Genomic DNA, 251,902 nt, shown 5'->3' on the forward strand with positions numbered 1-251,902 from the left:
TCCAGGGGTATGCCTAGCATAGCACTGCAGAGCTGGTCTGCTGAGCAAGCCACTGCTACCCTTACACAGAACCGGATGCCAGTGTTGGCCCGGCTGCCATGTCCGGGCAGGTACGTGGTGCCACTGCTCCTGACCCTGCTGCCACCGCCACAGAAGAGTTTGCCCCCTGAAATTCAACCTTCCCACTGCTCTCTTGTCTTATCAGCTCCTGCGTAAAACTTTGCTAAAGTGGTTTCTGTTTGGGAGACTGTGAATGTGGGCTCTTGCTGCAAGAGAGGCTGGGAAAGGAAGTTGCTGGTCTTTCCAACTCCCAAGACAGACCGGTTCAGTCCCTCATGGAAGTGGGGGAATTGCTCTAAAACAGAAAGCGGCTCAGATGTAGGCAGCCAGACACCCGTCACATGCCCACCAGAGTTGTCAATATGGCATATCCACTGAGGGGTGGAGTTGGTGCTCCACTTCCAGAACCCAGCATTTTCCATTCCCTCTTGCAGGGCTGTCGATGGAGTAGAAGGAGATGCTCGCTTTAAAAATGCATTGAACAGACATGGTGCTCAGTATTTCCATCATGTCACTAAGTGCTGAGGGGTGCCAAGGTGCAGAAGACATGGTCCTTGCCCTTAAGGTGCCAGCGTCACATGGTCGTGAGCAGCAACGATAGATGACAAACATATTGATTACCTTCTGTACCAGGGGCTTTGTATCCTGTCTCTAAATCCTGACAACAACCAGCAAGGAGAGATTCTTAAGGCCATTTTGTTTTTCAGTTGGTGACACTGATGCTCAGAAAGGCTACATGACATGTCCACATCACACAGAGAAGAAGCAGTAAGTCCCAGAGGTTCTGTCTCACCAGAGGTTCTGCCTGACCGGCTCTGACCTGGGGACCCTGGGGGCCAGTAGGATCAGTAGCTACAGTGGATGGCTGAGCTGGGATTCGAGCACAGGCCTCTGACTCTGGCCCCCACAAGCTAAACCACTAAGTGAGACTGACTCCACACTAGCCACCTCACTATGGCGCGTGTAGGCTGGTCTGCCCTTTCGCCTTCATTGGTCTGGATGCCTTTTATTCGGTCTTGAGGTTATAAAATTTGTCCTTTCCAGTTCCGTTTTTTTAAGGGACAATGACCACCTCAACTGATTCTAGGACAGGGGCGTGTCACTAAGCCAGGCCACCCAAAGACTCTCTGAAGGCAGGCTAGAAAGAATCGGCACCGGCCAGCTGACCTTGAAGGTCACCTCCCCATCTGAATCTCCATGGAGAGGGCTCATTCCTGGAATGTGTGACTCCTTTGGGACAGAAAGCTCTAGATTTTAACTCTCTTCTGTGAGGCTGTGGGGCTTTCGGATCTCAGGCCAGTCACCCTGACCACTGGCGAGTTCCTTCCCTAAAGGCTGAGGACAAGCTGCTAGTGGTGATTAAGTTCATAATGAGGGAAAAGGACTTGTGAAGAAGGAACATGCTCTCACCTCTGGTGGGCGTGTCGAGAGTGACATTATGAGAGCATGGCTCCCAGCTGGACAGGTCTGGCAGTGCTGAGGGTAGGTAGAGCGGGTATTCTGAGAGAGGTCATGAGAGGCTGAGAGACAGAGACACAGAGAGGGGGGAACTGGTCTTTATTCACGTCTTTGTGTCCCGTCTTGCACTGCTGACCCAGGGTCTACCAAACTTCTCCAGCCTTAGTTTTCCTGCTGCTCGTCACGTGCACTACCCTGGTCTATATATACGTGCTTGAGCATTTCTGCCATCCTGTTGGCATTATTAGGCCATTTCCATTCACTTCCTGTAAATGGGAGCCCATACTGCCTCCCCACCCCCAATGTACACACACAGGTGCACACAAACACCACACCCCCTACACACACTCCCATACCTCACACGCACCACACCGCATCACCCACACCACACTGCCCTACATCCCCCCACACACCCACACATGTCCCACACCCCCACCCATACTACAACCCCTGTGCACACCCCCGCACCACACCATGCCACCCACACAGCCCTGAACACACCCCACACTCCCCCCCACACTACACCCCCTATGCACACATCCCACCCCCCACACCACACACACATTATCTACCACACACATCACATCCCCAGACCTCCCCACCACATGCACACACACCACACACCACATAGCATACCACACACATCATACCCCCCAATACCACATACACACCACACACACCACACCATACCCCCCCCACACATACACATTCTGCACACACACCACTCCACCCCCCACATACACCCCACCGCATCACAGCCCCCACAACACACACACACCACATACCACACCCCTGTACCACACACCACACACACACACACACACACACCTGCTCCCCACTCCCCGCCCCACATCCTACCAGTAAAAACCTCAGAGCCATTGCTGCACCCCGGAGATTGCTTTGTCTTTGAGAGTCTGAAAAGAAAAACCCATCAGCCATCAAAGATTTTAATTATTTATTTTTAATTACACAAGCAATGCATGAATATGTTCTACTTGTAAAAAATTCACACAATACATATAAAATTAAAGTCTCCCTCAAGTGAAGAATTTTAAATAGATCTGGTCCTCACCTGTCAGAGAGCAGTCTGCCGTGGACCAGCTCTGGGGAATGTTGGCGAGCCCGACAGGGGCTTAAGGACACAAGGAGCTCTTGTTATACAGGCAAGGGTGAGGACACTGGGGTCACTTGTAAAATGAAAAGGGGGTCTCAAGCTGAATGGGTCCTTTCTGTAAGAGAATCTTCCTCAGGCACACCCTGTCTCATCTAACTTACTGAAGGGGTTTCTCAGTATTGGCTCACGCCCTCCTTGAGCTTCAGGGACCCAGCTATATTTGGCCATCACGAGTGGGAAAATTTTTGTCAAATCCATCTCTTTCTCCACAACGTTCTATTAGTGGGTGTTTCCTGATGACTCAATAAGCCCCTGTATACATTTGCTGTGGAACCAAATGGAGATGAATCAAGGGTTTTGAAAGAGGACTCAGAGATGCATTGAATTCAAGAAATATGGAAACAGAAAGAATCTTAGAGAACATCAGTTTAGTTCTTCAGTTGACAGGCGAAGAACTCAAGGGTCCCATGCCCTGAGTCCCATAGGCAGAGCGAGGGCTAGGATTCCTGGTGTCAGACCCTCCGCTCATTGCTCTCTCTGTCCACTACACCAGAGCTGGGGTCCACGCCGCCGCTGTGATCGACCCACAGGACCTGGCAGGTCACAACGATTTTTGGCCCCATGTGCTTCATCGTGTCTATCTACCTTAGAGTAGCCTTGCAGAGTATCAAATTAGGTAATGACTGTTCAGTGCCGTACAGATCGCCATGCAGTCTCCCAGTGCAAAAGGTGAACCGCAGCTCAGTCATCAGAAAGACAAGCGTTCTTAAGTAGTCATCTACAACAGCACTCCTCAGAGCACGACTGTCGCCGACCTGGGTAAACATGTTTGGGAACCTGGACGGGAAGCTTTGCTTTTTTTGTTTTGGTTTGTCTTTTCAGGTTCCCTAGAAACTTGGTTAGAGACTGTGTGTCCAGTGATCTTAGGAAATTATTTTTAATTCAGTGAGGTGTGATAATGGTGTTGTGGTTATGCCCAGGATGTCATTAATTTTAGAAAATGTGTGCTGAAGTATTTGTGGGTTATTCAGGGTTGTTGTTTTGGTGTTATGTATCATGATGTCTGTAATTTATTTTTTAAGGGTTCAGCAATTGTGGGGGCGTGCATGCGAGTGCCCACATATATATGGCAAAATGTTAACTACTTTGAATCTGGGTGGTGGGTATGTTACAGGTATGGCAGTTCAGTAGATACAGTCTATCTTTCTGTATGTTTGAGGACTTCTATAATAAAATGACTAGTAAGACATTCTCCAGGTGATTCTGATTCTCTCTTCTGGTTCGAGAACCATTATGGAGCTGCACTTACCAACGACAGTGTGTGAGTGGAAAAGTCTTTTTAATTCCCCTCTTGGCATCTCATTAGAATTTGAGCCCTTTTCCGCAGCAATACTGGCAAGATTCTATTTCCTTTTGCTTTGTTTTACCTGTCTGAGTCATCTGCAGAGCCAAAATATTGATCTCATAGGCCATCTTTTCCTTTCTAGGCAGGCCTAGAAGTGTAACGAACTCAGTTGGAATATATGGATTAGACCAGCGGTTCCCAAACTTGGGTGCCTAGAAACATCACCCGTGGAATTTCAGCAGGCTTAGGGTGAGACACAGATATATGATTTAACAGCGATCAGAGATAATTCTAATAATGTACATTAAGCTTTGAGACCCTTATTTTAAATAATAATGACCACAAAGCCAAGGTCACAGGTTTGATTTCCAACTTAAGAGCTATTGAACTTTGCATGAAGAAAAGTTCTGTTCCTTAATGACATCCTGCACAACTTACCTTTTGCTACCATTTTTCAATGAAGGTTTTGGTGGACAAAATGAAAAAAAAAAAAGAAAGAACCAGGATAAAGAAGGCAAATAGATCAGAGCAATTTACTATTGCAAATACACATACTATTTCCCCGCTTCTTCTGAGGACCTGGTTCTGTTGTTGAGGTGGCTGCATTTTATTGATGGGTGAAAAGAGGCTTTTATTTGTCGTTCTCGGATTACCCCATGTATCAACTACTTCAGGAATTTTGGATGAAAAGGTAAAAATGTTTTGTCAGCATCAGTGAATTGTAATCAAAATGAATGAGGCTTTTAATGAAAAACACCTGATAAAAAGTTACCCAGCAAGCCTGAAAGGAAAAATTGAACCTCAGGAGACAGAAAAATTAACCCCTTCCCCGCCTTCCCCAACCGTCTTTATGGTGGACAGTTTCTGGGGCTCCTTAGGCTGCCCTAAAGGAAGATGGGAGCAGCCCTGCGGTGGAGCCCTGGTTCCTCTCCCACAAAGCAGCGGCGTCCTTCACAGGCGCGCCGTAAAGCAGCTTCCCATGTTCTTACGTAATACGTCTTTGCAGCTTAAACCTTTAATTAACCAGAGATGTCATCAAGAAAAGTTTGCCAAGGAAGAGGATGCCTGGTTTAATTAAAAAGATCTTTAATAGTTATTACGGAAATCAATTTGGAAGTCAGGCCTGAGAGCCGTGATGGGGGAAGAAATCACTGAGAGGAACTTGGCCATCTCTCTCGGGGTAATGGATTTTAACCCTTGGATCCACATTGCCTCAAAATCCCCGGGGCAGTGGTGCAGGGATGGAGAGGAATGCTTATCAGCGCTCATCACTTTAGAATCTCCATTCCGGATCCAAGAGGCAGGTCGGCCTTATGGACGAGAAGCCTAACCTTTCTGAAATGCAGTTATCCTGGCAATTGGAGGAAATAGGAAACCTTTATAAATTGAAAATCTCCTACCTCATAAGTATAAGCTATTTTTTTTTTTCAAAGAGATGCATTATTTCTCCCTGAGGATTTGTGCTTGGACGGTACATCAGGCTTCTTTCCATTACCGTGCAAACCCGCCTTCTTCGGATCAAGCTAGAAAAAGGGATTTGGCTCTTCGGAGCACAAGAGAAATATTATTTTCACTTGTCTCATGAAAATGATGACACAAAAGGTGAAATAGCCAGAGGATGGGCAAAATAAATTGTCTGTGTGGAAGAAACCTGCAAAAGGCAAGGAGTTTTTATTTTAAAAAATAGCATTTTGCCAACAGGGGGATGATATTAATACCATCCTCTGATGCAGCCCAGTTGAGTTCAAATGCTAAAAGCACTTTTCAAATAGTCTATGTTTAATTAATATTTGTATAGCACTTAGAGAAACTGAAGACAGGTGCAGAGTATGGCTACAAAAATAATTTTCCTGTTGCAATGTAGCTATTTCTCTGGTGGGCCTGAGAGCTTGTACCTGGGTCTTCTGTTATTACTCACTGGAAACTCAACAGACAGGAGGAACCAGGTCTTTGAACACTCAAGCCTGCTCCCTAATGGCCAGCTTCTACTTTCTTGAAGAGCTGGACACAGGCTTTATATTTGTATTCCTTACAGCAAATTGCCCAGAATCTGTGCTCACGAAGTATTTGTTGATTGCTCTGCTGACTACCTGGAAACCTCTGGGCTTCATAGCGCCCCCACCTATCCAAAGTGCCTTAGCACTTAGCACTTTCGCTCGAAGGACATCACTTGAAGAATTGGGGGGTCTGGGTAGGTGCATGACAACCCAAGCTTTCGTAATGAACTTATTTTCTTGCTGTAGCTAGGTCACGTTGCTTCTCAGGGCACCACTTTTCTTAATTACAAAATAAGGAGCATTGAACTAGATGTTCTCGAAGGCCCCTCCTGACCCTAACATAGTGCGATCTATTATTTCCCCTTTGCCTGAAACGGGTATATCTGTTCTAAGTCAATAGAATGATGGTGCATGGGAAATATCAGTGCTTATTAAAACATTTATGGCTGAAGGATGGGTTGTAAACCGGCCAGCAGCGGGCCGGCTCTAGACTGCACGCCTGTTTAGTTTGGCCCATCTCATTTTTTTTTCCCCCCAAGGATGGGAATCTAATTAGTTACCAATAGTTAAAATCCAGGAAATATCACGTAGTCTTCTGGACTTCTGTTTCTGTTGAGAAGTTGGAAAACTGGCAATGATCTCCACTGGCAATGATCCGTTGAAACTGCCTCCCTGTGAGTCTTGAACACCCATCCCCCCAACTGTGTCCTCAGAATGAAGGTTGAACGTCAGTTCCATTGTTCCCACTGTGCTGATGCTGTTGTTTCCCTGGCCCTATCCTGCTGCACTCGTTCATGTTTCTTTCATGGCCAGTGTAGGTACGGGGGTGAAAGGAAGAGATAGTTGGAGGGATAATTAGGGTCTGATGTCAGGAACCCCTGCCCTCGGGAGAGACATCTGTGCCAGGAACCTGGCTGCTTTCTGGGATGTGTGAGTGGGTAGGTGGGTAAAGTGCCTTCTGTCGGTAAATGGACTCAAACACTGATGTGGGCAATAGAATTATTTCCTATTTAAAGCTCGCTCAGTTTGTCCACATCGCCTCATCTCTGGACAAATGTCTTGAATATCATTTACTCAGAAAAGTGCCCCACATGAACATTTTGATTATCCTGAGCTCAGCACACACACAAAAGAACTTTTAACAGCAAAGACCCACGTGTTTAGTCACCTAAGAAAATCAATCTCGTGTTTGGCAACGTCATTGGAAGCCCTCCTGTCCATAAGAGTGGTCATCTAATGTATTGTCTAAAATGGCAATTTCTTAAAAGTCAAAGGGGGCACGATTAATAATTATGCAAGGAAAATAGGAATAAACCAGGACTTTCTCATGCGAACTGGAACGTGTGGTCACCCTGTTCAATATGCAACACCCACTAATGAGTTGATCATGGAATCTGCCATTGGCCCTTGGAATTTGTCCTGGGAAGGAGGTCTGTCCCATTTCCACTCCTGGGGCATGCCTGGCTCCTCTCACTGTTGACCTTCCTGCCAGATTGGAAACAACCCACCACAGTTCTATTCCTTCTGGGATTCCAGCTCTCCCGCTCCCTTCTACCCTTCACAGGTGCCTCTAAGTGTAAGCCTTGCAAGGACTGTCTTTGACAGTAAGAGACAATGCAGGTGGCTGATAGACCTGGCTGTCTGAAATTCTGGCGACCTGGGGAGTAAATGACAGCTGTCTTTGAATCCCTCCATTTCTTCTGCTTGTGCTCTCCTCCTTCAGAAACCCTTCTATGTCATTCAGGTTAAAGAATTTTCCTCTACTTTTTTTAAAAGCTGATTGGGTTGCCCCTCTATGCAATTAGGACTTTGCACTTTCTGGGAGGTGTGGTGGTGGTTCATGACCCAGGTCATGGCAGGACACTACCACTGAAGACTGAATCATTTTCTACAACAAGTGAAGACATATCACTGTGGCAGTAGTAAGTTTTTCACTTGGTATTTGGGGAAGAAACAAAGTTTGGGGGCATTTCAAATAATGAAAGAAGCAGGCTTTTGAAATGCAAAGGTATAAATCCCTTTCTAGGAAGCAAATTATACCTAGGGGGGAAAAAAGGAGGTGGGGTGGAGGGTAGTGGGATGGTGAAAGGAGTTGTTTAATGGATAGAGAGAGATCCAGAAAGGTGATTCTCAGATCTCTTAGATAAAGCCACCCATCTACTCATCAAAGATGAGAGGAAAAGCCAGTTGGCTTTATTCTTCTGACAAAGATGCACCAACGTGGCAGAGAGAGGAGGTAGGAAGGTATAGCTCACGCTCATTTCCCATGCAGCCGAAACTATTCTATCACTCACTTTATCAAAAGGCCTTGCAGGAGACTTGGGGCATGTGGTTGTGACAGTATCAACAGTGGCAGGGAAAAGGGAGAGGAGCACAGAGGAAAAGGGGCTGATGTATTATTTACAGTTGGAGAACTTGAACAGAGCAGACGGCAGGGGTCGGCCCGAAGACCTGTGTCTGTACGACTGTGGAATAAAGACAAGACATCTTTGAATTCTTGGTGTGCTCCTTCTGCTGCCAGGGCCCCCTGCCAGTGCTGGGCCAGCGTGTGCGCGCCTCCTCTCTCCACTGTGCGACAATCTGCCCTGCTACCCGTCACCTCTCCCTGCGGCCCAGAAGGGGTAAAGACCTCAACAGAAAGCCGTCCGGGCATCTGTGGGTAAAAATCTCATTAGGTTGGCACAGAGGGCATCTTGCTGGTGGTGACAGGTCTGATAAGCATGCAGACGGGAGACCTGCATGCTCACACTCTCTCTCCCTTAAGTCACAACGGTGGGCAGGGAGGAAGGATGCAGGGAGTCGGATCCGAAAGGAACAAAAGGCAGCAGGCTCTGCAGTGAGCACAGTGAGAATGACGGGAGGACAGCTCAAGGAAGCCAGAAGGAAAGTGGGAAAGCCCAAAGCCAAAGCCGCTGGAGAGCATGTGCCTTGGACTTCCCAGCTTCCTCCTGCTTCCAGCTTACATTGGCTCCATATGCTGCTTTACCAGCTTTCCGGGGCCATAATGGGTTTTATTCCATAGTTTTTATACTAACATGAATGACTCACATCTGCTCCAATACCCAATTTCCTCTCTAATGTCTTCGGCTGTGAGGAGAGAACAGCTTACACAGAACTTGCCAACGACAGGAGTAGCAGAAAGAGTCCCGATCCAGGGACGAGGAAGGTTAGGACCTTCTGTGCGTGAGCGGGAAGGGCCGTTGAGAGGGCATGACGTTACGGGTGGGGAAACTGAGACCCAGAGAAATGAGGAGCTTGCGCAGGAACGTCAAGACCAGGGAAGCAGATCCATTTGAGGGCACCTAATGAGTGTACTTGTTTAATTCATCTTATTTCCTGCCATGTTAAATCTTTCGCGAGGAGCTTTTCCTCCCCATATAAGCTGTGATGAGAAAAAAGTAACTTGGATTAATCACCAATGATAGCTAATCCCCCACTGGGATCCACTGTGCTCTGCATTACTTAAGCTGGTTATTAAAGTTTTAAATATCCACCAAAGCGTGGGGACCCCATCCTGGGTCCTGGGAGAGAACTATGGGGCTGGGTCCTGCGTGGGGACTCACCTGGCTTCCAGATGTTCGAAGTCCCATCCGAAGTGGATTTCAATCCCGATGACAGGTATTGGTCTGACAACCCAGACTAATAGTCTTGTGGCTGGATCAGGTAATGACACTGAAGCAAAACTGGCTTCCCTTGACAGCTTCCACAGGCCCAGGAATCTTCTCCACTTGAGCAGAGGACAAAATAATGATTCAAGAAGCAAGCACCTCGGAAGGCAATCCCCACTCTCCCAGGCATTGCAGGCCCTGCATGGAGCTGCCCCGGGGGAACCTAGGGCCTCGGTTTCCCCAGATGCCCAGCAGAACGAAGGCCCTCAGCCCCTCGGCAGCCGGCAGCGTGGTGCTGCACCATCTCTGAAGGTTGGCGGTTGTGTAACTGTCTGCCATCTGTTACTCGGAAGCAGCATCACAAAGCGCTGAGCAATGGACGACGGTGCGGTGCCGCAGCTCCTGCCTGGAGTCCGCAGCATCTCAGCTGCTTGCCTGGGGGTCCCCTGCCGAGCCTGCCACAGCACACTGGGCAGGCCCCGGCCTGCAGGTCCAGGGGGACGCTCCTGGAAGAAATCCAGGGAGCTCAAGATGCTGCAGGGATGGGGCTCTCTTTCTGCTCCCTTCACCCCTCCCATTACCGTGATCTACCTGGACTTTTGCCTGGCCAAAGCGGCGGCTGGGGAGCCTACCCCAATCTTTCAGTGTCCAGAGTTCTAATAAACGGGAGTCCTGGACACCCCTCCTCTCCCCCACCTCAGGTTCTATGTGATGGTCTGGGAGTTCAGCTGAATCTTAAGATGGGCTGCCAACAGTGCTCAGCTTTTCTAGGCTGTTTGATTTCTACCTCTGTTCGTAGCCCGAAACTGTTATCTACAGCCTGGCCAAGGACACCTTGGGGCTGAGAGGCAGGACCGGCCTGTGGCTGAATGATAAGGCACCAAGCATGGGGGGCTTTTGGCAGATTCCTCCATATCTGACTCCCCTTCTTGGGGGCTCCATTTTACTGGAGAATGAATTCCAGAGCCCCGCTCGACACCTGCCCCACCTCCAGACAGGGTACGGGGCTTCCTCTGTGCCGAGCTCTGTGGGGAGAGGCAGGCGGAGGGCGGCTATATGGCGGCAGGTACATCATCCTCACCTCCCCCGCAACTTGATGGCATAAGCACCCCTCCCGCTAAGGCTGCGGACAGTCAAACGGCACAATCTGGCAGCCGGTTTTCCCCAGGCAGGACAGAGTTTTTCATACCCTTCCTTGAGGGATCAGATGATCAGAATAACACCAGCACCTCAATTCAGCTCTCACAACTATTCACTCATTGTCAGGGGAGGTATCGCCATCCTCACTATTGTACAGGTGAAGCATCTAGGCTGGGGAAAGGTAAAGGACTTGCCCAATATTCGCACAGCTAGGAAGCCTGACCCAGTCCAGGAACTCCTAGTCCAGTGATAGCATCTTGATTCCAGCCTAGTGGAGGCCTACAAGGGAATCCAATTCGTAATCTGCTCTGCCTCTAGACTAAAACGGTTTGCATCTGCAAAAAGGAGGAGAATGCACTTTCCAAGGGCCTTGGGAAAAGGGGCTTTCCCAGGGTCATTTTCCAAGTGCCTCATGTGGTTGGCACAACTTTGGACCCCTGCTTCCTTACAAGCACAGAGCCCTGATGCTTACAGGGAGAGAAAACCCGTAAGGGAGATAATTGCGCCTTAATTTTTAAAAAGATTTCTTTAAAGTTAAATTTAGATCAGCTCAGCTTTCCATTAAGCCGAAAAAGTTGCCAGGCACCTGCAGGCAGGCATAGAAACACCGTGGGGAGTTGGCTGAACTCGGCCTTGGGCCTGACTGCCCGGGAGCGTGAACCACGGATGGGGCAGCAGTCCCACAGTCCCAGCGCCGGCTCCCGGAAGGCGGGTGCGTTGGGGGCGGGCCCCGGGAGTGAGCGCCACGTGCAGCCCCCGCGGCGAGCGGGAAAGTCCTCCCAGGCCCGGCCCGGCTCGGCCCTGCGCGGGCCGGCCCCGAGGTCCCAGCTGGCAGCTGGGGTGGCGGAGCTGCGGGGGCACCGTTCCTGCCCCTCCCCAACCCAGGCCGGCCCCGGAGCTGCGTCCAGGGCTCGGCTCGCGCGGCCCCAGAGCAGCACGGTGCGCCTCGGTCGGCGGGCTGCGGTAGCGCCCCCTCTCAGAGCCCCGCTCGCTCCCGCCCGGGCTCCTTCGGAGTCGGTCTGTCGGGCCCACGCTTTCGCTTCGCTCCCTCCCCTCCCTCCTCCCTCGTGTTCCTCCCGGGGTGCCGGGCACAGCCTCGGATTCCTCCCTCCCCGCGGCTCGAGTCCGTTTCCCTCGCGGCGGCGGCGGGCGAGGCGGCGGCGGCGCGGGGAGCATCTCGGCTGCCACTGCGCTTCTCCGGCGGGAGCGGGAGTCCAGCTTGGCTGCCCTTCGGTCCTTCCCTGCCGCTCTGGGCCCCGAGACCCCCGCCCCTGGTCGCTTCTCTCCGAAGCGGGCGGGGCGCCTAGCAGCTTCCCGCCGCCCCTGCACCCGGATCCCGGGGCTGCCGCTCTCCCGGACTCCTGCCCCTCCGACCCTGACCGCTAGGGGGTGCCCCAGGGGCGGAGCGCCGCGGAGAAGACGAGGCAAACGGGACCATGCGGCGCCTGACTCGCCGCTTGGCGCTGCCGATCTTCGGGGTGCTCTGGATCACCGTGCTGCTGTTCTTCTGGGTAACCAAGAAGAAGTTGGAGGCGCCGCCGGGACCTGAAGTGCAGACCCCAAAGGTACGGGCTTGGGCGGCGTGGTGGACGCAGGGCACTGGGTTGCAGGAGTGCGCGCCGCTCGCGCGCGGGGCTTGCGGGCTCCCGGGAAGCCAGGGCGGGGGTCTGGGTGCTGCGAGCAGGTAACGGGGCGCCGGATGCGACCACAGGGTGATATTTCTGGATTTAGAGAAGCTCGGGGCACCTCGGGACCCGCGGAGTGTGGGAGTGGGTGTGGGTGGCGGTCGCGCGCTCGCGGACAGAGCGGGTCGCTGAACTTGGGCAGCGCGCGGGGGTCCCGGGGCGGAGGGGGCGCTGCAGACGAGCCGCCCAGGGGTGGCGGTCCGTGGACGCCGCGGGCGAGTGGCGGGCGGTCGGGTCCGGTGGCAGGGCCGGCGGGTGCTGGCGCCCGCGAGAAGTCTGGCCGCGGCGCTGACCTCCTTCCTTCCCGCAGCTGCCAGGCCCGACCAGGCGAGGCCGGAGGCCCGGGGTGCGCCGCGCGCGCGTGTGCATCGCGGGCGAGCGCCGTACAGCCTCCCGCACGCCTGCTGCCGGGGCCCACCGGCCTGTCGCCACCCCTGCTTTCTGATTGTCCCCGAGCTCTCCAGCTGCGTGGGAAGTTCAATGTGCCCTGAACGCCACTGAGGATCCTGTAAAAGCAGACGCCTTGGTGTTGGTGGGGAGTTGGGGAAATGAGAATCCAAGTGGCTTTTCCAACTCCTGCCCGGTCGGTTCCTCCAAGCGCAGCCAGAAGGTTCTCCCTTCGGGTTCGCTCTTACCTGTAATTCAGAGCCCCCATTCCTCGGCCTTCTCTTCCACAGACCTAGCCGCGGGGCACAGAAGGAGGCCTCTGGGGGTTCCTGGCCAGCCAGACAACATTTATGAACGGGGTCCAGAGCAGTCCTCCACGGTCTGGGAAAAACCCTTGGAGGAGGTTGTGGTCTGAAGCAGGAGGCTAAAAGAAAGGGAGACAGGGAAAGAGGGGATTCTCCCCAGTGAGTACTGTACAGAGGACCCGCTTCGTGCCAGGTACACAGTGGGTGCTTCTTCATAAGTAATTGTGTAAGTTGGGTGGTGTCCTAATTTCATAGAGTAAGAAGCAAGTTCAGTCTTTGTACCTTGCCTTAGGTCACTCTGATTTGAACTCATATCTCTGATATTCAGAATCTTTCCGCTATAGCAAGGTGTGTCTCAGATCCCCTTTTATCTAAGTCTTCTGGCACTTAGGTTTTGGAATCTCACTAATGCCCAGTTGAGTTCCACAAGCTTTTATTTGTAGTGTGCTGTGTGCCAGGCCGTGTGCTAGGGGCTAGGGGTACAGAGATGCAGAACTTGGTCTCTGGGCATAGGGGATTTCCTTGTGAAGGGGCCAGGACCGTACAGTTCGCTGAGGGCCAACAGAGCTCAGTGTACTGGGTGTCGTGGGAGCCTGGGGACTTCCTGTAGGAGGAGGATGTAACAGAACTGAGTTGAGAAGGATGAACTGTAGGTTTGCCAGGAGGTAGGGCATTCCAGGTAGAGGTTAACTGTACCAAACAGGCTCAGAGGAATGACACAGCAGGTTGTGTGAGTTTGGCATAATTTGGGCGTAAACCACATGGCTGATGGTACAAAGGAGGCTGGGGGCGGGTGTATGAGGGTCGGATTGGGTAGGACCTTGTGGGTGCTAGGGGCCCTTAAAGGGGTGGTAAGCCGCGGAGTGACGAGATCAGACTGGTGATTTCAAGCAGCCTTTGGAGCACTGGATCAATTTTCTCACCTCAGACCTGCGCGTAGATCTGGAGAGCTTTCCTTCTTTTCCCCCCGGGGTGGGTCCGCTCCTTGTGATGCAGTTAATGATACCTGCAGAGACTTGAACTCTCGCTGTTTTGCGTTGAACCTCATTACCTTAAGCTTACTTATTCTTAGTTTACACCAGGGAGCTGGGATAAGAAAGCTCTATCCCTCTTTGTGCACTTTTCTTTCGTCTTTACCTGCCTCCTCTCATTCTGGTGTGCGCTGGACACACAGTTATTGAATGCAGCTCTATGCCAGGCTCTGTGCTAGGTTAGGAGGCAGCTGTGATGAGGATGCTGTGTCCCTGGCCCTTTGCAGGGAGGTGGAAGCTCTCACAGATTCCTGGTTGAGGTAGAATTACAAACAAATGAGTAGTGGTTGGGGTGGGGGAGTGGTCTGATATTGGAATTCTGGGCATAATGCCGTGCAGGCACGGAAGAGGGGGTCTTCTAGTTTTGACCCCTTGCTTTTTTGTCTTAATAGTTTATTTCTTCTTCCTCCCATTTCCTGTATTCTTTAGAAACACAAATTCTATAGACTTTTAAAATCTTGATACCTTTTATTATTAGGCATCCTTCTTAGTATATTTCTCCTTCCTGTTTTTCACCTGTTTGACCTTACGTGTGTATTTGTGAGTGTCTTTGTGTCTGGTACATGTATCTGAGGAAGGAGATGGAGAGACAAAGAGTCCTTAGCACCAGAACAATTTTATTCCTGTGACTGATCTATTTCGGAAATTTGCACATCCTGTCCAGAGGAGCGTGGTTGGTTCCCAAACCCGATTGCGTGTCACAGTCCCCCGGAGAGCTCGTTTAACATACAAGCTTTGGGGTTTATTGCAGTGATTATGATTCTGTGGGTTTGGGAGAAGGTCTTAGAATCACTGTTTTTACAAGGGTTCCATGTGAGTCGAAAGCAGCCTATTGATGGATAAAATTTGGAGCTAGTTGAAGAATACTAAGTGTGTATATTTTTTTGTAGTTTGGTTGGCCCCATGTACATATGGTCGAATGATTTCATTCTTCTTGAGTTCCTCAAGGACCGAGCTTGTGTGAGCATGTGCGCTCGTGTGAAATAACAGTAGCTAGCATTTGCGTAGTGCTTTACAAATTCACAAACTCTATTTCATGCATATTAGCTCATTTAATCTCCACGACAACCACATGGGGCAGATCATACTTTTATGCAGATAAGTCTGAATGATGAAGTTATACAATTGGCCTAAGATAACAAGGTTATTATTAAGTGGCAGCGTGAGGGATAAGAACAGAATGGGATCATTTTGGGAACTGCCCCCCCCCCCCAGGCACCTTCCATGGCGCTATGGTGCGTGGACTGCCAGGGTCTGCTCTTGGGGGTGATGGGGGGGAGGCTAGGGATATTTACGGCATGCTGCCCAACCTACTTCCCAGCATGTCCATGGCTCATCCCTGGACACGTGCCTTTGCAGAGCTCCAGGGAGGGCGGAGGGCGTGGGTGTAATTTGTGAGGGAACCACCGTGGAGGGAAAGCCTTCTCTGCCTTTGGAGGAGTCCACCTGGGGCAGGGGAGGCTCCTTTGACTGGACGGAGTACGCACTGGTGGGAAGGGTCCCATGGGAAGTTGCATCCAATGGCTGGAGCACAACTGGTTTAAGAATCATTGCCAGGATAGAGATTGTTTCCTCAATAGTAGGGACTCAGATGGGACATTTGTCTATCGTAGGGAAGAAACTCAGTTTTGAGTGAGTTTAATACCCTAGCTTTTCCCAGGAAATGTTCATTCCTCGTTTTGGGGAGAGCCCTTGCCTTGGGCATGCCGAAGCCTTTGGCAAGTTGTCATCCCACCTGGGCCTCTTCCTGCTGTGGAAGAGGGGATCAGGTTATTTTCCAAAGCACAGGCAATGGGCTCCCTCCCCTGAGAAGTCAGGGGATTGGTGGAGGACTGGAGACTGTGGCCAGGGCTCTTGGGCCGGGGACCTCTCTGTGTAGATTCCATGTAGCAAGTTGCCTTCCCTGGGGTCTGCGACAAGTTCTAGTTTTCAGGCCCTTCCTTGCCTTCCCTCCCAGCGTTGGTAAGCATCCTCATTCACTTGGTGATGCGATCTCAGAAGTGGGCCTGATAATAAAATAAAACCTACGTCTTGTCACAATCCAACTGATGTAGAGAAGGCAAGCTGCATTCCTAGTTTAAGGACATTAATTGGATTTCTTTCTTTTTTTTAGTTCCAAGAAGGGCTGGTTCTATTAACAGCTAAAGTAAAGATTTCTTTAAGTTTGACTTCTTAATGTTGATTTGATTCTTTTACCGGGTCCCCTACCCCCGAATTCTGCAGAGCTCTAATTCCTAATTGAAAATCATGTAACAAGTTGGATGTCTTAATTCAAACTGTATTTCAGTGATAAATACTGTACCACTAAAAATACCTGAAAAATGTTTTTATTTCTTCTCTCCCCTATCATTTGTTTGCCATTTGGAGAATTATACAATAACCGACAGAATTAAAAAAAAAAGCAGCAAATTTGTCTCTTACTTCCAAGAAACTAAATTTAGTCCAGGGGCTTAGGGCTTAGTAAAAGCAAAAGAATTTGAGGCCTGAGGGTACTTTTTGAGGAAGGTATTGGAAATGTAAAGGCTTTGAATAAAGTGCCTCGGGCCCATGTAGATGTGTTTGTGCTCTACTAGGAATAGAGCACACACTATTGGAAAAGCGCTTGTCTTTCCGTAATATTTGCATACCACAAATGCCTAGGGTATATGACACTGTTATTTTATTCCCCATTTAGTAGATCATTTCTCCCATTTAAAAAAATTATGAATTTTGGAGAGAAAGACCCTATTAATCTGCTGATACTCAGTGCATGCATATTGGACTCTGTCCAGAGAATTTGGACTCTGGCACGACCAGAAGGAGCCCACTGTCAGATGAATGTTCGTCCTTTCATTCAGTCCTGCACGCTGGTGCCTACACCCTGCGCTGGGCTGTTTTCCCCTCTCCTGAGGTTCCTAGAGCAGGTGCAGGGTAGTGTTGCCTCGTGGTCCAGCAGGGGTTGCTGTAAGAGGATGGGAAATATAAAAGTAGCAGGTTGAAATGTCAGGTGTCCACGAAATGGCATGTCTTTGCTTTGTAGATATCAACAAGCTGCTTTTTTTTTCTTTTCTTAAACCCTGAGCTCTCCCCCAGCCCCCAAATTCCAGGCTATTAGGCTGGTGGGAATCTCTCCACCCTAGGTTATTTTTTGGCGTGCCCTGTGTTGTACCCATGTCCCAGCTTGCTTTCCCAGCCAGCCCTCCCCTCCAGGGCCCGGTGGGAGGCCCGGTCCTAGGGACTGGTGGATCTGTTCTGAGGGACTTTCTTTGCGTCCGTCTGGGGAGCTCTCTGTCTTCCTAAACCCTTGTTCCCCTGAGTAGCTCCTTGCTTTGGGAAACAAAGACCAGGGATCCCTGTCTCAAATGTTCCTGGAGGCGTAGAATGATGCCTGCTCAAATCAGAGACGACAAAGGGGCAAAACCAAGAAGGAAAGAGAAATTAATGTCCCTGTCACAAGCCTCCCCAGCCTGTCTAGAGACTACCCTTTTTCCAGGTCGCTCATGTGTTTATATCATTTAAAAGTGTTAATTGCCACTCATCAGAGGTCATTTGTAAACTAAACAGGGACAAAATGAAGCTGCTGGTGCGGACGCCTGAGACCCAGGATTTCCACACCGCCTGGTTCACAGCCATCTCGTCCTCTATCTCCTTTGCCTGCATCCTCTCCCACGGCTTTCCATCCCAAATTTCCAGAACAGTCTTAGCCATTACCAGGCACATTTGAAGAAATGTATTGCCGTGCCCTTGTTTAAGGTCTAACATGTACAGTTTTGTCCCTCTTCCAGAGCATCTCAAAGTCCCCATTACATTTCCGGAAAAGCATCTGAATTAGAGAGCAGGGACCCATCCCCCCCCCCCCCCTTTGGGGCAGTCTGTGAACCTTGCCATGGCTTTTGCGCATTCTGCCCCAGAGACCAACATTCTAGACTCACCATCTGCTGGGGATGTGAGCGCGGCTGTGCCCACTGCCCATGCAGGCTGGCTGCTGACTCCTCCCACTGGCTGCAGCGCCCCAGAGGGCGGGTGGCCTCCCTGCTCCCCAGCAGCCTCAGAGACTCACACTGCTTGCTGGAGTCAGGAGACAGAGCCCCCACCCTCTCCTGGGAGCGCCTGTCCTATAACCATGTGTGGTTTCACCTTCTGGCTTTTCTTGTACGTGTGGCAACCCATTGGCAGGTGCCAGGGGCAACTCAGGTCCTTTCTCCCGGGCCCAGTCTCCCTAGCTGTGAAATGGGGGCGGTGTGCTGTGGCCCGGGGCCTGTCTCCCGCTTGCTCCACTGGCAGCCTCTGTTGATTCAGGTGACTTGTGAATAACTCCGAAGTGAGACCTCATGGCTATAAATAATTATGGCACAGATACTCCGTGTCTATTACTTATCTTTTAATTATTTTACCAGAAACGCTAGATTAACCAAAAAAATAAATCAGTCTCTGAGTCCTCAGATGTTGAGCTGATTAGGAAAGAACCCCTTTGGGATATGCAAGAACACACACGCATACTCGGGTGCCCTGGGGAATTCTGCAGAAGCTCCTGAAATCTGCTGGCTCTGGTATTTTGGTATTTCAGAATAAATGGCCTGATGTGACCTTCTGGGGCAGCAGCCTTTGCATTTGGCAGCAGCTGCTGCCATCACAGGATCTAATGAACGCGAGGAGGCGGGGGGGGGGGGGGAGAGGAAGCGGTCTCTGTGGTGAGAACTGGAAGGGGGGGTCCTCAGTCCTGCTTGTCTTTCCACGAGCCCCTCTTCCCTCCACCATGTTCTCCCTCCTCTTATTTGCATCTTCTGGAGAGCTGGTGGGGTCCGGAACACAGAGCCCTGGGACACTCGGCCGGGAGCCCCAGGAGGAACAGGAGGCTGGGCTGTCCCTTGCAAGCTCCAGCCAAGGTCAGGAGCAGCTTGCGTCCCTGCTGCTCTGGGTGTTCTTAATGAACGAGGGAAGTTGGCTGCCTTGCCCTGGGCCGCCCTGGACCATTCTGCTCGGATGCCCTGAGAGCGCCATGAGCCCTTCTCCACAGGAACCGAGGAGCCAGCTGACCCACGGCCTCCTGGACGCTGCCGCTGCCGAGTACCACATCCCTTCTGCATACCATTCCCAGAGACGAGACTAGGCACTTAAAAAAAATAATTAAATTCTCCTCATGTCACTTGTCTTCTTAACTGTAAGCACTACAGAGATCTTTCAAGGAAATGCAGGGGAGAGCAGCACACTCACATGTTCCTGCCTTTGGATTTGAATTCCCAGATGAAGAGAACAGCTACCCAGCTGCCTCCTTCCTAATGATCCCGGCTGCTTAAACCCAATTTGCATCTCATTCGGGGCCAGGAGAGGAGGGAAGCATCTACAGAACGGGTATGACCACCCCATCTTGACACGCTCTCTCCAAAAGAGGCTCCCTGTCCCTTTTCCTTGTCTCACTAAGGTTTAGAAATTAGGATTTTCTTCCCCGTGGCCGGGACTGGAGATTTATGTAGCTCTCTTGTTCCTCGGAGAACACTGTAGTCATTCATTCCTTCCCTAACCTCCCCCCGCCCCAAGCCACAGAGAGACTGGTCCAATCAATATTTATGCGCCCATCACTCGCAGCTGCAACACACAGGCATCGTGCACGCCAAATTCCTTGATGGCCGTTGAAAAATTAGCTGGTGCCTATATATCAGGCTCATTGTTTTCGAGGATCTCGGGGAGATCAAAGCACGTGGTGCACAGATTAATTAAGCTGTCCAGATAATTGGCTGTTAATAGATGGCCAATTGATGGCTGCCAGCTGGGTGCTGAAATGACTGACGCACTTACGGTGGGGCTGGGGTCTTCATCGGCAGAGGAACTGGCTCAAAGACTCGATTAATTAACAGTGAATCAGGAACAAGACATTAAGCGGTAGCTTCTTTCCTCCGCCACGCCCTGTGATGTTTTATGGTTTACGCAGCGTCTGTACTCACAGATGCCTCGTTTGGTCTTTCCTGCCACCGCGTGAGGCAGAAGTTATTATTACTCACTTTCCTAAGTGTGATGAAGCCGAGGTTGTAAGGGGGAGGAGACCCTGGCAAGCATCCCCAACCAGTAAGTGGCCTTGAACTCACTCTTTTGACTCTTAACGCTCACGCTTTTTCTGGTATGGCCATGCTCAGCTGCTGGTTAGCTCCCTTTTCCAGGGGGAAATGAAATCTATTTTATGCGTGTGTATATTATATGTATGTTTTCTTATGGACGAAAAGTTAATGCTCTTGCTGAGAAATGACTCCCAACCTCTAAAACACCGGCGTTGCTTTTCTGCATGCAGAAGGGAACGTGAGAAGTGAATTTTAGGGGCACCAGAGAGCGCATCTCAGGAGGGCCACTGGAGGGCCAGGAGGACTTGGGGTTTTCTTCCAGGATGGGCCAAGTGTCACTTGCCCACGGGCCCTGCAGGACCGTTCCACAGGATGCTACCTTCTGCTGTGGGGAGATGCTGGGCCAGAGTGGCTCTGTCCTCGTGCGGGTGAGCCCACATTCACCAGCCAGGTCCCTTCTGGGTTGGCGAGGGGTGACAGCAGGAAATGAGGCTCACTGTCATTCACGAGGCTGCTCCTCTCACAAGTCAACGGGATTGTGCAATTAAGACAGACGCCCTTTCGTGATGAGTGTGGTCCTTAAACAATCAGAAGCAATTCCCCTCTAAGAGGAAAAATGTCATTTGAAAGACCCTAATAAGTCCTGTTTGAAATGCAAGGCAGGTGTGTGGGGGATGACTCCAGGAAAGTGCCCTTAGATGCTACGCATCACCTGAGCCTCTTTCTGGAAGACAGAGGGCGCCGTGCCTGAGTCGCACTGTTTAGCTGTGAGGACCCTTGATGATGGACTGCTCACTTCTGCCCTGTAGTTGGGCTGTTGGCAGGACCCAGCACGGGGCTCGGCTTCTTTGTAGCTGCTTGGGAGGATGGGCATGAGTGATAGTTGGTGCCCATGTGCATGTTTCAACGTATGAAAGCATAAAATCAGGAGCTGCTAATGTCTTCCTGGATAGTTTGTCTGCAATTCGGACGAACTACCGGAGGGCTCCTGCTGGTGCTTTTCTTATGTGGCCTGAATGACAAAGTCAGTGTCTACGCCAAGATCGCTACTTTTTCCACTCCTGTCAATTTCCACTGAGCATGGCAACATTAAAGGGAACTGTATTTTTAAACATCATGCATGGAGTAAGAACAAAAAAAGTATAAACCTAGTGACTGATATTTTTCCCTCTCCACTCGGAGGCCGTCGTGATTTTCTAATCATATTTGCTCGATTCTGGATGAGCTAACTCCCTGTAATTCTCCCCGCCTCTCTTGAAACTGACGTTATGGTTTCTGCTCCAGGTTTTAGCTTTTCCCTTAAAACGGAGTGTGTGTTTTTGGAAAGCTTCTTGGTAGCGTCTACAAAAGCTGAGCACGTGAGTGCACCTCGGCCCCTGCAGTTTCACTCCTAGCTGTGAGCACGAGAGAAGTGAATTTGTATTTCAGAGAACGTCACGTACCTGAATAGGAGTTGGCAAACTTTTTCTGGAAAGGACCAGATAATATTTTTGGTTTTTTAGGTTATACAGTTTCTGCTCAAAAACGGTGCTGTTGTAGAGAGACAGGATGTCAACAAATGGGTGTGGCTGTCTCCCAATAAAACTTTATTTACGGACACTGAAATTTGAATTCCATACATCTTTCACATCTCATGAAGTATTTTCCTTTTAGGAGTACGTATTTTCAAATATTTATACATGTAAATTGCATTCTTAGTTTGCAGGGTGTGCTAGGTGCAGGTGGCAGGCAGGCCAGCCTTGGCAATGGGATTTTATTCATATTCAGTACAGAAACAGGCAAAACTAATCTATGGTGTTAGAAGTCAGTTTCATGGGGACCCTTGGTTGGAGTCAGTGACAGGAAAGAGGCAGGGGAGGGGCGCCTGGGTGGCTCAGTCAGTTAAGCATCTGCCTTCATCTCAGGTCATGAGCTCAGGGTCCTGGGATTGAGCCCCGAGTCGGGCTCCCTGCTAAGTAGGGAGCCTGTTTCTCCCTCTGCCTCTCCCGCTGCCCCTCTCCCTGCTCATGCTCTCTTTCTCTCTCTCAAATAAATAAATAAAATCTTTAAAAAAAGACAAGAAGGAGGCAGAGGATATTTGGGGAGAACTGGTCCTGTTCAGTTTCTTGATCTGGGTGCTGGTTACTCAGGTGTGTTTGCTTTGTGAAAATTCATCGAATGCGCACTCTTTTCTGTGTGTGTATTTCACTTCAGTAAAAAGTTCAAAAAGAAGTCTGAACTGCATGTGTGCTTCTGACTCAGATTTTATTTAGCACCTCACTTGGGGTCAGAGCGTAGTAGTTTTTGTTCTTTTGATAGCTACTGGTTCCTGTTGCCTGGATAAGACCGTCTCTGGAGAAAGGTCTTGATATGTCTTTCCAGTTTCCCAAATCTTATTCCCTTTTATAATCAGGAAGACGTTTAACAACCGATGCGGGAGGGGCACCAGCCAACCAAAGTTTTCCTTTACCCCAACTCACTCCTGACATGTAGGCTCAGTCTCCTCTGTATTTGAGTTACTAGTTCAGCAGTAACCAGGAAAAACTATAACTTTGTAGTCAGAATGTTATCCAATTGTATATTATTTACTTTATTGTAAGTACTGGTAAACAGTGGCCAATAAATAATTTAATATTCCTTTAAAAAAAAACCCGAAGTATGTGCTGAGTGTTAACCCCTTAGTCGCTGGATCATTGGAAGATGGGGAGGATTCTAGGAGAGTGGTTGCGGTTGGAGGGCCTTCGGGACAGTGGGGACTGTGAGAGGGACATTGGCTGGTGTCGTGTCCCATAGTGAATCCAGGCTGAAATCTACCTATGCTTGTAGGTAAGAGGTGGAGACTTAATTACAGAGACGAGAGAATGGAATTATGTGGCACAAACTACTGGCTTGCAGAAAACCAGGTGTTGTTTTTTTTGTTTGTTTTTCATTTTTTTGTTTTCTTTTGGTATCCAGGGTCAAAGCAAGGAACTAACAGCCTGAGTCCCTAGTACATGCCAGGTGCTTTGTGTGTCAGTCATTCATTCCTCGTTACCACCCCGTGCAGTGCACACTATTTGCTTCGCCTTTCAGATGAGGAACCTCCAGGCTTAGTGAAGTTAAGTGACTTTCCCAAAGTCATGCGGCTTGGAAGTGGAGGAGCTGGATTCCAGATGGGACCTTGAGCCCACCCTCTTTCCACTTGCTCGCCCCGTGCTTCCTTCTCTCCCCACCCACTCACACTCACCCCATACGTGCGATCGTGGAATTGAGGGCTTGACTAGATCTTTCCTGTAGCAACCAGCCCTTAGAGCAGCCTTTGCTCTGCTTCTGGGAATTAGACACATCTTGTTTCGGCCACAAGCTGTTGGATGCCGTAGTTTTATGTTGGAAGCTAGCTAGCTCTTCTAGGACAAGCCATTTTATAACAATATTCCAAGAGGAAACTTTACAGCATTTTCAAAGAGAAATATATTGTGTTTTCAGCACTCTTTGACATCCTTATGAACACTTCTCTCCTGTGGATGGCTGGGAATGTTTCTGGTCCCAGGATTGAACTTGAAAAAAGGCAGTCTGCAAGATGTCACGTTCTTGCAAGCATTAAGGTGTGCTTCAGGACTGATCGGAGCAGGGACAATGAGAATCAATCAGCAGATGGGAGAATGCCGAGGCCGTGGTGGATGGCTAACCACTCCCAACGTCATCCCTCGGAGAGGAGGAGTCCCTTACCCAGCATCATAGCACCAATTATTTGCTTGTTTGTGCTGAGGAGTTGAAAGCTATCGTGTGCCGGGAAAATACTCAGCATGGAGCAGTAATTACGGATCAGCTGATGATAAAGGATGCATTGGATTGACTGCTAATTAGATTATTAGCACCAAAAACAAATACCTGCTATTAATACCATAAATAAGCTGCATTTATGATATTTTCTACTATAAATGCGTATTCCTTTTTATAATGTGCAATTTCCTTTCTTCTCTTTTGGGGCGAAGCCTTCCAGTTCCCCAGTCACACTAAGCATGTTTCTTTATTTGAGCTCTCATCTCGTCACCATCTTGTTTTCTTCCAGTCTCAAAGTGGGGTCGGGAGAGCTGGTGTGCATTGAGTGCCACATGTCAGGCCCTGAAGTGCGTTAGATGTCTCCAGGGAAAAAGCGGGGCGATTCCAGAGCAGCATCCAGATCTTTCCCACGGGCACGGTGTCATCGTGAGGGGTAAGGGATCGTAGGGTTTTCCCTGGGAGATCAGTGCTGAAGTTAATTGCCAAAGAAATGACCTGGTTGCTTTTTCGGTGGCATTTTAAGATTTGGGCCTTGTTATCCTGGGTTCCAGGAGGATGGGATGGACATTTGGGTGTTTTAGGCACCAGCACCCCCCACCCCTCCCCACCAAGTCGGCCATCTTTCTACAAGTAGGTTGACGGTGTGTGGCCAGCAGTGTGAGATTCCAGCTGTCTTCCCACCCAGGCTGGCTATGAGTTTCGTGGGTAGGACCATCTGAAAGAGCCCTCGGGAGCTTCCTGGGTTGCCTGGAGAGAGGTGCCCGCTCCGGCAAGAGCCAAGGGGCAGCTCTGGCCGTGACCTTGGTAAGTAGTGCAAGTGACTGTCACGTGTCCTACATGAAATGCTAGAGACGGAACCGGGTCGGGACCACCAGTGTAGAGTCTTTGCGGGAAGGAGAGTTTTCTGAGGGCCAAGGGTGCATGACTGCCTCTTGGGAGAAACGCTAGGTGCTTTCTCTGAGTCCTTCGTTCTTGATACCACCTGTGCGGTCGGCAGGCTGCGATTTAGCTGGTGTTCGTCAGCAGAGTCATGCTGGGTGTTTAAGGCTGGCGCCCTTCTGACTCCGCAGTGCCTGAACCATACAGGCTGTTCAGATGTTCCCTTATAAATAGTATCTCTGGATGACATTGAGTAGCCTTAGTTTACTGATGAGGAACTTAAGGTTCAAGTTCCAAAAACTTGCCCACATCAGTAGAGCTCGTAAGTGGCAGAGCTAAGATAGGTCTGGGGGATTCTGGGGTGCCATCAGGATGGTTCGCAAGGGGCAGTGAGCTCCTTGAAGGGGTTTCTCCTTTTGAGTGCCTCGCCAGCGTGGGGTGACACTGGGCAAATTCCCCTGCCCCTGGGTCACGCTTACCAGTTCATCCCGCAAGCCCCTGTGGGGCTGGATGTGAAGCCCGGTGCGGGAGACTCCCAACCAGGTTCCACCCTCCTCGCCCAGGGCAGATTTGGGGCGGTAGTGGAGTCTGGAGCTGTGTCTGTCTGCTGGCTCCGGGCCCCTCTTCTAGAACTGTCTCCCTCCTGGCTTTTTTTTTTTTTTTTTTAAAGATTTTTTATTTATTTATTTGACAGAGATAGAGACAGCCAGGGAGAGAGGGAACACAAGCAGGGGGAGTGGGAGAGGAAGAAGCAGGCTCATAGCGGAAGAGCCTGATGTGGGGCTCGATCCCATAATGCCGGGATCACGCCCTGAGCCGAAGGCAGACGCTTAACCGCTGTGCCACCCAGGCGCCCCCCTCCTGGCTTTTACACTGTGTCGTGTGTTACTGGAAGGATACAACCGTGTCTCCAGGATGGCCTTTTCACAGTGAAAGGGACTGCAAGATGAACAGGAATCTTTTCTCTCTTTTGAGTCAAAGTGAAACATGAGGCCAAGGGGAGAGAGAGAATCTTTATTTGGGTTCATGGGATAAAGGTTTGAGAAAATTGCTTTTGAATTTACTAGTTGTTTTTGCAAGGTTGCCTTTCTTCTCCTGATCCTGTCACTCTTCCGTTAGCTCAGAAAACTCTAGTTGAAGGTCAGTCTCATCCTGAAAAGCTGTTTCACTAACCCAGGAACCTGTTATTCCACAAGGCCTCTTGTTAGAAGAAGAAGCATTTAGGGGCAGTCTTTTAAAGTCATTTCAGTGACTTTTGAAGAAGCACATTTGCTGGGATCTACGCACCCCCGAAGTGTTTGCTGTTTGGAATGCATAGCGCTAGTGTCAGGAGGACAGGAAAGGAAAACCAACTTCAGGATAGAAAATAGGGTAGGGGCGCCTGGGTGGCACAGCGGTTAAGCGTCTGCCTTCGGCTCAGGGCGTGATCCCGGAGTTCTGGGATCGAGCCCCACGTCAGGCTCTTCCGCTATGAGCCTGCTTCTTCCTCTCCCACTCCCCCTGCTTGTGTTCCCTCTCTCGCTGGCTGTCTCTCTCTCTGTTGAATAAATAAATAAAATCTTTAAAAAAAAAAAAATAGGGTAACTGAGCAACCCACTTTGATTGACTTTGTCAGGGATGCCTGTTGGGGTTCTGTACTTTTTGGGGCACCGAAGACTGAGGTCTGCCCACAGGCCACATTCAGTCCCTTCTTCCTGCTGTTTATGTATGGCTTGGGAACTAAGAATGGCTTCTTAAAAAATATATTTTTTAGTGGTTGGAAAAAAACTCAGAAGAAAAATAATATTTTGTGGCACATGAAAACTATATGAGATTCAAATTTCAGCGTCCATAAATAAAGTTTTATGGGCACACGGTCATGCTGGTTCCTTAATGTATTCTTTGTGGCGGCCTTCCCACTGCAGCGGCAGAGCTGAACGGGGAGGGAGTTACAAAGCCAGCGTTTTACGGGGCCCTTTAGAGAAAGTGTTTGCTAATCCCTGCCCCAGACCTTTGCTTCTCAAAGTATGATTTCTGGGCGGGGGTGTTGGTTCACCTGGAAGTTTGTTAGAAATGCCAAATCTCTTGGGGCGCCTGGGTGGCACAGCGGTTAAGCGTCTGCCTTCGGCTCAGGGCGTGATCCCGGCGTTATGGGATCGAGCCCCACATCAGGCTCCTCTGCTATGAGCCTGCTTCTTCCTCTCCCAGTCCCCCTGCTTGTGTTCCCTCTCTCGCTGGCTGTCTCTATCTCTGTCGAATAAATAAATAAAATCTTTAAAAAAAAAAAAAAAAAAGAAATGCCAAATCTCAGGCCAACCCTACTGATTTTACATCTGCATCTAAGCAGAACCCCCACGTGGTTTCTGTGCAATTAAAGTTTGAGAAGTGCTGGGTTAGATGTCAACTAACTCTTCGAAAGGCTTGTGCAGGACAAACAGATCTAGAGTCAGTGCCATTATTTCCCTATTTATTGTGAATTCAATTGGATTGGATTATTCAAGACTAAACTCCCGTTCCCCCTGTTGAACTGGGGATTCTTCTACTTCTAGCTGCACAAAGACCCAGAAGGTTTCCTCCATGCCCTGGAATAGGAGAGGAGCCTTGAATCTTCCAGGCTTCCAGGCGTTGTGGTCACAGCAGGAACACTGTTGACCAAGACTTCATCATTGTGCTGCTCCCGGGTTGGTGGGTTCCTTGTGATGCCAGGGGGCCCCACACTGAGGGTTTTGCCTCCCGAGGGGCTGCAGCAGGAAGCCATTCTTCTTGGATCCTGCTACCCTTTGGGCACCCCTCCCCCACACTCTGGACTGGCTGCCTCCATTGTCTTTCCAAGTGGGAGGAATTCCCTTTTTCCATTATCCTCTGGGGGTACTTCTTTCAATGACACTGGCCTTTGCATACCCCCCCCACCACCACCGGGAAGCAAGGGAGCATCAAGTGCTGAGATGAGGGGTTAGGGGAGGGCTGGAGTGGGAGTGAGCAGGTAGAGTGCAGTGGAGAAGAAATATAACGAATAACCCAATCCATGATCCTGCCACGCGTGCAGGATATTAGGGTGCAGTTGATGGGACAACCCACGTCATCTAGAACAGTACCAAATGTAGACAGTCTTCCTGTAGAACAAGAGGTAACTCCCGCAGGAATTTAGAGAGAGGGAGACTGGGTGGGTGGCAGGGGCCAGGGAGGTCTTCTGAGATGCTGGGACTCCAGCAGGAGTGACCAGAGGTCAGTGGAAACTAGGAGCAGGCCAGGCGTGGAAGCGTTTGAAAATAAACTCATTTGCTTATTTTTGTTCTAAGACGCACGTCTGTCTGAAAGTAAACAGATATCCCCAGTTGGGAATATTACACCCTACTCACTGGGGACTTTGTTCGATAACTGTTTTGGGTTTAAGGGTTTTAACTGCTCAGGGTATGCTAATTGCTCTGAAAGTAGCAATTCAAGTTTTGAACTTGACGTTCCCTTTCTTTCACCCATTTGGCCTAAATGAGAGTCACTGTATATGTTCTGCATTTCTCACCAAGGTCAATTCTGGGTTTTCCTGACTGCCTGTTTTCATCTTTCATTCATGTGGCTGCTCTTAAATGCTCCCTGGAAAATCCATCTCACCTGCCTACATTCCCTTGAATGAGGCCTTGGCAGGGCTGTGGCCAAAAGTCACCTAGAACAGTCATGTCCCCTGAAGGGTATGCTTGGGGTCCTGAGTCCTGAAGACCTGAGTCCATACACATTAGTTGGAGGAATGGAGAAGAGATGACATCCTGGCTGGTGTTACTGGGAGGATGGATCACAATCAGGTTCTAGAAGTTTCCCTCCTTTTTAGATATACCAGGTAGCCCAAGACTGGTGGCATTTTTGCATTAGCTGATATGTGGCTGATCCACTGTGCTTCTCTCCAGAGGACCCTCTTGGGAAGCTAGATTAGGAAAGGACCTAATGCAGTGGACATGGAAGTAGGCTCATGATGTACCAAGTTAAGAAAAAAAGTAGGATTCAGAATTGTGTCTATAGTAGGACCTCAATTTGTTTAACACAAGATGTATATTGAAAAAACAAAACAAAACTTAGAACATCAAAATGGGTGATTTACCTAAATGTCCAGGCTGCATTTCTCATGGCTGGTTATTAAAATTATTTGATTGATTGATTTTGGCTTATCTGCTCCCCAGCTCCTTCCACTCCCTCCTCCCCCTGCTTTTACATAAGCAATGTAGCAACCTAATATGTAAACTTCCGTGTCTTTCTCTGTGCACCTGTCGTCAGAACAGAAATGTAGGTAAGCATTTACGGATCTGCTGTGGTCATCATTACAAAGGAGAGGAGAAATTGATCGTGTTGTATATATGTCTTTGCATTTTACTCCTCATTTAATCATGTAGCCCAGAAATCCTCAGGTCAGCCAGCTTGTTTTTAGTGACTGCCCGATATACTGTGGTATGGATGTGCTTTATTTCATTCCCTTGTTTCCATTTGGTGGGCATCCACCTGTCTCTTACCTTGATCCCCAAACACAGTGTTGCAGTCACTGTCTATGCACACACAGTCTCACACGGGACTTTGGCTTTGGCTTCTATGATGGATTTTGAGGAATGGGAATTCTGAGTCAAAGGGAGCCTGATTTTTATGTTAATGGGTATATTAAGCTTGCTTTTAGAAACAGTGTCATCATCCACATTTCCACCAGCAAAGTGTGAATACTCTTTTTCCAGCATCCCCTTTAGCATAAATGTTCTTTTTCTTTTGCCAGTCGAAAGGGTGGGAAACAGGATCCTATTTTAATGTTACACTCCTCTGACCAGCAGAGAAGTTGGATATGTTCACGTGTGTTCATGGCCCATAAGGATCTGCTCTTCTGTGATGTATCTATTCATAACCTCGGCCCGTTTTACAGCGGGCTGTGTATTTTTATCTTGTCAGTTATAAGACTCTTTGTATGTTGTAGACAGCTTTTTATTGGTCATATGTATTACAGATTTTTTTCTAATCAATTGTTACACTGTTGATTTTGTTTATGGTATATATTGCCATATAATCTTTTTTGCTTGTTTTCATATAGTTAAATATGTCTCTTTAATAATAGCTAATGAGCATTCTGTCTTACTAAAAGAGCTTCCTGATGCTTAGGTTGTATATAGAACATCCTGAATTTCCTCTTCTACATGACTTAAAGCATTTTCAAATCTTCAGTCCATCTGGAATTAATTTTTATTTCTAGTTTGAGATAGGGATTCAACTCTGTTTCCTTCTAAAAGGGTGGTCATTTGTGTCAATATCTCTAATTAAAGAAAACATCATTTCCTCCAGTGACTGACATGCTACTTTTGTCATAATTTTGTTTCCCATAAATATTGAGTTTTAGTTCTGGGAAATCCATTCCGTTCTATTGACTGACCTGTATATCTCTTACTATGCCAATATCATACTTTTGCTGGAATTTTTTTTTTTTTTATTAAATCCAGTGGTCACTTGAATAATCCATTGAGTTTCCTAGGTATAAAATCATATTCTCAAAATGGGTTAAATTTATCTCTCCTTTTTGAATATCTCTTGATTATTTCATTATTTTGTTTTGTCACATTCATGAGAAGATTCAAAATGCCACACCATACTAATACAGGAATTTTTCTTGATTTTGATGCAAATGGCTATAGTGTTTCACTATTTACTGTCCACTTTTATGAAATACTCTTTATTGTATTTTAGTCGTTTCCTTTTCCTGTTTTGCCTAAGTTTTTTTTTAAATTAGAAATGATTTTTTAATTTTTTCATATTATGATTGAATTATAATTTTTCTCCTTTTTTGATGCAGTGAATTATTTTGATTTCTTTATTTAAGCCATCCTTGCATTCCTGGAATAAGCTCTATATAGTAATGGTTTATTTTTATTTATGCTGCTGGATTTTATTTGTTGGTGTTTATTGGGAATTTTAACATTTGTATTCATGAATTGATTCATGGTTTTTTGGTACTCTATCAGGGTCTATATTTAAGACTATACTGCTTCTATAAAATGAATTAGGGAGTTTTTTTTTTTTTTTAATATGTGGGGTTAGTTAAATAATGTGGGTGTATCTGTTCTTTAATGACCACATGAAACTCAGCTCTGAAATGATATGGTCCTGTTGACTTCTCTGATGGTAGCCCTTGACTACGTTGCATACCTTTTTTTTTTTTTTAAGATTTTATTTATTTATTAGAGAGAGAGAGAGAGAGCACAAGCAGGGGGAGCGGCAGGCAGAGAGAGAAGCAGACTCCACACTGAGCAGGGAGCCCATGACTCGGGGCTTGATCCCAGGACCCTGAGATCATGACCTGAGCCAAAGGCAGACACTTAACCGACTGAGCCACCCAGGCATGCCCCCTTTGCATACTTATTTTTATTTTTCAATCCAATCTGGTAATGTTTATATTTTAATAAGAATATTCAGCATATCATAATTCATGGAATAATTGATACATTGAATATTTACTATTTAGTTTATTTTTCTCTTTCTCCTTTGTATTTTTTTCACTAGTTTGGCCAATGACCATTTCAACTCCTCTTTCTTTTTTCCATTTGGACATCTGTGCCATCAACAGTATGTTCCATACTGTACCATCAACACCGACTGTTACCTTCCTTTTCAGGGCATTCAAATACCTATTTCTATGAAAACAAGATGTCATTGAGTTTTCCCTGCCAGGATGTTTTCCTCATCCATTCATTATCAGCCTGATGAGTTGAGCCTTGTAGGACAATTTTTACTTCCTTACGCTTGCTTCCACTGAAAGCAGGTAGGACTTCAGGAGGCTTTTACTCCCTTCATCTTCCACACCCTAATTTCCAGATTTTGCTGAGATAATTTAACACTTCTAGAACTATATATCAGGTTTTCTTTGCAGAATGCCTCTTTTTCAAGTACTCTTCTTTGTGACTTACACATTCCAAGCACCTTATTACTATTTAGATGTAACAACTCACGAGGTTCACCACTGTGTTGTCTTATCTCGCCTATCTTGAGATTTCTGTTTGAATTCATTCATTTTTTGACCTGAGCCTTTTCCTCAGATGGGGTGTGTGGCTTGTCTTTTCTGTGAAACTTGCACACCCATGAATATTCTGTAGATTGTACAGGCGGGTGACATCTGGCTTGGCTGCCTGCCAGTCTGTGGATGGCTTCCCACTGTCTTCCTAATTCTGGTTTTGCAAATGGCAGGTATACTTGCAGCCTGATTACTTTTCCTTTGTAAGTTACCTGTTCTTTCTGATTGGGGCCTGGGGAGATTTTCTCCTTCTCCTTAGAACTTAGGAACACACCTCAGGGTGTGTCCTTTTCTATGACTCCTACGAGCTCAGTTCCATTTGTAGACTTGGCTCTTTCTTCAAGGGAAATTTTCTGCTTTTATTAATTTAATTCTTGTCTATTCTTTATGTATTCCCTTTTCTCTTTCTGGGACTACCGTTATCCACAAATTTGGTCTTCGGGATGGATCTTTTCTCCCAAAATCTTTTTTGCCCCTGATTTTTAGGTCTTTGGGTTTGGCTCTTGTTGTGATATATATATATATCAATTTTTTTTTTCTGTTTGATCTTCCAGGCCCCTAATTGAGGTCTCTACAGCAATGATCCCTTTTATCAACTCATCTGATGAGCTTTTTAATATGAAAATCATAACTTTTGTTCCAGAGAGTCTTTTTGTCTGTGTGCATTGTGATTGAGTATCCCTAAGTACTGTGACTATTTTTGTTTGTGGTGTTCTTTGGCTCTTGCAGAAGCTCTGTTCCCCTTCTAAGTATTTCACTCCTTCTTCTCTCTGGCCTCTGGTCCCCTCTGTGGGTGGCTCGTTCCCTTTGTCTACTGGAGGAGGCTTAGCACCAGCTGTCTGGCTGTCTTCCGGTAAGAGCAGCAGAGAGTGGTGATGGCGTTGTCGTCTTAACTTCTATACTTAGGGGTGGTCCACTTGGTTGGTGTCAGTCCCCTGAGACAACAGAAGGAACCACCTGAATCGTTCTTGCTCCAGACTAGAGAGGACTTGGCAGGCCTATTCAGCTTCCAGCCCTTCCTCTGGGCCAGGGAGATGGAAGGCTCTCCAAAGTGCTCATGCCAGGGAGAGCTGCCTTCCTCCCCAGGCTCCATCTCACTCCCGGCTGGGCTATCCATGGGGCTTGGGAGCTCTGCTCTTGCTCTGCACCTTCTGTGCTCTGGTTCTCCATGCTGTCTTTCAGTCCTGCCTCCGCTTTCTCCATCCAGCTCTGCAGGACCCGCGGTCTCTCTCACAGACTCCCCACCGCACCTGCATGCTGGCCTCAGGGCCTGCCGGGCTCACGAGAGCACCCTGCAGTTGGATTGGAGTTGAGAGAGACAGCTCCAGATATCAGTAAGCACACGTTCAAGACTCCATTGTCCCAAACTGTTTTCTCGGTTTCTGGATTTTCAAAAGTGAATTTTCAGAAACTTCCCACCAAATCCTGTCCTAAGATTTAGGTTTCTTTGAACATAATTAAGTTCTGGTAGGAAAATGAGGAGGTGGAGTCTTTGCATTAACTTCTGTATTCCTCCATGTTCTGGGAAAGGGGTTTTGCTCTAGTTTTCATTGGGAAATGTTACTGTGATTTTATAGCAGCTGCGTATAATAATACCCCTGGGTAGGCCTAACTCGTCTTGACTGAAATGGCTTCCTTATAGGGCCATTTGGGAAAACTTCTAGGCTTAATCCATCACAAAGTTAGAGTTCCAGAAGGATATGGTGATGAGATTCTATAACCAGAGAAAGGAGGATTTGGTGTAGTCTGGGCGTCAATGTGAAGAATCTGGGGATGGCAAGAATGAGCAGATTTGAAGTAAAATCAGGGACAAGCTCCATGGTGTTGTGGGCTGATGAGCATGGTATCAGATCTTGTTCCATAGAGTGGACAGAGTGCCACGTGGACCTGGAACTGCTGGGAAATCAGTTGGCCAAGATGTTGGCCAAATCAGTTGGTCAGATGTCCTTCAAGTGAGGAGAACTAGAATGAATGGTCATGAATAGGTCATGAATGTTGGCCATTTTTCTTTGAAGACTATGGCATATTACTGAGATTTGCTCATGAAGAATTCAAGAGATCCTCACCTTTTTCAAAATGTATTAAACACCTCTTACATACAAAATAGCGTGCCTAGTGCTGTCCCATACATCTCATATGATCTCCACCCAACACCCTATGTGAGGCAGCCTTTTCACTGTTTACGTAAAGAATGAGACTGAGAAGTGAGTGACTTACTCAAGGTCATGTGTCAGTAAATGTCTGTGGCATGCCTTTGTGAATGATCAGGGGGCCTGACTCAGATGGGACAGTGTTGTTGAAAAGCATTGGTTTTGGGGGCACCTGGGTGGCTCAGTCAGTTAAGCATCTGACTTTGGCTTAGGTCGTGATCCCCGGGTCCTGGGACGGAGCCCTGTATCTGGCTTCTTGCTCAGTGGGGAGTCTGCTTCTGCCTCTGCCCCTCCCGCTGCTTATGCTAGCTCTCACTCTCAAATAAAAAAATAAAATCTTTAAAAGAAAAAAAAAGAAAAGCATCAGTTTTGGTCCAGGATTTGTTCACACAGTGCTCAGAGTAAGAAAGCAAGGGCGATGTGTTTGCTGTGCTGCTCGTTGCTCTTGGGAGGAGCATTTCGGTGAACTCGTCTGCTGAGTGTTGGCCTTCTCTAAAGGGTGGTCTTTTATGGAATTTGAGACTGAAACCGGAGCTCAGATCCCCTGTGACATAGGGAGGGATACAGAGAAGGAAAAAGAAGCAAATGCACAGAGCTCTGGGGAGAGGAGGCACCCAGCCCCGTGGTTGGAGGCAGCTGTGCTGTTGCTAATGGTGCTTCTGGTGGCCTGCTTAACACATTGAAAGATAAATAAGAAGGAGAAAGAAGCAAGATAGATGGAGGAGGAGGAGGAGGGAGAGGGGGAGGAGATCAAATGGAAACTCACCTTGCCTAGAAAAAGTGACTAAAACCAGGTGAGGACCTCCATTTGGAGCAAGGTTGTAAGCAAGTCCCTGTTGACCTGTATCCTCTTGCTTCATGTCGAAAGGTGAAGGGCTCTCATGGCACACTCGTGCTCACAGTGACGCAGCCAGGATTCTCTGGAGGGCTGGGCTCAGGGGTAAGCTTTGTGCAGCCTGTAGTATTTCGTTACAGTTTACTTGCTGTTTGATGGGTTGTAGTTTGAAGCCCTGGATAAAAGCCACACATGCAGTTCACACGAAAGATGTCCCAGACACATCAGTCTGGGGAACAAGCAGACAGTTCTCCTCGCCACCCCCCCACCCCCCGCCTTTGTCTTTCCTGCTGTGGATTCAGTGAACAAATTGAATTCTGCACATGTTTAGAGAATAGCTGCCGTGTGACCTGTGCTGAACTCCGCATTGTGGGAATAAAAGTATAAGCAGGCCCTTTGCCCTGGAGTTTTGTGGCGTCTTGCAGGGTACACACCCTGGAAGGCCTTATCCTGGTGTCCTCAGAGCTTGTTGATGTGGAATCCCTGGGTCTGCATGCTGGGCGGCTCAGCAGTGGCATTTCCCCAGCCGCAATCCAGAAGGCTCCCTGGGGCTACAGAGCTGAAGGGAGAGGTAGCATTGTGTTCTCTGCCTCGCTCTGGTTTGCTGTCTTTGAGGCCCTGGAGTGCCCGCTGTTTACAATTCTCTGGCTCTGCTGGGAGACCATAGGGATGAGGGATAGTTCAGCTAACTCCATCTTACAGATGGGGTATACCCCTCTCGGTCAGTCAGGGGTGTGGCGTTCTGGTCCAGGCTCCCACCTTTTCCCTTAATCCACCGGAGTCAAGTTGTGTCATATCTTTGAAAATCTGACTAAGAATGTTTTTCTGCATGAATCTAGCACCTATGGAAGTTGCTAAAAGTCTCGCCAATTCAGTTTTTCCCACTCAGAGAAAAAGACCAATCAGCTTGACATTAATTCCCCTGAATTTGAGAACAGATGGTTTTCTGAGCGCTTAGGAAAAAATGGGGTGATTGCCAGGGCTAGCCTGGCTCCCCCAAGAACATAGCCTGCGTTCTTCCTGTGGGAGTTCCACTGGGAGGTCAGGGGAAGGACATAGCAAGAGATGGCCAACACCCAGTTCAGGGGCTATCGCTCCCTCCCCTGGCAGTCCAAGGAGGCTGCTCTACCTGTCCTCTGCCAGCACACGTCCACAGTTTTCTTGGAAGCCAGCACATGCTCAGCATCTTCTGTTACGCTGTGATTTTGCTTGTTAAAGATTGCCTTCTGGGTAAGAAACAGGGTTCTTTTTGTGACTTTTAAAATCCCTGGCCTGTTCTGTCTCCAAGATGCCTAGTGTTTGAGAGACCTGTCCCCCGGAATCTCTACGAGGAGGACAACCTTTGACTTGCCGAGCCAGTGAGTGGAGTGTCTAGAAATGGAGCCAGGAGGAGTCTGTGTGCTTCTTGCCTTTATAGGGAATACAAGCATTTAGGAGGTAAGAAGGGGAGAAAGAAGGATCTCATCTGGCTGTTCGGAGACCTGGAATATTGTCTCAAAGAAAGGCAATACAGAAATTAAACTTTTTTTTTTTGAAAGATGGAACTCAAAGACAAGGAAAGAATGGATTTGTTTTTAACGATTTCAAGTTGAATTGAGGCTGTTCCTGGAATTGTTGGAAATAAAATTGGTTAGAAAATGATGTCAGCAGAGAGTGGGGACTGTGAACCAGGAAAATAAATGAGCTCTGAAATCACCTTCTATTTTATAAATATTGTTTCTGGAGCTGAGAAAATTGAGACAGATTATTCCTTTTTCTCTCTCCCAAGCTATGGGTGAAAGAAGCCCTGAGTATCCCATTTGGACCTTGCGAGGAGCATCTCATCTTGTCCTGGCGCGCTAAGTAGCTTTGTCTGCATTTAGACACACTCCATTTCCCCTTCAAGGACCGCTATCAGCAGTAGCCAATTACAAACACACCTCATAACACATTATTGAGACACACTGCACGCAAATAAGCTGGAGAGATGTTTAATGATTGTACTGCATCGCGTCCGTGACAATCTGTCCGCACTGGCGTAGGACAGAGGGGCCAGGTCCTGTGCACGCGTCTCTGTGTACATGTGCTTATGAGCATTGCATTTTCAGTGCGTCCTAATTAGACATAATTTGAGCCAAACCGGTTTACACTTTCAAGGAAGGAGAAAGGGCATCATTTCACATTCTGACAGGCTCCTTTGAAGCCTCAGATTCCTCGTCTTTGGTTTTCTAAAGCTATCAGTGCTATTAGCAGCCTGAATTCATCTCAGAACAAGGAATGATGCATTTTCAGACTCAATGGGTGGCTTCTTTCTGTTATCTGTTTCTCGTGGAGAGGCAAGAGGTGGGCAATTTCGAGAAATGTTACTTAGGCAGTCACTTCCTCCCCTCTTTCCTCTGCTGGCTTGGTTGTGCAGTGCGAGTTTGCTGGGTTTTATTTTCTCTGCCATTTACCATTGCTGTTGGTCTTGGAGTAATGACGGCGTTTTGCCACCGTGACAGCTGCATTCCGGGCCTGGTGGAGTGGCAGCTGATTCACAAAAGCACACGGTCTTTGCTTATGGTGTTGGGGGTTTGGGTTCTGGGACCGAGATCACAGTTAGGCTAAGGGAACAGACCAGAGTCTTCATTTGTTGAGGCAGGGAGCCTTTGAGTTTATCAGACCTGCTTGCTCCCTCGGTCTGAGGATGCGGACCCTGGGGAAAGGAAGTGACTTTCTCAGGATTACCCCGCTGGTTCCTGGCGGAACCTACCTGGAATCTGGCCTCTTGGTCCCTACTCCAAATTCTTTGCATTCTCTCTGTTCCAGGCTGGCTGCTTTTGTGTCATAAAATGCAAAGCTCAGTAGGGAGCTGGGAGCTGCCGGCGGGGATGCTGGGTGCCTGCTGGACCCTCCAGCTGTGAAAACCATCACAGAGCATGCAAATGATTAACACTTGTCTAGCGTTTATTATTCCCCCGGGAAACCCTTTCCCTTCCAAAGAGCCTTCTGAAGGAGGACATGTGATTTCAAAGGATTATTTTATGAAAGGATTGTTCTTATCCTCACTCTTTTGGAAAAACGGAGTGCCCAATGTTCCTACCAGTGTTGCCTTCTTGAGTTTTGCTCTTGTAGTTCTGGGCCTTCTTTGAGGAGGTAGCAGAGGGAAGAGAGAACTAGCTTTTGTGTTTGCCTTTAAGTCAGCCTGAAATGTTTTCAGCCAGATGGAAAACTAGGTTGGGTCTTTCAGAGCCTGTTTGTATAGTTGAGTGGGTGACGTGTCCAGCCTCCCAAACTTGGAAAAATTTACTGTTCACACTTCATTCATATGTTCCTTAGTCCTTGGCAAGCGAATCGCTTTTGAAGAATTTATGTTCCCATCTGCCACTTCTATTAGTAAGGGTGATATTTGTGACTGATGTGGTGATGGTGGAGTCCTGAGGCCTGGGTGATTGAATGTTGCCCATCTGCAGCCTGAAACCTTGGGGTTCATGTGGGGTCAGAGGCAGGAGTCTAGGTTTGGTATTTCCTGAAACACTGCCTGGCTGAGAGAGCCTGTGTTTGCTCACAGCCAGGCGGACGGTGCCAAGTAGTGGCACATTCCTACTGTTACTTTTGCAGCCAGCAAGAGAAATGAGACAGGGCAGCCAGCAAACTGGTATTTTGAAGAATCTGCTATGTCTTTGGGTGTGAGTGGGGGTGTTGGTGGGGAGGCGGTGAGAGTCTGAGGCGTGGGGTATGAGTCTGGTCCTGAAGAACCAGCTGTTTCCTGGCTAAGGGTTAGGGAAGAACAGATGCTAAAGGAGAAATAGGATGAGAGGTAAAATGATCAGCACCATGGAAAGCGCCGTGTTTCTTGCCGGGGAGGCACGCCTTCCAAGCAGCAGGGAGACTTGCCTCCTGTTTGCACCTTCCATACTGCGCGTTGATCATCTTCAGAAGGAGCGAGGAGAAGGACAGCTGTTTCTTCTGGCAGTCCTGCTAATGGGAGACTGAGGCTTAAGGGACGACTGGTTTGAGATGTTGTGGTGAGCCTGTAGAACTGGCAAACAGGACTTACAGCATGATGCGGTTAGTGCAAGACAGCCTCTTTTGCTTTCTGCTCTTGGATATAAGATAACAGCAACAAAAGGAACAATTAAAAAAAAAAAACCCAAATGTCTTTTTCAGTAGAATTAGAGAACAGATATAACCTGTGGCATCTGAGGTAGGTGCAAGGGCTACCCAAGCAGCTGGGTTTGGGAGGGACCACGGGGGTGGTGGGGGGAGGTATGTGTGTGTGAAGAGGCCGAGAAGAGTGGCAGGAGGGCCTCCGTGCAGCAGACGGCCGAGAGCGTCAGTGGAGTGTGTGACCTGGAGGTGCAAGGACATCCTGAAGAACCCCAGCCATGTCCCTGATTTGCAAACGCTGAGCAGGGATTGGCGTGAGCAGAATTGAAGAAAGGTGCTTCCTGAGTCTCTTTTGCTTCAGAGAAGCAGAGGAGGTGGGTTAATACAAAGAATCCTCTAGAGAGGCTATTTGTAGGAAGTAAAGTCTGTGGCAGTAGAAAAAAAAGTCTTCCCTCCCTCCCTGTCTCCCTTCTTTCCTTCCTTAATATTTTTCTTGAGGCATAACATACATACAGTAAAGGATACAAATATTCTTTAGCTTGCCAGAATTTACACATGTGTGTCCTTGTGCACCCACTACCCAGATCAAGATCTAGAACATTTTCAGCACCCCAGAAATCTCACTGGGCTTCCTCCTAGTCATTACCCCTCCCACAAAGAGAATTTGCTTTTAATGATGAAAGCCTGCCCTGAGCCTTCCTCCTATCCCACAGCAACAAAAAACTGGCCCAAGAAAGCCCACCTTGCAAAGTAAAAAAAGAGAAATTGAGAGCTTTGGTAAAATAGAAGCAAAGATATTATAGTGAAAAATGTCAACAGTAGCCACAAAAATTAAGGAACCCCCCCCCCCAAATAAGGAACATTCCCAGGAAAATGTTCTTAGGGAACAGGTGAAAATTGCAGTCAAGGATTTCACAATGAATTAAAAGACCTCAATGAAGCAATCATTTCTGTGAAGAAAAGCTACAAAGCAGAAACAAGAATTCTGGGAGGGATGACAGGATGGCAAGAGGTAGGGAAACGTGAGCTGTCAGTACTCGAGGAGGAAAGAGGAGGAAAAAGCCAAATCTATCTCAGAAATGAAGATCAAGTCTGAAGGGTCTCAAGGGAAAATAGACACTGGAAAATACAGTGTGGAACATAGACAATAGAAATGAGAAAGGTGACTAAATGGAATTGAAATAAGGAAAGCATTCATGAGAATTAGAAAGGAAGTAATAGGTACAGAAGACAAGCAATGGAAATTCAGCATACGTGTAATTGTAGTCCCTGAAGGAAAACACAGAATAATTGAATAGAACAAATATTTAAAATATAAATTAGGAAAGCTTTCAGGGTGTAAAAGAATACTTAAATATAAATGTTAAACAACACAAATTTGGGTGTTGGGGGAAATTACCCAGAACAGTTAACACCAAGATACAGTCTTGCAAAGTTTTGACATTAAAGATAGGGAATGATTCTCTCCCTCCTCCTCTTCCTCCCTCCCTCCCTTCCTTCTTCCTTCCTTCCTTCCTCCCTTCCTCTCTCCCTCTCTTCCTCCCTCCTATCTTTCCTCCTCCTCTTCCTCCCTTCCCCTTCCTTCCTTCCTTCCTTCCTTCCTTCCTTCCTTCCTTCCTTCCTTCCTCACTCTCATCTTCCTTCCCTTCCTTCCCCTCTCCTTCCTTTCCCAGCAGGGTAGAGGGTGAACATGGAGCTGGTATGCATAGAAGGTGGTCAGAATGACTGGAAGATTAGTCATGGGGGCAAATAGGTTAATTTATTGAGCAAGTAGATAAATATAGAGAGGATAGTAGGACCCATGTTTTCCACTGTTTGAGAAGAGAGTTATAAACATGTCAGGAGGGAAGGCTGGAAAGGATCTGGGGTGCTGGACTGGAATTAGAAGCATCGGCATGTGTCAATATACATACATACATTTCCTAACTAATTGCAGTGAAATGGTTGGAAGCAGTGGAACTGCCGTAGCCCTGAGTGCACACTGAGTCCTCAGATCTTGGTTTCTAAATAATATCCTCCACTAAAAATTACTGGGGCTCCTCAGAGAGGAGGCTGACTCATGGGGTGGGACAGAGAAAGTATGAAATGAGCCTGCAACGTTCTGTTTTGCAGAAAGTCAGGAAAAGATTAGAACATATCAAAAGGACGCAGACACCAGCTTAGAGTTTCCACAGGTCAAACTGAGGAATAAGAGCATGAGTAGCAGATTACAATCTGTTGACTAAAACAGGAATCCATGAGTTCAGACCATAATGAATGAATGAATGAGTGAGTGAAAGAATGAATGAATATATAGATAAATAGATAAGTTAGTAAACAAATAAGTAGGGGAGAAGAGAAAACTCTTCTGTAGAGTGGGAATATATTCTGATAAATGTAGAAGGAGCAGTGGAAATAGAGACTCACCTCTTGGCAACTATCATAAAGGCAGTTGAAACAGGCAAGAGTTGTCAATGGATGCTAAGTCATGTGGGTGGAGGTGTCTTAGAAGGATCGGTCTATTGGTACAATATTGGAATAGCCTCCCACAAAATTGTAATCAGATACGATGGAAAGATGGTGAATTGTCGGTGGTGAAACCGGACAGACACCACTGATGCAAATTAACGTCACTGGTGGTAGGATGGTTTGACCCGGGGTGCCCTGGATAGGATTCACTAACACGACATCATTTCTGTTGTATTTCTACCGAGAATGCAAGGCTTCTGTCTGGTCATGAGGAAACGTAAAATGGTCCCGGACCCTACAGAATGAAAGGTCTGTAACTCGTTTGAGACCTTTAAGGACTTGAGAAGCAGAGAAGGACTGAGGAAGTGTTCCAGACTGGAGCAGACTGATGAGACATGGCTGCTAACAGGGATGTGTGTTGGTGGATAGGATCCTGGACCAGGAAGGAAAAGAGGCATTGTTTGAGCTGTTGGAGAAATTTGAGTGGGTCTGTGGACGGGGCTGTGCTGGACCAGTGCTGATGTTTTGACTCAGAGGGCTATATGGTGGTCATATGGGAGAAGGGTTCCTGTCTTTGGGAGTCATGTACTGGAGTATTTAGAGATGATAGACATCCTGCCAAAAGAAAAAAATCCCTCTCTCTCCAAAAATGGGGAAAATAGACTTTAATGTCATCATCCAGAGACTTGGCGTGGAGGGGGTATAAGCATTTGTATTGTTCTTGCAAATTTTTTTTTTAGGTTTGAAATTACTTCAGAATTAACAAAAAGACCATGAAAAAGAATAGTAAATAAAAAGAAGAAAGTCATCGGGAATCTGGGCAAAGAAATCAAGTTACTTGTGGGGAGAAAAATATCAGGTTGGTCTGTTTCCTTAACAGCAACATCCAGTGCCCCAAAGACAGTGAAACATCTGAAAGATAAGCAAAGAAAGAAAATGTGAGCCAAAATTTATATCCATCCTAGCCGTCTTTTAAGTATAAAGAGTTTCGAGCCTACGGTAACTCAGGGAATATTGTTCCCATGAGCCCTTCCTGAGCAGACTAGTAGAGGATGAACTTCAGCCAGGAAAGAGAAGACTGAGGGTGAATGATTTCCAACCATCAATCTACACTAAAACTAAGACGAAAACAAATATAAGCATTAGAACAACAGAGGAGAATGTTCTGTGCCCTGATGGTGACAAAATGACATAACCAACAAATTTGGGAATGCTGGGGGGAGGGAGAGTAAATTCTCTGAATGCCTCATTCTATAATAACAGGGACTCAAAGGATATAATTTAGAGCTGACAAAAGAAGTAACATAAGCATAATTATATTTAACAATAAATGATAAACATTAGGAAAGATAATATTACTGCCTAACATCAGGTGGTGGAAAAGAGGCAGCATAGGTAGTCAGTGGTGCCCAGGGGCTACATCATGTGTTTATCGTCTCCCTCCCCATGTGCACCTGCCACTGTGTTAACATCTCCATGCTCTTTCATAACTGCCATCCAGGGGTGTGTACGTCTCTCTGTCCCCACTCCAACGATGCCTTTGCTTTGCCTCTGTAGAAAGAAGTGAAGGGGAAGAAGAGAAAATAGACCAATTTTATCTTTGCTTGTAGTATAGGATTAATAAATCATGTCTAAAGGCATAGGTTAAGACTATTATGTAACATTGCAGTTATGAATGCAGCCACTAGAATAAAACCATGAACCCTCCCGGAAGAATCACACAGGGGGAAACGATCATAGAAAGACTAAAAATAATGCCAAGAAATCTGAAAACATGATATAAAATGAGAACCAGGAACAAACCTATTTGTCATGTGGCTAAATATAAATGAGTTTAACTCACCTTTTAAAAAGATTTTCCGATTGGATCACAAATCACAACCCAATTATATATTACCTGTAGAGATGCCCCTAAAGTAAAGTGATGCAGGAAGATTGGAAATACAGGAAGGATATGTAAAGGAATGTGAGGGAAACACAGAAATAAAGAGTAGTAATGATGAGCTTGCATCAAATGAAGTAAAATTCAGGTTAAAATGCTTTTAATGAAATGAAGGAACTTCGTAACGCTAAAGTGTACATTTCACAGTGATAAAAAAACATAGCAGCAATATGAAAGGATGAATTTCAGGGGATGCATGGAGAAATAGACGAAAGCACACTAGTAATAGATCACTTTAATTCACGTGTTTCAATCTCCGGATAACTGGACAAAGAATAAAAATCAACATTGAAGAACTAATTAACATAATAAAGAAGATCCCATAGATAAATAGCAAACCCTGCAGACTAAATGAAAAGAATACATAATTCTGGGGCCCATGACACATTCACAAATATTGACCATCTCCTAGGGGACAAAGAGAACTTCAGCAAATCCCAAAATGTGGGGAAAAAAATAGAAGCAGTATTCTCTGATACAGTTAAGCTAGAAATTAATACTAAATCAGAAAAGCAAAAGACCATTACATTGAATGTAAAATCAAAACAAATCAAAACAAAACACTTAATGCATGGCTTAAAGAGGAAAATAAAAACTGAAATTGCAGATTTTCTGGAAAACAATGATTAATGAAAACACTATCAGAACAGATGTGCCATGGCTAAAGCAGTACTCAGAGGAAAAATGATGGTCTTAAATATTTACACAAAAGAATGATAACATATAAATTAATCATCTGAGTCAAGGAATTACAACAGAATAAAACAGATTATAGCAGAGGGAGAGCAGAAGGAAGACATAGATAAAAGTAAAATTAATGAGTTAGAAAAGAAAGCAGTTGAAATAAATTTCAAAGCTGGTTTTGGGGAAAAGCAACAGTGAAATAGATAAACTACTAGTTAATCTAATCAAGAGAATGTGGGAACAAGTACAGATACATAAAATAAGAAATGATATGTGAGAAATAATCAGATGAAAAGGAAATTAAAGGAGTCAGAAGAGACTGCTTGACTCAGCTCTATGCAAATACATTTTTTAAAAGATTTTATTTATTTATTTATTTATTTATTTATTTATTTATTTATTTGACAGAAGGATAGAGAGAGCCAGAGAGTACAAGCAGGGGGAGCAGCAGAGGGAGAAGGAGAAGCAGGTTCCCCGCTGAGCAGGGAGCCCGATGTGGGGCTCGATCCCAGGACCCTGGGATCTCGACCTGAGCCGAAGGCAATAGCTTAACTGACTGAGCCACCCAGGCGCCCTATGCAAATGCTTTTGAAAGCCTAAGTGAACTAGATTTTCTTTCAAGAAAATAAAATTTACTTAACTGACCAAAGAAAGGAATCCAAAATTTCCAAAGTGAAAATTACAAAGCAGAAAACCCGCCAAACTTTGAAACAGGTATACCCTACTCCAAAGAAGAAAACACCAGTCCAAATGGTTTTACAGATACAGTTCTTTTTTTTTTTTAAAGATTTATTTATTTATTTATTTATTTATTTATTTATTTATTTATTTGACAGAGATAGAGACAGCCAGCAAGAGAGGGAACACAAGCAGGGGGAGTGGGAGAGGAAGAAGCAGGCTTCCAGCGGAGGGGCCTGATGTGGGGCTCGATCCCAGAACACCGGGATCACGCCCTGAGCCGAAGGCAGATGCTTAACGACTAAGCCACCCAGGCACCCCTACAGATACATTTCTACACTAGTGAACATTAGCAGAAAAAATATTCATGGCTATCTTCATAGATTCTGAAAAGGCCTTTGAGAAAGTTCGATGATCGTGTTTTAATAAAAAAATACACCCAAGATGACAGGCAGCTGGGTACTTTCTTAACATACTAAAAATACATCCACCTCATACTGAAAGTCAGCATCAGGCTTCATGGGGAAACAACAAAGGAATTTTCACTAAAGTAAAGAACAGGGATCTACGCTACTAGGACGATGATTCCTTTTGCACTGGTGATGCTTGCCAATGCACTAGACGAGAGACATCAAAGAGAGAAGTGCAGAGGAGGTGAAGGTCACTAAATATGCTGGTATTGTGGTTGTATGGCTGGAGAACATAAGAAAAATCACTGGAAACCTATTCCAAACAATAAAAGAATACTATAAAGTAAAAATTAGTAAACAGAAATTAATAATCTTCATATATACAGACATCAAATAGAATATGCATTGGAGGAAAAGCTCTGTTACAATAACATCAAAAATCATAAACCGATGATGAACTTGGCAGATTTGTTGGACATGTGAGAGTATTTAAAAGCACCACTGAAGGATACAAAAGGAGCCTTGAGCAAATGGAGCGATGTATCATGTTCATGGATAGAAAAACAATAGATATCATTCTCTTTAATTTGTAAATATAATGCAATTTAAATAAAAGTACCAGATGTCCCTTTTTTCTTTAATCAGGTAAGTTTTAAAATTCACACACAAATAAGAATCCTCAAAAAAAAAAATTCTGAAAAAGAAAAACAATGTGGGAGGACCGACCTTACTAGATATTATAACTTATTTTTTAAATACACATTTCTTTTTTTTAAGATTTATTTATTTTTTTAGAGAGAGTGCACATGCAGGGGGAAGGGGAGAGGGAGAGAGAGAATCTCAAGCAGACTCCCTGCTGAGTGTGGAGCCCATTGTGGGGCTCGTTCTCATGACCCTGAGATCATGACCTGAGCTGAAATCAAGAGATGGACACTTAACCAACTGAGCCACCCAGGCACTCGGATACTAGAACTTATTGTAGTGCCTTGTTTATTGAAACAGAATGTTACAGGCACATAGACAAATAGTTAAAAAGGAACAGAGTGAATAATCTATACATAGATCCAATTGCATATGATCACTTAGTATTTGGTAAAGGTGGCATCTCAAATCACTGGAGGAAAAGTTTAAATATGTGCAATTAGGATAACTGGTTGCCCTATGGGGGAGAAATAAAGTTGGATCCATACCTCACACCATATATACACCAGGATAAAATTCAAAACAAAAATAAGATCTAAATGTTAAAACAAAACTATAAAAGTACTAGAAGATAGCACAGAGGAGGCCTTTCTAAGCAAAATTTAAATCCAGAATCCATAAAAGAAAAATCTGATATATATGACTAGATAAAAATGGAAAGAAAAAAAATACACAACAAAATCATCCGACTAGCAAAAAAAATCTACATAAAGTAAACAGAAAAGACAAATGACAAAGGACTAATCATCTTAATAAATAAAGAGCTCCAAAGAGTCAATAAGATAAAGCATTTCAATCTAATAGAAAAAAAATAGACAAAGTATATAACCAGATAATTCATGGAAAAAGAAATATAAAGGTCCTAAATGTGTTAAGAGATATGTTCAACTCTACCTCCTAAAAAAGCTAATTAAATCTATATATAAATACCATATTTCACCTATCACATTGCCAAAAGAAAAATGTATATACATTATTAATTTTATATGAAAGTTGATGGAGTGGGAGTGGGGCAGAATTAGAATGTATTTATATTTGCATCTATATGCATAAGAAATTCGGGAAGGATATACAGCAGACTAACGATGGTTTGCCTTTAGGGGTGGTGATGTGAACTAGGGATGGACCAGGGTAGAAGGGAAATTTTTGTATGGCTTTAAAAAAAACAAACATGTAAATGCATTTTTTAAAAGGATTATTACACTAACAGGATTTTGACATATTCACTGATATATTTGTCACAAGATGATGCATGCCCCCTTGTCTGCACGTACAGAAAAGGGTACAAATGCTTCGACTCCAACCAAATGTAATTTGCTCCAATCTTTCCCCTCCCTAGTAAGCCGTGAAGGATAACGGCCAAACTCCACCATGAGCTTTTCAGGTAAAATCAGCATCATCTCGAATCACTAACTTTTATTAGGCCCTAGAGTGTGTGTTTGTAGAATGCAGTGCATTTGCTGAGTGTGCAGTTTGCATCTCCCATGACGATTTGGTAGGGATCTGGATGGACTGTTAGATGCTTGTTTTGCAGCTTTTTAATAGAAATGTAGGCCGGTGATTGATACCGGCTTGAGACTCCTCAGCTCCCTATTATGATGTGCGTCTGCGCAGCTCCTGCAAATGGAGCATAGGACGTGATGTGATGAAGTGAATGGATCATAGAGATTGACCCGTGAAACTGCCCCAGTTCACTGGTGAGGAAACACTCCAGCCCAGGTAGGAGGTACTTGGCTAGTCAGTGGTGAGCTGGAGCTAGAACGTGAGTTCTGAGCTGGAACCTGCCAGTTCTGGGTTCTTGCCCATCTGCCCATCTCCCATGATCACAGAGGTGTTGGCTCGGTCAGTGCGGTGTTACCGCGTGCACGCGCAGTACCAGAAAGGCTCACGGGGTGGGGGTGAGTGCCCCTGTGTTAGGAGGCTTGGGTGTGAGCAACAGGAAACCTGACCCAAAGGGGCTTCTACAAAGGAGGAATTAGCTAGCAAAGCCGAGAAGTCCAGTTAGCACCCAGGGTTTCTCTCTGTAGCAAAAACCCTATATTATTTTCTCATAGCCTGTAACATCCTTGCCAAGTGTCGTCTTGGATTTGTGTAGTTGGTCACTCTGTGACAGCAGGGGCCTCTTCTGGCTCATCTACTCTCATGTCACGTTTTAGGTGTTGCGTAAATGCTTGTGGAAGGAGTTAATTCCCTGCCGTCGGGGTGCAAGATGGAGGAGGGTCTGAGTCCAGAGAGAGATTGCTCTCAAAAACCACTGATGTGACAGTGGATGTAGGGGGCAAAAAACCAAACTCCACTGCACCTCAGAGACCGTGAGGCAGTCTTTAGCTCTCTTCGTTTTCCTGTTTCCTAAAAAATGTCTTCACTCTTCATGTTTTCCCTTCCACAGGAGGCCAGGGAGAAGCTTTCGTAGCTGTGAGGAAAGGTCCTACCTCATGGAAGCAGGAGGGCCTCGAGACCGCTCAGCTCCGTGGAGCCTCTCCCCCAGCTCTGCCCCAGCTAGAGGGTCCCCGACTGTTTCTCCTCGGGTTAGAACCAGGATTAGGCTAATGGTGCGTGATCTAGCGCGAAAGGGGGAGTCCGGGTTTAGAGGATACTTCCAATGGGACACAGACAGAGGACAGGAGTCCAAGGTGGGAGGCTCAGAGTCCTGACTTATCTGCAGAGACCAGGGTCTACCATTGCCACACCTCTCCATAAGGTCAAGTTGTGTTTTGGCCGAATGGTGGTAATGGTGGTGGTGATAATGGCGGTGATGACATCTTCCCTGTGTGGGCATTTCCATGGTATTCAGACAGGTTTTCACATAGGGCAAGTGTTATTAGCAGATTCTAATTTGAAACCACAATTGTCATTTGTTAGTTGTGTGACCTTGGGCAAATCATTTGACTTCCTACTCTCAGATTACACCCCTACAAAGTGGGCATCAGAGCCCTCTTCCCTGTGTATTTCCCAGGATTGATACGAGAATTAAATGAGACAAAGCATAGACAGAAGCTAATCTTTTAATAACCTTGTTTTATCTCCCCAAAGTAATAGATCTTAAAGATCTTCTTAGACTAAAGCCCTCAGTTTTAGAAGAAGGAACCAAAATGACAGGAGGTTTGGCCAGGGTCCTGTGCTTAGCTAGTAGAGGAATCTGTTTCTCAGCCTCTCTGAGACAGTACTGTGGTAAGCAAAATAACGCCCTCTCTCCCCCACGCTCCCCCTGAAAAGATGTCCTCCCTAATGCCCAGAAATTGTACATGTCCATTACATGACAAAGGGGAGTTGAGTTGCTAATCAGTTGACCTTAAAATAAAGACAGGCTCCTGGATTACCCAGGTGAGTCCAGTGTAATCACAAGAGTCTTTAAAGTGGAAGAAGGATGGGATGCTTGGCTGGCTTGGTTGGTAGAGCATGCAACTCTTGATCTCAGAGTTGTGATTTTGAGCCCCATATTGGGTGTAGAGATTACTGAAAAAAATAAAACTGTAAAAAAAAAAAAGTGGAAGAAGGAGGCAGAAGGAGGGGGTCAGAGTGACTCAGTGTGAGGACTCTACTCTCTGTTGCTGGCTTTGAAGGTGGAGAGGAAGGAAAGAGGCCAAGGGATGCAAGCAGCTTCTAGAAGCTCGATGAGGGAAGGAAGCCACTTCTCCCCTAGAGCCACCAGAAGGAGCACACCCTTGCTGACACCTTGATTTCAGCTTCACTGAGACTCGTGTTGGACTTCTGCAGACCTGTAGGTCAATCCGTTTGCACTGTTTTATGCTACTAAGCTTGTGGTGATTTGTTACAGCAGCCCTAGAAAATGAACACAGGTACCATGTCTCCTATTTTACAGATGCGAAAACTAGGCAGAGAAAGGTAGAGACTTTTTCCAAGTCATAAATCAGGTGCTTTGGGAACTTTCTCTAGGCAGAGAAAGGAGTTGATGTGTTGAGTGTATTTAATAATGGCTGTGAGAGATAGCCTGGAAGAGATTAGGATATTAAATAGATGGTCTTGGAAAGAAATCTTCCTCTCCTCCTAGCTAGCCGGCATCCTACCTATGGAGGGTTAAGAGTTTTAAAATCTATTATTTTTCAGTGACCTGGTGTAGTCATGACTTGTCCTGATGGGTAGGCACTTTGACTTTTCTTTTTTTTTTTTTTTTTCCCCAGGAAGAGAACATTTTAGTGGGAGGGTAAAAAGTAGGAAGTCGGAGCAGAAACCATTTTTTGTATAATTGTAAGTACATCCTTTTTAAGGGTGATTTCCCCTGTGCCCAGTTAGCACTAGGTAGGAAGGAGTAGCTTCATGCAGAGCCCATGCTGTTGCTCTGCTGTTGGGGCTGATGCATATTCGTGCCCCCGTCTGGAGCAAGGTTGCAGTTCATAGACACTGAATGCTGGGTGGGATTCTAGTGGTCACTCCACCTAGTGGTATTTGTGTTGGTGGCATTAAGCTATTAAGATGACACATCTCTACCAAAGTTAAGTCACTTCTGTGTTGTCTCGACTCTTCTATTTATATCTCTTTAACTCAGCACGTTATTTGTACCCTTAGTGACTCAGCTAGAATATGCTCATTGATCCCACTCCAGACTTGACATTTGCCTGGTGGTTCTTTTGTATCAGCTCTTGGCCTCTTCCTCATTTTGATCTTGATAGTCCTGTCCCGTGGCTCTGACCTTGCTCCTGGTCCTGTCTGCTCGCTGGAAAGACGAACCACTGAGGCCAGAAAGGAGAAGATTGCTGCATGGGGCCCAGTATCTCCGGGGCAGCAATGGGACCAGAGCCCGGTTTCTCCACTCCCTTCCTTGTCCCCTCCCAGCACATCCCCTCCAGCCAGTGTGTGTAGGAACATCATTGCTGGACCGGATATGGCTTGTGCCTTCCAGTCTCCAAGCCAGCCTCATGTTCTTTGGAGAAACTAATCATGAATTTCTGTTCTCTCTATGCTAAATGCTGAGAGCAGAGAAGAGGCTGAGACACCTGGGAAATGGTGAAGTCTGGCATGTGGAAGAAAATGGATCCAGGGAGACCCAAGGCCAGAGAGTGATTAAGGGCACCTGGCCATGTAGTGCCAAATGTCCAGCTTCTGTGGCTCTCTGACCACACAAATAGCTTTGGCCTGCAAATGGAGCCAGGTCAAAGCCTGCAGCTGAGTGATCTTATTGTCCCAAAACAAATGTGAATTACCTGCGTTCAGTGGGTTTCTAGCCAATCAACATGCTTGAGAGGGGTTTCTTAAGTCCTGCTCAGGGAAGTTGAGCCTGGGCCGTGGTCTAACCTGGCAGCTCTGCTGTTCTATGCTCACGGATGTTTTTCTTTCTGAGAGGCTGCAAGCCTGCGGAAGTTTTTCAGGCCATTTGCATTCAACACCTGCTGGATGCTACGGAAATAAAATGATGTATACATGATAGATAATAATAAGAGATGCAACGCTTGTCATTTGTTAACAGTGCTATTCATTATTCTTTGCAGCAGCGTGGTGTGATAGACTCATGTTATCCTCTTTTTGAAGAGGAGAGACACAAGCACGGTGTGTGGGAATCACATATCCTGTCTTTGCTCACTGCTCGGTTCCAGACTCCCTAGACACTGCCTGGAGAGGTGGCGTGGCCTCTCCTGTAGGTTGGCTAATAGGATCTGAAGTCCCCAGTCCTGGCAGAGCCCCGCCAGGCCCTCATGCTTTGAGTCTCCCCTTATAGTTGTTTGAGCTGTAAGTCAGAGAATCCTCCCCAAGCTAGCTCCTGCAAAACGAGGCTCTGGCAGTGGTCCGGAAGTGTGGTCCTGGAACCCAGGCCTCCTGAGGAGTTGGGAGCCCAGGACCGAAAGTCTGTTGCAAGCCCCTGGAATAGTTCTTCTGTCTCTTCCTTGCACTCTCTGTATATCTGCTGTATTCCTCTTTCCTGGCAGACCAACCTTTTCTGCTCCTCAGCTCACATGTGGGGCAGAAAGGTTACACTGCCAGCCACACAGAGCTCCCTTGTCCTCTGCCTCCTCCCTGAGCTGCTCTCAAGTTCTAAGGTAAAAGACCCCAGTGGGCCCAGCCCCAGACAGGAGGCATTCCTAGTCCCCTAAGCCGTGGCCGAAGCATGTTGCACAAACATGGCATCCCGGAAGGTCCTGCCCTGTGGATGCTCGTGGGCTGGTTAAGGAGGTCTTGGCAAGACGAGTACTCTTCTAAAGATGACCAGATACTGGTCACTGATCACTGCATTTCATACTTATAACGTTGTATGTTTACTACTTCAAATATATATAGTGTTCAGGAACTCATGGCTTAAGACAGCTCAGGCAGCTCGGATGCTTCTTGATATGGAGCTGAAATGGGTCTTTGGCCCCACATTTACTCCTTGCAGCCGGAGCAGGATCCTTATCTTCTTTCTTTGAAGAAGTTGAAGTTGAAGGCACCCCCTTACTTCACTCTCTAACCATTCTTCCTCTGATGCATACATGGCTGAATCCCAGCATTTTCCCGTTTGCCCTCCTGAATAGGATCCATTTTGTCTGTAATCCCTCTGAAAGTGGAATTCCCAGCGCAGCATCAAATCCCAGCTCATTCTAGATCCTTTTCTAGGAGTAGCCTTGGGGCAGGTAGAAAGATGGTCTACATCAGGAGTTGGCGAAATTTTTAACTAAAGGGCCAATTAGTAACTAATTTGGCTTTCCAGGCCATATGGTCTTCGTACAGCTTCTCCCCAGTAGCTTTCTGGTGTTGCATGAAAACAGCCAGAGAGTATGTAAGCAAGTGAGTGTGGCTGTGTTTCAATCAATCTTTATTTATGGATGCTCTAATTTGAATTTCATGTAACTTTCATGTGTGACGAAGTACTCTTCTTTTGACTTTTTTTCCATCCACTTAAAAATGTAAAAACCGCTCTTAGCTAATCTGTCATCCAAAGACAGGTGGAAGGTTAGATTTGGGTGGTGGGCCACATTTTGCTGACCTCTAGTCTATGTTCTGTCAATAAGGTCCCTCAGTCCAAACATAGACTGTTGCTTTCACCCAAGCCTGAAATATCACCACTGCTGAAGAAGGAAAACATTGCCCTCTGCGGAAGAGGAGAAGGGAGGTCAGAGGGACAGTTAATGCAGCCTTTGTAACTTTAGTATGAATTAGTACTAACGACTTCCCTTTGTAAAAACACTTGCCAGTTTCTACAACATGCATTATTTGCTTCTGTCCTCACAGCATCGGTGAAGCAGATACTTTAATATCTACCTTCACAGTTGAGGAGAAAGTCAAAGATTAAGTGACTGACTATCTTGGGCTCCACCGTTCAGACAGAGCTGAGACTTGGGTCATGTTCTCTTTCTACCTGTGTTAGCCTGTAACAAACCATTTCTTGGGCACCCACTTGTGCCTGGCACACTGCTAGAGAAGGAAATTCAGATGGATAAGATATAGTCCCAGACCTAGAGAGCTCAGAGGCTCGTGGGAGAAATACCTGACGGCAGCTCAGCCCTTGGATGGAAGCTAAGAGTCAGCTGCTCCTGGAAGCTCAGAAAAGGGGACCCTCCCCTCCCCCAGCTGTGGACTGCGGTGCTTCTTGAGGGACACTTTGCTCCAACAGAGGAGGAGAGATGGGCAGGCTTGCAATTCTGGTGTCTGGAAATGATGGCAACTTGGGAGGATAGGTTGGAGGCCTCGAGGGGGCGGAAGGTGAGCACCCTTACCTGCCTCACGAGTTTGCCTGTGGCGGCCCTGTTGCCATGCAGGTGTTCTCTGGACCAAACCTGTTTTCTCCACATGTAACTGGGAGGTGTTAAAGATGGCGGTGCGGAACCTTCTGAAACTGACAGGTCCCTTGAACTGAGGCTTCAAGGTACACTCAGCCACCCGGGCTCAGGCTGGGAAGGCCCTTGAGAGTGGGCTCCCTCTGTTCTTCAGATATAAATAAGATCCACATAGTTGGGATGGAGGGAGCATGCTGGGTGCTTGTTATTTCTGGGACCCCTTGCATGAAATACAGACTCCCTAGCATCACCTGTCAGATCTGGCAGTTTTTGTTTCATTAAAAATAAAACAGAAAGCCCTCTAAGCAATGGCATTAAAGAACATCTGGAAAATAACCCTCTGCTTTTCCACGGAAGATGTCAGGACGTCCAAGGCAGAATTGATGAAAGAATTTTTGAAGCAGTCAAGAAAAGAAAACGGATCAGGCTTCAGATAAGTTGGCATAAGAAGTGAGGGGAGAAAGAAAAAAAAAAAAACCCACCAGAAAACATGTCTGTCTTCAAAAACAATAGTTCTGGTGGCTGACTCTTACCAGCTGATGTTGCTTGATTTGTTCTGCTTCGAGCTGGCTGTCCTAGCAGACAGTAACAAATACTTTTTCTTCTTGAGCCAGTTAACAAGTAATTAAGCCTCCTTGGCATGAATATCATTGTGCCATTGGTATCATGGGGGGTTCGGAAGAAGCAGTCGGCATGGCCCCCGTGGCTCCTCAAGCTCACGTCCAGCTGAGGGAAGGGACGAGCACGTTGTGCATCAGACAATGGGAAGGCTGATCAGGTATTTGGGCTGGGGTGGAGATCACAGATGCTGTAGGAAAAGGGAGGGGCCGTGGTAGGCTAGAGTCGTTAGCAGACGCTTTCAGGGAGAAAGTGGGACTTCATAGAATTTACATGCGGGGAGAAAATTAAAATGACATTTAAGGAAGAGCAAACAGGGGCAATAAAGTACCCCCTCCCCCCTGCCAACCACACTCTGCACCCATGGCCTTGCCTCATCATTCCCGGAGAAGACTGAGTCCATTCCATCTGAGCTCATCTTTCCCCTCCCAGGCTTTCAAGCGCTCTGGCTTCTGTATCCAACGTTCCCCTTCCTGTGACAATGGAGGATGCACACGCCTGCGGATCTAAGGCCAGCTCCTCCACTTGTCCTGGGGAGCTCACTCCCTCTTGCTCTTCTCATCGAAGAAGAGATTATTGCCCTTCCAAAGCTAAGCTCATCTCTCCCGGGCACCCAAATCCTCTTTCATTTTAATAGATCATTTTCCCATTAGTATATAAATATATCTGGCATCACCTATGTTGAAAATAACCCTAACTACACACTTCCTCCTTGCGTCAGTCAGCTTTATCCTCCGTAATGCTGTGTAACACAGAACCACAGCATCGCGGGGGCGTACAAGCCGGATTTGTGTTTTTGCTCATAGGCTTGGCAGGCTGGATAGGGCTCTGCAGATCTAGGCTGGACTTTCAAGTTGTGGGTTGCATTCTAGTCTGTGCCACATGTCATTCATTGTCCATCACCCAGAGGCTCCCCAAAGTATGGTCTTCTAGTGGAGGGAGACGAGCCAAAGAGAACAAGCCCAACTGGGCAAGCATACCTCAAGCCCTTGTTGAGGACATATCTGCACCTCTCATTGACCAAATCACATCAGATGCCCAAGCCCAACGTCAGTGGGCTGGGAAATACCCTTCTCTCATGGAGACTGAGAGAGGGAGCAAATACTTGCTGAATAATAAGATACCCTATTCTTTCCTCTCGAGTGCCTTTGTTCTGGTTCTCAGATAGCCAAACCTTAGAAGAGATTGCCAACGCACGATGTCCCCAGTTCCTCCTGTCCTTTTCTCTCTTTATTTCACTCCAGTGGCTCTGCCACCACCCCACCTGGGCCCATCTCGTCAAGGTCAGCAACATCGTCCATACTGTCAAGGCCAATGCATGTGTTTCCATGCTTGTCTTACTTCCTCCACCTAGTGGGTCACTCCCTCTTTCTGAAATTCCTTTCTCTTTTGAGCAGCTCCTGGTTTTCCTCCTCCCTCCCTGACTCCTCATCTGCCCCCAGCTCCGTGGTGGCATTTCTAATAATGTGGTCTGGAGCTGCTCTTCTCTTCTCTGCTTTCTCTAAACCCCATCATTGTTCACAGTTTGAATACCTTCTCTCTGTTGGTGACTCCTGAATGTACATCTGTAACCCAGGGATCTGATTTTTAGCCTCCTCTGCTATTCAGCCATCTTGACATTGACATTTGGATGTCATGGTCGCCCCCACACTTAACACCGCCTCATGGAAATGCTTTTCCCTCTGTAATTTGCCCCTCAATATCCTGACCCTCAGCTAAACAGGCCATGTTGGCACCGGCCTCAGAGCCTTTGGGAAGGCTGTTTCTCATGCCGGAAATGCCTTTTGCTCTTCTCCCAATTCCTGATCCCTGCTCCCCCTCCCGTGACTGGTGTCTGGTCATCGTCCAGGTCCTGAAGACATGTCACTACCCCGGAGAAGCCCTCCTTCTCCATTCAATCCCCCACATGCCGCCTCATTTTTCTGTGTGTCCTACCGGTTAGCATAATGGCTCATTCTTCTATTGTTCTCTTGGATGTTGTCTGTCTCCCTAAGTAGGACGTACACTTCTTACTTAGCCCATACTCAGTAAATATTTGTTGAATTAATGAATTTGAAAGGCCCTTGGAGATTGTCTCGTTCACTGTTTGCCGACCTGCAGGCTCTGGGCCCCCGGAGGGCTGTGGAAATATGACCGTGGGTCCGAGGACCCATAGTACACGAATCACTGCTTTGCTGTTGGATAACTAAGTAATAAATCTCACTCATAGGTGTATTACTGTTTTTCAAATGATGGCATTGTAATGAATAAAGTACAAATTCATTTGAAGGTATTCCTAAATTCATAGAGCTATTTTATCTCACCTATGAACATAATTTGTATAACTTCTATCTTTATAGCTGTAACCACAGTTGCAGAAGGATGAAGGTACTGGCTCAAGGTCACATTCTTCCACAGTAGAAAGGCCTGGAGGGGGTTGGAAAGGAAAGGTCAAGGGACTGGGGAGCTGTAGAGCCTGGTGATTAAGAGCGCGGCTGTAAGGCCGATACTCTGAAGGGACCTGCTTCAGCGGGTGGCCGCATGCCCGCAGGCCTGAGCTGCTGTGTGTGGTTGAAGGGATGCGCCTGGGACTATAGTGGCAGGTGTCAGGGTTGAAGAGCTAGTGCCTCTGAGTGCCTGAAAACCAAGGGCTAGTCTGGAATAGAGTGTGGTCCCATCCAGAGAGCTTGGGATGCAGGGAAGGTCTGACGGCCCGGGTCGGCTGTGATGGTGGCAGAGCCGGTGTCACATGTAGGCAAGAACTGAGCACTTCGGTTCGAGGAGCATCAGAAAGCAGGAGAGAGCTGAGGGGTCACGGTAATGCCTGGAGACGAAAGGCAGTGGCCGCTAACGAGCACAGAGGAAGGCGGAGGGGGAATGATGGCAACGCCAAGGGGGAGGGTCTGGCAGCGGTGGCAGGCCCTCGTGTGGGACTTGGGGTTCCCTGGTGAGCCCGTGGGTGCCCAGGCCAGGGTGTGGCAGAGACCGACCTCCCTGCCGGGCCCGCTGTTCCTCCTGCTCCTTCCCTGCTGCTGTCCCATGGGTCAGGCTCCCTCGTTGTCTTCCGGCTAGGGTTTGAATGCATCTGTGGCTTTTCTCAGGAGCATCTTTTTGAAGCTCTGGAGGTCATGCTTGAGCACTGGCGCCGTCCTTTCTCTAGAAGACTTTGTCTTGATCCTGGCCGGCCTTTCTGGATCCCCGGAAGATGAGGAGCAAGCAATGGAGACTCCAAGTCAGGCTTCTAGTCAGTCAAGTCAGCCTGGTCCGGTTAAATGCCGTCAGTGGGGCAGTGGGCTCTCTTCTGTTTGTCTTGTGGGCCTAGCCCCCCGGTGGGTTAGCAGATGTCTTCTTGAAGTTACGTTCCCCACATATGGAGGGCTGCCCTGCGCCCCACGCAGTACTGAGCGTGATGCATATGCTGGCTTGGATGCTCACACCCGCAACAGCTGAGCCAGCTGGTGGAAGAAGAGGCTGGGGTTCAGCGAGGTTAAGTGACTTGCTCCAGGCACTAAGTTATCCAGGAGCAGAGCCGTTATTCCAGTCCTGACGTGTAGGGCGTCGCACCCATGCTGCTCTTTCACTAGCCCGCCCAAGCAGTGTTACCAAGGAGGTCACCAGCCCCACCTCCGTGGCCCAGGCAAGCTGAGCTCTGGGTCAGAAATCGCAGCCCTTAGTAAAGGTGGAGGAGCTGGACGTATCTCCTGCCGGGCTTCCCTTGCACACTGGGCGGCTGGCCCAAGGAGGACTCCCCTTCTGGCCCCGGGGTTTCTGCTTGCTCGCATCAGCCATCATTAGTTTGGTGCACGTTCCGGGTCCCTGTCCAGAGCCACCTTCAGGGTTCCGGAGTCAGCTGTTTGAGCTTCAGCCAGCACACCGAACCACCTAACAGCTTCCTTGTCTTGAACAACTCTTCCCTTAGCTTCATCTTCCACTTCTCTGAGACCTCCTCACCAAAAAAAGGAGGGAGTATAGTATTGCTGATTTCAGAGTTCTGTGTTGAGGATTGAGGACGGGGGGTGTGCTGAGGCTAAACTGGAGGTTTGGACTGGAACCCAGAGTGCTTTCTCCTCTGGTGTGCTGCGTGCCGGCAGGCTGGAGAAACGGTGTGCCTCCATCCGTCCCCAAGCCCCTCAGGGAGCTAAGGGGGTCCCTGGCTGTGTCCCCAGCAGCAGTCTGTCACCAGGATTTTCCAGGGTTTCCGTGCTCCCCCTGTCTGAAGACTCACCAGCAGCAAGAGAGGAAGTAGGGACCCTCAGCCGGGTGACTGCCCTTCCCTCGGGTCACACAGGGGGCTCGGTGACAGGGTTGTGGGGAAGGCCTTTCCGCAGAGGCCCGTGCAAGGAAGCAGCAGGTGGGCATCCCAGCCCCAGGGCCCGGCACCTGCCAGCTCCTGCAGTGACGCACTGGGCAGACGTGAACGCTTGGGGAAGGATAGGGAGGCCAGCTGAAAGTCCGTGATCCCAGGCACAGCCAGACGCCACGTCCTTAACCATCCCCTCCCACCTCCTGTTCTGTTTCCTTTAACAGGAACCGTCAGAAGGAAATGATTAGACTGGGCAGCTCATTAACAGTTATCGATTCACTACGTTCCCTTCACCAGGTGCCATAAGGGATAAGCTAGACGTGGTTCTCAAACAAGAAAACCCTGCTTTGCCCTTGAGAAGATGTGCCTGGCTCCCTGACTCTACGGGCCTTTGAGCCCCACAGCTAAAGGCTCCTGGGGCCACCTGCAGCTTCCGGCCCACCCCCAGGCTCTGTGATCAGTCTGGGTCCTTCTCTCCCTGAGAAGGAGCCACCATCCCAGTTTGCCTGGCTCTTTCTGGCTTTGGCACTAGATGCCCCACATCTTGGGAAATCCGTCAGTCCTGAGCAAGCTGGACAGTTGGTTACATTAGCAGGGAACACTTCACCACCATCATCATCAGTAATAATCAGTACTGAGCACTTCGCATGTACCCAGCTGACCTGTGACATGCGTTCTAAATCTTTGGGAGGCCGATCAATACTCCCTTTTAGGAAGCTGAGACAGAAGTTGCAGCTAATTTATCTGGCTAACTGTACCATTTCCCTGAACCCCTAACTCATGCGTGGAGCATCTGGTCTGCTTCCTGTGGGGCCCCCTCTAATCCTCTTGTTCTAAAAACTGATTCCCTCCTAGCTTCTGCCTTGTCCTGGTTTGTGGCTGTCGGCCTCTCCTATGGCTGAGGTCCAGTGAGTACTACAGTCCCCTGTGACCAAGGTCAGCCTTGTTCCTGACCTCCATCCCAGAAGTCTACAAGAGCCTTGAGTATCACGCATGAACTTCAGTCCCTAGGCTTGGCCTTGACACCCGCCCTCTGGATCCCGCATGGCTGTCTTCACCTGTGCCTGCTCATTGACATCTCATGGAATTTATGGAATATTGACCTGAAAGTGAAAAACAGAATGGTTGTCTGGGGGTGGGGGTGGGGGTGTAAGTCTGTGGGTGGTTCACCCTCGTGGTCACGCGGCTGACGGGGAGCTGTGCTCCCTGCCACTGCTGAGTATCGTGAGAGTATCATACTGCATATTACTAGCCTGAGAAGAGATCAAAGTTCAAAATGTAAAGCATGGTTTCCACTGAATGCATATTGCTTTGCACCGTGGCAGAGTCAAAGAGGGGCAAGTGAAACCCTCGTCCATCAGGGACTGTCTGCAGTTGGTGCTTGGTTGGCCTTCCCGGGATTATCTGCTCCTTGTCCTGTTTGCATGGCATGGGGAGCACGTCCTTTTCATATCAGCCTCAGCATCACGTAACTAGGCCAGTAGACCACTGAACATAACATCATGCACTTCGGTGGCATGTACAAATGACGTTTGGGTAGGGTGGGCTCGATTAAAATCGAATTGATTCAAATCATGATTTGAATCACTAGTCAGGAAGAGTCGATTAAATCAATATTTTCCCTTCAAAAATGCATTCGTTTTTGATATAATTTTAATGCACAGTCTTCACAACTCTGACAGAGATAGATGTGGTTTTCATTTTTAGAAGTTACATACCATGCATTTTTAAGCTGTGATTTATTTTGACATTTCGTTGAATCAATTTTGCAGCCACTTCTGAGTCTTGAGTGATGACTTGGTTATTTTATTTACCAAAGCTAATCAAACAAATGTGTATAATTTTCCCAACAAAATAAGCATGTGCACTTTTGAATGTTTTAACTATTTTTTGCTGTAAATGTAAAAATGTGTCTTTGCTGAGATAAATTAGACTGTTTGGGGCAGATCCAACCCAAAATACATGTCTATTTTGGCGTTAACTCAGTCTTTACCTTTCCTTTCTGCTTATTTACATATTAGAAGAGAAAGGTGAACTTTTGCAGTTCCCAGATGATTTTTATTTTTATTTATTTTTTTTAGAAGATTTCATTTACTTATTAGAGAGAGAGAGTGCACGCACAAGTGGGAGGAAGGGACAGAGGGAGAGGGAGAAGCAGATTCCCTGCTGAGCAGGGAGCCCTGTGCAGGGCTCCATCCAGGACCCCGACCGAGATCATGACCTGAGCCAAAGGTAGACACTTCACTGACTGAGCCACCCAAGAGCCATCAATGATTTTTAAATTTAGAATGAATTCGTCTTCTTTGGCAGACATTCTTGGATATGTAGAGAAGAGATAGTTGTGATCACACAGACTTGATCGATACCCCTCTTCATCATTGTTGAGAATCCATGAGCTTGACCTCTGCCAGCCATTCACATGCCTTCCAGCATCTTTTGTGATCAATTGAGCTTTACCCTATCTGAAACAAATTCCCTTTACAGGGATCAGTGGATTTTATTTTAAGAAAGTATTTTCACAGTAACAAATCATTTTTAAGGTACACGTTTGGGGTCAGACACAGTCTTAGAGCTGTCTTATTGAAGGGCTGCTTCTCTTCTGCCAGCATTGAATGTTTGGGATACATAGTTTTAGAGGCCCAGATAACATACTTGGGTTTATGAGTTTACCTCTGTCTTTTCTGATCCTGTTTCTGGCATCATCTCTTAGAACTCGGCCATACATGTTCTCTGCCTGCTGGGGAGTCAGGTGTCTGTTGTTACATGAATAGATAAAGAAAATGTGGTATAAATATACAACGGAACATTATTTAACCATAAAAAAGGAAATTTTGTCATTTGTGACAGCATGAATGAACCTGGATGACATTATGCTCAGTGAAATAAGCCAGACACAGGAAGAGAAATGTACGTGATCTTACTTATACATGGAATCTATAGTCAAACTCATAGAAGCAGAGAGTAGAATGGTGGCTGCCAGGCGCCTGGGAAAGGGAAGTGGGGACATGCTGGCCACAGGGTGCAAGGTTCCAGATATGAAGGATGAATGAATTCTGGGCACATACCGTACAGCATGATGACTATATTTAATAATGCTTTATTATACGCTTGGAATTTGCTGAGAGTAGATCTTAATTGTTCTCACCAGGAAAAAAAAAAGGTAACTGTGTGACGTGATGATAAATTATGTTAAAAAAAAAAAAGATTAAAAAGGACCTATATTTTCCAAGCTCTCCAGTTTTTTGTTTGTTTGGGTTTTGTTTAGGACTTGGAATATAAATGCATTTGTGTTTACCCTTTTCATATAGTCCTAATTGAATAGGATCATAATATTTTAGAGTTGGAAAGAACACAGTGATCTCCAGGTCTCGTCCTCAAACTAACACTTTAATGTAAAAATTCAGTGACTTACACGGGTGGCAAGCGTGGGATGGGAAACTGTGTCCTGTGAGTCTCCTGGAAGAGGGTGTTTACTGTAATAAATTGTGCCTGGACTTGGGTAATTTCTCCTCATAGTCTTCGTTTCTGGAAAGAAATGATTTTTTAAAACTCTTCTCCATATACCAACATCTAACTTCTATTCCTTTTACAGCTGCCCTTCACTGGACTTTGATATGCTGCACGTCCAGTCGAAGTGTGGGATGGTTTCTTAGTAGGGACACCAGATTTAGCAAATAGAAATAGAGGACACCAGTTATACTTGAATTTCAGCTAATCAATGAATACTTTTTTAGTAGAAGTATGTCTCAAATATCACATGGGACATACTTATACTAAAAACTGAACTGGGCGTCGTGTTTTTTATCTTGCGATCCTATTCTTCCTGTTATTCAGGGTAATGTGTTTTGTTTGGTTTCCCGTGATGTCTGTAAGGTGTCAGGTCACATTCATAATCCACCTGATGGGCTCAGACACGCTTGAGTTATATGCTCTTCTGTGTTGTTTCATTAAAAAAGAAAAAAAAAAAAAAGAAAAGAAAACGACACTTACTTTGGTCTGCTCTGGTTTTGCCCCCTGTAACATTTTCATGAACATGCACCACTGCATCCCTTTGAGAAGGGATCCCGATGCCTGCAGGGTCCATTCCCTGCCTAAAGCAGCCTGCGCGGCCCCAGCTTGCAGGGGAATGGCGCGATGCAGGACTGGGGGGGCTGGAGCGGTGCTCTGAGCTCACCGCCTGCTCTTTCCTGGGAGCCCCAGGAGGTTTGGGGTCAAGGTGACCACCAGAGGAAGTAGGTGAGGTGGGGGGCTGAGTGACCTGAACCTCACTGTGCCCAGAATGGGAGATCGAGACCCTTGTGACTCTGGAAGCCGATGCAAAGCTCATGCTGACACACTCCCTTGGCCGGTTGGTGGGCACCTCACCGGGAAACTGATTATCGTGAGGTGCTTTCTCATGGGAGGAGCACCTCTTGTTTGTCTGTCTTCCCTCTTGAGGTGGGGGCCTGGGCAGGGGCTCCGGGTTCAGAGAAGCTGTTCTCCCAAAGGTGTGGTCACCTCAGCCATATATCCTGATATGCATTTCCCTTTCTTCTCTGTTTCCTCAAATTGAAAATGCTCTGCAGCTCAGACCTGAGCCCAGCCATCCCCCTTAGAAGCCAGCCACCCCCAGCCCCCCGGTGTAGCTCTGAAATGGGCTGGTGCAGCAGGGTACCCGAAGGGGCCTGACTTTGCAGCCCTTTGCTCCTCTGGTCTGCGAGTGAGCCCTACTCTGCCCTGTTCTTTCTCCGCAGCCCAGTTCTCGCAAGCGTGAATCTTGTCTCTGGCCTCGGTTTTATGTGCCCGTGCCACTCCCTGCTGCTTATCTGGGTGGTCTCACCATGCTGTCCAGCTTCTGGACCTTGGCCATGCGTGAAAAGCCTGCCGAGTGGGCAGCATGGCCCCCAGGAGCTCGGGCCTGCAACCTTCCCAGTTGGGATGCTCTGCAGGGTTGGGGTGCACTGCAAAGCTGGGCCCAGGAAAGCTCACGTCAACCGGGGCCGTGAGGGGTACGTGGGACTGATTTGATGGGGGTCCAGGGAGGCCAGATCCTTCCAGGATGGCTTTGATGAGAACTTCAGACGTAGGCCTTTAATTCTAAAGTCATCTAGTTGGCTTTGATTCTGGACAACTTTCGGGTAACCTTTAAAGTGATAGAGTTTCTTTATCAATCTGTGTTCTTTTAATGAGAGAAGGGCTGATTGAGATTGGAGTTAGGGGGCAGACCCAGTGAACTTCTGATTGACTAATGTTATCAAACCTAATTACTATTTTCAAAGCCTTGCTGAACCTCGGAACGTTGTCGAGTAGGATCATTACTGTTGGAGTTTTCTCTGCCCGAGCCTGAGCTTTGCCTGCCAGAGCCCGGACCTGGCGCGTTCCGCCTGTTGCCCCTGTTGACTGCAGCACATAATTGGTCCTGGCCTTTGTCCAGCCTCTGCATCCCTGACCCAGCCCAGTCTCCACTGGAGCCAGGCTCCTCCACATTACCCTTGGCCCTTCCCTTTCTCCTTCTTGTCACTTCTGCTGGGATGGAGCAAAGTCCCTATCTCCCTGTGGGCTGCCCCAGCCTCTGGGTGTGCGCTGGTCTGGTCCATACCCAGGGCCCCCATGGGCCTGGAGTGATCAATCCTGGTCGGGGTCCTCGGCCAGTGCACTGCAACCTCTGCCCCTGGGCTGTCCCTGGACCTCACGTGCAGTGGATGGGAGGCCGTGGTGCGGCTGCCCTGCCAGTTACGGGCTGAAACCCAGAGGGGAGGAAATGGAGTGAGAAGTGTGTATGTGTGTGTGTGTGTGTGTGTGTGTGTGTGTGTGTGTATGTTTTGTCAGTACTTAGGGAAAAGCCGGTTTAATTAAAGGCAGATCAAGAGGTAAATAAGGATTTCTGGGGATCATGGAAGGGGACTTTTGGGCACTTTTGATGTCATTATTGGATGATAGAACTGTTTATTATTTTAAAGTTTATTTTACAACTTAGGCTTTCATTTGCTTCATAGAGGAACTCTTAGACATCAAACGAGATTAGCTGGTGTCTTTGGAGGTTTGTTACAGGATTGGAAATTGGGAAAGAAATATTAGAGAGAAGGAAAAAGTCTGTCCTGAGATAACTGAGGGGAGAAGGGGGACAGATGTTGTGGAGGGAAGCAGATGTTCAACTGGAGAAAAGGAAGCCACTTGAGATGGTGGGAGCTGAGCTGTGGATGGTAAGAGATGGGCATGGATATTGGATTTCAGAGCCTCCTTGAGGAATACAGGAGAAACTAACAGGGGACCCACAGCTTGAGATTAAGATGAGGGGTCCTTTAAATGCAGACCGTTCTTGAGGACTCACGTTTGTGGCCATCGGCATGTCACTTAACCTAAACTTTGCACCTGCTTTTACTGTCTGGAAAATGGGTCTCCTAATGCCCACCCCGCCATCGTTTCAAGAACCAAATGAGATTGATGTTTGTAATGGCTCAGCACAGTATCTGGCATATCTCATCAATAGAAGCTGCGGTAGTGCTTTTGTCATAGGGCTATGGTGTTATTGTGCAGAATGCTCATTCGCATAGGACCCTTGAAAGCCGCGTCTACGTAAGTTTGCTGGAGCTTATGACCGTCTAGCTACCCTAGGTGACCTTATGTCCCGGCTCGCTCAGCCAGTCCCCTTTGTATGTGTTGTCCCAGTGTACTTGTTAGCAATGCCTCCTTTCATTCATTTTTTTAAAAGATTTTTAGAATTTATTTGAGAGAGAGAACAAGCAAGAGAGTGCACAGGAGCATGAGCAGGGGGGAGGGCCAGAGGGAGAGGGAGAAGCAGACTCCTGGCTGAGCAGAGAGCCCGATGCAGGGCTCGATCCCAGGACCCTGAGATCATGACCTGAGCCAAAGGTAGGCGCTTAACCGACTGAGCCTCCCTTTTATTCTTAAGTGTTCTGGTTAGATGACAAGTCGTATAGTTACTCTACGTATGGCTCTTAATGTCTAAATCAGTAAGACAGTGTTATTGCATTATTCATTGTTTCCTATTTTCTCAAAGAGATTTTGAGTTTCTTGAGGCCACTATGTGTGTGTGTGTGTGTGTGTGTGTGTGTGTGTGTGTATACATACATATACATATGTGTGTGCATGCACGCGCACACACACCCACACACACACCCCTCCTACTTCTTTTGTATCTGCAATGGTGCTTCTCCGGTGCCCATCCCATAGCAATGTTGGAGACCTCATCCTTCAGAGGTCCTCTCTGCAAGACCCCCTTTCACTGCTCGATGGGCCTTTCATAGAGAGGGGTCATCAGAGGACGGTGGGCTGAGAGGAGGGGTGGAGAGAGGGCGTTCATAGACAGGGAGCCACAGACAGACGGCGGTTTGCTTCCTTCCCTACCACCTCAGAGCTACAGGCTCCTGGGCAGTCAGTGAACTTCTCGGAGGCTCTGTTTGTTCATAAAGAAAATGTGAGTCACAAAGGATACCTTGAAGGCTTGTTCGAAGGACGACATTGCATGGCGACTGAACTGGGTGCCCAACAGACGGGAACCTTGCGCAGGACAGCCCTCTGAGTGTGCGCGTGCAGCCTCGCATCCCTGCCTGCCCCTGTCAGCGCCTTTCTCCTGCTCTTGCAGCTGATCATTACACACCGCGGTTTCCAGGTCCGTGGGTGACCTGACTTCATCCCTGCAGTAAGTATTTGCAGAAGGTGCATGGGGGCGCCGTCCTGGGCATGGCGAATCCTCTGGTGACCTGCCAGGTGCAGTCTCTGGTCTTACAGAACTCATAACTGTCGGAGTTCTTTGCAGGGTGCTTTAGGAAGGTGGCTTTCCCTAACTCGTGGGTGTGTAGAACTTTCCAGAGACACAGAGCCCAGCCTCTGGGAGGACTTTTCCTACCATAGGCTTTGATCTTCTTGCCTGCCTGGAAGTTAAGTCATGTTATTCAAATGGGATATTTGTGATTCAATAATCAATTCGACAGTGAAAGGGAGACAGCAGCTTGCCAGCCCTGGCAGAGTAAATCATCCCGTAAGCATATGAGGAGCAGCGGCCCCTAATAGCTCTTGTAAACATGCCGTCAGTCTCAGGGTGGGCCCGGTGCAGCCGAGCCTCGCCCTGCCGTGCATCGCTTTTTCTCAGAAGCGCTGTGGCAGCCCGTTGTGACACATCCTGCAGCCATCAGGAAGCACTTTTCAACCTGTGTCTCCAGGCCCCAGAGATTGTTTCTGATTGTTTCCAGATCAGTCAACAAGCGTTTTTGGATGGCGCAGCTTCTGGGTGGGTGGAAGGTAGAGACTCAAAGATGCATGAGACACATTTGCATGTGACAGATGTGTGGGGACAGCGGAACCCCTATGATGTGGCAGCCCCAGTTTTACTGTCACTGGTGCTCGCAGCAGCTGTCCCTTGTTAGTTTCATGTCTCAGGTGAGGAAGCTAAGGCTTGGGCGGTCCGGTGACTTCTCCAAGGTCACAGAGCTGAGATTAGGATCCAGAGCTGGCTCTGCTGTGTTCTCTGCTCAGCATACCGTGACCTGAACATCGCCATTAGACCTGCATTAGATCTGTTTGCGGGGTAAACCCCAACTGATGATTATTGTGTGCCGAGAATGCAGGGCTCATATAATATGCAGGAAGACAGGTAGTCTGGGGTATGGCAGAGGGCCCCATGTGGCAGTACAAAGAGAGGGTTCTACCCCAGCTGTTGCTCTTCCCTTCCTTTTGAGTCTCCGAATTTGCTTTATCTTTTTCATAGCAAAGGCGATTTACCTAAGATTTGTCTGTCTTCTGCCTAGAATGCAGGCTCCAAGAGGGCAAAGTCTTTGTCGGTTTTCTTGACCAATGTATCCCCTGTGCCTAAACCGACACCTGCACATAGCTAGTGTGCAAACAAATATATATATATATATATATATATATATATATATATATATATATATATGTGTGTGTGTGTATAGATATATATGTTTAAAGATTTATTTATTTTACAGAGAGCGTGCGAGTGTATACACAGGAGGGAGGAGCAGAGGGAGGGAGAGAATCTCTAGCAGACTCCCACTGAGCGCAGAGCCCAATGAGGGGCTCCATCTCAGGACCCTGAGATCATGACCTGAGCCGAAATCAAGAGTCGGATGCTTAACTGTCTGAGCCACCCAGGTGCCCCACAAATATATTTTTAAAGTGTCGTCTTTATAATGAACATGTTTTGGGTGCATATAATATGCCAGGCAAAGGGCAAAGTTATATGTTATCCAGATCTCAAAATCCCCACAGAGTGAGTCCTATAAATATCCCCGTTTGGCAGCTGAGGACTCCGGAGCATAAAGTGGTTAAACAGCCTGCCCAGGGTCCTGCAGCTGGTTAGTGCGGGACCCAGGCTGTTTGACCCCAGATCAGAAGCCCTCAGACACTATGCCTGGGTGACCACTTGCTGCCATGACTAAAGCAACTGTGGGAGGGGTTTGCCTGGCAAAGGTGGCCTTGACCCTTGCGGTTCCTGGTCACTTCCTCTGAACTTGGGTGTTTTCCGTACGTCTTCCACGTACCCAACGCTTAGCTGTTACAGTACAAAAGCCAGTTTCTCATTGTGTGTCGAGAACATAGGGCTCAAATAAGACTCTCAGACAGTTAGCAAGCCCAGCGCAGGAAACGTGTGGTCATGGCAGGAGCACTGGGCTAGAGTCTGGTGGCCCGTGACACCCTGTCCTGCACATCTCTGCACGGTGTCCTAGGATGCAAAGCTTCCCTCGCCCTCTTGCCCATGTAGAGGGCTGAGGGGCAAGTCCCGCCATCCCTGTGCACTGTCGGAGTGGCACACCCATCCAGCTTGTAGTGGGAGCAGGTGTCCTCTGGGTCTCCTTCAGCTCCGAGAATCTGAGGCTGTGAGTCCAGCGAGGGGGAAGCAAAGGAAGGCAGAATTTCCCAGGGAAACCAGAGCAGGGGGCTGGGACATGGAAAGGAGAAGAGAGAGAGCAAGAAGCAGGGCAGGAGGAGGACAGAGAGGGGATAGGCTAGGAGCCCAGAGGGGGATGAGGATGAGAGAGAGAAGAAGGCAATGAAGGAACAAAGATGACCGAGAAAGGGAGCAGGAAGGGGTGGTACATGTGTATTTGCCGTGTGTGTGTGTGTGTGTGTGTGTGTGTGTATAACAGAGAGAGAGACACAGTGCAGGAAGGAGCCTGGAAGGAGGAAAGGGAGTAGGCCCGAGTCCAACCCGAGCCCACCACTGCCTCCCTTCCCCAGCATCCCCATGCCCTCAGCACAGGTTCAAGACCAGGCCTCAGTCCTTGCATTCCAAAATGCCGTCTGCCCAGTTCACCTGTTCTTCCATGTGTCTCTCTTCTGCCTCTCTTTCTGGCCCCTCCCGATTCCCTCTTTCCTTTCTCCCATACCAGGGTGGTCCCTCCCACTGCAGCCCTCACTGTCCCCTGGTGATATCTCCACTCCGGTTGCCGATCGGCACCCCGTCTGGACCCCTGTGTCGGGGCAGTCCCCAGAGCACAGCTGGCCTCCTGGGATGTGGCAGGAGGCTGCATGGGGTGCTCTTGCCACCTCGACATTCATAGTGAGTTTTGGACAAGAAGCTTGCATTTTCATTTTGGGGTAGGCCCCACCAGTTTTGTAGCCAGCCCTGCCTCAGAGCCCAGAAACCCCCTGTGGGGGCTGGAGGAACAGAGAGATACCCAGAATTCGAGGTTAAGAGGAAGGGAGGCCCAGACATACCTGGTCAGGTGAGGAGAAAGCAGCCAGGGAGCAGCTGGGAAGCTGGGGGCGGATTCCTGCCCCCCTCCCGCGAACCAGGAAATCCTGTAAGGCAGCAGAGGCTGGCTAGGGGCACACGGAGTCAGAGCCCACAGGGCCTCAGCCCCTGAGCCAGTGGCACGGCTTTGGGTTTGGCTGGGTGGGCAAGGAAGGGAGCTGGAATGGCTGTGATGAGGGAAGTGATGTCACTTGACACCAGTTTCTGAACCAAGCTGCTCTGTCCACCCTTGGTGTCACCTCCAAGGGCTGTTGGCTCTCCATTGGGCTCTGCTGTCCTCTGGACTTTGTTCAAGAAATAGCTGCAGAAGGTCAAGTGCAGGGAGAACTCAGACTTAGAATGGTCATCCTTGGTTGAGTCTGCGTCTGCTCTTTTCCAAGTCCAAGAAGGTCATGAGATCTTCCTGCTAATAAAGACAGCCCTCACCGCTCCTGCAAGCCCAGGGTCCAGCGCCGAGGAGGGCCTGCCTTTCTCCATCCTTCAAACAGCAAATTACCCCAACTTGCAAATCCGCATTTTTGCAACTGGATGAAGGATTTCGGATTGTCCGACCAGCTCGGTGCTTTGGGCGTTTGCCCCCACACTGGGATTTGGATGCACCTGAGAAAAAACATTCAGCATTCAGGGTGTAGGATTTCAAATTAAAATTAGAAGCGTGGCTCCCAGCACTGCTGTTTTGGCTGCGCTGGCTCATGGCTGTCAGCCGCCTCCCCTCGAGCACACTTGATAAATCGCTGCTGAGCGCTTCCTCGGGTTGGTAGAAAATGGGTGAATCACAGGGCGTTGGGAACCTAATTGCAAGCTTGTTTAAGGTCATAGTAAAATGGGCAGGTGGAAGACGATGACCTTTGAATAGGGCCCCCCAGCAGCTATAAGCATCTCTGTTCCTGAAGACGAGACATGCTGGGCAAGGCCAGCATGGTGTTGCCGTTTCGATGTTCCTTCTGTCCTCAGAGGAACGTGGGACCTCACACCCAAACTGAGCTCCTAGGTTTGTTTATGGGCTCCTTTGAAGACCAGGGACAAGTGCCGGACCCATACTGAATTTGTGACAGGTGCTTGGTGAACAAGTTCGTGTGCAGAGTAACCCCCCAGGTTACCTGGGGACGAAGGCTTTGAACGTGGGTCAGAGTGTGTGTCCTGCCGGATGGGGGCAGGGCCTGCCTGGACTTCACTGGGGCTGCGGCTTATGGTTTGTGTCTTTCCTCCCAGAGGTTCTTGGAGGATGCTTTGCAGAGCTTGGAGGGGAGGGACGGGTGGACGGAGGGAAGATTGTGGCTTTGCTGTTGATGGACTGATTACGCCAGCTCCCTTTCTTCAGCCGGGTTTGGGCCAGCATTGATGGATTTCTCTCCTCCCTGTCACAGCGCCTGCTTCTCACTGAGCAGGGCAGTTCATCACCCCATTGGGATGGGGGAGACAAATGACAGCAGTGATATGAACTGGGGAGGATTAGATAAAACCAAAGAGCTATCACACACAACGGTGGACAGTCATTTAAAAGGAAATCCATCTCGTCGTTGCCCGAGGCCTCTTGGGAAGAAAAAGACATCTTACTACTGCGAGTTCAGTTTTTACAGCTGGGGGTCAGCCTCCAGGGAGCCCGGGCCTCCAGGGAGCCCGGGCCCTGCTCCTGCAGGTGGGCACAACCCTGGACTGCTTCCAGGGCCTTCTCTCGGGACCCCGAGGGAAGCGGGAGGGCTCTGGATGCTGCGTGGGTTCAGAATCCAGCACCAGAGCTCCTGGGCCACATGTCTTTGGGTGAGGCATTACATTTAACTGCTCGATAGTCTGCTGCTTCATTTGTAAACGGGGCTGGTAGAAGCACTTACGTCATAGGGCTGTCGTGAAGAAATAAGTGAGAGACTGCCAGCAAAGTGCTCAGGACACAGCTAGGCTGCAGCAGGTGGGACGTGTGATGTGGATGGCGCGGATTTGGGCGGATTCGGGCTGGCTGGCCTGTCTGCACACAGACACATCCTAATAAACACTGACCTGCTCGCCCTCCCTGTGCGGCCTTGGGGTAGGTAAATAACAAGGAGAAGGCTTCATGTGCCTTCTGAGATACTGACCTTCCTCCTGCCCCTCTCTAAAAGGGAAGATTAAGTGGAGAGATTCTAGCATCTTACTATTTTTTTAAGAAAAGAGCTCTATTGACATAATTTACATACCTTAAGATCCACCCATATGAAGTTTATAGCTCGGTGGTTTTCCTGTATTCACAGGCTTGTACAGCCATCACTGTAATATAATTTTAGCGCATCTTCCTCCCCGGAGAGGAAGCCCTGTGCAAATTAGCATTCACTCCCCATGCCCCCCACCCAGCACCCTGATGACCCCTCGTCTACTTTCTGTCTCTCTGGATTTGCCTATTCTGGACAGTTCGTATAAATGGAGTCCTACAATATGTGGCCTTTTGTGGCAGACTTCTTTCACTAAGCATCTTGTTTTCAAGGTCCATCCTTGTAGCACGATTCAGTACTTCACTTTTTTAATTGGCAAATAGTATTTCCTTGTCTGGATGTACCTCCTTTTGTTCGCCCATTCATTATCTGGTGGACGTTTGGCTTGTTTCCACTTTATTATTACGAATAACCCAGCCTCGGCTTCAGCGCCCCGGGGACGCGTTGCTGTCCTGGGCTGCCGGGGGCTGGTGCTGAGCTGCTTTGGCCGTGCTTCTGGGCTGGATCCTCGGGACTTGGGAGGGGAACAGGGGGAACTCTGCACTTCTCGTTACTGTTTAAAGCAAGTTTGCCTTCAGTCACAGACCTTTCTTGGAGTGCAGCCCTTTCTACTCCTTCAGAAGCCACCAGAATATAGTGCCTGCAGGCCTGGGCCCCTGGTGATGACCAGAGGTTCCAGTTTGGGGAATGAGACTCCAGTTTGGAGTGCCTGTCTGGGCAGGGCTGGGGCAGGGTGGGAAGTGGAGGTACCTGAGCTTTGTCGCAGGTGCAGCTGGGGAGAAGCCACACCCGCAGAAGGGGAGAGCAGACTTGGGGGGGCGTCCCCAGCCTTTCTGCCTGCACCGCCCCCAGATGGAGGCTCATGCAAACAGTAATACTGTTCACGTCCGGACTGCCTGGATTTAGCTCAGCTGCGGGGTGACATTGAGCAGGTCACTGAGCACATCTGAGCCCCAGTCCTTGTCTGAAAAATGGGGTGAGGCATGCCCACTTCATAAAATGTTAATGAAAATTAAGGGAGCTGATGGTCCTGGAAGCAGAGTGTGGCGTCAACAGGAAAGGTTATTTTTATTGCATGAGCAGACATGGACGAGCATCCCTTGGCAATAGGGATAGGCTCCTCTGTCTTTGAAGCTGGTAAACTGAGGCATGGAAGGCAAGCTCCGTCTCAGAGCCCCTAGGGACAGAGCTGGAGACAATGCCCGGTTTCACAGCAGATCCGGTGACCTGTGGATACCCTGCCTTCCTGAGCCAATGTGGTGTCTGCCCTTCACAAACGCCCCTGGAAGGTGGAGCCCGGAGAGCTCCACTGTCTGCGCCTCGGATGGTGTAGAAAGCCGAGGCCTTCCTGGGTCTGCACAGTCCCACTGCGTCACTGCTTTGGCTGGGCTGGGTGTCCCTGCCCTGAGTGGGTTAGGGCTGGTGTCCCAGCACCTCAGCGTGGCCTTGGGGGAGGTGAGGGGTGGCCAGTGCCCCTCCCAGCCTCCCCCCTTCTCAGTCTGACTGGACCTGAGAATTGCGTTTCCGCAGCCCCTTGGCTTCCCGCTCTGACTTGGTTTCTCTCTTCTGTTTCTGGGGGGGTGGGGGGGCGGCGTGGGGGGTAGGCCGGCCTCTGGAGGCCCAGGTGGCCGGCACGGGTGTCCCGGGCAGCAGGGGGACCCCACCCGCAGCTGAGCTCCTGGGCCGCTCTGTACTCCCGCTCTTCGCAGAGACCTGTATTTGCAGCCGATTTTTATCTTTCCGGTGGGATCATTGGGATGACGACGTTTTGGCCAAGATGTAGCTGTTGCCAACCTGTGTCAGCATTTCCGAGGTGAAGAGCTCTAATTAAAGGCTTCCCCGCACGGCCCCCTCCCTGCGCGCTCGGCAGAAGGGACATAAATAAGCCCCTTGTTTCTCTTTCACAAGCAAACCGAGACCCTTAAAGGTGGCTGTCCCCCCCCCCCCCCAGCCGGCCCCCTGGCAGCCACCCGGAGTCCTCGGGCAGAGCAGGTGAATAATGGCTGCTGTCCAAGCCACAGCCTCGCTCCTCTGGCTTCTGACAGGCTCCTGGGTACTTTACCGCAGGGGCGGGTGCTATAAATTCTCCTCCCTCTCCCTCTGCCGGTGCTGCTCTGGCCCCGGGGGTGGCCTAAAAACAGCTTAGCTGATGAGCGGATGGAAAGCAGCTGACAGTGGGCACACACAGAATGGAACCTCCACAGACTGACGGAAAGGGGAAACGGGGTCATGGGGAGGGGGCACCTGCTGTGTGGTGTCCGACTCTGGGCTAGGCAGCTGACAGCTGTTAGGTCATCTCTCCTACATAGCCACTGTGTGAGCAAGATAAGTAAGGCCCAAAGAGGTTGAGCCACTTGCCGTAGGTCACCCAGCTAGGGAGATGCTGGGGCAGGGATTCGAATCGTGAGTTGAAAGCTTGTGCTCTGGTCATTGTGCTCTACTTGCCTTCCCGTGGGTTGCATTTTCAGCAGTTTGTGGGGGATATTTGGGTAAGTTATAAGGCACACATGTGTCAAAGCTGGAAGTCAAACCCAGATCAGCCTCTGGCCTTTGGCTCTACTGTTCTGCTTTTCCTGGGCACCCGGAAATGGTTTGTGGGCACCCAGGATTTATTGGACACCTAGGGAGGATAAGCAGGAGGTTTGCTGTAGTCATTCTCAAAGCAGGAGGCTCCCCAGTGCACTTGGAGGGTGATTCATTTCGCGATGCTTCGATTCACATAATTTTTTAAATCCGATATGGTGAGCAGGATCTGTAAATCTGAGACCCAGCAGGGGCCATTACCAAGTTGACAGGGCCGGAAGGTGTGCAGCAGAGTTCACTCACCCAGGGCCTTCCTCCTGGCCCCTGACCGGTTCTGGCTAACCCCACCCGGCACTCTGCCGATGGCTGGGTGTTTTACCTACGGTATCTGCTTTGCCTTAATTCTTACTCTGCTGCCAAGTATTCTCCCTGTTTTTCCGATGCAGAAAACGGAGCTCAGAGAGAGTCAAAGACTCGTCTAAGTTCACAGGCTGTAAATAGAAGGGAGGGATTTGGACTGATTCATAACGGCCCTTCTCCCCGTGATCATCTTAGCCTCTCGTGGAGGGAGGAGAGAAGCCGGGGGAGGCTTGAAGACAGAGTGTAGAACATCAGACATTGTCTTTGCCCTTAAGGCTCTGGGGACTTAGAGCATCCACGTAATAATAGGTAAAATAATAAAACAGAAGAGAGGATGATAAAGGACCAGGAGGGACGCACAGACTGCAAATTTAGTGGGAGTCCAGAGCAGGGTGGTCTTCAGGGCTGGTCTGGAAGGGAGAGGTCGGTGTGGGGCTTGCTTCCAGCCTCCTTCCTTGCCCCCACTTTTCATCCCTCGAGTTGAAGCATAGCCAGCCTGGAAGTGTGAGCACTTAATCTGCCGGCAATGAAGGAGGAGATGAATCTCTTTAACCGTGCTAACAGTTTTTCACGGCTCTCTCTCTTCTCGTCCCTGTTTATTCTGGAGATTGATACAGACAAAGGAAAAGTTGTTCCCTGTGAGGGCCTGGCTGTGTGGTTTTAAAAAAATATCCTTAGTCTTTCTCACCCAGGCTCCTTGCCTTTCCCCCATCGCATTTATTTAGAACAGAGCCGTGTCTGACAAGTGATACCTGGTAGTGAGGTTGAATTGGGAGCTCTAATTGGTGCAGCCTGGTCTGTGGCTGGGCTAGTGGAGGACCCGGATGCCCAGATGGTATGGACGTCTGACACAAGGCGCTCCTCTCTTTCCCTTAGACAGGGGTGTTTGCTCTCTGAGCCAAAAGCAGGAGAGGGCTGCCCTCTGGAGGCAGAGGACCCCCTGGTGGGTAGGGAAGGAGACCACTTTGTGGGTGGAGCAGAGGACCCCTAGGTGGGTACCGTGTTCTTCTGGCTTCAGGTCTCAGAGGTATGGGGGTGTCTGGCAAGATCCAAAGGGCTATGTAAAGTGTACCAATCCAACAGGAATCAGTATCCTCTGTATCATATATTTTGATGTGTAAACATAGCCTTGGCTGTTCTGTAAGCTGATTGAATGATCTGGAGAATTAGAATAGACATTAACTTGCAACTCTTTTCCCCAGTGGAATCCTTTTAGTTTGTTTGAAGTCTATGCCAGGCTGCAAATGTGAACTGGATATAGGGGGGCTCTGGTTTTGGGGGACTAAGGTTTGGGTAGACACTACTGCCCCCGTCTGTCTCCTCTCTTTGCCACCATAGGACCTGGGGCTCCGAGGGACATCAGGGAAGCATTGGAGGAGTTGGCCCTGGAGGTTTTTTTTTTCTAGAAATTGACGATCTCATGTTATTCTCCTCTCGGGTTTGTGCCTGTGTCTAGACTCTCCAGGGAGCCAGGGGAAGCTGCGGGGGCAGAGACTCTGTCTGGAATTTGCTGGTGTCCTCACACACAGTAGGGACATAAAAGCAGATTTGTACCCAACTAAGTTTCAGTCTCCATTCTCCCTAATATCAAGTGTTTGCAGCAGGAGTTCTGGGGGAAAGAGCTGCCCCCCCCCCCCCCAGTGTGGATGTGACACTATTCTGAGTTCTAGAGGAGCTGGCCTGAGCCTTGCCATTCCTCCCGCTGCCGTCCGTGAGAGAGGACTCGGCCCAACAGGGAGAAAAGGAGAATAAAACCCTCATCCTGGGTGTTTCCTCCTGCAGAATTGTCTTTTCAAATCTTTTCCATCCAGGCAAAATAACCCTTCAACTACCGGGCAGTGATTCAGTTCATTCTCAAGATTTTATTGGAACCATTTGGCTCGGGCACTGCATTGAATGCTGGGGGTATGAATAAACTTCAGCTATGATCCCGTTCTCAGGACTGTTCAGTGTGGGTGGTGACGGGAGGCACCTCGGGGCACAGGGCAGGGTTATAAGATGCAGTGATCAGTGCTCAGGAGAGAAGCAGGTCTAGAGTCAGTGGTAAGGCTTTACTCTGAAAGGGCCCGGGAACCAGGCTCAAAGTATAAGGAGTAAGAGAAAGAGCATTCTAGGCAGGGGGAATAGCATGAGCAAACCCTCCACGCCTCTTCTCTTAGGGGTGCGTGGGGCTCTGGGGTCGTTGGAACATCAGGTCTGCTGGGAAGAGTTACTGGAGGTGAGCCTGGCCAGAGAGTTTGGGTCCCAAGTGGAAAAAGGCCATCTATGCTACAGGATGAAGAGTTTGTTTCCAGGAGGAGAAATTTATGGTCATTACTGTTTTAGGAAGAGCGCTCTGGTATGCAGAGGAGGGATATTGGAGTGAGGAGAAAGGGGACTCAGTTATCCTTGGGGGTGTCGATGGGAGCCCAGACTGAGATGGGATGCTTTCCTCTCAAATGAGAGAGAGGAAGGGGATGGATGCCAGAGATCTCTGGAAGTGGAATTAATACACCCATCAATGAACGTGAGGGTTGAGAAGACAATTTAAGAAAGAGGCCACATGTTTGGCCTGAGAAACTGGGCGGAGGAAGTCAGGTGTAGAGAGAGCGCTGTGGGACTGGGAGTGGGCCGTGCGGCAGCCTGAGTTTGCGGGGTGTGGGAGACATCCCCGTGGGGTGCCCTGGAGGGGGTCTGGTGGGCTCTGGGACCCTTGGCATAGGGGTGAAGGTTGAGTGGGTGCAGATGAGCGGTCAGGGAGCACTTGAAGGATGGGAAGAGAAACACCGACACTTAAAATGGAAAGAGAGAAGAGGCTGAGAAGAAATGCGGAAGGAAGAGCCAGAGGAGGGGCCTCCGTTGTTTCTCAGAGTCCCACCCTGAGGTGGGAGCAGCCCAGCACCCCAGAGTGGACTGGGTCTTCCCTGAAAAAGTCCCAAGTGGGGGACTTCGAGTCAAGACTCTGGCCAGGACAGAGCCAGGGGACCCTGCAAAATTGGCTGTCTTCCGGGCCACACTGGCTTCCCTTGAAGAGAGGTGACCCGCTGGGCCCAGAGCACCGAAACTAATGGAGAGAGCTGTTTAACTTAAGCACCCCACCCCCGGTGCCGGGGCTGGGCCCCTCGCGGCACGTTGACAGCCACTGGCCCATTAAAGGTGCAGCTCCCCGGGTGAGGCACACTTGCGAGGAGCTGCTACTAATAGCATTGAATAGCAGGACTGTAGTTAATGGTTAGCAAATGTTTTATGAACAGGTTCCTCGTGCTCTGTGAAGGCAGGTTCAATTTATTCGGAGTGGATTTGCTTTCCCCTATTAAAGCAGCTTCTGTATAATCAGCTTCTGCCCTCCACCGAAGAGCCGGCTCTCTCCAGCAGCAGTGGACCCTGTTTAAGTGAAATCGGGAGCCCTGGGTGGTAGGCCTGTGTGTCTGGGGGTCCCGCGTGCATTGCTGGCGAAGTGGAGACCCGAGGGACTGGTGTACCGTGGGCAGAGAAAGACGACCGGGACGAGCTCTGGGGTCATAATAGATTCTTCCCAGCCCTGGTAGAAAAAACCGTGACCTCCTTGGCTCCAGTTCTGGCTGGAATACTGGCTGCCCTGTCACTCGTGGGCAAGCCATTTAACCTTCCTGCCTCTGGTCTCTTCATCTGTGAAGTGCAGCTAATAACACCTCTCTTCCTCTCAAGTGTATTGTAGGAATTAATGGCCATGAAGCATTTCAGGGGTCGGGGAGAGGAAAGCCTTGGGATGGTGTCCATTACGAAGCATTCAAGGAGAGTCGGGAATTCCCGGTGACAGGGAGAGGAAGTATAATTTGACGTTACCAATAAATCAGACAATAAATTGAATTTCTGAGTATTTATTCAGAAGAAGTAACATTCTAGGGTAAGTACGTAAAACGTCGAGCTGTTTCTGTTCAGGATAGTAGCAGGCTGTGGTTTCTGTTTTTAATTCAAAGGAAACGAACACTTTTCTCATGGGTACCAGACAGGTGTGGAGGGCAGAGCCTTTAAACCTTTAAAACAAAGGTTTAAAAAAAAAGTGGTGTCTTTTGGGAGATAAAGAGGTTAAGCTTTTCAGCCTTTCAACTTCTACTTAAACGTGAGATGTTTTTTTGATCTTTCTGCTTTTCTTGGAATTATTTTCTCTAAATTACACAATTAAACCAGAAATGCTCGGCGACCGTCGATGGATGACTTCCTGGATGACTTCCGTGCGGTGCTGTTCTTCCGTGAAGGGCCTGTGTTTCTAGACGATTGCGGGGCGGGGGGTTTGTTGAGTCGTTTATGTCTGCTGTGTTAGGTCTTTCTGTTGGGAAGGAAATTGAGACGTTTAGGAAATGTGAGAACTAGGTCTGGTTCTGGCACTTAGTAAATGTATAACTTTGGATGAGTCTTTGAACTCGGTCCAATCCAAAAAATACGTCGTGTCGTAAGGCCCACTTCATGATGGACAGACCAAACTGGACATCCTCTGTGAAAGCTCTGTGTGCTCTCCCCTGTGGGCATTTATTGCCAAGGGGAAAGATAAGGAAAGGAAGAGGACATCTGGAGGGTGTCATCCCCCAACCAGGGGACTCCCTTGGGGTCAGCCCGACCTCCACCTTCATCCCTCGAGGAGTGGCCCCCTGGCTGCTGATGCTTTGCCTCTGAGCCCTCTGTGCCACCAAAAAGGCTCCCCCCACCCCACCGGGGCCAGAGTGGTTCTGGCCATTCTGGACAAGAGCTATTCTTGATCTGTTCACCAAGAACAAGTTGCAAGTAACCTGTTCTTGGAGTTGGTCACTAGTTCTACGATGGAAGGTGACTCCCCTGGCTTGCACGGGCCGGGCATCCTGCTACATCCATTACACACACTGTCCCACTGAACCCTCAAGGCCCCCCATGATGAGGCAGGTGTTGTGGTTCCCCTTTCATGGGCCGGCAGGCTCAGGTTGGTGGGACACTTTGCTCAAGGTCGCATGGCTAGGGAGGGCTTTTAGCAGTGGGGCTCCGGCAAGCAACAGCCGGCACACACAGAGACTACAGCTGAGGGGACCTTAATGAAGGGGCTTCTTAAAGATCTGTGGGCGGGGCAAAGGGGGGCAGCCGAGGACAGAACAGCCCCCAGGGACCAGCAACAGCAAGAAGCAGTGATGCCGTGAGACTGGAGCGGCAGGGAAGGGGTGGTGTTCCCCCGGGTAGGGCACAGAGCGGGATGGAAAGGATCAGAGACAATATATGTGGGGGCACAAATGGAGAAGAACCAGGATGCAGACCCCAGACTCTGACATCAGATTCAGGGCCCATTCCATTTCACTACGCTGACCAGTATTTCCCACTCCCAGGTGGGGTGCAGTTGCCATGTGAGGTCCTTGCTCCATGACAAAAAAGAGAAGCACCTGGTGATCTTCCTGGCATTATAAAGAGGGCTGTTGCGGGGCGCCTGGCTGGCTCAGTCGGTGGAACATTCGACTCTTGAGTCCAAGTCCCACACGGGGGGTAGAGTTTACTTAAAAAAAAAAGAATAAAATTTAAAAGTTAAAAAAAAAAAAAAAGAGGGGGCTCCTGAGCGGCTCAGTTGGTAAAGCATCTTCCCTTGGCTCAGGTCATGATCCTGGCGTCTTGGGATCGAGCCCCATATCAGGTTCCCTGCTCAGCATGGAGTCTGCTTCTCCCTCTCCCTCTGCCCCTCCCCCAAACTTGTGTGCTCTCTCTCTCTCTCAAATAAATAAATAAAATCTTTAAAAAAAAAAGAAAAGAAAAGAAAGAAAAGAGGGCTATTGCTTCTCCTGCGGTGCCCGAGCCAGGCCCGGTGCCCCTTTGGCTGAGTTGGCTCTCCTCGCTGGCCCCAACTTTACACGTCCACAGTACAGCTGCTACAGGTGTTTCAAAATGTTTTTTCCATCTTTGTTACTACCTTGAAATTACAGCAGTTATTAGACTACTGTAGGATCTTGTTGTTGAAAGCATTAATAAAGCAATAAAAGTATTACCACATTAAGTTTTAAGAAAACATTTTGAAAAACCATCTTTGAATATTATCTGTTTCCTTTGTACTACTATGCACTTTATTTTGTGCATTCATAAGCATTGTTTTGAGAAGGGCTTCCCGTGGCACACATACGCACAAAAGGTTCCAGAGTCCTAGGCTCAAAGGTCTCAGTCATAGAACCTGACCAGTGACTCCCCAAGACCCAAGGTTGAGAGCGCTGGTCAAGCTTCGGGGTCGTTCTCGTCCTTTCTGTCTCTGGATTCACTGACTTTAACACTGATCGTTTCTGAGAAGCACACTTCTGAGACAGGTGCTTCCTCAGAGTGTGATCCATTCATCCCTGCCTACCTCAGAACCACTGGGGGAGCTTATTAAAATGTAGACTTCCAAGACCCCACCTCAGACCTACGGATTCAGAATTGGGGGAGCGGAGCCTAGTAATCTGCATTTGACATGTTTCTTGGGTGACTCATGGGGGTACTGCTATTTGAGACCCAGAACCACTGCTTTAGATGGCTTGTGCCCTGGGGCTTTTAATTGGACCCGAGGTTCAGAATTGTCAATTGAATTGTCAAGAACACATCAAACTCTTTTTTTTTTTAAATTTTTTATTATGTTATGTTAATCACCATACAGTACATCATTAGTTTTTGATGTGGTGTTCCGTGATTCATTATTTGCGTAGAACACCCAGTGCTCCATGCAATACGTGCCCTCCTCAATACCCATCACCGGCCTATCCCAATCCCCCACCCCCCTCCCCTCTGAAACCCTCAGTTTGTTTCCCAGAGTCCATAGTCTCTTGTGGTTCATTCCCCCTTCTGTTTACCCCCCCTTCATTCTTCTCTTTCTTCTACCGATCTCCCTGCTATTCCTTATGTTCCATAAATGAGTGAAATCATATGATAATTATCTTTCTCTACTTGCCTTATTTCACTTAGCATAATCTCCTCCAGTCCCGTTCATGTTGCTGCAAATGTTGTGTAATCGTTCTTTCTGATGGTTGAGTAATATTCCATTGTATATATGGACCACATCTCCTTTATCCATTCGTCTGTTGAAGGGCATCTTGGCTCCTTCCACAGTTTAGCTATTGTGGACAATGCTGCTATGAACATTGGGATGCATATGGCCCTTCTCTTCACTACGTAGGTCTGTATCTTTGGGGTAAATGCCCAGTAGTGCAATTGCTGGGTCATAGGTTAGCTCTATTTTTAACTTTTTGAGGGACCTCCACACTGTTTGCAAAGTGGCTGTACCAACTTGCATTTCCACCAACAGTGTAAGAGGGTTCCCCTTTCTTCACATCCTCTCCAACATTTGTTGTTTCTTGCCTTGTCCATTTTTGCCATTCTAACTGGTATAAGGTGGTATCTCAGTGTGGTTTTGATTTGTATTTCCCTGATGGCTAATGATTTTGAACATTTTTTCAAGGAACACATCTAACTCTTAAACCAAGCTACACTCTGTTTGGATAAAAGCATGCAAGCGAGGAGAATCATGGCTTTCCGCACTGTACGTCCACGTCTCTCCTGGGTCCCGTCCAGCATCGCTAGAGGTCTTCTGGTCAGGCTAGGCTGTGGCTCTTTGCCGTCCTCTCTGGCTGGGCCTCTCTTCACAGGAGAAATAAAGCAGTTAGTCTCTATACTATTAGGGTCTCTTCCCCAGCTGGAAGGTAGGAGAACTCACAGATCCACTGTCCAGTCCTTCAGGTGGCCAGTGGTGGCCAGGGGCTGGCCAGTGGGGAGCCTGTCCCTTGGCAGTGAGCCTGCTCAGAGGCCTCCTGGGACACGGGGAGGCCTCCCCCCCATGACCCGATGCTCTGCAGACGGGTGGAAGAAACCGTCGAGTGGCAGGGGACACACCAGTGCTCTGAGAGCAGATAATGGCATAATGGTCCCTTTGGCTTCCAGCAGCTGGAGTATCAGCCGACCTGGGCTCTTCTGTTCCCACCCCGAAGTTTTGCATGGCAAAGGCCAGTCCGTTGATCAAGGGAAATGACAAGGCTGTGGCTTATCCAGCACCTTTAGGCCTGCCGTTTCTAGTGCTGCCCAAAGGTCAGCTTTCAAGGGGTAACTGCTTGTGTCATGAATGCTTCTTGAAATACTAGAATAAGTGACAAGCAGTTTGCTGGCACCTTGCCCACGGGTGTACACTTTCCAAATTTTCATTAGCCCTTCTGAAGATTGCCAGTATTACACGGCTGATCCATTTGATAGCAGTGAGCCTGAAAATACATCGTGTCTGTGCTGTGAATAATAATTTCAGCTTTCATTTAAATTGCTCCTTTTCCAGAGCATGATTTCTTTTATGAGCAGTATTTTTGTGGCTGACTCCTCCTTTGCTCGGATAGCTTGGTGGACAGAACTGTGGCTCAGCGTTTCCTGCTTGTGGTTCTGTACGGGCTCGAGCCTCAGACTTGCCACCCAGAAAATCGACGGATATTTCCAATCTCTCCACCCTGAGGACCCTTTAGTACTTTTAATTTCACTCTGTGGCTTCCTGTCTTGCAGGATCTTATCCACTAAATAAGCAACTCTGATATTAGGATGCTTTTGTTTTCCCACTTTCAGGAACCAAAATATATTTACTAATTAGAGTTTCTGATTGGCATGGGAGCCAGCGATACTCACTGCGTGGCTATCATCCCAGTCAAAGGCAAAGAAATGTGACATCTGATGTCTCCTGCAGGGCTTTATCAAGCAAATGAGGTCCTCGAGGCTTTGGAATATATGCGGAGAGCTCTCAGTGCCCAGTTACGACATTCAAGGGCCCCTGGAGGTTGGGAACCCCCGGGTGGTTGTTCTTTCTGTTCATTCCTTCGTGTTTTCGTTGATGCAGCACACTTCTGCGGCCCGGGCGAGGGGCTGGGTGCCGACGAGGCAGCATCGAGTGAGCCAGACCAGAGTCTGCTCTAGGCGGAGACGGAGAGCAAGTAAGGAGAGGCCAGGCAACCGTAGATGCCATAATAACGATAAAACGGGGTGATGGGATGCAGAGCGGCAGGGGCGGCTTCAGATCAGGCAGATGGGAGAGCCTCTCGGAGGAGGGGGCCTCTGAGACTGGAATGACAAGAAGGAGCCGGCCATGCCACGGTTGTGTTTGGTCACATGGACAGAATGGCCAGAGTAAGTCCACACATATGTAAATAAGACTTTTGTCTTATCTCAAACCACTAAAAAAAAATCAGAACAGCCATTAAGTAGACAGCTCCCCACAGGGGATCCAAGCATTTGTTACACTTCCTTGAAGCGGCCAGGTTACTCGTCTCTCTCCCTAAATCAGGCAGGACCCTGACTTGCCCTCCTCACACGCACAGAGCCTAATGCGGTGCCTGGCTCCGAGGCAGCCTGCACTCAGTTCGGCGGGTGGATGAAGGACAGAGGAAGGAACGCGTTGATTTGTACTGTCCTCGGACTTCGCATAAGGACCCCGTGGTGGGCTTCTTACTCTGCAGTCACTGACGCTCAAAGGTGGGCAGGAACTAGTCAGAGAGGTCTTCCTAGCCCTGATCGGATTCACTAGTCACCCGAACACTGTGGTCTGAAGACCAGCGTCAGAAGAAAAAGATTAGTCCTTCATAAAGTAGGAATGCCCGGCCGTGTCCCCTGTTGAGGAAGCGTGGTAGCTAAGAAGTCAGTGTAATCAGAACAGAGTTGCGTTTGCATTCAGGCCACAGATGGAACAGGTGCCTCAGGGGAAGTGATGAAATATCTATCCCGGCTGGGGTGATCCCTGGATGCATTTTTGTGGGTCTTCTTTTGAAGGGTGGTTCCCAGGAGCCACACCTGGCCAAGGTCTGACCCATGGCTGTCCGTGCTGGACATGAGCAGACAGGAGGGCACGACCAGGCTGGTGGGGAAAGACGGGCTGAGAAGAGTCCCTCCCTCCAGGTGGGGGGCGTGCTCAGCTGTAGGCGCTGGCGGGCGCGATTCCACCTGCGGCCAGTACAGGGTCGGGGCTGGAGTTGTCTTCAGTCACTCATCCGCCGGGGAGGAGGGTGGTATCCAAGGTGATTGTCCTGGCAGGCAGGGCCCTCCACCCGTGATGCTGGGGTTTAGACACTGGACCTGAGGATGGGCAGAGGGTCCCAGAAAGGTCCTGGGCAGGACACTAGCCCAGGCCTGCAGGTACAGGAAGTGGAATACAAGGGGAGAGGCTGGAGCCCCGGGGAGGGCTGGTCGGGACCTCTGAGGCTCGGCTTTGGCGTGTGCGTCAGACTCAGTTCCTCAGCTTCGGGTTGGGCCTGGGCTGAGTGAGGGGCCCCAGCTGTGAGGAACAGGAAGGCGAGGCCCGGAGGCTGGCGGCCACATAGGCCCTGATGCTGTAGCTCTCCTCTGTGGGAGTAGGGAGGCCAGGTAAGATAGAGGATTCCCAGTTAGATGGTCTCTATTTCAGAGAAACAACGATTTTTAAAAATTCTACGTGTGTCCCAAATACTGCATGAGAGGCATTTGTAGTTGACCTGAAATTAAAATGTAACTGGGCATCTAGTAGTTTTATTTGGTAAGTATGGCAATCCCGATTTGAAGGCAAAAGGCGGAAGCTCCCGAAGAGCCCCATTTCTGAAGCACCTGCAGCTCGGCCGTCCTGTGCAGGCGAGGCTGGTGGAGCTGGCGCGTCTCCTCCACCTCCCGGGCGTGCTCCTGTGAGTCAGCCGCGGAGCTGGGGGAAGGGGCCTGAGTGGCCTGCGCTGGTGCAGAGGGAAGGAGTGGCTGGGCCAAGGGGAGGAAGGGTGTCCCGATGTCTCCCTGGGGCCCAGGCTTCTGCGGAGAGCAGGCAGGAGCGCTTTGCTACCCATCCTTGAACAAGGGAGTGAAGTGAAAATGCTCAGCTCTCCACTCTGTTGTTTGACCTTGAGTATGTCCTCTGGCAACCCCTGGGATGTGACCTTGAGGATGTCATGTACCCGACTGTATGGGTCAGTGTTTCTGTTCACATCTCTGCTTCACAGAGCGGGAGGGCCAAGGCTCGCAGGAGCACAGGAAGATGAGGGGCTCGGGGTCTTAGTGCCCACAGGCCCTGGGCCGCCTCACAGATGCTACTCCTTTCCTCCACCCTGTGAGAACTGCGGGCGGGACAACTTCGAAGGACCTGTGGCCTGCCCCCGGAAGCTGGATCCCTTGCGTGCTGTTGGAGAGCTCAGCACTTCGATGAGCGCATCTCCTTGGGCAGGTGGCGTATTTGTTGTCCTCACTGAGGAAATTCTGTCAGCCCCGGGGCACACGTGAGTGGGGAGGAATAGGACGTTGAGTGATGTGTTGTTATTTTTGAGTTGAAAATGAAAGGCGGGGGGGAAATGTCCACTGAGCTATTTTCTGAGATGTTTGTCACTTACTGACACTTTTGAGTTCTGGGAAAGACATCTTCTTAAGACAATCAATATGAACTCTTTTATTTCAGTGACTGAACGGTGCAGCTGTGGAAGCCCCTGTGATGGGGTGTCACGGTCTCTAAACCGACAGAGGGATGTCAGCAGGACAGTGAAGGCAGCAGGTGCCTCTGACCCTGCCTTTGATGTTCTGGACTCTCTGCTTCCCTTGTCCTAGTCAAGGCTTTCTAGAGAACCAGAGTTGGCATACGTGTGTGTCTGTAGAGCTACGTCTGCGTGTGTCTGTCTCTCTGAGAGAGATTAATTTTAAGGCATTGGCTCATATGATTGTGGGACTGGCGAGACTGAAAACTACAGGGCTGGAAATTCAGGTGCGAGCTGATGTTGCAGTCTGGGGTTTGAAATTCATAGGGCAGGCCAGGCAGGTTGGAAACTTAGGGAGGGTTTCCAGGTGGCCATCTTAAGGAGAATTCCTTCGACTTTGCGAAACTGCAAAACCTTGGTCTTTGTTCTTTAATTCATGGGGTGAGGCCCACCCATGTTAGCGAGGGCAATCTGCTAGACTCAAAGTCTGTTGAGCTAAATGTTAATCTTCACTCCAAGTCTATTGATTTAAATGTTAACCATATGTCTGAGATACCTTCTCAGCAACATTTAGACTGGTGTTCACCCAAAGACTGGGCCCCATAGCCTCGCCCAGCTGACAGAGCAGATACATCCCAGTGAGCTTGTCCAGACCGCTGAGTGTGCAGAGCCAGCCAGAGATGCAGGGGGAGTGTCGGCCACGTTCAGGAGAACATTTCTCTCCAGTAAGGGGCTGGGCCACTGGCTTTTCTACAGGTGGTTTGCAAAAGTCAGAGTGTTCATCTTCATTTCCCCTTCTCTTCTCCTTATTATGTCACAGTCTTGTTTGCTTGGGAGAGATCCCTCTTTGTTCTCTTAAGGCCTTCAACTGATTGTATGAGGCTCACCCACACGACAGAGGGCCATCTACTTGACACAGAGTCTATTGACTGTAGATGTGAATCACACCTAAAACGTACTTTCACAGCAACATCGAGGCTGGTATTTGACCAACTGGGCACTGTAGCCTAGCCTGGTTTGAACAAAAAATTACCTGCGTACCTTCCCTCTGCCTCATCCTGACAATTGAGAGACTCTGCTATTGCCTTGGATGAGAAGGGTATGACCACCTGTCTTCAGAGCAGAGATCTGGTGTGATGGGAGCAGACCAGGAGCTCGAGAGACAGGGAGGGTACATGCCTCCGTGGTCATATTCACCTGACGCACAGCCCCTGCCCAGCAGAAGCTGGCGCAAGATAGGAGAGGATGGAAGGGCCCAAAGCCACTTTCAGCAGTGGGGGTGGCGGGGCATGGGGGGGATGGGAATGACCGCCAGCCTTTACCTCCCTGGTCAGGGATGTCACTGCTCCTTCATGGGCCGGGGATGAAAATCCCAAACATGTGCAGCTGGAAGCAGGTTCAAAAGGATTCCATCAATGGGCTGCCCGACGGGAGCCCAGAGCATTCCATGCGGCTCAAGGCTTTCTACCCAGTTCATTGTATCCTCCACCCAGGGACCTTTTCTTGGGATGCAGAAGGTTTCTCTGCACCATCTTCCTGCCTGATTCCTTGGGCTGCCCCCAGGTCCCCCACCACCCTGCCCATGATATGGAGAACTCTTTACTTCCAGAAGGGCTACACACTTTTTTAAAAATTTAATTTTTTAGTTTAGAATCCTCTTAGACGCACAGAAAAGTTGCACAGCTAGTACAGAGAGTCCCCGCACACCCCTCACCTAGTTCCCCCCCACGTGATCATCTCACACCCCGTGGAACATTTGTCACAATTCGGAAACCAACATGGGTGCATGACTCTTCACTCCAGACCTGATTTGGCTTTCATGGTTCCAGGCTCCGGGGCAGGGTGCCACATCGCATTTAGTGCCCGGGCACGCGGTCTGTGTGCCACTTGCTCCTTCCCACCGCGCCCGGCCCCACTCTCCCCACCTCTGCTCCCCAGCCCACGTGTCTCTGGTTGAGGGTCACTGACCGAAGCTCATGGGCCGTCTGATCTTCGTTCAGAGGCCTGACCGGAGCTTCCTTCCCTCTGGCAAGCTGGGAGGAAGGAAGCCATCCTGGCCACCTGGTAAATATTTTACAACATCTAATGGAATCGAGTTGTTTACTCGGCAGAAAATAGAAAGGCATTAGTTAAAGAAAGTAACAAGCTGGCCGGTTGCTGAGTCCTCAGGTTTAGCGAGAGGCCCGGGAGCGTGAATGATTTCCATTTAAGGGGTTTTAGTGCTGGTCTGCAGCTAGAACATCCCAGAAGTGACTGGTTTCTGCTGCTTCTCGGGGCGGCACCCTGGCCACCAGAGCCCCAGGAGCCAGGATTGGGAGCCGGGCTCCTGCAACCTCGAGCTCACTTAGGCTCTTGCTGGGCTCAGTTCTCTCCCCGGAATGTCCCCCCTGCAAACCCCATTCCTAAGTTGTTCTCCCTTTGGCCTCTTTCTCCCCAGCCTGACGTCGGTCCGTGCTCCTTGGAGGTGTCTTGTGGGGCCGTGGACCCCATCCTGAGCCTGTCATGTCTGTGCCCTCCTGGATCCCTGGTGAGCTGTGCCCATCCATATAGCCCCTCGCCCACAGCACCCGGCCTTCTCATCTGGAAGGAGAAGCGTGGCCATCAGTACTTGGCCTAGAGACAGAGGGAAACAGGGCCGCTGATGGTGGCTAGACAGTGGCAAGCCCCACATCCCCTCATGGCCGCATGTGCCATTTGTTTCCTGCTCCTTTGAGCCCCTCCCCGCCTCCTGGTCCCGCTCCTACTTTTTCATACTTTGCCCCCCAAGAGTTTCATTTCACAGAAGAGTGAGATAAAAATGTTTATTATTTAAACCAAGGCATATAAAGGCTGTAGTAAATTGTTTTGGTGCCGTTTACAAGCTGTGCATTGTAGTAAAGTTTAATGTGAAGTCAGAAGGGAATCAGTGAAGGAGCTCTGACCAGAATCTCGAATGAGGGGGAAATGGATTTTATGGACCCACAGGTCTACAGTTTGCTCTCCGCCTGGTACGCCTTCTACGAAGAGCACCGTCTGCTTCGGTCCCCCCTGCTTTGCTCTGTGTCTTCCTCTGACCCCCCCCCCCAGACTGCAGACTTCCTCTGCCCTGTACCCACTCCTCCTCGATGCCGCCCGCTCACCCTCCAAACCCGTACCGCATACACACCACAGTTCAGGGTTTCTCCGCGACCAGGGGCTGGAGACTGAGCTGCCAGCGTGGTTCCAGTCCTCTACTCAGCGCCGCGCCGGCCCCTGGTCACCTGGGAGCCAGGTCCTGGAACCAGCCCAGCCCCGGCCTGGAGCATTACGGAGCATTTGACTGGACTTCAGAGATTTCTGAGGAACCTTGGGTCATCTTTCTTGGTCCTCTTGAACAATAACTGTTCCCACTTTGAGCATTTAATGAGTCTTGTGTGTGATACGTGAATGAGCTGAAGACACAGACCCTACCCTGAGACGGGGGATCTGAGGCAGATGACAGCTAAGTAGAGAGTCAGCTGCATGGAGTAGGGCAGACGAGGATGTCAAGGAAGCAAGGAAGTGGATATGTGTGTTCCACGGCGGAGAGCTGGCTGATAAAATACACTTCATGAGGACATGCAGGGTTTGCAAGGACGGCACAGGGTCTTTGCAATGGCTGTGCTCCTCCCTTCTCATCTGTGAGGGAGGGCTGGCTGGGCAGGGGGAGGGGAGGGGAGGAAAGGGAGGAAGGGGGTGCTGTGGGCTGGAGGGAGCATTTGTCCTGTGGAAGGCGTCCTGGCAGGAATGAGCAGGTCGGAGGAAGGGCCTTGACGTCTGATGAGTGGTAAGGGTCGAGTTCAGCCCTGATCATGAGGGCAGGAGGGGCTTCTCTGGGGTCTGGGGCAGGGCATTGACCTAGCCCAAGATCAAGAGGCAGAGCCACAGCATAGAGTGAAGGAGTCAGCTCAGAGCTCTTGTACCTCGAGTAAGAAGAGGATGAGACCATGGTTCATAGCGGGCATTTCCGCAGAGGGGAGCAATGGCAGAACTCCCCAGGAGGATGCGGATGTTGGTGTGGGAAGATGGACGAGGCAGGAGCTGGTCTGGGAGGCTGTTCCAGGGCCTGGGCACTCCGACTCTCTCTTTTATTTCTGCTCCTGAGGATCTGGCCATCCACTGCTTTAGTGTCCAAAGGCTGGTGAGTAGTCAGGGTTGGAATTGGATGGGCGTGGGGAGAGGGCCTCCCTCAGGCTTGGGGGCTTCCAGAACAGGTTTTGCAGTCCAGGTCCCATTAGGGTTATCAGCTTAAGAAGAAGTAGAGCCCTATCTTCCCTTGTCAGCGTCCTCACAGGGGAGAAGTGGCTGGTTTGAGGCACATTCGGGCACACCTATGTCCCCTAGCCCAAAGCCACAGACAGAGCCAGCAGGGCCTGTGGTTCCTGATAGAGAGCAGGAAAAACAGAACATCACGGGTCTGCTGACCCCCACCCTCCCACCTGGTGTGGACAGCACTTACACCAGAAGTCCTCCTTGGGTGGTGTTGAGGTTATCCCGGACCCTGAGCAAGCCCTTCTGGGCCCGGCCAGGTGGTTTCAGGGCCCTCCTGTCTGGGCGGTTTCTCCCAGAGGGCAGGGAGCGGCTTCTCGGATGTTTGGAGGCATCCCACACGCTCAGCAGCTTTGGATTAAAATGTTCCGAATCTACCTATTATAGACCCTAAGCTGGAACCCCGAGGGACTGGTGCTTGGCTGGCTGCCTGTGCTCCCGGAATAGGTCGGGTGCTGGAACTGGAAACGGGCCTGGAGATGAGGTGGGTGGGCAAGCTCTGGCTCCCACAGCTCGTCTCTGGCTGGATGTGTCCTCTTTCCAGGACTCGTGGCCAGTAAGAAGCTTCTGGCACAACTTTGTCCCCTTATGGCGTGAGACTCATCTGTGGAGATTCTGGTCAACATGCGGATTCCAGGGCCTGCTTGCCGAGTTTGTGATTCACTGTGGCCCTGGAATCTCCATTTTGGAAAAGCTCTCCTGGGTGATCCTGTCCTGCAGCCCAATTTGGGTCCCCTTGCTCGAGTCCCCCCTCCACTCGAGAAGGGAGCCCTTCAAGGTCACGAGACCAGGCTCTGGAGAATTTGGATATGGAAGGGAGACGGGAATACCTTGGGCTCCTGGCCCTGGTTTTGAGTTATGCCGAGGTAAGACCTGTTGCTTGTAGTGCCATCAGATCTCAGAGTAAGGGGCCTCAGGAAGAACCAATTCCAAAGCTACTGGAGCCCAGTGAGTGGCTACAAATGGAAGTCCAGCCCCTGGGACTCCCTGCCGTAGAGTAAAGTGATAGGGTAAGGAGCAGCATAAGGAGGATAAGGGGCTCTAGGGTTGCCATGACGTAGGATTACCCCAGCAGGTTCACCTCCTTCCCCAGGGAATGCTGCCATGCTGCAGAAAAGCCTGTAACAGCCCACATGCTGACTTCATGTCAGATGTTCGCCTCCTGCCTTCCCTCCTTGCCTCACCGGGTGTGACTGGGGGTGTGGGGTAGGTGGGGCGGTAAGGCGGGCCTCCTCCATGCTCTTCTCAGCAGCCTCAGGTCTGCAGCTTAGCCTCCTGCAGGGCAGTTCCCTGCCTAGTTCTCTCCTGGAGGAGTGCTCATTCCGCCAGCTGATGGCCGGCACTGTGCACCCTGTGTTCTTTAGAGTTCTACCGGGAGGGTGATCTGTGCTGTGAGATTAGCCTTGGACAAGGGGAAAGACCTGGATGGAGGGTGTTTCCAGTTACGCTGCCTCCTCCTCGCGTCTGAGCCCAGGTGAGGGACTCAACGACCCTGAGCTTCAGTTTCTCCATTTGCAAAAGAGAATTTTGATGTTTGTCCTGCCTTCCTTTTAGAAACATTTTAAAGTGAGCTGAGAGATGGGAGAAGATCTTGAAAATTCTAAAGCAAGGCCTGTGAACTTGAAATGCAGGACATCTATGAGTAGGCTAGGCAGTGAAGAATGGTGGGAGCAGTGAGCTGGAAAGCAAAATTAGATTCAGTTAGAAAAAATAGGTACTGTAGGCTCCAAATAATGCAAATTTAAGGGTCAAATTTGGCTAGTAGGCCAACAATGAACTCCTACTGTGAAGTGTCATTCAAAAGCCAGGTGACCATTGTGAATTTCCATACCACACTTAAGACATTTTTCCAAACAATGCCCAGCTAAGTAGTTTATGCCTGGATGTATATGTGTGTAGAGACTGTGAGAGTATGGGCTCCCGGGTCAGCCTGCTGAGATCCAAGCCTGTCTATAGTGCTTGGGCACATTATTTCACCTTCCTGTGATTTCTCTCTCTCTCTCTCTCTCTCTCTCTCAATCTTTCCATGTAAAATGTGGATGATAATAGCACCTATTATCAGTAAGGATTAAATGAGATACTCCATGAAAAGCTTAGCCCAATGACTGCTTGTAACTTAACCTGCCCAATGAAAGTATAATAATATTATTATTATTGCTCCTGTATTGTAATATTATTCTCTGCTTTGTTGCACAAAGGATTGGAGGGCCGTATGCAGTAAAAGCAGCATGGTGATAATACAGAGTAACAAGTAGAGGTAGAGAGTAGGAAGTTAAGAGCAGACAGAAGTCACCACGGAGGTCTTTAGTGGTTCCTGTTGCAAAGTGTGCAACTTTTTTTTTTTTACTTTCAGTTTTCCAGATAACCACAGAGAACAGGGAGAACTAGCCAGTTACAAGCTTCTTATCAAAATGGGGGAGCGATCAGAAAGTTCTTTCTGGATCCATGCTTGTATTTTGTTCAAGAAGTGGAAATGAATTTCATCCTTGATTCACGGGCTGTGCATGTACCTGGGAAACTCGGGGACGTGGGGTTTGCTAACTGGCGTTTCCTCATTGGCGTACTGAGCCCTGCTTGCACCTCGAGTGTTGTTGAACCTTGGTTGGACGGGGTGCTGATCCAGGCTGGGGATGATGGTGGCACCTATGCCCCTGGATGGTGGGACATAGAAATGACCCCCTCGTGGGCCAGTTTTCTCATCCTCCCACATGCCCCAGATCATGGGTGATGTTCATAGACTTCAGCAGTCCCATCCTTGCCTGCACCTGTACCTAAACCTCTCCCTGCACACCTGGTTATTCTTCTCGTCCCAGCGTGCAAATAGCTCCTGATGTCTGCCTCCTCACCTCCCTTCTTGAAGCCCTTTCTGAAGGTTTTCTAGATGGTGATTTTCTGTGACCGTATTGGTTTGAATTTCCAGTGCCTTTGATGAATCAGACACCCCATACTTCTAACTACCCAAATGCACTTGAGATAGAATGTAGCCAGGATGTCATTTCTAGCAGACTCCTTTCTGGTTTGTGCCCTGTTAATGTAGAGTATTGAAGTAAACGCTTCTAGAATACAGACACCGTACCTTGGTTTATGTTGCTCTGAATTCCATCCTAGGCACAGAAGGACACTTAATAAATCAATGTCTTGATGAAAATGGTGGTGTTGTCAGTAAATGATAATAATTGGGGCTGCAAAAGAGAAAACGTTACTTGATTTGAATGTGAACCTTGGGTTTTCAGGGGAAAGCCAGCTCTATGCAAGTTTCAAGGGGTGCATATTTTAAGGGGGCGGCGTGTTGAGTTTGCAAGCACAACGCCGTTGCGGAATGAAATGAGCCCTATGCTATTTATTGCTGAGTCCTTGCAAGTTTTCTGCGAACTCCGATGTGTCAAGACAAAAGGCTTGTCTTTTCACAGTGCCGTGTGGCTTTCAAGGGTTTACGAATGGGAACATGAAGAAACAATTCCATGCAAGAATTGATCTTTGAATGATTTAATGGTCTTATAATAAGTTGCTAGTCCTTTTCATATTATAGAGAACAGTATATGAAGTCGGCAGTCAGGAAACTTAACAGCATTCTCAGATGGTGGGCTCTCTTAAGATGCAGTGAGGCACCCTATAGCCTGGCAGGCCCATTCCCTGGTCATCCTTTGCCTTGCCCCCCGCCCCCCCCCACCACTGATTTCATCACTGTTGTGTCTTTGATTCCATGGCACCTTGTAGAGACATCTGATACCGTATTGTGTTTCCATTCTTTGTCTACAGGTTGGTCTCTCTGGACTGTAGGAAGGGACTGGTGTGGTGTGATGTCTTATTAATCTTTCTATGCGTAGGACCTCCCATGTAGTGGGTCCTCAGTATGTATCTGTGGAATGAATTAAATAATTTTGGGAAAGCACCAAGAATAAAATCACATGGTCCCTCCCTTCCTGGTAAGGCGGAGGACCGTAGCAAGTTTTAAGCCCTTGTCCAGAGCCCCATGGGCAGATGTGGCCCTGTGGGGATTGGATCCTTTGCCTTCCATCTCCGAGTGCAGAGTTTTGGGCTGAAGTTATTGAGCTGTGGTTTTTCTCCTCTTGTTTGTCTACATGGTTTTTTTTTTTTCTTCTTCATTCATCTGTTCATTGACTCATTCCTACGTTTATTTCTTGAACAGCTTACATTGAGCTAGGTACAAAACAACACAGATAAAGAACACTAACAGAGCTTTTGTTTTAGCAAGGGAAGATAGCCAGTAAATAATAAGCATGTTCAAGAAGGAAAGTATACAGTATGTCAGAAGGAAATAAGTGCTGTGTTTGAAACAGGTGAGCAAAGTGGGGGATTGGAACTACTGAGAAGGGGCAGGTGGTGGGCTGCAGCATTTCATGGGGTGAGAGTGACAAAGGTTGAGGATTGAACAGAGACTTGAAGGGGGTGAGGGATTCAGTCTTGCCAATATCTGGGGGAGTGTGTTCCAGGCAGAGGAAAGAACCAAAGCAGTGTTTCCAGTGTAAGAGTGTGCAGGAGTGCTCGAAGAATAGCAAGGGGCTGGTGTCACCGCTGTGGATGGGCCAGGTGAGGGTAGAGGGAGCAGGAGGGGATGACGCGAAACAGGTCACCAGAACCATGTCAGGTAGGGCCTTGTAAGCCAGAGAAAGGACTTTGGCTTAGATCCAGAGGAAGTGAGGATCCACTGGTAGTTTGGAGGAAAGGAATGAGATGACCGGACTTGTATTTGAAAAGGACCATCCTGGTTCTTGCACTAAAATAGGCTTTAGGAGGGGAAGGTAGAAGCAGTGAGACCTATTAGGAGGCTGTTAAAATAATCCAGACCAAAGTGTGGTGGCTTGGTTCAAGATGGTGGCCGCAGTGGAAGTGGTGAGAAGGACAGATGCTGGATATGCTTGTTAAGGAGAGCCAGCAGGGTTTCCTGATGGGTTGAATACAGGGTGCAAGGAAGAGGAAGGAAGTGAAGGATACTTCAAAGTTTTCACTTCAGTGGATGGATGGATGGTGTTGCCCACCTCCCAACCCCTCCCCCTACTGTTTCCATGCCTGGGGTGGAAGAGGAGCCGGGAGAGCATGGGAGGCTATCCGTCCCAGTGAGACTACGGTCCACTCCTGTTTTTTGAGCTCTCAGTCTTTCTTCTTCACCAATTCAAACACCACCCTTTTAATAATCCCTTTAAAGATCCATCGCCTCCTTCACAACATCTACCTGGATTAATTTTACCTGGCTGAAGTCCCCCAGTTCATTCCATATTCATACATAGATATGCTTTACTTAACACAGTAGATGAGTTTTTGAAAAGAGAGGTGTAAGTCACCTTTCCAAAAAAATATTAAAGCCTATTTTATATTCACCAGGGGAGCTAACTATTTAAAGTACCCTATTATTAATGCTTTTGTAAGGTGAAGAATCCTTTTGTTAGATGACTATGGATCTCCACTAATTTATCAGTTATGAAAGATCAGGGTCTAAATGTGTAAAACTAAGCACACGCTTGTATAATATGTCTCTGTACTTGAGGTGCCTGCTAAGCATGCCATCCGAGGGCCCCTTGGGACCTCAGGCTCAGTGCACTCTCACCTGAGCTCATCATTTTCCTCCTAAATCGTCTTCCTTTTGTACTCCCTGTTTCACGCAGGCCTGAAGGCCCTGAGTCATCTCTTGACATCTGCTCTCCTCCTTCTCCCCCTGCCCCCAGCTCACGTTCCCCACATTTGCAAACTCTCCTGCATCTACTTCATTCTCTCCATGACTCTCTGCCTCTGTTATAGTTCAAGTGCCCGAGACATTTTCATGGACTTCTTCTTAACACTTTGCCCTGTAACGGCTTCGTCCGTGTTCTCTAAGGCGTCATCCTGCATTCAGCTATTCAAGTCAGCTGCCCAGAGCATCCTTCTTACCATGACCCTTCTCTGTTCAAACATCTGTAACCTCCCCATCACCTTGCCTGGAGCTTACAGTCTAAACCCCTGAGCACGGTGTCCAAAACCCTGTCTGTGACCAATCTGCGTGCACCTTTCTGGTCTTCTCACCACCACTTACCCCATTCAGCCTCACACACCATGAGGGGCATCCATGAAGAAACAGTTCCTACACCCCTACAGCCCTGAGCATGAGCAGGTGGGGGCCCGCACCCTCACCACCCCTGGCCTGCAGTGCCCCTCGGCCACCTTATTCTGCTCAGATCCTTTCCATTTTCAAAGACCCACCTGAACACCCCTTCCTCTTTGATGCCTTCTCACTCTTCAGACAGAAACGGCCCCTCCTTTCATAGCACTTTATGCAAGTCACTTTTATAACACGTATCCCTCTTCTAGCATCCTTCCTGCCTGCTGGGTGCTGTCTTAATCCTCACCTTTCTCTTCCATGCTTTATGTGTAGTGAGCACATAATAAAAATATGTAGCATGACACTATGGCTGTCCTTGTTCTTACTGTGTTCTATGGTTGACATGGGAGGCCCACATTAAATTGTAAGTCTTGTGAAGTCTGGAACTGTCTTTGGCTTTTTTTTTACCTTCATCCCTTAACATACAGTCCCCGCAGATGGCATTTATTGTGCTAAGTGCCAAATTCTCCATTAGCCCTTGTGTTTCAAGGTTGTATGATCCTCATGGTGGAAACACAGCAAATTGGGAATTCATCCCAGCACTCTGGCCTCTGGTTTGTTTATTTATTCATTCTTTTATTTATATCTCACGTAGCAGGTATAAATTTCAGGCCACAACAGTAGGGTGCAAGAAATGTCACATTCCTTTCTTTCTCTAAATCAAATTTAATCGGTGCCAAGCTTCCACATGCTGAGCTGGCAGGACATTTAATGTGTCTTTTGAGAGACCCCTGCCCCCAGCCACTCCCCAAGAACTGTACAAAAGCCTTAGGGTTCTCACTAGTTCTGAAGAGCTGGGGGAAGGACTCTTTTGTTTGGGATCCATACTGGTCATATTGACCCCATGTAGTCTGCGGGCCAGTGGCTCCTCTGCTTCCATATTAAGAGAGCTTGAGGACCCAGGCTGAAAGCATCAGTTTTTTTTCTGAGATCCACTCCCATAGTCCTTCTTACCATGACCCTTCTCTGTTCAAACACCTGCAAGCTCCCCATCACCTTGCCTGGAGCTTACAGTCTAAACCCCTGAGCACGGTGTCCAAAACCCTATCTGTGACCCACTTGCGGGCACCTTTCTGATCTTCTCACCACCACTTAAGCCATTCAGCCCAGGGCACTGCTGGGAGAAAAGCCCCCATGTCCACCACTCATCGTACCTTCACAAACCAGGCCCATCTCAGCTTTAGAGGACATTCTCAACTTCCTCCAGATGAGAGAGGGAAAATATCTCTCATTCCTTTTAGCCTCTTTCAGCATGGTCAAAAAAATTCATCACAGAATGATATCCTATCACACATCTTAATAAGATGATTTAGGCTCAGTACACATCACAGAAATCCATGACAGTAGAGAAATAGAAAGAATTTGTATCAGGGAAAGAATTCAAAATTTCAAATAAAAAAGTTCAAATAAACTATAATTGCTATAGGTAAGCTTCACATTTGACTCTGTGCTTCCTGGTTGCCAAAGTGAAAAGGGAGACGTGGTTTCATAACTGTTATCAGAAAAAGAAAAACAATTAGTTTCTCAAGAGAGGCTTATATGACTTGATTGTAAAATAAGTTTCTCGTGTGAAGCTTTATAAAGGCGGTATCAAACAGAGGTATTGCATACAGCCCTCTGTTTCTTGTAGCCCGTAGCTCTCAACAGCCACTCACAAGGATAAGTATGCCTGGGGGCCTTCACATAGGAACATTGACCACACACATTGATCTGTACTTTTGTTACCTTTATGTCCTGTTCAGACTTTTAAATATGACCAGATATTACTGACATTACCAGTGCACCATAGCTTAAGCAGAACAAAGATTGAAATAAACATCTACTAAAGATCATAACCTAAAGGACAGAGAAGTATGATTGGTGTGATCAAGTAGCTTTTGCTCCTAATGTTTCCTTGGTCTGCTGATGGTTTTGGCCATTTCTTTCTCCTGCTGAAATCTCTTTGAGCAAAGGGGCTGGGACTTTATATTCATCATTGAATTGACAATGCCAAGCATAGTGCCTGTTTTTCACAGATGTTAAATAAATGGTTGTTGAATTAATATGCTTGTTTATTACCTCTATTTCATATCTGTAACATGATCTTTTAAGTTACTTTCCTGTGTTTCAAGAATAATATGGAGCTAAATGAGAAAAGAGTTCCTCCAAGGGGGACCCTTCCCCACCTCATACATGATAGAACTAAGGAAATAGGCTAAATGATCCATCAGTGACTTAGGGGACATGGGAGGAAGAACATATTACACTGTCAGTGAGGACAGTGAAAACTGGTGGGCTGCTGGGTAGAAAACATAAAGTTGTGGTGTATAAAGGAATAATTATGATATTAGGAAGCATGAAACCTGATTCAAGTCTTAGAGTATATCTTTACTTGCTGTGAGACCTTGGTCATATCATTTCATTTTCTCATCTGTAGAATGAGGAGCATAGCATCTATTCAGTGGTTCCTTTCTGCAATAAAAAGTCTCCTTATAAACTGAGAATTACTAAGGGAATGTTGCTTATTATCCTTGTTGTTACCAGTTCTAAGTGAAGGGTAGGCATCTCAGGCAGAGAAATTGTATGAGGAAACTCACTGACCAGAATGAACATGATATAGTCAAAAGTCAGTGATAAGAGTTAGAATAAATGAATCCAGCAGAATTGCATGATACAAAAGCAACACATGGAAATGAATTGTGTTTGTATATATTAACAATAAACACTTTGAAGAGGAAATTAAGAAAACAATTTTATTTATAACAGCATCAAAAAGAATAAAAAAACTTAGGATTAAACCTAACTGGGGTGAACGACTTGTACACTGAGAACTACAAAACATTGCTACAAGAAATTAAAGAAGGCATAGGTAATGGAAAGACATCCCATGTTCATGACTGGAAGACTTAATTTTGTTAAGATGTCAGTACTACCCAAAGTGGTCTATGAATCTGTTGTGTCAGATCCTACACAATTCCCATCAAAATCCCCATGATATTGTTTGCAGAAACAGAAAAACCCATCCTAAAATTCATATGGAATCTCAAGGGACCCTGCATGACTAAAACAATTTGAAAAAGAAAAACAGAATTGGATGACTCTTGGTTCTTGATTTCAAAACATATTACAAAGCACAGTAATCAAAACAGCGTGATACTGGCATAAAAGACCTATATAGGCCAACGGAGTAGAGTAGTGAGTTCAGAAGTAAACCCTTTCTGTGTGGTCATATGATCTTCACAGTGGTACCAAGACCTCTCAACGCAGAAAGGACAATCTCTTCAACAAATGGTACTGCCCACAAAAGAATTCATTTAGACTCCTATCCTACACCATAGACAAAATCTAACTCAAAATAGGTTAAAGACATAAACATAAAATCCTAAACTATAAAACTTCTAGAACAAAACAGGGAAAATCTTCATGACATTGGACTTGGCAGTGAGTTCTTGAACAGGACATGAAAAAAACAGGCAACAAAAATAGACAAATAACACTACATCAGCCTTAAAAACTTGTGCATCGAAGGACACAACAGAGTGAAAAGAACACCTACAGAATGGGAGAAAATATTTGCAAATCTTTTTATCTCATAAGGATTTAATATCGAGCATATACAAAGAACTCTTACAGCTTCACAACAAAAAGATCAAATAACCTGATTTAAAAGTAGGCGAAAGACTTGGATGGACACTGCTCCCAAAATGATATGCAAATGGCCAACACACATATGGAAAGATACTCAAAATCACTAATCAGCAAAGAAATTAAAATAAAACCACAGTGAGATATCACCTCACACCCAGTGGGATGGCTACCATTAAAAAAGAAAAAAAGCTCTTACGAAAACAGAAAATAACAAATATGGTTGAGGGTAAAGTTGGTACTCTTTTGCACTGTTGGTGAAATTGTAATATAGTACAGTCACTATGGAAAACAGTATGGTAGTTCCTAAAAAATTAAAAGCAGATCATATGGCAATATGATCCAGCAAACCCATTTCTGGATACATATCCAAAAGAATTGAAAGCAGGGTCTTGAAGAGATACTTGTGCACCTGTGCTCATGGCAGGTACTATTCACAATAGCCAAGAGGTGGAAGCAACCCAAAAGTCCATCAACAGATGAATAGAAAAGCAAATTGTATACAGTGGAATACATATATATTGGAGTATGTGCAGCCTTAAAAAGAAAAGAAATCCTGTCACATGCTACGGTACGGTTGAAACTTGAGGACATTATGCTAAGGGAAATAAGCCATCATGAAAAGGACAAATAACTTACGATTCCACTTATGTGAGGTATCTAAAGTATTCAAATTCATAGAAATAGAAAGCAGAAGGGAAGGGGGGAGATGTTTAATGAGTATCTGATACAGAGTTTCAGTTCTACAAGGTGAAAAAGTTCGAGCTCTGTTTCTCAACAAAGTAAAAATTGTTAACACTGTTGAACGGTGCACTTAAAAATAGTTAAGATGATAAATTGTATATGCTCTTTATCATGATTAAAATAGCAACAACAACAACAAAGTCAGCCACTGAAGCACTTCCAAAATGATAGAGTAGTTACCTCCAAAAAACTGCTCTGACATAAAAACAGCAAGAATGCTGGCAAAAATGGTCAGAATCAACTTTTCCAGAATTCTAGAAATTAACTTTAGACTTACAACAAATTCAGGAATTTTTTTTCAAGAAAAATGTTTGAATATAAGTATGAACAATGAATTTTGTGACATTTTAACTTTCCCTGTTCCCATTTGCTTCACCTCTGCAGTATTCTTAAAAGCCAACAGCCTAGAAACTACAGTAGCTATGAAAACCATCAGACTAGCAGCTCTGGAGGGAGCAGAATGGAGTTGGAGCTCCCCCCACCCAACCCTCCTGCCATAGCCCCATCTCCTGAGAGTTATCACTATGTGACCTGTCTGGCAGCTCCTTGGAAATGCCCCATTCTTGAGGCTTGTCTTTATATGACCTGACTCAGGGAGCACTCAGTGCAAACATCCGTATCACTGGGGCATTTGTCAAAAAAAACAATTAGCATCATTGTGGTGTGAAACAGTTGTGAAAATAAGAAGCTGACCAGAATACTTAAAAAGAAAAATCTGGGGGAGTGAGATGTCAGTAGGGGGCTGACAATTCTTGCTAACCAGAAAGCCACACACGTATGCAGAGCTGTGTGCGTGGCCAAGAAATATCTGAGGAGGCCTAAATTTCTCACCGCTGGCTGATTTTGAGGCCTTATGCAGGCTGGAAGTGAAGGAGGAGGCAGAGTTGTAATGTTGAAAGCATGCCCCAACACACACACACACACGCACACACACACACACACACGCACACACACACACGAGTCTCAGGAAAGGCTGGGACTTCAGTGGTGGCACTGATGAAAAATACAGATTTTTATAGAATTAGTCCAAGAAAGTCACTAAACACAAACAGCCACAACAGCAGCCACAACAATCCCGAGGAGGGGAAGTTATCTGATTTCCAGAGTGGCCACATTGTATTATTTAAATACCCAATTTTCAGTAACACCAAAAAATTGTAAGAAATGCAAAGAAATAGGAAAACATGGCTCATACACAGGGCACAAAAGGAATCAATAGAAACTGTTTGTGACAGAGCTCAGACTTTGGATTTACCAGACAAAGACTTTAAATCAGCTGTTACAAATATGCCCGAGGAGACTGTGTCTAAATAATTAAAGGAAAGTATGCAAACATTAAATAAGAGAATATTATAAATATTATAAGAGAATATTATATTGTTTCATTAGAGAATATTACAAAGAGGAAGAAATTAAGAACTGAATAGACATTCTGGAGTTGGAAAATGTAATAGCTGAAAAATAAAATTCATTAGAGAAACTCAACAGTAGATGTGAGTGGGCAGAAGAAGGAATCAGCAAACTTAAAAAGAAACCATTCAAGACTATCCAGTCTGAGGAACAGGGTGAGAAAAGAATGAAGAAGAATGGGCAAAATATCAGAGACCTGTGGGACACCATAAAGTATACCAATATATGGATTGTAGGAATCCCAGAAGAAGAGAAAAGAATGTGGCAGAAAGACTATTTCAAGAATTGATGTTCAGAAATTCCAAATTTATGAAAAACATTAATCTGCACATCCAAGAAACTCAACAGATTTGAGTAGAATAACCTCAAAGAAATCCACACCTAGACACATCATAATCACACTGTCAAAAGTCAGAGACAAAGCAAGCATCTCGAAGGCGGCAAGAGAGAAGAGACTTGTCAGATGGAAGAGAGCCTAGTAAGATTAACAGCCGACTTCTCACAAGAAATCTTGGAGGTTAGAAATCCGTGGTATGAAATATTCAAAATGCTGAAAGAGAAAGACTGTCACCCAAGCATTTTATATTCAGTAAAAACTATCATTCAAAAGTGAAGGAGAAATTAAGATATTCTCAGATAGACAAAAACTGAGGAAGTTGGTTATTAGAAGACCTGTCCTATGAGAAATATTAAAGAGAGTCTTTCAAGCTGAAATGAAAGCACACTGATGTAATTGAAATCCACATGAAAAAAATAAAGAGTAGTAATAAAAGGTACTACAGTGTAAATGTATTTTTATCTGTTACCCTTTTATTTTCCTATTTCCTTTAAAAGACAACTGTACAAAGCAATAATTATAAAACCACATTGATAGGCTTATAATGCATAAAGATGTGATTTGTACTGCAAAACTGGCAGCAGGTGGGGGGGGAGGATGGAACTATATTGGAGCGAAGATTTTCTATGCTATTGAAAGTAAGTTAGTATTAATCTGAATGAGGTTGTTATAAATTAAGATGTTAATTGTAATCTCTAGGGAGCCCACTAAGAAAATTAATTTAAAAAACCCAAAAATGAAAGAAAGAAAGAAAGAAGCAAAGAATAAAAATGGTACACTAGAAAACATCCAGTTAACATAAAAGAAGGCAGAAATGCAAAAATAGAGGAATAAAGACATAAGACATATAGAAAACAAAAAATAAAATGGCAGTTATGAATCCTACCTTATCATTAACTACATTAAATTTAAGTGGAATGAACACTCCAATAAAATGGCAAAATGGATTTTAAAAAACTTATCCAACTATTTGCTGTGTACCAGAAGACACATTTTAGATTTAAGGACACAAAGAAGTTGGAAGTAAAAGGATGGTTAAAAGTACAACATGCAAACAAGAACTAAAAGGAGCTATATTAATATCAGGCATAATAGACTTTAAAACAGCATTTTTTAATAGAGATGAAGAACATTTTATAATGATAAAAGAGTCAATTTATCAGGAAGACATAACAGATGTAAGCATATAATCACCTAACAGCAGAGCCCCCCAAATACAGGAAGCAATAATTAACAGAATTGAAAGAAAAACAAGACAGTTTGACAAAAATAGTTGGAGACTTCACTAATCCACTTCCAGTAATGGATAGAGAAAGTCAATACATGACCAAAAAGGAGATAGAAGGTTTGAACACTATAAGCCAGCTGGTCTAACATATCTGTAGAACGCTTCACCCAACAATAGCAGAATACACATTCTTCCCAAGTGCACATGGGACATTCTCCATGATAGACCAGATGTCAGGCCATGAGAAAACCCCAATTCATTTAAAACAATTGAAATCATACAAAGTAGTTGCTCCAACCACAGTGGAGTGAAATTGGAAATCAATTACAGAAGGGAATCTGGGAAATTATACTCCATAACCAATGGGTTAGAGAAGAAATCCCAGGGAAGGTAGAAAATACTTTGGGGAGGGGGCACCTGGGTGGCACAGCGGTTAAACGTCTGCCTTCGGCTCAGGGCGTGATCCCAGCGTTATGGGATCGAGCCCCACATCAGGCTCCTCCGCTATGAGCCTGCTTCTTCCTCTCCCACTCCCCCTGCTTGTGTTCCCTCTCTCGCTGGCTGTCTCTATCTCTGTCGAATAAATAAATAAAATCTTTAAAAAAAAAAAAAAAAGAAAATACTTTGGGAAGCATGAAATGAAAACAACATATCTGGTATAGTCACTCTGGAGAACAGTATGGAGGTCCCTCAGGAAGTTAAAAATAGAACTACCCTACAGTCCAGCAATTGGACTACTAGGTATTTACCCAAAGAATACAAAAATATGAATTCAAAGGGATACATGCACCCTGATGTTTAAAGCAGCATTATCTACAATAACCAGATTATGGAAACAACCGAAGTGTCCATCGACAGATGAATGGATCAAGAAGAGGTGGTGTATAAATACACAATGGAATACTACTCAGCCATAAAAAACAATGAAATTTTTTTTCATGTCATTTGCAACAACATGAATAAATCTAGAGAGTATTATGCTAAGCAAAATAAGTCAGAGAAAGACAAATACCATATGATTTCACTCACATGTGGAATTTAAGAAGCAAAAAAAGATGAGCAAAGGGAAAAAAAGAGAGAGGGGGCAAACCAAGAAACAGACTCTTAGCTGTAGAGAACAAACTGATGGTTACCAGAGGGGTGGTGGGTGGGAGGATGGGTGAAACAGGTGATGGGGATGTAGGAGGGCACTTGTCATGCACACCAGGTGATGTATGGAAGTGTTGAATCCCTACGTTGTGCACCTAAAACTAATAAAACACTGTATGTTCACTAACTGGAATTTAAGTAAAAACTTTAAAAAAATGTGTGAACCCCCCTAAAAAAAAAAAGGAAAAAAAAAGAAAAGACAACATACCAAAACTTAGGAGATGCTGCTAAACCATTGCTTAGAGGGAAATTTCGGGCTGTACATGCTTCTATGTAAAAAGAAGAAAGATCTCAAGTCAATAAAAAACAAAAAATAAAAATTAGAAAAAAACAGATCAAACAGAAGGAAATTAGTAAAGATTAGGGCGGAAATGAATCACATGGAGAATACAGAAACCATCCCAAAGATCAGAAGTCAGTGGCGGGGATAGCTACTGGCAGCAGGCAGCTGTGAAGCACAGGGGGCCACTTTGCAGGGCCCTGGTACTGGCCTAAAGCCCTCTATCTTGACGTGTGGGCTGGGAAGAGTCCTTGAAACTTTCTCCTCGAAGAGTAACAACATGAAATGAAGGATTATTTGGTGTCGGTGTTCATTACTTGGAGGCGGTGTTCGGTGCATGCTAAGGGCTAAGGAACGAGGCCGGCAAGGTGAAGAAGCACAGTCACCTTGCTAATCCAAGCAGCTGGAGACAAAAGCCTAGAGCAGAGTCCTCACCACGGAAGGACAGGATCAGTCAAAAAGGGTTTAGGGAGGAAAGGAGACTTCACAGGAGTTTTTTTCTTTTTCTTTTCTTTTTTTTTTTTTAAGATTTTATTTTTAAGTAATCTCTACTTAATAAGTAATCTCGAGCCCCAACACAGGGCTCGAACTCACGACACCGAGATCAAGAGTCACATGCTCTACTGACTGAGCCAGCCAGGCATCCTGACATCATAGGATTTGATGGGTGTTTGGGTCTTTGATCTGAGAAGTAGGAAAGGAGAAAAGCGGAGTGTACTCTTGGCTCCATAATTTACTAGCTGTTTGATCTTAGGCAGTTCTTCAGAGCCCTGGTCCCTTCCTCTATGAAATCAGACTAGCAATGCACGGCTGGCCTACATTTCAGGACTTTGTGTATGATTTAAATGGGATAATGGGTATAAAATAGGTGGAGAAGCCACTTGTGAGTGCTCAAACTCTTGACAAGTATGAGGGTTTGTTTGCTATTATCATATAATGAGTTCAGTTTCTGATGTGCATTTTCAATAATGAGAACATCTCAGTGGAAATGTTGTATGGATGGTTGGAAACGTGGGAGGGAATTCTGCAGAGAAATTAGAGCCAGAACTCACATTTGGGCATCACCTGCCTATCTCAGGGAGGGGAGTGGGATGGGGGTGGCGTGGGCAAGCACTCAGCCAGCGGAGAAAGCCAAACAATTAGGGGCAGGCCAGGGTGGAGCTGGGAAGGAAAGTACTGGGTTCCCCGAGTTGCAGCTTTGCCATTACCCCTGAGGCATGAAAGAGAGCAGGGCTGGTCTGGGATGAGCGGATGTCTGTGATCTGTATACGGGAGTTTCCTTAGAAAATCAAGCAGGCAAAACATTATTATCGGAATTTAGCTGGAGAATCGCGAGTAAGGAATGGTAGGCAACAGGATAGCCTGTTCATTCTAAACGGTTGGCTTTGGAAGAAAGAATTGGGACAGTTTCAGAGTCGTGTTGACATTTCATGGTTTCTGATTTTGAAATAGAAACGCTGTTGCTCTGCTGTTGGAAGCGTCAGGGTCATGAGGGAGCCCACCAGGGAAGACAGGGGACCCCCTCTTGTCCCTGCCTCTGGTGCATTGCATTTTGCAAGTAGCAGCCATGCTACACATGATAGGTAGATGGGAACCCTCTCCATGGAGGCAGGAAGGAAGTGCCTGGCAAATCAGAGATACCCCAAAGCCTCAAGAGCTCATTCTCTTTTCCGTGCCTCAGCCTGAGCCCCTGCAGAGGCAGCCCGCCCAAGCCAGCAGAGCTCATTTCGGAGACCTCATTCCTTTACGGCCATCTGTCCCTTTACGTGCAGCACCAGCTAGATCACGCCCAGTCTGTTCCCTAACCCAAGGATGTTCACTGATGACAGTTAAACTTGGGGTGAGGTGTGACTCCGGGCCCCTCCCAGCTCAGGACTGCTTTGGGGGGCTGACTGATCCAGGGGTCCCTTAGCGCATGGGAGGCAGCCTTCCCTGGCACCCTCTCCCACAGAGCCCAGCTGTTTTTCCAGCACGAGCTAAGTGCCGCTTGAGGCAGGGCTTCCTGGCTCCCCAGTGTGGGACACAGCTTCTGCTCTTGACAGCAGATCTGGGGGAGGCTGACACGGCCTTAATCGCTCAGCAGTGCTGCCGAGCTGTGCTTAGGAGGCGCTTCCTGGCCTGGGAAGGAGAGAGAATCTCGGGGTGGCGGCGGCGGCGGGAATATTCTCAACAGCTACCCCGGCAGGAAGATTGCAGAATCCATTTGTTCACTTGCTTGCACAGACCTCAGGCTGCTTCACTTACTTCCCGGCGGCCCCAAGATGCTTCTTAATACGCTTGACCTCAGAATGCACCAGAAAAGGAAAAGCAGCAAAAGTCGAGCCCAGCTACCCGGAACTGCCAATGTCATGGGTTTCTTGCAGCCTGGAATGAAAACAGCCCTGCCTTTGGTTCCTAGTCGGGATATTCTAGAACGTGGTGCCTCAGTCCTTGTGCCTGTGGTCATTCTTGTTCTCCCTTCACGCCATCCTGGCTTTCTCATCCCCAACCCTGAGCCCAGGGGAGTATGGTCATTCTGGGGTGTCAGCGGCTGGGGGTATCTCGAGTAGGTGAATCTTCAACAAGCCATCCCCCCCAGTTTCCTGGGGATCACAAGCACCGGAGACTTTCTGAGAAAAATCGATTTTACATGGGTGAGGGCTTTGTTGGGTCATCCACCTTGGGGAGCTGGACTTGTCACCCTGGGCCTCAGACTGTCACATCCATGAATCTGGCCCCTGGGTATTCCTCCCCAAATCCCACCATGGTTTCTGGATGACCTTCCTGAAGGACAAAGATGCCTTGTTCCAAATGAAGGAAGGTCTCTGGCAGATCAGTATGGCAGCTACAAGGACTTCCTAAAGGTAGGGGCAGGGCTCCCTCAGCAGGGCCAGAGACAGAGCCCCAAACAGTGAGACACTTACTGGAGAGAGACCCATGCTCTGCTCCTCCATGAACGTGTGGAGGGAAAGGAGAAAGCCTCCATCCCTCCCTACAAGTTGGAAGGTGTGTGACCCATGCTTTGCTCCTCCATGAACGTGTGGAGGGAAAGGAGAAAGCCTCCATCCCTCCCTACAAGTTGGAAGGTGTGTGACCCATGCTCTGCTCCTCCATGAACGTGTGGAGGGAAAGGAGAAAGCCTCCATCCCTCCCTACAAGTTGGAAGGTGTGTGACCCATGCTCTGCTCCTCCATGAACGTGTGGAGGGAAAGGAGAAAGCCTCCATCCCTCCCTACAAGTTGGAAGGTACAGCCAAGATCCCGCACCCGAAGACACATTTCCTTACGGGATGCTAAGGGTGCCGGCTATTCTCAGCCTTAGGCCGGGCATTCAGAGACTTCCCTTTTTCTCCATAGAGTGTTGTCTGGATGGATCCCAGGGTTGCGAATGTGTGCCAACGAGCTGTAGCTGTTTGGGACTTGGTTTCCTTACCTTGGTGAGTTGGGTGAGGAGGAGGAAACGGTGAGCCCAGTAGGGGGAGGTGCGGTGGCGTCGGTAGATGAGCGGCTAATCAGAGAATCTGCCGCGCCATATGCAAAGGTAGACTGGGTCAAAGGAGTGTTGATTACTTGAGTGAGCCTAAAAAGCGTTTCCTCATTACCAGTTGTGATGACGGTATCATACCTAAATCTAATCGTTTGGAAACGATGGTCTGGTGACCTCAGAACGTAAGTGTGTCCAAGTCATATGCTTTTTTTGGTTATTATTTAAACATCTTTATTTATTATTTGCATGTGCTTTCTTTTATGAGCATTTCCAGTCGCCTGTGCGAGGCAATGGTGGGCAGGAAATAATGGGACTTGCTCCCCAAACCTGGGGCCACCTGGTGGGATTCCTACAATCATCCAGCCATTCACCCCTGAAGTGATCTCCGGGTGTCAGGACAGGACGTGGATGTCTGCAGTTTTGAGAAAGGGCTTGCAGTCCCTTAAATGTCATGACGCTAAACTCTCTGAACACGGAGTGGTCTCTGTTATAGAAAACTGCATTCTCGTACTAGCATTGTATGATTTGAGCTCACTGGCTTGAGGCATGAGGTTTTGCCAGAGTTTCTGAGTGTCCTCCCGTTAATGGTGACAGAAGTGTCACCCACTCTGCGCTGTAGGCAGCGGAGACCATTGGTGACGGTTTCTGTAATTCCTGCATTTTCTGGTTTTCTAAACATCACAGTTGCGACTTCCTTAACTTTTGCTTTCTCAGCCTTCTCAACAATTTTATAAGCTTCTAAATGCCTCTGTCAGATCCCTTGTGCTTCCAATCCCTGGAGTGATCTCCGATGCAGACCCTTTGTTTTTCTCTTCTGTCCCACCCTGGTGTCCAGCCTGTGTGATTTCCAGGAGGGGAGCGGACAAATGCTGCCATGTCAGGGAGGCCTCCCCTACACTGGGCACTAGGAATGGTGGCAGTCCCCACGAGTCTCATTGGCTCCGTTTCTAGCACGTCAGTGAGGTGCTAGAGGCCCCTGCTTCCTCCTGTGCTGTTCTGAAAACTCAGAATGGGCAGGCCCGTCCATGCATAATTCATTCCTAATATGCTTCTGCAGTGATGAGGACCCTTGAAGTTGTCTGATGGGGACTTTATTCATTCCTTTAGCTGCTTTCCAGCTGCTCACTGTCCAGAAAACACACATGTCATCATCAAGGACGTTTGTATGATATGCTCTCATGGAGTGCTGTCCTAGAGACGATGTGCTGTGGCCGCACAGAGAGGGAAGGACTCCCTCTTCCTGGGAGGACAGTGGGAGGCGTATTAGTTAGGATGCAGACTAAGCTACAGTAGCAAAGATACCAAAACTCATAGTGGTTCAGCCAAGATAGAAGCTTCTTTTCTCTCTATACAGTCCAGAGGTGGGCCGGGCTGGGGGCATTCTGCAATGTGAGGTCACGTGGAGAGCCAGGCTCTGTCTCCTTGCTCCTCCGTGCCTTAGACTGCCATCCTTGTTACATCCATGTCCCAGTCCCAGGGGTGGGGCAGGGTGAGGGGAGCGAGGGATGGTCAGTAGCCTTTTTGAAGGTCATGACCTGTACGTGGCCCACATAACTTCCATTCCCCTTACATTTGTGGTGTGGTTCCATCTGTCTGTGGGGCAGACGGGGGAATACAGTCACTAGCCGAGTGGCCGTGCCTCACTGGATCGCAGGGGTTTGTTACCAAATGGACAGTGTGGGGCAAGATTCAAGGCCAGGGGGCTTCACTGGGAGGGGACACAAGAAGTGCTGCTGCCTTGGGCGATACCGGCTCCGTGGAGGGCCCATGGCCGCTGCTGGGGGTGGAGGCTGCTGCTGGTGGCCGAGGTGGTGCAGGGACATCTGTCTGTGTAAGAGTCACAGAGCTTGTCAGTCCCTTTGTTTTACAAATGCCGGGACAGTTCCAGAGACTTGAAGTGACTTGCCCAGGTCCCCCTGCTAGCGAGCTGCTGAAGAGAGGCTGAGATCTACTCTGCGCACTTTGGGCCTGTGGTCTTCGCAGCGTGCACGGTAGCATTTTTCTTGAAGGGGGGGCGGTTGGGTATGTGGGGGCTCCCCACGAGAGCTGGGGGGAGCAAGAGCACGTGAGAACGGCTAACACTCCTGGCCCTCAGCCTTCGTTCTGGAAAGCAGCATTTCTGTTTTTGTTTCTTTGGTTTTTTAACCTGGCCGGTGTCTGCGCTCTGGGCTCCTCCCAGCCGTGGCTGCTGAGCCTCGGAGCTGTCCTTCCCTCTCCCCACCTTCACTTCCCTGCCAGAGACCGTGGCAATGAAATACCACCTTGGCTGAGTCGGGGCATTTGTCATTTTTACATCTCTACGTGCTAGTGTCTTCTGCTCCCGGTGACAAATAAATCCCCGGGCTGATGGCTGGCCCCGGCCATTCATTAAGCAAATAAAGCCCTAGTGTGTGAGTTGGAGACTCGTAAATAATCCCTGGTGTTTTATCCCAGTCTCCTGCCGCCTCCCCGGCTTTGCATATTTATAATACGGGAGCAGTATTTCTGACACAGACTATTATATGTGGGAGACACTGGGGAGAAGGACAGGCAGCCGCCGGCTCTAACCCGGATGGAGCCGGCCTGCTCATAGCCTGGGTGCAGGCAGTGGCCCTGAAGCTCAGAATCTGTTGTGTTCGGCGCAGAGCAGGTCCCGGATGGACTGGGTTCTGGTCTGGCTCTGAGTCTAGGTGAGGAGGAGTGGGGAGACCTGGGGCAGGTGGCAGGTTCAGCCTGTTCTGTCATGGGGGTAGAGGACTGTCGTCTTGAAGGAGGGCAGTAGCTGTAGGACGGTGGAGGCCTCCCTCGGCAAGAGAGGTGGTCAGGAAAGAACACTGAGGAATGTGTCCCCCTCGGAGAGGCCAGGCACCCTGACACCTGTCCCCCTGGGCAGCCTCCTGTGTGAGGGGTCAGGCTTCTGGCCCTGAGGAGCCATGTGCACATGCACGCACACACCCACACATACCCACACACCCACACCCCATGGCTCTCTTTGCGTGTCCTATACCCCAGACAGCCGCTGTTGCCTAAAGCCTTCCAGAGTTGAAGATCGTTGTTCATAGAGATGTACCGTCTCCATGGGTTTGTGATGGTGGATGTGAATTTTGTTTTGACCCCCATTTAACCATGTGGAGGGCACATGAAATTGTGGTGATAAGTGGAAACAGAGATAATGGGCATCTAATACTATATCCCAGTCCCGAAAGGGATGCTTGGGAATACTGTTAACCCACTGGTACCCATGTACCAGGTTTCTTCCTAAATTCGCCAAGGGTTGGCCAATCCCACCCATCACCCCTTTTGTCTGGGGTCTGTGTGTACTGTGCGAGGACCCCCAAGGTTGAAGATCTGATCTCTGACTGGGCCCCATGACTTCTCAGAGTAAGAAAATACTGAAAGCAGAGCCTGTCTTTAAGTCCCAGGGAGAGCACATGGATGTCTGGTTCTCCACTGGGCCCAGGGGTGTCAGGTAGACCAGGGTGCTTTTTTTTTAAAAATATGGATTATGGCGCATCAGTGAATTGTACATTTTTAGGTATGGGACAGAATGAGAAGGCATTACAAGCAGAAGGGAGAGTATCATTCATAAAAGGTTAGTCTCTCTTGTACTCGTTGATGTACGTGCTGTGTGGATGTCCTGGTCACAGTGAGAAATGCATTTCTCACCTTAGGTTGCACTCAAAAAAGTGGGCAGCATGGGGAAGACTGGAGAGGAAAGGGCTCTGGAGTCAGAGTTGAGGGTCCTGGGTTTGATTCCCACCTGTGGCCTTAAGTCCTTATGAACATATTCACAAACCCTGGCTCAGGCCAGACCCCTTCCTTTGTACATAAGCATGGCGGAAATGACCAGCCGTGATGGCCTGGTAGGATTCTAGAGTGGGAAGACGCCTTGGAAATTAGCCAGGTCTTCATGGGAACTCAAGGCTGGAGATCGGGGAAGACTGGTCCGCGGTCAGCTGGCATGTTAGTAACAGAGGCAGGACTGGAGCCCATTGTGATTCTTGGGGCAGGACCCCTTCTGATAAGTGATGGGCACAGGGGCCTTGGGTATCTCCTTAGAAGCAAACATCTCCACGTGGCAGCCAGGATGACCTGGTGTCACCCCGTTCTAGGTCCCATTCATGTCTGAGCCAGGGCAGGGTGGCTCTGTCAGCCATCACAGGCCACATTCCAGTGTCTGTCTGGGGAGAGAAGACAAGATACTCTGCACCCGATTAAAAGCAACAGGAGGGTGTCAGGGAGACAGAAAGTAGCTCTCCTCCTTGGAAGCCAGCCAAGGCGTCCTCGTGCCAAGATTAAGAAGGATAATAACAACAGCCATAATAGTGGGAAGAAAAACACTTCTACAAGGCCTCAGGGACCTGGCAAAGTAATAGGAGAAGGGAAATCAAGATGGACAGTCTGACCTTTGCAAACCTCCTGCAGAAAAGCCAGTGGCCCAGCCCCTCACTGGAGAGAAGTGTCCTCCTGAAAGTGCGAGATATTCCACGTGCATCTCTGGCCACCTCTGCACACCCGGGACATCTAAGAATAAGCTCACGGCAATGGTTAAATCTGCGTGTCATTGGGGGGAGGCTGTGGGCCCCAATTGTTTGTGCAACACCAGTCTAGATGTTACTCTGAAGGTATTTTAAACATGTGATAAACATTTAAATCAGCAGACTTTGAGTCAAGCAGATTACACCTCCATCGTGTGGTTGGGCCTCGTCTAATCAGTTGAAGGCCTTAGGAGCAAAGAGTGAGGTTTAGTGAAGAAGAAGGAATTCTCTTCACTAAAGATGGGAACATAGAAACCCTGCCTGAGTTTCTAGTCTTCAGACTCAAGACAGCAGCATCAACTCTTCATCTCTCTCTCTCCACATTACAGAATGTTAGTGACGGGAGGGCTCCATGCAGATCCTGATGCCAGCCCCTCTCACGGACTAGCAGAATGAGGTGGGGAGGGACGCAAGCTTCTGGAATCAGAACTCCCGCATGAGGAACTGCACTTGTCAACTTCTTGGCATTATAATGAATCTTTCTGCCTCGGTTTTTTTCACCTCTGAAATACGTATAATAGTGAGTTATGAGAAGGATTAGATGTATTTAACCTAAGTACTTAAATCACTGGTACCTAGTTTCATCATTACCACAGAGTTTAAAAAAAAAAAAAAAGTTTGCCCCAAATGGATGAAGTGTGTGGCCTGCTGCACGTGGAGTGTCTGTGGCATAGCTGAGCCCCATGTTATGTGTTTTGACTTCCCATCTAGGAACTTCCGTATTACTCCACAAGCCTGCTGTCACTGCCAGGAAGATGGTTCCAGAGCCCGCTGTGTGGGATCACTCTCCTCAGAGGTTTTTATTTTTTTATTTTATTTTATTTTTTTTTTTTTAAAGATTTTATTTATTTATGTGACAGAGAGACAGCCAGCGAGAGAGGGAACATAGCAGGGGAGTGGGAGAGGAAGAAACAGGCTCCCAGCGGAGAAGCCCGATGTGGGACTCGATCCCAGAATGCCGGGATCACGCCCTGAGCCGAAGGCAGACGCTTAACGACTGCGCTACCCAGGCGCCCCTACTCAGAGGTTTTTAGTGGCTCCCAACTGCTTCTCCAAATAAAACCCACACTTTTGGGCCTGGCACTTACTCAGCAAATGTTTATTGCATAAGATCATGTGCCAGGCTCTGGACTGGGTGCCAGGGATATCCAGTGAAGCTCCTGCCCTCACGGGCCTCACATTCTAGTGAGAGAAGATAGAAAGCAGAGGGATACATAATCTATATGAATGAATATATAGAAAACAGAACGGAATTAGGGGAAGTGTGATCTAGATGAATCCTCTAAAGAGGTGAGGTAAGATCTGAGCAGAAGGGAGTGAGCTAGGCAGATACCTGAGGGAAAGGCATTCCAGCTGGAAGGAACAGCAGGTGCAAAGGTCCTGAGGTTCTCGAGAGCTTGATGGGCACCAGAAAGGAATAGCAAGGAGATCAATGTGACTGGAGTAGAGTGAATAAGGAGAGAGGAGAGAACATGGGGATCTTTGGACCATTGTAAGGGCTTTGTCCCAGAGTGAGATGTGCAGCCAGGAGGAAGTTTTGGGCAGAAGTGCAGTGCAATCTGCCTTGTGTGTTTAAAGGATGGCTCTTATTGTTTGTTGTGTGGAGATCAACCTCTAAGGAGAAAGGGAAGAAACAGGGAGACCAGTAAGAACTCAGGTGAGACAGACTGGTGCGGGCACAGGGGTAGTGGCCGAGTCACTGAATCCTGTGAGGTATGTTGCAAGCTTGATAGAAAGGATGTGAAGAGTGAGACAGGGCAGAAAATAGGGTGACCTGTACGTTGAAGGCTGGAGAAGCGGGATAAATGAATTCACCTCTTACTGACTGGAGAAGGCTCAGAGGAGCAGCTTTGAAGAGGAAATCAAGACTTGGGTTGGGGACTTATGTCAGGAAATATTTTAGACCTTCCAGTGGAGTTGCTGGGAAAGCAGTTGGACATGAAGAGGTTGAGAGGTTGGAGGTAAAGATAGAAATTTAGAAGTCCTCTCTATGTTGAAATCCTTGGTACTAGGAGGAGCTCACTAAAAGAGTATGTGTGGATACAGAGGAGAAGATGGCAGAGCGCTTCAGTGCTTAGCAGGGAGGAGACTGAGAGGAGGTGGTTAGAGAGGTGGGAGGGAACCCAGGTCAGAGCAGTGTCCCAGAGGCAAAGGCGGAGAGTGTCCCAGCTGAAGGGCTGGAGCTACCATGCAATGATGCTGCTGGGTCAAATGTGAGAGATCTAAGAATTGTGGATTGACTTTAACCATGTGGAAGTCATGGATGACCTCCATAAGGATCATTCATAAATCATGGATGACCTCCACGAGGATCATTTATAAATCATGAGTGACCTCCACAAGGATCATTCGTAAATCACGGGTGACCTCCGCGAGGATCATTCGTAAATCACGGGTGACCTCCGCGAGGATCATTCGTAAATCACGGGTGACCTCCGCGAGGATCATTCGTAAATCACGGGTGACCTCCGCGAGGATCATTCGTAAATCACGGGTGATCTCCATAAAGGCCATTTCGGTAGAGACCTGGGGAGAGAGCCTAACGGTCTGGGGCTCAGCAGGAAGAGGAAGAGACGGTGAAAGCAGGACTCTGTATAAAGGCAAGCCAAGAAAGGTGGTGTTTGTTGGAGAGGGATCTGGGGTCAAAGGAGGATTTTTAAAAATAATTTTATCACTTAAGTATAGTTGACATACAACGTTATATTAGTTGCAGGTGTATGATATGGCAATTCAGCAGTTCTATGCATTATGTAATGTTCAGCATGGTAAAAGGTAGCCACTGTCTGTCACCACACAACATATTACAATAGTACTGACTATATTCCCTATGCTGTACTTTTCATCTCTCTGTGACTTATTTTATAACTTTCTGTTTTTTCATTTATTTTGTTTTTTGATTCCACGTATAAGTGAAATCATTCGGTGTTTGTCTTTCTTTGTCTGACTTATGTCACTTAGCATAATACCTTCTGGGTCCATCCATGTTGTCGGCAAGATCATTTTTTTAATGGTTGAGTCATATTTCATTCCATTCCACCACATCTTTATCCATTCATCTACCAATGGATGCTTGGGTTGCTTTCATATCTTGACTATTGTAAATATGCTGAGTAATCATGGGGGTGCGTAGACCTTTTCAAATTAGTGTTTTCATTTTCTTTGGATAAATATCCAGGAGTGCAATTACTAGGTCATATGGCATTTCTGTTTTTAATTTTTTGAGGAACCTCCATACTGTTTTCCACAATAGTTGCACCAATTTATGTTCCCACCAACAGTGCACGGGAGTTCCCTTTTCTCCATATCCTCACCAACGTATATTATTTCTTGTCTTTTTTATACTGGCCATTCTGACAGGTGTGAGGTGATATCCCCCCGTGGTTTGGATTTGCATTTTCCTGACGGTGAGTGATGTTGAGCATCTTTCCATGTGTCTGTTGGCCATCGCTATGTTTTCTTTGGAAGAATATCTATTCAGGCCCCCTCTCCATTTTTAACCAGATTATTTGTTTTTGTTTTTGTTTTTGGTGTTGAGTTATAGAAGGTCATTACATACTTTGGATACTAACCCCTTATCAGATATGTCATTTGCAAATATCTTTTCCCATTCAGTAGGTTGTCTTTTGTCTTGTCGCTGGCTAAGGAGGGTTTTTGAAAGGTGGGAAATATTGTTCTAGGTTTGTGTGCTAACGGATGCGAATGAGCCAGCAGAGAGGGAATGTGATGACGTAAGACAGAGAAGACAGTTACAGGAAAGAACTCCTGGAGGGGCCAAGAGGGGAGGAGATCTAAGTAATGCGGTTGGTGGTTAAGGCCTCCCATACTGTAACTCACTAGCATTGTTCTCAGCCACCGGAACCTCTTCCAGGCAAGATTTAGAATTTTGCTCTTCCTTCAAAGATGTCTTTCTCCCCACCCCCCATACTTTGGCCAGACCCTTAGAGAACAAGAAAACTGTCTCCCACATCTCAATCTGTTGCAATATTCCTGTTCTTCAAGGCCTGACACAAAGGTGCCCCCGCCGAAGCATCCACGAGTCCCCGTCCAGAAGTGGTCCCTCTTGACCGTCTGTGTGCTTTGCTGGGGCACCCTAGAGCACTTAGCCTCAGTGTTGGCTTCTCTGCTACGTGGACAGCTGCAGAGCAGGGCCGCAGGTGGCTGGGGGGGACGAGCAGAAGAGGTCAGCATGAACTTACTCCGGCATCTGAAGAGCTGCAAAGACCCTGCGTCCATTTCAGTGTACTTGTAAGTCCTGGGTGTCGATGTGGCTTGTTTTTATTTAGAGTTCTCCAGGGGGAGGGGCACCATAATTTCTTTTGTGCTTAGATCCTAAAGATCCTTAAAGATCCTTCCTTCCCTGGCCAGAAGTGCTTTGATCAGCCATGTGTCCCACCAGTCTTGGGGCCACTGCAATACTTCCTTAGCCCCTCAGGACTCGTTGGCCAGGTGTGAGGACACTGCCTTGTACAAGTGTTACAAGGCAACTGAAGGCCCATGCATTTTGACTTTACAGAATTTGCGGTGTTGGTAAAAAGTGTCCTCATTTGAGAACCGGGGTTGGGGCAGACTGCAAGCTGAGTATGTGGTCAAGATCACATATATACTCAGCCCGAGGGGAAACTGGCCCCCAGCCAGGTAGTACGACAGGGTGTGGGCTCAGCATCCCATTCTCCCCCACTTAGGGGACCCCTGGGAGCTCAATGGCCGTATTTTGGGTCTGGCAGTGTCCACATTAAAAAAGAAAGCAGGCTTTGAGTCACCTGCTTTATCAGTATTTCCCTTGGTCAAATCAAGTCGGTGACAAAGAATGGCTTTCCCTTCATCACTCCTTTCCTCCCCTTTCTGACCCACACCTCGCATTGATACACGTATTTGCAGAAACTCATGCAGGGTCTCTGAAGTGAGTCCAGCCGCGAAGAACAGGACGCAGAGGTTTATTTCAGAACCACCGAGGAAGACACCTACTTTACTCGTGGATGCACCTGCCTTTAAGGCCTTCCCTGGCCATGCAGCTGGTCCGGTTTTTACTAATTATGACAACAACCCTGTAAAGTAGGTATCATACATATCTCCATTTGATAGATGAGAGAATCAGCCACTGATCTGTAGAGGGAAGACAGCTCCCAGGTGCCCATAGCCAGGGCAGGACCGAGTACACGTTGTATCTCGAGTCTTGCACTTCCAGGCTCAGGCTCTGGGGCCTTTCCGACTACACCAGGGGTTGGCAGCCTTTTTCTCTAAAGGCCCTGGTAGTAAATATTTTAGGCTTTGCAGGCCATATGGTCTCAGCTCTGCGGTTGCACTGAGAAAGCCATGGACAGCATGTTAACGAGTGGATGTGGCCATGTCTCCATAAAACTTTGTCAGAGCAGGTGGCAGGCTGGATCTGGCCCACAGGTCTGAGGGAGGACCTCAGACCTCCTCCAAAGCTGCCCCTCACCTTGTTGCTCTCTTATGACCACCGCTTCACACGACGCCTGGAGGGTCCCTCCCTTGCCTGTAAGCCAGCTCATCTGTGCCGTGCCTGCGTGCTTTTCCAGCTCTTGCGTGAATCTCTTTTGGCTCCAGGACGGGCATTCATGCTCCTGCCTTCCCTCCAGGCCCATTGGCAGGTGATTAAGAGCCCAGCTATACATTTCCGACAGCAGTGGCTGGCAGGAGGGACCGTGTGGCTGAGATAAGCGAGTGTGTGCTGGGGAAGGGGCTGGCCATGTGGGACGTGGGTTTCATTCCTGGAGAGGAGTAATAAGCATGTAATTGGCTTTTCAGAAATGCTCAGGCTGCTGGAAAGCCTGTTTCTCCTGCACACCATGTGCTCTTTAGAGCAGCGGAGACTGGCTCACCCAGAGCCAGGATAAGCCAGATGAATTCTGGATCAGCAGGGGCGGCTGCCTTGTCCCAGATGATCACTATAAGCTGTATGGTGTTTGGGAACCAAGAGGCAGAGTAGGACAAGACGGAGAATGTAGCTGATCCCGCCGGCAGCACACTCCCCGAGGGGGGCAGAAGCACATCTCCAGAGGGCCAGTCCTAGACCCAGCATGGCTGTTGAGGAGTAGAGAGTTCAGCAGGGCCACTGCCTGCATCTGTAGATGCGACCATCCGTATGTGGAGCCGAGGCCACCTGGAAGTCCAGGCACAGGTGGGAATTGTCCAGCCTCCAGCTTCGTGCTGCCCAGAGGGCTGTTCTGATGGTCTCTGAGGCAGGGAGAGCAGGGGCTGCTGGAGGTCCCTTGCTTCTTTCTAAACCCCTCTGTTCCCTGCGGTGTTATTGACCCACATGGACGTATTAACACCGGTAGCCAGGTTTTAGATAGAACAGTTACAGAAAAATCAGCTTTTACTTTCAGTGCACTCCCCTTTTAATCAACACAATTAAAATGTACAGATCTGCAGTTTGAGTCTATGTTCATGTCCCGGGTAATGATCCAACACTGCTTTGCTGGGTTATAGTAACAAAACACATCCCTCTGGCATGCGTGTTCCCGAATCCCTGGCCATTTCACTCGTCTGTTTTGCAGAGATGCCGTTTGTTGGGGGGGGGGGGGGTACTGCCCAAGCCCCTCTCCCCCAGCTCCAGTCTGGTTCTGTGCTGAGTCTCTGGTACATGTGTGACGCTGCTAGGTTGTCAAGGCAACTTTGACACGCATCCTTTTACTTCACTCCCATGATGACCCCATGACCTTGGTGGGGCAGGCAGCACACTTTCGTTTTACAGAGTGGGGAATGGAGACTGCAAGCTCAGTATTTGGAGTCACACAAGAAGCAGGTGCAGAGATGAGACCAGGACTCCAGCACTCCCGCCACTGCCCCGAGCTGCCATTGTCAGGACGGCCTGGGCTCCAGGCTGGGGTGCGGGCCTCTGGACAGGGAGCAACAGCCACCGCACCTCAGCAAGAAACCCATGCACCCCTTCCACCTGTTGGTCCTGACTGTTATGACATGTCATTGTTGACGGCAGGCTCCTGACGCGGGACTGGGCTGTGCGGTCGGGTGCGGAACCCCGCAGCCTCCCGCCTAGCCCAGGCCCTGCAGGGCACAGAGTCCCCGTGAGTGGTCATTAAATGAGTGAATGATGAGTGACCCTGGCCCTCGCAAATGACGGCAACGACAGGAGCTGGTGACATGTGCAGGTGTCAGACCCTGGGCACTGCAGGTCCTAGAGAAAGGGTTCTTTACCAATGAAAATGAAAGCAAAACCCACTCAAAACGGGCTCCGGGGCTGACACATTCTCAGCCGGAGTCCCGTTCTGAATTAAGACGGCGCTACTGTGTGTTGACCTAGAGCATTGGTTGTAAGCAGGCCGGGCAGCTTCGGCCTCTCCTGCCCTCTGTCCGTGCCCCACGCCCTCGGTCTTGCAGATGTCCTTCATGCCAGATTCCCAGGCCTGTGGACTCTGTGGCAAGAGTGAAGGATATGTGGCCGTTACCCCTCCTGAGTTCTTCGGAGCCGGTGCTTCCTGGTGCCGGAAACCGGGGGCCCCTCCGCCTGCAGAGCTGCTGCTGGAGCTGCTGGCCTCCCCCCTCCATTCCTGCCCCTGAGGTTGCTGCCCCCTGCCCGTCCCGACCCAGAGCCGTGCCGCCCTCAAGGCCCAGGGCCTCCAGGAGGGTAACCTCACCCTTGTCGCTGTAACTACAGATGCCCTTATTACTCACGCAGACGGCTCACCCTTGTTTAACAACATATTAAACCATTAGTCTCCATGCCAGTGGGTTCAGCTAGTTCACGGTGGCAAAAGCTGATCATTAAATCCCCTTTTCCCTGCTTAATCTCTTTTAAATTGGTTGCTTTTTAATTTCATCAAGTGCCCTCTTTCTCAACCGTTCTGTCACCCGCCCGGTGCAGCAGTGCTGGCCCATTCCCAGATGAGGGGGGCCGAGCCCTCTGTGTCTTCCAAGGGTTGGAGGTTTCCGTGACTGCAGGGTCCCCGGGGCAGAGCCTACACAGGACCCTCTCCCTGCAAAATGGGCCCCCGCTCCAGGTGCCATGAACAGGTGACCGGTCCTGCTTCCATTTTGCTCACCTCTGGCTCACTCCTGAGGCAGAAGATTCCAGTCTTGAAACCTTTGCTTCATCAAGAACCTGGGTCCCCTGCAGGTAGAAATAAAAATCTTGTGTTTTCTCAGCAGGAAATTCAAATATTTATAAAAATGGATAGTGTGTTATGTACATTGCTTGCAGTAACTTCACATGTCGTTAAGGCTGTAATGGAGTCTGGAGAATTCGTATTGCTGGGCCAGTCAGAAATGCTTGCGGTGGGCGAGGAAGGAAGGTGGGGGATGCTGAGCGTCCGCCGTGACTCCAAGCAGCCCTGTGGGCCAAGGGAGAGGAAGTTCCAGCTCTCGAGGTCCCAGGGCTCAGGGCATAGGGATGGAGAGGCTTAGAGGTGTAGGGACTTTCTGAAAATATGGAGACAGAATGGATATGTGAGACAGAAGTGCCATTAGCAGGATGACCACGGGGCCAGAGAGACTGGGGTGCAAATGAAAAGTCTGCCACGGTTAGCTTGGAGTCCTTTGCTCCTCCGGGAAATGGGGAAACAGTCACGGAGTTCCTCCCGCTGCAGGGCTACTAGGAGGGGTCGGGGAGCAATGAGCGTCGTGCGCCTAGCGTGGAGCCTGGCATGTTGCAGCGCTGATGGCTGATGTCCACGCCAGGCACAAGTCTAGACCGGACTAGACAGGTCTTACCTTGTGTCTCGGGTCAGGATCCATGCTGCAGAGCCTTGTAAAGGTGATGTAAGCCAGAGCGCTCCCAGGAGCAGGGGTGTGAGGGAAGGTGCTAGGGCAGAGGAAGGGTACTTGCCCTTGCCGTGCAAGGCTGGGGCCTTGGAGACGAGCCTGGGCCTGGTCCCACAGGGAGCCTGGAGCAAAGTCTGCTCCACCTTGGCCCTGGCTGCTCCCTGGAGCCAGGGATGGAAACTCCAGGAGAGGCAGGTCCTGCTTGGTGGAAGGCAGTTCACTGAGGAAGTCAGCAGCCAGCGCCCTCAGCCTCTGGGGGACAGGGGGACAGGTACAGTGAATGGGATCTGGGAGGGGCCCCCGTGGCACCCACCACAGTCCACCAGTCCATCCAGTACAATCCATACGCCACCCAGGTGTCTCTGGGATTCAGGCTGGGTAGTTTCTAGGGAAACCTGCGAGGTGGGGGAGCTGGCAGAACAAAGTATGGCTGTTCCCGGGGCTGGACTTAATCCTCATGTCTCCCTTCCCACCAGCCATCCTGGATTCCCCCCACTCCCCCTGTCCCAAGGGCCGGTCTAGGAGGCCTGCCTGGCAGGGTGACCCAGGCTCTCATCCCCGAGACCCTGGTTACTGTGCCTCTGGCAGTCGGGGCTTGCAGTACCCGCTTATTACCCAGTCGAAGCTCCAGGGAGTCACCTGAATGCCAACCATATGGCCCCTGCCCCCATTACACAGTGGCCCCACCTCGTCACCTCACCTAGGTCATCCTTCTCTGTTAGCTGTCTTCTGGGCCTGCTGGTCTACTGGTAAGAAGAGTCAAAACTAAAGAGGTGGCAGCCATAGCTTTAAGTCTGAGGGGACTCTGTCCCATTAGGTAGGACCAAGAGGTAGACATGTCCCCTCCCTGGGACCCAGGGGGTCTAGACCCTAAGAGCCTCAATGGTGAAGGAAAAAAGCACAGACTCCCTGAATGCAGGAGTGGTGAATCTGTCCACTCGTTACCTTTACTCCTTGGTACCCAGGCCCGTGAATCTCACCTACTGACTTTAAAGCACTGTATCCTGGCCGCCGGTGCCTGGCAGCTCCCTGAGGGATGGTGTCCTGTCCTCTCGGGACGTCACCTCCATGCTGGTGTCTCAGCCACACTCCCAACGGGCTGGCAGATTCCGGGTTGCATGGTATGTTTTAGAACCAGTGGATCTGTAGTCTTGTACCTAATGCTTTCTCCCTTTTTGACGTAAAATGGGTCCCTTGGTCGGAGACCATGTTGTGGGGAGTTCCGGCTGAGAGGTCAGACTTCCTGTGAGCTGCCTCGAATGGCATCTTTAGCCTTACTATGTGACCCTAGACACAGCCCTGCTATTAACAAAACTAACGTTTAAAACTTCACCAGTGTTCCCGCTGATGTGCTTTGTCTTTTTTGGGATCCAATTCCAGATCCCACGTGCATTCAATTGTTATGTCTCCTTAGTCTCTTTCCATGTGTGACAGTTTCTCTGTCTTGTCTTCCCCGACCTTGATACTTTGAAGAGTACTAGTCAGGTTATTTTGTACAATGTCTCTCAGTTGGGTTTGTCTGATGTTTTCTCCTGATTAGATTGAGCTTCTGTGCTTTTGGCAAGAAGGCTATGGAGGCGATGCTGAGCCCTCCTGAGCGCATCATTTTGGGGGATACGTGATCCTGGTGTCTTATTACTGTGGCATTCACCTCTTTCGCTTGACCAGGGTGATGCCCGCCAGGTTTCTCCATTTAAAATTATCATTTTTTTCCCTTTGTAGTTAATGAAAGTGTTGGAGGAATGTACTTTGAGACTATGCAAAAATCCTGTTTCTTCTCAAACTTTAGCCCGCCTGTTTTAAGATAGACGGATGCAGTTGTTATGCTGTTTCATAGACCCTTCCTGACTTCTTTCTGCAGTGCTCCTGTTGGGAGTGGAATTGGGGCGCCCTGTGCAGGGGGAGGCAGCTACCTCTCTGCTTTCACTGGCAGGGAGTGCCCTGACACCCCTGCAGAGCCTTTGCTTCCTGAGTCCTTTTGTCACCCCCTCACCTGCTGATTTACACTCCATCTCCCGTTTCTCTTGCTCTTCTCCCTCTTTCCTTCATTTGCTCGTTGAATTTGTGGTCCAAAGACTTCATGCTAGAGATGCAGCCAGCTCAGAACTCTGCACTCTAAAGGCATGTGGTAGACCCAGAGGACTCGGGAGACCAGTGGTCCCATCCATGTATTTCCCTGATGAGGAAATAGACCCCGATCCAGGAAGAGGAGCAGGTGGGTCTGGGTTTCCTGATCCGTGAACACCTTCCCCATGGTGCTCCATTCCTCCGGGCTGGTCAGACGGAGATGCCTTCCAGGCCCTCAGGAGGGGGCTGCTCCCTGTCACCCAGCTCCTCGTCGGAGGTGAAGTCTTCCCATTCGGTCTGGAGCTTCTCGACCTCTGTTCTGGGGAAAGGGGGCTGCTGTCTGCCTGGTTGGAAACTGGGGGCCCCACACCCCTCTGTAGGGAAGGCTTCTCCCTGCTCTGACTTGCAGCATTGGAATAGGGACCTTCGTGAGAGCCTAGAATATCCCCTGAGCTCTCTAGACTGGAACAGTGGGTCCTCCTCTTGCCTTTTCCTGGTGGGGGGAGTTGGGGTGCTCACTTCCATTCTAGTTTTTATCCTCATCTTTGGTCACCTTCAGCTCTGAGTGAATTGTTATGTGCAAGTCACTGCTTTTCGCAGGTGGTGTTTTCATTTAATCCTTAAACCCTGTGAGATGGGCATGATTCTCCTGCTTTACAGGTGAGGGAAACTGAGGCTCGAGTGGGTTAAGTAGCTTACTCCAGATCACATAAATAGTAAGTTTAATGACCATTCCCACAGCTGTTTGGGTTTGTCTTCATAATTAAATAGACTCAATGCTATACTGGTTCTTATCCTTCATTCCCTTTTCATTTTGAACTGTCTCTTCATTGGCCGGGAGTTATCATCTGGCAGAGTCTTCAAAACAGGCTCACGTGCGCTGTCATCCCTGCACTCTCCAACAGCGAGAATGTCAGCCTCTTGCCTTCACACCTGAGCAATGCCCTAATAGGATGAGATGCTCTCGGGTCACCCTTGGAGTTAGCCTCTGTGGCGTCTGTCCATTGTCCTCTGACCGTGAGTGTTGCTCTGAGCAAGTCTGAGGTCAGCTGGCGTTCTCCCTTTTGTAGGTGACTTGTTAGGTCTGCCTGGATGTTTGCTGACTTCGGTCTTGATTTTCCGAGCTCAATATCTAAGCCAAGAAATGCCTTTGTGTCCACTGCTCTGTATCGGTGTCTCGTGGAACCGTGTGGCGTGCTCTTTTCTAGATTTTCCTGATTCATTTCAGGAGCGTCGTTTAAGAAAAAGACAAATACCTTGTGTGTATTCCACCTGTCCCTGCTTCCCGTTCTCCAGCTTTCTGATGTTGGCTCACCTTTGCTGTTTCTACGTGACTTTTCTCTCCTCCGGTCGCTTTAATAACGGAAGCCTTTCTCCTGTGCCATCACAGAGACTCACCCAGGGACCCATTGCTAACAGTTGGCAGCCCAGAACTGGGATCCTTTCATCGGTATAATTAATTAGATTCTCTGCTGCGTCTGCTCTGCTTCTTGGAATTTCTACATTCCTTTATTGGTTCTGCAAAAGTGTGCTGTGGTTCTCAACTGTATAAATTACCCTTCGTGTCACTTCTTGCTTTTATCTTCTAATCTTTTAGTTCTCGTCTTAGTGAAATTCATGTTCTTGGGTTGTTCTAGGGCATGAAGCATGTTTGGGTAATGTCTTTCTGTTCCTTAGGTCATGTTTTCTTTCACACTGGGCTTTCTACTTTGTATGTATATGTGGTGGTGGGTTTTTTTATTATTATTGTTTTTTTTTCATGCTGTGCTCCCTTTCTTTGTTTTTATTTTCTTTTCCCCAGCAACATGAGTGCATCATGGCCATGCCATTGGTCTTCATCTTGCTTGGCCTCCTGGCCCTGATTTAGGGCAGGGTGTTTCCTGACCGCTTTCCTAGCACGTCTGAGCCCGTTCATATCCCTCCACAAGGCGTATTTCCTGCAGCCTGAGCGTGTTGGCCGGGGGAGGGTGGAGAGGCAGTGCTGTCTGGGGCTGTGAGCCATCTGCATTAGGACACCCGGCCTCTGCCAGATGCCAGAATCCACAGGGAAAACCCACGCTCCTACCTAAGGCATATGCAGCTTGGGGCGGGAAGACCCAGTAAGCAGGTAATTATAGTAAGTGCCGCGACATGAGGAGGACATTTTTAGATTGCTGGGGTCAGGTTCTCTCAAGTTCCTTCAAGCGCAGGTGGTGGCAGTTTAAGATTAAAGATGCCCGTAAGGACACCAGTGTGCGGGGACCAGGATCGAGCCAGATGAGGCCGGAAGTCAAGCAAAGGACTTGCAGCCCGTGGTAAGGGATGGGACCCAGATGTATTTTAGAAGAGTCACTCCAGCAGCACTGTGAAAAATTAAATGCAGGTCTAAAGACTTCAGTCCCCAGAGCATATCTTTTGGGCAGCTCTGCAAAGAGGTCAAGGAAATATATCTTGTACTCGGGGCTGAGGCACCAGGGAATAGAAGAGTTCCTGAAACTGGCTGACATCCCCACCCTTCTTATCCCTGCCCCATTTCACACACCCTCAGCTTCTGGGCAACAGCTGAAAGACACCCCACTTCCTTTCCCGGGGCTGTTTCCTCATGGACCTCTGGAGGTGGTTTCTAGGGCTGCCCAGATGGCAGCCGGGGCTGGGGGCCGTACATCTGGATAATATATCTCAGGGTTGTTGTCTTCTTAAAGCACAGCACAGGGCAGGGACCAATTACGGGGTCCCTCTGCACAGCATGCCTCATTACTGTGCTCAGCATGAAATGGGCAGAGCCTGGCAGAGCCGGGGAACTGGCTTCCGCCCCCTACAGGGTAGCCAGGAAGGGAGGAAGGAGGGCATCATTGATGTCTTCCCTTTCAGGCAGGTTTGCCCACGTGAGCTCATCTTTTCAGGGAGGCACCCACTCCTCCACACTGGACCTGACAGCCAGGTGCCTCCTGGGGCTCCAAGGTAGCGCTGGGTCTTGGATGCTGTGAGCAGAAATTTGCACGTATGTGTACAAGGACATTTCTCCGGGGAGAAGGCCCATGGCTTCCATCACATTGGGAAGTGGGCCGTGTCTCATCAGAATCGTTGAGAACACTTTCTCTCTCTCACCCCTACATCTGATGGCTGGGGGGATCTAACCCGAGACCCCGAGAGCAGAAGTGATTTACCTAAGGACACGAGGTGCGGTGGCAGAGGCAGAGGGACAAGCCGGATCTCCTGGCTCCCTCCAGGACACTCCTCACTGCCTCCTGGTGAGATCGCTTCCTGCCCTGCGGACACACAGTGTTTTCTTCACTTTACTAACACATAAACATGTAGCTGTGATGTATTGAGTACTTGCTGTATGCACAGCACAGTGCTAAGGATCTCACTTACGGTATTCCATTCGTTCATAAACCAGCGTCATGGTTTCACAGAGTGGGCCGCTGTGGAGTTCTCCGTTGCCAGGGAGAGGTTAAATCACTTGCCCAAGGTCGCAGAGATAGAAAGTAGAGGAGAGAGATGGCAAAGCCAGCCCTACTGGGCATCTACTCTTCCCATCCCCCACTCACCCCCCCCCCCACCACCATGTATTCCCATCCCTGCAGGCCCAAGCCAGGACTTGCATGCTTCCCAAAGTGTTCTGACAGGCCCAGCCCTTGCTGCCTTCCCTCCTCTGGACAGATGGGGCCATGACAAGCCCTTTGTAGACAGATGGCCCGGATTCCCCGGCTAGTCCTGGGGACTTCCTTGCTGGCTGCCCTTGGGCATATCTCCTTCTCCTCTTCGCACCTCTGCTTGTATATGACATGGGACTCATGGTAGTCAAATCCTGGGGCTCTCAATGAGATAATTCGTGTCCATGGAGTCATTTATTCAACAAATACTTGAGAACCTGCCATGTGCCAGGAACTGTGCAGGTTGCCAGTGGTGAGTGAGAAGGCATGGTTCCGACTCAGGACTGCGATGGCCTGGGCAGACAGGCAGGCAGGAAGGAGATACTTAGAGTTGGCTGGTGCAGGCTGAGGCATCCAGATGCCTTGGAGGAGAGGTACAGAGTCTAGGAGAGGATAAGCAGAGACTGATTCAACCTGACGTCCATGGAAGGCCTCTTTAAAGAGGCAGCACTTGATTTGAGACTGATAGACAAGTAGAAGTGGGTCAGATGAAGACTGTTCCAGGCAGAGAGCCCAACAGGCATGGAGGCCCTTTCGCTAAGGCTGCCGTAGCAAAATGCCATGCTCTGGGGTGGGACTTAAACAACAGAAATTCCTCTTCTTGAAGTTCTGGAGGCCTGGACCCAGATCAAAGTTGTGGCAGTGACATTTTCCTGTGAGGCCTCTCTCCTTGGCTTGCCACCTTCCCTCTGTGTCCTCACATGGCCTTTTCTCTGTGTGAGGACACCCCTGAGATGTCTACCTCTTTTCATGAGGACACCAGTCATGGGGGATCAGGGCTCCACTCTGATGGCTATTTTAACCTAATGACCTCTTTGAAGGCCCTATCTCCAAACAGTTACACGAATTAGCCCCCCCCCCCGATGACCTCATTTAACCCTCTTTAAATGTACTATCTCCAGATATGGTCATATTCTGAGGTCCTGGAGACCTCAACAGATGAATCTTGGCGGGGGAGAGACAACTCAGCCCATAACAGATGGGGAAGAGCTGGACTTGTTTTAGAAGCTGAAGAGGCCAGTGTGGCTGGAGTATAATGACCAAAGGGGAAGGGAGAGTGGGATGAGGCTGGAGACTTGGCAGGCCCTGGGGTCGGGGCGGGGAGGGGGGGGCCACGGCAGACTGGGAACAATATTCTGAGGGCAGCGGGAGCCACTGGAGAGTTTTGGAGCTAGAATGGGAGAGAGAGGATAAGGTGTGATTTTAAAAAGGTGACTCTGGAAAATGGGTGGTTGGGGCCAAGAGTAGAAGTGCAGAGTTGGGGCTTCTTGCAGTCAGTGGTGGCTGGGCATGGCTGTAGAGCTAGGGGAGGGCAGGGGGATGGATGGAGACCCATTTTAAGACACGGTGATGGGTTAGATATGGGGGAGGGGCGGTTCAGGTGATCAGGCTGAAGGCAAAGGTGAGAGAGAAACAAGCATCAGAAAGAAAGATTGTCAGATTCCTCTGAGCCACTGCATGGATAGTGGCGCCTTTCCTTCCTGCGGGAAGGACAGAGGGAGGTGCAGGTTGGGACGGAAAATCAAGCATTCCGTTTGGAACCTACTCGGGGTGAGACACCCAAGTGGGCATGTCAGGTAGGCCTTTGTTTAGTACAGAGGTGGAGCTCAGCAAGGAGATCGGGGCTGGAAAGCTCTAGGGGGAATTAGCCACCTATGGGGGAGGAGCTAGAGGGACAGGAGTAGAAGAAAGTCGCCTGTGGTAAGCAGGCAAGGACTCCGGATTCAATCCATGAGAATTCCAATATTTCCAAGCCAGGGAGGGGAGGAAGCCAGCAAAGGCAATGGAGAAGGGGCCAGAGTGTGAGGAAGAGCCCGGGGAAGCCAGGAGACATTGGCTGGTAGGCACCCCATCCCTGTGGATCTGTTTCTTGGCTGCTTTCTCCCTACTGAATTTTGTCTCTTATTTCTGAGTATCTATTGGCCCTTTCCCTCAGGTGACAGAACTCAAGAAATGAGTGAATGAATGAACACACACATGAGCAGAGCGAAGGAAGAAGTGTAGCTCTTATGGGTGGGCCTTGGTGGGGTGAGGGGATGTGGAACTACCCACCTCTCCCTCCTATAGCCCCGGGCATTGATTCTGTGCAAGGGGCTAGGCTGGGTGCGAGTTCCCTGGAAACCTATGGCCCTGTAGAGCGGAGGGCTCTCTGGGGAGCCACGGCTCATGCTTGTCAGGAATCCTGGCCTGAGCAGGACTGAGCCAGTCCCCTTGGCTGCGTACAGGGAGCCGCCTTCCCCAGCAGGTCGCCGGAGTCCCTGTCGCCTTTCCTCCCTGAGCAGTGTCGACTGCACTGTAATCACACAATTATGATGCCATTAAAATGTCACATTTGGAGAAATCCATATAAACAGAGCATTAACAACCCCTTGAAAATTGCAGTCTTTACCACTAATGACCTACTTTCTCTCCGCACCGCGCCCTCCCGCCACCCCCACTCGGCTGCCGCTTTCCCCAGCCTCGTTTTCAGAGGCATACGAGAAGGTACGGCCTGCCGTCTCTGCTGCCTGGAAAGCCTTGATGTCTAATGTGCTGGGAGAAGCTCTGTGACGGGGCCAAAGGCAGCCAGGGCAGGGAGCCCAGCGTGGAGCCACTTAGCAAATGAGACCAGAGGAGGCCACACCCAGGCAGGGCGAGGGTCCTGCTGGAAGGGCCCTCAGAGAGAAGCTGGCCCTTGGGAAACTGAAGAAAGCAGATGGTGTTGAAAAATCTGACAGGTGGTTTCATGCCTTGGCTTGGACCTCCCTTCCCCTCCCCATCCCGGGGAGTGGAGCTGGAACCCGACAGGTAGTGGTCACACTGACAGCATAGCACGACAGAGGAGGAATGTGTCCTGCTCAGGGGCTGGGGGCCAGAGGTCTCTCGGTCCCTGCTGCCGTGAGTCCAGGAGGAGCTGTAGGTGTGCTGGGCAGAGAGGCCCAGGCCAAGAGAGCCTTGATGGTTTTAACTTCGTTTCCCAGAAGAGTGCTCTGGGAAATTTCAGATACTGAATTTTCTTTGTCACCAGAATCTAATTTTAATGCGTGAAGAAAATGGATTACTTAAAGGAATGTTATATATGAGTGCTCTTATAAAATAAAGTGAATGAGTGCTCTTATAAAGTAAAACATAAACCAGAACAGCTCTGGCAAGTAATTAATCCCTTCCAATGTATCTGAATTGCAAATCTGGATTCCCATAGAGTCCCGGATGTGATTAAAATAAGAGGATGCCTGATTCTGAAAAAGCGAAGAGGAGGCCACTGTGGATTAAAAGAAGTTGAGTTAGCATGTAGGAGGTGTTTTAAATAGCGCTCTGGCACCTTCCATCCCCTCACAGTTCAGGGCTCACCTGCAGAAGGGATCAGGCCCCAGGCACTCTGACGAAGGGACGAGAATGGTTGGTGACCAGCACGTTGTCTGGGGGAGCGATTATTGGTGCCTCCTAAAGTGAGGAAAATGGGGTCTTGTTTACAAGCAAGGGCGTTCTAAACCCCCTTTCCATAGTTCCTGTGACATGGCGCGGGCCACGTTCCCACGGTGTCGTAAAGACGGTCGGTATGTAGGACAGGCTCAGGGCATCTCTGTTTTCCAGCCCGCTGTGATGATCACTTGCTGTGTTGCCTGCAGCACTCAGTTTGCCCTTGGCCTAGGCAGGCCTCCCATCCTCACCCAGATTCAGCAGGCAGGCCGTCTGGGTACTCTGGGTCTGCTTTTGACATAAAAGGAGCCCCTCTCATGAAAGCCAGCCAGCAGCTCCCCATGGGGTCCTGCCAGATAAAGTCATTTCAAAGTCACTCACTCCAATCCCGCACCTACATATTCAGCAGCTGACCTAGTTTTGAGGGAGCCAGAGGGTATCTGGATGTCACCTTATTTACAGAGCAGATAGAAAATGCGCTAAGCTCTGGGCCTTCGCTGCACACGGCATCTGGGGAGATCTAGCCTGCACATCGGAGGCGTGGAAGAGAAGGGAACAAATTCTCCTCTGCCGAGAGCTTGAGACTTCTTGCTAATGTCACCTTTGGGGAATGAATGACAGGGCTTAGGGGACACTTGCGTCTGAAACTCCTTTTCTAGCCAGAATCCAGTTTCGCGTGTGGATTAGGAGAGGTGTTTCCGGGCTAACCTAGCAGGAAGTATACGACCGATGTGGTGGAACCCTTCCTCCCTCCTCCCTCCTCCCTCCTCGTCCTTCTCCAGGCAGGTGCTGGGTTAGAAGCCACTCTGCCAGGGACCCCCTGCCATCGCAGGTCCTGCCTAAGGACCCAACAGAGCCCGCCTGTCTGGGCTTCATCCCAGGATCTCCATTCACTCTGCCAAGTCCCTTTAGACTCTCAAACCTCAGCTTCCCCTTCAGTAACATTGGCTTCATAATCGCACCTGCTTCAGGTTTGTCCTGAGTGTGCGATGAGTGACCTTGTTAGGACAGAGCCTGGGGCACAGTGAACATTACAGACTGTTAGCTGTGGGTCTTCTGAGCTGCGTCCGGTGTGAGAATTGATCACCTTTTCAAGTTAGCCCTTTTCCCTGGCTTCCCATAGCCATCTGCATCTTGATTTCTCCAAGGTCACCCTTGCCTGGGCAGAACTTAGAGGGAGATTTGCGGAAGCTGTAAACCTTGCTAAATACATTCCTTGTGAGCATAGCTGTAGGACCGTTCCAGCCCTCAGAAGCCAAGTCCCAGGAGGCCTGGAGAAGACCCTCCTGGGCTGATGTGTCCAGTGGTGGAGATGAGCCCACAGTTGAGCAGAGAGCCCTCGTGTCCAGGTTCCTTGGCCTGATGGGAGACTTGGGGTCTCAAGCAGTCTCAGGCTTCTGACCTCACTCCTGAGATTCCCCAGGTCTCTCCCCAGAATCACCCACAGAGGTTCTGTGCTGGTCCCAGTTCCCACCTCCACACCTGTTAAAAGGGGTCCTGCAAAGCTCCGTTTATACCCTTTGAAGCTAGAGGGTAGTTTACATCTTATTTGCAGAGCCCTGAGCTCAAACCCATGTGTAAGATGGAACTTTTGGGTAGACCCGCCCTGCCGAGTCCCAGGACACATCGGCATTGGTAATGACCTCTTGCTTGCATCCCAGCGGACAGCCAGCGATGCATACAGTCGGTCGCCCGTGGATGCTGCCAGAGACCCCATTTCTGCCACAGGGAAGGAAGACGCTAAACATAAATTGGCCGGCTATAAATTGCTTTTTCTCTCCATTAGCATTCAGTCCCCCAAAGAAATACTAGTAACTGTAGCAGTGTTGACAATAATCATATGTTACCTACGCATTATGTTTTGCCAAGCAGTTTTTCAGGCCGTATCTCATTTCTGAGATCTAATCTGGGCCTGTAGAATTGTGTGGGGTAAAAATTAGCCCTGCCCTCAGGATGGAGGGGGAAACTGACCACAAGCCTTTGAAAGGACGTGTGGAGCAGAGCCAGACTCAGGACCCAGCTTTTCCTGACTTGCGTTCTTTTCATGACATCAGAGGAACCATGAAGAGGGATTACAGGGTCATCCCTGGAGCGGTGCTCCCCCTTCTCTGCCCGTCTCCACTTTCCACACACACACAGTCTGGGGCTGCAGTGGTGTCTGGTGAAATGGGGTTGAAATGTACAAGGGGCTCCTTGAAGGAGAAAAGAAGTCAGAAGCTACCCTGTAGTGTGAGCACCGTTCCCTTCCCGTCATCCTTCCTTCCTTTGTCTTTCTTTACCCTTCTCCTTTTATTCCATTACTGCCCCAGGGTCACAGTTTGGTGGCTTTCAGGCCAAATGCAAACCTTGGGCATATTTTGCCTCACCCGAAAGGGAGATTTAAAGAGCGTTAAGTAGGCAGGTTTTGTGCGATATGTACAAGGTATTCACTGGCATTTCTGTTCTCAGTGACCCTGAAGGCATGTTCCTTTGTGACCCCTGCTAGATTACCTCTGTTCAGTAGGGCCTCTTGACAATTGTTTGGCTCCAGAGCTGTTCCTTGAGGCAAAAGAGCTTTCTGATGATGCCTGGAGATACTTCCCAGCCCTGTTAGGGCAGGGGAGGGAAGAGGAGTCTGACTTTGGGGGAGAGATTTCTTCTGTCACTGAGAAATGCAAATCTTGTTTGTAGCGCTTTATTCTTTCCTTCTAGAACTTGTTTCCCATAGGGTGAGGCCCTGACCTGGAGGCCCCATCTCAGTCCTGCGGGAAGCCACTGTGGTCCTGTTGAAAGATGGCCACAGCATCCCCCTTGCAGGCCCGCCCTCAGTCTGACGAGGTGACTGTGTGCCTGACTCACTGTCCACACCAAAGACAGTGTCGCATATCCTGTTCTGTCCAGCTGGAGGCTCCCTTCCTGAGCCCACTTCTGGCTCTTCTCTCCCTAAGTCCAGATTGCCTGCTCAGTCTCTCCTGGGCACGATTCTGTCTCTTGGTGCATGTTCTCCTCCAGCATCAGCCGCCTGGTTGGGGGCAAATCCATCTGCCTGGGCCACTGTGGGTCCACCCAATCCTCTTCCTCCTGAGCCCGGGGTGGGGAACCTGGCTCCCTCCCCTCTTGATCTCTTGTTCTCTGGATTCCAGACCTGGAAGGGACGAGGCTTCTGGGGTTCCAGGGGTTGGCTTACTGCTCAGTCTTTGAACACAAGAGGATGCAGAAATGAATGCCGTGGGTAGGGCCAGCTCTTGCTCAGTGCTCATGCCTACCATCAATTGGGAAGGATTCTTTAAGCAAGCTGTAAGCTCTTTGAGATGCCTGTCCACATAAAGGAGCTCCGGGTTTAGTCTTTGGTGGTGGAATTTATAGGACTTTGAGTAGGAAGGGAGCAGACACATCCGCATGAGCGCTTGCGCACCCTGACACCTGCGGGGGAGCCAGGCCCTCTTCCCCAGTCACGCAGACTTAAATTTCCCTGGTACCTCCCTATCATGCTAATTAGTGAGCAAATTAATCTTCATATTAGGTCCAAATTGGGTGAGTTTGTGTTTTTTCTATTCCAGAAACAAAAGCTGGGCTGCTGTCCATTCCATTAATCATATTATATTTCACAGTTGGAGTTTTTAGGCAATTATAATAATTATCAGAACTTCTCCTCTTCCAGAAAGCTCGAAGCCTCCCCCAAAGCCGTATTCGCGTGTAGTGTGCGGTTGGGATACAGGGGGTGTGTGTATGTGGGGGCAGTGGCAGGCAGGAGAGAGCTGGGTGGTGGTGGCTCTTGCTGTCAGAGCCTCAGTGACATTAACTGATGGAGAAAGAAGCCAGCGTCAGAGAGGGTTCTACGCATGGCGTCCAGGCTGGCAGACCTCTCAGGGGCTCAGAGAGGCCGTAGCAAGCAGCTCCCAGCAGATCCATTTTGTAGGCACCTAACTCTAAGATGGGGGCGGCGGGTGAAAGGAAAGTAGGGAAGAGATGGAAGGAGCTAGAGTAAACTCATCCCTGCTGACTACATGCTACCTCATTTGGTCCGAGAAGTAGCCTTTTCCCCACCATGATATGTCTATTCCATCCTCCACATTCTTTAAGGAGTGACTTTCGTATAATTAATGCTAACCATTAAACTACAGCATTAAAGGAGCAATTGCCTAATTCTGAGGAAAATTTAAATTTATTACCAGCACCCGAGATAAAATGAATACTGAAGAGAAGGAGAGAAAAACCCTACAGAAGATAAATAGAAAGCCAAGTGGGATATTGACTTGATCCTTCTCCAGTGCAGGGTAATTTGGCTTCTAAAGTGAGTTAGATCATAATAAATTAAATTTAGATTTCTGCACATCAGTTAAATAACTCCCAAGACAGAATTCCAGTGAGAGGAAGAGGTGATAATACATGGTGGAAATATTAAAATGAAGATCTTATCTAATAATCCATAATTGATGTGCTGTCCCTAGATGAGGGAAAAGGATTTTCCAGCTCTTTCCTTTGCCATGAGCCCAGGTGAGCGAGGGAAGGGCTGGGGAGCCCTTCCTTTGTTGGCGTTTGGCGGGGGGCGGGGGGGGGCATTCCTTTTCCAGTCCATTCACTCTGGGCAGGACTTACGTAGAGATTGTGCTGTCCTCTTCCCTCTCTGGACTGGCCCTTGGAAAAATAAGGCCCGTCCCCAGCTGGGTGGACATTAGAATAATACTGACTGACGTGAGAAGCTACGTCTGCCTGTTCATGACTGTCCAGCAAGGGTGTAAAAAGTGGCCCTGGATAAATGAAGCTCCTGGCGATGTTGAAGGAATGTGAGCTTTGAAGCCAAAAGTCCTGGGTTAGAGTCTCAGTAACGGACTCACTATCTCTGTGGTCTTAAGCAGGCTCCTTTGTTTCCTTGACCCTCAGTTTTCTCACCTATGAAATGGGAACAACACAACTGGCTTGCCTCCCTCACAGGGGTAATACCAGTGTAGCATTCCAGTGAAAAATCTTTGTAGATAATGGCAAACTTTCCTGTTTGGCCTGTTTGATATTGACTGTCAATCATTAGTATACTTTTTCATGTCCAAAAGTGATGCTCACTTCTTTTTCAGTAAACTTTCATTCTTTGCTAGTTTTTCATTCCATATTTTAACCATTTTATCTATAGTTATGCTTTGTTTTATATCTATAATTCCTGCATCTGAAGTCTTTGGAAGATCTAAATCTGTTATTTATAGTTTCTACTAACTCTCAGTGAGAGATTCCTTCTATGATCTTTTCTTGAAAACAGATTTATTTCACTTATTTTAGAAAGCAAGAGAGAGTGCAGTGGGGAGGGGCAGAGGGAGAGGGAGGGAGAAACACAAGCAGCTCGTGCTGCGTATGGAGCCCAGCACGGGACTAAATCTCACAACCCTGATATCAGGACCCTGAGATCAGACCTGAGCCAAAACCAAGAGTCGGCGCTCAACCAACTGAGCCACCCAGGTGCCCCTGATCTTTTTTTTACTGTGATTTCCCCTTTCTGTGAGTTTTGTGGAAATCCTGAGGATCTAAATTGGAGATGCTTTTCTCCAAATAGGATTTACATTTGCTTCTGACAGGGGTCAGATTCTGGTTTAATATTAGAAGGAAACTTCTAGAAGTTTCAGGCCTTTGAAGCTTGGAGCGGGCTCCTTGGGACCTCTTTGTCCCTGGCTGGACCCAGGAGGGACGTCCACTGGACACTGGAATGTTATGCTGGCATGTCAAACATTGGATGGATAGAGGAATTCTGTCATCTTTAAATAATAAGTTCTATCATTGTTTATAATTCTGACCTCCTGTGTGTTAGCCTGGCATCTTCCAACCTTCCTGCAGGAATCTGCCCTCGGAGTTGCACCCTTCCTGCCCTGGCTGGGGGGAGACTGGGTATCTAGGAGGGAGAGTGATGGACCGGTGGGGTGATGGTGAAGGGGAAGCAGAGATCCTCTGAGGGGGGACATCCCTCTGCAGAGAAAGAATTTGGCTGAGAAAAGTGATGGGAGTACACGTAGGGAAACACATAGTCTTTGAAGATGGCCCAAGGAAATGGCAGGGAGGCTCTGGGAAGCAGTGTCACCTCTTGGTCGGGAGCATGGGAGTGGAGTCGGGCTCCATGGGGTTCAAACCCCGGCTGGAGCTCCTACTACCTGTGTGATATTGGGCAAGTCACCTGACTCTCTGTGCCTTGGTTTCCCCAGTTGTAAAATGGGAATGGTAAAATTGGCATCTGTGATGGTGCGGATTAGATGTAAATGTTTATGACCCGTGGAAGGTACCCCCAAAGTGCTAGTTGTTTTATCATAGGGTACGTTTGAGGAGTTTTATTAAGGGTCAGCACAGTTCAGAGTAGGGTAGAACTTTCCTCAAGGGATAGAGATTTTCTCATTCTAATGGGGGGTGGAGGGGGGAGAAGAGACTTAGGGCAATGAGAGAACTAGGAGCCAGGTAGAGAAGGGAGAGAGAAACATTGAAATCATAGATAGCCCCATATTCCGCTCTAATAACATTAGAACCAAATAGTCAGTCTGAAAGAGAAATGAGAGGAACAGGCCAGTGGAGGTCGGAGGAAAGGGGACTCGGGGTGTCTCTTGAAAACGTGGTGGGAGGAAAGAAACAAAGCCACTTGGATGTGCTTCTGAGCATTCATTTTTGGTGCCCAGTTATTTAAGGCGGGCTTTGGCTGATGTAGTCAGATACATTCTGTTAAAAAAAATGGTCTTGGTTTTCTGTGCGTGGCGTCATGCTCACGGTTGGAAATGCACACGCTCTAGAGTGAGTAAGTCTGGTCAGAGAGTCAAGTGAGATCTTGCTTGGGGGCCATGGGTGGTGGTGGGGGCCACACAGGAGGGGGCAGAGCCCTGGGGTGGGACCTTGTGTGGGTTCCTGGGTGTGCGTTCTTGTTCGGGAGAGCAGTATCTCTTCCCGTAACAGGAAAGCCTGTGAAGGTGCACGTGCGTGTTCAGGCACTGTCCCGGGTGGTCACTGGAGCCAGGAAGGAAGGAATCTAAAGCATGGATACCATGTGCCTTCCTCTGGACCCTCAGAGCCGGAATATGGGGCCTTGTGAATTGAAGAGCTTGGAAGTCAACTCCAAATTAGTACTGGAAGTATTTGGGGGAATCTGGGGCCCTTCAGAAATCCTGGGAGGGCCATAGCCGCCACTTTCATCTGGGGACCAGCAAGGAAAGAGTGGCTGGCGCTTCCCGTGGGTGTGGCCCCCACCGAGCTCCTCTGTCCACTTGCTCTCAGCAGAGGACAGGCGCCTGACTGGTTTCCGTGGTAGAACAGACCGAGGCGTTGGGAGGTTCGGGAAGGATTCAGTCAGCAGTCCCTTCACTTTCTAGCCGTCAAGCTTGGGCAAGGCAGCCGGCGAGCCTCTCGATGCCGATCCCTCCCTGTACAGATGGGGCTGTGTGTGCATTCTGTGGCAATATGTGTGAGCCACCTTATGAAATAGAAATTGCTATTCAGATGGTAGCATTAGTATTTTAAGCACAGCGTCACTATTATTTAATACACCCAGATATTGTAGGAAAACCAAACTCCCAATACAGGGAGTTCCCCAGTGGATCTCAGGGCAGCCAAGTGTGAACCCACTCTGTGCACGTGACCGTCAGAGGGAGCGGTCCCCTCCAAGGAGGCTTTAACTGATTGTTGAGTTTTTCTCACCAGCCAGGCTGTTACTCTGGCTATGGGCTTTCTGGGGTCCAGAATCCCAGCTGAGTTCCCATGGCCCCGTCCCCAAGGAGGTGGATTTGGCCAGGGATGCCAAGGATGCTTTGCTGCCTGTAGGGTGGTGATTGCTTAGCCGAGCAAACCACCCAGCCTTATGCCCTCTTGGCCCTGGGACTGATCTGGTGTGAATAGAGAGCACGGGATGAAGCTAAGAGGTCTTTCCCTGCCTTTTCTCCGCCGCTCCCCAGGGCCTGTCCCTCCATCTGCTTCTCCAGCTGATGCCTGGCACCGTTCGTAAATGCCCCAGCACCGCTGCAGTGCAGGTCTCCCTTCCCACCAGTCTCGATTCCTGAGCTCACCTCCCACCTAGGCTCCTTGCAGCAGTCTCTTCCGTCCACTTCGTCCTGCACGTGCAGCCAAAGGCCCTTCCACCTGAGCCGCTTCGTACTGACCCAGCTGTGTTCCAGAGTTCTCTTTCACTCACTCACTCTTTGCAGCCCACGCTCTGGCCTCCCCATTCCTGAGCTAGCCGCCTTCTGAACACATTCTCCCTCCTCCAGGTCTTCCTGCCTTTTATCTGGGTTTTCACTACACATGTATTTCCCCTCCCATTTCCTCCTAAGCAAAGCAAACTCCCTGCTCATCTTTCAAGCACAAACTGATTTGACACTTCTTCCAGGCAGCCCTCCCCATTTCCCTCACTTCTCTGTTATAGGTGTTATAGGTGTCTTCATGCATGTCTCTCTGCAACCTTGCAACCCCTTCGAGGGCTGGGACCTTCCATCTCTGCATCTCCCCTCTGTAGCACAGAGCTTTGTAGGAGCTCACCACTGGCTGAGAGAATTGCAATGAATCTAATTGGGAATGAGCCAGGGGGAAATGGTAGAGGGCCCCATGATGTCAGGGTCACCCTGTGGTGATGTTCTCAGCACGAGTGACAGCTGTCAGGCTGTGACATTGCACAGCACAGGCTGGGGGTCTCACACCCCACCCCCTGTGTAGCAGCAGTATCCCAGGACGTTAATAAAATCAATTATTGGATAAAAATCGCTGGTTTCCAAAGCTTCATTTTGTGCTATTAGCAGGAGAATGGTGTTTCAAAAGGAGATAACAGAGAGAGAGAGAGAGGCAGATCAATTACCAGACAAGATCGAGTGGTGCATGAGATAAATGTGCACGCTGGCGAACCACCCCTTGGAGCCCTCTGTGGGTGGAGCTCCTGCCCTGCCATTTGCGGGGCCTGCCCTGGGCCTTCCTGTCTTGTTCCCCACATCCAGGAGGGCACCCTGGTCGGCGGCGGGAGGGGCGGTACCCAGGCAGCTTTTCGTACGTGCACAGGGACTAGGGGTCAGTAACACAAAGTGAGCATCTCATCTTTGGGGACGTTGCTAGCCCCAGGGTCCCAGCCCTCACATTCTAGGGCAGAGCCTGGTCCGTAGAATCTTCCCAGAGACACAGAGTTCTTTTTGCTTTGATGAACCTGAAAGTTCATCAAAGGGGAGTGGCTCTCCCCGAGGGGTGAAAGTGCCAGAATCAGCTGGGCAGGGGCCTTGGAGGGAAGCATCCAGCACGTGGAGGCTCTGAAGCCCACCAGCTCTGGCTGGCTGTGCAGTCTCTGCCTGGCTGCTGGGCTGGTGTGGGTGGGACAGATGAGGCAGCTTGGCTCTGGGCAGGAGCCATCCCCTCCCTGTGCAAATCCCCTCGCGGTCTCTGCCGTGCGAATGCACCGGAGGGTCGGGGACACTGAGTTCAGCTTTGGGCTCGACCATGGTCCCACCTGTGCAGACAAGCCCAGAACTTTGGTGAGAACTTGTCTTCCCAGCTCAGCACAGAGTGACTGGTGAGAATGAAACAAGACCGTGAATGCAGAAGCTACCTTATACGTCCTAACGTACTGTCTCCACGTACGGTGAGGGTATTACTTGTTCCTGCATCGACGCATGTGAAAAATAATCACAGATTTAGGGGTGCCTGCGTGGCTCAGTCGCTTCAATGTCCGACTCTTGGTTTTGGCTCAGGTCATGATCTCAGGGATGGAGCCCCGCATCGGGCTCTGCCCTCAGCACAGAGTCTGCTCGAGATTCTTTCTCTCCCTCCCCCTCTGTCCCTCCCCTCCGCATGCTCTTTCTCTCTCAAACGAATAAGTAAATCTTAAAAAAAATAATAATCACAGATTCCTGGGTTGAAGGAAGAAGGGGACACGCCGGCATCCATCTGGTGGGGAGCACACTGTTATAGTTGGATCGCCGACTTCCCATCTCTTCCTATGCAGAGGCGGGAACGACGGTCACACCGTCATTTTGTACCTGCTACGTGCCAGCTACGGTGCGGCACTTTTCAGCCGGGTGTTCTCACATTACCTTGGCGAAGTGGCCTGTGGGCTCAGGCTACTGGAACCCAAGTCCCAGCCCTGCCGACTTCCTAGTGCTGGGATCCTGAGCACAGTGCTTTGCCCATGGAGGCTGCTTTCTCGTCTGTGTCGTGGGGCTGGGAGCACTGCCCGCCTCCTGGAACTAGCAGGGGGAGTGAGCGAAGGGTCTAGCACAGCGCCTCCTACATAGCGCTCAGTACATGGCAGCTGCCCTGCTTGTGTTGTTGTGTTTGTTGTCACTGTTGCTGAGATTTTATTAACCTCTTACCCCTAGCCCATCCTTGGGCTAAACTTGGCCGGGAAAAAGCTGTTCTCTGCCGTGGGGCAGCGACAGACAGAGAAGGCTGGAGGAGGGCTGGGAGCTCTTCTCACTGGCTTGCCGTTTGTGCTCCGCAGACTTTGGACGCTGACTGGGAAGACCCGTGGGACCAGTTTGATGAGCGGCAGTATCTGAATGCCAAGAAGTGGCGCGTCGGCGACGATCCCTATAAGCTGTACGCTTTCAACCAGCGGGAGAGCGAGCGGATCTCCAGCAGCCGGGCCGTCCCAGACACCCGCCATCTGAGGTACTTCTCCGTGCTCCCACTTGGTGCTCTCTCCTGTTCCCAGTGCTCATGACGGAGCAACGGCAGGCTTGATGCGGGCGGTGCCCAGGCCAGGAGCTGGGGCAGGCAGGATGGTAGTTGACGCTGTCTGTGCTACTCACCGCTGTGAGCCATCCCCGAGCACCTCCACGGAGAACGTGGGAGGCCCCTTCACCTGCACCTTGCCCCCCTCACCCGGTGGCCACCCAGAAATCATGGAGCACTAAAGAACCTGTAGCCTGGGCCTGGTTTCCCTGGCAGATTCCCATGGCCTGGCCTGGCGTGGCTTTCAAATGGGGGAGGGCAGGACAGGCAGACCCCTGGGAAGTCAGGTTGGTGGCCTCATCTGTCGCTGGGAGGGGTCGTGTCCTCCGACAGCCCAGGCACATTTTGTTGTGCGAGGTGTTGGGCTTCCTCACATGCCACCGCTGTCTGCTTCGGAGCAGCCCATTCACACAGCCTCCGTTCTGCCATCGCCGCCCGCCGCCAGGCCACCCCTTCCGGTGGGTTGCAGAGGTCGGGCCTGACACAATGCAGAAAGCTTTATTTCTCAGGAGAGAGAGCCTTTGTGAAGGCATGTTGCCTCATTACCAATCCTTCCTAGAGCCAAACAGCCCTTTGGTTCGTCTTGAGGCCTGAGTGAGCAGGTCCGTGTCAACCCCAGCTCCTCCGTGCTGGCCTCCCTGCCTACAACTGGGAGGCCCAGCTGTGCCAAAGGCCCACCGGGGCGTGTTTCTGTCTCCTGTGGGAAATTCACTTTGCCCCAGCTCCAAATAGCAGACTGGCCTGTTTGGGGGGGAGGGGCTTGAAGGCTTTGTTACATTGAGAGGCTGGAGGACTGGTGTTAGCTTCTTAGCTTTCTGTCTTTCTTTGGGGCTGTGGGTACCTGCTTGTGGACACTGGGGTTTATGAGCAGGGCGGTAAGAATTGTCATGACTTATGACACTGGTCAATCTGGTGGTGCTTAAGTTGTCAGTCTGTGAAGGGGGCGGACTCAGTTTCCCCAGCTAGGCTGTACAACTCAGATACCTCGACTTACATAGCACGCATCCCATGGAGGGGCTTATGTTAATCACCACCATTTATGAAAGGAGCCAGAGCCCTGGTTTCCCCATAGAAATAATGCCAGGGCCATGAGCTATAAGGCTTCTGTGGCTTCAGAAGTCTTCAGAAGAAGACTCCAAGAGCCTGCAAACTGAACAGTCCCCTCGAGGTACCCACGAGACTCTTGTTAGCAGCAGGAAGTCCCCACAGCCAGAGATCTGGGGTACTGGCTGTACCTCGAACACTCCATACTGCTGGCCTGAAATCTTCTTCATGTCAGAGTCTTGTAGTATTGTTATCAAAATTCCCCAGCACTTAACCTGGTCCTTGGCATCTGATAGAATATTCTTTAAAAATTGGGTAATTTGGGGGTTCCTGAGTGGCTTAGTCTGTTAAGCTTCTGCCTTAGATTCAGGTCATGATCCTGGAGATCCTGAGATCCAGCCCAGCCTTGGGCTCCTTGCTCAGCCTGGAGTCTGCTTCTCCCTCTGCCCACACCACCCCACCCCCGGCTCGTGCTCTTTCTCTTAAATAAATAAATAAAATCTTTTAAAAAGAATTAAGTAATTTTATTTCCCTGAGCAGAGACTACAGGTAGGAGAATAGGGAGAAGGCTGAGAAGCCCGCCTGGTCTCAGGCAGGTGGTCCCGCCCTTGTCCTGAGTCCAGATGGTGAGACCCTCCAGAAGGACGAAGGGTCGCCTCCCGGCCAGGAAACAAGCCTGCTCCCACCTGCAGAAGGGAGGCATGGAGTGGGGGATTCACTGAGCAGGTAGGTTCCAAATGATACCCTGAGCGGGACGAATTTCTGTGATCACCCTCGTCTGTGATCTGAGAGGTAGAAATGAAAGTGGATGATGAGGGCCAGCCATATGTACGGGTTGTGTAGGAGGCATTGAGACCATCCCCAAGGATCCGAGTTTTCCAGGTCCTGTTTGGGGCCCTCTCCGAGTTTGTTGTATCTGGTAGTAAATGTGATCGCCGGCAGGGTGGCAAGAGAGGCAGAGAGGATTTAGATGGAATCTAAGGCCCCCTTTGGGAAGACAAAGAGGAAAAGTCTATCAGCCATATGTCTGCCTCTGGGCACTAACCTTGCCCTGTGGGAGCTGGGATTGTGTGACTCAGAGAATTTCAGATCTGTGGCTCCTGGTCTGAAAGAGCAGGAAGAGGAGAGGATGGGGGATTGGGACTGAGGGCAGGCACGTGGGACCAGGCAGCCACGGCAGGGCTGTTGAGCACGGACTGTGTGCAGAGCCCCAGGCTAGCGCCAACAGAGGCTAACAACTGGGTCAGCCACCTCCAGGCTGAGTGTGGTATGGGGCTGACCCTGTGCGCAGATCACTCTTATGCTAATGAGAGTTCCAGAGACTGCCAGCAAAGCCCACTGTGCTTCCCTCAGATGGGCCCCCCTGGACGTTGACCTTCCGTCTACAGGATCTCCTCCTTCCAGCCCTCGCTTCCCAGGGAATCAGTGTCTGTGAGGTTAAAACCACCGGCTAAGTCCCTTAATCCTGTGATTCCAGGCTCCTGTATCCTGACTTCATCCTGATGTAATGCATGGGGCCGGCCTGCCTGGGCTGACAGAGCCCTGGGGTCCTTCTTGGGACCTGCCTACCCCAGCTCTGACCAGCTGTGGCTGCTGGTGACCTATCTCCTGTTGTCCAGGGAATCAATCAGTGGCTGGCATTTAGGGCTGCATCATACTTTGCTGTGGGGGCTGTCCTGTGCATTGTAGGGTGTTGGGGAACGTCTGTGGCCTCCACACACTAGATGCCAGTAGCTCCCCCCATGTTGTGGCATTGCCGGATGTCTCTGGAGGGGCAGAGTTGCAGTGAGAGCGAACCCCTGCTGTAGAGCCAGCCCCGCTCATTGTCTGAGTTCTCAAGACTGAACCGTCGACGTGCGTTATCAGCCCCAGCAGCAGGACGAGGCCCTCTGCCCTCTAGGGGGAGTCATCTTTGCTGGCACCTAGTACAGCACCTGGTGTGTGCCAGAATTTCAAGAAACATTTGTTGAACAGAGGAGAGGGAGAGGAAATCTGCAAAGACACTTGACTACTTTCTCCCCTCTGCCTTCTGTGCAAAGAGGGGAAGAGGACCGAGAAGCAGCCCCCGGCCTCCTCTCCCTCCATCCTCGGGGGCTTTAGGGGAGGAGGCAGGAGAACAGAGTCCGTGAAAGGAGTTCTCATTACCGGGAAGAGAAGAGTGAAGAAAGAGCATGGGGGAGTGGCCTGAGCTTATTAAATTTGCTTCCAATTTTCTAACCCCCGTAATTGGATTCTGATTTATAGGATGCGTGTGGACAAGTGCCCGAGACCGAGCTATTAGCTGAGCATTAGAGCACGCGCTGCTGGGAGGCCGGCGTCGGGGGGCATCGTTCAGGAATCCGAAGATGCCGTGAGGCTGGAGGAGGCCGTGGGTGGGGGGAGGGAGACAGGGCTATGGAAGTTTTCACCCAACAGACAGCTGGGCTGGTGGAAAAACCAAACGCATTGGCAGTACGGAAGCCCTCCCAAGCATGTCGTGGCCCGGCACTGAGCGAAAGCAGCCCCACAGAGGCCAGGGGCTTCATTTCCCCGTGTGGAATAGAACGTCACGTTGTTCTCTCCGTCCCCTGTGCCAGGGAGCCCAGGGTATTTTGTGGAGGGGTCCGGTTGACCTGGAGAGTGGAATGACCAAAGTGAGGAGGCAGACTTGGAACTCCCTGTTCCCATGCTTTATGGGGGGTGGGAAGTGAGTGATGTCCATACTCAGGCTAGTTTGGAAAGTGAGTATCTGTGGTTTCAAATGGATCCCTGGCACATTCACCCTTTAGGGTTGACAACCGAATCTTCTCATGCCCACCCATCCCTGACCTAACATGTGACATTTTCACAGTCTTGAGATGGAAAGCTGCTGTATTTGGCCTTTCAACACATCTTGGCCGTGGCTCAGTTTCTTCATCCCTGATCCAGGGCCTGTGGAAGGCGTGGGGACCAGGTGCCCAGCAGTGGCCTTCTGCACGACCTTCTGCACGTCCTCTCTCGGCTTTGTTCTCTCATTGCATGGGACTAGATGGCCTTGAAGCTTCATCAGTGCAGAGTTGCTGTAGCTTACCCATCAGTGCACTCTTCTGTAGTCGGTCTTCTCATTCTAGATGTATCCACGTCCATGTACTCAGCTCTCCCACCCGTCTCCGTGGGAATCTCATGGTTGCGCTGGCATCGGGCCAACCTAGTGCCACATTGTTCCCCGAGACCCACAATCATGTGAACACAGACGTGAGCCTTAACTCCCAGGGCCCTGCCGAGGTCCTCTGCGGTCGTGAGGGTGAAGAAGTGGCCGTATCGGGGTGGCGACTGTGAGCCGTAAGTAACTGTTTCAGTGGAAGGAAGGGACAGCGTCTAGCTGGGGTGAGTCTGAGATTTCCCAGGCGAGTTCTCCAGTTTATCAAGCACTGACTGGTACAACAAATAGTCCTCGTTTTCCGGTTGTCCCGCCCCCACTGCTGTCACCACATTTGGGTGACAACAGCTGGGCTTGCCATCATCCGAGGAGCACATAAAACATCTGGCAGATGAGAAGCCATTCAACAGAGGCACACCCCTGGAGAAGGGAGGCAATATTTTGATAAAGCAAATGTATATTTTTGCTGTTGCCTAGCAATACTTATTATGGGGTTGCTGTGATTGCAGGGGAGCAGGTGGCAGGGTGGACTGCGCCCAGGAGCTGCGAGCTGGAAGGCCTTATGGCTGGGAAGCCTCATTAGGTCACCTCCTCCTGGCCGGCTGGGTCTGATTGCTCCCCTCAGCCTGCTCTCCCAGCTTCTGTCCAGGGCGGTGCTAAATGGTTCAAACAGTGGGATACCCATCGCTTGCCTGGAGGGAAAATTCCACACTTTGATACATCTCACCAGGAAGACATTTTTCCTTTGCTCCTTTTCATCCTAGGAAATGAAGGGGCAGCAGCCCGGTCTGGGATCGCGTGTCTCCCTCCTTGTATTTACTTGGTTGGAATGGCTGCCGAAGATCATCATCATTTCTCTCCTTGTACTCGTCACTTAGCAGTAATAGGATAAAAATCTTTACGGCTGGAACGGCTAAGCATAAAAAATGTTCATATTCCCTCAGAGTCAAGGCTATTCCACTAGCTTAGCACAGAGTTGGTGATTCCACATCTAGGCGGAGGGGAGGAGAGAGGAAACCCATCACAGACACTTAGCTTTTGCAAACATGCTCTCCCCATCTGCTACGTTCTGGTCCCTCCTGTGCACCATTTTTCAATACAGGAGTTTGTGAGCCTGTTGATAGTAGCCATGAGTGAGCTTCACTCCAGAGCATCCCGGAGTCCCAAGGAGCCTTGGAAGGGGGCAGCAGAATGACTTTCTGCACATCCTAGGAGTGCTCTGCGGAAGAAAGGGTCTGCTGCCCTGGGGGGCTATCTGAGTACCGGTGCAGGGCATAGGAGTGGGTTCTCACCAGCACAGCAGGGGAAGAGAAGCCACAGAGGCTGAGATGGGAGGGGCCTCTGGGCCAGGATTCCCTCCACTCCTGGTCCCCTGGGTCCTTGCATGCTACCCCTGTCCCTCCGCCACTGCCTGCTCTGTGAGTTTCAGGCAGATTTCCCAAAGAGGCAGCATCTCAGCCTTTGAAAGGGGACCAGTCAAGAAAATTGCCAATGAGAATTCATCTGAACGAACCTCCTTCACTAATGTTTTCTCACACCTTGTTTAAGCTCATTCCCACCAGCTTTGACATTGTGCGTAGCATTCATTCATTCATTTTCCCATTCTTTCACTCATTCATCCACTTGACACGTTTATTGGGCACTAACCACATGCCAAGCTCTATGCTAGAAATTGGTCCCCACTCCCTGGGAGCTCATGGTCTATGGAGAAAATGCACATGGGACTGATTCCTGATGCTCAACTGTGGATTGCTCCAAGGCCATATTGTTGCTTCTGGAGCTAATGCACGGACTTCCTGTCCTTGATTTCCAAGTACCCATCTCCCGCCCTGTCCTGGTTTTGGTGTCGCTATTTCTGTCTTGGCCATGGAGCAAACCATACGAATTAGGAGCTTTCCTGTAAAAAAGTCAAAACAGCACTAAGCCGGCCTACCCAGGAGAAGGCATTTACACTTGGATAGGAGGCAGAGGCTTTTTGAAGGAAATGGCATTTGAGCTGGAATTGGGGGCGACAGGTAGGATTTTAGCTGGTGGCAGGCATCCCAGATTGAGGGAACAGCATACGCAAAGACAAGGAGGTGGGAGAGCCACATTGTTTTGCAGGAGTCAGTCCAATTTCCTTGGAGTGTGGGTGATGGAGGGGAGAATAATTCTGGATAGGAAACTTGGGGTCGTGTTGTAGCCAAGTCTTGAATTCAGGATAAGGAGCTTAGAGTCAGTTCAGTCAACATTGAAATGTTAGGACTTTCATCCTGTCATAGCCTCATCATCTCAGCGACCCTGGCAGATGTCCTAAGCAACGCATCCCTGGCCAGTCCTGGATCAGTGGAGCTCTGCCGAGGCAGGCGGCAGGCAGTGGGGAGTACCAAGGTAGGTCCGAGCGGAACTGTGCCAGGCGGCAGTGATGCACTCCCCACCCCCAAAGAAGGGTAGGCAATGTCCAAAACCAATCTTAGACTGAAGTGGGGCCAAGGGGATAGAGTGTGATGTGGGATCTTGTCTTCAGGGCACTGGCATCCTCAGGGTGACATGCTGTGTTTTATGCTGGGGAGTTTCTTCTGGGGTGAGGTGGGAGAGAAGCAAGAGCTGGTCAGGAGGGAAAAGGAGCTGGTAGGGATCTGGAAAAGGAATCTGCCCTGTCTGACTATTGGGTTTAGTACTGGGTATGAAGACTTGGGCAGAAGATCAAGACTAGCATATTCCTAGGTAAAGAGATCAGGCTCGGAGGGGTTAAGGGACGTGTCCAAGATCACACAGCTAGTCAGTGCTCAAAATCAAGTTTTCAGATTCTAGGTCTAATTGTATGTAAATATCTATATGTATATATTCTGTCCCAAATAGGAAGCCCAGATTATGTCCAAGTTCACTGAGTGTGTGTGTGTGTGTGTGTATGTGTGTGTGTGTGTGTGTGTGTGTGCTTTACTGGTGCTTGTAGGGCAAGGAGAAGGGATGATGTGTGAGAATTCTGTTTCCCAGTTAAAGTAGTTTGAGACTTCCGTTTGAGCTTGCTTGGAGGCATGGATAGAACATATTTCAGTTAGCTAACGGAGTCAGTAGTTTCTTGTGTTCTGTTGCCAAGGCCAAGAAAACCTGTGTGCCTTTGAAAGGCACTAAATGGCTCCAGCTCTGGAGACACATTTCCCTCCCTCCCCCCAGGGCTTCCCTCCTTTATTATGCATTGCCCGAGGAAGGAGATGATGGAAGGAGATATGGAAAGACACAGAGAAGTGTGTTCAGGGCCCAGGACTGGGAAACTAATTTGGAATTAAGTATTTCCCCTGCAGAGTTATTCCTGCAAATTATTGAGTCTTAGGTTATTAGGTGTGCACCTTAAAAATTAAACAACAAAGGTTGTTGAGCAGCAAATGAGTTTGTTCAGAAAGAGCAGAGAAATTGCAATTTGGGACATACAAACCCTGGGGGGCCACAGGCAAGTCTGGAGACCCAAGGGGAGAACATCATCCTGTAGGAGAAAGGAGGAAGTTGGAGGGGTCATTCTGAACAAACGCGCATTGGAGGAAAATGAGAGTCTGAAGTGGTGACAGCTTCTCATTGGCTGCAGGTGAGGGCAACTTGCTGTTGCCGGGGTGGGAGGAAATCTTCCTTCTTCCTGACGGACTGTATTTTGAATGAGGTTTCCTTTATTCATTTTCACGTCGGGATAGATCAGTAAACAAGCAGTCCAAACACTTGCTCTCATGGAGCTTAGATTTCCCAAGGAGGCAAATCTCCCGGCTAGATGACTGGGAACTCCTTACTGCCCTCCACAGGCCACCTGTCCCTTCTCACCAGAGGGCTACTCCCCCTGGGAAGAACGTTCCCTTAGCTGGCCTTGAAAACAAGCCTTGGTTCATTCCCCCTTCTGTTTACCCCCCCCCTTTCTTCTTCCCTTTCTTCTTCTACTGATCTTCCTCTTCTTATGTTCCATAAATGAATGAAACCATATGATAATTGTCTTTCTCTGCTTGACTTATTTTGCTTAGCATTATCTCCTCCAGTCCCGTCCATGGAAACAAACTGAGGGCTTCAGAGGGGAGGGGGGTGGGGGAATGGGATAGGCTGGTGATGGGTATTAAGGAGGGCACGTATTGCATGGTGCACTGGGTATTATACGCAAGTAATGAATCATGGAACTTTACTTCAAAAACTAGGGATATACTGTATGGTGACTAACATAATATAATAAAAAAAAGATTATTTTAAAAAAAAAGAAAAGAAGCCCTGGCCCATGCACTCGGGGCCAGTAACACCAAGGGGAAGTTGGCATCATTGCTCTCTCCTCTAAATTATCCTTTTTTTCCCCATTGTTTTTGGGGAATACACTTTTAAGAAAGCAGAAGGCTGAAGAGGAGACCCTGAACTTGCATTCTGCATTCTGGAGTGTTCTCTTTAGTGCTGTTGGGGGCACCAGGACAGCTGGAGTGCTCAGGGGAAGAGAAAGCATTGCTGAGTTTGGCTGTGGCTCTTGCCTCTAGTTCATGGGCTCTATCGAATCCTTCCACTTCGGTGGCTTTTGAAATATCCCTGCAAGACCGAAGTATTCCTCAAGACCCAGAACTTCTCTTCATCTTAGGTAGATTTTGAATCAGAGTCCCACATACATACAGAAAAGCTGACACTTCATACATGTACCGCTTGAAGAAATTTCCAGAGAGAACACGCCCACATTCCTACATCAAGCACGTCCACCAAGGGAAAGACGACGCTCAGTTTGCCAGAACCACCCTTACGTCCCTGCCCCTACTCCCCGCTATGGGTAACACTGTCCCGACTTCAAACGCCATAGACTAGCATTGTTTGTTTTTGAATTTTACATAACTGGACTTACACAGTATGTGCTCTTGTATGTCTGGCTTCCCTCAAAATTATGTGTGTGAAATCCAGACATGTTTTCCGAGGTGTACTGCGTTTATTCTCACTGCTGTATAGTATTCCTTTGTATGAGTCTATCGCAATTTATGTATCGGTTCTACTGTTAATGCTCATGGGGGTTTTTCCATAGTGGGGCTCTTACGAACAGTGCTCCTGTGATCCATCTTGTACTTGTCTTTTGGTGAACACGCGTTTCCTCCCCACCGGCCATGTACGTGTGTGAGAGTTCCAGTGGCTCGCCATCTTTGTGGTCAGTCACTGGCTGTTGTCTGTTTCACTTGAGCCTTAGAGAGGCTGCATCGTGGTATCTTCCAGTGGTGAAGGTTTGCCTTTCCCCACCAATCAGTGAGGTGGAGCACCTTTCGGAAGTTCATGGGCCACTCCAGTCCCGAGTCAAGTGTTTCATACCTGCTCTCTTCCCCTTTCTAGGCCCTTTGCCCAAAAACCAAGCACAAAGCCTGACTCCTAGTCTGTCCTCAATAACCTGCTTCTCTTCTGAGTGTTTTTGACATTTTCTCCCACATCATGGCGGTGTGCGGTAAAATGGGGGGAAGCTACTAGACGGAGCATGAGAAGCCATGGGTCCTGTCTAAGATCGTGCCCAACCCTTCAGCTCTCAGGGTGTCTGTTTCCTCACGGGTAAGAAGAGAGAAGTAGCTCAGAGATGCTTATTAAGGTCACTTCCAGCCCTGTCTGCCAGTTGAAAATACTTGTGCTGGTAAGAATGTGCAGGAACTGACTTAGGGACTGAATCTGATTGGAGGCTATTTCCAGAAGCACGACTCCCTCCAGCTCTGCAGCACCTCCCCTCCCCCATGGCCCTGGATGAATCCTTCCCCTCACACACTTCTCCTCCTAAGGAGACTCGGGGGCCTGCAGGACCACGACAGCTGTCCTTTACTGCCGTCTTGTCCATTTCTTTGGGCCCTCATGCCTTCCCCTGGGCGAAGGTCTCCAGACCCCCCTCCTGGCTTGAGAGGCCAACATGATCCGCTTTGATACCGTCTTTGCCCTTTAACAGCAGAGCTGTTTGCTCCTGGAGTTGACACATCACAGGATGGCAGCTTGACTGAAACTGGTGACCTGCCCACGGTTTTCGGCGTAGAATAAGGATTGGAACGTGTGAACTTTTCCCCTTTATAACGCAGAGCGCTGTCGTGTTGGGTTACCATTATCCCCCCCAGCGCTTCAGAGAACCGTCGGCTGGTGTGACAGGCCACTCCTCTGCGCCTCTAATGCTAGAAAGAAACAGGGCCGGGAGAACGGGCCCGAGGACATCCTGAGTGGCTCGGGCACCTGGCACAATTCCTAAGTAAAAGCTGAACCTCGGCCATGCTCAGAATAAGAGTACCACACCCTGCGGCTCTAGGAGACTTCACAGAGCGTCCTCACATGTCCTTCTTAGCTGCCCTTGGGGGGAAGGGGTCACCGCCATCCAGCAGGGAAGAAAACGGAGTGCAGGCCCGTAGCTGGTTAAGTGAGTGGCAGGGCCAGGCCTCCTAGCCCTGGGAGCTTTGAGATCAGGCCTGTCTGCCGGTCGTCAGCTGCTCCTTGGGTGAGTTACTCTAACTCCCCAAGCCTCAGTTCCTCGTCTTGAAATGGGAGTAACAATGGTAGCCAGGGTTGCCATCATGGGGAGGTGCAATAATCCATTTCGGATGCTGAGCACAGTCTTTAGCCCCCAGTCAGCGCGGTCTGCTAGCCGTGGCGGTGAGTCGTCGGACGGGTCTGAGCCCCAGGATCCCCGTGAGCACCGGGCCCTGTGACCTGTCCGAGGCTCGGCAGCAGGTCCAGAGGCAGGACAGAGAGGGGGCCAGCCCTGAAGGAGCAAGGAGCTACGTGAATGAGTTTGGAGAGGTCCTGGCTCTGTGCCCGGTCCCCCACCTCTGAGCTGGGGTGTGCTCCAGGAACAGGGTGGTGCGGGGGCGGAGAGGGTGCGGGCAGAGAAGTTCTGCACAGAGCTTCCTGCCTCAGCCTCGGCTCCTGGCGCCGAAACACTTCACTTGCCTGAATGTCAAACTTAACTTTAAAAACCGGAGCGCAAAATAAGCAATGAGGCAATCGCGATGCCCGTCTGGTGAAATGTGTACTTTTAAAATAGTGGGGATAGAAGCCAAGGCCAGCAGAGGGAGTGATTTCAGGGCTGGGGGCCAGGAAGTAGAACTGTGTCTGACAGCAGATGAAAAGAGCAGAGGAGGTGACAGCTGTGGGCGGGCGGCTGTGGAAAGCCGGTGCTGGCCGGGGTGACAGACAGTGGGATGGAGTGACGTGAGTGGTGGGCCTGGGGGCGGCTGAAGAAGGCACGATGTGACAGAAGAGGGGGGACCTGTGGAGTCACGTAGCAGCCGGGGTTCCGTCTGGGCTAGCAAGGGCAGGATCGGCTAATGCCCCTACAGTTGTCCTTGGTGAACCAGATGCAGTAGGAGGACCCCTGATATTTGACTGAAGCACGGGTGTCCGGACAGCTCTCACCTTCTGCCCCCATGTGGCCCTCACCCTGACCATGACGCCAGCCAGAACAGGCATCGTTCCGTCTACTCTCCTGCTTCCCTGCTCTGCCACGTCTGCCCTGATTCATCATGTGGACACAACATTTTTTAGAAGATTTTACTAATTTATTAGCAAGAGAGAGAGCAGAGGGAGGGACAGAGAGAGAGAGAATCTCTGGCAGATTCTGTGCTGAGCATGGAGCCCCATGCGGGGCTCCGTCCCATGACCCTGAGATCATGACCCGAGCTGAAATCAAGAGTCAGGCATTCAACTGACTGAGTCCCCCAGGCGCCCCAGGACACATCGTTTATTCCTTACCCCACGTCTCACCAAGCCTGCCTGTACTGCCTCTCGAGACAGAAGGCACCCACTTGGCTTTCACCTGCCCCATCACAGGACAGGTCCCACTGTTGACCTTGGACCCAAGCCGAAACCTTTGGAGTCCGACTTGTCCACCCTCATTCTGTTGAGTCTGCCTCTTAGATAGCCCTTGGAGACTGGCCTTGCCTGCCATCCTCAGTGGTGGTCCCCTCTCTCCAGAGTGACTGCAGCAGCCCCCACCGCCCTCCAGCATGGCTCTGGCCCCTTACCAGTCCGTCCTCCGCTCTTCCTCCACAGAGAGCTTTCCAAATGCAGACACTTGGCTTCCCATTTGAAATCTTTCAAATGTCGTTGGCTCACTTCTTCCAGAAGGCAGGTCCACCCCAGCCAGTCGAGGCTGCGGCTGCCTGACTATGCTCAGGCTTCGTGCCTCTTCACCTTGCTACTCTGCCTGCACAGGGCATGCCATCTTTCGGGAACCTGGGGCAGCTGGGGAGGCTGTTCTCCAGGAAAGCGTCTCCCCCCCAGGCTAAGTTCAGCGGCTCCTCCTTACTCCTGTGCTCACTTGTGAGCACTCATTACCCCAGGGGCGCACATCAGTCTCCCCTCGAGACCTGGAGCAGCCTAGGACAGGTGTTCCAGCAGTGTGCCTGACACTCAGCCTCTCATCGCTACGCTCTGAGGGACTGTGGACCCAAAGGCACCTCACCAGCTTCACCATCAAACTCTCTACTGAAAACACGAGTGTTTGGGAGAGCAGGTGCGGGAAAGAAGCCTCAAAACAGGGTGAAAATCCAGTCATGGGAAATTTAAAACCACCCTCACTCAACAAAGGATTCTCCATGTTAGCCCATAAATCCGGGACCATAAGCAGCCAATGTTTATTGATCAAACTATTCCCCTGACACGTGGTAGGCACCTTGTATGTGTTCTCCCAGCTCAGCCTCCCAGCAGCCTTGCTGCGATTCCGGTTTAGAGATGAGGACATTTACTCCAGTTGGTTGACTAACTTGCCATTAAGAACATAAAGAAGTAGAAAAGTGGGCCGTGCCCACGGAGAAGACAGCACAGCTTTGCAAACAGGGGAGTAAGTCCCATTGAGACGTGTGGTGGTGGACGATGACATGGGTGGCACAAGGGTTGTAATTTAGGCAGCCCCGGACAGGAAGATGAGAGTGTGGGGGATGGGGAGGCATGTGGAGGTTGTGCTGGAGGGAGGTGAGTGGACCGGGTTAGCAGGGCTGGAAGACTCAGGCAGGGGAACTGTGGGGCAGGGCTGGGGGTTAGTGTGAGGGGGAGGCCTTGGGATGCGGTCAGGGCTTGGCTTCAAGGAACCAGGTGAGGCTAGGGAGAGTGGTGTGTGACTTGTGTGCAGAGAGCAGGGAGGAAGGGGATGGGGGGGGCGGCTCTGCAGGCAGGAAGAACAGTCAGGGGGCTTTGCAAGGGTGCAGACCCAGCTTGGGCAGGTGGAAGTGAGAATAAAGGAGGGGTGGAGGCAGAATGTGGGGCAGGACTGGCTCAGGATGGATGGATGAACTGGCTAGGAGGAGGGCATGGGAAGATATGAGAAGCCTTTGCTTTTTACCTCCCCACCTCAGACCTTCCAGAGGGGCATGCCATTGTGAGTCCCCAGGAGAAGAAGTGGGGGACACTTGGCCCTCAAGCAGCCCATTCCTGAGCTCAGTGGGGTGGGCCTGGCTGTGTCCCTGGATTCACTAGGGCTACAGGTCTTATCTCAGCTTGAATTTGAGGATTGAAGGCAAAAGGTAAAAGGAAGGACTGACTATTCTCTGATCCTTGAGCTAGAAAGTCTGAGAAATATCAGGAAATAGCTCAGGGAGCATCAAAGGGAGACACCATTCTTTTAGCAGGTGAGGGACAACCCAGACTTAGGATTTTCCATCTTTCCAGAACCTTCCAGCATGTGCCCTTCAAGACCAAAGGCAGAGAGAAAGACCAGTGTGAAATAAAGGCTGAGAGCCAGTGAGTTGAATGACCATCCAGGGGCACCCTAGGGGAGCGTGTGAGAGCACAGCGTCGGGAGCCAGCCCATCGGTTTTATCTCGAGGCTCTGCTGCTTACTGACCTGCCCTCACAGTCCCCTCCAGAACGGGAGAGGAGGAGTCCCAGCGCCTGCCTCAGAGAATCATTGTGCAGATCTAAAGCTCTTGGAAGAAGACCTGAGACAGAGCCAGGGGTCAGTAGGTGTTGTCTCTTATTACTATTGTGTAATGTGATTCAAGCAGGGCTAAAATAAGACTTGAAGGAGCCCTTGTCCCAGACACTGAGGAATCTTTTTCAGAAACATTGCAAAAATAGGCCTTGGCCCACCTCCACACTTCCTGGTCGCAGCTACACTCTGCATTTGCCTTTTGAGAACATTCTCCTCTGTGTGTGTGCACGCACACGTACGCACACGCACACACGCGCACATGCCTGCCATCTGGGTGGCGCTCGGTACCAGCGAACACAGATCCTGGCAAGGTCCCAAGAGGAGCCTCTTTGCTGCCTCCCGAAAGCAGTTGCTCTTCCTGGAGAGAAGGTACTGCTTCCTACCTGTGGTTTCCCCCAAACTGCGGGGTCCCACTCATTTCAAAAGACCTGGTCAACATAATCAGTTGTCTGGGCAAACAAGGGGGTCCTGTCCAGAGGGGAGCAGTGGTGGGGTCCAGGAGGCCTCAGCTTAGCCCGAGGTGTCTGCGTTCCCCAGTCGGGTGCTCATTCTGAGCCAGTTGCACAGGCAGCAGAAGTCCATGAGGAGGTAAACTGGGACCAGAGATCAGGAAAACCGTCCCGATGTGTGAGATCAGCAGCACCAAGAACAGAGCTGGGGCTGCTGGTTCCGGAGCAAAGAGTGGCGGTGTCCCGGCTTCCGTGTTTGGTGTCCACCGCGCAGGGGGCGGTCAAACACAGGCTCATCCTAATCTAGTGGATGGACCTTTGAGCTGTACTTTCACATGTAAATTAGTGCAAATCTGATCCTTGGTGTTGGGGGAAGAGGGGATACCGCGAGAGAGATGTTCTTAAAGCTTAATTTTACAATTTAAAGGGTTTTTAATGGTTCTGAAATTGCAGCCTTTTCTAGTGTTTAAACACCCATTTATGAAAGAATGATATTAGATGATGAGATTTTTTTAAATATGTTCTCTCCTGCAAAATATAATGTTGCAAACCTAATAATGGTCTTTATAATTTTTTAAGTTTTGGTTTACTTGTACAAAAGAACCCAGCATCTAGAAACCATTGTCTGGCACTAAGGCTGAGATTTGAAGTTGGATTGTATATAGGCTAAGGTTGAGGAACATCTCGGACAACGATGTCCAGTAGAAATAGATGAAAGCCACGTAGGTGACATGAAATCTTCTAGTAGTCATGTTTTAAAAAGCAAAAGAAACAAGTAAAATAATTTTAAGAACATATTTTATTTAACTCAGGATACCCAAATATGACCACTTTGACATACAGTGAGTGTGATGAGCTATTTTACATTCTTTTTCATCCAGAGTCTTTGAAATCTTGTGTGTATTTCACACTCCAGTGCTCAGTGGCTACCGCATTGGACAGGCTGGGTCTGGACGAAGAGGGTGTCTGAGCCATGTCTGGCAACCCTGTCCAGGTAGGATTCAATCTCTCCCTCTCACTTGAAAGAACAAATGTTCACCGTCCTTGAACAGTGTTCGATGGACACCTTGATGAACAGTGTTCACCTCGATGAGCGATGTTCATTGTCCCTGGGACTTTGGTAAACAGGGAGAATATCTCGGCCCTTTAAATACAGATGGGTATTTCCATTGCTACAGAGAATGTGTCAGAGCTCTCCACAGCCACCACATGACTGTCCCAGGTGTCTCCCAGGACAGGCATCACACAAGGCTCCCTGTTTTTGCCACTGTGGCTACATATTCCAACTTCAGTCTTAGTGACTTGTTTGGTCTCCTTCTCTGTATGATTGATCGTGGCACCTTGCTCAGCTTATGGCTCAGCATTTCCCTCGAGCTGCTGTCACTCATAACTTGGCAATGGACACTGTCCCCTCCGACTTTGCCCCAGTGGGAGCTCACCTGCTTCCTCCCTCACCCAGGCATCTACTCATTCTTCAGACATGTGTTATATGTCTTCTGTGCTAGGTTCTGAGGTCCCAGCTACAAATGAATCCTTGCCTTTGCTGTAGGCAATAGTAGAGGGGACAGAAATTAAGTTCACAATGTTTGGTAATCGATTACAGAGATGTCCTAGGAGAGCATGTTGGAAAAGCCTGGGGAGATCAAGAAATGCTTTCCAGGGAAAGTAACTTCCAAGCCAAGATTAGAAGAAGAGAAAATTGCCCAAGCTTGGAAGAGAGGAGAATACATTTCAGACATGTGGGAGGGAGGCCATGCCCACAGAGGTCCAGAGAGAAAAGAGTGGGTCAGGCAGAATGTAGCCGAAACTTGGAGCATGCAGGGGAGGAGTCATACGTGGTGCTGGGTCACTAGGATAGGAAGCCACGATTAGAGGTATCAACTTCATTTTGTGAACAGTTAGGCAGCGTTGAAACATGTTAAGAATTTGCAGTTTGGAAAGATCATTCTAGCTGCAGCGTGCTGGATAGATTGGAAGGGGATAAAGCCAGCTTGGAAGTTGCAGCAGTAATACAGAGAAGACATGATGGGAATGTGAAGAAACAGCCAGGTCGAGAGATAAATAAGAAGGATTGACAGGACTAGGCCTTTAATTAGGTTGGGGGGATGGGGAGAGGCAGGATTCGAGACTATCTCTTGGGTTTGGGCACACGGTAGATGGTGAGGTAGGGAACACAACAGGCACAGCAGGCTTGGCCGAGGTGCTGGAGGCAGAGGGTGGGTAATGAGGTCACCTTATGGGGCCATCCAAGGACAGGTCTCATCAGGATTAGGGGTAGGGTTGAGGTCATTAGCAAACAGATAGGAGATTGAAGCCCTGGGAAAAAATTTAGTAATCCAAAGAGAAGGAAGACTGAGAAAAAGATGGTTTAAGAGAATTTTGGGGGGAAGGCTAGAATTTCAGATGAGGAAAGAAGAGGAAAATCCAGAGGAGACAGCCTAGGAAGAGGCTATCCGCACTAAGGTGATTTCGCCAAAGCCAAGCGCAAAGAACCAAGTCCTTAATAAAATGCGTGACCCTCCGTGTCAAGTGCTACAGAGATAACAAGTCAAATAAAGACTGGAAAGTTTCCGTTAGTTTAGCGACATTGAGGAGCAGTAGGGACCTTGGTGGTAGGATTTGGTGGGGAGAGGGGTTTAGAGGGCACTGGAAGGCAGAGGTGAACAGGAGCGCTATGTGGACTGGAGCCTGGGGCCTCTGTGTATCATCTGACGGGGGCCCCAAGCTTGGTTCCTGGAAGGAAACAGCAAGTTCAATGGTAAGACCCAGAAGATCTTAGCTAGACCACTAACTAGCAAGGTGGCCTGGGGCAGGTCAATTCACTGTTCTGGGCCTCAGTTTCCTCATCAGTGAATAAAGAGGGAGCTGGAAGCAACATCTTCTAAACCTGGGCCCCACAGAATTCTCTTTGGGCAATGCTGTGCTTTACTCACTATATATCCGTTAAATATGTGAGTTCTCACTATGCGTAAGGGATTGTGTGCTAGGAAAAAAGAAAAAATGCAAGGGTGGGGAGGGGGCAGGTTTTGAGGCAAAGCTGGGTAAACAATAGCTAGCAGAAGTCTCAGAGCCTGTAACATGTTCATGTGTGTTGTTGACCATGAGAAAGGTGATCTCGTATTTTTCCAGTATTTCTCATTTGCCCAACTGATTTGACTTGTGTCCGCTGTCTTCACAAAGCATGCATGGGCTTCTCCTGGAGACACTGTCCACCAGCTGGCAGTGTAGGGGGCACCCAGCCACAAGCTCTACATGGTACTTTCTAGTGTTACAGCAACTCAGGGGTTCGTCTGGAGTCAAAGTGAGAAAGGTCTTCTAGCTGCCAAGGGCTGCAAAATAAAGTAGAAGCAGAGACTGAGCCTTTAGGGGAGTCCAGATAACAGGGTCTCTTCTTTTTTAAGATTTTATTTATTTATTTATTTATTTATTTATTTATTTATTTATTTATTTATCTGAGAGAATGAGCGGGAGGGAGAGGGAGAGAGAATCCGAAGCCGACTCCATGCCGAGTGCAGAGCGCGATCTAGGGCTTGATCCCACAACCTCACAATTATGACCTGAGCCCAAACCAAGAGCCACCCAGGTGCCCCGATACCATGGCCTCTTAGATCATGGTGCCCTCCCCGCCCAGTTAGCGCCCCGATTTGTCAGCAAGGACCCCTGTGGGGCATTCTTACATCGCCAGGAAAATGGGCTTGCAGAGCTGTTTTCTGGGAACACTATTCTGATCTATGGGCTGCAATGAATCTGATGGTGGAAGTGCCCTAGAATAGTCAAGATGTAGGTTTTCTTAGAAATCTGAGGCCCCTGGGAGTAGGTGGCTGAGAAATCCAGGAGAATACTTGGGGGAGGAAGAAGTGAACTACAGGCTCTGAGCTGTACTGACAGAGTCAACCAGGAATATGGTGGTAGTTGGGAAGGCCAAGGGAAGGCATTTGTTGGCCTAAGTAGGCTCACCCTGGGATAAGTCCTCTGTTAAATGTTCCTGTGTTCATGGAGGGGTGCCCATGATACCATCGGGATCAGCCTTTCTGCAGGAGAATTAAAGCTTAAAGCCCCTGGACATCCATTGTGACGAAATGAATTACCTTCTGCTTTACCCGTGTGGAAGGTTTCTACTGTGTAGCATCCATGGGAGACGTGAGCGAAGAGCCAGACGATCTTCTATGTACTGTATGGTTCATATTAAGAACCCCTGAGAGAGTTCCAATCTAGAAAGATTGTAACAACCCCAAAGGTACTACTGGAGAATTTCTGTGTGTGTAGGTCCCCCGGGCATTCATACCTAGCATCTCTAGGGGGACAGAGGCCACCAGAGGGTCCTGTGGGGGCTCTGGGAGCACCTTGTGGGGATAGCTACCAACTGCCCAAGAGGATTTACCATCGGCCCCGGGGGAGTGAGAAATGCCGCTGACCTTGTTTCTTCAGGTAGCCGAGGGTGCCTGTGTTCTCTGTCTATTGCTTCGTAACAAATTACCCGCAACTTAGTGGCTTAACAGGACGTTTATCATCTCTGTTTCTGTGGGTCAGGCATGCAGGCATGGCTCAGGTGGGTCCTGACTACAAGGCTTTCCCAGGCAGTCATCCACGGGTCAGCTGGAGCTGCCGGCATCTCAGAGCAAAACAGGGCTGGACCCTCATCCCAGCTCCCTCATGTGGTTGTGGGCAGGATTCCGGTCCTCACGAGCTATTGACCTGAGGCCATGCCTCAGTTCCTAGCCATGTGGGGCTCCCCAGTGTGGCAGCTTGCTTCACCAAAGTGCAAGCCAAAAGGATGGGTGTCCCAGTCTTTGCTAACCTAATCAGAGAAGTAGCATCCCATCACTTTAGCTGTATTCTATCCCTGAGAAGCCACTCACCAGGGTCAACTCACACTCCATGGGAGGGGATAACACAAGGACTTGGGGGTTGGAGGCCATCTGCCCACCACAGTACCCGACCAGGCTTCGAGGCAGCTCACTCCCCTGCCCTGGCCCACGAACCCCCTTCTCAGAGTAAAGGAATTTAATAACGCGTTCAGCAATTAAAACGCCACAGCATAATGGAGTAGCAGATCTCACTGTTATTTTAAGTATCTTGTATGAGATGCAGGATTTCTGTAATCCTAAATGAGGACAGCTGTTGAGGCAAGACCTAGGAGCACTATATGTTTATGTGGATGAACAAATTAATCTGCATGTGAAATCCCAGTGAAATTGACATGAAATAAAAATTTCATGCCTTACAGTGTATCTGTGTTGCCCATGAAATGAGATTAAAAGGAATTTCTGATTCTACAATTGTCATACTTTCATACTGCTTGCATTTTTCTCTTCTAAAGACTTGCGTTTGGACCTAGAGGCCAGGCCCAGGTTGGGCATTTTGTACCTTTTGGCCATCTTCCTTCTCCGCTTGGCTGGGAGCAGGTTTCTGTACGGAGAACTGATCCGGGAATGTATTAGATGTTCTCAGCTCTAAATACAAAACCTGTGATTCTCCATGCTGCCGGCATGTTCACTGTCCCTGTCCCAAGGCAACTGACATTCTGGAAAGGTCCCTGGGCCTTGAGCTTTGCCCCCCTCATCCTTCTGCACACACATCAGCTTTGGGGTGGGCATTGGTGTCATTGGGGAGTGAGGGGAAGAGATGCTGGTCTCCCCAAGGCCTCATCAGGGCTGGAGCCATGACATGGTGAGACGAGACAAAAGTGTGGGAGGGACGGAGGATGTGCCCGCACACCCCTGCACCTGGGAATCCACAGATTGTCTCTCCCTCGGAGACAGACAGGGCTCTCCCAGGAAACCGGTCCCACTCCCACTGTATGCCTGTGCTTCTTTTGGCCCTTGTGGCCATAGAGTTCAGGGAAATGGAACACACAGAGAAGACAGCCTATTCACTTTCTCTGTCTGAGTCTGCCCTCTGCCACGTGTTCAGGACTGTAGGAGTCAGAGGGATGGACATTAGCTTTAGAATAGGTGTTCACAAATTCCCCTCCTAGGGCCTCATTGAAATCACACATCCGCTGGCTCTGCCTGGGCAGGAAGTGGGAGCCCCTGTCGTTATCCCCCAGGGTAGCTCAGCTGGCCCTTTCCCTGTCCTCCTCTAACTGCCCAGGAGCGACAGCCTGTCCCCCACCCCCCTCCCCGGGCAGGTCGCTGCAACGGCTGGATTCCAGAGCTCAGTAGAAACTGCTTCTTGGGTTGGTGACTTGAGTGGGGCCCATGGGTCCACAGGGCACAGGACACAGATGGGACCTGAGCAGCAGCTGAAGGCTTTTGGATACCCTAGTGCTTGTAACAGTGCTGGCGTGGAGAGGTGGTGGCATGGTGACAAGGACGTCTGGCAGGCCTGGGTTCAAATCCCTGCACTGGCTGTAGCAAGTTGCTTCACCTCCCGGTGCCTGAGTCTCCTCCTGAGTGAGTCCATCAAGCAGTGGCCCCTCATAAGGTTACGGTGAGCATTAAATATGCAAGGTGTTCCGCACAGCGCCCGGCACTGGAGGGAGAGCGTGTGCACGCACACTGGGAGGGCAGGTGGTGGGGGCAGAGGGAGACACAGAAACCCAAGCAGGCTCCACGCTGATCTCCCTACCCCGAGATCACATCCTGAGTTGAAACCAAGAGTTAGACGCTTCACGGACCGAGCCACCCAGGTGCCCCCGAAGTAGCAGTTTAAGAACATTACGAGATGGATATTTTCATCACTGTAGACCGGGGGCCAAGGCTTAGGGAAGTGAAGTCACTGCCAAGCTCCCAAGTGATGACACACCCGAGTGTCCCACCCCAGGCCTGTGTGATCTCCATTACATTCTGCCACATTTTTGTGTGACTTTTCCGCTTTCTTTAGCTGCCCTCAGTCTCCCCTCTGGGATGCCAGAGCCCCCCCTTCAGGAGTCTGTCTTCTCACACTTGGTGCCGTTGTCAATTGCGGGGGGAGACCAGTGGCCTTTCTCTCCATCAACATTCTGGTGATAATAATTGCACTGTCCTCTTCCTCCGGGTTCCTGGGTCTGCCACTCCATCACTCCCTCCTGTTTTGACATTCCAGAATCAAACCCCAAATGTTTGTAATTTATGACCACGTCTTTTCTTCCGTAAGGGTGGCACGCTGTAGGAGGAAGACGTATGTCCAGGAGTCAGAGGACCTGGGTGCCAGCCTCAGCAGGCACCCTTGGGACCCTCGGGAGCCTCTGTTGCCCACTGATAAAATGGGGATGATGATGCCATCTTAACACCGCTTAGAGGCAGCTCTCAGTCTCACGAGCTTGTGCAACAAAATAAGAGGCTGTGCACGGGGCGCCTGGGCGGCTCAGTCAGTTAAGCGTCTGCTTTTGGTTCAGGGTGTGATCCAGGGATCCTGCGCCAGGCTCTGAGTTCAGGGGAGGATTCTGCTTCTCCCTCTCCCCCTGCCCACCCTGCCTTATACTCTCTCTTTCTCTGGGTCGCTCTCTCTCTCAAATAAATACATAAAATCTTAAAAAAAAAAAAAAGCATGTGTACATTACGTTTCTGTGGGAACTGATGGTGATCATCACTTAATGTTTCTGACATACCCGCGTTGGCACCTGCTGGCATACAGGGCGGGGCGGGGGTGGGTAGGGGAGCAGGGACTGGTGCTGGAGAGACGGAAAGAGACCGAAGAGGAAGCTCCTGCCTGTGCCCTGGGGCTAGCATCTCAGACCCTCTGTGGAGGCGGCCTTGGCTGTAAGTGGCGCTCAACACTCAAGAAGTTGATGGTTCAGGAAACACTTTGAGATGCACCTGAGCTTGGGGAAATCAAGAGCCTCAGCTGAATTTTGCAGAAAGAAAAAAGAGAAGCACAAAACAGAAAATACTGCATGTGGGGGATGAGCTCAGCGGAGCAGATGTTATTCAGGAGGTGCTTGGGGCCATCAGGACAGCAGCCCCGGTGGGCAGGCTGGCGTCAGTCTCCACACACCATGTGGTCCGCCCTTCCTCCTGGCCCTCCTCCCACTCTGATCTTTCCTGCTCACTTGCTCTTCTCTCCAGTAAAACCCCTGAATAATAAATTACAAACATGCTTTCCCGTCTGTCTGCGGGCGCCAGATCTCAGCATTGGAAGCTTTCAACATCCCCTCGGTGTCCCTAATAGATCTTGCCATTTGATTAATCTTCTAGAGTCTTCTCCCAGAGAGCCCACCGTCTGAGCCGACTCTCCTCATGGCGTCCAGTTTGAAGGATTTTTCTCTGCCTCTCAGCCTGGTTGCTGCCAGTGCTGACTGCTCATCCCCAAGTAGGGCTGCGGGGTGCTGGGGACAGGTGGCAGTTAGAAGTCCCAGGACCTGGGCGCAGCTCACCTGAGTCACTCCCCAGGTGTGTGACTCTGAGTGAGATTCTGAGCCCCGGGTCTGCTCTTCTGGGGAGTGGAGGTTCTCAGAAGCTGTTGCGAAGGTCTGATGAGACAGCTGACGCACTGTGACCAGGGGCAGAAGGAAGAATCTGTGAAGTCCCAAGAGCCAAGATGCCCAGGCCATTGAGGTGTGAGGCAGTGCCCTGCTGCCCGCCCTCCCTGGGCTTGTGCACACTGGAGCTCTTCGGGGATTCCTGCCCCACCCAGAGAGAAGCCCCCTGACCTTTCTCCTGCAGGAGGGTGGAGGGGAGTGAGGTCCAAGAGCATGACCGCCCAGGCTCCTGCCAATGCCTGTCCCGCCACCAAGGTCTGCCCAGTCTAGGAGGCTGAACTGGGTCATCTCCAAGGCCCCTTCCTTTTTGGAATCATGAGTTCATGGTTCTAGTCCATAAGGGCAGAACACTGCACGGAGCTGCTTCAGCCCCTAGAGCCGTGCTGATAATAATTGTAGCTGCCATTTACTTGGCAGCTGTTAAACACCTGGTGCTTTGCCTGCAGTCTGTGGTCTTCACAGCAAGCCTGCAAGGGAGGTGTCTGTCTGCACTCAACAGGTGACACATCGAGGCTCTGAGAGGGCAAATGATGTGCCCAAGGGCACACAGCCAGTTTTCGACAGATTCAGGATTCAAACCGACATCATAACCCGGCTTCGTTTCTCTAAAACTGTTGCTGGGTTCTTTGCTCTTTCCCCCTCCCCCCTCACCTTTCAGGGCGCCTCGCCCTCTGTCAGACAAGACAGAACCGCCCAATGGGGGGAGTACTCTGCACATTTGAACTTGCTGTTGAAGATAACAGTCCTGACAGTTTTATCAAGCATGGAATATTAAACAACAGCAATAATCTAGGGGAAAAATCTGCAAGTTAAAAATTGTTGTCTCCACTTTCCAGACAGAGAAACTGAGGCTCAGAAAAGTCAATTCGATGTCCAGCCACATAGTTGAGCCCAAGCTGCAGAACGGTCTTTGTGGCGTTCTGTCAAATCATTTTTATTTGGTGTCAGCTGCAATCAGAGCTTCCGATTACTATGCACGGGAACCCTCAGCAGGAGAGCCCAAGCCCTGTCCTACAGATAAGTGGACAGCAGATAGGAGAGGAGGTGGTTGGCCTGTAGTCCCACATCCGGTCGGTGGGGTACGACCCCCAGGCGAATAGTCTATGAACAGTCTCACTGCGGCACTCAGCCTGCGGGTCCAGAACCCTACCGGGACTGGGACCCTGTACCCCATTTCTCTCCGTCCGTCGCTAGCTCGTCTAGCATCTCCTCGCCCGTGAAGACTTCAGCACCCCAGGTGGACATGAGCCTGCCTCTCTGCTCTGCGAGCCCCGTGTGTGTGCGTGCTGCTGGGTCATCGTACAGTCACACACCCGCCTCCCAGCTGCACTGGCCAAGGTAGGAGGAATGGCCTCTGTCCCCAGAAGCTCTCTGAGCGGCGGCTTCCACTCTCACCCTGCCACACGAACTTGTCCTCAATAACTTCCATCACCAGAGCTAGGGTTTGGGGTCCCTTTGCCATCCCCAGGGCAGTGCCCAGCGCCTGACCCTTGGCACAGCCCTGCCAGTTGTGGTGTTATGAGTCACGCGGGTCAGTCTTTCTTTTTGTCCCCTCTCTCTGACAGAGACAAGGAGGTCCTGCTAAGCTCTCAGCTTTATTACCTTCCTGTAAAAGACAGACGAGCATCGCTCTGCTCCCGACATCCACCTCCTTCCTTTGGTTCTCCCCATGCTGGCTGCTGCCTCTTCCTCTGCCTGGGTCTCTCCATGCCCCTCCATGCCCTCGTGGACCCCGCAGTGTGGCAACTGAGGGCTCCCCACAAGTCCATCTCAACCAGCCACCTGCCCTTCTTCCTCATTGCTCCCAATTTAAACTCAGGTCTGTATATAAAGATAGGCAAGTTCAAGGCCTCTTCTCCCTGGGGGCTATGTCAAGGCATTTTCCTTCCCGTTTTATAATAGTTAACAAATGCCTAACAAGTCACCCCCAAAACTTAGTAGCTTAAAACCACTGGAATCGTTGCTTATCTTCTTAGTCTTCATGGATCAGGAGTTCCGAGCAGGTCCGGCGTGGAGCTGCTGGGGCTTCTGTCATCTGCAGGCTTGGCGGAAGCTGGGGGGCTCACTTCCACAGCGGCTCATTCCCGTGGCTGGCAAGTGGGTGGTGGCGATGGCGGGCAAGAGGCCTCGGTACTTCCACACACGGGCATGCCTCCGCAGGGTGGCTTGAGTTTCCTCGGCCGCTGGCTTCCCTCCAGGTGGCCAAGGCAGAGCCCACAGTCCTACGGTTTAGCCTTGGAAGTCGCCCACTGTCACTTCCATCATATTCCGTTGGTTGTGGGAGCTAGAGCTGATTCAGTGAGCGACAGAACTACATGAGGCATTGAGATTTACCGGAAGCCTTCGGGGAGGCTGGCTGCCACGCCTTTGAAAGCCATCAACTCTTAAGTAGTCAGCTGAGTTAGGAATGCATTTCCCAAATTTCTTTCTCCCTCTCCCCATGAATGGGCATCTAGTATGCTGAATTCTTGTTCTAGGGACATGGAGATAGACAAGGGTCCTTCCCTAGAGGAAATAATAGTCAAGTGCAGGAGACATTCCCAGCTCCGAAAATTCTAGAAGAGAGATCTGTACAGAATTACGGGAGCACAGAGGACAGGTCATTGCTTATCTGGGGGAGTACGGAACACCTTCACAGAAGGGGGGGCATTTGCTCTGGGTCTTAAAGGATGAGTAGGAGCTCATTAGGTGGAGAAAGGAGGAAGGACACTGCTCCACGCAGAAGTCCTAGTGTGAGCAGGGCCAGAGAGTTCTGGCAACATACGATGCTGCCACTGTGGGAGGTCTCAAGGGCTGTGATAGGGAGTTTGGACTTTCTGCATCAGGAGCCACTGAGGGCTTCAGGCCAGAGGAAGGCCTGAGTAGAATTGTGTGGTGGACAGGACGTGAGTGGCAGGGGCAGAGGGGGGAGGCAGGAAGACCAGTCAGGAGGCTGCCACAGGAATCCCTGAGAGGAATAAGGACTCTGGGAGCCAGGACCATGGGGACAAGAGAAGAGGAGTGGATTCTGGAGGGTTTTCTTAGTAGGTGGAGCTGACATGATGTGGTGAGGCATTGTCTCTGGCGGGGGGGGGGGGGGGGGGGGGGCATGGGGAAGGCCTGAAGGTCATGACTCACCTTTCTACTCTCCTTTCCCCTGGGGCCTTCCTTTCCTAATTCTTGGCTCTTGGCAGGTGACCCAAGCCCAGCTCTGCTTAGGCCCTGAGCACAAGAGCCCCTCTTTCTCTGTGTAAATTCTCCTGTTCATTGTTTGCTTTTGGACGAACATGTTCAGGTCTCAAGGAGGCCAAAGGGACATCAGGCTCACTGGCCTAGGATTGAGATGAAGTGTTTTCAGCCACAGACTTCTTTGAGAATCTAGTGAAAACTATGAATCATCTTTCCAGAGAAAAACAAAACCAAACCACAACAACCCACACGTTTGCATACACTGCTTTGCAAACAGTTTCACTGGGCTCACGGTCGCCTGGAAGTCCATCCTGGGATCTCCGGACCCCAAATGCAAAGGCCTGAGCCGAGGACGAAATTGGAAAACGAAGAGAAGAACTGTTTCACTACCCAAATGTCTGTTATTTACTTCCTCGTTTAATACCACTCCCCGTAATTGGACAGCCCCTGAAAGAGCTGCAAACAGGAGGAAGCACTTACCCAGAGATAGTCCCTGGTGGCACCAGCATCACTTGGCGGGTTTATTTTCATTATTATAGTAATTTTCGGGCTGCGGGCTACAATTTTCCCTTGCAGCGAGGTATTAAATTGAAATTACCCCAGATGTAATTGTCATACGAAATGATCCTGGACACGTGGAAATGAATGCTTTTTCAAGATGGGGTTTTATTGTCTATGCCAGGGTTTTAGGGCTCTGCCTGGTTAAACGTGCCGGATTTCCGCCTGTGTGGCAGGAGGTCAGAGGTCAGCATGGTGGGGTGGGCTGGAGCTGCTGGCCCAGGACACGGTGAGGCTTCTGCCGACCCAGATGAACACAGACTGGGGAGCAGAGTCCAAGACATAGGGGTTGCTTTGTGTGGCTGCCAGGAACCTCTGTGCATTAACTCGGCGTGCGAGAAACCCCACGTTTATGTTCTGTGCACTAACTGAATTTGGATCCAAGTCCAAGTTCCTCTGTGGAGGTGGGGAATTGAACTTCAGTCATGCTGGGCGCTGCCCTGCCCTGGAGTCTTCACCTGTGCTGGGCAGCTGGGCCGGTCCCCCCAGGCACCAGGCCTCCGTCCATACTGTGACGGCCACAGTGCCCTTGGTTCCAGCACTTAACTCTGCTTCGCCCCCAAGGTCTTATGTGTCCTCCTGCCTTTCCTTCCCCAGATGCACCCTGCTGGTGTACTGCACGGACCTCCCTCCCACCAGCATCATCATCACCTTCCACAACGAGGCCCGCTCCACCCTGCTCAGAACCATCCGCAGGTGAGACAGCCCTCCTCATCGGTCGGCCCTCCCAGGCCCAGCTCTCGGGAAGAGGGGTCTGGTCACCGGGGGTGGGGGGACTAGCCCTGCACTAAAAATATCAGGCATCTCTGAGTCCGTGCGAGTGCTGTCTGACTCGCTTCCATTCTGTCACTCCTCGCACCCCTGTGAGGGCGGCTTGTCCCCTGTTTTATATGGGGAGAGACAGAGGCCCGAGGTGGTCAGCAGCTTGCCCGTCACCGGCAGCCACAGAGGACCTGGAGCTCACGCCCTTAACCATCGTGCTAGGCTGCCTCTGGAACAGTTCTAACTTCCACAGCTGCCAGGGTTGCTAAGGTTCCGCGAGACTGAGGACATACCCCACCCCAGCATCAGGCTGGGATTAGAACTTGGGTCTGCCAAGTGCTGCCTCTCCCAGCACCCGCCTCTCCACAGCCTCCCACGTGGCCAGGAGCCTCAGTGCAAATCAGAGCAGCCTGAAGGCAGTGGCTGACACTTCCTTTCCCAGCCATCTCCCTTCTGTTCCAGCCCCGACCCCGCTTCTCCTCTCCACCACCCGCAGTTCCGAGTCTGGGCCCCGTTCTTGCTCTAACAGGTGCATTCTTCCTTTGTCCGACCCATGGCCTGCACGAAGCTGGGACATGCAGAAGTCCCAGCACCAGAGCCCAGCAGAACTCCCCGTGGCACACAGATGGGGCCCTGGGGATTTGGCCCTGGTTGTTTTGGCTCCCCTTCCCCAGGCCATATCCTTCCGCAGCTCTGGGGCCTCCTTGCCCATCCTACCCCCAACACCACCTGGCCCCCCTTCCTGTTTCAGGTCTCCGGCATCATTGACATCTCAGACGGTGGCAATGCCGACCATCAGTCATGAGGCCCTCTGGTGTGCAGACACGCCTTGGCTCATACTCTCAGCTGGGGAGGTGGGAGGCCATTGCTGTCCCCGCTTTACAGCTGAGGGGACTGAGACTCGGAGATGCTAAATCGAGGCTCCTCTTGCTTAGCTAACGGTGGGGAAGCTGGTTTCAAACCCTTGCTGACCTCAGTTCCTCTCAGCAGCTTCCATAGGCCAGGCCATGCTCCAGGTGGTGTTCAGCCTCCCTGGTGTTGGGGCCGGCCCTGGGATAAAGTGCCTGCATATCTCCATGCCCCTAGACACCTGGCCTACATGAGGCCCCCCTGTCGGGTAGACAGCTCAGCACATGGTCGCCTGATCCCACAGAGAGGGAGGGACTGGGAGAGGACAACCAAGCATGGCAAAATCTCTCGTCATTTCCATCACGAAGCCACACCTTCCTATGCCTGGTGGTGGGCAGGCAGGGAAGCTCCAGGTGATGGGAGGGAGTCAGCAGTAGGTTCACCCTGATGGCAGGCACCATGTCTTGGGGGCCACTGTCACTTCCAATGAATGTCCGCTGTGGAGGGTCCATGCATCCCATAGAAATGCAGGGACGGTCCTGCCCAAACGCACATTGTTTCCCCTGTCCACAGGGGCAGCTCTGTCTGCTGCCCAGATGTCCTTGGCAGCTGGCCAGCTCGTTCCTTCTGCCAGCTGCTTGCCCTGTCTGCCCTGGCTGCTGTGTTCGGCCCGCAAGTCACCAGATTCACATTCAATTTCCCAACGAGGCTTCAGGTCTTAACACGAAAATGTCCTGAGTCACTGTCAGGAGTCACTGTGAGTCTCACAGTAGACTAATAAAGTACCTGTCTGATTTGTAAACTTGAACGAGTACATGTAGGGGACGAGGGTACGGGGTGATCTGATTTACCTGGGTCTTTTCTGGTGAGGGGAGAACGTTGTTCCTGGGCCGTGCAGGCTGAGCGGGCTCACAGTGGAGCAGAGGTGGCTACTTTGAAAATGCCACACCACAGCCCCACTCCTGTCATGGTCTGCTTGGGCACGAGGTAGGGTTTCCGGAACAAACTTAGGGCAGCCTCCGCCTTTCACCACTCATGGTGGCTGTTCCACAAGGTCATGTCTGGGTACGTCTGCCAGATGTTTCCGTGAGGACACTACGGGATCAGAGAGAGGCTCCTTGCCTTCCCAGCTGGCCTCTCTTTTTCTTTCTAGGAGTCCTCTGACATCAAACACGTCCACCCCTCAACACACACACACACACACACACGCCCCCTTAGGGCCTTCCTCTGGGCTCCTTACTGCACATCTCAACTCTAGCACCTAATGCATTTTTCCCAGATGTCATCTTCAGTGAGCTCCTTTAGGGCAAGGAGCTTATGTCTTATTCATCTCTTACCTAAGTTCCCTGTGACTCAGTTGCCTGATCAAGGAAATGGGAATCATGACCACAGCTACCGCATGGAGTTGCTTTGGGTTCAGTTGGGTAAGGGACTGGCCACTGCAGCTGGTGAAACTAGGTGCTTGAGCCACGTTAGCTGTGTCCATATCTGCACAGCTACTGAGCTCTCAAGAAAAAGAGGCTGTGGGGTACCTGGAGTCAAGTCCTTCCCTTACCACTTCCTAGCCGTGTGACCTTGTGTCGGTCACTGACCACATCGGTAAAGACGGGAATGAAAACATCTTTCATGTTTCCAGCATTCCTGGTTCTATCACATTTCCCACAAGAAGACATTACCTTAGGACATTTGGGGGTATTCTACTATCCCGTGGGGCCCCCAGGCCCCCCATTTCCCATACAGCTGCTGCCTATAGACTCGTCCCTTTCGGCTCTAAGACGTATTTTCCCTTCTCGTCCCGCCTCTCCTCCATCTCTTTATAAGAGTAATAATGATACTTTATAATAATATTATTAATATTTTAAATGTATGCTGAGCTTTATGGTCTCCAGAACACATTACATCTCACTTCAGTTGGAGTCCCCTCCGGAGCCTCTGAAGTCAGGGGTGCATGAAGTGAATGGAGGCCTAAAGCCACTGGGCTAGGAAGCACAGAAGCCAAGACTCAGCTTCCTGACTTCCTGGAGGGACGTGGGGGGCAGCTAAGGACACAGCCCCCGCGCCTCTGTCCACCAGCCTGATGAGGGCTGCCCCAAGGCCCTGTGCACTGTGCTCCGAAAGGGGGCTTGCGACCCATCCACGCCATACTTTTCAAAAGGCCCCCAGAAAGTGCCAGACCATACACCAAACTGCTGGGCGCTTTGCCAGGAGAGTCCGTGGACCTATTTCCTGCTTCTGAGGAACTTCTGATAGAAGCCAGGCCCCCAGGCTCAGATCCAAGTGTGATACATGAAAATAGTGGAATGAGGGGAGACCTGTGTGTGAACAGACAGGCTTTTATATCAAAAGCAAGATGAAGGTGAATATTAGGGGTGGAAGCAAGGAAGATTGCTTCTAGAAATGCCCATGGCAGGTATGATTTGCCTTGGGATTCTCTACTTTCCTTACCCTCCCTGTCCTGACGCACAAATAAATCACTAGCACGGAGGTGGGACTGAATGAGGAGCACTTCCTATCTTACTTTGTCGTCAATGCAAGGATCTTCTCTGAGGTATCTTTCATCCTTCATGTTCCAGAATTCTGATGGCTTTGCTTCCAGGCTCTCACAAAAAGACACTCAAGGGGAGGACTGAATGTACCCTCTCTTCCCCCTCCCTCCCCCCAGTACTTGGCCAAGCCTTTGTCCCTCTGCCCATCCCTGCCCGAGCCCTCTGGCCCCCTGAGCTCCTGAGTTAGCTAGGGGCTGCGGGCTGGAAGGGCACACATGGGGACGCTCAGAGCAGGCAGAGGCCTGATGGGGGGAGGGAAAGTGTCACAACCCAGATCAACGAAGGACTTCTTTCACTTAAGGAGAGAGAAGACAAGCCCTGAGGAGTGGTTTCTCTTGTCTGGTATTGCAGTGGGTCCCTGGGTAGATGTGAGACCCAGGGCTGTCCCCTTCCTTTTGGGGCATCCTTCAACCCTACATTTCCCGTGGGGGCTCCAGAGCATGTGCAGTTGATCTCTTTATATCCTGAATCTCCTTATTGTTGCTTTTTTGTAAAATCCTGGAGTTAGAGGAGTGGTTTCTTAGGTAAAGGTGGATAAGAAATGGGACCCTGGGGCCTGGTCTGCTACCAGCTATGTGACCTGGACAAGTTCCTTGACCCCTCTGTCTCAGTTTCCTTTCCTGTAAAACAAGAGCTGCTGATAACCACCTCACATGATTATGGGGAAGAGGGAGTTCAGGTAGGTAAAGGCCTCGCTGCAGCACATGGCACCGAGGGAGCCCGTGCAAGGGACAGCAGGTGTCAGGATGCCCCTCCAGCCAGGGCGGGCAGCAGTGCTGTGCGGCTCTCATACCTGAGCCCACATCAGAAGCCCCTGCAGCCTCCTAGCCCCAGGTGTTCTAACGCAGTAAGTCTAGAGTGGGGCCCACGCATTTGCCTTTCTAACGAGTCCCCAGGTGACATAGAGGCTGCTGGCCCTGGGACCACACTTTGAGAACCAGTACCATCGTTATTATCCATACGCAGATTCCAAAAGCAGCCACGGTGCCAAGCTCAGTGCTAAGCACCTTTCATGCAGCTGAGGAAGTTGGGGTGCTGCAAGTTCAGTAGCTAAGTACCTACATACCTCAGTACCGAAGCTCTCAAGCCAGCGTGGATAGAGTACTTGCACCCAAGTCAGCCCGGCTCCAGAACGACCAAAGTCAACTGTCAGCCGGCCTCAGGTCTTCATTCACCTGGGGTTTATGGAGCATTTGATAAACCCTGCCTGCATACAGCACCGCGGAGCTCATGAAGCAATTTCAAATACATTTCCTCATTTCATACGTACAGAAGCCTGTGAAGTAGGTCAAGTATTAATATCGCCTGCCTTTACAGGGAAAATGTAATTACAGAGGAAAACGAAGGCTGGGAGTGGCCTGGCGTCTCGCTCAGGGTGGCACAGCGGAGCCGCCCGGCCTCCCACGCTGCTCACACGGCCGTGCCCGCCGCTCGCAGGCTGCTCCGTGTGGGCCCCGCCGCACGGGCACAGCGGCAGAAAAGTCAAAGGTGGGGGAGATGCTGGCAGCACAGCTACCCTCGGGCAGAGAAGTGAGCCGTGTATAAGGAGACTCCGTTCTAGAATACCTCCCAGGCAGAGTGGGACCCCGGTATGCCAGTGAGGTGAGCGCTCACTGTCACGCTGAGGCTGTAGGGAAAGGACAGGGACCAGTCATGGCGGAGAGAGGCGGGCTGGTGAAGCTGCCTGGAGGACAAACTGGGGACAGCAAAGTGAGGGGGGGAACGGAGCAACCAGGGGCAGGGTGGTGGGAGTGGCAGTGGATGTGCAGAAGGAGGGCCCTGGGGGGGGGGGGTCCTCTGAGGCCAGGCCAGCTCCCCTGGGCTGGACTTGACCTTTCTCCTCTGGCCACCCCAGGAGCCCAGAGCACGTGCCCCTCGCAGGCCTCACAATCCGGAGCCGCGTTCCTAGAGCCCCCGCTATCACTCCAATTGCTCTGATCAGAGGAGCAAAAACAAGCCAGGTGTTACCAGGAAATGGTCTAATTAGCTCTTAGGGCTGACGATTTCTGGGTGGTGGTTTTTTTTTTTTTAAACCCTGGACATTTTTTATTCGCTAATCATCTCTCAGTTCAACCCGCACAGAGCTGCACGCGATTTACCTTTTGATGTTCACAGAAGAGAACTCTTGAATCTCAAAGAGCCGGCAGGGATTTAGGGGGAATCGCATGCGGAAGCTGCCGCCTTAATCAAACCTCATTAGAGGGTATTCTTCAAGCAGGTTTTCCCTCTCTTGCTGCCTCCCTCCCCCCTCCCCTGTCTGATTAGAGGACTGGTTATGGGGTTGGTGTGTGTTTTCTTTGGGACTGTCAATTGATCCCATGTGGCGAGGGTCTCCTCCCACCACCGCCTGCCCCTCCCTGTCCCCACCTCCCAACAGCCAGCTCAGCGCTTGGAGTCAGGGTTCCTCTCCCACCTTATACTAGTTGCCATGGTGAGAATTAAGGCTTCATAAATAAAAGTAGCTCCAGGCAAAGTTCTCCTGGAGAGTCTCTGCATCCTGCTTACACAGGGCTGCTCACCGGAAGCAGGGCTCAGATCAGCCCTCCTGAGGGAACTCACAGCGCCTCTACCAGCACCATCCGAACCCCTCTCCAACACACACAGGGCCACGGGCACCCTACAGTGGGCAGTATGGCCTTGGAAGGTGCCCGAGGAACTGAGTGGTCTGGGGCGTTCGGATGTGGAATACGGCCTGAGACCCCAAAGGAACATGGAAACGCAGCCTCTCCCTGTAAGCCCAATTCGCAGTCCAGGCTGGCACGTGAAGTCAATGCCAAGTCATTCCTGCTGCACATTCCTGCGACAGGAATTGCTGCTTTGAGCCAGACATGGTGCTAAATCCTCTAGAAACATTTTCTCTCCAATTCTCCCAATGGCCCAGTGAAGTAGGTACTGCTGTTCTCTCCATTTTACAGATGGGGCTTCTTACCGCACAGAGCAGTAAAGGAACTTGCCCCAGATCACACAGCTTGTAGTAAGGAGCTCCTCGACTTCGAGCTTCTGGAAGGCAGAGCAGACTTCCCCTTGGTTCCTTGTAGACCCAGTGCTGAGCGCAGAGGAGCTGGATAGTACCCACCCCTGGAGGAAATGACAGGCCATGGCTCTGGGCTGGCCTCTGGCAACGCAGAGAGTACTGACAAGGACCCTGCTCCCAGGGACAGGAGTGGACCAGTGGGGCCAGCAAACCAGCCCTCAGAGTCAGGCGGGTGAAAGCCGCAGGAAGTGGAAGCAATTCATGCCAAGTAGTGGGAAGCTGTTAGGAGGTGTGGTGAACGGGTCCTTGTGGCAGAAGAGGGGCATTTCGGGCCACGGCATCGAGGGAGACCTGGGGCTCTCCGTTATGAACAAGCAGGATGCCACCAGACGAGGGCCCTGGGCATGATCGTGTCCAGATCGTGGAGAGCGAGCGTACTGAGGGTTTGGGTGGAGATGGTGGCAAGACCCTGGGGAGGCTCAACTTAGTTGTTTGTGTTAGTGAGGAAAGCCACATGATGAGAGATCAAATCGAGCCTTCAGAGAGCTCACTCTGGAGGCCCTGCGAGGACGGCCTGGTCAGGTCAAGGCTGCTGCAAAAAATTGGGCAAAAGTTGAACTGGGACAGAGGTGTAAGAGGTGGAAGTGGTTTGAGTGACCTTCTCCAGTAGAACAGGCGGGTCCGGTCACTGATTTTGTATGGGGTTTGGGGGCGGCGGCAGTGGGGAAGGGCGGTCACTGAGGATGACTCCTGGGTTCCCGACTCCATGGGTGCGTGCGGTGGCATTCACTAGGAGAAGGCAGGGTCGTATCCCAGGGGCTCACAGGTCAGCAGTGTAACGGCACAAGCCCTTTGGTTGCCCTGAGTTTTCATTCCTCAAATGTGATGATGTCTATTTAAAGCTCGGGTTAATACATGCATTTGTCACTAGACGTCATAATCATCTCCCCTCCTTCCACCTCGCAGTGTATTAAACCGCACGCCGATGAATCTGATCCAGGAGATCATATTAGTAGATGACTTCAGCAATGACCGTAAGTATCTTCATCCCCTTGCTCTGTAGATACAAGTTCCCAGCCCCCGCATAACAGGCAGAGGCCACTCCACTGGTTCTCCAGGGAAGGGGGAAAGCCTGGCTTTGTAGCAGGTACGGAAGACTTTGAGTGTCCCTGAGGGGCTCAAGAGGGAGATAAACCTTACCTTTAAAAAAAAATGTCTTGGATTCTCTGCTGCGAGTCTTTGAGGACCTACACAGTAAATTTAGTAGATCCATGATTGTTGGTGTGTGTGTATGTGTGTGTGTGTGTGTGTGTGTGCGTGCACGCGCGCCCCTAACCTACATTCCTGGACGTGGAAACCTTTGGAGGATTGACCCTGGGACCCAGAGCCCAGGGCAATTTATAGCGCTAGAGGTTCCTGACTTGTATCTGTGGGAATCGCTAGCCTGATTGCAGGCTGAAACCACCCCCTCCTTTCATTCCCCTCGGACTGGGTGGGCTCCGTGGGAGAGAGGGTAAGGTTGGTAAACCAGCGAAACAAAGCCAACATGGTGGGGTCCCAACGTGGAGTTCAGAGGATTGGTGAATCAAGCAAGTGATGGGTAAGCTGGCAAGCCAGAGATAAGCCGGGGGTCTCCTCCTGCCCATCCTGGCACGTTCCCCTGAATGGTGGAGAGTTAAGCCGTCTCTGTGTGATGGGATACCCTGAACAGATCACTTAACAGATAAGGTCTCCAGGATCAAAAGCCCATGATCAGAAAGGAAACTCTGAAATTTATCTCATCCATTGTGTGGTCTCCCAGCAGTTTTTGCTAGAACCCATTAGAGTGAGCAGGACTCTTATCTCATTTTTTTAATGGTCTGTAGGAAAGGAGAAGAGTCTCCAGGTGATCGTACCAAGAATTCCCATGTGGGAGTGCTTCCTAGTAAGCACACAAGTGCTGCTATGTGACCGACCTGCACCAAAGAGGCCACTTTGCATGGACTGGGCCACGTTGTATATCGATAGCAGTGGTCGGTCAGCCTCATCCAAAGCCCACAACCACCCTGGAGTCAGGACAGGGCCTGCGGTGGGGGCAGGGACAGCAGGCTGGGCTGCCTTACCTACTCTCCGGGTTCATGTCCACCGCCGGGTGCTCACACCACAAACATTTTGTCTTTGCAGCTGAGGACTGCCTGCAGCTTGTCAAGTTGCCCAAGGTGAAGTGCATACGCAACAGCGAGCGGCAAGGTAGGTCTGTGCAGCTGGGCGGGGCCTTGGAGTGTGGGTGTGGGGGCTGGGGATGTGCGTTTAGTGTGCAGGGAATGTCGTGTGGCTCCTCTGTGAGCTCTCTGGAAGACGGAAGGACAGGGGCGCCCACTTGCCCATTTGTCGCTACCACAGGTCTGGTCCGGTCCCGGATCCGGGGCGCCAGCGTTGCCAAGGGCACCACTCTGACTTTCCTGGACAGCCACTGCGAGGTGAACAGGGACTGGCTCCAGCCCCTGCTGCACAGAGTCAAAGAGGTGAGTGGGGCAGACTGAGGGTCACAGTGCTGCGCCCCCACCTCCTCTAGGCTCTCTCAAGCCAGCACTTCACATACGCCCCCAGGCCCTCTGGGAGAGGGGTGGGGCTGAGTGCTGTCCCTATGTGATAGATGGAGACACTGAGGTAGAGCTGCCTGCCCACTGTCACACAGCAGGCGGTGGGGCGGCAAAGCCGGGGAACTGTTCTTTGTATCACACTGGCACCTGCAGCAGGCCTGTGAGTGGGGTTGCTGGCAGCTGCTGATACATGACCCCTGCAGCTTTTGGGTGAGAGAACTGCCCAGAACTATTTCTCCCAGACGATAGAAGGTTCTGGAAAGGGAGCCCTGATGAGTGCCTTTTGTGACAAGAAGGCAGCGGAGGTGACTGGGCCTTGTCACCCAATTCCTGAGACTTCTGTCTTCCCTCCACCCATGCGTCACCCTTGCCCAAAGGCCGAGGCACGTGGGCAGAATGCCGAGAAACCTGAATTCCTGGCCTCTGCCAGCCCTTAAATTGCTCTGGAATTCCGTCTGCTTCCTCACTCCATGTCTCAGTTACTCCTTTTGAAAATGAGAAGAACCTTCCCTTAATGTTCCGGTCGGATTATATATCCCACAAAGACCGTCCGCCCTGTCCTGATCTACAGAAGGCTCTGTACTGTAGGGGCTTAGCATTTGTGCCCTTCCTGTCCGCCCTGAGTCACCGACTCCCACAGCTGCTCCGTGAAGTACGAGGCCGCGTATTTCTCACATACCCATTTCACAGATGAGGACGCGGTGTCGGGGGAATGGCGTGACTTGGACTGATTTTCCCTGGCGGCACCACACGCGCCTGAGCCCCCACCGCCTCTTCGCCGTGCCGTGGTGATTTCCTCCTTGCTCTTTGTGGCAGCTTCCCTGCTCTTCCCCGCAGAATGACCGTATTGAGGACGAAAGAATCCGTATGTGTGAACTGCTTAGAGAAGTGGGAAATCCTTCCCAACTCTGTTCGTTCCAATGAGAGAACCTCGGCGGGTGTGCAGAGCTCTCACACGTGGGCCCAGATGCGAATACCCGTCCCATGATCGCCTGCCCCGAGATTGGGAGAGGCGCTTAGCGCCGTTTAGGAAAATCCTCTCTTCCCCTCTTTCTGGCACAATCCAGGTGAAGAGGTCTGCACTGAGAAATAGTAGATTATGAACAGACCGTTTAGTTGAGGGGCTTTGCCTGGCCCTAGAGGCCCTTCCAAATCCTCCCCTTGCTGTGTCCCAGACGGGAGGGGATGGGGGGGCTGAAAGTGCCAACCCTTTATCATGTGGTTGGCTCACCCCTCCACCCCAGAAACAGTCACCTCATTAGTAAAAGCTCAGGTTTGGTGAGAAACGATTGCTGTGAATCACGAAGATGCCTGTCACCCCATCACTCAGGAAATCCCCAGGGTTTCAGAAGGTCTTGTTCAGTGAACCAGGAACAAAGGCCAGGCGTAGATCTCTTCTATATCACAACGTCACAGTATAAGCACATTTTTAATTAAGCTTTTATTTTAATTCGAGTATAGTTGGCATACAGTGTTATATTAGTTTCAGGTGCATAATATAGTGATTCAACAATTCCGTATGTTGCTCGGTGTTCATCACAACGTGTGTACTCGGAATCCCCTTCCCCTGTTTCACCCCTCCCCCCACCCACCTCCCCTCTGGTGACCATCAGTTTGTTCCCTGCTGTTAAAGGTCTGTTCCTTGGTTTCTCTCTCTCTCTCCTTTGCTCATTTGTTTTGTTTTTTAAATTCCACATGTGAGTGAAATCATATGGCATTTGTCTTTCTCTGACTTATTTCAGTTAGCATTATGCCCTCTAGATCCATCCATGTTGTTGCAAATGGCAAGATGTCACCTTTTTTATGGCTGAATAATATTCCTGTGTGTGTGTGTGTGTGTGTGTGTGTGTGTACCACATCTTCTTTATCTGTTCATCAGTCGATGGACGCTTGGGCTGCTTCCACATCTTGGCTATTGTAAATAATGCTACTATAAACATAGGGGTGCATGCATCCCTTTGAATCGGTGTTTTTGTATTTTGGGGTAAATACCTAGTAGTGTGATGACTGGATCGTAGGGTAGTTCTATTTTTAACTTTTTCAAGCAACCTTCATACTGTGGCTGCACGGTTTGCATTCCCACCAGCAGTGCACGAGGCTTCCTGTTTCTCCCCATCCTCTCCAACAACTGTTGTTTCTCGTGTTGTTGATTTTAGCCATTCTCACAGCTGTGAGATTGTAGCTCATTGTGGGTTTGATTTGCATGTGCCTGATGATGAGTGAGGTTGAGCATCTTTTCAAGTGTCTGTTGGCCACCTGTATGTCTTCTTCGGAGAAATACCTGCTCAGGTCCTCTGCCCATTTTTTAATTGATTGGTTTTTTTTGGTGTGAGTTTTATAAGTTCTTTATATATTTTGGAGGCTAACCCTCTATCAGATAAGTCATTTGCAAATATATTCTCTCAGTCAGTGGCTTGTCTTTTAGTTCTGTTGATTGTTTCCTTCACTGTGCACAAGCTTTTTATTTTGATGTAGTTCCAATAGTTTATTTTGGCTTTTGTTTCCCTTGCCTCAGGAGACATATCTAGAAAAAAATTGCTGTCCAATGTCGGAGAAATTACTGCCTGAATACCCAGTTTATGCATTCCTCTGCTAATAGACATTTTGGGTTGTTTCCACCTTTTTACTATTGTGAATAGTGTTGCTGTGAACATTACTGTGTAAGTTTGAGTACCTGCTTCCAATTCTTTGGGGTCCATACAAATGAGTGGAATGGTGGGCTCACATGGCGGTTCAGTGTTTGACTTATAGGACGCCCCCCCCAGGCTGATGTGGCCCTGCAGGATATGTTGGGGGCCTTGCTTTCCTCAGATAGCCTTAATGAACCTTTCCGCCCCAGGGCCTCAGAGGCCATCACAGAAGCCCTCTCTGAAAAATGCTCTCACTCCTACATCCCTGGCCAACCTCACCTGCAGCTCAGAGAAACCTTCACCTCCTCCTTCCTGCATGTGAGTGCTGCTTGTAGCCCAGGCGCCTGTTCCCATTTGGCTCCAAGATAGAGCTCATCTTCCCAGGCTGAGCTCCCAGTCCCCACCACTGTCTGACCTAAAGCTTTGGTAGCAGAGGACTGGTCGGACAGACCCGGGTCTGTGGTCCGACTCTGCCCCTTGCAGGGGCCACAGCAGCCTCCGTGGGGTGCAGAGACTTTTACTAGGCCCTGATTCCTGTTGATGGAACATTCCCCTGAGACATCCCCTTCAGGACAGGGATGTGGGCGTGTGTCAGCCTGTGTTAACACGTGTCTTTGTATGTGTCTTGTCTCAGAGTAAAACGTGATTTGTCTTGTGAGTGGAAGTGGAAATTTTAAGCTGTAATTGGAGTTTGGGATTTTCAAAAATAGAAAGAAATAAGAAAGAGCTGGGCTTGGGCTGTCAGAAGCCGTCCTCAGCTGGTCTCGTCCACATGGAACCCTCTCGATGTCCCGTTTCTTCCCTTCGGTTACGCGACAATACTTGAAACAAGCACCAGGTTGGTTTTAATTTTTTTAACAGAGGCTCTTCCCACCGCTCCTTATCTACATATTTCTTTAGTTGGAAAAAAGATTTTGAGAAATTTCAATCCCTGTAGCATTTGGTAAATTTATATAAATAATGGCTTACATATGCTTCAAAGCCTTTCACACGCCTCCCTCCTTTGTTCCATCCAAAAGCCCTGTGAGGAAGGCACGGTAGTTTTGCAAATAATAATTTGTCTTTGCTTTATAGATGAAGAGACAGTTCCTCAGTATGTGCTGGTGTGTTCAAGGTGGCATGTATTCTAGGTGGCAGAACCAGAACAAGAACCCACGTCTCTTGTCACCTCCTTGAGGACCCCTCCTTCTCCTGCACCCCTCCCCTCAGGCTGCCATCGAAAGCCTCTGTCACCTGTCCCCCACTTCCCTAGACTGTGAGGCCTTACTCCCTTGTACTCACCACAATTCCTAAACTATAAGAGGTGCTTGGTAAAGCTGGTTGACCAAATGAGTGAATGATCTCTCTAGGAGGTTTTTTGCTTTTTTTTTAAATTTTTATTATTTTTTTTAGAGGGATGGGAGTGGCAGAGGGAGTGGGAGAGAGAGAATCTTAAGCAGCCTCCACACCCAGGGCAGAGCCTGACGTGGAGCTTGATCTCACAACCCTGAGATCATGACCTGAGCCGAAATCAAGAGTTGGACGCTTAACCAAGTGAGACACCCAAGTGGCCATCTTTTGGAGTTTTTTGAGGGCCCGTTCACAATGTGGTTTTAATTATATGCGTGGGTGGAGAAAGGAAAGGTATCCCGCAGGGACAATTGATGCCCATTGGCTGGTACATTCAGCCTCTGTCGTTGCTGGGCTTCTGTCCATGGGGCAGGGCTGGGGCCCGGGCTCAGATATGTGTTGGGGAGGGGGGTAAAAGGGGTGCAGTCCTGGGTCTGTCAGGGGTTCGTCCAGCTGCCTGATTAAGCCTACCTGTGGGCCTAGCCTTAAAGACCAGCCTTCCGGAGCACAGAGGCAGGGACGCGTGGTGGGTCTGGGTGTCTTTATGGAGAGTTCCTCTATCCCTGAACCCGTAGGAGGAGAGGCCATATTTCGCAGCAGTAAGGGACCCACCTGCTTTGCTGCCAGCCATTGAAATGGTGTCCTCAGAGGGAGTTAATCGACAGCCTCTTTAGCCAACACTGATGCATTGCCTGCTGCCCAGCAGGCTGTGGGTTGGGGGGGAGGTCAACACAGCTGGAGCAGTTCCTGACCCCCTAGGTAACTCAGAGAGCTTTGTGTTGTGGCTTCAAGGCTCATGCATGAAATCTTAGGCAGCTGCTTTTAAGGTCACAGCCCCACACAGTATTTAGCCCCAAACGTCCCTCATCACCTCTCTGGGCTCCATGACTCAAGCAGACACCACACATAAGCTGTGACCGGAATAAAAAAAAGGCAGGAGCCCTCAGAACTTATAGGGAGAGGGTACCAGAGCCGGCACACCCTGGAGGCAGGTCCATGGGCGGCTTCTGGGGAAGGCTGCGGCCGAGGTAAGCAACCAACATTTTAGTTGGCATTTCATTTTCCAAATATTGAGGAGAAATTAAAAAACCAGGATTGCGGTGGTCCCCAAGACCACCCTCAGGTTCAGTCATTCACTGGAAGGGCCTGGAACTTAGCAAAGCTGTTATATTCATGATTGCCGTTTAGTAGAGCAGGTAGGTACGGGTGAAAATCCTCAGTGGGAAAGGTGCATAGAGTTCCAGGCACAAGCTTCCAGGGGACCTCCCAGTGGGGTTGTACAGACAGCATTTCCTTCTCCCAACAGCAATGTAGAACGACACGTACAGATCATTGAGAAACGGGGGAGCCCACCCGGGCCTTGGCGTCTGGGCTTTCTGTTGGGGGTCCGTCCCATAGCCATGGCTGACCCCTCATGGTCTCCGTGCTCCTCCAGAGGTCAGATCGAGCTGGCACCACACAGCCCAAGGGCCTTACCCTAAGTCACAGTGTTAGCATAGACTGTCTGGTATATCCCAAGGCTCCCAGGTAAACACTCTTAGAGGCAGGACATTCGGATGGCTTAGAAGTGACTGCCCAGAAGCCGGGCAAGGGCCACGCATATCTGTGGGCAGGGTGAATCCTTTACTGCACAGCGGTCTTCGTAAGGACTTAGCAAAGCTACAGAGACCCCAAAACTCAACAAGCAAAAGCAAAATGAGAGCTTTGTCAGACTCACAGAAGAAGTTCAGTCTGAACTTCTGAGAACATGTCAGAATTCAAGTCATGGGAACGTCTTCGGGGTTGTATGGGTAGGTATTGGTGTGGATGGCTGGGCTTGCCCATGCTGTGTGCACGCACGTGTGCACGCACACACATACACACACACACACAGACGCAGGATGACAGTGGCCAAGAAGCGCCTGGAGAGCTGAGGCAGCTGGGCAGGTGCCGTGTTGACCGCGGTAGAAGCATCTGTGCATGTCCCAGAGGTAGGAGCAATGCATTGAAAAGGAGCGTTTCTTTCCACACGGGCCACTCGGCTTCCGAGGTACCTTGTCACTGTCAGGATGAGTCACACGTGGAAGCTGAGGGCCAGATGAAGTCTGTGAACATAAAAGCAGGCACCTGGTGAGTCTGAGCTTAAAAGAAGAAGACAGCCTCATTTGGGAGAGAGATTGAACCGGGAAATGAAACGGCTGCAGGGAGAAGCAGAGGCTCGTGCCCATGCTGGCTGGGGGGGGGGGGGGGGGGGGAGTACACCGAGGACTACAAAAGTGGCCCTGCCTGATTTGCGCACACCTGCTGGTGCTCCCAGGCTGCCTGATTCCCACTTGGCTGCGGAGTGGCCTTCCCACTGCCCCCAGGCCCTCCTCCTGCAAGTCAGGTACAGGGTGTTCACCCAGAGCAGGGAAGACTTTGAAAATCTTTGCATTGCCTTGACAGCCCCCAGCACTGGTGAATATGTCTTGCATATTTTGAAAACGTTTCCTGGGTGGCTTTGATGCCTGTGGACAGGGTGGCCTACAGGATGCAGCAAGTAAGGGAGCTGGAGAAGGAGACACAGGCCCTTTGTGGAAGGTCTTGAATGCCAAGCTGAGGAGTGTGAACCTTGTCTTCCAGGGAGCTCAGGGTTTTCGCGGCTCAGCTGCAGAGTGAGATTTTCCTATTGGAATGACAACGTCCCCGGCCACCAAAGGGAAGAGGGTGAGAGAAGGTTAGGAGTCCACCGCGGTTTGCCAGGAGTGAGGGGAAAGGAGAGGCACGACACGCTCAGAAGAGCAGTTTCGGAGTTAGAATCGGCAGGACTGATCTGGGTGATGCGCGGAGGCGAAGCTTCTTTTGCTGGGGTGGCAGAGGACTACACGATGGTTCTGTTAGCAGAAATAGGCAACCGAGGGAAAGGAGCATGCTTGGGGAGAAGACGATGAAGCCATCACTGAAATCCCGTGTGAAATCCACATGGAAGGGGTCAGTGGTCTCGTGGGCCCGAGTCTGGGAGCAAGGGGGGTAAGTCCGGGCTGGAGGCACAGATTGGTGAGGATCGCGGGTGACATCTGAAGGTAGGAGTCTCCGGAGATGCTGTTCATTGCTTGCCCGGAAACAGTGGCATCGAATGAAAATATTTGGGAATTTCAAGCTGCTCTTCCTGTGGATATGTAGCTTTGCCTCATGCGACTGCTGGCTGAGGTCACCTTCCCGGCTGCCTGTGGCCTCTGCCTCCCGAGAGCCCACGGGAAGGACCTCCGGAGCCCCCTTCTTCCTGCCTTCCCCTTTCTCAGTGTTCTCACTCTCCAGCCACCCCTGCTGTGTCCCCACCATGCTCAGATGGCCGTTGGGTCTGTGAAAGCCCCCCAGGAGCCAGAAAAAGGCTCATAGCATTTTAGGCACTGGAACTCGAGAGGTCATAGCATCCAGTGCTCCGTTTCATAGATGAGAAAATTGAGATCCTGAAATGGAAGTGCTTGGTCAGGGCCACAAACCCAGCCTGGCGTTACCAGGCTGAGGCCCTCCCCAGCCCGCTGACTCCTGGCCTGGCTCCTTGACGCCACTGACTGAGCCCGGAGTCTGCTGTCTTACAGGACTACACGCGGGTGGTGTGCCCGGTGATTGATATCATCAGCTTGGACAACTTCAACTACATCGAGTCCGCCACGGAACTCAGAGGGGGTGAGTGGGACCAACGCCTTCTCCCCAGTGAGGACTCACTGCTCCCCCCGGTCGGCACTTTCTGGGGGAGAATGGGAAGACGTCTGCTAGTGGTTTGTCTGGAGCGTCCAGCCCTGTGTCCTGTAATGTCAGTAGCTCTGGTGTGGCCTTACCACCGAGACTCTGAGTGGAATGGCCAGGGGAGCATGTGGGACACATTCAGACCCCAGAGCTCAGGCTCCGACATGGGCTCGCTCTGGGACCTGAGAATAGGAGGGAAGTCAAGGACCTCCCGGCTAGGTGGGGCCTGACCTGTTCTAGCATCTCAGCAGTGGACACCACACGCTCTCTGAGTCCCACCATGGTTCTGCTCAGGGCCTAGTGCTGGTCCCCCAAGACTGATTTGAGGTGATTCAGCTCCATAAAAACCTGCTCCTACCTTTCCTAAGGCTCCTGGCCAAGGGCCACACCCATAACCGTCCATCCTGCCCCCGTTGGACTCTGTTGAACCTGACTCTGTCGTCTGCCCTTTATCCCCTAACTCTGCCCAGCAGAGAAGACTCAGAGAGGCGACAGGAGGTAGAAAGAAACTCTGAGAGGGAAATCCGATGGCCTTCTTGCTGATCAGCCTGAATGAGACCTGCTGTCTCCAGGCTCAGCTTCCCCGGATGTGTTCTAGAACACAGCTTCTAGAAAAGGGATGTGTCGTGCAAATCAACTGAGTGGGTGTTGTGTTCTAGGGTTTGACTGGAGCCTCCACTTCCAATGGGAGCAACTCACCCCAGAGCAGAAGGCTCGGCGTCTGGACCCTGCTGAGCCCATTAGGTAAGTGAGGCCAGCGGTGGGTAGGCAGATCCGTCACCACTGGGTCCTTCCCACTGCCACATGGTATAGGAGACATTCCACATTAGAGGCTCAAAAGACTGGGCAGAGACCAAGAGAACCCTTTGCCAGGCCAGCCCCACTTTGCCCTTACTTGAGGAGTTTCTGTCTTCAAGGAGACTTCTCCTAAGGGGACAGAGGCCTGAGAAGACGTGCACTGAGGTGTTGCGCAGTGTGGTCCTCCCACACGCGTGCCACCATGTACTTACACTTCCCATGAAACGTTGGAGGGTCCCAGAGGGTCCTGCTTGAGCCGCTGACGGGGGAAAGATGGTCCCTTCGGGCCAGAGCAGAACCACTAGGTCTTGGATGTCAGGATTCAGCCCAGGAAGGTCAGGTCAGCACTGCTGGGAGTGGGGCCTGAGATGGAGGCCTGGCCACCGCTACTTAGTAACAAACATGCCTGCTCTGTCCTTTGTGAGAACATGATGGTCACAGGGACTCTGGGCTCTTTTGCAGACCTGTAGATGCTTTGTCCTGGTCTGCATTCTCCCTTCATGTGGGAGACTCCCAACAGGCGGTGGCAAGATGGCCGCCTGGGGCTCGGGGCCTCTCTGGGGGCCCAGGGTAGACTAGAGCGTCGTGTCTGCGTGGTGGGGGAGTCTGTGTTCTCAGCTTGGCGGGTGTGGTCTGGATGTTCCTACCTGAGACCAGCACACCTGCCCCAGACCTGCTGGGGATCTCCACGCTGACACTTGTCTGCGTTGGGTGGGGTGTTAGGAGGGTAAGAAATGCTTGGAGAAGTACAGAAAAGGTCACTGGGGTGCAGTCTCTCTGGCCAGTGACAGGGACGCCCGGATCCTTCATGGACATCTCTGTGTCTCTGGACCTGCCACGTAGTAAACGTTGGGTCATTTGCACTAAATTAACTTAAGTCAGACGGAGAAGCAAAGAGCTAGGAAGAGCCGAATGCTGACACTCCCGACAGATGTGTGTGGTCAGGAGAACTCTGCGGGGACCAGTGTCTCACCCACCTGCCGGCCCCTACCCCCTGCTCCAGCCTTCACCAGCTAGAGTGACGCCGAAAGGGAGTTGGAGCCGGACGGCGTGCCGGCTAACACCTGTATTTCTGAACCTTCTTACCACACCGAGCACCGTGCAGCACACGCAGCTTCTCAGTTACTCCCCGGGGCGGCCCCTGGTGTGCCAGTGGACCAAGTCAGGGGCAAGGGCGGCGGTGCTGGGGCAGCTGCCTCAAGGTTTTTCCCTTCTCAGTCCTAGTGGTGGGGTTCTCAGGGCAGGTTCTGTTCTTGTGGGAATCTCTCTCTCATCAGAGAACCAGCGTCTCCCAGGATTAGGTCAGTTCTCAGGAAAGGCGTTGGGAGACCTGGTTTCTTGACCTGCTGTCCGCCAACTAACTGACATGGGAGAAAACTCCCTTTGCCCTGTGGACCCACTGGATAAGGGACCAGGTCCCTGTGGGCTCATCCACCTCTCCCTGCTGTTGATCCTTCTAGAATACGAGTCCCTGTGCTCACCATTATCTGGCTGGACTCTGCTGTCCTCGCCTGCCTTCCTTTCCAAGTGGCTTCTCTGGAATCCCTCTCAGCAGCCAGAGGCAGGGGAGGTGGGGGCGGGACCCCAAGGAAGAAAACGAAGTTGAGGGTGTGTTAGTTTGCTGGGGCACCTGCAGCGACATGCACACAGGGAGTGGCTTATCGACAGAAATGTGTCGTCTCGCAGCTCTGGAGGCTGGAAGTCCACAATCGGTGTCGGCAGGTTGTTTCCTTCCGAGGATGCTGCCAGCCTCTCTCCTTGGCTTGCTTTTCTTTTCTTTTCTTTTCTTTTCTTTTCTTTTCTTTTCTTTTCTTTTCTTCTCTTCTCTTCTCTTCTCTTCTCTTTCCTTTCCTTTCCTTTCCTTTCTTCCTTTCAAGAATTATTTATTTATTTTAGAGAGAGTGCACGAGCGTGGGGAAGGGGCAGAGGGTGGGGGGGGGGGGGGAAGCAGATTCCCTGATGAGCAGGGAGCCCGACAGAGAGCTTGATCTCAAGACCCTGAGATCACGATCTGAGCCGAAACCAAGAGTCAGATGCTTAACCAACGGAGCCACCCAGGTGCCCCTCTCCTTGGCTTTCAGATGGCCGTCTTCTCCGTGTCTCTTCCCATTATGGGCTCTCTATGCACGTCTGTCTCTCTGGCTCAGCGTCTCATTTTTATAAGGACACTGGTCACATGGGATTGGGGTCCACCTAATGACCTCATTTTAACTTGATTACCTCTATAGAGACTCTCTCCCCAAATAAGGTCACAATCTGAGGTACTGGGGGTTAAGACCCCAATATATTATTTTAGGGTGACATAACCCCTCACAGAGGGGTAAAGAGAGAAGAAAAGGGAGAGAGACCGATCTCAAGAAATGGATGTGCCGTTAACGGGTGCTGCCTCAGTCCGTCTCCTCTGCCTGGTCAGCGGCCCACCGCCTGGGTCCCAACAGCGGAGCCCGGGCCTGTGGGAGAGGCCAGTGGAGGATCCCCAGGCCGTCAGAACAGCGGGCTTCTGAGCAACTCCAGCCCCCCACAGAAGGCATGCTGATGAGTAAATTAGCCTGTCTGCGAGGTCAGGAGACTTAAAATCAAAAGGAAAAACCTTGGAGCATGTTCTTGTTTGCGGTAACACACGGGCCCTCCTAAAGAGGAAAAGCAGTGGGGAGAGCAGAGCGTGGGGCTCTGCACGGCCAAGGCAGAAGAATGGGCTGGTGAGCTCTCCTCCCTCTCTCATAAGTTCCTCTTTTCCTTCTGAATGTGTAGGACTCCCATCATCGCTGGAGGGCTCTTCGTGATGGACAAATCCTGGTTCGATTACCTGGGCAAATATGACACGGACATGGACATCTGGGGTGGGGAGAATTTCGGTGAGTCACTGTCTCTGCGTCCTGGGGCTGGTGGCACCTGTGTCCTGGGACCACATGCACCTGGGATGGGGGCCTGGGACAGGGGCAGTAAGTCACTCCTTGGGGGCAAGGCCAGGTGGGGCACGAGAGGAGTATTTGCCGGGACGCTGGAGGTAATAAGGCATTTCTCCATGGGGAAAGCCTCTCCGGGGAAGACCGTCAGGCTCTAGTTGACATGCAAAAGCCAGGAAGACTAAGCAGGCTGTGTTCTAATACCTCCTTCCCCCACGGGGGCTGGGAGCAGGGAAAGGAAGGAACCTTGGCCGTGCCCAGATGGGGCTGGGAGTTTGACAGACCCAGCTGTACGGATTTTCACAACACCCCCATGTCACACTTTGAACACACGAAGCGGCTGCAGGGTCACTCAGGGTTAAGAGCTCCACGGGCAGGTCCCAGACTGCTCTCTCTCCTGGTATACACCGTGGCCAGACGTGTTTGCAGTTTGGGAGCCTGTGACCTCTTCCACCCTCACCCCTTTCTCTCTCACTAAAGGGTAAGGGCCAGACGCTCCCAGGCTTCTGGAATGACTACCCCAGACCCTCTTCATTAACCCGGCGCTGAGTGCTGTGTACACGGACGTTTACCAAATATTACAGGGGTCACCGTCAATCCTCTTCATCCCCAAGCTCTTTCTACCTCCAAATCCCCAAGTTTAGTGCTCCCAGCTCAAGCCTGCCTCAGGCAGGGATTTGGCTGTTTTGTTCCCAGCCGTCTCTGGTGCTTTGAATAGTGCCCCCGTGAAGGAGGCTTCCCTAACTACTTGTTCAGTAAAGCACTGGAAAAGAGTAAGAGGCTGGCGTGTCACCGGGAGCGTTCGGCACGAGTCCCCACGCGGTGGCGCGGCCCCGAGAATGGATGACCCGTGGGGCTTGTCTGGGCGTTGAGCAGCAACCCCATGCATTGTCCTCTGCCATCGTTTTCTCCTGTCTCTGCCTCCAGAGTGTTTTATGGCTTTCTTCCTCAGTCACTAAGAGTTATTTTCCAGAAATTTATGGCTGCCCGCCTGACCCACAGCATCTGTTCTCCCAAACTGGGCAGTGTAGAGAAATCCATCAGACAAGTACAGTTCTTGCCATTCGGGGGCCGGACTGTAAGCTCAGCAAACAAGCAGAAAACCCCAAATCCCCGAACCAAACTGATTCCCCTTCCTGGCACCCAGTCCTGGAACAGAATGGGGAAATCTGGTACAGCTTTGAGATCAGCGCTGCCTGTATGGGCCCAGGAGAACTTGCGACCAGGTAGGGCCTTGTCATTCTCAGTAGGGACAAGATTGCTCTCTTTCTGAGCAGAGCCCGTGGGACATCCTGCCTCTCATGATCCTTAGTGATGTGCTCTGGCCTTTCCTCCCATGGTCAAGTGAATCCTTTCTGCAGCACTTTGGATAGACAGCAGTCATCTCTCTCTGCTTCAGTGCCGTTTATGACAATGGCATTCACTGCTTCACCGTTCCACACATTGTGCTGCTGCGAATTTTTGTGTTGCGTTGTTAGAAATTCCTTCCAGGTTGAAGACCATCTTGCTCTAGCCTCTGTCTGTCGGGGCTTACGCTGCCCCCTCAACCTTACAAAGTGGATGTGATCCTTCCTCCACGTGGTGGTCACATTGGGATTTAGGCAGCATGTTATTTTTAATGACGGCCACATTCTGGTCCAACCTACCAGTCCCTTCTGTTGATGGCAGTGTTGACACACATCTCTGCTCCTATCAAGCAGCAGTCTCAGCTAGCTGCTTCCGAGTCGTTCGACACTCACAAGTGCTGATTTGGGTGGGAAAGGAGGGAGGGGCTTCTGAGGAGGTGTGGGAGAGGCATTTTACAGTCCATTGCAAAATTTTTTAAACAGAAAAAGCACTGCAGACAGTTACCCCAGAAGACACTGTTTTCTCCCATCCTGACATTTTGTTATGTTACAGCCGGCTCCCAGCACTTTGAAAGCCATGTCTGGATTTTTTGTTTGTTTGTTTAGCATTTTATATGCCAGAAGATGCAGTGCTTTTCCAATGGTACATAGATCACATGGAGCGGTCCAGCTCTGCGGGTGAGCTTAGGTAGGCACCTGAGGACATGAGGTGGGGATTTGGAAGAGCCCATCAAAATGGGGTGATGATTAAGGGTTTGGTGGGGTTGGGGAGCACTGCTTCACCTTCAGAGGAGAAACGATATTGATGGAAGGAATTCTTGCTCGCTCCAGGGGGTGGCAGGGGACCCTCCCCACTTCCCAGCTCACCGTGTCCTGAGAGCCACACCCCCAGCGTCATTCACGTCCACCCCTCTCTCCATCCCCAGGACTATTCTGTTCCCCTGAAAGCCAGCCTCCCAGTGAGCCAGAGAGCACTGTCTGAAATGCAGCTCTCTCCCACTTCCTAGACCAGGCAGCCATGTGCTCTATTCCATAGGGAGTATAGGAAGTGAAGGACATCCCTTGGCATTTTCAGTTGTATGGCCCCAGGTGACCATGGTGGGCCTGTGGCTAGTCCTTGTTCAGCAGCTGGGGGCCTGGGTGCAGCGTGATTGTCCCAGATGGCATGAGGTACAGTGTTGTAGACCACTAAGGTGATCTCTACTCAAATCCATGCGTTCATTGAAAAAGAATGAGAGAGCTTCTAGGCCCAGGAGGTCCTGAGAACCTAAAGATCGTGAAAAGGAAGGGCCTCTATTGGTGCATTTATATGTGTGGACGTAGGGTTAACAGGAGCCTCCCAAGTGCCCACCGCTGCCCACTCCACTTCCCCCATCCTGATTCGGCCAAAGGTACAGTGGGTCCTGCTGCTGTGTGTACAATGTGCGTTCGTACACGGTACGTGTGGCTCCGTGCAAGCTAGGATCCTTGTGTTCAGCGGAGCCTGTGTCTCAAGCCCCTTCACCTTTGTTCAGAAACCAGACTATAACATGAAATTGGAACCTCGGTGGGTCTGGCTGAGCAATGGTGTATGAATAGCTGTGGTTTGGCTTCCAGTGAGAAAGCGTCCCCTTTCCCGGCCAGCAGTCGTGGGCTTGGCAGGTAGACGCTGGGCTGGTGGAGGGCGGGGATGGGGGGCCCACAGGGCCCTGGTAAGACGACCAGCGGGTTGGAGGGGAGACAGGAGGAAACAAGTGAGGATGGTGGGTGGGGAGGGCAATTTGCCCTCAAGTGTGAATCTGACGTCTAAAGAAAGTAAGATCGCGGTGCCCCCATTGAGGATGGAATAATTACCGGTCTCCCTGCCTGGAATTCAAAGTGGATTAGGGCCTGCGTGACATTCATCACCGGGGAGATTGTGCCGGCGCTGACTCAGCGAGAACCCCCTACTGATTCCCTACATGGTCTCTTTGCTCCATCCCCCTCACTTAAGAAAGTGATGACTTGGCAGGAGCCACAGGCGTGCAAAGCGGAGGGTCCGGGCGGTGCCTGGAAGGCCCTCTGCCCCTCACCTCCCCGCACCGCACTTGTGATGCATAAGCCCCTGCCGCACGGCGCCTCTGGATTACGAGACTTTCCCAGGAGTCAGTACATCCCCACGAGGACAGTCATCCTGACGTCAGTGGTATAGACGAGGGCAGGGCAACTCCGTGCCCGGCTGTTACATATCCCACATGGTATACCTGTGAACGCTCACGCTCACCTGCACACTCCAGGCTGCAGCACCCAGACCGCCCAGGTCGGGCCCAGGTCTCCGATCACCCCTGTTACAACACTCAGGACCCTGGAGCACAGAAGCTGTTCCCGCATCTCAGGCTGCAGGCCCTTGGGGAGGCATCGACAGGACTGCAGGGGTGCGAAGGCGGACATTTGTCAGGAATGGATCGAGGTGCAGGGTGGTGGCTGGTCATAGAGGAGCCTCTCCTGTTGGCCACTAAAAGCCTTGAAGTCAGTGTCTTTGCACCCGCAGTGGCGTTGGCCGGTGGTGGCCGTTGAGGGCTAAGGGGAGGCGGAGGTGGGACAAGGGCTGAGTTCTGGAGTGGGGAGATGGGTGTCAGCCCCTGGGCACCCGCTGGCAGGTGTCAGGTCAACACCGCTGAAGGACATCTGTGACCCGGAGCAGGGTTGTTAGGATGAGTAATAGGCTACCGCCTAAGGGAGGAGGACCGAACAGAGCGCAGCCCAGGGGTAGATGAAGAGGCCATTTTCCTCCCATGGCTCATGTTTGCAGAATTGAAATAGTGGCAGTTTTCCTGCACCGATGCAGGAAAATGGGGAGGAGGGGGGCTGATTTGCAGGTGGGGGAGAGGAGGCAGGCTGCAGCGGGCTAGGACGGGTGGCAGGGGGCCGAAGATGCACCCTATCTACCAGTGTGCAGCACTCCCCAGCAGAGCGTCACACGGCCCCTGGAAGCCCTGCGAGCCAGTACTGGAGCCAGGACAGAGCCGGGGCTGGGGGCATGAAAGGGAGCCCTCAGCGTCAAGTGAACCATGCGGTCAGCTGAGGAAACAGTGTCAGGGAGACCCTGTAAAGACAGAGCCTTGGGGTGGAAGACTGCGGGAGACCAGAAGGAAGGTGAAGGACCAGGGGCAGGTGACTGCTTTCCAAGGTGGGGACCTGTGCCTGCTGTGGTAGGAGGCAGGCCTCAGAGACAGAGGGAAGGGAGATGCTGGATAGGGGAGCACGGAGAAAGAAACAGGTTGCTGGGGTAGGAGGGGTGGGGGAGGGGGAGGCAGAGTTTGCAGGGATTCGCGTTGCAAATGAGGAGGGACATATGTCTTATTTGAATACATGGAAAGGAAGAGACCATAGCCAAAACGTATGCGTATTTTGGGAAGAGGGCTGGCACAAAATTTGTAGGTTATATCTAGTAAACCAGATCTCCATCTCTAGTTTTGAAAGATGAGATGGTTTTCCTTTTTGGGAACTGGAGCAGACCGTATTTTGAGATCCTGGGGAGGAAATGAGTGGAGCACAGTAGACTTTTGGAGCGCACTTCTAAGGAAGATGTCCGGAGACGAAAATCACACATGCAGGAACAGCCCCACTGGCTGACCCCTGCGGCCCCTCAGTGCACTCACTGCGACGTGGAGAGGTGGATGGTGGCAGTCAGCTAAAAGCTCGCTCCCTGCTCCGTGTCCCCGCCACAAACACTGGGCTGGGGGCACATGAGCCCAACAGCGCCCCAGCCAAACGCCACATTGCTATGTATCGGGGGCTTGATGGAAAGTCAAAATCTCAAATGTTAGGTCCACCAATTTCAAGTGGCTTCGGTGGCAGAAGGAGGAAGCTGGAAGCGGGCACAGGAGGGCAGTGCTAAGGGGGTCCGTGTTCCAGAGACTGGCTTTAGGGGCATCTGATCACAATTGTGGCTCATCTTTCCATCCTACTTAAGTTTGCCCCGTATTCTCAAAATTCTGTTTCATTTGATATGGACGGCAGTCCTGTGGAGTAGAACCTCAGTGAGGTGAAGGAGGGTTCCCCAGGGACACGGCTCGGGGGCTGTTGCAGACTCGGGGCTCTTCCCATCTCCCTCCCTCCGTGTTCTTGCCATCGTTTGGAAGCAATCTGGAAAAGTCCTTTCTTTATCCTAGTACAGACGTTGCCCTCCCCATCCCCGAGCTTCCTGGGAATGAGCTGTAGCCCATTCGGGGCAGCACCTGGATAGGCAGAAGGGCAGGTGTAGAGAAGGTCGCAGCAGTGGGGCTGGTGTCCAGGGTGCCTTGCCTGCAGCTCAAGCACATGGGGCAGGAGGCAGTAGGGGGTAGGGAAAGTCTGGCTGAGGACAGGTGAGCTAGAGAGCAGGTGAGGATCTCGATGAAGACATTGTGTCCAGGCACCTGCTTGGACAGCTGGAAAGGGAGGAGTCAGCAAGAAGTGGAGGGACAGAGAGAGGACCCAGGGTGAAGGAACTCAAGGAGGTAGCACCCAAGGTGCTGGAGGGTGCAGGGCATGTATATGGTAGGAAGGCACCAGAATATTCACATCCCCCTTCCCTGCTCCTGGACCCCAGCCTGTTCCACATGTCCCTCTTCTCCCCCCCCCCCCCGCCCCCACCCACTGCCAGCAGGAGCAGTCACCCAGGGTCATGGATTTCCCCTGAGCCAGCCTGCCCTCCTCATATTTGAGCTTGACTGCAGAATCACGAACCAGGCAGGAATTCCCAAATTGGAAGCTGACATTTCCTACCAGTGGGGTGTACGGGGGAGCCTGCCCTGGGTGCAGTCAATAAGGAGGTGCACTGTCTGTAGAGAAGTTAAAAGCAGTCCCAGCACTGCCTAACAGTCACTCAGCAGTTCCAAACTGCAGCGGTGATAAGATACTCCCCTCCACCACCTTGGTGTGCTGCTGCTTCCTTCCGGGGCAGAAGCACTGCCTCAAGCCGACCAGGATACGGCCCCAGGGGAGAGGTGCACACTCCAGCCTAATCCCTGCTGCCTCTGCGGACTCCTCTCCTCCTGCAGCTGCAGCAGCCAACCGGGAAGAAATGGGCATGCATGCAAAATCCCCGCCCTGGGGAGCGACCCAGCAACACCGTAGAGGCTTCCAGCATTTTCTGTACCTACTCTCAGTTACTGCCCAGACGTCTCCCCCCAGGCCACAACTCCAGCTCCCTTACAGAGTGGCAGAATTGCGGTCGGGGTGTTGGGAGGTGCTCTGCGGGACGTCTCGTCCCAGGTGCTTGCTGGGAATCCTGCCCAGGGGTGTTGGCACCCCGTCAGAGTGTGAACCTCACTACCTTCATGACAGCCCCTTCTATCTGGGCCTTGACTGTCAGGAAATTCTCCTGTATTCTTGAATGGAAAAGTCTTTCTCCTCGGTCCTGATTCTAACCCTCCGGGATCATACGAGCACATCTAATCCATCCACCATGTGTCCAGAAGCAACAGTCTGGGTCACCCCAAGGCTTCTCTTGTCCGGGCTAAAGCCCTGTAGCAGGGCCCTTCACCAGGCTGGTCCCCGAATGTGGCTCCCCATGAATGTGCTCCTCCGAGCCAGCCCGTTTGTTTCCATATTCACTGGCATCACCCTCCCAGCTGTGAGCGTCATTTGCAGAAGGGGAAATTGAGGTTGCCCAGCCAGCAGAGCACACAGTCTGACTGTGGAACCAGCTCTTAACCCCCAAGTCCCAGGCTGGACACAGAGGGTGGCGGCTGCTGACCACTTCCTTGGACCTGGTGCCCCGATGCTGCCATCCTGTGTCCCCTCCCCTCTGGAGGGCACAGAGCCGTGATGAGGGGGCACGCCTGTCTTGCAGAAATCTCCTTCAGAGTGTGGATGTGTGGCGGCAGCCTCGAGATTGTCCCCTGCAGCCGAGTGGGCCACGTCTTCCGCAAGAAACACCCGTATGTTTTCCCAGATGGAAATGCCAACACGTATATAAAGTAAGTGCGAGTCCCAGGGGCTCTGTGGGGGCAAGAGAAAGCCAAGGGCTTTCCTGGTGATGGCTCGTGGCTGTCCCTGGTTCTCTGGTTGGTTGCCTGAGTGTTCTGGATGCTTAGGAGTCACACGTCGCATGCCCTGGGACTCTGCCTAAGCAGGGGAGGTCAGACTGCCCCCCCCCCAGCATTAGGAGGAAGCCTGAAGCTCTTCTCCACTGCTGATGTCCCCACAGCTTGACAAGACCCACAAGTCACTGGGCAGCACTGTCCTGCAGGGCTTTGGGTGTTTGGGGTTGTTTGGGATGGGGGAAGAAGATGCTGTTTTTGCCTCCGAATTCTAGAAGATCCACTGCTCCCACTTTCAGGCTGGGTCACCAGGGGAAAGATCGCTGGAAGGATTTGAGAATGGGGATGGACGAGTGGCTACCGCTCACATGCCTGTCCCAGGGCCCTGCAGGTGCACAAAGTCCAGGCCAGGGCCAGCCCTGCGACCCTGGGTGTTTGCACCTCCTGCTGGAGGACAAGATGAAGATCCTGGGGTCTCAGTGAGCTGGTGGTGCCCACTTGCTTATTCCTGCTCCATCCCTTCATACACCTTCTCCTGTGATTCCTTTTCCTTCAGTGTTCTCTTCTGTTTTAGAAACATTTCATGTATATCCCTCTTTCCTCCAGCTTCTTCTCACCTTTTCCCTTATCCCCTTTGTCCCTTGTCATCTGACAGCTTCACTTACCCGTCTATCTCCTTTCCCTTTTTTCTTTTCTGTCATCTGGTCCATTTGGGGGAGGGAGGAGCTAAGCATTTCTTCATTTGAGTTGTCATTTTCCTCATTCGTCTTCTTCCATCCTCGGTTTTCACACGTATGAGCAGGTAAGGGTCATGTCCTGACACGAACGTCTCGGGGCTAGCATGGCTCTGAGCAGGGGGAAAGTTAACAACACATTTTGAAGAAACTGGGTGGGCGAAGGTGGGATGGTGAGAAACCCAGCGGGCACCAAAGGCAGGGCTGCCTCGGCCCTCGGGTTTCCAGGAGGAAACGGTGAGCCGGGGACACCTGGTGTGGGAAAGCGATGGGGCAGCAGCCCTGGGCTCCAGAACATTCACTGCCTTTGAGTCTGGGCCCTGGCCAGTGGGGTCAGTCAGGGGTTTTGAAAGGCGGCACAGGGGTCTCCTAAGCAGTATCCAGCTTGCTGATGGTTAGGCCCGGGCAAAGAGCCAACAAGGCGCTGGGAACTGCCTTCCCTGCGCCAAGCACAGGCTGCCGGTGGGTGACTGTCATTTCGGGTCCACCAGCGTGGAAGGGCTTGTCGTAGCCCTCCACGGAATGCCTCTGCTCCAGACAGAACCAGAAGTCTGCAGGCGCACGCCCTGTTTAGTGAGGCCCCAAGTTCACGGACGGGGGCCCTGGCGGGGGCTGCTCCTACACCGCCCCCTGGCATCTGCTTTCTGATGACCTCTCTCTTGCCCTGGGGCTCTTCCTGGTATGGCTGCCTCCTGCCTGCTGAATGGTGACCTACGTCCTCCATGTCTGTCTGTCTCTCTCTTTTCCTGAGAGAGTAAACACCTGGTGGAAAAGACTAGCGTGCTGGCCACATGGCCGACAGATGGCTTGATTACTTGATTCTTGACACCTGCAGCAGCGCTGGGACGCGGCGCGTGATTGGCTGTCCTGCCCGGAGCTGGGGCGCCAGCACTTCCCCTGCATAGAGGGGGCGCACCTGGAGTAGGAGCCTGGGGGCAGCGGGGGGCGAGCTGGCCACCACAGGCCCTGCCTCTGTCCTCTTGGTTTCCGACAACGCGGGCTTGTGTGGACTCTCCTGGCTCTTTTCTCCCTATTTTTTTGTGCCGCGTAAGTTCCGTTTCTGGCACCATTTTCCTGGTGTGTACCTTTTGGGGAGGAGTTTTTCCTTCTACTAAAGTCCTGTGTCTTGGAGTAAAAAGGCCCTCTTGGAGAGTGGCTGGGCTCAGTACCCACAGAAGAAGGCCCCCAGCTGGGAAATGCTGCCTGCGTGTTGACCGCTTGGGGACACCGCGTGTCTCCCCAGGAACACCAAGCGGACCGCGGAGGTCTGGATGGACGAGTACAAGCAGTACTACTATGCGGCCCGGCCGTTCGCCCTGGAGAGGCCCTTCGGCAAGTAAGTGTTCCTTCTGGTGGCTTTGCGCCGAGGGTCAAGAGGAGCGCCAGCTCCTGCCTGCCTGTCCGCTTAGCCGCTCGCCCAGGCTGCGGCCGTCCTCCCTTTATGTCCCTTCGTGCTCCTGCCCTGTCCTGGGTGTGCGGGGTTTTCGGCAGCTCTTGTTGGATGACTGGCAACCTGGACCACCGCTCCAGGGTGTAGGTGTGCCTTGCACCGTGGAGCCATGTTTCTAGCCTTTTACAGAAAGGTAGGGTGCGGGGCGTGACTCCCTTAGTCCCTCCAGGTCCGAGCTCCTCCGCCTCCTCGTTCTGAGTCACCCAAGCCCAAACCACCCTCCTTCTCGGAGGAGCAGTACCCTGCAGGAGTCCTCTAGAGCCGTGCTCCGGCTTCCTCAGGGTAGAAGAGGATAGGGAAGGAATTCTGTGCTGGATGCTGTAAAGGCTATTCTGGGAGTGCTCCCCAGACTCTGAGAAATGGGTTTAATTGCCACTATTTTACAGGACGGGAGATTGAGGGGTCTGCAGGTTAAGGTACTTGCCCTGATCACATCACGGTACTGGGGGGTTTGAGGCTCAAACCACACCACCTGATCCTAAAACCACATGCTGCGTTCTCCAACCCAGAGCTGATAAGAGCAAAATGGAAACTTCGTCTGTGTTAGCATCTGATTGTTTTGAGGGGCAACCAATGGCTTTTTGTCATGCTGATGTCCCTCAGTCAGACTAATGGTGAGCGGATGCATTTCTGCAGCCTACACCGACCTCATCGACCGCATCGGTTGAGCCGTCCCTGCTCAGGAGGATTAAATTAGACGCGGCCAAAATGGCTTGCATGTCTCGGAAATTATAAACCTGTCCTGTCCCCCCACCCCCGCCCAGTTCAGTTGCTCAGAACCTCACACGCCATTTGTCCTGAGTCGTCATCAAACTCCCGGCCCACTGACAGTGGCCATGCACCCCTGTTTCTTCACCTCCCTCCCTCCCCAGCTTGGGTTCCCCTCTCTTGCTTAGACAGAGGGCTTAAAAGCCATCATCCTCAGGTCTTTCAGCCCGTTGTGCATCTGTCAGTAACTCGGGCAATGTTTTCTCAACCCTGGATGACCACAACTTTGTGCCTTTCCCTCCCCTGTGCCCAGGCTGCTGAAGGTTCTGGAAAGTATCAGCCGGTGCCGCTAGCACACTGTGGCCATCAGTCTCAGGCAGGCCTGTCAGTCCTGCTGCCTTTCCCGGCCATCATTCTCCCCAGTCCCTGTTTAAACCTCTCCTGTCTCCCTGCCCCCCGAGTCCACGCGTCACTCAGGGCAGATGACACCTTCTGTTTTATAGCTGAGATAGATGGCATCGACTTCCCAAGACAAATCCACCTGGGAACTTCGCTCTGTCTTCCCCCTTCTTCTTTCATCTCCCAAGACAGGTGTGCCCCTGCCGTGTTAGACCAACCCTCCACCTGTACTCTGAGCCACCTTTCATCTGCATTCATTTGTAAATCAACATTTATCGAGCTCCCTCCGCCTGGATTCATCCTCTCCTGCCTCCTGGCTCAGGGCTTCTTAAACTTTAATGCGCACACGGATCTCCTGGGGCTCTTGTTAAAATGTGGTTGCTGATTCCGTAGGGTTGCAGTTCCAGTAAGCTCCCAGGTGGCGTGCTGCGGGTCTGAGGGCCTGTCCCGCCGAGCAGAGCTCCGGACCGAGCTTCCCAGACTAGCCTGCACGTTGCCCTAACCAAGGGAGGTTCAGATGCTACTGGGGCTGCTCCCAGAGAGCTGATTGGGCCTGGGGTGTGGCCTGGGCTGGAGAATATTTAAAAAGCTTCCCCCCCACCCCCAGGATTCTAATGTGCAGCTGGTGGGGGAACCACTGTTCTAGGGGACCCTGCCCTCCGCTTCCTCATCCCTGATCTATCTTTGCTAATGCACGGTCCCCATCAGCATTTAAACTGACTCAGGTCCTACATTTTAAAACTTAGAGGATTTAAAAAGGAAGAGGAGGAAAGAGAAGAAACTACAAAAATTTTTCAATCCAGTGTTGCTGGTCCCCTGCACCCCCATCTACTCCTTCAGGGCGGAGCATCCTGAAACACCTGTCTGTGTGCACTGTGGGGACCTCGTGCCCTGCCTCTCCTGAGTGCTTTTGGACACCTCCCTGTCCCTGAGAGCCCCCTCCTGGCTCACCCTGACCCCCTCCTTGGGCCCTTTACGCTGCCGTCTCCCCCAGCCAGCCACCTGCCTGGCTCCCCCTGGCGCACCCCTGACCACCATGCCTGCTGTCTCTTGTGCTGCTGCTCAGGCTTCCCCTTCCTGGTCCCATCGCAGCCTCCCTTTTCTCCTTCCTGCCGTGTTTGGTGTGTGTGGTCTTCCCTGGGGTCCGTCATTGCCGCCGTCTTCGTGCTACGCGTTCCCCCCCTCCCAGCGTCAACCACCGCTTCTGTGCTGCTGACTCTTGGGTCTCTGCCCCCGCCCTGGACCTCTCGTTCTCAGCCACGGTCCCTTCCATCCCAGTACAAACTGGACATCTCCACCTAGACGCCTCCCGGGCTCCTCCAGCTCCAATCCTACAGGGAACTCAGCCACTTTGCTTCTAAACACGCCCCCCCCCCCAGCCTGTCTCCCCCATCTCCGCGAACACTCTTCCTTGTGTGCTGTGGCCCAAGCCACAGGTCTGGGTGTCAGCCTTGTTCTTCCCTCCTGCCACCTCCCCACGTCAAACAGTCCCCAAGTCCCGGTGCTGCTCCCTCCGTCATGCGTGCAGCACCCAGGTCTTTGCTACAGGCTGAACATTCAGCTTTAAAAAAGAATTGACGTCATTCCTCTGCTCGCATTGCTTTGAGCCCGGTGAGGAAACGTGGTTAGCTCTAAGAAGTCCAGTGTGGGGTGGAAGGTGGTAGGGCTGGCCGAGCAGGGCCAGTCCTGTGTGCTCACCCAGGAAGAACAAGGTACAGATGGAGCCAATGGGGGTGGCGGCGGTGCCGCTGGAGAGAAATGGAGGGACTTGGACCTGTCCCTTCTCTTCATTCCGCGCCCCACTTCCCTACCTGAGAGCACCACCAGCACGTGGGTGTCTCAGCCGCCTCCCACTGCTCTCCCGGTCTCCGGCGTTGCCCTGCCAGGCCCATTTGCCACCAGGGAGATGCTCTCAAAGTGCAGACGTCACCGCGTCACACTTTGCTTAGAACCCATCCGTTGCATCCCATTGCCTCCAAGTCCAAACTCCTCCACAGCAGCCCCCAAAACCCTCTGTGGTCTGCTGCTTCCTCTCTGCTCCCGCTCACTTCCCCTCTGCCATCCCCCAAAGGTTCGTGCACGCACACAGCTCAGCCTCCCGCAGCTCTGCTCCTGCCATGGGCCGATCTCCCCTTGCTATTCCGTGGCCTCTGCGGGGGGCCCTGACCCCACCCACTCTCTGGAGGGTGAACTTCCAGTTTCCCTTCCAGATACCAGCTTCCGCCTTACCACCTTGGCCACCACTGACCGGACCGGCAAGGGTACACCTCTGAGGTGCTCCCACAGCCCCCGCGTGCCCACCCCGTGTCCACACAGGGCTGCGATCCCTTGTTTCATGACCTTCCTCTGTTGTTCAGAAGCTCACCATCCATCATTTCCCTGGGGCACAACGCCTGGCACATAGTAGGTGCTCAGTAAATATCGGATGAATAAAGGCGTGACCAGGCTCCCGAGCCGGATGATGCTGTGGGGGTGGGGTGCTCGGGAGTGTATTTTGACTGCAGAATCCAAAGAGATTTGTGGGTAAGTAGGCTCGGAGCCCCAGCGGTGAAACACTAACACACTACAGGCTCTTGTTTTTAATGAAAAGTGAAAACACCCCCAAATTCCATTTTCAGGTAAAAGCGCAAATCCTCCGTGTCCACACATTGTGAGCTCTTGCGCCGTGTTCCCATAGCTCTGTCTGGAGCTCTAGAAACCTGTCTCGGTGCGTTTCTCCAGCACCCTCAGGAGAGACGTGGGCACAGCTCGTGTTTCTCTGTCTCGGCCTAGTCCCTGTCTCTGACACACAGCTGTGCTCTTTGTGTCTCCCCTGCCCCGCGTCCCCTCAGCATTGAGAGCAGACTGGACCTGAGGAAGAATCTGCAGTGTCAGAGCTTCAAGTGGTACCTGGAGAACGTCTACCCAGAACTCAGGTGCCCGCCCTTCCTCCTTAGCCTCTGCGGCCGCGGAAGGAAAGGCCCTCAGCTGAGTTGGTCTGGAAAAGGGACATCCCGTGGCCAACTGGATAAAGGTGGTTAAGTACAGGGAGGTCTGAGATGACCAGTTGGCTCTCCTTCATCCCGAAACCAGAAGAGGAATTAAGTTAATCAGCAGCATGAGGGATGGAGGTTAGCTGGTAGCAGCATTTCTCAGCTGCTGGGGTTTGAGTCCCGGGTGCGCCCTGAGGCTGACACCGTCTCCACCCCAGGCTCCATTTGCCATCGTGGCTCCTGGGTCTCTCCTTGCTGCCTTGCTCCTGGTGGCAGTCCCCCTCCCCACCCCAGGCAGAATGGCCCTGTCAGCCTCAAAACCCTGCCTCCACCTCTCCAGTGGCTAGTGTCACTTAGCCAAAGAGCAACTAGTTCTCATCTCTCTCTGGCTTTCCTCCAGAATCCCCAATGATTCCTCCATCCAGAAGGGGAACATCCGACAGAGGCAGAAGTGCCTAGAGTCTCAGAGGCAGAAAAACACGGAGACCTACCACCTCAGGTTAAGCCCCTGTGTCAAGAGTAAAGGCGAGGATGGAAAGTCTCAGGTACGTACCAGGCTGGGACGTGAGAACACGTACGGGGATTCCGCCTCCGCCACCTGCTTCTCTATGACCCCAGGTGTCCGGTCATACCCAGAGCCTAGCAACGGAGCAGGAGAAGTACAATTTCCTCTCACTCTGGGACCGGGGTCACTCCCCTGGGCTTCCAAATGTGTCAAGTTTTTCTGAAAGACTGCTCACCAGGCAACATCGTGCCTATAAGAAATCGCCAGTAAATCAGCAGGATTTAACGAATGCGTCAACAGCGTCCAATGTGCTGGCAGGAAGCGGGGGCCGGGTCAGGCAGGGCAGGGGGAACAGCCACCTGGAGAAGGTGACATGCAGATGGAGAAGGACGTGCCTCTGGGTGACGCTGCTCCAGGACGGCATGCCTGCCTGAGTCTCCCCGCTGCTCTAACCCGGACTGATCCAGGAGAACCATCACCCTTGTCCCCCGCCCCCGTCTCCGGCAGGGCCCTCCTTCCCCCGCCCCATCCTGTCCTCAGCGGGCCTGCAGCTGCACCTCTGCTCTCTCCGGCCTCCCCCGGGTCTGCAGGAAGCATGGGAATCTGTTCTCAGGTGGCCTCGTGCCTTAGTCCGTTCATCAACGTAGCACACCCACGTTCCGTGGGTCAGTGTTCTCCCGTCTGACGGTGGAACTCTCTTAAAGGGCACTGGCACATCCGCAGCCCGTCTCTCCCTTCACACTTGTGTGCTGGACACGTTAAAGCGCATCCAGCTCATAGCTTCCTCTGGCTCCCGTGGCACTGCCTGCTCCGGGTTCTCCTGCATTCCTGTTCTTTCTCTCTCTTTTCTCTGCTGGCTCCCCTGCTCCACTTTCATGTGCTCATGGTGAGTATTCATGAAGGTTCTTAGGTCATTGCTCTTTTCTCTGGAAATGGTGTCTTGGAGATTTTATCCAAGCTTCCAGCTTTGGCCACATCCAGTGTTTCGTGGATGCACAAATTCTAGTTTTCATCCCTCCACGAGTTCATCCGTTCACTCCATAAACATCTCTGCTCTCCGCTCACTGCGAAGACACTGCGGTGAATGGCTAGGTTGCGGGTCTCCGTGGTCCCTCGAGGGATCTAATGCAGGAAGAAGCAAGCAAGCGGCTGTTCTGTTATAAACTCTGTCCTGGGTGGGGTTCAGTCCGGGCTGCTGTAGAAGCACCGGACGGTATCCGCCATGTGCGTGAGAGTCAGGGACGTTTTCCCAGAGGACTCGAAAATGAGCTGCCTCCTGAGAGAGGAGTAGACATGGGCCATGTGAGGAAGGGGAGAAGGAGCAGCCCGGGAGGCAGAGCATGCGTGAGGGCCTGGACTGTGGCTGGGTGACCGGCGTGAGCCCACAGCCACCACAGAGTAGACGGACAGCTACGAGCAGCTGCCAGGCACCACAGCCACCTCGCTGTCCCTGCTCCTTCTCTCCATGTGACTGCCTTCTCCCAGGCTCCACGGCTCCAATTCCGACTGTCTGCCCTGGCTCCGCTTTCTCCTGGTCCCCGTTTCTGCAGGTCCCTGTCCCTTCTCCCCTCAAATAGCCCTTCTTGGACCCTGCCTTCACTCCTCCAGGCCCGATCAGCCTTCCTCAGCCGTGGCACTGTTGATGTTTAGGGCCGGATGGGTCTTTGTCCGGGGGGCCGTCCTGGGCTCCAAGGCCTGCCTACCAGCATCCCTGGCCTCTGCCGGCCAGGAGCACTCCACACATGCCAGTCGTGACAGTCGAACTGTCTCCAGGCTATACCGAACACCCCTGGGGCATAAAACTACCCAGATTGGGAACCACTGTGTTAGGTTAGAGCCACCGCCTCCGGTCCCTGCCCCTCGTCCCCAGCCGACATGGCACCATCAGGCCATTGTCCTCCATCTCAGTACAGCCTCCCGTGGCTCCCCACTGCCCGCAGCAGAAATCCACACCCACAGCCTGGTGTCGGAGGCACTGCCACACGGGCCTCCAGCTTGCAGTGACTTTTCCCGGACCCGTCTCTCTGCTCCGACAGGACAGGGGAGGGGCTGCCTGAGTTAGACAGGAAAAGGGGAAGCAAGCCGAGGTGTCGATTTTGCCATAGGTACGGCAGCCTGGCTGGGGGTGACACAGGTTGCTCAGCGGCGTTTTGTAAACTGTTGTGAGCAGTTGCGGCACATCCGCCTCTTCTGACTCTGTGTGTGGGCGCTGTGCGTAGGGGAGCCCAACGGCCAGAATGTTGTCACCTCCCTGTCCCTGGGACAGGAGCTTGCTCGATCAGTCCTCAGCATAGCAGCTGCTTTTCTGCTCCTTAATGTCTTTGGCTGCATGAGGAAGTGGGAGGAGGGGAGCCATGGGATCTCTGGGTCTTGGGGAGGGGCTCTCCCGCTCCAAAAGAGTGCCAGGCCTTTCTTTGACTGGAGAGTACTAGTACCTGTTCCGGCTGACCTTCCAATGGCACGAGAAAGGGGAGGAAAAGCAGTCATCTGTGGGAAAGTAACAGTCTTCGAGCGAGCCAAGAGTTCTTTCTAGAAGATAGTGCCAAACTATCACTCCTTCTCGCTTTGGAGAAAACAGTTGGGTTTCTGTAGCAGCGGTGTGAATTCAGAAAACATGGAAGAAGACTCTGAGATCGATGTTCTGCCCATTTCCACAGAGGACAGTGGGTGCCCGCGGTGCTCCTGGCCCCAGGCTGTGTGCCGAGCGCCGGGCGGGGCTGGATGAGACTCAGCCCCTTTCTGGAGCGGCCCATGGCCAACAGCAGGACTAGGATGCACGTCTAAGTTTTCTGAAGGTGTAAACCCGCTTCAGACAGATAGAAGTCTACCTGTCTCAGCTGGAATAATCCCCAAGTGTGTGTGTGCGTGTGTGTGCACGCACAGGCCTATGCTACCTTTCTCGTCCTTCCAGTAGCTTTCCCTCCTTCCTGCATAAGAAAGACAGTCCGGTCTTTGTGCTCGCCAACCCTTTCTGCTAGTGCGTTAGGGCATCCAAGGGTTCTCTCCTCCGACCCTGCTCTGCCTCTTGGCCCCTCCACCATCTCGTTTCTCTTCGTGCGCTGCCTCTTGGCCTGTCCAGAGGGGGTCCCGTCTGCCCCTCACACCCCTTCCCATGACTCATTCTGCCCTCTGTCCAGCCGCCGCCTCTTCTACCCGGGAGAGGCCATATCAAGGAAGGGACGCAAGAGCCTGTTGAGGACGTATTACTGTTACCCTCATCTTACAGATGAAACCAGAGAGAGGCCTGGAGAGATTATCCAAGGTCTTAGACTAGTGAGTGGTGAAGGTAGGAGTTGGAAAATAGCTCTGCTATTGCTGCTGCTGCCGGGGTCACAGCTGGCTCCAGAACCCTTTTGTTCAAGGTCGGTCCCGGGAGAAGATGTCTATCACTGAGATCCCTCTCCCCCAGGGACAGATACTGTAAACATGAAAACTATATAGATCAGCTCCATGGAGGCAGCGGAGAGCGGGCCGGTTCCCACTGGCTGCCCCTATGAGAAGGGAAACGAGGGTCACACCCCATGTCAGGCCAGGGGAGGGGGCAGGCCAGACAGCAGGCCCCTCCCTGACATTGATGGGAACTGGCGAAGAGTATGAATGGAGACCCACGTTCTGGACTCCATACCAGAGTGGGGGGCACACCCAGCACTGCTTCCAGCCTGGGCCTACTCCCCTTTACTCCCACTTCAACCTGCATATCCACCTCGGTCACTCCCCTCTAAACGGTCCCCTTTGGGCCCAGCTGTGTGTAGTAGGGACACAGTCTACCCTTGGGAGGACTGACACGGGGTAAGAGCTACACAGATCCTGAAATCAGGTGCAGGCCATTTGGGTGGAGGATTCCAGGGCTCCAGACATCTGGAGTAAAAGAAAACCAGCAGGTTCGAGCCGAGAGCTCAGAGTTGTGCTTCCAGCTGCCCACACGTTCTCCAGCAGTGTCCCCCCTGGCATGTGGGTGTCCTCGTTGTTGAAAGGAGACAGTCAGACCACGGTTGTCCTCCACCTCAGATGCTGGCTTGCATCCCTGCCCCACCCCCAGCCCATCTACCCTTACCGCTGCCTTACTTCTCTGTCTCGCCCCGCTTGTCGACCTTGGGAAGAGAATGTTTAATCTCCGTGTGTACTGAAGGTGCCGGCAGGCTGTTGCCTGGGGTGAAGTACAAGAGAAATACATCATCGGTTTGCAAACACGCAAAGCCCAAGGAGCCTCCAGGTTAACGAGTTTCCTCTTAACTTTATTGGATTTTCTAGAAAAATATTTGTGTGAAAGATGGAAGGAAGACAGATGGACCAGCCTCACTGCTAGCCCAATTTAAAGACAGGGAGAAAGAGAGAAACTCTTCAGGGCGTCCATCTACCTGCGTTCTGGGCACTTTGGGCGACTGGCTCGTGAAGGAGGAGCACGGGCACCTGGACACTTGAGTGGGCGAGAGAAGGTGAAGCCTCCTCCCCCGCACCTGTGCTGCCCTTGGCAGGTGGGCCAGGACTCCAGCCCCGCAGCCACTCCAGGGCTCGGCAGCAGGACCCAACAACAAAAGTACTGGGTGTGGGTTTTAGTCACATGCGTATGAAGTGTATCCTGACAGCCAGGATGAAGGGGCAGGATGGACCGGAAATAAGACCCCAGTAATGAGTCCAGTGAAGGTCCCAGTCAAAGGCGGGGAGTGTGTCTCCAAGCCCACCGGGTTACCCTCCTGCCGCTGGTCTCCAGAGAGGCTGAAATCTGTCCGTGCGACTGAAGGTGTCCCCAGCACGGCCGGTCAGTGCCGTTGGGTGATCCCTCGGGATCCGGGTGCACCGAGAGGATGACCGAACTCAAGTGTTGCTCTCGCCCATGTGTTCGTTCCAGACGCCGTGACTGAAGAGGGCTTCGGGGGCGTGTGTGGCCTTCAGTGTGACGTAAGACCTTCAAGGCCAGCAGTGGCCCTCGATGCTCTCAGCTCAGACCCAGTCTCGTCACCCCCTTTGTCTGCTCCCGGCCTTGCCCAGAGCGACTCCTGATCCCCGTCCCTTCCGTGAAGTCGTACCTGCCTCCCGGGGTCAGCGTGCAGATGAACAGGTGGACGTGAAGCCCCGAGACCCGGGGGCCCTTGGAAGTGAGCTAGTTTGCCCATCTGACGACGACATAACCAGCAGTGCTGCTCGGCATGTGGGGTCCCTTCCCCATTGTGTGTAGTTCCCCACACAGAAGAGCGCGTGGACGGGGAGCTCACCACCGTCAATAACTGACGCGGGCTTCTGTGTTCATGAAAACACAGCCCCCGCCTTCTCTCTGCGGCTGAATGTCCATCTCCTCACCCGACCGTTGTACCTCCCATGAGCTGTCCAAGTACTGTCCCCGGAGACTGTGCCGGAGCCAGCCACCGGCCTGCGGGTTCCACAGGCCTCATCTGGGTTAGTCATCCCACAACCCTGTAAGCCCTGTCCGGTTCTCCCCGCCGTCTCACAGATGGGGTGAGCGAGGCTGAGAGAGGTGGACCAGCGCTACCCAGGTCATGCACGAGTAATGGCGGGCCTGCTGCTTCCAGGGACCAGGCCCTTCAGACTAGGCGAGGGCATCTCAACTCCAGCACTGTTGGCCTTAATACCAGATAATTCTTTGTTGTGGGGACTGTCTTGTGCACTGTAGGTGTTTGCCAGTATCCCTCCAAACACTGCCCCGTGGCTCCTGGATGGATGGATGGATGGCTAGATGGATAGATAGAAAGAAAGAAGCAAGATCAGCCCAGTTGAGAACTGCTGCCCCAGGCTGGTTGCTTCTTGCCTGCTAGTGGTGGCCCTGGGCCATTCCAAGGTCAGCCCTGTGCCTGGGCCCTAACTCCTCTCACGCCTGCCTCTTTCAGAACATGGCTCCTTTAGATGTTTCCTCTTAAGAGCATCTTTCCTCTCTGCTGCCCCATCCAGTGCAAGACAGTGAACCCCAGGCTGGGTGCTGCGGCCTGTGTCATCCCAGCCCTCAAGGCTGCGGTCAGATGGGCATTGCCCAGAGAGAAGTCTATGTTGCCACCGGCCAGGCCGCTCCCTTCTCAATGCGCAGGTGCTGTCCTCCAGAGACTCCCGCTAAGCACAGAAGGCCGTAAGGTTGTCCAGCCTGGACCACCCCGCCCCATCATTGATTCCCCTCTTCCAGGGCAGGAGCAAAGGGGCTAGAGGGCCAGGAGGGGGTCTCCTCCTCCTCAGCCCCTTACTGGCCTGTCTGTAAGGGGGTGAGGGCCCCCCCCCCCCCCGCCAATGGAGCTGTCAGCAGATGGCCCAGCGTACACTGATCTCGGCCAGGCCAGCCTGAGCAAGCACTGCTACCTTCCCGAATCCATTTCTGACTCCGGGATTCATTTAATAAACCCATTCATCACCGGTCATTCTGGAAGCCTGACAGGCTGTAGAATGGGAATCGGAAAACCTCCCCTCGCTTCCTGCCCCACCTGCTCCTGTGTTCTGTTTCCCTCTCTCCTGTCTTGCAGATGTGGCCAGAGAGCTGTGTTCCTCTGAGAAATTGTGAGGCTGAATTATTTCAATGCCAGTAAAGCCCCAGCTAATGGAAAGTCCACTTAGTGTAAAGGCTTCGATCCCCTGTCCGTGCATGTGCGCGTTCTCCCCTTGGGCGTCTTAAGGGGATTTCCTCCAAGCCCGGCCCCAGCCGGGTACCATCTGTGCTCCTTCCAGAAAGGCATTAGCGGATGGGGTGTCTCAGATGTCAAGAGAAGCACCGCTCCCCTCCCACCCTCACGCCAGCCCCAGCACTTCGTTTGTAAAGCCCCTAGGATATTATAAAAGAGGAAATGCCAAGATGAGCTTTCAGAAATTGTGGTATATTTCAAGTTTTTATGTTTAATTACTTAATGCTTTTAACATAAAAAATATGAAGTCAGTGTATTGTAATCAAAATAATTACAGAATTTATTTTTTAAACACCAATTCATGGTTCACAGCAGCCATGTAGGTGGGTAATGGGTCAGAAGGATGGACCTTATCTTCTTTCCACATCACTGACTGTCTGTTTAGCCTCATTTCTCGACAATGGCAGAAATCTAAAGCTGAGGCCAGTTGTATGGTGGGCCTGGGCAGTGGCTCCCTGGCAGCCCTGCCCTTGGGCTTGGGCCTGGGCTTCAGGCCTTTCTCTCCCCTCCCCATGTAGAATTCTCTGGACACACCCAAGACCGGCTCCCACCTTCTAGATCACAACTCCAGATGCCCGGAGCCCCAGAATCCCCCATCCAAATGGCCCTAGCCTGACATCAGGACCTGCGCGGATCTCCCGAGGGTAGACTGTGTTCCTAGCGCACACCTAGGCCCAACGGGGGTCATTTAAAGGGGAGTGACCAAGCGAGTGTGGATAAGCAGTAGGGGAGTTGATGATGGGAGAGGGAGCCAGGGCAGAAAGAAGAGGGGAGCAGGCCCAGGAAGCCAGCTCTGTGTGTGCCCCACTCTGGTGTGGAGTCCGTGGGGTGTGGGCCTCCATTCGTACTCTTCCCCAGTGCCCATCCACGCCAGGGAGGGGTCTGCTCTCTCAGCTTCCCCCTCCCTAGTCCCCTGCATGGGCTGTGACCTTTGTTCCCCTTCTCATAGGCGCTGCCAGTGGGAACTGTCCAGCTCTCTGCTGTCAAAGTGGAGGTGATCTATAGTTTTCATATTTACAACCTGCAAGAGTGATCTCAGGGACAGACATTACCTGTGATTAAACTTGGATAGAGGGAGCCAGGACTGGCAGCAGCAGCAACAGCCGGGGAGCCGGAGAGAGTCGGTCCGGGGAGAGTTGCATAACTTCTGTGAGCCTTCCATCATGTAGAACGGGGACAATGATAATATCTATCTAGTAGGATTCTTACGAAGACTAAAGTCATCTGTGCCAAGCCCCCAGGACAGTGCCTAGCACATAGTAAGTGCTCAGGAGATGTTGGCCATCAGTAACAGGGTCATGATTACCGTATCACCTCTGTGCGTACAGACGTCTTTCCCTTTCAGCTTATCCTAGAGGGAAGCAAATGGCGGGTGTAGCACGGTGATGTTCAAGGCCAGAGGAGAATTTCTTGACACGTCCCAAGGAGTACATTGCATTGCATTTAGTATTTAAAAATTTAAATATATATAGATCTAGAAATAGATGGAAGAGTATAAAGAGCTCCTCTAGCCATCCCCAGGCTTCAAGAACTCTCAACTCCCAGCCAGTCTTTTACCCATTTGTATTTCCATCCAACCCCCAGGGAGGGCCTTCTGGTCTAGATCTTCTCCCAACACCAGCAATTTGAAAAGGGACATGAGAATCCACATGTAGGACCCTAGGGGGACAGTGGCTCCCCCTGGGCTGGTGGCCCCATCCAGGTATCAGGGACAGGGAAGGTCCCAAATCAGGAGAGACAGTGTTCTGCATCCAGGTGGTCCGGTGAGGCAATAGAAGGACCCAAGCCTGTGGGCAAGGAGGGGAACAAGCCAGGGCACAGAAAGACACTGAAGATGTCACCAGATAGTGGAAGTCAGGAGAGGCGCAGGGGTCAGGAGGGGGCCGTTGGCGAGCTAGGGAAGGTGCAGGACAAGGAGGACGTGAACACCGGCTCAGCATACAGGACACGTGGTCCTAGAGTAGGGGCCGGCCAGCTAAGGGGCCCTTTTTACATTCTTGGGCCAAGGAGAAGTAGCTGACGAGCAGCCTGGTCCAGAGGCTGAGGGCCAGCTGGCCAGCTGGGCTGGAGTGGAGAAGGGGTCCAGCCCTCGACGGGTCCTCTCTGCAGCTTCCCCCAGGGCACCAATTCACTGGTCACCTCTTTGCCCCGTGATGAGGCACCTGCTTCACAGCCTGGGAGGTTCACATTTCCATCGCTCTGACCTAAGAACTAGAAGTGGTTTGGGCTCCTTCAGCAGCTAGTTGCTCTCTGATCTCCAGCGTTTCGTGGAATAATGGAGAAACATTCCTTGTGATGACCCTCCAATGGAGTGCCCCTTTCCTCTCCCCACCCTCCTTGTCTGTTCGCGTTCTCATCTTCCCTCCCTGCAGGAGCTCTGGGGCCCAATGATCTGTCCTCCTGGAGTTCTGGAGTGCACACACCTGCTGGGATAATTTTCTGTCTCATGACCTGCTGTCCCTCTGCTCTTCTTCCACTCCCTCCCTCGGCACACTCCCTGTTCCCTTTGTCCCGCCCTCTGCCTCTTATTGTAACACTCCTGTTCTCAAGACACTGATTGCAGACTCCTTTTCAAAGAAGGGACGTTCTAGAGACAGCTGGGGTGACCTGCCAGGTAGCTGCTTGTAGTGTCAAGTGTGGGGAATAGACACGGATCCAAACAGAGAAACTAGAGACCACATGGCTGGAGAGGGGTGTTCTTCAAGCTTCCCTGCCTCAAGCCCAGAATTGTTCAGCACCTCCCAGAGGTGGCCTGCGTGTCCAGGCCAGTCCCCTTCCCGGGTGTGGGCATGGAGACTTCAGTGGGGGCATGATCTGGGAGTCTCTGGCTAGTGGGTCCCATTTTCCAAGGTGACTTTGTTGATGGTCTATTCCTGCTCAGACCTCCAGTGCTGTACCCATTCTCACACAGTCCCAGATGTGACCCACCGGGCTTCCCAGGACCCTGATGTGGCCCTTCTGTCCTCTTCCCCTGCAGATCTGGGCCTTCACATACACCCAGCAGATCCTCCAGGAGGAGCTGTGCCTGTCCGTCATCACCATGTTCCCGGGCGCCCCAGTGGTCCTTGTCCTCTGCAAGAACGGAGATGACAAACAGGTGGGTGCACCTGGGGTGTGGCCGCCTTCCGTGACGGGACTGCCTGTGTAGGCCGAAGTCTCGTGCGCACGACCAGGGAGAAACTCTAGAAGCGGAGGGGCTGATCAGAGAGAGGCCCTTCTGGTTAGGAGCGGAGGGGAGCGGCACCAGCAGCAGCGGTCAGCTTGCCCCTGATTGCCCGTGGACCAGGCTGGGCCCCAGTGGGCACACGCATCTTGTACTGGCCTGTCTAGCTCCGGTGCCCGCCTGGCATTCCAGGGCAGGTGAGCACCAGGGCAAAGCCTCCAGGGTGGCAGGATGAGCAGTGCTGGAATCTTGGCCTCCGGGGACCTTGGGCCCTGGTGGGGTGTCCACTGTGGGTGCACCATATGCCCTGTCCAGCCCAACCTGTTGACCCCATGGCAGTCTCCTGCCGGTTGGGCACTGGCATTAGACAGACATTCAGATGCCCTTTGTATGGCTCACTAGCTGTGTGACCCACGGGAGGTCACCGGACTCCGGTTCCTCCTCTCTGAAATGGAGGTGAGGAGGCCAGCCCCACGGGGCAGCTGTCTAGAGTGGTTAACGGGAGTGGGCCGTCGTACCTGCGCCATGACGGTTCCCCAAAACTTGTTCCTTGTCATGTGACGTGAAGTCTGGGGAGCCGCGGCATGAGACCCCCTTCTGTGTTCGGGCCCTCCATGCGCTGAAGGGCGGTGGAGGAGCCCGGGCTGCTGGTGTCGGGTGGGTGCTGCCCAGAAGCCTGTCAGCCCTCCTGCGCGCCGTCCCCCCCGCTCGCTCCCGCACCTTCCTGACCTGCGGACGCTGAGTGCGTGTCGTTTCTTTGGTTGCTCCCATGACTAACGCGCGTCACATTCTCTGGCCTATTGCTTGGAAAGTTATTGCCTTCTAACGAGTTTTCCTAGCGAACATATTGATTTTGCTTTTACCTTTTTATCCAAAAACAAAAAACAACAAAAAACCAAACACAAACCCCAGCAATAATACCTGGCAAAGCAGTTAGCTGCAGATTTATTCCTCCGTGAGACCGTGAAGTCGAGTCTCTGGGTGACCCTAGCCACGGGGCGTAAACATGTCTGCTTATTCTGGAGCTCCTGATATTACCGATAGAACCCGGGCCCTTAGCCAGAGAACGCCGGCTCATGCTCTCTCCTCTCCGTCTTCTCAGCAATGGACCAAGACTGGTTCCCGCATCGAGCACATAGCATCCCACCTCTGCCTAGACACGGACATGTTTGGTGATGGCTCTGAGAATGGCAGGGAAATCGTGGTCAACCCATGTGAGTCGTCACTTATGAGCCAGCACTGGGACCTGGTGAGCTCTTGAGGACCCGAGCCGGAACCAGTGGGGCTGTGGGTGACGTTTCCCCGGATGACAAGCAGACTGGCAATCAGGCTACGAGCAGCCCTCAGCTACTGTAGATCCTCTGAACTGGGAGGTGAAGACGGAGCCCCCCGGGCAGGAGCAGATGTCTCAAGGAGGATGGAGGAAGGGATTGCAAGCCACGTGGGGCCCAGAGACAGATCCCACGTGTTCTCCATGCTGTTCCGGTCCGGTCCTGGCCTGGTCTGCCCCTCACTGGAATCTGGGGAGAGAGATCTCACAGGAAGTGTTATGCTGTTCCCTTTCTTACAGAGGAGGTCAGAGAGAAAAGCTTTTTTTGTCACAGGGCCAGGACTGAATTGAGAGAGAGAAAGAATGGAGGTTGTTTTCAAAACAAATAAAGGAACCTTAGAAGTTTTCTCTGTGCATCTCTTCCTTTGTTTCTACTAATGTTAGCAGAGCGCTGAACTGAGTTCTCCGTCTTTCAGCAGAGTAGACAAAGAGGACAGGGAAATAGGAGACCTGTGCTCTTATCCTGGGCTGCCCCCGACAGGCCGTGTGACCTTCAAAAGACAAAACTTCCCTGGGCCTTCATCTCCCAGTACATCACACTGGGGAGCAGGAGCAGATCCATGGTTCTTACCCAGGGATATGGTCTCTCATCCAGAGAAATCGTGCCTGTTCAGGGGCTCCAGATTCCAGCTTCAGGAGAACCCAGGGGGGCCCAGCCTCCTCAGTTGATTCTGATGCCCCGCCCTGGTTGGAGCCACTGCTCTAGATGTCTCTGTGGGTCCTCGTGGCTTTATAGTCTGCGGCCACTAGCCGGCCGTTTCTTACTCTTAAGAAATCCTCAGCATGCCCTGGGAATTGGGTACTGTGTTTGTCCATACTTGTTCACTGGGGGTTAAGAAAAGAACCAGCTCAGGGCGCCTGCATGGCTCAGTCAGTTAAGCGTCTGCCTTCGGCTCAGGTCATGATCCCGGGGTCCTGGGATCAAGTCCCAAGTCAGGCTCCCTGCTAAGTGGGGAGTCTGCTTCTCCCTCTGCCCCTTCCCCTGCTCTTGCTCATTCTCTCTCTCTCTCTCTTTCAAATAAATAAATAAATAAAAATCTTTAAAAGAAAGGAAGAAAGAAAGAAGGAAAGAAAGAAAGAACCAATCCATATTGTTTAAAAATTCCCAAAATAGGCCCATACATTCTCTGCCGAAGTACATTCGCTGTGAGCGGTTTGGTAACGGTCTTCGTTATCTACTGCTGAGTGACAAATTACCCCCCAAAACTTGGCAGCTTAAAGCAACACACATTTGTTATCAAACGGTTTCTATGGGCCAGAAGCTAGGCATAGCTTCATGGGGTCCCTGGCTTCAGTGACTGAAAGGGCTGCAATCCAGGTGTTGTCAGGGGCTCTGGTCCTCTCAAGGTTCAACCAGGAGGATCTGTCCCAGGCTCACTCAGTGCTTGTTGGCAGGATTTGGTTCTCACGGCCTGTTGGCCAGAAGCTGCCCTCGATTCCTTGCTATACAGGCCTCTCCAACATAACAGCTCACTTGACCAGAGCAAGCAAGCCCAGGAGACGGGGGTACCAGCAAGGCAGAAGTTACAGTCTTCTAGAACCTAATCTCACAAGTTACCGTCCATCACACTAGGCTCAGCCGACGCTTAAGGGGAGGAAATTACAAGAGAGCTGATGCCAGGAGGTGGGATTGTTGGGAGCCATTTTCGATTCCGGCTGTCACAGTAACTACTATGCTCTAAACAGGTGTCAGTCTCCCCTTCATCCAGAAAGCCTTGCTCCAGCTCATCATTACTGAGGACTACTGCAGAGGTAGAAAGTCAAGGACTGAGTGTGCACACCCAGAATCTTCTCTGCAGCTTGTATTTGTTTACATGATCTTCCTATTCTTTAGTTATGATTTGGCTCTTTTGTGGGGCTATTTCCTTCCCCGCTGTGAAAAGGAGAGGAGGCCATGGGATAAACAAAGACGTCTATTGAAGAAGAGGGTCGTATGACTCCTTCAGCTGTGTCCACAGGGTTTAAACTGGCCTGGCAGAGAAGAAGGAAAGACCAGATAGGTTCAGCAGCACCCTCTCCCCTGAGTAGGGGAAACAGGCACCGCACTAAGAGAACTCAAGGAGCGATGTCCTCACCTGTTCTTGGTCTCCCTCTGTGTCTGAGCCTGTCCTTGAGCTCCCTGGTGTCTCTTGCCTTATCCCCACCATTAGGCTGGGCACATCAAGCTCTCAGTGAATGTTTTCCTAAATGAATGATTGGAAAAACTATTCATTGTCCAAGATGAAGTAACTTTACTCACGTTTTATTACCCCTATAAGGTCACAGAGTGTAGGTGGCTCTAGGTCCCTTCTTGAACACCCCAGGAAATGGGGAAGCATTGTCCCAGGAGAATAAACATTTTTTATCTGGGCTCCTTTGATGTGGCCAAAGAGCTGGCACTCAGCAATGTCATTGACTTCAGCGATCCTACCAACCTCCCCCTTACTAGTGAAAGGCCTTGGGATATTAACGAAGCATGTGGACAGCAATCCACTAATGGAGACATGGACAGTTCACATGTGAGCTACAGGGCACGTGTCTTAAGGCTTCTCTAGCAGGTTGTAGGGGTTATAACTGATGAGGCGAATAGGAATCACGACAACCGTGTCGAGTTATCCAACCTCTATTCACTAAGCTGCTGGTGGTGAAGCCAAAGCAAGGGTAATCTGTGATTTGAAAGCAGTAATCACCATAGTTCCAAACCTCCCCCAGCTCAGGACAATGCTGACGATGCCCTGACGGGACAGAGACCCTCTCTAGAACACCTTGGCCTGCGATCGCACAGCAGAGTGAGTGTGGTCGAGCTTTGCCTGGCGGTCAGGTCTTTCAGTGGATGCTGAATCAGAGCTCTTAGTCAACTTGATCATTGAGTTTGATGCCAAATTTTAGTAACCTGGAAAAGCTCACTCAGTAGGCCACGAGCAGTCGTAGGGGAAAGTAAAAGTTTGTCAAATGACATCAACCCATGAAAACAGAAGGGACCTACAGTCTTCATATTCTAAGGGCTCCCAAAACTGAGACCCCCCCCCAAACCAAGCTTGGGGTCACTACCCTGGAGCAGTCTCACCACACTACCAGGTGAGAAGGTGGCCAGGTGTGGCAGAAGCCCCCTCGCCTGGGATTACATCTGGCTAGTGGGCTCAGATACAAAAAATAAGAGGGTGCCTGGGTGGCTCCGTCGGTTAAGCGTCTGCCTTTGGCTCAGGTCAGGATCTCAGGGTCCTAGGATCGAGCCCCACGTTGGGCTCCCTGCTCAGCAGGGAGTCTGCTTCTCCCTCTCCCTCTGCCTGCCACCCCCCCTGCTTATATTCTCTCTCTCCCTCTGTCAAATAAATAAAGTCTAAAAAAAAATGAGGGCGGCTAAGTATCTTAATGGTGTGGTGTGCAAATTAAGTGGGAGGGATTTTATACATATGTTTTTTATATATTACTGGAAAGAAGAGGGGCAGGGGATTAGAGTTGTATTAGAGTTGGAAGGGTGACGATATTGAGTGGACAGGAAGAAATAGGAGCTTTTGGGTAATTCTAGGAGCAGCATAGGTGGCCAAGCTGGGTGCCATATTGAATCTGAGCCTGGCTCTCTTGCCAATTTGTTTCCTATTGTCGTATAATTCCTTTGTGTGAGCTCATCTTCAGGAGGAATCATTTTCTCTGGGCATCCCAGGTGCCCAGGTTGTAGAGGCTTATCCCAGGGAAGGTTCCAGTCTGCCTCTGTTGGTTCCCGTTGATTTTAAACCAGTTTATACATTGATTTCTCTGATTGTGGTTTCCATTCTGTGAAAGTGATGGGAATTTGGACCCCCTGTCTACACTTGGCTCCAGCATGGTTTTCAATCTTTTACAAATTATCTTTTCTTTGCCCAAATTATTGTCCTGCTGTCATACCATCACCATTCGCCCAGCTGGTGGGTGGGGACTGTTAGCCCCGTTAAGCCACCAACTGTAGGTGGGGTCTTGTTTCTGGTCCCAGCCACCCAGGAGTCCATGGCCTTCACATCTTGCCTCTTCTTGGGATTTGGAACTCCAGCCATCTGGATTCAATTCCCCTTCAGCTCACACTCACCACCCTGGCTTTGAATTCACACTCATTTTTGAAATCTGGGATTTCCCGTTCCTTTCAAGTGCAGCTGTGATTTTAAATTGTTTTATTGTATTTTATACAATATTTACATACGTGTGTGGGAGGGGGCTGCCTATATCAGCTCAGACCAAAATTCCTTAGGGTTGTAATTAGCTGTCACCACTGTCTTTCCCACTGGCTGCGGACACCATATCTTAGTGTAGACACCCAATAAATTTCTGTGAATGAGTGAGCGAATAAGCCTGTGACTCTTTAGTACCACTTCCTAATTACCTCCTGGCTATAGCTATCAGACATTAGGGTTTTAAAAAGACAGCAAAGACAGAAATGGAGGACCAAGAAGACAAATTTATAACAATGAAATCTTGTTATAATACCCATAGATTTAGGGATCATGCATATTTTACTTCATAATGACAGAATTTAATACTGAAAGTGCTAACTGGAAAGAGCTATCAGTAATGGAAATCTTTAATACTGCTGTGGAGCCCAGCAAGAGAGAATCTGTTCTCATAAACTCTGGGGGATGGTGACAGAAGATTAGACGGGCAGCACGTGCATTTCATCCGCAAGAATCTCGGGCATTTTCCCCGGGGTTTAGCCGCGTGAGTCCTGGCTGGCCTTCACGGACAGGCTCGCCTTTTACCTCCGTTCCGGGGGGGTTACCTATGCAGATTTAAGGCCCCTCCCTTCCCCCACTGCACACGCTGAGCCACCGTCCTCCATGCCCCCCGGAGAGCCAGGGCCCTAACCTGTCTGTTCCCTTAGCATGTGACCACACGTGGGCAGCATCGGGCACCCAGAGGAGACAGTGAAAGTTTGCGGGTTCCAGGAAAAGTCTAGCAGCTGCATGGACACGGAGGCCTCTGGGGCCTCGCAGGTGGTGGGCGGGAGCCTCCTCTTTCCAACATGCATGAGCCAAACCTCACAGGCTCCCCGGTGGTCTGAGGTCTCAGGCAGCCCGACTCGGATTAGCACCATCCGAAGCTCCGAGCGCTTTTCCATTTGCCATGGAGCCGACTAATTTAATGAAGCCGTCACAGCGCACACCTCAGGGCTTATTGGAAAAGGACTGGAGCACGACATTATTTCGCAGCAGTAGATTGCATCATTTTCATTTCACGGCTTTCCAATGGGAAATAATAAAACAAAATTACAAACATAATGAAGAAAGAAAGGAGGGGAAAAAAACCACACACACAACCAAAACCTTGGGTGAGAGATGCATTCTCTGTGCTGCGACAGGGCTGGTTACCTTATTCATTTAAGCCAGTAAATATTATCTGGCTTCGCTCGGTGGGAAGGAGCGGCCCAGGATGCCTCCACCTGCTGCTGGAGATAACGGGCTGCCATAACTCACTGTCCAGCGCAGCCAGGAGCGCTGACACCCCGGCAGAAGGCTCACTGCATGGCCTCGAGAGAGAGACTCCGGCTTCTGAGGGCACCTCCCGCCCTGGGCCGGCCGCAGCACCAGTGACAGCAGGGCAAGCTGGGGGGCTGCGGGGGTGCACCGTGTGCATGGTGCCTCCCCGCACCCGCTGGAAGACGGCTTCCCAGCGGGGCTTCAGGCATCCCCAGAACCAGAGGAAAGAAAAGGAGTCCCCGCCCCCATCCTTTTCTGCAGGGTGCTTCGGTGTGACAAGGTGAGCTAACAGCCAGAGGCTGAATAGGAGACAACAGACGGACCGAGCTCTGTTCCAGAGTGTTCTCATTCATCATGCAGAGGTGTAAGATCAAGGGAGGCAGCTGGCTCAGCTGGGCCTTTCATGCTTTCTGGCAGGTCTGTCCTTCAACTTGGGAGATGCCCTGAGCCTGTCCTCACACGGAGGAGACAAACCCCTTCACTCCGCCCACACCCAGGTCCTCTCCTGCCTTTTACTGAAAATAACTTTTCTCGTCTGTGAATGCAGGAGATGGAGGCCATGCGGAACGAGCTGCTTCTTTCCACCCGTAGCTTCCTTTGAGGCCGACCCCTCACCTGTGCCTTGGGCCTCCTCCAGCCCTCTCGCTCCTGCAGTTAATGCTGCCCCTTCAGCCAGCCCTTCCCCATTCACTGCACAGGACCCTAATTTCTCCCACCCTGACTTAGAGGAAAAAGCTTTCCCTTGAGCCCGACCTCCCCTTTTCTTTGATCAACATGCCCCTATACAGCACCGTAGCTAGCCCCATGGACTGGGGTCAGAGAAAGTGGGTTCAGATCCTGGCTCCTCCTGTTCCTAGCTGTGTGACTAGGGACAAATTACTTAACTTCTCTGAGCTCAATTTCCTCTTCTGTCGATGGGGCAATAGTCCCACCTATCTCATCATTTTACTGTGAGATTAAGTGAAATGTGGAGTTCTCAGTACAGAGCCAGGAACATAGCATATCTTTAAAAACGCTGGTTGTCATTATAGTTTTATTGTGAAGATGGAACATTCATGTCCAGACCAGAGGGCAGAGTGTCAAAGGCACAGCGAATCCTCAGAGGTTATGTAGAGGTCAGGCTGGGCCTACGACTCCCCTGTGGGTTTGCCTAGGGTCACAGAGGACCTGACCCCGGCAGCACCACTCTTGGGTTCGGAATTGGTGACCAGCCCAGGAGGGGAAGACAGCAGAGGAGAGCAGTGTGGGAAACGGGGTCCCTCTGGCCAGTCTTGGCCCTTTGTTGCCTGCAGCTCTTGGCCGTTCCCCGCACTGGGTGTTTCATCGGTCTCTGTGTTCCTTCCCACCTGCACCCATCACTCCGGTCTGTCCCCTGTGTGCTAGCCGGCATGTGCCACAGTCCACGCTGAGCCCCGGGGGAAGCCGTGCTGCCAACGGTGTCCTGATCCAGGAGAACAGAGACAAGCGTGTGGATAAGAGGGCCTGGCAGAGCACATCCGGCCTGGCCCACACCTCCAGAAGCTTCCCCTCATGCTCAGAGACAGTCACACCCCACCCCAACACCTGGGAGATAGCTCAGCCCTGCTTCCTACCCTCGGCTCTCAGACCTGAACTCTGCTTGTCTTCGCCGGCCAGCCTGGTGCCTGCACTATTTTCAGTTTGGGAAGGTCCCCCAGATGCTGTCAGAACACTGCATCCAGCACCCCATGCCCTGGGCTTCCACCTGCCTTCCGGTGGGGTCCCCTACTCAGGGAGCAGGGACAGATCTCTCACTAAGTGGGGTGTGGGCATTCCAGAGCCACTGATGGTTTTACAGGACACATGGTCTTAAACAAGGAGGGGGGATGGTAAAGACCCAAAGCAGTTCAGACAGAATGTTGTGTCAGAAAGGAACCTCGAAGAAAGAACTCCAAGGTTCCATGGAAGACACGACCCCGTGTGAGAACTTGAAGCATAAGTGGGATTTCAAAACGATGGAGGGGGGACGTGTGTTCGGGGATAAAAACAGCTGAGCAAAGGCACAAAGAGGCAGGACAAGATGGGCCTTTTTCAGGGGGTGTGGAACAAGTCAACCACCCGTGGTATAGAAGACACAGAAGAGAGTGTGGGTCTGAGAGGAGGATTCAAATGCCAGGCAGAAGATTCTGAACTTGATTGGGAAGGTAGCTGTGAGCCACTGAAGGTGGTAGAGCAAGAGAGTAATATTGACCAGCGTGTTAGAGGAGGAAGGTGGATTAAGTAGCAGGAAGTAAGGGGCTTTGGAGGTGAGATTCTGTGAAAAAGAGCCTGTTAGAGACTCTAGAAATAGTCCAAGAGAGATTTCGAACCTAAACCATGTCACCATCCGTCAGAGTGGAAGGTAGACCGGGACTCTGAGCGACTGTGGTGTCGGCCGTGGGAGGAGAGCAGAAGGTGAGGGGAGCCGGAGGAGCAAGGGGGGAGAATGGCCTCCAGGCCAAGGATGTCCTGTTCTACCTGCTGAACAAATGCCTTCATAGTCCCATATTTAATTGTTCTATTTGAGTATCTGATAACCAGGCTTAATTAGTTAATTATAAAACATTTTAGACGCACAAAAGAAGAGCAGCATAGCAACTGCTTACACAGCACTTAACTCTATGCTCGGCATTGTTCTGAGAGCTTTAAGGATTTTAACTTAGTCAATCCTCATGAAAGTAACAGCTATGTGATAATAATACTACTGTTATCTCTGTCTTACGAATGAGTACCTTGGGGGCTGAGAAGGTTAAGTCATTTACGCAAAGTCATTCAACTGGTCGTAGATGTGAGGCTTGGGTCCAAGAAGTCCGCTCCCGAGTCCTGGGTTCCTAACCGCTAGGCTCTGCTGCTCCTTGCATTGAGGATAAAAATCGCAAATAACTGGTGTTCCTAGTAAAGAAAGAAAATCATGGGTGGAGCTTGAAATTAAGTAGTTCTGCACGTTGAACACCTGGTTAGCCACACTGACCTCAGATTCATTCACCCACCAACCATTTGTTAGGTAAAGAAGGGAGAAAGGAATTAGCATTTAGTATGCTATTATTATGTGCCAACTGTATGCGTATGTGCTCTGCAGTCCCTGTTTTATTGGATGCTAACAGCAGTCCGCTGAAGTAGGTATTATGCTCATGATTTCACAGGTGAGGAACTTGAGCCTCAGAGAAGTTAAATAACTGGTCAGGGTTGCCCAGATTCTGTAAGTGGCAGAGCGGCCTGCCTCTTCTCAGTGGCCGTGCTGCTTTGCAAAGTACAGGGCAGGTCAGCCCCCTTCATGTATGTGGAGATCACCAAGCAGTTAAGTATTTACTAGGCGCCTGTTACATGGCCGGCACTCTGCCTGGAGCTGGCCACCGGGCCTGGCCTTCAAGAACAGCAAACGGAGGAGAGAAACAGGTTTTATTTTGGAGAGAGTTGGGACAGGGGGAAGATGTGCTCCCAGATATAACAGAGGTCACTGGAGTGCAAGGGGCACCAAGGAGGGGATGGGAAAGCCTCTCGGGATGGGATGGCTGATAGGACAAGAGGAAGAGAGGGTGCACTCCCAGCCCCAGGAACCCACTTTGGCTTCTCCCCACTGTCTTTCAGTACCTGGCTCAACTTTGGCTGTAATAAAATGGACTCATTATCGGGCGCCTGGGTGACTCCGTCGGTTAAGCATCAAGTCATGATCCCAGGGCCCTGGCATCAAGTCCTGAATCAGGCTCCCTGCTCAGCGGGGAGTCTGAGTCTCCCTCTACCCCTCCCCCCTGCTTGTAATCTTTCTCTTTCTCACACACTCTCTCTTTCTCAAATAAATAAAATCTTTTTAAAAAATGGATTAATTTTCTTTACGAACGTTTGACAATTTGTTTTGAGGTTGGAGAACGCGAGCTAAAGGAAGACAAAGTCAGCCCCTAGGAAATCCCTTCGAGGCTCCCCATCACGAGGGGCATGGAGAGGCTAGCTGTCCCCTGGGTCCCCATGGCACCCTTGTGTCGTCATGGAACGCCTCGGGTCTGCCTGTGCTCCTGTGTCTCCACGGCGCCCCCTTCAAAGCTGACGTAGCCCTTCCCTTCCCTCCGCCTGTTTCCATGTCTGCCCTCCCACTGCCATTTCTTCCTAAGCTCCCTGAAGGATGGGCCCACACTGCAGCTGGCGGGGTCTGGCTCTCAGAGCAGACTTGCTGAATCTTCTGAACCACCCTGAGTGGACTGAACCAGATTTTCCAGATGAAGCCACTCCTTGGTTGCTCCCCGTGTCTAGAAGCCAGCCGGGATCATATACATCTTTCTTTCTAGAACAGGCCCTGGCAACTTGGACGGCACAAACAGGCCATACTTCATTCTAACCACCAAGAATTCTTTCTGTTGGATCATGAAGCAAATGAAAAACTCTCAAATCTAGCCTCTGTTGATGGAGAATCGGCCCTTCCGAACTGCCGCCCTGGAGAACTGACACTACAAATTTAACAGGAGCCTAGAGCATTCAGAAGCTGTCTGGAGGGAGCTCCTGGCTGCCCTCGGGGCTATATGGCCTCCCTGAGCAGGACTGGCCCATCCGAGAATGGCAGGGCAGTAAGTCAAGAGTCCGGAGGGATGACCCCTGACCGCCCTCCCCTGACACAGGTGGCTTTGGGACATCCTGACCGAGTGGGCTTCAGGGTAACAGCCTACCTGTGAAGTGGGGCCTCGGGAGGAGAACTTTTAAGAAGGCAAGGTGGGCACTGGCACACATATTCCAACCACAGGACATAGTCTGCACTCCAAAACCAGGAGCTCCAGTGGGAACGCGTCTTGAAGATCGAGTCCCTGCACCTGCTGGGGATCCCGTGCGGCCAGACGGGAATTCTGTCATAAAACAAAGCCATTCCTCAGAAAATGGGTTTGATCACCTGCGCCTCTTCTCTACCTGCTCTTTTTCATCGCAACAGCCCAACTGCATGGCCTTGAATTCTGTATTTCTGTGATAGAATGGAAGAGAAGTCTAGACTACTGAGCATGAACAGAACTTGGAAAGAGCGTTTCCAGTCCAACTCCAACTTCTTGGCAAACCTGTACCCAAATCATCACAGCCACTTGCTTCCATTTCGAAATGTCTTTAGAAATTACGCTCAGATCAGTACTTAGCAGGTGCCTAGTTCGTGCAGGTAGCCAAGGCTTCTGAGGCTGCAGTGAAATAAAACATCCACGCGCTGCCTGGGACTGCCCTGCCAGGAAGCTGTTGGTTTCCTTCCTCACCTACAGAGCAGGACTCTGCGTCTCCGAGTGGTGCAGCAGCTTGTCCGAGGATGCACATAAGCGCTGACAGCCGGCCCAGCGGGGCTGAAACCCACTTCTTTCACCTCCAGATCCCAGATCCCTGTTCTTGTTCTCTTTTTTCCCAAGAAAGTTTACCTTTTGAAAATCTAGTCAAGAAAAACAGGAGAACGATGTTCTTCTATATAGTGTAACTAAGAAATTCAAAATGTCACACATTTTAAAAGTTCTCTTTTCACGCTGAGAAGAGCTGAGGTTTGGAAATGATAATGGCTGGGCCAGTCGGATTGAAAGGAAAAAGAGAGTCAAGCCACTAAGGGCTATACCAGCTATCTTTGTCTTGTTAAAAAACTCAATTTTACATTTAATTATTTTTTTATCAAAGGAATACTTGTTTGAAGTAATGTTTACATACAGAGATCTCCTATTCCACATGCACTCCTTTCCCCAGAGACATCCATCCTTCACACGTGTAGGGCTTCCCCCTGGCATTTACCTCTATAATTGAATATTATACAGCTGTTTCTTGAAATATCAGTTGTAGACATTATCCATTGACTTTGTGCCACAGAAGAGAAGGACTTCATTTTTCCACACCACTGCCCACATTTCTCTCCTTTTATCCCAGTGACATATTTATAAAATAAATTTTGGCAAAATCAATAATCAGCACTTATACACTGAGCCAAATGGTAAATTACGACCAACCTCCTTTCTTGTACAATCTTTTGTTTTTCCTAGAATTAATAATTGCTTCATCTTTTTCATTTCCCTGGTTTTCCGTGAACCTCTCACACTTTTCTTCAAATTTTCCAACATGTCTCAATACTACTTGCTATGATTTCAAGCAAATCCTCATTCCCTTTTATTTCCTTCTTCTTAAGAATTTTCACTCCAGAGGGGCGCCTGGGTGGCACAGCGGTTAAGCGTCTGCCTTCGGCTCAGGGCGTGATCCCGGCGTTACGGGATCGAGCCCCACATCAGGCTCCTCCGCTATGAGCCTGCTTCTTTCTCTCCCACTCCCCCTGCTTGTGTTCCCTCTCTCACTGGCTGTCTCTGTCTCTGTCAAATAAATAAATAAAATCTTTTAAAAAAAAAGAATTTTCACTCCAGAGGCTCTCTGTTCAAATGTCCCAATGTTACTGGTTGCTCTCTCTGCAGGTTTCATGACATCCTGGGGATTCTCTTCTCTAATGTCTAATTTTGGTTCCCTTCTTTCCTGGATCATAGATCTCATTTCTTGATTTCCTTTCTTTTTTTTTTTTTTTTCTAGACAACATCCTAGAGTACATTCCTGAGAATGGGAGGTAAACTTTTTGAATTTGAATTTGTAAAGATAAAATTCTTGAATGATAAGAATGTCTTTCTTCTACTTCACATGTATTCCAAACTTTGGTTGTATATAAGATTCTCAGGTGAAAGTCATTTTCCTTCAGCATTCTGAAGGCATTGCTGTCATAACCCATCTGAGCCTTTGCCCTACTTGCAAGCTGACAAGCCGGCCTGCCGCAGTTCTGTGGAGGCTGGCAGAAGACACAAGACCCCTGGGTCAGAGCTAAAGGATAGTTTATTACTCACGGTGATGGGAGGAGCCGGAATATCAGCAGTTTTTGCACTGGTTCCCCTAACCCCAGTTCTCACAGGGACAGAAATAGGGCCAAGTGACACCTGCCCACACAAGGGGGGTTGGATGACAGCAGAGGAACCCTGAGCTTAGGAAAGCTAAATCTTTTATAATGGCATGTCTGCTTTTTGCTCTGGAGGGAAACACTATTGGGCCGTCTTCCAAAGCTGTTCACTGTACAAACATGCTTGAAGAGATAGTCTAAAACAAGGAGCCATCATTGCCTCCCTCACAAGACCTTCAGAGACACAAGGTGGATCGTCTGCTGAAACTTGTTTCCTTGCCTTCTGGCTTCCCCTGCCGCTCCCGAGCTTCCCCTGACATCAGTGCAGTCATTTCCTTTAGTTTCTTGCCTTTGTTTTCTGCCTCCCTGGAAGCCTTTGGACCATCTCCTTATACCTGGTCTTCTGATACTTCCAAATATCAATTTGGAGTTTCTTATATCCTACATTTCTGGAGATTTCTGATACTATTTCTTTAGTTATTAGATGGTTTCTTTCTCCCTCGTACCCCCTTATGGAATTTCCTAGTTTTCTTTTGATTTGTTTTTTGGTTTGTTCTCTGTCTTGTAGTTTGGAGGGTTTCCTCAAATTTCCTACCCACTGTGGTTGTAAGGGTATATTTAAGAATGAGGCACTAAAACAGGCTGAAATTCTGTGTGCGTGGACAGGGCATACCACCTGGTGAGCTGAAGCATAGGGTGATCAAAAGTGATCTGGCCTTTTCTTTGTGGAGGGATCGCATGGTCAAAACCAGTAGGTGTTTGCTCTTGGTTCCTCTGGTTTCTTTAAAGAACAATCTAATGTCAAGCTTGGATTTCTGGATGTAAGTCAGGGGAAGAGAGCTGAGGCTACCAAATTTCAATAAGCATATTTCTGGGAAGGAAAGGAAATGAATATGTGTGATAAACCAACTCTCCATACCCCTTGTGTCCTCACAGTAGTCCTACCCCCACCCCCACTGTTTTAGGGGGTGGACCTTAGCTCAGAGCTTGAGACTTTAATTATGGTGTAGAGGAAATTCACTAGAAATTGATCAAATCAGCAGGACGTATGAGTCAAGTACTCACTGACTCACACTGACTGTGCCCTCTCATGCAAACATTGCCAGTCTTAGCGGGTCTGTCTGGCGGGGGACGGGGGGAAGATCTGGTGCAGGACATTCTCAAGAGAGTTCCTGAGGTCCTGGTGAAAACATTTCTGCATGGAGCTTTCTGAAGAAAATGACTGCTTTCCTTTTTCTTTTTACATCATTTGACCTTGGTTTCTTGATCCTCAAGGTGGTGTTTACCCTTCTTTTTAAAAACTTTTCTTCACAAAGTGTTTGTGAACTCATCACACTCACTTTCTGAGCTCCGTGCAGACCTCCTGCCTCTTGCTAAAACTTTGTTTAGTCGTAAGTTTCAAGGTCACTTCCTTAGTCGTCACCCGCACGTGCACGCACGGAGCGGGAAAGCCCATAATCTCTTCCAGCAGGGCGTGTGACTTACTCTACCTGAATCTCAGAGGCTGGGGCCTGGGAATCTGTATTTTTAGAAAGTCTGCTAAGTGATTCTGGTGTCCTCCTAGTTGACAGGGATCTGCATACTCTTGCCTGAATTTGGAGTTCTGATGACCTACGCCACATGTCCCTGGTGCAGACTCTCTGCCCACTTGAACCTTTGCCAATCCACTGCCCTGGCTGGACAGAGCCTGAACGCCCAACCCTAAACTTTGCATCACGCTCCAACTATGGTCCTCCCACCCTGACTCTTTTCTGTCTTCACCCTGGCCCCCGGTCTCAGGTTGGCTTTGTGGACTCACTTGCCCTCGCCAACACTCATGTCCTCCCTTCCCCCTCCCCCACTACCCCACCACTACCCACACACCCACATCCTAGTATCTTGCCCCACTTTGTCTGGACCATCCGGAACTGCCCATGCCACAGGTCCTGTAAATAGAAAGGATGCTATTGGGTGTTACAATATTCAGTCTAATGAGAGATGCAAAGAGCACTGAGGAGGAAGACATGGCTTCCTGTTGGCATTGCAGGGGGTACCACACTGAAACAAGATTTCAGCCAGGCTTTTTGTATATTCATAGAAGAGAGTGAAGTCAAATCTAGAAAATACTTACTAAATGCATCCTGCTCTTACAGTAGAGGTACAACTATAATTACTGTTCCTACTGATAATCATGTATGTTATTGAATCCCTACTCTAAGATAAGCCCTGCATATGTGTGTGTATACGTATATACCTGTATATATATTTACATATATTGTTTGAGATTTTTCAACAGCCCTAAAAGGCATGATTGCCCCCATTTTAGAGATGTGAGAAATGACACACAGAGAATCGTTCTCTCAAGACTAGTAAGTGCTCAAAGAAAGCCTGGCAGCCCAGTCTCCTGACTGGTTTCTTTTCCCCTTGCCGTTTGCTCCTGCCGCTTCCCTGTAATTAAAGAATCAGCTCCTCCCTTTGAGAGGAGCAGCCTTCCCTCTCTCTTCCCAGGGAAACATCTGCAAATAAAACTCAAATCAAATCACTCCGTGTCTCCCCCTCAGCATGGAGACCGCAGGCTCCTCCCTCGAGGGTGTCCATTATTCCGGTAGGTGAAGTGTGGCTAATCGTGACAGTGGTATGGGGTGGCCAGGAGAGTGGTGTGAAGGGGGGGTGGCGCGGAGAGGCTCCAGGCCCATTTCCCTCAACACCCTTTCTTTTCATCCCCCACAGCTGTCTGAGGCATTTGCTCAGAAGCTGAAAACATTCATGGTTCGATGCAGCCCCAGATCTGAATTACTCTGTAAAAATTAAGTGCTTTTAGAGTTAGGCAAGCAAGAAAATATTTGACTTTTGTTCTAATGAAAGCCATTGTTAGCATTTAAGGTACAGAAAATAACCATATGTTTGCACCTCAGACTCTAGGCTTTGCCAGCATGCTGGGGTATGCAGCCTTTCGAGTGCACAGTACATGAAAACCGAGGTTTCTGGAAAAGTTAAACTACAGGATATTATTTAACTCTTGACAGGAATGCCTCTGTACAGGAATCCCAGCTGTTTGAAAACCTGAATCCTTCATCAGGCCCCACCACTTGCGGGCAGAACCTCTCTGCAGCTCAGTGTTCGTGTCTGTAAAATGGAGAGATGTTGGCTAAGGGTCCCCCGCCTGTGCTGTGAGGCTGGCATAGGGGCCAGGGGGAGGCTGGCCGGTGGGGGGAGGAGGAAGTTCTGGTCTGGAAGTGGTACCCCAGGTGGTTGGGGGACCAGCCTCCCACCTAGCTAAGCCACACACCGTCTGCCCTTCGCCGCCAGCAAAATATGAGCCGTTCTGTTATCCTGCACAGTATCGCCCTGCTGCCCTGCCATTCGGTTAAAAGTAAAGCTCCTGAGTACGTTTTAATTTCTGATCATTAGTTACAAGATCTTCTTGTTAATTCTGATTCAGCAGATTTTGCTGAGACAGCTCTGTTTTTCCCTTTTATTTTGGTCGTGCCGCACAGAGCCTGTTCAGACAGACAATAAATCTGGGTGGCCAGCCTCCCTCCTGGGGTGAATCACAGGCAGCTCTGTAAAGGACACAGCCCACAGGGTGGTGACAGGGAAGGGTCCTCCTCCCAGGCTTCTTTACAGGGGACTCTGGGGGACCTTTGGGATTCTGGCCCCAGGATACAAACCTGCCCCTGGATTACATCAGGGATAACGAGCTTCCCCCCAGAGCTCAATAGCAGGGAAATCAGGGGGGAAAAAATAGAACAACCCAGGACAACTCAGCAAAATCAGTTCCTGCTTTCTGCTGCTTTTATGAGATCACAGGTATCCTGCGTCTGAATTTGCTGTAGCTGTATCTAACTTGGAGGCACCAACAGAATTTCACAAGCAGCAAAATCGGTTTGGGGCCCTGCACTTCCTGCTCCTTTCCTTCCCCATGTAACTCTCTGTGGCCACCACCAGGGGTAGGTTTGTTGCTCTCCTTAGTCTGGTAGGTAACCCCCTCCTGACCTTGGACCTAGGACAGCAGTGAACTCAACCATGCCAAAATGTTGTTCGGGTCAGTTGTAATACCCTTCCCAGGATCCAGGGGTATTTTTAGACGTTCTTGAGAAGAGCTAACACTCTTGGAGGTTTTAGCTTGTGCCAGGCACTCTTCATAACGCTTTTTATATATTAACTCACTGAAATGCCATATCAACCCTATGAGGTAGGTAAAATTATTATCCCCAGATACAGATCAGGGAACTGAGGCACAGAAAGGTTCAATAGCTCTCTGTAGTCACCCTTGTAGTGAGTGGCAGAGCTGGGATTTTGTCACCAGTTCCAGAGTCCATACCCTTAGCAATTGCCCTTTACTGGTGAAACTTGATTTTGTTACAAGATATTGCCGGAGTGGCCTGATGGCAATAGCAAGACAGCTCCCCGTCTCAGGGGAGAGAGAGGACCTGCGTTAGACCTATGACAGGAATGAGACTGGAGCTGGAGGAACAGACCTCACTGGTCAGCCAACAGGAAGTCCTATCTAATGGCATCCAATCCAGGGCAGGATGTAACAGCTCAGACAAGCAACCCACATCATGGAAGCTGACTAGAATGGAAGGGTGTTCCAGATCGACAGAAAATCCAGGGCAAGGAACACTGAGCTGTGCAGCCATCAGGGACCACTGGCAGCAGGCGACAGGACCCACGATGGACCCCACGCTGAGGTGGGCTTGAGTGCAGGAGTGAAGAGTAAGTCAGGAATCCCTGCCTCACGTCATATACAAGAAATGACCCCAACACAGACCAATGACACAAATATAAGGGCTAAAACCCTAAAACTCCTAGAAGAAAACATAGGGTAAATATTCATGGCCTCATTTTTGGTAATGACTTCTTGGCTAGGACACCAAAAACACAGGCAACACGAGAACAAAAATAGATAAATTGGACTACATCAGAATTCAAAACTTTTGTGCATCAAAGGGCACCATCAAGGTGAAAAGACAACGTACAAAATGGGAGAAAATATTTGCGAGTCGTATATCTAATAAGAGCCTGGTATCCAGAATATATAAAGAACTCTTACAACTCAACAACAAAAGGGCAAATAATCCAATTTAAAAATAGAGGAAGGAATTACATCAACATTTCTCCAAAGAAGGTCTACAGATGGCTAACGAGCACACAAAAAGATGTGCCATATCGCTAATCATTGGATAACTATAAACCAAAAGCATGAGGCAATAGCCCTTCATACCTACTGGGATGGCCATCATCAAAAAAACAGAAAACAAGTTTGGACAGGGATGTGGAGAAATTGGAACCCTCATACCTTGCTGGTGAGACTGTTAACACTCATTTGCTACAGGAAACAGTTCGGGTGTTCCTCAAAAAGTGAAGCCTAGAGTTTATCGTAGGACCCAGGCATTCCACTCCTGGTATATGCCCCAGAGAAATGCAGACAGCTACTCACACAAATACACGCGCACGCGTATTCACGGCAGCCCTATTCATCACAGCCAAGAATGGGAATGATAGGAACGTTCCGCAGTGGATGAATGGATACACAAATTGTATTACGTGTGTACAATGAGACGCTATTCCACGTAAGAAGGACTCTAGCGCCAGTGCATGCTACAGTGGGGACGAAGCTCGAAACCACGATGTGAAGTGAAAAAAGCCAGACACAAAAGTTCTCATATTGTGTGCTTCCATTTATATGAAATATCCAGAATAGGTAAATCCATAGAGACAGCAGATTGGTGGTTGCCAGGCAATGTGGGGAGAAGCAAATGAAAAGTAACTGCTTAATGGATATGGAGTTTCCTTTTGGAGTGATGAAAATGTTTTGGAACAAGACAGTAGTGGTTATACAACATTACGGATGTACTAAATACTACTGAATTGCTCACTTGAAAATGGGGAATTTTATATATTGTGAATTTCACCTCAATTTAAAAAAAAGAAAAGGAATGTTAGTCCCCTAGAATAACCATGGCACCAGGCAGGGACCAAGACAGGTTCCCAGGTACTTGAACAGAGGTATGAACGATGGGGGCCAAGTGTTCGGCGCTGGGCGGAGGCCCAGGAGAGAGGGTCAGGTGTGGGGCAAAGCCAGCAGGGGAGAGGGACTGTTCCTAGCTGGGCAGGGAGGAGTCTGGGATCCCTTTCCAGGTGGGAGGTTACCCCCCTTCCCCCGCAAGGAGAGCGAAAGCCAGTAACCCGGGGACAGAGCTTCCTGCGATTTCGGGCATTTCTGGCCTCCCTCCCTCAAGTTGTATTAGCCTGGAGGCTTAGATGAATGCATTTGGCTGATAATGGATCCCGAACACAAAGAAACGAGCGGGAGGAGCGGGGAAGGAGGGAATGTTCTGTTGTTGTTTAGAAAATGAACAAAACAGCTGGAGGTAAAGCTTTTGTTACAGGCTGCCATCTCTGATTCATGTGCCTTTATAATCCTGACTGCGGTTTGAGTGAGCCAGGAAGAGCGATTAGGGCCTCTCGCCGCTGCACCCGCCAGCATGGGGTTTATTAGGAGGAGACGCCGTTTAGCAAGGGCAGGAGCGCGCTTGTCATCCGCGGAACAGGCCACCGCCTGGACAGAGGGCCCCCCGCTCCTCCTCGGGTGCCCAAGGTGGCATGTTGGCAAAGTGTGAGGCCCGACTGAGGACCTCCGGCTGCTAGCAGGGACTGGGGTGGGGGGGGGTCAAGTCTGAGCGGAGCCTGGCTTTGAGGGCAGTGAGTGGGAGCCCACTACCTTCCCTCTTGACCATCAGCTAGGAGGGGCAGGGAGGCCAGGAATTTCTGAAAAGGGACAATAGGCCTTGCACACCTCCACACACCCCTCACCCCTGCTCCCGCCCTCCCCCACTCCTTCCTATGCCTCTCCTTCTTCTCACATACCCTCAGGCTGCCTTTGGCCCACAAAGCTTTCCAAAACTGTCCACTTCTCTACCCAGACTCTAAAGCCAAGCTGAACGCTGCTGTTCCAGGGCGAGGGAGACTCCCTCGCCACCTCTTTCTGGGACTGCGCTGGTCCCTCCATGATGGGTCCTTTTCTTCTCCCCCACCTGCTGCCATCCTACCCTGCCCGGAAGGCCAGCTTGCATGGTCTCCGCTTTGAAGTCTTTCTTGATTGCCCACCCAGATGTGCTCTCCCTACCTCTAAATAACCTAGAACCTGCTTGTGTCTCTCTGAAGTCTTCCCCTGTTCTGTCTCAAATTATGGTTATTTCTGGATTTGTCTTACGCTCTCCGGTAGGCTGTATGGGTCCACCTCTGAATCATCTCCCAGGGCCTAGCACACAACAGGTGATATGGGATTGAATGAAGGAATACAGAAATGAATGAATCCTTCCCACCCGATCAAGTGGAAGAGTCTCCAAGACATTGCTGACACATCCAGGAATCCCTGGGCCACCCACTGTGGCTCATGGTGCAGAAAGCCCATCTTCAGTGTTTTACTGAGAAAGTATGCGTGGAGGAAGGAGGACAGAGGCTCGGGGGCCAGGCTCTCTAGCTCTCTGGGAAGTACCCTGGCCTTCTACTATCCCATCAAAGGGGCCTGGACTGGAAAGCAAAAATAAAGGGTTGGATGAGTCCCTTTTTATTAAAACTGAGGCCGACTTAGTCCTAGACAGGCGGGGACTTCTGTTATATAAGCCACTGGGGAAGGGGAAAGAGCCAGGAGCAGGCACAGATGAGGGCAGGCAGCAGGCGTGCCAGGCACAACAGCCTCCCGATTCCTGTCACCTGCCCCAGGGCAGGAGAAAGCCAGGTGGAGTTGGCAGTCCACGAGGCAAGAAAACGGCTGGTAGCATGTCGGGCCCCCAGCCAGGTGAGCCGGGACTCTTGGTGGGGGTGCTCTCAGCACAGGACAAGGGGCAGCTGCTCCTCTCCCCCATAAAAGGAGCCGCTCCAGCAGGCCAGGGAGGGGCAGGCCCCAGCAGAGCAGCCCCAGGCAAAGGATCTGCCCCGAGCCCAGGCAGAGGCCTGGTAAGTGTGGGTGGGTTGACTCCTGACCCTGGGGGAGCTACTGGCTGATGCTGGGTGCCCGGCTGGGAGCTGGGACTGGTTCAGCTCTGATGGGGCCAGGCTTAACGCTCACTGCAGATCTGGACTGCTGGCGAAGGCAGGGATTGCCCCCAGCACCCACCCCCATGACCTTTCTTCCCTTGAGCCCTTTTCTCCCACCCTGAATTCTGAGAAACAAATCAGGAAGGGAGAGAATCGGACCAGCAAAGGGGGGTGGGGGTTGGGAATGATGGAAGAGTAACAGAGGCTGATGTAGGTACTCAGGACCTAAAATGTGTATACAGTTTGGTGGGATTTCTTGAAAAATGACAAATGCAGCCCTGGGTATTGAGCCTTGCCAGTGATCATGCCAGAGAGTGGCTGAGCCTAAGCTTTAATCCTCCCTCGGGAAATCAGCCTCTGCCTAGTCTGGAACAATTGTATAGACGAGGTGGGGGTGGGGGGCTAAGGTGTCCCGTAGAAGTACAGGCAGCCTCCTCCCAGCTCGTATTTCTCTCTCTTCTCTGGTGAACCTGGCTGGGCTCCCCAAAATGCCTCCCTCCCAGCCTCCCCCCCTCTTCCAATTAAAACATCTATTCTGTATTTCCTGCATGCAGCACCCTTAATATTAGGTCTGAAAACAATTTGCAATCAGTTGTACTAATTAATCTAATTGAATTTAATTTCCCTTTCTTGGTGTTAGGGGTGAGCGAACTCCATATGCTGACTTATGTAAAGCAATATGCAAATTTGTATCTTGAGCCCAGAGCCCTGCAAATGTTTTTGATTACAAAAAGGCTGTGCTGAGGCCCTCGGGAAATGAACCACCGCAGTTTCTGGCCTGACACCCCTGTCTTCCAGCTGCCTGGGCACAATATCCCCTCACTCTGCCACTTGTGGCTTGGTCACCCTTGCTCCTACCCCAGACAGCACTGTTGGGTCCCTCCAAGGGGTTCTTAGAAACCCGGATACCATATTTTCACTTTAACTCTTCAGAATCTGGGTTCCTTCCCTTTCTTAGGCTGCTACTCCTTCTCCCTCAGCCTCCCATTAAGCTCAAGAATGGATTCTCGCTTTGGCTGGAAAGTCTGAAGAGCCCCCAGTTGGTGAGCCATGCATTTGGGGAGGTGGTGGGTAGTGCTCTGTGGCTGCCCCGGAGCCCTCCAGCTGAGGGCAGGGGTGGGGCTTGGGTGGGGAACCCCGTGCAGGGACACCAGGCTCGTGGCCCCAAACAGCCCTCAGCTCCCGTGGAGAGGGAGTGGTTTCCCCCATCCTGACAGTAGAGCAGAAGGGCGTGGTTAGCCGCGGCCAAGTCCCACAGTCCCTTGCAGAGCCCTGCCCCCAAGAGCTACCACGAAGAGAGGTGCTGGGGACAAACACGGACACCCAGGCTGTCAGTCACCGAAGGGCTTGCGTCCCTGGTGCTTTCACTCTGTTAAAACCTAATGTCTTAATTTTGGGTTTGCTTCAAAATAACCCAGGGTGGGGAGAGGGGGATTGCACCGAGTAGGAAAAAAAAAAAAAAACACAAGATGAGCCACGAGTTAAAAATTGTTGCAGCTAGCTATGTAATGGCTCATTGGGGTTTATTAGACTTTTCTATTTCCACACGTGTTTGAAATTTTCAGTCCTAGTTCTGAAGCTGGTTCTAAGAGCTGGCTTTTTGCTTCCACTCGAGTGGGAGCTTACAGTGGGAATGAGAAAGAGAAAGGAAGCTTTACTGTCAGCTCCTGCCGTGCGGATACCAGTGTGGACAGAGGCTCTGTCCTCCTCCCACCTCCCCAGGCAGGGTAAGGGAGCCACAATGTGGGGTGCGCAGGGGCGTGGGGGCAGCGCGGTCCCAGCCACCTGCTGGCCCCGTGTCTCCATGGGTCCATTCATTTGGCCAGGGAAAAACAACGATCCTAGCAGCAGGTTTCAGACGGCAAAACAGCAATGAAATGGACCAGGCTGTGGGGGACATACTGGAAAAGTAGGAGACTAAGGGGAGGAAGACCCACTAGGGGAGGTTTGCAAAGTTTTGGCAAGAGAAAAAAAAATGTGAGGGTTCGAATAGAGCAGAGCTCACGGCTGTGGAGAGGAGGAAGACAGATTAGAAATACTCTCAAAACAACGCGTAGCCCATCTGGGAGAGATGAGCAGGCAGGACTCAGTCTGCTCCAGTGTGCTTAAATGGGTGGTGATGTCATCACCTGAGACCAAAAATCCAGGTCGGGGAGAAGGTTAGGGGGTGGAGAGGAAATGCAATTCTTTTCCCCTCAGACTTCATTCTGGGCACAGTAAGAACCCAAACGGAGTTGTCCAAGGAGGTTGGGAATACAAACCTGGAGCCTCAGGATGAAGGGAGAGCAGGAAGGAAAGCCATGCAAGTCATTGGCGGATCAGTGACAGCCCAGTGCATGAGGACATTGAGGCCAGCCCGGGAGAGGATCCAGGGAATTCCAGTGTTCGTGGCGCGGGAGGAGAGAGAACATCAAAGGAGCACTTCAAGTGGAAGAAAGGGAATCAGGAGCTCTAATCGTGGCAGCCAGGAGACGAGAGAATTCCGGAAACAGAGTATATGATGCCGCATCCTGCAGAGAAGACTCATACAATGAGGTCCACACAAGATTTCACACAAAATTTGTGCGCTGGGTTTCCCACAAAGAGGTCACCATCGACCGTGGCAAGAGAGAGGAATTTGTGTGACTGCAGACATCCCTGGCACTCCAAAGTCACACAATACTTAAAAAACCATTAGAAAATAGTGAAAGCAATTTCCAAGCCTAGGTCTGTTGTGCATGAAATCCATATTCTTTCTAAATCCAACCTTCCCTCCAGTATATTAAATACACCTGAGACGTTATTCAGAGTTCTTCAAGAACAATGAAGAATTTTCCAATTTAGCCTCTGAAGGGACGAAGAGTTTATTAGTAAGAATAAATCCAGCTGAGAAGGTAGAGAGTAGAAGACAAGGACTGATGAGTTAAAGAAACTGAAAGGGGCCCCGGGGCGCCTTCAGCCCCTTCATCCTTGGTATAGGACTTCACTGCCCCATTGCCAATTTTTGTTTTTTCCTACACATCGTTCAACATTTCATTTAACCAAAATGCATTAAGGGTTCACTAGGTGCCAGGCACATACCACAGGCTGAAGATTAAAAAAAAAAAAAAAAAAAAAGTGGTTAAGACAAATCCTGGCCATTAAGGAGCTAGTGTCCGGTAGGGAATTTGGAAGCCTGCGTGGGGATTTTATCACAGAGACGCAGAGGTGTGAGATGGTGTGGCTGAGAAGGTTACACAGAGCTGAGCCCCAGTCCCCTGACCTAGCCAGGCTCCCTCTCGGGATGCTGCTGCCTCACCCAGCCTCTCCAACAGAGGCTTGTACTTCCCATGGGCATCTTACTTACTAATCAGGAAATGTGCCGAGGTTTCAGAGGAAGCCAGCTATAGACATCAAATTTCTGTCTGCATAGCATGCTACCTTGCTGGGAGTAGAGTTTACCAAAGGCCCTTTATTAAAAGTCCTCATTCTTCTCTGGCCTTCCCCAGACTCAAACAAAACCTCCCCCTAAGACTGCTATGCCCTGTGTGGAAAAAGGGGCGTCTCAGCCAGATCTGTGGGGCCACAGAGGGGTCCTCTGCTGCCAGGTGTCTGAGCGCCTGGATTCCTGCTCTGTTTTGTAGCTGTCCTTGCTTGCTGTTTCTGGGGATGATCGTGGTCGTCTGGCTTCTCTGCATGCAAGAGAGATCAGATGATGGAGAAAAGCCCCATCTCTGTGCACACATGGTGACACGTGCAGAAAAGTGCCCGGGGTGGGGAGGGGTATTGAAAGTCTTGGCAGGAAGAGAAAAGCTGAGCCATCTCCAACTCCCTACCCTTTGAGCCATATCTCAAAATTGAAGAAGAGGGTAAGGGGCCCAGGGGCCAGTGCTGCAACTATCATGGGGAGAGTGAGGTATGGACTTCAGGCACAAAATTTAAGGGAGTGCCAAGAATTCAGTAATCAAGATAAATCATATTTGCCCTGAACTAGATGGGAAGTGCTGAAGGTGTCTTTCTAACCATAAAATCCAGTTGAGTTTCCTTCTCCCACCTAAACCTTCCACCCTGTTCCCAAATGCAGCAAGACAGCTCTTTACCGTGCCCCTCTGCCTCGGCCCTGCCCAGCATGCCTGATCTCTTCCCTGCCCCAGGACCTTTGCACTTGCTGATTCTGCCATCTGGAGCTTCCACCAGCTCTTTTTGTAAGAGACTTTACTATCACCCTGCAAGTGTCAGCCCAAATGCCCCCCTGGAACACTTCCCCACCCACAGGATTTAAAATAGGCCTCCCCCATGTAGGGACAATCACACTCCCCTCCCTACTTCTCCTAGTGCACATTTCACGATGTATAATTATCTTGTTCACTATCTCTGTGGCTAGACTGGAAGCTCCCTGTAAGTGGGAACCTTGCCTGTCATCTCTGTGGTACTGCTGACCCAAATACAGCACCTGACACATAGGAGGTGCTCACCAAATATTTGTCACCTGAATGGTTGAGTGGAATTCCGGTTCAGGTGTGGCCTCCTCTGCTGAGGCTCCCAGCATGCGTGTCCTCACTAAGGCCACCACGGAAGCCACCGCTTCGTTCTCTGTGTCCTCAGAGGGCTCCGTGGGCGGTTTTATTACGACATTCCGGCTGGTGGCGCACACAGCAGCTCCTCCAGTAAATGCCGACCTCTGGGAGGTCAGGCACTGAGTCTTACTCGCCACCATATCCTTGAGCCTAGCACAGGGCCTCGCACAGGGCCTGACAAGAAATGCTCAGATGAACGTGAGGAAGCGAATCTATGTCCAACCAGGGCAGCCAGGTTCACGATAGATGTGTTCTGGAAAAAGTGAGGTATAATTACGATCTGTAAATTGAATAATATTTTAATGGCAGGAGGGAAGTGCACTGCCTGAGGGGACCCTACGGAGAGTCTGACTGGAGAGAGAGAGAGCATCACCCCCATTTTTAATTCTGGATTTTCAGAAGCTAGGTGAGGTTTGTCCTGTGCCCGCGCACATTCTCCAGAGCTTTCAGATGAGTCCTCAGCCCTGCGGAGGTTATTGTCAGACCCTGTGGAACTTGGTCCTTACCCCCATTTGTGTACTTTGGGGGGATCCTTATGATGATCTCAGCTCCCTGTCGTTTTTTCCTTGCCTGTGAAAACACAGGCTTCTGGATACCCTCTTGTCCACGGAGAGGCCTGGTTTGATCTCCACTCAGCAGAAATAGCTGGCATCTTGGAACAAACCAAATACCTATGGTTTCTGAACGGACTGGCCCAGCACCGGGAGAGCTGGGCCCACGTCAGGCGGCCACGTTCACAGAGCCCACGGTTCGCTATGGTCTTTCTGTGGCTTTCTGGCCCCCTTGGACCCTGTCCTCCTCATTTCATGGCTCTGACTTTTCCATCCCTTGTGGATTGAATTGTGCCCCCCCCCAATTCATATGTTAAAACCCTCCCCCGAATATGACTCTATTCAGAGGTAGGGCTTATAGGAGGCGATAAAGGTTAAAGGAAATCATAAAGGTAGGGCCTTAATCTGATAGGAGCGTAGCCTCCTAAGAAGAGGACGAAACCCCAGAGCTCTCTCTTTCTGTCTGTGCACTCACAGAAGAAAAGCCGTGTGAGGACCCAGCGAGGAGGTGGCCCTCTGTAAGCCAGGAAGAGAAGCCTCACCAGAAAACAGCCCTGACGGCACCTCGATCTTGGACTTCTGGTCTCCAGAACTGTGAGAAACTAAGTTTCTGTTGTTCTTTGTTTTTTGTTGTTGTTGTTTTTATTTATTTTATTATGATATGCTAGTCACCATACAGTACATCATTAGTTTTTGATGTAGTGTTCCATGATTCATTGTTTGCGTGTAACACCCAGTGTTCCATGCAATATGCGCCCTCCTTAATACCCTTCACTGGGCTAGCTCATCCCCCCACCCCCTCCCCTCTGAAACCCTCAGTTTGTTTCCAGGAGTCCATAGTCTCTCATGGTTCATCTCTCCCTCTGTTTCCCCCCCTTCATTTTTCCCTTCCTTCTCCTAATGATTTCCACTGCCCTTAGTGTTCTGTTCTGACACCTCAAGCAGACGGAGACACCAGCCTGCACCGTCCCCAGTGCCTTACAGGTAGACAGCTGGGGAAGGTAGAGAGGAGGGCTGGCGCTCTACATCTCCCACCTAAGTGGATTTCTTTCCCAGTACCCAGCTACCACCCCCACCCAGGGCAGCACTCAGCTCAGTGGGTGCAGAGGAACATGGCGGCTTAGTGACTGAGATTGTCCGGAGTCCCCAGTTTCAGTTCTGTGTGGCTCAGTGGAAGATACTTGCAAAGCCAGTCAGATTCAGACTCAGATATTAGGACTCGCTGAGTGCCTCTTATAAACCAGGGACACTGTCAGGCAGATCCATGTGTGTGCACATGCTTGGCATCATGGGTAAGATAGTCGGGAAATGGAATCCAAGCTTACCCTTACTGGCTGGGTTCAAGGCACCTGTATTTGTTTGCTATTCCCACAATAATTCTGCCCCATGGACCATCTGAAATGTAATGGGTTAGAACAGTAGTTGCTCCAGTGAGCAAGGGCAAACCCTAGTGGTTAGAGGAGTCCTGTCCCACCTTTCCACCCTCTCTTCTCTCTCCTGTAGCCATGCCGGGCGACTACCTCCACCCACATGCACATTTGCCCTATGATGGAATCTGCAACCCCCATAGCCGAGAGTCTTCACCTCTGCTCTCCGTTTTTGGTCACGTGAGAACTCGAAAAAGAACTCAGGTTCCTCTTTTGTTGAGCTCTTCCTGTGTGCCCCACGTCATGCTAGCTGTTATTTTCACCCAGCTTATTCTGTCCACAGCACAATACCCTTTCGTTGTGGCTGTTTTCAAGGTGGAGAAACTGATTCTTATAAACCGACTATGGTGTGATGTGACATAGGTGTGACTGTGATGACCACAATTACGGTCTAGGTCTCTTGACTCCATGTTCAGTGATGTTTGTTCTATAAATGCCATGGTGAGAAAGTCTGTTTGCATTAAAATCATATATAGAACATTACAATAGGAAAAAGAGCCTAAGCGAATTGGTCTGGGGAAAGGAATGGTGTGTAGCCAGCAGTGAGGTCACAGTGTGAAGGTAGATACTACCTTGAAGTGATTTCTAATTCCATATTTATGTTTGTTCTTTGTAAATGTTCTCTCGGTTATCTTTTATGTTCTGTTTCAAGGGTGTGAAATAGGAACATTCTACCAGCCAGCTCAAATAGGTCATGAACAGAACAGATGTGGAAATGAGCTCAGGAGGAAGAGCTTATAAATTAATAAGAAAACATAAATATGTCAATAGCAAAAGGGTGGAAGATATTAAACAGGCAATTTGCACACACACAAATACCACTGGTGTTTGGTTTTGGCAATAGTAGGGTATCTAGTTTTAGACTAACTATCCTCCAGGTAGACTTGTAAACTCCAGACGAACAACCAAAGAGCCAGTGGAAGGCCCTGGAAAATGATTACAAGGAGGCAGAAACTGGAGAAGGATTAACCCTTGCAACACAAGAATTGTGCTAGTGAGATTCACATTTATACGACTTTTCACCTGATAGCTCTTCCCCTGCACCCCAGATCAGGATACACAACACAGGGAAGCTACAGCTGGACCAGGAAGCCACAGCCTTACAAGCTTAAGGAGCCAAAGGAGTGATTTCAGGGCTGCCAGAGCACTTGGGAAGTGAAGAGGAAATCTTGGAAAGGAGGGAGCCACAAGATGGAGAGATACAAGACATTCTTATAAATTCTGCCCAAATTCTTAATCGACCCCTGAATTGTACATGGGTCTCCAAAAAGCCGAGCTGGAAATTTAAAAGAACTGAACATATGCTGGCCCACAAAGTAAATCTCAACACATTTCATAAGACTAAACTCTTTCAGATTATGTTCTCTAATGACAACAGCATTAATTAGGAATCTAATATAAGATACATACAAAAGACTTAAATACTTAGAAATTAAATAGTACACTTCTAAATAAGTAATGGGCCAATGAAGAAAGCATGAGAAAATGAGAAAATATTTCATACTAAATAGTAATGAAAATATAACCTATCAAAACTTGTGTGACACATCTGAGACAGCCCTGGAGGGAAATTCACTGATGTAGTGTCTCTATTAGAAAAGAAGAAAGGTTTAAAATTAATGATCTAAGTTTCTACCATAAGAAAAATGAGCAAATTAAACCCTAAGTACATAGAAGAAAGAAAATAATAAAGATTTGAGCAGAAATAAATAAAATATAAAACAAACAATAAAGAAAACTAACAAAACCAAAACTTGGTTCTTTGTAAAGATTAATAAAATCAATGAAGCCCCTGGCAGTACTGGTCAAGAAAAAAAAGAGAGAGAAAACACAAGTTACTGTATCAGGAAAACATAAATAATCTGTACTGAGGATCTGTTATCACTACAGATCCCACAAACACTGAAATAGTAAAAAGGACATATTATAAACAAGTTTATGCCAGTAATTTGATATCTTAGATGAAATGGACAAATTCCTTCAAAAACAAAATTTACCAAAACTGACACAACAAAAAAGAAAATCTAAATAGCCCTAGCTGTTAAAGACATTAGATTTATCTCAAACCTTCCCACCAAGAAAACTCTAAATTCAAATGCTTTCACTGTTGAGGTCTATCTATCAAAATTAAGGAACATGAAATGTCCATCTTCTATAAACGCTTACAGAAAACAGAGGATGAGGGAACATTCCCCACTACACTGTATGAGGTCACCATAGGCCTCCTCCAGAAATCTGACAAAGCTTTTACAGAAAAGAGAATTGCAGACGAATATCCCTCAGGAACATAGATATTAAAATCATAAGCAGACTATAGCAAGTCGAATCCAGCGAAAAGGATAATCCATTGTGACTAAGTGGAGTTTGTCCCAGGAATGCAAGGTTGTTTCAACCTTTGAAAATCAATGTATTTAACCACTTAAACAGAATAAAGGAGAAAAATAATCTAATCATCTCGATAGATGCAGAAAAAGAATTTAACAAAATTCAATACCCATTCATGATTAAGATACTCAGAAAATTAGGGAAAGTAACTTCTTCAGTTAAATAAAACACATGGACAAAAAATTTATGGTTTACATTGTACTTAATGGTAAACATTAGATACTTACTAAGCAAAGAGTCTACTGTTTCTGCAGGGAGTTTCCAGTAGAAACCTAGTGGGCCATGGGACAGTCATTAGTTGATTATTTAAGACTGCAGGAGGAAATGTTCTAAACTCATGTTCTCAAGCTGAAGTGTTTGCCTCTTCTTCAAACTGAAGAGACAGATATAGTGTGGAAAAATTCCATGTGAATGATGAGTTTGGACAGAAACATTGCTCCAAAAACTGTGTACAATGAGACCACTTAACCACTGTGTACAATGAGACCACTTAACCAAAATTTAAAATGCTCATGTCCTCAATCTAGAACATCCTCTTTTAGGTTTCTAGCCCACAGAAACAGGAGTATGTACAAGGATGATCACTGTAGTGTTATCTGTAATGGGGGGAAAAACTAGAGAAAAATTAAATTCTATCAATAGACTTTTCCCTCCTACTATACGATACTATATAGCCATTTAAAAGAATGAATGCAATGACATGAAAAAATGTCCATAATATAGGTTTTTCTTGTTTTGGGTGTTTTTTCATAATACAGTTTTTTTATTTTAAAAAAGCAAGGTGGTACATAATATGTATAGTGTAAGCCCACTTTTATTAAGTAAAGGTCTTTAAAATTTATATATAAAATAAAAGCCTGAAAGGGTACATACCAAAATTCTGATCATACTTCACTTTGGGTGGTGGTCTTATAGGTGATTTCAATTTTCTTTACACTCTTACTTTCAAATTTTTCTGCAAGAAGCATTTTTTTAAGATGCGAGCCACCAGTTGGGCAAAATGAGTGCGATTATTCCCCTTCCTGGGAGGGAGGGGTGATTCCATTAGAAGCCCAGCTGTGTGACTTCGAGCAGGATACTTAATTTTCCTGAGGCTTTTACCTCATCTCCAATGACACTTATGATAATAGTGCATTCTGCAAAGCATAATTGTGAGCATGTGTAAGTCCCTCTGTGCTGGTATACATATCCCATATGGGTCCCCGAAAGTTTCGTGCATCCATCAGTGAAGCTGGCAGAGCTTGGGCCCTCACACACACCACACCTCTCACAGGCTCATTCACTAATGATGCTTGAACACCTGCCAGGAATGGAGTCCTGTGGTGGATGCTTCACTGTATTTTTTTGAATCCTCCACAGAGCCCTGAAAGACAGGTGTAATTCAACATGCATTTTATTTTTTATTTATTTTTTTAAAAGATTTTATTGATTTATTTGACAGAGATAGAGACAGCCAGCGAGAGAGGGAACACAAGCAGGGGGAGTGGGAGAGGAAGAAGCAGGCTCCCAGCGGAGGAGCCTGATGTGGGGCTCGATCCCATAACGCCGGGATCACGCCCTGAGCCAAAGGCAGACGCTTAACCACTGTGCCACCCAGGCGCCCCTCCACATGCATTTTATTTAAGACATATTTAGTGATCATCTACTGTGTGCCAAGCACTTTTCTAGATGCTGGGGATAGAGCATTGAGTAAAAATGACAAAAATCCCTGCCTGTCAGGAGTCAAACATTTTCATGAGGAGAGAAAGGCAATAAACATAATGAATACCTGTAGGATAAGTAGTTAATGTCAGTATCCAGTATGGTTGAAGGCGGTGTCTGCTAAAGGAGAAAAACAGTGAGATAAGGCAAATTGGGAAGATCAGAGGGAGTCGAACTTGTCATTTTCAAAAGGATGGTGAGGGTAGGTTTCCTTAAGAAGGGTTATCGAGCATTATTACAGTAGCCAAGATATGGAAGCAACCCAAGTGTCCATTGATAGATGAATGGGTAAAGAAGTGGTATTTATATATAAGGGAATATTACTCAGCCATAGAAAAGAATGAAATCTTGCCATTCACTACAACATGGATGGATCTGGAGGGTACAATGCTAAGTGAAGTACGTCAGTCAGAGAAAGACAAATACCTTATGATTTTGCTCGTATGTGGAATTTAAGAAACAACGTAAACTAACAAAGAGTAAAAGAGACAAACTAAAAACACACCTAAATACAGAACAAAAGGGTGGTTGCCAGAGGGGAGGTAGGCGGGCTGGGTAAATAGATAAAGGGGATTACACTTCTCTTGAGCACAGAGAAATGCACAGAATTGTTGAATCGTTATATTGTACAGCTGAAACTAATATAACGGTGTGTTAATTATACCTGAATAAAAATTAATTAAAAAAAACACTTGAGGGAGATGAGGGAGTAAGTCAGGCAAGTATCTGGGCAAAGGGGGTTCCAGGCAGAGGGAACAGCCAGTGCAAAGGCACTGAGCCACAGGGAGGGGCCGAGGAGGCTGAGTAGAACAAAGAGAGTGGCAGATGAGGTCGGAGAAGGAACAGGAACCTGGGAGGCATTTTAGGCCATCAAAAAGACTGACTTTCTCAGAGAAATGGAAGCCACTGAGGGGTGAAGGGCAGGAGTGTCATGATCTGTGTTTTAAAAGACTCACCCCGTCTCTGAAGAGGGGTACAGGGAAAAGCAGGAGTCAGGAGGATTTTGCAATAATCCAGGCTTGGACAGAGTCATATTTCCATTTTAAAATCAGGAAATTGAAACTCAGCAGGCTGCTGTTTGGCTCATAATCACACGGCTAATAAGCGGCTATGCTGGGATTTGAATCCAGAACCACCTGATTCCAAATTCGGTGTTCTTTTGTCCAGAAGGGAACCCTGGGCTCAGTGGTGTGGTGAGAATTCCTTTACTGCCAGTGTGCTCATACATGGGGAGCCCTTACCTCCACCCCATTTTGTGCCTCCCTCCCACTCCCTACTCTCTCCTGCCAACTCTGCTGCCCCCGGGCAGCCTCTCTGTGAAAATGTAGCCGATGCGGGCATTTCACCAGGGCTGGCAACACCATTTGACATCCTAATGTTGGGTTTTTTTTTGTTGTTTTTTAAGATTTTATTTATTTATTCATGAGACAGAGTGAGAGAGCCCATGGGTGGGGGGAGGGGCAGAGGGAGAATCAGGCTCCCCACTGAGCAGGGAGCCCATTATGGGACTCTATCCCAGGACCCTGGGATTACCACCCAAGCCGAACGCAGATGCCTAACTGACTGAGCCATCCGGGCGCCCCCTAATGTTGGTTTTTAAGTGTTTCCCAAACTAAAAACAGCCCGTGGTGGCAAATGAAACCGTTATAGTTTAGACTAGAGAAACTGGGGCATTGCTAAATCAAAAAAGCACCCAAAAGTCTGGGTGGGGATGGAGCCTCCTCTCTCCCTCCCCCTTGTCCGTATAGCATCTCCTGCCTTCTGGTATAGACACTGGGTGTTAAACGTAGGCTGTGCTCTGTCCCCAGTGGCTCAGTTCCCAAAAGGGTGCCAGTGCCCCTTGGCAAGGGTGAGCACCACAGCAATCCAGCAGAGCTCCGGTGAATAATTGTTATTTCCTCGCACAACATCCATCAGGAGACAGGCCCTGGCATTTATTTAGCAGCAAGTGATCGTTATCTGGTGGCAATGTTCTTCCCACTGACAGTATCTTCTAAATAAGGGTCAGCCATCCAGTGGTCTGTCTACTGCTGATTTCTTCCTGTGGAATAAACCACATTCAAACCAAGGCAGTGGGGCCCTGGGGCTGGGGAGCGGGAAGAGAGAAGAAGGTGGTCAGGGAAGGTGGTCCTTCCACAGTTGAGCCAAAGAACCTGGCCTGAGTTTTTTGATTCTGACAAATATTTGTTGAAAGAATGTTTGGGAGGAGATGGAAGAGAATACCAGGGAGAATCCTCATTTCCACTTCAGCAAACCTTTTACATAAATGAAACAGCACCCATTAAGTTACATGGATGATGCAGTTCTGGGTGTAAGGAAGGTGAAAGAAAAGGCTCTTGTGTGGGTTTTGATCTCTGTTGCTCTTCTTCCTGTCATCAAAACAGGTTCTGGGATGAGTTTGAGTCACAGAGCTCAGAATGAACTGTTCATCGAACTAGCTGTAGACTTGGCATCAGAAGACCTAAGTCCAGACCCCACCAATTCCTAGATCCTGGACCTAAACTTCTCTGAGCCTTGATTTGCTCATCTGCCTAATGAGAATGGGAATGGTCCTTTCTCGGGGGGCTGTTGTGAGGATTAGAGGAAATAATAATACATAAGAAATGCTGTGTTGACCATACGATGTTCTACATGTAAGCTACTGCTGTCTGGTTCAGCTCTAGCGATTTCATTGATGCTGTTAAAGTGGTTGGCCCTGTACTGCCCCCTGCACCTTGCTGACTTAGAGGCTAGCCTTCTTTCTGTTGTTCTACCTCTTATGGTCTTAGCTTGAAGCTACAGTCCAAATAATGAGTCCATCAACTAGTAGAGAGCCCAGGCTGAACTAGGCTACAGGAATTCAGGAGAAGTATTTGATTTAGTCTGTGTGCCTTCATGGGATTATAAGGTTCACACTTGGACAAACTGAGCCCAGTAGAAGCCAAGGTACAGTTATGAATATCTCTGCAGTTGGATAGTATTTATTGAGGGCCTGACACGTGCTAAACGGTGCCAAGTGCCTCCATATCATCATATTATTTAACATTCCCTTCTGAGTACAGAGTGCCCTCATTTTACAGATGAAAACACTGAAATCTGCAGAGGCTGAGTGATCCACTCAAGACCAACCCAATGACAAGATAGTGACGAGGGTCATAGCTGTTCATTCCCAAGTCCAGAATTCTCTGCCCCACCTCAACTAGAGTATAATCTGGTGCTTTGACTCATCTCTAAGGAGAAATGAAAATTCGTGGCTCGCATTCCAGGCACTGGAGGCTCTGGGAGGCTCCTACACATGGATTCTGCCCCATCTCTGGAGGCCTTGCTACCACAGTGTAGTAGGGACAAGTAATCTCCTTTTGAGGGATTTGGGTATTTAAAACCCCAGGGATAAATGCAAATCAAAACCATAGTGAGATACCACTTCACATCCATTAGTATACTTATTGTTTTGTTTTGTTTTTTTAAAGTGGAAAATAACAAGTGCGAGTGAGAATGTGAAAGAATTAGAACTCTTGATCATTGCTGGTGGAAATGGAAAATGGTGCAGCCACTGTGGAAAACAGTATGGCAGTTTGCCATAAGTTGCCAAAAAGTTTAACATAGAATTACGACATGATCCAGCAATTCCACTTCTGGATATAACCCAAAGCATTTAAAGGGAACTGAAACATATAATTATATACCCATGTTTACAGTAGTGTTATTCATAATAGCCAAAACACAGACACAACCCAAGTGTCCATCAATGGATGAATGGATAAACAAAATGTGGTATCTCCATACGATGGAATATTATCCAGCCTTAGAAAGGAAGGGAATTTGGACATGTGCTGTAACATGGATAAACCTTGAGGACATTATGCTAAGTGAAATAAGCCAGACACAAAGGACAAATACTATATGATTCCACTTATTTGAAGTACCTAGAGTCATCAAATTCACAGAGACAGAAAGTAGAATGGAGGTTTCCCGGAGGGGAGGGGGCAACGGGGGTTGTTGTTTAACAGGGAGAGAATTTCTATTTGGGATGATGAGAAAATTCTAGAAATGGATAGTTGTGATGGTTGCGCAACATCGTGAATATACTTAATGTCATTGACTTGTACACTTAAAATGGTTAAAATGGTAAATATTATGTATTTTTTACTACAATAAAAAAAAAGCCTTCAGGGAGAAATTCTTCAGTTGAAGAAGAGGAATGTTATGCTACCAGAGTTCTGTTCTCTAGTGAGTCCAGGATGATTATAATGTTTGTTTGGAAATCATTAACTGCTCATCAAAGAAGGGGCAGCCAAGAACACTCAAGAGGCAACAAGAGAAGAGAAACCGCTCCGCAGTATCAACGTAAGTCAATAGGAAATAAGGATTTGATTTATGAAAACTCCGTTTTTGTGAGACTTTCTTCAGAGCCCACCTATTGTCCAACACAAACAACCTTGCATCGGTATTCAAAGGAGCTACAAGAAAACCCAGTGGAATTTGACCACAGGTCCCTTTAAGTCACTCAAAGACGAACATTTATGCCACATGTTTCTTGGGCTTTTAAAAGGCAATGTTCTGTGCTGATGGTCCCCCCGGCTGTATAGATAATTGTAAAACAAACTCCATATTCCACTGACACCCTTTCTAATTACATCTCACCTTCATTAGGCTATTAAAGTGATAGATGGTGGCAATTACATTGAATCCCACTGAAAACTCTCTATCTGTGATGCGCAGTGACGAGAACATGAGTTATTTACCCAGAAGCCAGGAAGAACTTGGCTGCCTTGGCCACGCTGGGGAGGGAGAAAGCCCATGTGACCATTTGCAGCATATGGATTCCAGGAGCAATGTCAGGAGGCTGGGTGGCAGAGTACGCAGTTGGCACTTTTCTACAGACCTCACCAGATGCTTAGATGGAAAATTGAGACTATTATCAGGTGTTATAGAGTTACTTAAAACAATTTGAACATACTCAGAAGAGAGCCTGTAAAATAATTAATTACTCCTAGCTAATCTGTGTATAAGAATAGTGGAAGCAGCCGAAGAAGTTGAACCTAAAGAAAAGAAGACACAACAGAAGGGGGCGCTATGTCTAGACATTCCAACATGAATTAGACTTGTTACACCTACATGGCCCCAGAAGCACAAATTAATGAGTTCAGATAACAGAACATCCTACTCTAATAGGCTTAAATAACTGGAACATTTTCTAGTTGACATAGCTTGGAGGATCAGAGGTAGACGGGCTTCAGGTCTGATTGATTCAGGGGCTCAGTGATACAGTCTAGGTCTCAGATGCTTTCATTCTTCCACTCTGCTGTCCACAGTGGCTTGTGACGGCCATAGGTAGTAATAAGGGTTACACTCTCTTTTGTTCACTTCCAGTAGGAAAGCAAGAACTGACCTCCCATGATTCTCAGAAAAATGAGGAAAGCTCTCGGCAAACATTCCTGATCACGTCTCACTGGCTGGAATGGGTCACACCTTCATTTCTAAATTAATTGTTGCAGTATGGGAGATGGGATTACTTTGATTGGTCAGATGATCGTGTCCCAACCTAGAGTTGCTGCAGGGAAAAACAAGGAGAGACAGTTAGAAGCAGTTGACTCCTAGAAAGAAGAGCTTCTAGCTAGCATGGGGGATAGGGCAGATACGCTGCATCCATTCCACAGCTGCCCCCTTCAATACCAATGACAAACGTAGTTCATTCATCTATCATCTACCTCTGAGCCCGGACGGCCTCTGCATCCACCTTAACTTGGTCCTCCAGGCCGTCACTAACAATAACTTAGGGTCAGCTCTCAAAAGCTGTTCTATCAGCTAGGCCAGCCTAAAGATGGAATGGGCCGGCATAGGAGGGAGTGAGCTCTTGGTCACTGGAGCTGTCTAAGCACAGACTATGTGACCTGTGTGCAGAGATGTTGCCATGGGGATTGGATCACAGGTGAAGGTTGGAGCTCGACTGTCCCTAAGATTCCATGGTTACAGATGGCTGGGGAAGGAAGCTGGGGCATTAGAGAAGGTTTCAGATTAGTAATAAAGGAAAGATTTGAGTGCCTTGTCCTAGCCTTTGACTTTTTCTCCATGGTCCTGAAGCTTCAGATTCCTTACTTCAGATAGTACCCCAGGCACTGGCAGTTTTTCTCCAGAGCACCCTTCCTGGTCACAAAATTTCAATATCTTCGCCTGGGACTTAACTTGTGTGCAACTAATCCACGCACCTGAGAGGTCGGTTGCTTTTGCCCAAGATCATTCAGCTAAGCGGATGGTGGGGCTGAAATGGGACGCTGGGTCTCCTCGACTCTAGCCCAGAACACTCCTCTGGAAACACCAGCTCTGGAGCTGAGCGGTCCTCATTTGGTCTACACATGACCTAAGGAGACCCGCACTGATGCAGGCAGATGGGCCAGATGGGCCTCAACACTCGAAGGGTGGTCCTCATGGCCCATGCTGGCTCCTGCAGGAGGCTGAGTACCAGCAACTGAGTGTGATGGGTCTTCTATTCTGTCTGGGCTTCACTTCCTCCATCCACCTCCCCACCTATGTCCCGCAAATAGGAGATGCTTGTATGGCTAAGATGCTCTCAGGCCAAGATGTGATGTGGAGGCAATCTCTCCAGCTTCTCCCTCCAGAGCAGATATTCCAGGTTCATCTGAGCAGGGTGAGAGTCCCCGCAGCTGCTGCTTTCCATTGGCTCCTGCGGCCTGTAACCTCACTGGGCAAGGGCGGGAGGGTAGATCTGGCCCAGACACAGCTTCTGTATCCCTGCTCTGTCTCTTCTCCAAGCCATTGTCATCTTGCAAAAATGTGTAAAAGACCAGAAAAAATGTGAAAGCAAAACCAGAAAGGAGTTCTCTGCAAGGCGCTCTTTGTCCTCAGTGGCTTCTGACAGCACAGTCAGCATATTGAGCCCCTCCTGGGTGGCAAGCCCAGTGGCAGGCACTCAGTGCGCATTATCTGGGAGTTTGTTGCTGGCCGTGCTGTGACCGTGCTATGTTTCAGTCAGATTTGAGGGGTACTGAAAGAAATTCAGTGGAACCTGTCTTTACGTTCAGTCTGTAGCACACTGCCTAACCTTCGTAGGCATT

General features: G+C 50.1%; 1 protein-coding gene across 3 annotated transcripts; it reads left to right on the forward strand.

Moving 5' to 3' along the window:
- The first annotated feature begins 12,032 nt into the window (after nucleotides 1-12,032).
- On the forward strand, nucleotides 12,033-214,283 carry GALNT14 (polypeptide N-acetylgalactosaminyltransferase 14). Of its 3 annotated transcripts, XM_044390984.3 has the most exons (16): nucleotides 12,033-12,287; nucleotides 87,892-87,981; nucleotides 140,817-140,986; nucleotides 168,241-168,339; nucleotides 175,741-175,808; nucleotides 176,938-177,003; nucleotides 177,157-177,278; nucleotides 184,876-184,963; nucleotides 185,683-185,767; nucleotides 188,573-188,676; nucleotides 195,871-195,997; nucleotides 198,038-198,130; nucleotides 202,183-202,266; nucleotides 202,724-202,868; nucleotides 212,423-212,542; nucleotides 213,711-214,283. In XM_044390984.3, the coding sequence occupies exons 1-16, from the start codon at nucleotides 12,159-12,161 to the stop codon at nucleotides 213,867-213,869; spliced, it is 1,749 nt and encodes a 582-aa protein (XP_044246919.2). In that variant the 5' UTR covers nucleotides 12,033-12,158; the 3' UTR covers nucleotides 213,870-214,283. The 3 variants fall into 3 exon arrangements, with proteins under 3 accessions (XP_044246919.2, XP_026334178.1, XP_026334188.1); XM_026478393.4 differs by lacking the exon at nucleotides 87,892-87,981; XM_026478403.3 differs by lacking the exons at nucleotides 87,892-87,981; nucleotides 202,183-202,266; nucleotides 202,724-202,868 and having other exon boundaries at nucleotides 213,711-213,747.
- Nucleotides 214,284-251,902: the final 37,619 nt, after the last annotated feature.

This window comes from Ursus arctos, unplaced genomic scaffold, assembly GCF_023065955.2.
Source record: "Ursus arctos isolate Adak ecotype North America unplaced genomic scaffold, UrsArc2.0 scaffold_8, whole genome shotgun sequence".
Lineage (NCBI taxonomy): Eukaryota > Metazoa > Chordata > Mammalia > Carnivora > Ursidae > Ursus > Ursus arctos.

Excerpts from the sequence above, each read along its gene's own strand:
- GALNT14 (XM_044390984.3), top strand. The coding sequence starts at position 12,159 with ATGCGGCGCCTGACTCGCCGCTTGGCGCTGCCGATCTTCGGGGTGCTC. Across the intron at positions 140,987-168,240 it reads CCAGACACCCGCCATCTGAG|ATGCACCCTGCTGGTGTACT; the intron begins GTACTTCTCCGT and ends TTCCTTCCCCAG. Across the intron at positions 168,340-175,740 it reads CTGCTCAGAACCATCCGCAG|TGTATTAAACCGCACGCCGA; the intron begins GTGAGACAGCCC and ends TCCACCTCGCAG.